This window comes from Aphelocoma coerulescens, chromosome 12 (genome assembly GCF_041296385.1).
Source record: "Aphelocoma coerulescens isolate FSJ_1873_10779 chromosome 12, UR_Acoe_1.0, whole genome shotgun sequence".
NCBI classification, from domain to species: domain Eukaryota; kingdom Metazoa; phylum Chordata; class Aves; order Passeriformes; family Corvidae; genus Aphelocoma; species Aphelocoma coerulescens.
In genome coordinates, this window is record NC_091026.1 from 9,061,699 (window position 1) to 9,294,867 (window position 233,169).

Consider the following 233,169-nt stretch of genomic DNA (forward strand, 5'->3'; position numbering starts at 1 on the left):
CGCAACCGCTCTTGCCAGCAAGGTCCAGGCCCAAATCCACCTGTCCGGTCGAGGAGTCGCCGAGACAGGAGCCACAGGACAGGGCCAAGGGCAAGCATGGACCAAACTGGCAAAAGTGCCTTTCATGTGGGAAAAGCATCCCTCCTGCATTTGACTTTGGAGTCGAGGACTGTTTCAAGCTCTCCCAGTCAGATGCACACAGAAAACTCCCACTGAATTCTCTGGGTTTCCATCGGAGTCAGTGTAAAAAGTTGGGCAGCCGACTGCCAGGGCCAGGAGCCCTGGAGTGGCACTGCCTGAACAGCCCCTTTCTGCCAACAGTGCCACGCTCGATGGCTGCCCCAGGGCCTGGCAGTTGACCCTGCACTTGCTGCAGGAACCCCTGCCCTGGTTCCGCTCTGACCGAAGGCTCGGACCCATCTCAGAACCTCGGTTCCCAAGGGGGCAGCCTCAAATGGGTGGCGCGGGACTGAGGCCATCGCTGCCCCCATTTTGGGTGCACGTTGCTGATGTCAGAGCAGCCATGGTGATCTGTGTGACCAAGGCCACAAGAGGGAAGGCTGGGCTCAGGCCGTGTGTCAGTGCCACCTGACAACGGGAGGACAAGGCAGGACAGGGACGGGGCTGCCCAGGGACCAGAGGAGCCCCACACCTCGGGGCTCTGGGCCTGTGCTGCAGGCTCACCTGCCTCTCCCTTCCCAGAGGCAGCGGAGGAACATCCAGAGGAGACAGCAGTGTTCCTCGACGCTGTGACGGGAGGAAAAGGAGGACAGGAGCAGGGCTCACCAGGGAGTAGTGCCCTCGTGGCTCTGGGCCTGCTCTGCAAACGCCCCGCACTCTTCTTTCTCCCAAAGAGAGAGAGGACGAGCACCTGGAGGAGACCGCAGTGCTCCTGCCCAGGGACTCACTGCTGACCGGAACCATGGGCAACAGGGAACAGGAGGCCCCTGATGCCAGAGAGCCAGGTGAGGGCAAAGCAGCCCTCCCGCAGCCTGGCGCAGGGGCTGTCGGGGCAGCCAGCGTGGGGCCCGGAGCGGAGGCAGGGGGAGGCAGGAGCTGCCCAGCCATGCTGGGCCTGGGAGCCTCCTTCCTCCCCAAGGGGGGCCCAGCTGGGCCGGGGGCAGCTGTTGGGACGCCCGTGCCCGAGCTGTCCCCTGCTCCCCAAGGCCTCCAGGCCTGCCCATCAGCCAGGCAGGCAGGGCCAGAGCAGCCCTTGGGGCCGATGCTGTGGGCTAAGAGCCCCGCAGAGGTGCCCGGTGCCATTGGCTCTGTCCCCTGCAGCATGCCTGCTGTGCTGGTCTGGGCACGGGCATGAGGCAAAGCACCCGGGTGTCGCTGGGCTGGGATCAGTGCCCAGGCTGGGCTTGGCAGCACCCGTCCGCTCCTGGAGGGCTGAGGGCACTGCTCTGGCCTGGCCCTGGCCCTAGCCCGGGCCCTGACAGGCCCCTGACCTTCCTGCTTCCCTTTTAAGCCTCCAGCCATGAGGCAGAGTTCAATGGCTCCAGCCTGACCAGCCAGTCAGGACTGGAGCCTTCCCATGGCTCCCCAGAAGCCGAGGCCATCAGCCACAGCTCTGGCAGCCCGGTGCCATCAGGTCTGTCTCCTCCATCTGCATCTCGAGAGAGCAGAAAACGCAGCAGCACCCAACATGCAGCATTGGAGCCGTTGCTGGAATCTTCCTGGCTGGAGAGCAGCAGCCCCGGCACAGAAAGTGAGGCAACATCAGGGTCATCAGACAGCAGCTGCCCAGACCCTGAGGACGGCAGCCGTCCTAAAAGTCCTGGACGTGACCACAGGCAAAGTTGCTCTCGCCAGCAACATTGGGCCCTGAATCGAACTGTCTGGTCGAGACGTTGCCGAGACAGGAGCCACAGGACAGGACCAAATGCTGAGAGGCCCAGGCGCGGGGGGACACCATCAGAGACATCCCCCTGACGCAACCGCTCTTGCCAGCAAGGTCCAGGCCCAAATCCACCTGTCCGGTCGAGGAGTCGCCGAGACAGGAGCCACAGGACAGGGCCAAGGGCAAGCATGGACCAAACTGGCAAAAGTGCCTTTCATGTGGGAAAAGCATCCCTCCTGCATTTGACTTCGGAGTCGAGGACTGTTTCAAGCTCTCCCAGTCAGATGCACACAGAAAACTCCCACTGAATTCTCTGGGTTTCCATCGGAGTCAGTGTAAAAAGTTGGGCAGCCGACTGCCAGGGCCAGGAGCCCTGGAGTGGCACTGCCTGAACAGCCCCTTTCTGCCAACAGTGCCACGCTCGATGGCTGCCCCAGGGCCTGGCAGTTGACCCTGCACTTGCTGCAGGAACCCCTGCCCTGGTTCCGCTCTGACCGAAGGCTCGGACCCATCTCAGAACCTCGGTTCCCAAGGGGGCAGCCTCAAATGGGTGGCGCGGGACTGAGGCCATCGCTGCCCCCATTTTGGGTGCACGTTGCTGATGTCAGAGTGGCCATGGTGATCCGTGTGACCAAGGCCACAAGAGGGAAGGCTGGGCTCAGGCCGTGTGTCAGTGCCGCCTGACAACGGGAGGACAAGGCAGGACAGGGACGGGGCTGCCCAGGGACCAGAGGAGCCCCACACCTCGGGGCTCTGGGCCTGTGCTGCAGGCTCACCTGCCTCTCCCTTCCCAGAGGCAGCGGAGGAACATCCAGAGGAGACAGCAGTGTTCCTCGACGCTGTGACGGGAGGAAAAGGAGGACAGGAGCAGGGCTCACCAGGGAGTAGTGCCCTCGTGGCTCTGGGCCTGTTCTGCAAACGCCCCGCACTCTTCTTTCTCCCAAAGAGAGAGAGGACGAGCACCTGGAGGAGACCGCAGTGCTCCTGCCCAGGGACTCACTGCTGACTGGAACCATGGGCAACAGGGAACAGGAGGCCCCTGATGCCAGAGAGCCAGGTGAGGGCAAAGCAGCCCTCCCGCAGCCTGGCGCAGGGGCTGTCGGGGCAGCCAGCGTGGGGCCCGGAGCGGAGGCAGGGGGAGGCAGGAGCTGCCCAGCCATGCTGGGCCTGGGAGCCTCCTTCCTCCCCAAGGGGGGCCCAGCTGGGCCGGGGGCAGCTGTTGGGATGTCCGTGCCCGAGCTGTCCCCTGCTCCCCAAGGCCTCCAGGCCTGCCCATCAGCCAGGCAGGCAGGGCCAGAGCAGCCCTTGGGGCCGATGCTGCGGGCTAAGAGCCCCGCAGAGGTGCCTGGTGCCATTGGCTCTGTCCCCTGCAGCATGCCTGCTGTGCTGGTCTGGGCACGGGCATGAGGCAAAGCACCCGGGTGTCGCTGGGCGGGGATCAGTGCCCAGGCTGGGCCTGGCAGCGCCCGTCCGCTCCTGGAGGGCTGAGGGCACTGCTCTGGCCTGGCCCTGGCCCTGGCCCGGGCCCTGACAGGCCCTTGACCTTCCTGCTTCCCTTTTAAGCCTCCAGCCATGAGGCAGAGTTCAATGGCTCCAGCCTGACCAGCCAGTCAGGACTGGAGCCTTCCCATGACTCCCCAGAAGCCGAGGCCATCAGCCACAGCTCTGGCAGCCCGGTGCCATCAGGTCTGTCTCCTCCATCTGCATCTCGAGAGAGCAGAGAACGCAGCAGCACCCAACATGCAGCATTGGAGCCGTTGCTGGAATCTTCCTGGCTGGAGAGCAGCAGCCCCGGCACAGAAAGTGAGGCAACATCAGGGTCATCAGACAGCAGCTGCCCAGACCCTGAGGACGGCAGCCGTCCTAAAAGTCCTGGACGTGACCACAGGCAAAGTTGCTCTCGCCAGCAACATTGGGCCCTGAATCGAACTGTCTGGTCGAGACGTTGCTGAGACAGGAGCCACAGGACAGGACCAAATGCTGAGAGGCCCAGGCGCGGGGGGACACCATCAGAGACATCCCCCTGACGCAACCGCTCTTGCCAGCAAGGTCCAGGCCCAAATCCACCTGTCCGGTCGAGGAGTCGCCGAGACAGGAGCCACAGGACAGGGCCAAGGGCAAGCATGGACCAAACTGGCAAAAGTGCCTTTCATGTGGGAAAAGCATCCCTCCTGCATTTGACTTCGGAGTCGAGGACTGTTTCAAGCTCTCCCAGTCAGATGCACACAGAAAACTCCCACTGAATTCTCTGGGTTTCCATTGGAGTCAGTGTAAAAAGTTGGGCAGCCGACTGCCAGGGCCAGGAGCCCGGGAGTGGCACTGCCTGAACAGCCCCTTTCTGCCAACAGTGCCACGCTCGATGGCTGCCCCAGGGCCTGGCAGTTGACCCTGCACTTGCTGCAGGAACCCCTGCCCTGGTTCCGCTCTGACCGAAGGCTCGGACCCATCTCAGAACCTTGGTTCCCAAGGGGGCAGCCTCAAATGGGTGGCGCGGGACTGAGGCCATCGCTGCCCCCATTTTGGGTGCACGTTGCTGATGTCAGAGCGGCCATGGTGATCCGTGTGACCAAGGCCACAAGAGGGAAGGCTGGGCTCAGGCCGTGTGTCAGTGCCGCCTGACAACGGGAGGACAAGGCAGGACAGGGACGGGGCTGCCCGGGGACCAGAGGAGCCCCACACCTCGGGGCTCTGGGCCTGTGCTGCAGGCTCACCTGCCTCTCCCTTCCCAGAGGCAGCGGAGGAACATCCAGAGGAGACAGCAGTGTTCCTCGACGCTGTGACGGGAGGAAAAGGAGGACAGGAGCAGGGCTCACCAGGGAGTAGTGCCCTCGTGGCTCTGGGCCTGCTCTGCAAACGCCCCGCACTCTTCTTTCTCCCAAAGAGAGAGAGGACGAGCACCTGGAGGAGACCGCAGTGCTCCTGCCCAGGGACTCACTCCTGACCGGAACCATGGGCAACAGGGAACAGGAGGCCCCTGATGCCAGAGAGCCAGGTGAGGGCAAAGCAGCCCTCCCGCAGCCTGGCGCAGGGGCTGTCGGGGCAGCCAGCGTGGGGCCCGGAGCGGAGGCAGGGGGAGGCAGGAGCTGCCCAGCCATGCTGGGCCTGGGAGCCTCCTTCCTCCCCAAGGCGGGCCCAGCTGGGCCGGGGGCAGCTGTTGGGACGTCCGTGCCCGAGCTGTCCCCTGCTCCCCAAGGCCTCCAGGCCTGCCCATCAGCCAGGCAGGCAGGGCCAGAGCAGCCCTTGGGGCCGATGCTGCGGGCTAAGAGCCCCGCAGAGGTGCCCGGTGCCATTGGCTCTGTCCCCTGCAGCATGCCTGCTGTGCTGGTCTGGGCACGGGCATGAGGCAAAGCACCCGGGTGTCGCTGGGCGGGGATCAGTGCCCAGGCTGGGCCTGGCAGCGCCCGTCCGCTCCTGGAGGGCTGAGGGCACTGCTCTGGCCTGGCCCTGGCCCTGGCCCGGGCCCTGACAGGCCCTTGACCTTCCTGCTTCCCTTTTAAGCCTCCAGCCATGAGGCAGAGTTCAATGGCTCCAGCCTGACCAGCCAGTCAGGACTGGAGCCTTCCCATGGCTCCCCAGAAGCCGAGGCCATCAGCCACAGCTCTGGCAGCCCGGTGCCATCAGGTCTGTCTCCTCCATCTGCATCTCGAGAGAGCAGAAAACGCAGCAGCACCCAACATGCAGCATTGGAGCCGTTGCTGGAATCTTCCTGGCTGGAGAGCAGCAGCCCCGGCACAGAAAGTGAGGCAACATCAGGGTCATCAGACAGCAGCTGCCCAGACCCTGAGGACGGCAGCCGTCCTAAAAGTCCTGGACGTGACCACAGGCAAAGTTGCTCTCGCCAGCAACATTGGGCCCTGAATCGAACTGTCTGGTCGAGACGTTGCCGAGACAGGAGCCACAGGACAGGACCAAATGCTGAGAGGCCCAGGCGCGGGGGGACACCATCAGAGACATCCCCCTGACGCAACCGCTCTTGCCAGCAAGGTCCAGGCCCAAATCCACCTGTCCGGTCGAGGAGTCGCCGAGACAGGAGCCACAGGACAGGGCCAAGGGCAAGCATGGACCAAACTGGCAAAAGTGCCTTTCATGTGGGAAAAGCATCCCTCCTGCATTTGACTTCGGAGTCGAGGACTGTTTCAAGCTCTCCCAGTCAGATGCACACAGAAAACTCCCACTGAATTCTCTGGGTTTCCATCGGAGTCAGTGTAAAAAGTTGGGCAGCCGACTGCCAGGGCCAGGAGCCCTGGAGTGGCACTGCCTGAACAGCCCCTTTCTGCCAACAGTGCCACGCTCGATGGCTGCCCCAGGGCCTGGCAGTTGACCCTGCACTTGCTGCAGGAACCCCTGCCCTGGTTCCGCTCTGACCGAAGGCTCGGACCCATCTCAGAACCTCGGTTCCCAAGGGGGCAGCCTCAAATGGGTGGCGTGGGACTGAGGCCATCGCTGCCCCCATTTTGGGTGCACGTTGCTGATGTCAGAGTGGCCATGGTGATCCGTGTGACCAAGGCCACAAGAGGGAAGGCTGGGCTCAGGCCGTGTGTCAGTGCCGCCTGACAACGGGAGGACAAGGCAGGACAGGGACGGGGCTGCCCAGGGACCAGAGGAGCCCCACACCTCGGGGCTCTGGGCCTGTGCTGCAGGCTCACCTGCCTCTCCCTTCCCAGAGGCAGCGGAGGAACATCCAGAGGAGACAGCAGTGTTCCTCGACGCTGTGACGGGAGGAAAAGGAGGACAGGAGCAGGGCTCACGAGGGAGTAGTGCCCTCGTGGCTCTGGGCCTGCTCTGCAAATGCCCCGCACTCTTCTTTCTCCCATAGAGAGAGAGGACGAGCACCTGGAGGAGACCGCAGTGCTCCTGCCCAGGGACTCACTCCTGACTGGAACCATGGGCAACAGGGAACAGGAGGCCCCTGATGCCAGAGAGCCAGGTGAGGGCAAAGCAGCCCTCCCGCAGCCTGGCGCAGGGGCTGTCGGGGCAGCCAGCGTGGGGCCCGGAGCGGAGGCAGGGGGAGGCAGGAGCTGCCCAGCCCTGCTGGGCCTGGGAGCCTCCTTCCTCCCCAAGGGGGGCCCAGCTGGGCCGGGGGCAGCTGTTGGGACGTCCGTGCCCGAGCTCTCCCCTGCTCCCCAAGGCCTCCAGGCCTGCCCATCAGCCAGGCAGGCAGGGCCAGAGCAGCCCTTGGGGCCGATGCTGCGGGCTAAGAGCCCCACAGAGGTGCCCGGTGCCATTGGCTCTGTCCCCTGCAGCATGCCTGCTGTGCTGGTCTGGGCACGGGCATGAGGCAAAGCACCCGGGTGTCGCTGGGCGGGGATCAGTGCCCAGGCTGGGCCTGGCAGCGCCCGTCCGCTCCTGGAGGGCTGAGGGCACTGCTCTGGCCTGGCCCTGGCCCTGGCCCGGGCCCTGACAGGCCCTTGACCTTCCTGCTTCCCTTTTAAGCCTCCAGCCATGAGGCAGAGTTCAATGGCTCCAGCCTGACCAGCCAGTCAGGACTGGAGCCTTCCCATGGCTCCCCAGAAGCCGAGGCCATCAGCCACAGCTCTGGCAGCCCGGTGCCATCAGGTCTGTCTCCTCCATCTGCATCTCGAGAGAGCAGAAAACGCAGCAGCACCCAACATGCAGCATTGGAGCCGTTGCTGGAATCTTCCTGGCTGGAGAGCAGCAGCCCCGGCACAGAAAGTGAGGCAACATCAGGGTCATCAGACAGCAGCTGCCCAGACCCTGAGGACGGCAGCCGTCCTAAAAGTCCTGGACGTGACCACAGGCAAAGTTGCTCTCGCCAGCAACATTGGGCCCTGAATCGAACTGTCTGGTCGAGACGTTGCCGAGACAGGAGCCACAGGACAGGACCAAATGCTGAGAGGCCCAGGCGCGGGGGGACACCATCAGAGACATCCCCCTGACGCAACCGCTCTTGCCAGCAAGGTCCAGGCCCAAATCCACCTGTCCGGTCGAGGAGTCGCCGAGACAGGAGCCACAGGACAGGGCCAAGGGCAAGCATGGACCAAACTGGCAAAAGTGCCTTTCATGTGGGAAAAGCATCCCTCCTGCATTTGACTTCGGAGTCGAGGACTGTTTCAAGCTCTCCCAGTCAGATGCACACAGAAAACTCCCACTGAATTCTCTGGGTTTCCATCGGAGTCAGTGTAAAAAGTTGGGCAGCCGACTGCCAGGGCCAGGAGCCCTGGAGTGGCACTGCCTGAACAGCCCCTTTCTGCCAACAGTGCCACGCTCGATGGCTGCCCCAGGGCCTGGCAGTTGACCCTGCACTTGCTGCAGGAACCCCTGCCCTGGTTCCGCTCTGACCGAAGGCTCGGACCCATCTCAGAACCTCGGTTCCCAAGGGGGCAGCCTCAAATGGGTGGCGCGGGACTGAGGCCATCGCTGCCCCCATTTTGGGTGCACGTTGCTGATGTCAGAGTGGCCATGGTGATCCGTGTGACCAAGGCCACAAGAGGGAAGGCTGGGCTCAGGCCGTGTGTCAGTGCCGCCTGACAACGGGAGGACAAGGCAGGACAGGGACGGGGCTGCCCAGGGACCAGAGGAGCCCCACACCTCGGGGCTCTGGGCCTGTGCTGCAGGCTCACCTGCCTCTCCCTTCCCAGAGGCAGCGGAGGAACATCCAGAGGAGACAGCAGTGTTCCTCGACGCTGTGACAGGAGGAAAAGGAGGACAGGAGCAGGGCTCACCAGGGAGTAGTGCCCTCGTGGCTCTGGGCCTGTTCTGCAAACGCCCCGCACTCTTCTTTCTCCCAAAGAGAGAGAGGACGAGCACCTGGAGGAGACCGCAGTGCTCCTGCCCAGGGACTCACTGCTGACTGGAACCATGGGCAACAGGGAACAGGAGGCCCCTGATGCCAGAGAGCCAGGTGAGGGCAAAGCAGCCCTCCCGCAGCCTGGCGCAGGGGCTGTCGGGGCAGCCAGCGTGGGGCCCGGAGCGGAGGCAGGGGGAGGCAGGAGCTGCCCAGCCATGCTGGGCCTGGGAGCCTCCTTCCTCCCCAAGGGGGGCCCAGCTGGGCCGGGGGCAGCTGTTGGGATGTCCGTGCCCGAGCTGTCCCCTGCTCCCCAAGGCCTCCAGGCCTGCCCATCAGCCAGGCAGGCAGGGCCAGAGCAGCCCTTGGGGCCGATGCTGCGGGCTAAGAGCCCCGCAGAGGTGCCTGGTGCCATTGGCTCTGTCCCCTGCAGCATGCCTGCTGTGCTGGTCTGGGCACGGGCATGAGGCAAAGCACCCGGGTGTCGCTGGGCGGGGATCAGTGCCCAGGCTGGGCCTGGCAGCGCCCGTCCGCTCCTGGAGGGCTGAGGGCACTGCTCTGGCCTGGCCCTGGCCCTGGCCCGGGCCCTGACAGGCCCTTGACCTTCCTGCTTCCCTTTTAAGCCTCCAGCCATGAGGCAGAGTTCAATGGCTCCAGCCTGACCAGCCAGTCAGGACTGGAGCCTTCCCATGACTCCCCAGAAGCCGAGGCCATCAGCCACAGCTCTGGCAGCCCGGTGCCATCAGGTCTGTCTCCTCCATCTGCATCTCGAGAGAGCAGAGAACGCAGCAGCACCCAACATGCAGCATTGGAGCCGTTGCTGGAATCTTCCTGGCTGGAGAGCAGCAGCCCCGGCACAGAAAGTGAGGCAACATCAGGGTCATCAGACAGCAGCTGCCCAGACCCTGAGGACGGCAGCCGTCCTAAAAGTCCTGGACGTGACCACAGGCAAAGTTGCTCTCGCCAGCAACATTGGGCCCTGAATCGAACTGTCTGGTCGAGACGTTGCTGAGACAGGAGCCACAGGACAGGACCAAATGCTGAGAGGCCCAGGCGCGGGGGGACACCATCAGAGACATCCCCCTGACGCAACCGCTCTTGCCAGCAAGGTCCAGGCCCAAATCCACCTGTCCGGTCGAGGAGTCGCCGAGACAGGAGCCACAGGACAGGGCCAAGGGCAAGCATGGACCAAACTGGCAAAAGTGCCTTTCATGTGGGAAAAGCATCCCTCCTGCATTTGACTTCGGAGTCGAGGACTGTTTCAAGCTCTCCCAGTCAGATGCACACAGAAAACTCCCACTGAATTCTCTGGGTTTCCATTGGAGTCAGTGTAAAAAGTTGGGCAGCCGACTGCCAGGGCCAGGAGCCCGGGAGTGGCACTGCCTGAACAGCCCCTTTCTGCCAACAGTGCCACGCTCGATGGCTGCCCCAGGGCCTGGCAGTTGACCCTGCACTTGCTGCAGGAACCCCTGCCCTGGTTCCGCTCTGACCGAAGGCTCGGACCCATCTCAGAACCTTGGTTCCCAAGGGGGCAGCCTCAAATGGGTGGCGCGGGACTGAGGCCATCGCTGCCCCCATTTTGGGTGCACGTTGCTGATGTCAGAGCGGCCATGGTGATCCGTGTGACCAAGGCCACAAGAGGGAAGGCTGGGCTCAGGCCGTGTGTCAGTGCCGCCTGACAACGGGAGGACAAGGCAGGACAGGGACGGGGCTGCCCGGGGACCAGAGGAGCCCCACACCTCGGGGCTCTGGGCCTGTGCTGCAGGCTCACCTGCCTCTCCCTTCCCAGAGGCAGCGGAGGAACATCCAGAGGAGACAGCAGTGTTCCTCGACGCTGTGACGGGAGGAAAAGGAGGACAGGAGCAGGGCTCACCAGGGAGTAGTGCCCTCGTGGCTCTGGGCCTGCTCTGCAAACGCCCCGCACTCTTCTTTCTCCCAAAGAGAGAGAGGACGAGCACCTGGAGGAGACCGCAGTGCTCCTGCCCAGGGACTCACTCCTGACCGGAACCATGGGCAACAGGGAACAGGAGGCCCCTGATGCCAGAGAGCCAGGTGAGGGCAAAGCAGCCCTCCCGCAGCCTGGCGCAGGGGCTGTCGGGGCAGCCAGCGTGGGGCCCGGAGCGGAGGCAGGGGGAGGCAGGAGCTGCCCAGCCATGCTGGGCCTGGGAGCCTCCTTCCTCCCCAAGGCGGGCCCAGCTGGGCCGGGGGCAGCTGTTGGGACGTCCGTGCCCGAGCTGTCCCCTGCTCCCCAAGGCCTCCAGGCCTGCCCATCAGCCAGGCAGGCAGGGCCAGAGCAGCCCTTGGGGCCGATGCTGCGGGCTAAGAGCCCCGCAGAGGTGCCCGGTGCCATTGGCTCTGTCCCCTGCAGCATGCCTGCTGTGCTGGTCTGGGCACGGGCATGAGGCAAAGCACCCGGGTGTCGCTGGGCGGGGATCAGTGCCCAGGCTGGGCCTGGCAGCGCCCGTCCGCTCCTGGAGGGCTGAGGGCACTGCTCTGGCCTGGCCCTGGCCCTGGCCCGGGCCCTGACAGGCCCTTGACCTTCCTGCTTCCCTTTTAAGCCTCCAGCCATGAGGCAGAGTTCAATGGCTCCAGCCTGACCAGCCAGTCAGGACTGGAGCCTTCCCATGGCTCCCCAGAAGCCGAGGCCATCAGCCACAGCTCTGGCAGCCCGGTGCCATCAGGTCTGTCTCCTCCATCTGCATCTCGAGAGAGCAGAAAACGCAGCAGCACCCAACATGCAGCATTGGAGCCGTTGCTGGAATCTTCCTGGCTGGAGAGCAGCAGCCCCGGCACAGAAAGTGAGGCAACATCAGGGTCATCAGACAGCAGCTGCCCAGACCCTGAGGACGGCAGCCGTCCTAAAAGTCCTGGACGTGACCACAGGCAAAGTTGCTCTCGCCAGCAACATTGGGCCCTGAATCGAACTGTCTGGTCGAGACGTTGCCGAGACAGGAGCCACAGGACAGGACCAAATGCTGAGAGGCCCAGGCGCGGGGGGACACCATCAGAGACATCCCCCTGACGCAACCGCTCTTGCCAGCAAGGTCCAGGCCCAAATCCACCTGTCCGGTCGAGGAGTCGCCGAGACAGGAGCCACAGGACAGGGCCAAGGGCAAGCATGGACCAAACTGGCAAAAGTGCCTTTCATGTGGGAAAAGCATCCCTCCTGCATTTGACTTCGGAGTCGAGGACTGTTTCAAGCTCTCCCAGTCAGATGCACACAGAAAACTCCCACTGAATTCTCTGGGTTTCCATCGGAGTCAGTGTAAAAAGTTGGGCAGCCGACTGCCAGGGCCAGGAGCCCTGGAGTGGCACTGCCTGAACAGCCCCTTTCTGCCAACAGTGCCACGCTCGATGGCTGCCCCAGGGCCTGGCAGTTGACCCTGCACTTGCTGCAGGAACCCCTGCCCTGGTTCCGCTCTGACCGAAGGCTCGGACCCATCTCAGAACCTCGGTTCCCAAGGGGGCAGCCTCAAATGGGTGGCGTGGGACTGAGGCCATCGCTGCCCCCATTTTGGGTGCACGTTGCTGATGTCAGAGTGGCCATGGTGATCCGTGTGACCAAGGCCACAAGAGGGAAGGCTGGGCTCAGGCCGTGTGTCAGTGCCGCCTGACAACGGGAGGACAAGGCAGGACAGGGACGGGGCTGCCCAGGGACCAGAGGAGCCCCACACCTCGGGGCTCTGGGCCTGTGCTGCAGGCTCACCTGCCTCTCCCTTCCCAGAGGCAGCGGAGGAACATCCAGAGGAGACAGCAGTGTTCCTCGACGCTGTGACGGGAGGAAAAGGAGGACAGGAGCAGGGCTCACGAGGGAGTAGTGCCCTCGTGGCTCTGGGCCTGCTCTGCAAATGCCCCGCACTCTTCTTTCTCCCATAGAGAGAGAGGACGAGCACCTGGAGGAGACCGCAGTGCTCCTGCCCAGGGACTCACTCCTGACTGGAACCATGGGCAACAGGGAACAGGAGGCCCCTGATGCCAGAGAGCCAGGTGAGGGCAAAGCAGCCCTCCCGCAGCCTGGCGCAGGGGCTGTCGGGGCAGCCAGCGTGGGGCCCGGAGCGGAGGCAGGGGGAGGCAGGAGCTGCCCAGCCCTGCTGGGCCTGGGAGCCTCCTTCCTCCCCAAGGGGGGCCCAGCTGGGCCGGGGGCAGCTGTTGGGACGTCCGTGCCCGAGCTCTCCCCTGCTCCCCAAGGCCTCCAGGCCTGCCCATCAGCCAGGCAGGCAGGGCCAGAGCAGCCCTTGGGGCCGATGCTGCGGGCTAAGAGCCCCACAGAGGTGCCCGGTGCCATTGGCTCTGTCCCCTGCAGCATGCCTGCTGTGCTGGTCTGGGCACGGGCATGAGGCAAAGCACCCGGGTGTCGCTGGGCGGGGATCAGTGCCCAGGCTGGGCCTGGCAGCGCCCGTCCGCTCCTGGAGGGCTGAGGGCACTGCTCTGGCCTGGCCCTGGCCCTGGCCCGGGCCCTGACAGGCCCTTGACCTTCCTGCTTCCCTTTTAAGCCTCCAGCCATGAGGCAGAGTTCAATGGCTCCAGCCTGACCAGCCAGTCAGGACTGGAGCCTTCCCATGGCTCCCCAGAAGCCGAGGCCATCAGCCACAGCTCTGGCAGCCCGGTGCCATCAGGTCTGTCTCCTCCATCTGCATCTCGAGAGAGCAGAGAACGCAGCAGCACCCAACATGCAGCATTGGAGCCGTTGCTGGAATCTTCCTGGCTGGAGAGCAGCAGCCCCGGCACAGAAAGTGAGGCAACATCAGGGTCATCAGACAGCAGCTGCCCAGACCCTGAGGACGGCAGCCGTCCTAAAAGTCCTGGACGTGACCACAGGCAAAGTTGCTCTCGCCAGCAACATTGGGCCCTGAATCGAACTGTCTGGTCGAGACGTTGCCGAGACAGGAGCCACAGGACAGGACCAAATGCTGAGAGGCCCAGGCGCGGGGGGACACCATCAGAGACATCCCCCTGACGCAACCGCTCTTGCCAGCAAGGTCCAGGCCCAAATCCACCTGTCCGGTCGAGGAGTCGCCGAGACAGGAGCCACAGGACAGGGCCAAGGGCAAGCATGGACCAAACTGGCAAAAGTGCCTTTCATGTGGGAAAAGCATCCCTCCTGCATTTGACTTCGGAGTCGAGGACTGTTTCAAGCTCTCCCAGTCAGATGCACACAGAAAACTCCCACTGAATTCTCTGGGTTTCCATCGGAGTCAGTGTAAAAAGTTGGGCAGCCGACTGCCAGGGCCAGGAGCCCTGGAGTGGCACTGCCTGAACAGCCCCTTTCTGCCAACAGTGCCACGCTCGATGGCTGCCCCAGGGCCTGGCAGTTGACCCTGCACTTGCTGCAGGAACCCCTGCCCTGGTTCCGCTCTGACCGAAGGCTCGGACCCATCTCAGAACCTCGGTTCCCAAGGGGGCAGCCTCAAATGGGTGGCGCGGGACTGAGGCCATCGCTGCCCCCATTTTGGGTGCACGTTGCTGATGTCAGAGCGGCCATGGTGATCCGTGTGACCAAGGCCACAAGAGGGAAGGCTGGGCTCAGGCCGTGTGTCAGTGCCGCCTGACAACGGGAGGACAAGGCAGGACAGGGACGGGGCTGCCCGGGGACCAGAGGAGCCCCACACCTCGGGGCTCTGGGCCTGTGCTGCAGGCTCACCTGCCTCTCCCTTCCCAGAGGCAGCGGAGGAACATCCAGAGGAGACAGCAGTGTTCCTCGACGCTGTGACGGGAGGAAAAGGAGGACAGGAGCAGGGCTCACCAGGGAGTAGTGCCCTCGTGGCTCTGGGCCTGCTCTGCAAACGCCCCGCACTCTTCTTTCTCCCAAAGAGAGAGAGGACGAGCACCTGGAGGAGACCGCAGTGCTCCTGCCCAGGGACTCACTCCTGACCGGAACCATGGGCAACAGGGAACAGGAGGCCCCTGATGCCAGAGAGCCAGGTGAGGGCAAAGCAGCCCTCCCGCAGCCTGGCGCAGGGGCTGTCGGGGCAGCCAGCGTGGGGCCCGGAGCGGAGGCAGGGGGAGGCAGGAGCTGCCCAGCCCTGCTGGGCCTGGGAGCCTCCTTCCTCCCCAAGGCGGGCCCAGCTGGGCCGGGGGCAGCTGTTGGGACGTCCGTGCCCGAGCTGTCCCCTGCTCCCCAAGGCCTCCAGGCCTGCCCATCAGCCAGGCAGGCAGGGCCAGAGCAGCCCTTGGGGCCGATGCTGCGGGCTAAGAGCCCCGCAGAGGTGCCCGGTGCCATTGGCTCTGTCCCCTGCAGCATGCCTGCTGTGCTGGTCTGGGCACGCGCATGAGGCAAAGCACCCGGGTGTCGCTGGGCGGGGATCAGTGCCCAGGCTGGGCCTGGCAGCGCCCGTCCGCTCCTGGAGGGCTGAGGGCACTGCTCTGGCCTGGCCCTAGCCCTGGCCCGGGCCCTGACAGGCCCTTGACCTTCCTGCTTCCCTTTTAAGCCTCCAGCCATGAGGCAGAGTTCAATGGCTCCAGCCTGACCAGCCAGTCAGGACTGGAGCCTTCCCATGGCTCCCCAGAAGCCGAGGCCATCAGCCACAGCTCTGGCAGCCCGGTGCCATCAGGTCTGTCTCCTCCATCTGCATCTCGAGAGAGCAGAGAACGCAGCAGCACCCAACATGCAGCATTGGAGCCGTTGCTGGAATCTTCCTGGCTGGAGAGCAGCAGCCCCGGCACAGAAAGTGAGGCAACATCAGGGTCATCAGACAGCAGCTGCCCAGACCCTGAGGACGGCAGCCGTCCTAAAAGTCCTGGACGTGACCACAGGCAAAGTTGCTCTCGCCAGCAACATTGGGCCCTTAATCGAACTGTCTGGTCGAGACGTTGCCGAGACAGGAGCCACAGGACAGGACCAAATGCTGAGAGGCCCAGGCGCGGGGGGACACCATCAGAGACATCCCCCTGACGCAACCGCTCTTGCCAGCAAGGTCCAGGCCCAAATCCACCTGTCCGGTCGAGGAGTCGCCGAGACAGGAGCCACAGGACAGGGCCAAGGGCAAGCATGGACCAAACTGGCAAAAGTGCCTTTCATGTGGGAAAAGCATCCCTCCTGCATTTGACTTTGGAGTCGAGGACTGTTTCAAGCTCTCCCAGTCAGATGCACACAGAAAACTCCCACTGAATTCTCTGGGTTTCCATCGGAGTCAGTGTAAAAAGTTGGGCAGCCGACTGCCAGGGCCAGGAGCCCTGGAGTGGCACTGCCTGAACAGCCCCTTTCTGCCAACAGTGCCACGCTCGATGGCTGCCCCAGGGCCTGGCAGTTGACCCTGCACTTGCTGCAGGAACCCCTGCCCTGGTTCCGCTCTGACCGAAGGCTCGGACCCATCTCAGAACCTCGGTTCCCAAGGGGGCAGCCTCAAATGGGTGGCGCGGGACTGAGGCCATCGCTGCCCCCATTTTGGGTGCACGTTGCTGATGTCAGAGCAGCCATGGTGATCTGTGTGACCAAGGCCACAAGAGGGAAGGCTGGGCTCAGGCCGTGTGTCAGTGCCACCTGACAACGGGAGGACAAGGCAGGACAGGGACGGGGCTGCCCAGGGACCAGAGGAGCCCCACACCTCGGGGCTCTGGGCCTGTGCTGCAGGCTCACCTGCCTCTCCCTTCCCAGAGGCAGCGGAGGAACATCCAGAGGAGACAGCAGTGTTCCTCGACGCTGTGACGGGAGGAAAAGGAGGACAGGAGCAGGGCTCACCAGGGAGTAGTGCCCTCGTGGCTCTGGGCCTGCTCTGCAAACGCCCCGCACTCTTCTTTCTCCCAAAGAGAGAGAGGACGAGCACCTGGAGGAGACCGCAGTGCTCCTGCCCAGGGACTCACTGCTGACCGGAACCATGGGCAACAGGGAACAGGAGGCCCCTGATGCCAGAGAGCCAGGTGAGGGCAAAGCAGCCCTCCCGCAGCCTGGCGCAGGGGCTGTCGGGGCAGCCAGCGTGGGGCCCGGAGCGGAGGCAGGGGGAGGCAGGAGCTGCCCAGCCATGCTGGGCCTGGGAGCCTCCTTCCTCCCCAAGGGGGGCCCAGCTGGGCCGGGGGCAGCTGTTGGGACGCCCGTGCCCGAGCTGTCCCCTGCTCCCCAAGGCCTCCAGGCCTGCCCATCAGCCAGGCAGGCAGGGCCAGAGCAGCCCTTGGGGCCGATGCTGCGGGCTAAGAGCCCCGCAGAGGTGCCCGGTGCCATTGGCTCTGTCCCCTGCAGCATGCCTGCTGTGCTGGTCTGGGCACGGGCATGAGGCAAAGCACCCGGGTGTCGCTGGGCTGGGATCAGTGCCCAGGCTGGGCTTGGCAGCACCCGTCCGCTCCTGGAGGGCTGAGGGCACTGCTCTGGCCTGGCCCTGGCCCTAGCCCGGGCCCTGACAGGCCCCTGACCTTCCTGCTTCCCTTTTAAGCCTCCAGCCATGAGGCAGAGTTCAATGGCTCCAGCCTGACCAGCCAGTCAGGACTGGAGCCTTCCCATGGCTCCCCAGAAGCCGAGGCCATCAGCCACAGCTCTGGCAGCCCGGTGCCATCAGGTCTGTCTCCTCCATCTGCATCTCGAGAGAGCAGAAAACGCAGCAGCACCCAACATGCAGCATTGGAGCCGTTGCTGGAATCTTCCTGGCTGGAGAGCAGCAGCCCCGGCACAGAAAGTGAGGCAACATCAGGGTCATCAGACAGCAGCTGCCCAGACCCTGAGGACGGCAGCCGTCCTAAAAGTCCTGGACGTGACCACAGGCAAAGTTGCTCTCGCCAGCAACATTGGGCCCTGAATCGAACTGTCTGCTCGAGACGTTGCCGAGACAGGAGCCACAGGACAGGACCAAATGCTGAGAGGCCCAGGCGCGGGGGGACACCATCAGAGACATCCCCCTGACGCAACCGCTCTTGCCAGCAAGGTCCAGGCCCAAATCCACCTGTCCGGTCGAGGAGTCGCCGAGACAGGAGCCACAGGACAGGGCCAAGGGCAAGCATGGACCAAACTGGCAAAAGTGCCTTTCATGTGGGAAAAGCATCCCTCCTGCATTTGACTTCGGAGTCGAGGACTGTTTCAAGCTCTCCCAGTCAGATGCACACAGAAAACTCCCACTGAATTCTCTGGGTTTCCATCGGAGTCAGTGTAAAAAGTTGGGCAGCCGACTGCCAGGGCCAGGAGCCCTGGAGTGGCACTGCCTGAACAGCCCCTTTCTGCCAACAGTGCCACGCTCGATGGCTGCCCCAGGGCCTGGCAGTTGACCCTGCACTTGCTGCAGGAACCCCTGCCCTGGTTCCGCTCTGACCGAAGGCTCGGACCCATCTCAGAACCTCGGTTCCCAAGGGGGCAGCCTCAAATGGGTGGCGCGGGACTGAGGCCATCGCTGCCCCCATTTTGGGTGCACGTTGCTGATGTCAGAGTGGCCATGGTGATCCGTGTGACCAAGGCCACAAGAGGGAAGGCTGGGCTCAGGCCGTGTGTCAGTGCCGCCTGACAACGGGAGGACAAGGCAGGACAGGGACGGGGCTGCCCAGGGACCAGAGGAGCCCCACACCTCGGGGCTCTGGGCCTGTGCTGCAGGCTCACCTGCCTCTCCCTTCCCAGAGGCAGCGGAGGAACATCCAGAGGAGACAGCAGTGTTCCTCGACGCTGTGACAGGAGGAAAAGGAGGACAGGAGCAGGGCTCACCAGGGAGTAGTGCCCTCGTGGCTCTGGGCCTGTTCTGCAAACGCCCCGCACTCTTCTTTCTCCCAAAGAGAGAGAGGACGAGCACCTGGAGGAGACCGCAGTGCTCCTGCCCAGGGACTCACTGCTGACTGGAACCATGGGCAACAGGGAACAGGAGGCCCCTGATGCCAGAGAGCCAGGTGAGGGCAAAGCAGCCCTCCCGCAGCCTGGCGCAGGGGCTGTCGGGGCAGCCAGCGTGGGGCCCGGAGCGGAGGCAGGGGGAGGCAGGAGCTGCCCAGCCATGCTGGGCCTGGGAGCCTCCTTCCTCCCCAAGGGGGGCCCAGCTGGGCCGGGGGCAGCTGTTGGGATGTCCGTGCCCGAGCTGTCCCCTGCTCCCCAAGGCCTCCAGGCCTGCCCATCAGCCAGGCAGGCAGGGCCAGAGCAGCCCTTGGGGCCGATGCTGCGGGCTAAGAGCCCCGCAGAGGTGCCTGGTGCCATTGGCTCTGTCCCCTGCAGCATGCCTGCTGTGCTGGTCTGGGCACGGGCATGAGGCAAAGCACCCGGGTGTCGCTGGGCGGGGATCAGTGCCCAGGCTGGGCCTGGCAGCGCCCGTCCGCTCCTGGAGGGCTGAGGGCACTGCTCTGGCCTGGCCCTGGCCCTGGCCCGGGCCCTGACAGGCCCTTGACCTTCCTGCTTCCCTTTTAAGCCTCCAGCCATGAGGCAGAGTTCAATGGCTCCAGCCTGACCAGCCAGTCAGGACTGGAGCCTTCCCATGACTCCCCAGAAGCCGAGGCCATCAGCCACAGCTCTGGCAGCCCGGTGCCATCAGGTCTGTCTCCTCCATCTGCATCTCGAGAGAGCAGAGAACGCAGCAGCACCCAACATGCAGCATTGGAGCCGTTGCTGGAATCTTCCTGGCTGGAGAGCAGCAGCCCCGGCACAGAAAGTGAGGCAACATCAGGGTCATCAGACAGCAGCTGCCCAGACCCTGAGGACGGCAGCCGTCCTAAAAGTCCTGGACGTGACCACAGGCAAAGTTGCTCTCGCCAGCAACATTGGGCCCTGAATCGAACTGTCTGGTCGAGACGTTGCTGAGACAGGAGCCACAGGACAGGACCAAATGCTGAGAGGCCCAGGCGCGGGGGGACACCATCAGAGACATCCCCCTGACGCAACCGCTCTTGCCAGCAAGGTCCAGGCCCAAATCCACCTGTCCGGTCGAGGAGTCGCCGAGACAGGAGCCACAGGACAGGGCCAAGGGCAAGCATGGACCAAACTGGCAAAAGTGCCTTTCATGTGGGAAAAGCATCCCTCCTGCATTTGACTTCGGAGTCGAGGACTGTTTCAAGCTCTCCCAGTCAGATGCACACAGAAAACTCCCACTGAATTCTCTGGGTTTCCATTGGAGTCAGTGTAAAAAGTTGGGCAGCCGACTGCCAGGGCCAGGAGCCCGGGAGTGGCACTGCCTGAACAGCCCCTTTCTGCCAACAGTGCCACGCTCGATGGCTGCCCCAGGGCCTGGCAGTTGACCCTGCACTTGCTGCAGGAACCCCTGCCCTGGTTCCGCTCTGACCGAAGGCTCGGACCCATCTCAGAACCTCGGTTCCCAAGGGGGCAGCCTCAAATGGGTGGCGCGGGACTGAGGCCATCGCTGCCCCCATTTTGGGTGCACGTTGCTGATGTCAGAGCGGCCATGGTGATCCGTGTGACCAAGGCCACAAGAGGGAAGGCTGGGCTCAGGCCGTGTGTCAGTGCCGCCTGACAACGGGAGGACAAGGCAGGACAGGGACGGGGCTGCCCGGGGACCAGAGGAGCCCCACACCTCGGGGCTCTGGGCCTGTGCTGCAGGCTCACCTGCCTCTCCCTTCCCAGAGGCAGCGGAGGAACATCCAGAGGAGACAGCAGTGTTCCTCGACGCTGTGACGGGAGGAAAAGGAGGACAGGAGCAGGGCTCACCAGGGAGTAGTGCCCTCGTGGCTCTGGGCCTGCTCTGCAAACGCCCCGCACTCTTCTTTCTCCCAAAGAGAGAGAGGACGAGCACCTGGAGGAGACCGCAGTGCTCCTGCCCAGGGACTCACTCCTGACCGGAACCATGGGCAACAGGGAACAGGAGGCCCCTGATGCCAGAGAGCCAGGTGAGGGCAAAGCAGCCCTCCCGCAGCCTGGCGCAGGGGCTGTCGGGGCAGCCAGCGTGGGGCCCGGAGCGGAGGCAGGGGGAGGCAGGAGCTGCCCAGCCATGCTGGGCCTGGGAGCCTCCTTCCTCCCCAAGGCGGGCCCAGCTGGGCCGGGGGCAGCTGTTGGGACGTCCGTGCCCGAGCTGTCCCCTGCTCCCCAAGGCCTCCAGGCCTGCCCATCAGCCAGGCAGGCAGGGCCAGAGCAGCCCTTGGGGCCGATGCTGCGGGCTAAGAGCCCCGCAGAGGTGCCCGGTGCCATTGGCTCTGTCCCCTGCAGCATGCCTGCTGTGCTGGTCTGGGCACGGGCATGAGGCAAAGCACCCGGGTGTCGCTGGGCGGGGATCAGTGCCCAGGCTGGGCCTGGCAGCGCCCGTCCGCTCCTGGAGGGCTGAGGGCACTGCTCTGGCCTGGCCCTGGCCCTGGCCCGGGCCCTGACAGGCCCTTGACCTTCCTGCTTCCCTTTTAAGCCTCCAGCCATGAGGCAGAGTTCAATGGCTCCAGCCTGACCAGCCAGTCAGGACTGGAGCCTTCCCATGGCTCCCCAGAAGCCGAGGCCATCAGCCACAGCTCTGGCAGCCCGGTGCCATCAGGTCTGTCTCCTCCATCTGCATCTCGAGAGAGCAGAAAACGCAGCAGCACCCAACATGCAGCATTGGAGCCGTTGCTGGAATCTTCCTGGCTGGAGAGCAGCAGCCCCGGCACAGAAAGTGAGGCAACATCAGGGTCATCAGACAGCAGCTGCCCAGACCCTGAGGACGGCAGCCGTCCTAAAAGTCCTGGACGTGACCACAGGCAAAGTTGCTCTCGCCAGCAACATTGGGCCCTGAATCGAACTGTCTGGTCGAGACGTTGCCGAGACAGGAGCCACAGGACAGGACCAAATGCTGAGAGGCCCAGGCGCGGGGGGACACCATCAGAGACATCCCCCTGACGCAACCGCTCTTGCCAGCAAGGTCCAGGCCCAAATCCACCTGTCCGGTCGAGGAGTCGCCGAGACAGGAGCCACAGGACAGGGCCAAGGGCAAGCATGGACCAAACTGGCAAAAGTGCCTTTCATGTGGGAAAAGCATCCCTCCTGCATTTGACTTCGGAGTCGAGGACTGTTTCAAGCTCTCCCAGTCAGATGCACACAGAAAACTCCCACTGAATTCTCTGGGTTTCCATCGGAGTCAGTGTAAAAAGTTGGGCAGCCGACTGCCAGGGCCAGGAGCCCTGGAGTGGCACTGCCTGAACAGCCCCTTTCTGCCAACAGTGCCACGCTCGATGGCTGCCCCAGGGCCTGGCAGTTGACCCTGCACTTGCTGCAGGAACCCCTGCCCTGGTTCCGCTCTGACCGAAGGCTCGGACCCATCTCAGAACCTCGGTTCCCAAGGGGGCAGCCTCAAATGGGTGGCGTGGGACTGAGGCCATCGCTGCCCCCATTTTGGGTGCACGTTGCTGATGTCAGAGTGGCCATGGTGATCCGTGTGACCAAGGCCACAAGAGGGAAGGCTGGGCTCAGGCCGTGTGTCAGTGCCGCCTGACAACGGGAGGACAAGGCAGGACAGGGACGGGGCTGCCCAGGGACCAGAGGAGCCCCACACCTCGGGGCTCTGGGCCTGTGCTGCAGGCTCACCTGCCTCTCCCTTCCCAGAGGCAGCGGAGGAACATCCAGAGGAGACAGCAGTGTTCCTCGACGCTGTGACGGGAGGAAAAGGAGGACAGGAGCAGGGCTCACGAGGGAGTAGTGCCCTCGTGGCTCTGGGCCTGCTCTGCAAATGCCCCGCACTCTTCTTTCTCCCATAGAGAGAGAGGACGAGCACCTGGAGGAGACCGCAGTGCTCCTGCCCAGGGACTCACTCCTGACTGGAACCATGGGCAACAGGGAACAGGAGGCCCCTGATGCCAGAGAGCCAGGTGAGGGCAAAGCAGCCCTCCCGCAGCCTGGCGCAGGGGCTGTCGGGGCAGCCAGCGTGGGGCCCGGAGCGGAGGCAGGGGGAGGCAGGAGCTGCCCAGCCCTGCTGGGCCTGGGAGCCTCCTTCCTCCCCAAGGGGGGCCCAGCTGGGCCGGGGGCAGCTGTTGGGACGTCCGTGCCCGAGCTCTCCCCTGCTCCCCAAGGCCTCCAGGCCTGCCCATCAGCCAGGCAGGCAGGGCCAGAGCAGCCCTTGGGGCCGATGCTGCGGGCTAAGAGCCCCACAGAGGTGCCCGGTGCCATTGGCTCTGTCCCCTGCAGCATGCCTGCTGTGCTGGTCTGGGCACGGGCATGAGGCAAAGCACCCGGGTGTCGCTGGGCGGGGATCAGTGCCCAGGCTGGGCCTGGCAGCGCCCGTCCGCTCCTGGAGGGCTGAGGGCACTGCTCTGGCCTGGCCCTGGCCCTGGCCCGGGCCCTGACAGGCCCTTGACCTTCCTGCTTCCCTTTTAAGCCTCCAGCCATGAGGCAGAGTTCAATGGCTCCAGCCTGACCAGCCAGTCAGGACTGGAGCCTTCCCATGGCTCCCCAGAAGCCGAGGCCATCAGCCACAGCTCTGGCAGCCCGGTGCCATCAGGTCTGTCTCCTCCATCTGCATCTCGAGAGAGCAGAGAACGCAGCAGCACCCAACATGCAGCATTGGAGCCGTTGCTGGAATCTTCCTGGCTGGAGAGCAGCAGCCCCGGCACAGAAAGTGAGGCAACATCAGGGTCATCAGACAGCAGCTGCCCAGACCCTGAGGACGGCAGCCGTCCTAAAAGTCCTGGACGTGACCACAGGCAAAGTTGCTCTCGCCAGCAACATTGGGCCCTGAATCGAACTGTCTGGTCGAGACGTTGCCGAGACAGGAGCCACAGGACAGGACCAAATGCTGAGAGGCCCAGGCGCGGGGGGACACCATCAGAGACATCCCCCTGACGCAACCGCTCTTGCCAGCAAGGTCCAGGCCCAAATCCACCTGTCCGGTCGAGGAGTCGCCGAGACAGGAGCCACAGGACAGGGCCAAGGGCAAGCATGGACCAAACTGGCAAAAGTGCCTTTCATGTGGGAAAAGCATCCCTCCTGCATTTGACTTCGGAGTCGAGGACTGTTTCAAGCTCTCCCAGTCAGATGCACACAGAAAACTCCCACTGAATTCTCTGGGTTTCCATCGGAGTCAGTGTAAAAAGTTGGGCAGCCGACTGCCAGGGCCAGGAGCCCTGGAGTGGCACTGCCTGAACAGCCCCTTTCTGCCAACAGTGCCACGCTCGATGGCTGCCCCAGGGCCTGGCAGTTGACCCTGCACTTGCTGCAGGAACCCCTGCCCTGGTTCCGCTCTGACCGAAGGCTCGGACCCATCTCAGAACCTCGGTTCCCAAGGGGGCAGCCTCAAATGGGTGGCGCGGGACTGAGGCCATCGCTGCCCCCATTTTGGGTGCACGTTGCTGATGTCAGAGCAGCCATGGTGATCCGTGTGACCAAGGCCACAAGAGGGAAGGCTGGGCTCAGGCCGTGTGTCAGTGCCGCCTGACAACGGGAGGACAAGGCAGGACAGGGACGGGGCTGCCCAGGGACCAGAGGAGCCCCACACCTCGGGGCTCTGGGCCTGTGCTGCAGGCTCACCTGCCTCTCCCTTCCCAGAGGCAGCGGAGGAACATCCAGAGGACAGCAGTGTTCCTCGACGCTGTGACGGGAGGAAAAGGAGGACAGGAGCAGGGCTCACCAGGGAGTAGTGCCCTCGTGGCTCTGGGCCTGCTCTGCAAACGCCCCGCACTCTTCTTTCTCCCAAAGAGAGAGAGGACGAGCACCTGGAGGAGACCGCAGTGCTCCTGCCCAGGGACTCACTCCTGACCGGAACCATGGGCAACAGGGAACAGGAGGCCCCTGATGCCAGAGAGCCAGGTGAGGGCAAAGCAGCCCTCCCGCAGCCTGGCGCAGGGGCTGTCGGGGCAGCCAGCGTGGGGCCCGGAGCGGAGGCAGGGGGAGGCAGGAGCTGCCCAGCCATGCTGGGCCTGGGAGCCGCCTTCCTCCCCAAGGGGGGCCCAGCTGGGCCGGGGGCAGCTGTTGGGATGTCCGTGCCCGAGCTGTCCCATGCTCCCAGAGGCCTCCAGGCCTGCCCATCAGCCAGGCAGGCAGGGCCAGAGCAGCCCTTGGGGCCGATGCTGCGGGCTAAGAGCCCCGCAGAGGTGCCCGGTGCCATTGGCTCTGTCCCCTGCAGCATGCCTGCTGTGCTGGTCTGGGCACGGGCATGAGGCAAAGCACCCGGGTGTCGCTGGGCGGGGATCAGTGCCCAGGCTGGGCCTGGCAGCGCCCGTCCGCTCCTGGAGGGCTGAGGGCACTGCTCTGGCCTGGCCCTGGCCCTGGCCCGGGCCCTGACAGGCCCTTGACCTTCCTGCTTCCCTTTTAAGCCTCCAGCCATGAGGCAGAGTTCAATGGCTCCAGCCTGACCAGCCAGTCAGGACTGGAGCCTTCCCATGGCTCCCCAGAAGCCGAGGCCATCAGCCACAGCTCTTGCAGCCCGGTGCCATCAGGTCTGTCTCCTCCATCTGCATCTCGAGAGAGCAGAAAACGCAGCAGCACCCAACATGCAGCATTGGAGCCGTTGCTGGAATCTTCCTGGCTGGAGAGCAGCAGCCCCGGCACAGAAAGTGAGGCAACATCAGGGTCATCAGACAGCAGCTGCCCAGACCCTGAGGACGGCAGCCGTCCTAAAAGTCCTGGACGTGACCACAGGCAAAGTTGCTCTCGCCAGCAACATTGGGCCCTGAATCGAACTGTCTGGTCGAGACGTTGCCGAGACAGGAGCCACAGGACAGGACCAAATGCTGAGAGGCCCAGGCGCGGGGGGACACCATCAGAGACATCCCCCTGACGCAACCGCTCTTGCCAGCAAGGTCCAGGCCCAAATCCACCTGTCCGGTCGAGGAGTCGCCGAGACAGGAGCCACAGGACAGGGCCAAGGGCAAGCATGGACCAAACTGGCAAAAGTGCCTTTCATGTGGGAAAAGCATCCCTCCTGCATTTGACTTCGGAGTCGAGGACTGTTTCAAGCTCTCCCAGTCAGATGCACACAGAAAACTCCCACTGAATTCTCTGGGTTTCCATCGGAGTCAGTGTAAAAAGTTGGGCAGCCGACTGCCAGGGCCAGGAGCCCTGGAGTGGCACTGCCTGAACAGCCCCTTTCTGCCAACAGTGCCACGCTCGATGGCTGCCCCAGGGCCTGGCAGTTGACCCTGCACTTGCTGCAGGAACCCCTGCCCTGGTTCCGCTCTGACCGAAGGCTCGGACCCATCTCAGAACCTCGGTTCCCAAGGGGGCAGCCTCAAATGGGTGGCGTGGGACTGAGGCCATCGCTGCCCCCATTTTGGGTGCACGTTGCTGATGTCAGAGTGGCCATGGTGATCCGTGTGACCAAGGCCACAAGAGGGAAGGCTGGGCTCAGGCCGTGTGTCAGTGCCGCCTGACAACGGGAGGACAAGGCAGGACAGGGACGGGGCTGCCCAGGGACCAGAGGAGCCCCACACCTCGGGGCTCTGGGCCTGTGCTGCAGGCTCACCTGCCTCTCCCTTCCCAGAGGCAGCGGAGGAACATCCAGAGGAGACAGCAGTGTTCCTCGACGCTGTGACGGGAGGAAAAGGAGGACAGGAGCAGGGCTCACCAGGGAGTAGTGCCCTCGTGGCTCTGGGCCTGTTCTGCAAACGCCCCGCACTCTTCTTTCTCCCAAAGAGAGAGAGGACGAGCACCTGGAGGAGACCGCAGTGCTCCTGCCCAGGGACTCACTCCTGACCGGAACCATGGGCAACAGGGAACAGGAGGCCCCTGATGCCAGAGAGCCAGGTGAGGGCAAAGCAGCCCTCCCGCAGCCTGGCGCAGGGGCTGTCGGGGCAGCCAGCGTGGGGCCCGGAGCGGAGGCAGGGGGAGGCAGGAGCTGCCCAGCCATGCTGGGCCTGGGAGCCTCCTTCCTCCCCAAGGGGGGCCCAGCTGGGCCGGGGGCAGCTGTTGGGACGTCCGTGCCCGAGCTGTCCCCTGCTCCCCAAGGCCTCCAGGCCTGCCCATCAGCCAGGCAGGCAGGGCCAGAGCAGCCCTTGGGGCCGATGCTGCGGGCTAAGAGCCCCGCAGAGGTGCCTGGTGCCATTGGCTCTGTCCCCTGCAGCATGCCTGCTGTGCTGGTCTGGGCACGCGCATGAGGCAAAGCACCCGGGTGTCGCTGGGCTGGGATCAGTGCCCAGGCTGGGCTTGGCAGCGCCCGTCCGCTCCTGGAGGGCTGAGGGCACTGCTCTGGCCTGGCCCTGGCCCTGGCCCGGGCCCTGACAGGACCTTGACCTTCCTGCTTCCCTTTTAAGCCTCCAGCCATGAGGCAGAGTTCAATGGCTCCAGCCTGACCAGCCAGTCAGGACTGGAGCCTTCCCATGGCTCCCCAGAAGCCGAGGCCATCAGCCACAGCTCTGGCAGCCCGGTGCCATCAGGTCTGTCTCCTCCATCTGCATCTCGAGAGAGCAGAAAACGCAGCAGCACCCAACATGCAGCATTGGAGCCGTTGCTGGAATCTTCCTGGCTGGAGAGCAGCAGCCCTGGCACAGAAAGTGAGGCAACATCAGGGTCATCAGACAGCAGCTGCCCAGACCCTGAGGACGGCAGCCGTCCTAAAAGTCCTGGACGTGACCACAGGCAAAGTTGCTCTCGCCAGCAACATTGGGCCCTGAATCGAACTGTCTGCTCGAGACGTTGCCGAGACAGGAGCCACAGGACAGGACCAAATGCTGAGAGGCCCAGGCGCGGGGGGACACCATCAGAGACATCCCCCTGACGCAACCGCTCTTGCCAGCAAGGTCCAGGCCCAAATCCACCTGTCCGGTCGAGGAGTCGCCGAGACAGGAGCCACAGGACAGGGCCAAAGGCAAGCATGGACCAAACTGGCAAAAGTGCCTTTCATGTGGGAAAAGCATCCCTCCTGCATTTGACTTCGGAGTCGAGGACTGTTTCAAGCTCTCCCAGTCAGATGCACACAGAAAACTCCCACTGAATTCTCTGGGTTTCCATCGGAGTCAGTGTAAAAAGTTGGGCAGCCGACTGCCAGGGCCAGGAGCCCTGGAGTGGCACTGCCTGAACAGCCCCTTTCTGCCAACAGTGCCACGCTCGATGGCTGCCCCAGGGCCTGGCAGTTGACCCTGCACTTGCTGCAGGAACCCCTGCCCTGGTTCCGCTCTGACCGAAGGCTCGGACCCATCTCAGAACCTCGGTTCCCAAGGGGGCAGCCTCAAATGGGTGGCGCGGGACTGAGGCCATCGCTGCCCCCATTTTGGGTGCACGTTGCTGATGTCAGAGCGGCCACGGTGATCCGTGTGACCAAGGCCACAAGAGGGAAGGCTGGGCTCAGGCCGTGTGTCAGTGCCGCCTGACAACGGGAGGAGAAGGTAGGACAGGGACGGGGCTGCCCAGGGACCAGAGGAGCCCCACACCTCGGGGCTCTGGGCCTGTGCTGCAGGCTCACCTGCCTCTCCCTTCCCAGAGGCAGCGGAGGAACATCCAGAGGAGACAGCAGTGTTCCTCGACGCTGTGACGGGAGGAAAAGGAGGACAGGAGCAGGGCTCACCAGGGAGTAGTGCCCTCGTGGCTCTGGGCCTGCTCTGCAAACGCCCCGCACTCTTCTTTCTCCCAAAGAGAGAGAGGACGAGCACCTGGAGGAGACCGCAGTGCTCCTGCCCAGGGACTCACTGCTGACCGGAACCATGGGCAACAGGGAACAGGAGGCCCCTGATGCCAGAGAGCCAGGTGAGGGCAAAGCAGCCCTCCCGCAGCCTGGCGCAGGGGCTGTCGGGGCAGCCAGCGTGGGGCCCGGAGCGGAGGCAGGGGGAGGCAGGAGCTGCCCAGCCATGCTGGGCCTGGGAGCCTCCTTCCTCCCCAAGGGGGGCCCAGCTGGGCCGGGGGCAGCTGTTGGGACGTCCGTGCCCGAGCTGTCCCCTGCTCCCCAAGGCCTCCAGGCCTGCCCATCAGCCAGGCAGGCAGGGCCAGAGCAGCCCTTGGGGCCGATGCTGCGGGCTAAGAGCCCCGCAGAGGTGCCCGGTGCCATTGGCTCTGTCCCCTGCAGCATGCCTGCTGTGCTGGTCTGGGCACGCGCATGAGGCAAAGCACCCGGGTGTCGCTGGGCTGGGATCAGTGCCCAGCCTGGGCTTGGCAGCACCCGTCCGCTCCTGGAGGGCTGAGGGCACTGCTCTGGCCTGGCCCTGGCCCTGGCCCGGCAGGCCCTTGACCTTCCTGCTTCCCTTTTAAGCCTCCAGCCATGAGGCAGAGTTCAATGGCTCCAGCCTGACCAGCCAGTCAGGACTGGAGCCTTCCCATGGCTCCCCAGAAGCCGAGGCCATCAGCCACAGCTCTGGCAGCCCGGTGCCATCAGGTCTGTCTCCTCCATCTGCATCTCGAGAGAGCAGAAAACGCAGCAGCACCCAACATGCAGCATTGGAGCCGTTGCTGGAATCTTCCTGGCTGGAGAGCAGCAGCCCCGGCACAGAAAGTGAGGCAACATCAGGGTCATCAGACAGCAGCTGCCCAGACCCTGAGGACGGCAGCCGTCCTAAAAGTCCTGGACGTGACCACAGGCAAAGTTGCTCTCGCCAGCAACATTGGGCCCTGAATCGAACTGTCTGGTCGAGACGTTGCCGAGACAGGAGCCACAGGACAGGACCAAATGCTGAGAGGCCCAGGCGCGGGGGGACACCATCAGAGACATCCCCCTGACGCAACCGCTCTTGCCAGCAAGGTCCAGGCCCAAATCCACCTGTCCGGTCGAGGAGTCGCCGAGACAGGAGCCACAGGACAGGGCCAAGGGCAAGCATGGACCAAACCGGCAAAAGTGCCTTTCATGTGGGAAAAGCATCCCTCCTGCATTTGACTTCGGAGTCGAGGACTGTTTCAAGCTCTCCCAGTCAGATGCACACAGAAAACTCCCACTGAATTCTCTGGGTTTCCATCGGAGTCAGTGTAAAAAGTTGGGCAGCCGACTGCCAGGGCCAGGAGCCCTGGAGTGGCACTGCCTGAACAGCCCCTTTCTGCCAACAGTGCCACGCTCGATGGCTGCCCCAGGGCCTGGCAGTTGACCCTGCACTTGCTGCAGGAACCCCTGCCCTGGTTCCGCTCTGACCGAAGGCTCGGACCCATCTCAGAACCTCGGTTCCCAAGGGGGCAGCCTCAAATGGGTGGCGCGGGACTGAGGCCATCGCTGCCCCCATTTTGGGTGCACGTTGCTGATGTCAGAGTGGCCGTTGGGGTCCCTTCCCCCCGCCATGCGGTCCTGGGAGGGGGCCCTGGGGGGGAGGCAGGGGGGTTTCCCTGCCCCTGGTCAGCCTCGCTCCCCCATTGGTTGTTTTGTGTTCCCCTGTGCGGGCAAGGACCCTTGGTCCCGTGATTGTAGGAGTTCCTCGGCAGCGCCCCGGCCATGCGGCTGGAGAAATAAACATCTCTCTGAAATGTCTATCAAGAATCAGTCCATATATATTTCTTTTCCACGGGTGCTTTGTTTGGTGCATCGTGTTACAGTAATCCCCACTGTAACACAGAAGCACAATCCATTGCTGTAGAGGGATTCCTTGTGGAATACAGGATACCCCAGGAGAGCTTGGGCATCCCAGGGCTGTTGCAGAAGTACCCCTGACAGGGCCTCAGGCTGAAAACAGGCTTGCAAGGCACCTGCTAGCTGGCAGCCTTGAACAGCCTTGGGAAAAGGTATACACTAGTCAGCTCCCCCACTGCTTCGAGGCTTTCTCATGGGAAAGGGGAGTGAACTTTGGAAAAAGTATAACTTGGTGTAACGGAACAGTAAAACAGGAGCACGATGCTCGAATCGTATCAGTGTTTGTATCGTGACTCTGGCTGGATTCCCCTGCTCCCGGGACCCCCCCCCCCCCCCCCCGCAACACATTGCCTGTGAAAGAACATCTGCACCTGGGAAGAAGCAGCAAGGATTTTCACAGTAGTCACTGTAAATATCCATCTGTAATTAATATCTCCAACCCCACAGTGATACGGTATTTTGAATTATCTTCTTCACCAACAGAACCACTGTGAGCATAAACCTTCATGTTGGATCCTTGATTTTAGATATGTTTATGTAATCCTGGGAACAAGAACATCCAAATTGTTTTGAATCCAGTCAGAATTGCTCCTAGGACTGGGCCAGCAAAGGGTTTGGTTCTTATTCATCAAAACCATTGTTTTTGGCTTACATACAATACATTTAAATTCTTTTAGTTTACAAAAACCAGACAGGTGTAACTGTAAACGTGAGAGAACCCAGTATCCAAACAGTTCGTGCAATCCAGTTCCAGGGCTGCTTAACCATCATGTAAAATTCCCCACAAAACAGTCTTCTCAGGCATGCCCTAAGGTGACCTGTCTATATAAGAAAATGATAGTGCATTTAGAAAACATTAAAGTGGCATTCACACAAAGAGTGTGGGTGCAAGACTATACTAGGACTATACTAGGTATGCGGTCTTATTCCTAAATTACAAAATATTAAAGAGAAGCAAACAGAGAATGTCAGCCTGTCTCCTTCACTTGTCATCTTTGGACTAATGCCAGCAGTGCCTAAATAGGGACTATTTAGAGACTTTGCACTCTACATACTGCAGATACACGCGGCTGGTTGGCTACAATTTTTGAAAATTAAAGCCAATTACCACGGGTTTTGGAGAAAGGGAGGCTGATGCAATGAAGGAGATACCATGTGGACAGAGAATATCCTTGTTTTATGCCTGCAGATATGAAGGGCAGCGATAGCATGAAGAAGCAGAAGGACTCGTTACCTGGCACCACTGCAGAAATGATGCCAAGCAAAGCAGAGGACGACACTCTGCACTTCATGGAGAAAGCTAATTATCATGTGAGAAAAACAGACAGGGACAGACACAGTCAGTGCTGAGATTAACAATTTTTTTCTCCTTCTAGCAAAATATTTCAGGCATTGAAGTCAAATATGTCGCACTGAAACCTAAAATGTATAACTATATTCTCACCTCATTCCCTCACCTCTCCACCCCTAAAAACAGTATTCACCTATAACTAAAGGAGAATCTCCTTCTTCATTTTTAACATTGGGATTGCAGCCATTGAGCAGGAGAAAGTGGACATTGTCCACAAAACAGTTTCTTACTGCCACCAAGAGAGGCGTTTCCCCTTTGAGAGTGGTCTGTTCCCACGTAATGTCACGGGAGGCTGAAATACAGAAAAGCAGAACACATTTGAAGTTGGATGATTCATCAAACTTTACTTTGTAGAACTTTTTGGTGGAAAATTAGAAGGACTTTGTACCTTTTAAAGTTATTTCAAGGATGTTCTTATTTAGCTGTGCTCCAGCTTCATGCACAGGAAGCCAGCCTTGCTGATCTGCTTCTTCAAAAGCAGAACTGTGCCTCACCAACTTCTTCAAGGCCTCCTCCTGGCCTGTTATATTTTAACACAGACACATATCCCATTACTCATCACAAGACAAAATTCAGGCAACTAATACATTGAGTGCAATTATCCCACCAGTTTATCTTGCTCATTTTAAAAGAAAGGCCTGGAGTTTTCCCCTAATTTCAGGAGACGAAGCACTGGAATTTCTGAAAGGGGTGACACTTGAACCCATCCCACTTCCATGATCCTATCTAATAAGTTAGCTTTTGGATGTCTTGTTTTTTGTTTCCATACTCCTCCCAACACTATATAAAGAAAAGCTGCCCTTAAATCAGGTGATCAAATAAAATGTAGGCATTGCTCAGCCATTCCTGGGATGTAGGCTTAGAGTGGTGTATTTGTACTTAACTGTCCGAATTGCTGCAATGATCTGCCCATGTTCTTTGCTTGCAGTATACTGGAAACTGCATAAACAGGACAAGAATAAAATGAGAAGTAAAAACTCATGTGAAGGTCAGGATATAATTATACCTTAATTTAAATACTCAAGATTTACAAGACATGTTAGATTTCTCTAAGTTACATTGGTTTTGTAAGGGTTTAACACATTGAAACATTTTTCTTGTTGGTCTTTTCCTGACACAATAAATACTGAACTTTTCACACAAAGGCCAACAAATTAAATGCTAAAATGAGGGGAAGGTCCCTTACCAGTCTAATTTTACATCACCTACTTATCTTCTTCATAAAGCCTTATACTAATTAAATATTGATGTAAAACATCATCTGAAAGTTTCATACATCCCATATTTTCAAGGAAACTTTTCAGGGAGCTACCAGTGCTTTCCAGTATCCATGAGACAAGGTCAGCACAATACAACATATGTAGTTACAGAGGAAAATAAGGTCTACTAAATGCTTACAATAATGACCAGAAAACACCCCAAACAGAAAGAATAACTTATTACCTTTCAATCTCTGTTGCACTGCCACTTGTTTCAATTTTATACCTATCTTGTAAGCTTTCCTGAATAGCTCGTTGGGTAGGGATTTCCTCATCAGAATCACCATCAATCATATACACAGAAGTATTCATGGCAAATCAGCACAACATGGATCACTTTTGTAGGGAAATACTGCTTTTTAATTAGAAGCAGATGTTAAATCTTCAGGTTAGATCTGGAGTAATAGAAATAGCAATCACTGTGTCAGTATAAAGAGAAATGAAAAGCAGTTAAAGAAATGACTATGCTATTATATGCTTAAGCAGTCATGCTGTTCCTGGCATACTCACGATCTCAGATGTTCTGTTAGGTTCAAACCTCTCATCTGTTTTAGCTCATCAAAGTTTCCACTTCTGTCTTTCAAGAGAGTTGGCCTGAAAAAACAAAACAAAACTAAACTAAACTACAGGGCAAGGTTAAAAAAAAAAAAAAAAATAAAGTAAAACTGGAAGCAAATAAATACCATGGCAAAAAGAATGAGCACAGGAAATTTAAGGAAGTTGTCAGCATGCCAACTACAAAGCTTGGAATAATTCTAGAAACATCTTAAAGTTGGGCAGCAGTAATTCACAGCAAACCTGCGTCATTTAATTTGTTACCTGATCCACCTAACATGTGATTACAAGGCCTTGCTCTGTAATTGCACATGCACATGTAGCAAAAAGAGAAATATATTAGCAACATATACAGCAAGAAACTGTTAGTAATTGATTATACTATGGCTCAGTGAGTACATAAACATCTTAAATCGAGACAACATTTTTTTCCTAAAGATACTACTAATTTTCCTATGAATTGAGAAAATACACTGGGTTTCCTCACCTGAAAGAGGGAAGACCCCAGCCTTTGAAGAAGCGATTATTAAGTTGAAAGTGACATTTTCAGGATTGTAAACAATCTCTGCAGAGCCCATGTCCATTAATAGCTCACTATAAATACCTGATCATAAGATACTCTGGGACTTTCTCCACGTTTCTTTCACACACGTCAGTTATGTTTAATAATCTGACCTGACAAGTGGTGCCAGCAAAAGAAGGAATTTAAAGTCCAGGTTTTTTGCAACAATGCTTTTGATTTTTGAAATAAGAATTTCAGAACTATAGCAGTAAGTACTACGCTGTGAAAAGAAAATTCTTTAGTGCTGTCCTAGGAGAGCAAACTGAAGGTGGTGTTAAGAGCTTGCTTAAGAGTGAGACAGAAGAAAAACTAAAACAATAAAAGTAAACATAAACAAGCAAATAAAAATCAAACAAAAACTCTATTAAAATTATTACAGGTTTCTGATTCCTTAATCACAATTTGCATTAATATAAATAAAAAAGCAAGTGAAAAATAAACATAGAGTTTTTAAAGGGAAAAGCAGTTTCAGAAAGCCAGACTTACACTAGTCTAACACCCAAAAAGCAGGGAAATGGGGCACACAGATGCCCAGTTGTAAGAGTGATGGTAGGATGGAGTGGGACCTTTATGTGCTTCACTTATTCCTACTGTATTTTATGGAGAGATCCATACACAGAACTGATGATGGCTGTATCTGAATGCAAGGTGGAAACAGTTCTTTGCTAGAGGAGATCAGGAAAGAATGCTTCAGTAATTTTTGAAAACTATTTTTAAAGAAAACAAAAGTGCAGAATCAAGTTTATTACCTGTAATGTTTCTCTCAGCACAGGCTACTTTCATTTTCCATGAAAATATATTTTGTGATATTCAACTAATGCACAAAATGGATGTTCACACTTTAATAATATTCCCAAGGGCTAAAATCCCAGCTGTATTGCTTACAGATTGTAAAGATGGTCATAATAATAATACATACTCAATTAAGTCAAAAGCTTGAGGGTCAGAAAGTATTTGTATGCCCTCTTACAATACAAAAACCTCCAGATGTTTCTTTTACACACTAAGTTCCACTTCCTCTGTAAGCCAGCAAAGAGAACAAGATGTTGTGAAGTCTGTATGTGAACTGTCCACAGTCAGTCATCCAGCTGGCACAGCAAGGCTACACCTCTCTTGATCCAGTGCTGGACTGGCTGGTCCGTGCTGAGCTTCAAAGCAATGACGAAGTTGGTGGAATGCCCAGTAGTGGATAAGACCCCTTTGCGCTCACTTGTCTTGTAGAGTGGGCAAACATAGGCATTAGACTCCTTTATGTCCCATTTTACAGCTTCAAAAAAACCCAAAATAATGCATTACATTCAGCAGATCGATTTGGCAGAAACATAATCTACATGCAAACGTTAAGTATTTACAGTAACACCTTTACAGGGAAATAAAAATGCAAAATGGTTTTGCAAGCAATAGAACAAAATTACCTGGTTTGCTTCTTGTGTTTTCTTGTGTGGTTTGTTTGGTTCTTAAACCCAACTAATTTAGCTACAATTTGTGCTCAGGACTCAATGCCTTCCTGTGATTCTACCAGCTTTGCAATACCCAAAGACACAGTAAAATCTGAATAGCTACCTAGGTAATACATAGCTTATGCATGAGTTTTTCATAGCTCTACAACAATTCTGGTCCAGTTGCCAGAGAACCTCACTGCAATTCAAGTCATGTGATATCCAAGGACAGAACTCTGCAGGAACTCTTTGTATGCCCAGACTGCTTACATGGAATTTGTACAAAGCCTAAAATCATGCAGGTCTGAACAAATTCATCCAACCTCAAGAGAAGGCTCAAGCAGAAAAAGTAGCAAATTTTAATACTGCCTATTTGCTAACACCTAAGTCAACAGTTGCAGTAGTAAGTCCTGATTCTGTGCATAAATAAAAACAGGGATTTAGTCCTCGCAATCAAAGAAAACAAGAGTTGTGAAAATTATTTTCCTAGTAGGAAAGACAGCTATCACAGAGCTACAAATAACCTGGGCAAACCCTGCTACATCACAGGAGGTAAAACACTCAGTCTCTGTAAGTCAGTCAAAAGTACTCCTCAGGGATCTTCAGTAAGAAAAGGAAACCACTGTTGCACTTTCTTGTTGAATAGCTCAGACATCAGAGAAATCATACTCACTTGGCTTTATCCAAATGATAGGCATGGCATCAAAGAGCACCTTGGGATACTGCTCAGTTAACATTCCCCTGGAGAGAGAAAGCAACAAAGTAATTGTTTGTGGCTTGAAGGGTTTGGTGGGTGTTTTTTGGTTGCTACTGGCTTGCTCGTTTGGTTTTTCTTGACCATTTTCCATGCATGAAAGAGGACTTAATTTGGTGTGTTATTCCAATAATATGAAAAGTATCAGTTAAAATATTTAAACCAGTCTTGTTTGAGCACTGAAAAAAACTTTCCAGAACCACAATAAAACACTTGGCTACTGACTTGGCCCTGTCCCAGCGAGCTCCGTCTAAAAATAATCCGTGGATGTAAACACCATCCTCTGGTGCAGTATCAGCAGTATCCTGAGGAATAACCTGCAAGAAATAAGTGTTCCACATCATTAAACTTTCACAGCTCTTTTGCTTTTTGAGCTATTATGCCAATTGACAATTTTCAGATCAATCCAAACTGAGAATAATACAGTAACCCTTCCTTTCAGTGCTACTTTTAAACATATCTGTAGAGACAGCAGACTTCTCTGGGTTTGTTAATTACCTTTCTTGTAGGTTATAAAAAGAGGCTTTAATCACACAGAAAAATATACACTGGATAGGCTGTTTTCTTGAGCAGAGCTCTGTGTCCAGTGATAGAATTAATCACTTCAAGAATACCTCTTCTACAGATGTTTTTTTAGTCCTGCCAGCCTTACCAAATAATTAATTGCATGTCTGCAGACTGCAGTCAGTTGCAAAATGAACTTTTCAGTTAGGATTTATTTACTATATCTCACCACATCAGGAGTCATATTAATAAAATATTAATTTATAACTTATCCATACCTCAAATTCATATCCTAGAAGGTCAATAGGGATCCTGTGCTTCCTAGCATAGTTTTGCATGGCTCCAGTTAGGAAAGCTTGAGTAAAATAGAATCCTGACAGCCAAAAAACTGCAGGCTTCCCTAATTCATACCAATCCTAGAGAGAGGAAAGCAAAACATTGAATAATCAGAAAGACAGGAATCCCATACTCTTTGACTATTTTCTACATAATTGTACTCAGAAAATCTAAACAAAGCCTATCACTCCTTTCCCAATAAATAAAAATGATATGGAAAAGTAGATTAAATAACTGGCAGCCCTGCCACTAGTACGTTACCTGTAAAAACTTCAGCCTTGCTAGCAAATCTACAACATAGCTCCCTAAAGGTTTTAGACTTGGGTATGAATGCTGTGCCCACTTCTCAGGAACTTTTCCAACAAGGAGACTTCCAGACAGAGCCTCCAGGTCAGCATCCATAACAACCAGTCCTTTAATGGCTTTCTTCAGGTTAATTAGAGTAATGCGAATAGTTCGGATTAAACTAGAATTAAAAAACAAAACAATTTTCACACATTTTGCAGCATTTGCTAAACATTACAATGTCATTAGAAAGAAATAAAAGAAGTGGATTATGGAGGCATCTACAGTACTTTTACAGCTTTTATGTCTATATACCTCTATAGATATATGCACAATAAGCCATGTCTGTAAAGTCATGGATTTGTGCATTTGTGCAGATTTATTTAAGACTAGGAACAGTAATAAATTCGTTATCTCTGATATCCTCTGAATTGTTTGGCAAGAGGATAAATTTGGAACTCCAAATGTATCCACCATATACTAGATGAAGGAAAAAGGTTTAGATTGCAAAAGAAGAGGTGGGTAGGGTCTGCAATAAGGATAACTTGGAGATTTATGGCCAGAGAGCATTTGGGAGAAAATTAAGTAGCAGATGTGAAGAGACAAATGGAAAAGAAAGAGGACACAGAAAAAACAGAAAAAGGAATGGAGAGGCAGGCAAAGATAAGAAAGAAAATTAGAAAACAAAGTCAAAAAAGAGACTGAGGACTCAAGGAGAAAAATAAATGCAATTCTAGGTTTGTAGTCTTAGGAGAATAATTGTGAAAATCAGGCATAAGGAAAAAAAGGCATAAGAAAAAGGGGGAAAAAAGTAAAAACGTCAAACAGAGCACATATGAGACAATAAAGAAATACACAGAAATATGTCTATCATGGAAAAGCTTTCATAAACTATAACTGTGCATGTATCACAGTTTCTAACCCTATTACTCTATAGACCAGAAATACAAATAAAATAAAATAAAATTGAGGATAAAGATTGTGAAAGGGAAAGTGAAGTTAAAAGAAAAAGAATATAAAATATTGTTTGCATTCTCTTTTCCCAGTACTTCCTCATATTCCCTTCTTTTATCTTTCAGTTAATTTTGCCATTTCATTTTCCCTGACATCTATCCTACACTCTGACTGTCTACAAGGAGCAATGGTGCTTGGACTGCAGATATCACTGCAGGCAATTGAAAGGGAACAAAAAAAATATTTCACACAACACAGGGCTTAGAGAATATGATTTGTGGAAATTTCTCTTTATAAATGGAATGATTTCTGGTACATTTAATAAAATAGAACATTCTTACTTGTTAAATCTTTCCATTTCTTGCACCAGCACAGTGTTCATACTTTCTTCATATCTCACAGGATATTTAATTAGGCAGCTTTCAATGTCAAAATCCTTTGGAAGCTGGAAATGACAACACATTCAGAAATGACAACACATTCAGAAATCATAGATCATTATGATTTTACATTAAAGGTATGCAAATGTAAAGATTTTTAGAGCAATAGATACCACTAAACTTTCTGATTAGTATCTTATCAATACAGTGTTCAGTAGTTTAAATAAAAGTTACGAGGGTTCTAATGTTCATCTTTTAGAAAACACCGAGAATTTTTAATATCATGGAAGGTTATAAATATGTTTCAATTTATTAATTTTAAATTTGTTCACGTGAAAAAATGAACTGTTCTTTCAAGTTCTTTTTGCTCTGTTTTCTCTCCTCCTGTCTTCTGCCTATTTAATAAAACTTCTTTCAACTGAAATATAGCTGTGGTCTGTTACAGCCACACCAGTTCTTACTTTCACATTGCACTAAATTCCTTCCAGAATGCTTTTCTTTCAACATGAAATCTACTTTACACTGACTCAACTTAAGGAATTTCTACTTTGTAAAAAGAGAAATTGAAGTCATTTGTATAATACAATACCTTGCTGAGAATATCATCTGCAATTGCATAAAGAGTGTTGTCACCACCCCCAGAAGTTCCCTGAGTGCCTCCTCCTTGTGTTAAAAGCAGAGATTCAAAGAGGGTCTTAGTTTGCTGAAGATCTTTTGCAATATCCACATTTTCATGCAAGCCAAATACCTCTGGCTGCTGAGTAAAGGGAAGATTCTAGGACAAAATAAAAAAGAAGTCTGTGTGACATTAAGCAGCAGGAATCTGATCCAAGGTTTCTTTAAGAAGTCGAGTGAAAAACTACCACTGACTTCAACTGCAGGTGAGTGAGGACCTTAGTGGAGGTATCTGCAGCCAGAATTACTGCTGATTGAGCCACCACCTCTCATACAGAAAGCCATTTCCAAGGAATTCTCAATTGTCTATGCTACATGTCCTCCTATCTGTTTATTGATCCCCTCTCAGAAACAATCTAGATCATAGCAAGGATCATACAAAGATGTCAGGCAGGAACCTGAGCACACAATTTAATGTGCTGCAAAACTGCCTTTTTAAGGCAGAGAAGCCTTTAAGGATTGCTTTCTTAGCACATCATCAAAACAGTGCAAAATCTCGTTGCTACTTTTTACCTTAATAAACTCAATGTACTCCTCATATGTGCCTTTGGGTGGAGCATAGTAGTTGCCACTGGGAGAAAAAGTGTAACGAGGATTTTCAATTATATCTGGGTTATAGAAGTCATCCAGCATTGTCAGCAGCAAACGTCTGTCCCAGTCATCTGTCACTCGACCTCCGTAGTTACACTCCCCGGTTAGATAAGAGACAGCTTCAAAAGGAACGTGGCTATACTCATTGATGAATAACTGAAACAGAAATAGGAGCAATTCTAGAGACTTGCAACATCTGCAGAACAACAGTGTGACCTAACAGACTGAAACGCTGGAAGCTATAGAGTGTGTAAGCTGCAGTTTATGGATTTTTCTCCCTAGCTGTTGGAAATTCAAATTCTGAAATCTTATTTTCAGGTTAAATTATTGTTTAAAATCAAGAGGAGTTAATAGTAAAAGCCTCTTATGAATATCAAAATTACTCAGTCATCCAAGTCATTCTTGAATTATTTACAAGTGGATGGTTTATCCAGTTTAAACTTTGTAGATGGTCACTTTTCTGTACCAGAAATAAACACGCATTTCACTTAATTTATCTTTTAATCTTCAGTACCCTCCAATTTCTTCCATTAACTTCTTGGTAACTTTCCAATCTTCAGCCTCAACTTCTGTCATTCAGTTTTAACTCTCCTGACTTTTCTACACAATGCCTAGAATAGGTTCAGGGTCTGGTAGTGTTCAGCATTTCATCTCAGGGAAGGAGAATAGTCTGAGGTTCTGTTAACTACCAGTACACATGTAAAAAATATTTCATCCTACTAACCACCCTAAGAGGTGACTGTCATTAACATGGTGCTACTTAAAGAACAGTGAGCTCTTGTACACAACTAATTTAACTTTATAATACTCACATACATGCATTATATTCCATATGTCTGCAGAAATCTGAATTTTTTGTGTCATTTGTAATTTTGAAAATATTTATGATTGACATTCCTTGCCTTTACAGCTGAAGTCCTGAATATCTATGAACACTTAAAGTAACTTCACAGTATTGCTCCTTGTGACTCCCAGCTGTGCTTGGCAAGATCAGAGTTTAGGAGGTAATCAGTGAATTTACCTGCAGCTGTCTGATACTGATTCGCAAGTCAGACTCATTAAATCCATAGGGTATATTCCAACCAAGGGGCCCAAACTTCCTTCTCTCCTGAACAAGAGCATGGAAGAAACAAACTCCGAAGAGCAGTTTCTCCCATATCTTTGAGAAAAGCAAAAGAGAAAAGCATTATTAACTAGTCTATAAGCTCATGGTAGTGTGTAAGCTGTGCAGAGAGCACCTTTGGATTACCCTGCTCCATCCAGGTATAAATCCAGGCCACCACTAAGTACCTTGTGGCGTTTGCCTTGGGAACAAGTGCACACACAGTGCCACATATGCAAGTACATTTAACCAGTTCCTCAAGTACCATGATGTTCTTTCCTGTATAGGACAACTGACTTCATAAGAATTCCAATAGCACCAGGTATTTATTTTTAAGGTTCATTAGACAAACACACAGTACAAATGTATTTTTGATGCAAGTCCTTAGGTGCAGTCACACCTATGTATATTGATAACTCATATCTCTGATCCCACCATTTTTCACTTCCTTCACAGGTAATGATTAGCTAAGTGGCTCACCAGGGATCAATAAGATGTATGGGCACTGCAGTACTTGGTCCCTGGTAGCAAGAAAAGGTCTCCTCAGGGCTTATCACCTCAATAATGACAGACATGCCCTTGTCATCAATGTTCAGAGCCCATGTACACTGTGTACTATGTGTATGTAACATGTAAGTGATTTAATAAAGCCTAAGAAACCATTTTAAATACTGCTACATTAAATTACCTGGCAGAGGAACTCTTAACTAACTAACTTTATGACTGCAAAACCTAATTTCCAAAACCATAGTAAAAATTTTAGTTTGCAATTATTCACTGGACAGAAATCAATATATCTGTGCATACAAAACCCCAAACCCCAAAAACTTCTCAAGAGATAAGCACATTACCAGCTCCTTCCCAGGGCATCCAGCAAAGAATTCAGGATCAGAAATAGGATCAGAAAGAAATGACTGCAGCAGGTTTAACCGGACACCAGTAGGAGGTTCATTTGTCATCTTCACCCCGTTCTGCAGAATGGTTACTGGAAACTACAAATAAAAAATAGCAAAACTGCATTCAGAAAGCATGGAACAGATTCTATATTAAAAAGATATTATTGTTCTGTTTTACATAAACAATTACCTGCAAAAAATTACATTTTAAAGATCAACAGCTTATAAAAAATTCTCCAAGGCATCAAGAAACTAAGACTCTGCTGTAAATAACAAACCTGTATTTTAAAATGTTTTATTGGTGTTCAACACTTCACAAATAAAATGCAAGATTAAATTTTTGAATTTGTGTGAGAGCAAAAAAACCTTAATCATATATGCTGACAGATTGCAGCTCCACTGAGTAGTACACAAAACATTGCACATCACAGTATCAAAATATTACAAAGGAAGCTTGATATTATCATGTAATTATTTTTTAAATTTCCTTTTTTGGTTAAATTATCTCTTCAAAGCCTCATTACATTTCAGAGAAGTTTTGTATTATCAGCTCATTCAGGTATATAACAATTCCCTAAAAATGCCATCAACTTTCCCTTTCCCTAAACAGAGATTATTGAGCAATACATATACCTTTGGTGAAGGGTAACTTGTAAGCCAAAGTCTGAATTCTGGGTGACATTTTTCACTGTTAAGCTCCTCACATATTTTCTCCAGCACTGGCATCCAGGAGACAGCTAAATGACAATTTTGTAAACAAACCCAGATTCCTTCTTCCATTCCTGTTTGAATCATTTTTGTAGCTATTGGTCCTTGTCCTTGTCCTAATGAGATGGACTGAAACTTATCTCCTACCATCTCTCTGTCATTTGCCAATTTCAGGAGGCCTTGAACAGAAAGCACAAGATTTTAGCACTTCTTCATTAAAAAGAAGTTATGTCAGAAAAAAAAATATTGAAAAGCTTCTATTACTATTTTGTTTACATGCACATAGAAATTCCCATTTTTAAGGGCACAGGATTCTACTACTCTGACATAATGCACTCAAATCTACTTGCAGAAGTGCAAAATAATCCTCATTGCATTGAAGGGGAATTTCAGGCCTGTAAATTGAAAAGCTGTGCTACATTTCTGTTTTCTCTTTCTGTGTATACTTACTAGACATGGGATCTGCTCCTGGAGACAGCACAAATATCAAAGGGACTGTAGCAGTTGAATCTAAGTAACTTTTTGCTAGATCAAAAGGCGGTGGCTCTACAAATTTCTTTCCCAGTTTCTCAGTAACAAATGTTGTTATAGCTGGACCAATCTGGTAAAAAAAAGGCAAATACAAACCGTTAACATAGACATAACCACAGATCTGACACCATCTTTTATGCCAAATTCCTAAAGCTACACACAGTTCTCTGATATCCAGAGATTTGAGACTAGTCTTGCAGAATGATCCAGAAGCAAAGGTTTCACCTCTTGTTGACACCTCCCCCCTTAATTTTTCCTTACAATAGGAATAATAATGTTTTTAGAAAATAAAGAATAATGTACTTCATATAGACAATATTAAATAACATTAAGACTTTGATTCAGGCTTTTCCTGATGTGGAGGACAAGCATATTCTCCCTTAGGAAATATTAATGTAATTACTTTTAATTAATTCTAGAGAGCAATTGCAACATGCCTAAAATTCTAACACTGATAGTTCATAAAGAAAATGCAATACAATTTGTTAAGTGCACCAAAGGCAGAATTTGTTAAAGGTTCATCTTGGTTGTTTGAATCAACACACTTTATCTCTTTTTGCCTTAAAAATCCTTTGTATGAAAGCACATGGTAGTAGGTACCCTATGTATTTTTTTCAGGCTAATATGTCCTGTTCTCAAGCATATTGGGTGCACCAGGGAACAGCCTGGCCACAAACAAATACTTCAAGAAAACTAGAAGAATTAGAATCCTCCAAAAGGTTCATTAAATCACATCAGAAAAAAAGATTTCAGCTGATGCTTGTGGTGTTTGTATTGGTCACTTGAAAAGTAAAAATAGCATTTACTTTCTTAATAAATATGATGAAGAACAGATGAGTTACTGGAACAGGCAGTGCAAACTATGCTACAAGGCATGGCACAGTCTACAAACACTCCATAATGGATCATTTTACCTTGTCTGGTCTTAAGCACCGAAGAACTATAATCTTCTGTAATTCAGTTAATGTATCATTCAACTCTTCTGGTAGTGGAAAGTTGTGAGGCTCTTTGCTATCATACATTTTTTGCCATTCACCTATATTTTCAGAGACATGACTCCTAGAGAAAAAAACCCACAAGTACTATAAATACCTGGAGTCTTTTTTCTTACATTTATCAAAGGCAAACTACATTGTATTGTCATTTAAGCCAGTTTATATCTACATCAGAAAATAATCCCACAGTTGAGCTTCTTCGTACTGAACGGTGAAAAATCTCTTTCCACCATGCTGCTGAGGAAAGACTCCACCTGAAAGGTTCCAAGCTGACAATAAATTCTGTCTGTTCCTCCAGTCAGCACTGCTTGGACCCTCATAGGTCAGGGTGAATTTTATGCCTCCACTTTTTCAGGAAAACACCACACTTTAACTGAAGAAAATTACCAGGAAATTCAACTAGGCAAAAAAATTATTTTCCTTCATGCAACATGCAGAGTATGTCCTCTGCAATGGGACAACCCTCAGACTATTTTAAGGCTGGATCATCATCCACATTGCTACTAAAACTCCAAAGGGGACAAAACACAAAACAGCCTCAAAGAACTTCTAACAGAGCAGTGTTACTGCACTCAGATCCAAATGCTCCAAATACTTGCACTCAGTTAGCTGTTTTATAGAAGTCTTGTACAGCCATGCTGGCTCCAGCATTTAGGGTTAAATCCTATTTAAACCCAGAGTGAAATTGTGCTGAGTTCAGGAGAACAGTTTACTAGAAAAACTCCTTCCCCAGAACTGCAGTGGAATTCTGCTACATGTACCACCTCTGGCTTTCACTGAACCCCTAAAACACTGCTCCTCTATCATGAAGACATTTCAAAGGAAAAGTTTCATTAGGCAATGCCTCAATAATTTAGAAAAAATAGTTTTGTTAAATAATATTATCATTAGTGATCTGACTGATTGGAGTAAGTGAAGCAAACATGATAATGAAAAAAGGAGGCTGGTTTTATCCCACTGACATTCTGGCATTGATTTGGAAAACATATAGCAAACATTTCTTTCAACATGTTACATAGGTATTGGTCAAAACCAATTCAGGCTAATTCACATCAATATTTTACTATACCTCAGTCTTTCCATAGCTGGGAATTCACTTGCACGACATAATTCATCCCAGCTCTTATCTGATAGCCAAGATGGATCTGGATTCTTGTGAATATTCTTGAGACCCACACCTCCAGTTAGTAAAAACATAAATTCTTGATGTTCTATTTCATTATTAGCCCTATATTAAAAAAAAAAAATCAGTAATTGAGATACAATTTTACATAATATGAATAGTTGTTAATTTAATTACACTTCACTGCTCTTTAGAAATGTTTCTACTTCAGTAAGAGCTGAGATCAGATCTTAATATTCTATATTATTAAAAAACTGCATGGTAAAAATGTCTGATTAAGACTAAAGTAAGGGTTTCAAGAGGTAAATCTTAGAATCAATGAATCTTTTAGGTTGGAAAAGACCTTTAAGATCATCAAGTCCAACTCTTGCCCCAGCACTACCAAGCCACCACTAATCCATGTCTCTCAGTGCCACCTCTACACAGCTTTTAAATCCCTCCAGGGATGGTGATTCCACTACTGCCATGGGCAGCCTGTTCCAGTGTTTGACAACCCTTTTGGTGAAGAACTTATTCCTAATACTTGCCTTTATTTTTTTTTTAAGTGCAGTTATTCCTGATTTTTAAAGGCTTTGTAGAAAATAATGTGTTCTGCAATTACAGTAGCCTTACAAACTGGCCCAGGAAGAACATCCATGTACAGATGAGTACACATTGCAATTAAGTATGCATATTATGGTTGTGCAATTTTGAACATATCATTCCTTTCATAATGTATTCACACAAAATTAGGAAAACTAAAAAGATGGTGGAAAGGAGAAGACTCCATCTGAGATCTCATGATGTTTTGCAAAAAGATAACAGAGAGAGGAGAAAAAATGAAAAACAAAAACATAGAAGTTGTTGGCATTGCACATTACTGCCTATTCTAAAATGTTTTCTTAAATAATAGCAATTGTTTTTGACATAAGGATGCTATGTAACACTACCCAGATTCTTTAAAGACAGATTTATCATTGACAGAACCATTGACACACTTTTTTTTCATAATGTGTCCTTAGTAGTGATACATGCAGATACCCTTCCATTTGTTAATATTACACATCTTAGGAAACCCAAAGTATTCATGACCATAGTTCAAAGGCATTATTATCAGTGTGCACAAGAACATCCCAGCTCATCAGTACCTGCTTCCAAGATAAGAAAATAATTCATTTCTGTTAGTAAGAGACTTCACAAAAATGAGCTTACATGAGCAGATTACAACACAGCAAAAATGAGAAGAGCAGCTTGTCTGTTTCAAACAGGGAACGACACACTTGGCAGTACAGATTGTAGGTGAAGTGGTCATTTAGGTGCTGAAGTCGCTTCTTCAAAATTTTGGATTTATTACTAAAAAGAGAAGAAGTGAGAAACTGAGACTTCAAACTGAGTAACAAGTGCAATCATTTGAGAAATCTCATCTATTTAGGGTTGCGGAGGATTTCTATTAGATCTACATGCTCCACAAGGGACTTAGGTGCCAGTTTCTCCAAAATTTCAACTATACTCCCTGTCTTTTTGAAAGACTTTAGACTTTTAAGAGTCCCAAGCAAAATAATGAGCTGAAATCAATTTGCCACAGTTAAATGGTGGCACTTAGTGTTCATAATGGAGCCTATGTCAGAAATCGACTTCACACTTTAAGTCACATTCTTAAAAATACTTAAATATGGCACGTGCTTACAGTTCATCATTTGCTTTAACATTAACTAAAAAGAGCAATTAATCCATTAATAATTACAACCCTTCAAAAGCCTGCATTTAAGGAGGTAAATTGTTTCCAAATGGAGAGAACTATTCATAAGAAGAGAACAAAACCCCTTTTTTTTACAGCAGACTCTGTTTACCTGTCATGAATGGAGCTGACATAGAGGTTAACAAACCAGCTGAGGGAGTACTGGTACATGGGGTCAATGTTGGCCAGGTCTGCGATGCTGAAGAACAGCACGGCCGAGTGCTGTGCCACGGGCCGGTACGCCTCCCGCGACTCCGCGATCTTCAGCTCCGTCTTCTCTGCAATCTGCACATCAACAGCAGGGGACAAACAGCTTTTGATAGTCTTAATACTCTTAATATTCTACAGAAACATTACTGTTTAGTAATAGTACTGAAACAGTTCTATACAGCATGGTCACACCAGAGTAACGTGACTTTTCTGCTCCACAAGGCCCCACCCCAGTAGGTAAAATGAGCACTTGGCCCTACCCCAGTACTGCCTGATCTATTTACCTGCACTACAGACACACATGCTTTAAAACATTTTAAAGGCTGAATAAACTACCAGTGAAGATTCTAGAACAGATCTAATTTTATTTCTCTTCCCATTTCACAAGTACAGAATTTGCTCCTTGTGCTATGCATCTAATTCAGAGACCTTCTGCTGGCTGCAAATTTTAACATTTAATTTCTCAGTATTATTGAGGGAAGCACACATACACACTCCTTACCTGCTGTTTTTTTGTGATCTCATTAGCCATGACTTTGGCAGAATCCAAGACCTGGATGGCAGTCTCATCTTCCAGAATATCACCTTCAGATGACTCTAAAGTTTCTAAAATTTTTTTCTCAATTTCTTGTAGATTCTTTTTATTGGCTGCAGACTGAACAATGAGAGCATTTCTTTCCTCTTCTAAATCTGGCCTAATGAAGAAAAACACAAAACCCAAAATCAGTCAATGCTCATCTTGCACTGGCTACAAAAGAAGCCCATGAAAATTATTCCCTCTTCCTACAGGAAGTTATTTGTGAATATTCTTTTCAGTTTAAGCAGGGTTGTATTGTTTAACATCTATTTATACTGGTGAGTACAGATTTCTTTGCATGACTTCTACTCAGTATTTGGAAATTATGATCTAATCTTTAACATCTTAGAATTTTGCAAATGACAGTGCATCCTAGTTCTCCTTTACTATATCCCTACTGCCTGAAAAAAACCCACCAAGTGATGTGCAGAGCCAGTTTACTGCTGGAAACACTTTTGTTAGCAAACAGAGTTTAGCCCAATTGCACAGACATGTCTGTTCAACCCAGATATTACTTCTCTGTGCCTCTGTGAGGGTTCAGATATGATCCATAATCAGTTTCAGAGGTACTTTGCATTTATTTCATACAAAATTAAAATGAAATCCTCATAATTCTGCACCCTTGTCTGGCAGTTCAGTCACATCGAAAAATAACAGTAATGATTTAAACTCCAAATAATATTTACATAGTTTTTTAGCATTCAAGGAATATTTCAGGAGAAAATTGCCATGAAAAAACAACTATTTCACATCTGCTATTTTAATTAACTTGTAGACACTTACCCCTAACACTTCCCTAATAAACTTTTAAATTTTTAGTTAAAGCTGTTTCTGAGCAACATTTACACCATGTAACATCCATTTTTCTATACAAATTAATTTCTCATTTCCTTGGAATTATGCCATAAAAACCTTTAATGGCTGTTTGCCATAAAGAGAGACTTACCTCTCTTCTGCTACGACAATACCTAGCAGCTGGTCTTCAAGTCCCTCTGGTGTTATCATAAAATTTAGTAATAAAACTTTTGTAGCAAGTTCAGGCATATAGTGTGGATTTCTTAGTTTTGTGGTAATAAAAAACTTGAAATCATGGGAATACTCAATAACACTCTCACCAAGCCTAATACACTCCACACCTCCTAAAGTTAAGAAGAGAAACATTAAGAAAACTTATCTACTCCAATTATTAATTTAAAAAAATATTTTTGTCATTAAATAGAAGCAAACATCTCATCAATGACAAATTTCCTGAAAAGTAAAAATAAGTAAATATATCTGATAGTCTGAAAAATTCTCACAGACTTCAGTGGGGCCACTTATCACCCTTGGCAGATGAAATCAAGTCAATCCAATTACTACTGTACTTCCAATTTGCATATACAAAAACTAGAGATGGCAACAGAGAGCTGTGGAGTTATTCCCAAATATTATATTCTTACAGACTACTCTTTCCTTGAATTACTTGTCTGAAAGAGGAAACCACAAGGAAAAAAAAAAAGAGTTTGAGCTTTACTTTCCTTTTGTTTTTAATTCTGAACAAGAAAACCAATAAAGACAAACTAGGTAAGAAGGAAGGAATACTTTTCTTTTTGTGCCCTTTTCTGTCATCTAATAGGAGGAAAAGTTGAAAACCAAATTCATAGTACTTGCTAAGTACAGTGAAAGCGATGCCTTAAGCAAAATCCCTTGACAGATTTTCTTGATTTGTGCAAAATTTAGCAAATATTAATGCTAATAATTAAATAATAATTAAATATTATCAAAATGAACAAGTAAAACAATTTCACTGACAGTGTTCCCTTCACAGAACTTTAGTCTCCTATACTGATATGGTGAAGGTTTTCACATAAAACCATTATCATGATAGACAGGAATGACATTTACTAAAAAGTAAAACTTCAGGCTCTTGTGCAATTACCCTGCTCTTACCAGAGGCAGAAGTAAGACAAGAGGAGAGCAATATGAAATACATCAGGCAGTGCCAGAGACTGTAAACTGAACATCAATGTCCTCTCCTTCAGGCTTCTAAGTCAGTTCTGCTGTACCTTGTTTAAAAGTCTGTTTAAGCAGCAGAGGTTCAAGAGATGGGTCTAGTTCTTCTCCAACATTTTCTAGCAGCAGTGGAGTCCCAAACTGAATGCAGTTCTCCACGGTTCTCATATAATCTGTGTCACTGATCTTGATAACATTCAGATGGTTGTCCTTCTCAAAATTCTTGATCCATTTATTTGCTTGACCTTGAGGATCAATCATTAATGGCCTAGAAAATACAGGACAGTTTTCTCAGTGCTTGCAGGCATTTTTTCAAAATTTTAAACTATTGAACATGTTTCTGTATTAGACTGTCAAGAAGAAGTGATACAATTTAATTATGTTATTTTAAGACATCAGTGAATAATGGATGCATAAGTGTTTTACAATAATTTGAAAAGTAATAGCAGAAATAGTTTTAAAAGCTGCAAAAAACGTTTAACATTTTTCATAAAATAACCAGAATGCAGAATTCTTGTAAAATATTGCTCTACCTGCCCCCTGGAATATAAAGATTCCACTCCTTTTTCAATTATATTGCTCTACAGAAGCTATATTGTTTCGAGATTTTTTTTTTTAAAGTGGGAACTTGTTTGGATTTGAAAATTAAACCTTTTTGTCACCTACCAACGTCTTGAATTGTCAACAATGACCCCATTGTCTATAGAAAATACATCAGCTGGCAAACCAGCAATATTCCAGGCTCTTATTTTTATTGGGTCACCAAGATTCTTGCTCAAAGAGAAATTCTCAGAACAAGGGATATCTTTCTCCTGAAAAAGAGGGGGAAAAAACCCACAAAATAAACATTTATCTTTATTCTGTGTTTCTTTGCATCTTTATTAAATGCCTCTTCAATCCAAAAATGATGATGTGCATTTTCTTTTAAGAGATTGAAATAGGTCATGTGTAAGTAAAGATCTTGGGGAAAATAAAACCATACCTTCAATAATTAACTACATTTTCCCACTAAATATTTACTCTCTCCTCAAGTTTTGTAAGATTTGTCCAGTTTTTGGTACATTCATAATGTGGGAGGTTTGTTACACAAAGTTATGACCCAAGAAATTCATACACAGCTGGAAATATCTAATTGTATCTTCTGTTAACTCAGAACAGCAGTCCAATGCTGATTTGTTACTGTTTAATGCATTTTTAAGTGATTCCAAATCACTTGATTGATGAATTATGGCATTCATATAAGTATGTTGGAAGAGTCCCTTTGCAAATAGCACAATCAACCATCTAATTAACATAAAAATATTTGATGGTGTAAGTTACAGAACATTTTACATTACACATAATTGCATTTTAAATTTAATTCTTTCATTTAAAGGCAAAATACAGAAAATGATGAGATTTTACTTCAGTAACAATCAAGCCTTACAAAATCAATGATGGTCTCTAGTTTTCTGATATCCTACTTTTAAGCATGGGGTAAATTCACTGATTTAATTAAATTCAAATCTACAAAATATTGGATCAGCACAATTGATCCCATTGCTTTACCCATGAGGTTTACTAGGCTCATATAAAATAAATTACAAGGGATTTTTGAAGCCTTTTGCAGCAGTCTCAAAAAACCCAAACATTTATTTAACTCTAAGATAACCTTCTAACCTTGCATAGTTTGCTCCAATCTTTGGTACACTCTTGTCGAAAGCCAGCAGTAAAAGCTCCCAGATATGCTATTACACCAGCTGATATCAGAATATCTCCTGTCAGATTATCATATTCCTCTTGAAGATCATGTGCAGCTTGATTCCATCTATGACAAGCAGATAATACAGAAAAAAGTCATGCTGAAACCTCCACATTAATGATACTGATGTTAAAAATTAACTTGTTAAAAATTACCTTGTTCATTTTAGGTGAGAATAGGTGAAGAATATGAAAACCTCATTTTGAAGAGATTTTCTCTACAATTCTCCCAATGTTGCTGCCCTTATTTTTATGTTACAAACAATTAGGAATATTTCAAGGGCCCAGACATTCTTTAGTGTTACAGTCCTCAGACAGAAATACAGCATTAAAGGCTTAGAGAACTGAATTTCAAATTCTATTTCTACAGTGGTTGTTTTATCTGATATTTGAGCTTTAACCTGACCTTGTTTTCTCTCCACCAAGGCCTCCAATCAACTTCTCTGCTCGTTCCAGTTTTTTAGCACACAAATCAACCTGGAATTCTAAACGAGCCTTTTCTTCTGTCTTTTCAGTGAAGGTTTGTTGCAAAGCAGCCAAACGGCCTTCAACTGCTGCAAGTTCTTCTTGCTTCTGATTCAATAGTTCCATTGTCTTTGCCAAGGACTCCTCTGCCACTTTTAAACGTTCTTTTTTGGGTTCAATCTCCTATTCAATCACAACCAATAAACAAATGCTTTCAGTACATTTTTGTAACTTTATTATTAACTACAATGCATGAATACATGGAGCAAAGGAAAATTCCGTAGCACCGAGGGGCAAGGATCAAAACCACACCTTTGACACCCTGTGAAACACTTCCATTCCCTTAATCCATTTGCATAAACCCTCTGCTGCCGAGGAAGCTTTAGCCACCACTTGTGGATCAAACTCTGGATTAGTCAGGTACTCAGTGCGAATCTTCTGCATGACAGCTTCCTGGATAACAAAAGCATTATAGCCCATCAGATCTCGTGACTGACACTTCAAAATTGAACTCATTGATTGCCATTTCTCTACACAATGAAATAAGAAAGAACTATTCAGTATTAACTGTTGTAGAAATCACAGCTCATTTGATTTTTTTGATCTTCCTATCATGTTTCATGGTCTTTTCCCGTTTTCATTTTCTAATCCAATCCTTATCCTTTCTAATTACGCATTTGCTGTATCTTCCATGTGGCAGCTCCCTAAGTGCTAAGAGCATTACAGTCACATAGAAGCCTTAATTTATACAGCCCTTTGTGTAAAACACACCAATTCCATTATTTGCTATCTCCTTCTCAATACACAACTTTGGGGATCGCTATAAAAATGCATTTCTCCTAATGTAATGCAAAATTTAACTGTTTGTGCCTACTTTTGGGGATCAGTTTTATAAAGGGCAAAGCATATTCTATTAAGGACAAAGCATATTTCATTTCCAGTGAATTCAGCAAAGAGCACAAATCACACTCTTGGATAGCAAGACCTTTGGGAGAAACGATCATATTTGAAAGGTTATATAGCTAGCACATTTCTGCATTTATTGCATATCTGTCAGTATAATTAACAAAATATTACCCATTTTCTCATCATTCATTCAATCAAAATAATACAATTAGAAAAAGATGTTAAGAAAGGCAGCAATGGGCAGTCAATTATAAAAAGAAGTTTATAATGCTGAATGACTGATCTAGAAAAACTAGCAAAAGAAAAAGGCATAGGAAGGGTGGATGTGGATCAAACGTCCACTGGTTCCACCAAAAAACCCCAATCAACTCCCAAAACACAATATGTGAAATGAGGCTAAGAGGACACAGGTTCAGAATAAACTAATTTAATTTGGACAAATGATCTCTCCAATACAGTATTTTCTCATTTCCTTTTTCTTCCCCTGCAAGAAAGTGTCTGCATGGTAAAAATTACTGAAAAAGCCTTACTGGAATGGGTTTCTCGGAACAGGCTTTCAACTCCTTTAAGAAATTGATGTTGCCCAGCATTTTCTGGCTTGCAGACCAATAATCCAAAATCTACAAAACACAGTAGGAAATACCTTTTCAGGCTTTAAAACAAATACACATACAAAAATTTACAAACCTCTTTTAATTAAAACTCATGAATATTTAATAATGATAACCTGGTATCTCCTTGAGAAACCAATAAAGCAGAAAGTCTGTCAGATCAAACATTTCCTTCCAATCATACTTAAAGACAAAAAGTAAACAGTGTCTCAGGGAAGTTATGTATTATCTATTCTCAAGAAATTAGTACAGCAAATTAAATTTGGCACATTACAAAATTTGGAAAATAAGGAATTCTGAAAGTTTTCAGTAAAATCCTGGGTAGAGGCTATAAGTACTTGACTACTTTAATGGACCATGGGTTATCTTGTATTTTGGATAAGTGTTGAGAAGAACATGAATTAAATTTTTATTTCAGACTATTGTCTGCCATTTTACCTTGCCTCCAGATCCTGAAGGATCTAAAATTCTTTCAGGTTTTTTTTCTCTTATGACACAGACAGCAGCCATGACAAGTTTGACACCAGATGGAGGATTTTTCATTGTCTTGACAACTGCTATATCAGAAGGCTAAAATAAAAAATACATGTAAAAAAATTATGACAAGTATTATGTCTCAGCACCCAATAAATGAACTGACAGAAAAAAAGAGGAATTATAACACCATTACCAATGAACATGAGTGGTACTAGAGGACTTTTAGAAGGGATGATACAGTTTTACCATCATGATTAACAATATCCATCAATATCCCTTATGCCGGGGAAATAAAAACTAAATAAATGCTAATAAACAGTAAACTAATGATTAAATAAAATTATGTTTTAAAAATTCCAGGTCAGAATATTTTTTATACCTTTTGTGTCATCTAAGTTATCTCATATTCTTTTAAACTCCTAGTTCATTTTAGAGAGTTAAACAACACTTTCAAATGCTGAAATTTAGATCAGCTTGCCTTCAAAGTGTCAAGAGCACCAATTGCAGCCTCCATGACAGGTATTGCCTGTGCCAGGTCACTCTCACATTCATTTTTCAGTGCCTGAGCTTCTTCAGCTTTTGCTGTAGCAAATTCTTCATCCACTTTTACAATTTTTCTTTTTTCTTCTACTTCTGCAGATTCTACTTCTATAGTCTAAAGAAAAACCATGAGTGAGCTTTATATTGTACCATGAATGATCAAATAAACTGAAATTAGCTACTACAGGACTCATGGAATAGTGTAAAACATAAAGAGAATATTGAAGTTTTAAAATATTTTAACATAATTTCAATTTATGTTAAGGGAATAATTTCTTAGCATATTGCAACATCATGGAGTTTCAACAGTAGATAAACTGCATGGTATCAGATTACTCTCAATAAAAGCTATTTAAAATATGTTTGAAGTTCAGGAGACAAGAAACTCTTCGTATTTGTGCATCAGGCTGTAACTAAAAAGGACTAGCTTTTATAGGGAGTTTTCATAGCTTCACAGCCTTTAACACTGACTATTGCAATTTATTTTCTTTTCAGGGATAAGTCAAGCCTTTATCCAACTCCCTTTGCACTTCTAGGGAAGTGACATTTAGTTTTCTTAGAGGTAGAAACACTTAGAGGTAAAAACACTTAGGAATCAGAAACATGTCAATTACATCATGCTTTTTTGGTGATGCAACAGTCATGTTTTACAAGACAAGTATGTGTATATTTTCATATAACAGAATTCTCAAAACACCCAAGATTTTTGATCCTAAATCCCACTAAATTCCCATGAAATTAACTGGATTTTAGGGTCCTTTTATAAATCAAACATATAATCCCTGTGCATGCAAAGACAGACTGTGCAAAACTGTTCTTGTTTATTTTGTCATAGCTGGGCATATGGAAAAACTATTTGAGGTTTTCACAATGTTTGTGAATCAACTTGGGAAACCTGATTTAACCACTATTAGCATGAAAGTTCCTCTAACATTCTTCAGCATGGAGCTTAGGCAAGGACTGTATATCCAGAGGATGTATTTTATCTAAAGAATGAAATTTTCTTTCTGTTCTAAGGATATAAACATAAATAGCAAGTTTCCCAATACTGGAAACCTCTGTAAACAAGAAGTGAGCTCAAAAACCTCAACTCAACTCTTACTTTCTGAAAGTCACACATCAATGAAATAAGACACATGTTTACATTAAAAGCCACAAAGCTGTATTTGTACAACTCTACCTTCATCATGCTTGCATTTTCCACTTTAGCCTCTTCCAGTTTGGGCTGTAGCTCAATTAATTCTTCTTTCATCCTACCAACCTATGCATATGCAAAAGATCAGGTGGGATCAGAAGGGTCAAGCACAATTTCCAACAATTTTTTTAAGACCTAGATTTTCCCTAATGACTAATTTATTGATAGAAGGATGTAACATTCAGTTTCAAATTAAAACATTTCCAAGCCTTATTTTTATCTCCTACGTACAATGTCTAATTTTAAGAACTATGCTCACTTACAGTCCCCTGTTAACCACCAAGGAAAGGGAAGCTCTGTTCATATCTACCTAACAATATATGCTTAGAGATGGCCTCTAGCATAAGTTCTGTGATTGTAGGAAAGAACAGGCGAAATACATTTCTTAGTTTTACTGTTGCAGATTGAGCTAAACAAAACCCGAAGTAACACTTTTGACTGACTTCTCCAGAAAAAGACCTGCATTTGACAAACATTCTCCATTTTCAGTTCCATATTTGTCCTAACTCACCTGTGACTCAGCAAAAGCTAGTTTATCTAGTCCATTCACATATTTCTTCTTGGCTTTCATTACGCTGTCTCGTTTCTCAGTAAGAAGTCTCTGAAATGCAGCAATAAGCTCAAGATAAGAAGTAGGAGTAACATAATTATGGCGTCCCAGACTTTGTAAGAACCTATTAAAAAAGAAATAAAAGAAAGAGTAACTTTAAATTTTGATTTATTTTTTGATTTATTTTCTTAGTTTATCGTTAGCAAAGTGATGTAACTGATAGGAATTAACAATTTCAACAGTTTTATATCTTTGCTATGGAGGCAAATAGTTGTGTTAACTTTTAATACATAAATGAGTAATAATGAAACTCAATCACCTACTATTTTATGATTGTTTGGAAAAGCAATAGACTGACCTTTCAGAGAGTGACAAAACTGAAGTATGAAAGTATTTACAGATGGGTACAACTCCTTGACGCTCGATGTCTGTGAGCTGAAGTGTTTCTAGGAACTTACTAGCCACACGTTCAAGGGCGTCTTCAGGCCACGGCTGAGGGAGAAGTGAGGAGGAAAGAATTTGTAAAATTCAACTGTTAGTAGTCTTCAAATGTCAAAATCAGTTTTTATCATTCAAACCACCAGAATGAGACACACTAGTCCCAGGTGTGCTACAAGAACAATGAACTGATTTAAAGGTCGATTAGCTCAGGCAGCAAGGTCACCACCCATGCAATATTTTCTGGCAACTCCTGGCTGGTCTTCTAGTTCAAAGCTACACATTAACATTCCATCTAAACAGTTCTGTGTCTATTTCATCCTTTGGCAGAAAAGTTCACTGACATCAGCAGGAGGCCAAGTTCTAGAGCTAACTGTGCTTAATTGAGAGCAATACTGCTTACACCAATACTGCTTCTCCAAGTTCTATTCTGCTATCAAAGATCTACTGATAAGCAACAGGATTTGTATTTGCTAGTCATTCCTATAATGGATGGAAGGAATAATATATAATTACCTGCTTAATAGGCAGCCACAATTAAGATCATTTTACAGTCACAATGAAATGTTTTCTCTAGTCCTTTAAAACATACACATTATGTAATAAAATTACAAATTGCCATCATCAAACTAAGACTATTCACACTTCAGAAATTTACAGCAAAAAAATTTAACTTTATTTGGTTGTAGAAATGTTGAGATCACACATCAAAGAGCTCCCAAAATATTACAGAAAAGGTCTATGGAATTTTAAAATTTTGAAAAACAACGAGTACTTCTACAAGGAAGACAAAAGAAAATCTAATGGCACTTAGAAATACAGAGTGTTAGAAAACTGAAGCAGATTTTTGAGGAAATAACTTAAGTATTTTCCCATACCTGGAACCAATCAATAGTACAGCAGTTGATGAGTGATGGAAACTGTCTCAGACGATTGCGGAAAGCATCTCCAATTGGGCTGAATGCCACCACAATATGGAGATTTTCTTTGCAGAGGTTCACAAAAAGTGCAAACAAGGCCAAGGGACTGAGTTCTTCACCTTTATCACCAGCCTGAACTGCTGCACGAACACCCTTAGGAATAATACATAGCATAAAAAATGTTATATAAATTGTCATTAAGCACATCTGAAGTCCTGTAACAATTCTGTTAATGGTAGCATCACCAGGAAATAAAATTTTTAGTGGAAATGAAACAGGCAAAATAAAGTAGAAAGCCAGAACAAGTAGCAAATACTGTTAGAGAACAGGATTGCACTATTTATCTGTGGCCCTGACAACTCAGTCTAGAAATGATCATATGCTGCTCTGAGCAACTGAGAGTAGATAATAACAATAGAGTAAAAGCAGAATTATTTTGAGGGAGCAGATTTAAATGAGTAAAAACAACTTTGGTCCAGCTGCTCATTGTGGATAGCTACCAAGTTCCAGCATACACCCACTGAATATGTTCACACAAACTGTAAAATTGGAAAAGAGCCATATTATTTTAATATTTTCACTATGTACCTGGCAAGAATGAAATACTAATAGACAAAGATCACAAGAATTATAATCCAACTTCTTTGAAAGATACACGAATCCAGGTATCAACATGCTCCATAACTTAAGTGCAAAAAAACCCTGCAGTAACTTCTGTCAAGTGATACAGATATTGCAATAAAGAACATTTGTGTGTGTACTAAGAACCACTTTGAAAGTCAACTAGAAGCATACTTAAGTAATTTATTAAAAACACCACAGAGATAGGAAGACAGTTCAGCATACAGTTCCAAATATTGTTTGCTAACATTAAGTTTCCAACTTGATGTATAAAGATTGATGCCCCTCTGTCTTGGGGTGACGTTATGATATGTATCCCATATCGCTGCCTATGCCCAGAAATTAATTTTTGTGCCTTTCTGTGCCTCTAAACTGAGCCTGAGAGGGAGAAGAAAAAACTGAGCAAAACTTTCTCAAAGCAGTCTGCAGCTTGTTCAAGGTCACATAAAGATAGGAGGTTTTTTTTCCCTTCCCAGCCGCGGCGGGGGAGCGAGGAAGCACCCGGCTTGCTGTGTTCCAGTCAGCTTTTGGCCAGTTTTTTCAGTTTCTGGTTCTCCGGAGAGAGACTGAGAGTTGGACTTTGCTTTTTCCTTCTCTAGAATTCCGGATTTTTCTCCCTTTGCTACTGGACTGCTTTTCAACCTCAGAGCACATCGGGAGGACTTTTCGTCGGGCACAGAGGGCCTGGCCCTGGGCCAAGCCCCGGCTCCGAGGAGACCAAAGGGAGGACACTAACGCTTTCCCAGGTTTTTCCTCCACAGCAAAAGATTTTACCATTTAACCTCATTTTCCTTTCCCGTGTGTTTGTTAAATAAATAGTTTCATCTTCTTCACTTTCCTTCGAGGAAAATTTATTTTTTTTTTCCCGAACCTGGTGGGGGAGGGGTGGTTGTGCCTTCTCTCAGAGTATATATTTCTAAATTTGGCCAAACCGGAACACCCTCCCTCCCAAATTGTGACTGCTATTGTGAAAATCCCAGTCTGATTTCAGTTAATTTTTTTTTAAAATTTGCCTGAGTACATTGCATCATTACTTCTAATCCTAGATTCATGGAGCACCTTTGCCCACCTCGTCTCTGAGTAGAAGTTTCAGAACACTGAAATTCTGCCTAACAATGCCCTAGTGCCTCAGAGAGTAGGAGTTTATTGAGAAAGGCGGGCCATGTTTTCTAATAAAAACATCACATCTTTGCACTTCACTGATTAAGGAAAACATTATGATGTACATTCTTCTCCTATACAATGTCCTACAAAAATAACTACAGCCATAGGGTATTTGTGGACAACCCAAGTTCTCTACTTGCACAACTTAATGTGTTTGTGAACAGAGTGCTAGGTCAGAATTAAAGCTTGTAGTTGGCATAAGGTACTGCATAAGTTTACTAATAACTGGTTTATTTTTCTAAGGTCTCAAAAAGAAGTCACAGAATTACATGCAAATATACAAAAGCCACATTTCACACTGAACTGTCCAAGTAGATTAAAAGGGAGGTGAAATTAAAGAGAGTTTCTAAACATACCTCTACAATTTCTTGTTTTTCATCTGCTGGAAAAAGATTGGGTACCTCCCCTGTGTTGAGGAGACTGTCAACATCTTCTAAAAAGCTTTCTTCTTTAATTTGTGCATCTGTGATTAGAAATACAGTTTTCAAGCCTTTTACACCTGCATTCTTCAGAAGTCTCTGAAAACGCAAGACAGTTAAAATTGTACATTCCAAAATATCCTTCGTCAAAATTAAGTCAAAATGTAAACAGGTTATTAATACTCACTTTCAGATCTTCTCTCCACTCGTTTGTACCATAGGTTTTAGAAATCTCTGGTTGAAAAACACACATTCTTGCCATGAACGCTGCCAGGCGAGTCAGAGACTGCCTTCCACTTCCTCCCATTCCAACCAGCAGAGCATTCCCCCCTGATTGCTTCAGAATGCGGCTTAATCGAGACAAGTGTTCCAACATGTACCTGCATTGGGAATGTGCTGATTACAACAAGAGCAGAAATACCTGTACATTTCTGCACCTATAAACCTGGGAAACAAATCAAGGAGTAGCATCCCCAAAACAAATCTCTGAATGCAGGGTGGGGCAGGGTAGAGAGGAAGAGGAAGAAAGAGAGTAGGCATGAACCACAAAATAAAGTAAAACTTACAATTCTTCTATTTTACAAATACCAGTATTTAGCTAAATTACTACAAATTACTAAAAGGAATGTGCAGAGGTAAGAACAGGAGCATTATAAGGATAAATGTCTTAAAGGCAAAGAAAAACATTAATTCTCTACTTCAAGATCACAGCAGTATTACCAATTTTAACTTTCTTGAAGTATAGCAACCTAAACAGCTTTTTAAAGTAACCACTGGGAGAACATGGTTTTTATCAACAAACATCTCCCTCCCCTCTACCTCTGACAGTGATTTAAAACTTATGGGTGGACTTGACGTTGGAACATCCTGAGGAAGCAGTATCTGCACATTACTGAGAGTCCTTGTCAAAACTCAAGCATGATTTATCTCAGAATATGCAGCGAGGCCTATAGGAGATCACCTGCTTAGGCATAGGACATGGGGTAATTAAAGCAAGCTGAGCAGCTATCAAAAGCGGTCTCAAAAAAACTTCCAAGCATTTCAAGAAAGATAAACTCTGTTTATTTTTACTGGTTAGATAAATAAAGGAAACAAATTTAGATGTTATCTATGAGATTGAACTTTAAGGCTACAGTCAAACATGCTCTCCTGGCTGCTGTTCAGTGAGGTCACTGCAATATTGCTTCTATACCCAGGAAGTGGCCTCTGATCAGAGGCTGCCAGCTCTTCAAAGTCCCAGCCTAGCTGTATATACAGGCACTTACAAATCCAGCTTGGCAAAATGACCTAGACTAAAATAAGCTGATATTAGAAGTGTTTTAAGTAATCCTAATCACTGTCACGAAAAACTTATGTGTCAAGCCACCCTGGCAAATATGAAGAGGCAGTAATCTCTAGCAACAGGGAGGAGGAGGGAGTTTGACCTCCTAATCTCTCTCAGTTGTAGCTTTGCATGATCACAAGTTGAGGTAACAATAACGTCTTGCAGAGTCTAAAATTTCACGGGATTAGCTGCAGCACCAGCTGTGCTGAGTAACAACAGAGTAGACAGACAGCTGTGATTGTGAACATCTCACTCTTGGGATGCTCGTCCTTGGGAAATGAAAGTCCAGTGACATCCATCTTCACTGGTGACAGAGGCCTAGGAGAAGTACAGCACCTACCTGATGCAGTGCACAATGTTTCCATAACAACTAAGACAAATATTCAAAGCCGCTTAAGAGAAGAGCTTCTTATTATTTACTTTCAGATAGGGAGAGGCATAAGAGAAAAATCAGTTTACTTCCATCCAAAAAGGTGTTACACCACAAACACTTTTAAGGATGCATGAAGGGGAGGAGATATACCAAAAACCACAGTCCACAAAATTGAATATACTGAATTATCAACTACTGCTTAAAGCTCTTAATAACAGATCATAAACACCTGAAAACGACAAGATTCATTCTTGTTTTCTGGGTTTGATTATATTCATCCAGACACTGCTCCACAACATCACTGAACTCCTCAATGCTTGGAACCTCAACATAAAGTCTTTCATCTCCCTCAAGTTCTGGAACCATGTAGTCACCAAAACACAAACTTCTCATGTTTTCTTCTGTTACCTATGGTAAATATTCAACAAATTATGAAGTCAAGTTTAATATTTAATGACTGTATTCCTCATTGGAACTTTAGAAAACAAAGGAGAATTTAGACAAATAACCCAGACAAAAGAATAAGCATTCCAAAATATTTTGACTCACAAACAACACCCCCCTCAAAATTATGTTTCCTGTATTGAACTGTACACTTATTCTTAATTTGTTCTGGGAAAACAACTGACTCAAATAGCCACTAACCGTCTCATAATCATGACCTTCAGATTACACCAAATTCATACAGATGTATATTATGAAATGGACAACTAAGATCACAAAGTTATTTCTTCTATACTTCAATGAAATTACAAGGGACATAAAAAACCACAGAAAAAAGGAAGACAAGGCATAAAATATAACACAACTACACAGGATTTTGGATAGTAAAATTTAGTAACAATAACAGGATGCAGATGCCCAAATTTCTTTTAAGGAAAATTAGTAAGTTTACTCACATTTTAAATGTAATATTTTTTTAATAGAATGCTTAGATACAACAGTTAATCCCTCCCAAACAATTTCCATTTCTACATTTTTTTCTTCATTAAGCCATTTTGCCAAATTCAACTCAAACTTTCATGCACATTTGAATCAGAATTTCACCTATGATTAAATTTCTAGTCCTAAATTTGCAATAAGGGAATTATTTTGCAACAGGTTAAACATGATACTCACAGGTGATGATCCTTCCTTCAGGTGTGCAAAAACTTTATCGAATGCTTCTCTGAAATGTTCTTTCACAATATCTTTCACTAGATTGAACAACCAGGCTCTGTCATCATCTTCCACCAGACGGTCATAGAAGACCCGAAACACCTCGTGCACGAACAGTCGAATCATCACATCTTTGTTTTCAACTGCACTTTTCTTAATGAGCAAACAGCCATGGATAACCCGTGAAAAGTCACGCAGGTTGAAGGTATAATGAGATTTGGCTGGTGTGGGCAAAAGATTTTTGATGGCTTTCTTATACACCTTCAGACAAAAAGAACAGAGAACAACAAAATTAAAAAAAAATTAACACTGACTGCATTATTATCATCATAACTCCTAAATGTCGTCTAAAATATTATTTCTCAAAGAAATCCCTTCACACTACATTATTGTAGAGCCAAAGGAACTTTAATGAACAAATTGAAGGAAACTTCCATTAAGGTATTTGCCTCTTACCTCTAAAGTGGCAGTGACAATTTGATTTCCAATCGTTAAGAAGTCAAAAGGAAAGTCATTAGTCCTTAGGTAAAGAGCCACTACAGTAGAGAAGATGCGTGTCATTGTTTCATCACTGAAAGAATTGATGGTGCAAATGTTGAAGTGCCGCAGGAACCGAGGGGTGACAGGATTCCTCCCACCGCCTGGAGGCCCCATAGCTGCCACCAACTGTATGTCAACAAGGGTGATTTTAGAGGTGTCCTTAAAATCATACCTTCAAAATAAAATGCCATGTGACATTTAGATATGGATATAACACATTTGTTACACCTTCGATGCAGCTGTATGACAGACTACTCTCTGCATGCACAAAACAGTATTTAAAAATATTTTTTAAAATAGTAGGCACTACATAATATAACATGTATTTCTATATATTTTGTATTTTTAAAAACAAACAATCCCTCCCCCCCAAAAAAACAAAAAACAACTAGTCCTGTAACTGTGTACCAGTTAATCTTAACATACCATTTGCTGTCCCAAAAAAAAGATTATTTGTTTAAATTGTATTCCATAAAACCTGATATGAAATTTTGACATGAGTATTAAAAGTGTAACTTGTCAAGATATATTATCTCTATTCAAGAGCAACAGATATTTGAGGAGTGCCTGGAATCACAAGAGTAGCTGTATTTGAGAAGTGCCTGGAATTGTAGAATGATCCAGACTCAGGAAAACACCTGCTCCAATCTTCCAATCTAAGCAAAGCCAAAAACCTCAAAAGCAGGGAAGACGCTCAACTTATTTTATTTCATGCCTATTATCAGATCTGATTTCATTGTGAATTTTAAAAAAATATTTTGAGATCTTGTTAAAAAACTTTTAATGACTAATAGAATAATGGATAATAGGGAAAACCAACATAAGAAATAAAATCAGAAGTTTTATATAACTGGATATATATAGATGTGTACAGAAAGCTGCCAACTCTAAGGAGGAAGAGAAAGAAAAAGATCAAGAAACTGCACTGGAAAAAAACCTAAAATAGTAAAGTCATAAATGATTCATTTTATTTAATGTATACTAACTCTGCTAAAGTTTTGCAATAGAACATTCTAAAAAACTTAAAACAAATTTGATCATCAATTTCTTAAACTGAGAAGTCCTTAGAGAGTAATATACAAGTTGCTTCAAGTTTAAAAAATGGACTTTTATATAAACTTAATCTACCTTAACATTTACAAACCACTTCAAAAAAGTTTTGAAAAAAAAATTGTAAGGAATAAATAAGTATAACAGCAAATACAGCAACAAAAAAAATTCAGTTGAGTTTCAGATAATTACCAAAATCCATGGTCAAAGAACTGTCTTAAAAGTTCTATAGGAGGCTGTGCCCCATATTTCTCCAAAGCAGGCATATTCATATCATCTACAAAAATAATGCACTTTTTTCCCATTGGAGGGCCAAAGACTCCTTTGCGCCTCTTGTCCAGCCTGGCCATAATGATGTTCTGCAATGCAAACAGGATCATTCAGAACACAGATTAAATATTCATATCCACAATCTCCTTGAGACATAAATTATCTGTTCTACTAACCTGGGTCTGATTGGCACTCGTTCGAGCTGAAAAATTAATGAAGAAAGGGAAGTAGCGCTCCTTTTCCAAGTTGTTCATTAACTTGTCCTTGACATACACAGATTTCCCAGTTCCTGTTGGTCCCACTAGAAGCAGTGGTCTTCACAAAGAGAGAAATAAAGCACACAGACTGCAGAAACCTTAAAGCACACAGACTGCAGAAACCTAACGCTGTAAACTAAATGCAGCTGGAAGTCCAAGGTTTTACTAACTCGCCCTTTTTTTCTACCTCTAAAAGCATTAGTTGCCTAAAGAAGAAACCAGAGTGTTCTAATGCATTCATTAAACCCTCTCATAATTTTAGTTTGCTTCCACCACCAAGAAAATGGGAGGGGAAATAAACATTTCTCATTCCCTCATTCTACTGGAGTATATGAACACATGGGAGTTAAAGCTCTTGTGATAGGTCTTGCATTGACTCAAACTTCATAAATCTTTCAGCCTTGGAACCTGAGGCTGGTTTTTATTTCATTCTCTTATATGATCTGATCATGGCTAATATAACTGATTTTGATATGATTAATCAAAGAAAATAAATTAAAATATGTATCTAATTGCCAAAGTAGAAAGAGGATGCAAAAACTTTTTGGGCTGTCCTAACATCATAATCAGAATGAGAATACAAAAGTTGGACTATAATAAGGTTTCATAAAAAAAATAAAACCAGGCTTCTGGGCAAATTTTTTTGTTTGTAGTAAACATCTGTTTTAAAACGGCCGAATAAACTGAGGGTTTGATACAAACAACGAACTCAAAGAATAAGAGATATTTCTATCTATGATCAAATTTCACTTTAGAAATTTGTAGTGAAGCAACTTACTTTCCATGGGTAATGAACAGGTCTAGCAAATAGGTATAGCGAACTGTATCCATGGTTGGGACTATAATATCTTGAATCTTCACATTTTTATCACTGTAACTAATTTGTTCAATAAAGTCATTCCAGTGAGCCCAACCTACTTTGACTTTGAGCTAGGAAGAAGCACAGATGTAGAACAGATTGGTGTTATATATATATGAAGGGTTTTCTCTACTACCTCACTTTTGAAAAATTAAAATAATGGATTTTAATAAATTAATGCACATTTGATGTTTCAAAAGATCACACATTTCGTTTGCTTTACCTCACTAATAAAGTACATACCTAAACTGAGACTCCTTTCTTTTCTTTAAAGTTTTGTTCAGAGAAAACAAACAAAAAAACCTACACACACAGAAAACCACAACAATAAACCAAGAGAACAACATTTCTAATAGACATTACAAACAAAAATTGTAACATAAGCAAACTGCTTATGGGCTTAATATTCTGCTTTCCTTCTGAACAGTCCACATTATTCCTTCTATACAAAAGCAGTTTTGAATCTGCCAACTGAGCTTGAGTTACAGAAGAACTATACTGTGGCAGTATTACAAATATAACTGAAATGTACATCTCAGTATTTCATTAAAAAAGTGGTCAGTACACTGGTATTTGAAAAGGAAATAAAAATGCATTGTAGGATTTAATCCAACCAACACTCTACAACATCCAATGGGCTTCAAAAAGTTAAAATACCCACCTGGCTGTATTTTCCTTCTATTATGACAGTAAGAATCTATTTAGTGGATGCAGAAGCCAATCCTACCTCATACACGTAGTCATAGACCAAGCCTTTCTCTTCCAAAGGACACTCCCACTTTCCCAAACTCTCTGGTACTGGATTTGTTTTAGATTTTCCAGACAAAGTTTCCCTCAAGAAATTATCAAAAATTGTCCTGCTGTCACCATCACAAGTCCCACCAATGGACCAGATTGTGGCAAAAGCAAAACAACCCTGCAAGAGCAAAAAAATTAGTAACTGTCTCATAAATTGACATATTACACAAACCTTGTACAGTCTGATTAGCAAACATAATTCTAAAAAATATTGTTAAGCAGAGAGATGTTAGAAATTGCCCTTCAATAGCCCTGGCCTAAAGAGATTTAGAAATCTGACTATAGACAGAGCACACAAAAAAGTCTTACTCAAGGACAGAGAAAGAGAAAGAGAGAGAGAACAAAAAATAAAGGCCACTGACTACAGCAGTATGTCACAGGACAAAGCCTGAGAAGAGTTCTAATGACAAACCAGGATCTAGGAATTTTATAATTCAATTTTAAATAACTACTTTCATATTCTATTTTCTTCATCTTTTCATAAGAACAATCATATAAGGTCAGACAGAGGATTCAGCTAATATAACTGTCAGAAAACCTTCTCCCAAGGAAGTGTTGCTCAAACAAACAAGCCAATCGGTGTTGCATGAATATTTATTTCCTTTAAGAGAAATACGACACTTTGCTTCAGCTAATTTCTTGGTTACTTAAAAAGCACATTTAATAAAAACACTATCCCAATTAATTGGAAAAATAGGAAAATTTTTAATCATATTTGTTACTTTTAAGACTTCCATCTCATCTGGGCACCTCCAGAGTATGGGGAGACAGAGCAAGGAGGTAGTAAAATTGTTTCACGTCTCTCATTCACAAATTAAAGTTACTTTGATTAGTACAATTGTTTTCAAAACCAGCATATACAGAAATAAATATACATTTCACTACATGTTAAAAAACCAACCATAATCCAGGCACGGATGCTTTTGTTGGTGGGATCTTCTTGCACAGCTGGACAAATCAACATTTCAAAAATCCGTGTGAGAGCTACTACAACATTGATATCACTTGTGGGTACCAGTTCCTAAGAGATTCAAAAGGTTGGATGTCATACTTTACATCTTCAGCTAATTTATCTTTTGGAGATAAATTAATTAGATCACTAGCTAATTCTGAACACATATTAGAAGGCAAGGTATACACTGACTTTTACCCAAAAGATCATTTGCCCCCCTCAATCATTGAAATGTCAAGACCTTTAGCTTGTTAACCATGTTCATGGCTACCACGTGACCACTACAATTATACATCTTAAACAAAACCAAAACCCACAGAAGTAACTACAGCAAAACATGAGCAAAATTCTCAGCACTGTCACACTGATCTTGCAAGGAACTACAACCTTCCCCTAAAACTTAAAAAAGCACTTCCTTATACAACATGAGATCTTTAAAGAAAAAAAGGTACAAAATTCTCTTGGGAACACTTTTTAATCAGTGTTTTAAATACAAACTGTACTTTCAAAAATAAGAAGATGAAAACTATTATCAAGTTTCAAGTCTTAGCTGACAGTCTCATTTTAACTTTCCAAACTGGTCCCAAGAGCCACATACGCATTCCAACAGTGCTTGTCACGAGAGAACAGTCACTTCCTACCAAGGGTAACAGAATGGACATAGCCACTAACTACTGCAGGAAAAAATGTCAAATAATACCTTGCACTGTTTCTGACGGACTCTTAATGCTGGTGGCACCAACCAATCAAAAAGTCCCTGCAGAAGAGCTTGATGTTCCTTTGAGTTCAGAGGTTCAGGCAGTTTACTCAGCCAAGAGGTAACAAGTGGCCTCCAGCCCAGCTGAGAAGGTTCCAAATAAATCATGCCACAACGACTGACCGTAGCAGGCTAAGAAAAACGGTAAACTCATTTTATTGTGCATTTAATATACTGAATTTTGTTTCATATTTTCACTAAATACAAAACTTACTGATGCCTGGGAAAGATCCATCGTTTCAAAAATAAGAGTCATCTGAGGGGACATTTGGATGACTTCCCCACTCATCAAACAAAGCTTGAAAGATAAAAAATAACATGCAAGGTTAGAAAAAAAAAATTGTCGTAAATTACACTTTGTATCTCAGGAGAGTTCTGTATGAAAATTAGCAAAACCAACTAAAATCAAAGGTAAGGTCAACTAGATAAAATGTTGAACCACTTGTAGCAATAGATTTTTATCAAGTTTTAGCTAAATTCTTCACTTAAACCATAGCACTCCATAGTAACCTACCAGTAGGTTCATTACAATCAATCTTGCATTTAACAGGATAAAGAAAAGAAGAAAGGACAAAAGATATCTGCAGATATTGTTGCTAATACTGAAGCATTCCAGCCAGAGAAACACTACCCTCTCATATTAGAGTCCAGCTTGAGTGTTTTGAAACATTATCATCCAGAACTTAAAAGTCCAAATGTTGTCTCTCATTTTTATATTTGCTTTGAGATTCCTAGGGCCCATTTACAAAAGTGGTGTTACAATTTTGACTGCACAAGCCATTATTTTGAAAATGCAAACCTTTGTGTCTTGGGATTATCTTGAAATACAAGTGTCTAAGTTTGTGCAGGCTTAGAAATAATGGGGTTTATAATATATAATTAATTGTAATTTATGATGTTTAAATTTCAATTACTTATGTTAGAAAATTACATTATGACATCAGGAAATACTATAGAATTCATGTCTTCCAGCAATGACTTAATTTTGTGATTATGAATCCAATAAAGTAAAACAAAACAAATGAAAAAACCCCAATCAAAAACCACTAAAAAAAAAAAACTTATGACTTGTCACCAACACCACCTTGCACTTGCTCTTTTCAAAAGTCAGGCACTGAGGTTTGTATTTGTGGTTTTACACGTAGAAGAATATTTGCAAACTGTCACATAATTTTATTTAAGCATTTATTTCACTGACTGATACCTTTTTGTTGTCATCCAGAACCGTGTTCATGCTTTCTATCCACAGCGTATCGATGGGGCCATCGAAGATGACCCATTTGCGCTCGGGGGTCTCGGACAACGCGAATTCCCTGAAGGTTGTAGCGACGACCCCATCTGTCCACTGACAGGGTTGGATGTGGGAATGGGGAGTGAGACAAAGAACACAGAGTACAACCTGAACTGCCACTCACAGAAACCCTTCTCTTTGCTTTCCACTATCCCTCACTTTTAATTATTCTCCTCTTATGCTGCAGAGAGCACACGTAACTTTGGAGTTTCACCAAGGGTCTTAAAACATCAGCAAATTTTAAAATAGATTTTTTTTCACTTGAAAAAAAATATTGTAACAAAAAAGATCAGCAATTCATTTTACTTAGAAGCGCTTCTGCTATGTCTTGCATCTGTTTCTCTCCAGAGTCACCCTAAGTTTCACTATTTCACATTTACTACTTCATGTCATTCCTTCTCCAAGCCTAAGTTTCATACTTGGGAACTCATGAGTTTATAGATTTTTCGAGTAGTTTTTGCATTACTTTGATTATACTGGTTAAGAACAGAGAAATGAATACAACTATGTTTGATATGATTTCCTAGCATGGATGCAACAATAAGAGGACAATGACCTTCAAAATGGTACTGGTTTTTTTTGCATATTTAAACCTATGTAACTGCATACACACATGGTACTGCATTTTTTATATCCTAATTAAAAACAGACCATAAAAGCATTAGTTAAAATAAAATTTACAATTGTGTTCTTATCCATCATAAAATCATAAAATTTATTTTATTAAAATTTATTTTTAAATCATAAAATTATGAATTCAACAGTTTACTATCCATAATAATAGAAACACAATATACAGGGAACATTATTTTTTAAACATACATTACCTCATGGGATATCAGATCAAACTGCCCAAAAAGCTGGCCCATAGTGATTGATTTTGGATTCACAGTTCTATAAATGACTTTTTCTTCTTCACCGTAACCACGCTCTTTCATAAGAGACAACGTATCTGCCAACACGTGTAGAACTTTGGTCTTCCCAGAAAACGATTCCCCCACCAGCATGAAGCTGTTAGATGGAAAAAAAATCCTGCTATTAACACATTTGTCTTGCAGTTTAGACTTTTACAGATCACATGAAGGCCAACAGTATCAAACATATGTTTAAAGCTAATTTTCACCTAATTTTCAAAAAGTGAAGCAAGTAAATTTTCTTTGTATATGTAAAACACCTTTTTCACAAACCCAGTTTATTTGCACATGCAAATCTGATTGCATGATGTCTTATGGAAAGAATGAATTAATGAACTGAATATTAACCATCATATGGCTAATGTCATATTGTACCTATTTTCTGCACACAGTTGCTATTCTGTAATAAAAGCTAGGAATAAAATGGGACAGATCTGACAACCAATATTTTAATACAAATAAGCTTTTACAGTCCTAAGTTTTCACCATACTGGTATCAGCACCTAAAATCATTATACATATGAGAGTACTTCTGATATCAGGAAGAGTACAATTCCCCAGACATACATCCACAAGAATTTTGGGACAGGCAAATGCAGTATCAGTAATCAATTGTTCCAATACAAAGAGGAGTATTTTGGCACCCTCAAAACCTTCTATAACCTCATATAAATTACTGCTACAGTATAAATCAGAATTACAACAGATTACAGCAGTGATGAGAATCTTACCCATGTCTAACAATCATCATTTCATATGTCTGTATCATTTTCTGCATAAAAGTTTCTACAGGTTGGACATTATGTCGAGTGCAACATTCATTGGCACATTCCAGAAAATTCTAAAATCAAAACAAATCATAATCTTATTCTTGCTACAATTTAAATTACTGTCCTGCACTACAGTAGAAGAGTTTGTGCTCATCAGTAAGGGTTTCAAATTAATTAATAAGTGAAATATTATTAGTCAGAATATAGCAAACTTCCTGTGGGAAAAAACCCCCCCTTTTGTACCTCATGTGCTAGAACAGGATTTAACTACAATTTTTATCTTGAGTAGAAGGCGTATCACCCTCAGGAAACCAGCAGTGTGCTTTGGAACCATACACTTTTATCAAGATTGTAGTATTTACTTAAAACTTAAAAGTTAATCCAATTTGTTTTTCCAACATACTTATCCTTCTTTCCAGCCATCCTCCTACAAAGGATGCTTTAAGTGTTGCTATAAATAAAATATAACCACAAAGCTTCATCTCATTTAATTATGTCAAAAAATTAAGAAAGAAATTAGAAAGCCTAAAATTTGGCAAATGTGCAGGTCAATTCCCAATCTGTAAGGCACAACCCTTCAGAATGTAAGGGAACTCAGATGTGGATTATATTCAGCACAGATAAAGAATTCCCTTTGCTACAAAGTTTCATTGCAAGCATTCAGCAATTTTCCTCATCTTGAAATACCTCACTGCATTAATTACACTTGATTAAAAAACAAATCACCACAAAACAATCAATGATCATGACCAAGGAAAAATTACAAAACTACTCACATTGTAGTCTGCCTCAGGAAGCTTGATTCCAGGAAATAAATCACTAGTTATACCCATGAACAGAGGTATATCATGTGACAAAAATTTGGGCTCATTCACATCTTTAATTGATCTAAGAAGCTAAAAGAAACAAATATGCATTTTACTGTTCTTATTAAGAGACAAAGCATAAGGTGTTCAGCGACTAAAATAACCTAGTATGTAACAAAGATGAATTCATTAAATGGGGCCTTTGATAAGAACCGTGCAATGCCCAGCACAGCCCTGGAAAATGCAGCATATATTTTATTATCTTCATTTCACAAACCACAAAACACAGATCAGTGATCTAAGATGAGCTGGAACTGCCTTCAGAACTCAGAACTGCATGCATCTATGAAATTCCTTAAACAAATATTCCCTCGGGAACTCACCAATATATCTTCATCTTCTGTAGGAAATTTTAACTTCAGATTCCCCGCAGCCACCAGCACAGCTTTGACTGCCCGCATGCCATAGTCATAGTGATACTGAGAGGAAAGCTGTTCTGAACACAGCCTGTAGGTCATGACTATCTTCACTGACAGCGACTTAGCATTCAAAAATCCATATGAATAGAGAGAAATTTCTGCTATCAGAGCATAGTTGGGAACCATCATGGCTACTGTTCGGAAAAGAACCTGAAATACACACCCAAAGAAATATCTTTAAATAATTAACTTAGGAATGGAAAGTAATTCAGAACTTTTACAGGTGATGGATCAGTATCCATCCCATCATGAAACAGAATTATCAATACTTGCAGCTTATGACTCCCTAGGAAGTTAACCTAAGTGAGCTACCATCAATATCCATCTCAATGTACAATGCAGTGCAGAAAAGACACTGTCCCTCCCAGCTCTTTTCCCTCAGCAGTGTCTCCAGAATGCAAGAATGCCATTTGCCCCTTGCACAGATACAGGCAACAGTAAGGAAGGAAAATGTGGTCCATGGCAGGTGAGAGAATGCACTTCCTTTCTTTAAGCAATCTGCAGTTGGTGTGCTCCTCATGTGGCACTATCTCTGCTTTCAGTTAGCAAAGCTTTCTTATGGAAACAGCTCATCTGGTCAAAAACAATCATCTCAAAGGTCACAAACACATCTATTTTATTATTTTACCTTCAGATTATCTGGAAGTTCAGAACGTCCTGCATAACCTGGATTCATAGTAATTGCTATGAAACAGTTGGGGTTAAGCTTCAGCTCAGTTCCTTCAAAAATAAATGTTTCTAGCTTTATCTGTATGGCTCTCTGGATGCAAAGGATCTGCTGTGCCACTACAGACAGCACTTCCAGTTCAATGCGATTGAATTCATCAAAACACGCCCAAGCACCTGAGGAAGCCAAACCTTTGAAAAACTGCAAATGAAGAAAGAAACCAATCATATTGCTAACAGAACCTCAGAAGATTCAGAAGAAATTAAGATTGTCATGTTGGAAGTTTAATTAGATTTAAAAAATACAATTATGATAATAATGCTTTAACCTGTTTAGATCATAGATCAGTGATGTACTGAAGAACAAAGTTTTTTCTTGGATCTAAAGCAAGCTAAATCAGAAGCTCCCAATCCCATGAACTCTTGTTTCTTTCATGTTTTAATTAGCAACTTAATAGGCTTTCATAAAGCACAGAAAATGAAACATAGAGAACAGCATATAGCATCCAAGGGTAGCAGAGCACAGCTGCCATATTTATTTGTGTCTGCAAAGTAGGGACCCTAAAATTTTCATGGCTAAAAATAAAATACAACATACATTTATTTTCTATTTACCTTTCCCATTGCCAGGTAATCAAGGCCATCAGAGCAGTTAAAGACAACACACTGAACAGCAAGAGCTTTAGCCAAATCTTTGGTGGTCTCCGTTTTACCTGTTCCTGCTGGACCCTCTGGGGCACCACCGAGGTTTAAATAAAAGGCTCCAATCTAAAGCACAGAGATAGTTTATGGAAATTATTTGTACTTCATTCATATGAAATTATTCTGAATGAAAATGGTAAAATTAAATTGCACTTGATAGTTTCATACACTCATTTTATCTAACATAAAAGGTATGGTTTCACTAATTAAAAAGAATCTGAAATATACTTACAGCTGGGAAAAATATGCAAGAGAATTTAATTTTGACCCTAACAGAGTTTAGTTTTATTATTATCGTGACCATGATTGGTTACTCAAACTTTATTGTACCCAATCTTTCAGTTCTTGTTTAGATACACCTTTCAAGTTAAATTTGTCTCAGTTACTTGTTTCTACTCCTTTCTCTCTCTGTTTGCCCTTTAATATACTTTTTTCCTCTCTTCTTTTCTTTCCCACACCATCCCCCTTTGTAGCATGTGCATTCCATTGACCATTCCATATTCTCTCCTATATTCCATTGAAGTAGGAGGAAATCTGACAGAAAACAAAAAAGTTGCAGACTTTTAACAAACAGTCCAGCTTGCAGGCTTTAAACAAACAGTTACAAGGCCACATCTACATTGACTGACAAGTTCTAGGAATACTAAGACGTTGGTGGGCAAAGAACAAGACTTCCATTTGCCAGAATGCCAGGCTTCCACCTGCTGTGTTCTGATTCAAGGTTTGTGAGCCTAAAACCGAAAAAGACTAGCAGCTGCACCACCCTCTCACATCAATGTACCTCGATGTTTTGACAAACAGATACCAAGCATCAGCTACAGCCACACCATGGGTGCCTAGCAAAACTTGAAACCATACTCCAGCAAAGAGACTGCAGTAAATGATAATGAGAAAAGCTGTATCTGAGATGACTTTGGTAACTTTCAATTGTCAGGTTAGCTGAGGTTAAACCAGTACAATAATAAACACCTCGGCCAAGAGCAGGGATACTGCAGGTTGCCAAATTTGTACTACTCTTAGGAACAGTGTGATCACAAGTGCATCCTTCTCCACTTAATTTAGCAGCCACAGAACACCAGAAAAGCACTTTGGGTTCTCATAATCTGTACAGCAATCAAATATTGTCTGGTTTTCCTGTGTGTTTTAAAAAAGCACAGCCACAACAGAACAACCCACTAATGTTTCAGTCACGTTGGTGGGCTGTCCAGATTTGTTGTTATGAGTGATTTTTATGTTTAGCATTCTGTAAAAATTACAAATTTCATTCTAGCAGAAATAGCAGAGTCTGACAATAACCATAAGCCCTAAAAGAACAGCTGCACTGAACAGTGTAAGCAATATTACAGCACAGTAAATACAATTTGCAGCAGCCCAGGAGGGAGCTCATACCAGGGTGCGGTAACACCTGTCTGTGAGAGGAGTGATCACCAGGCGTGGGGAGTTTCCGAGGTATTCGTAGGCATATTTCACATTGCAGTTAATGATGCACACACGAACGTTCTCGTTCTGCCAATAATAGCGCAGCTGTGCAAGCCACTGAAAGTCTGTTTCACTCTGCACACCTGACAAACACAGAGTTGACAGGAATCATAAAAGATGTTGCAGATAACCAGATTTTCTATTATGGTTAAATTTAAAACTGCTTTGAAATTATTAATGTTGATGCTCGTAGTCAAATACTCACAAACCCATCTTAGTACTGTGCTGTTTTAGACAGTAAAATCTGATTGATTAACAATTTTTCATTAACTATGTGTTAAGAAAAATGTTTTAAAATATAATTACCGCTTTCAATCATTTCCTTGATGACATCTCTAGCATGAACATCAATAGTAACCAAGGCACCCAGTGTAGTCCTTGTTTGCTTTGACAGTTTTCCTCTCACCAGCTCTACAATATCATTAAGTTGAAGCTGAAGTGTATCATAATAACCCTTTAAGCCCTAAGAGAGAAGAGGTTATATCACAGTTTCAAGTGTTTCAGGCTTCTTCATTCTGACTAAATAGCTTAACAGAGGTTGCTTATTAAGCTACTCTTTTATATTGTCACAGTTTTGCATCAACGTCTCTCTTACCCACAATTATGCATTTATGTTGCAAAGCTACATTTTAAACTATGATTGCTCTAAATAAGAATATTCAAGTACTTGAATGAAAAGTATAAATCACTGTACATTAATTTATGGATGTCAAACACATATGCTCCTAATTTTTCAAATTTTATTTTGACTGTAAAAAAACATTTGATTAAACAAAATTCATCAGCTGAAATGAAACAATAAGAAAGATTTTTTAAAAATTATGCATTACACAGTACCTTGGGTCCATCGCGAAGAACTTCATGTACCTCACTTGTCCAGTACATTTGAGACACACACAACACTACTTGGCCAGGCCACTCCAGAACCCAGAGCTTTCTCTCAGTCTCTAGGTATGCCTGAAACAGGTAAATACATTACAGAAACACAGTGTCTGGGTATGTTTATCACAATGTAATACAGAAGCTTATAATGTAATCCTATTAATATTCTTTGCTAAAAGAATACTATTTTCCTATTTGCAATGTCCAAATGGAGCTTTAAATGCTCTTTTCCCCTTAGGTTTACCATTTTTTACCCAATAATTTAAAATATTCTTAGAATTATCCTTCCATATTACAGAAATATTCACAACTCGTTAACTTCATACAAAGGAACATTTTCTGTCTAATGATTTTCTTTTAGGAGGAAGCAAGCATATTACAAGTGTCGTATTTCTAATTCAAACCTGAACTATTACATCAGGTGATATATCCTGTAAAATAGTATTGCTGAGAAACTTTTAGAAGAATTTATATTCAGTGTTAGAGGAAAACGACTTGCTTCTTATTCAAACTAAACTCTAATGTATATCACTGCCTATAAATACAAGTCATGTTAACTTGGTCCTGGCCCCATAACTTCATCAACTCCTGTGTTGAGGAAGAATTTTAGAAAGCCAAGAGACAACCATAAGACAAAGATAGGTGCTACAGGTCTTAAATTATCACAAACCCCATACCATTCTTGATCTGGCAATTACATCACGTATAGTCTTCAGCATAATATCTTCTACTTGAATTAACCACTTCTCCACTGCACCTCGAGCTTCAGAAGTAGAAATGTTTGAAATCAGTTGTACACGCTCGCCTTCAGAACTACACATTCCTTTAATATCCAAATTGCGAAGGAAATCCAGTTTAGCAATGCCTTCAAAACACTTCTTCAAGTGAGGCTGAACTCTAAGAGGATCCTTAGTCTCCGACAGGATCTCCAACATTTCATCATTAGACAAGAAAAAGAAACTAAAAAATTAGAAAAAAAAAAAAAGGAAATACAACTGCATTATCAAGCTATTTTTAAGACTGATCTTATTCACAACAAAAAAAACCATTCAGAATTTGTGGGTTTTAAATAACCAAAGCTTATCATACCGGGGAAAGAAGAGACGTTTTTTCTCAAGGTAAGCATTAAGCCCTTTCATGATTTTGTCAAGAAGCTCATTACAGGTCTGAAGCTTCTCTGTTAATCCTGGCAAGGAAGTAGCAGCGAGAACCTGTACAACAAATATGTGCAAACTGTCAGCTATAAATGAGATATTTCAAACAGTAGAAGTTAATCAAATAAGGAACAACATAACTTTGTTTCTAGAAATGGTAGTTCACTGTATATATTCTGAAAACTAAGCATCCCCCCCTCAAAAAAATGGCAAGGGAAGCTACTGTTTCCTGTTAGTAAGGCTATTTCCCTTACCTTTGGGTCTTCGGCACAAAACTGCATAATCTCTCTCCACAGCCTATCCACAGTCTGAAACTGCCGCCCCTCTTCTGGCATCTGTTGCATAATATCCTCAGAAGAAAAGATGGGTTCCAAATACAGCCACTGTGCCTGCACTTTCAGCCAGTCATCAATGTTCTCCTGAATTTGAATTAAGCGTCTTTCCCATTCCTTAATAAATGTTTAAAGAATGTTAACTTGACATTTCCAAGCAAATAATGTTAGAGACGACAAACAACCTTCAGGAAAGGTAGACATTGTGTTATTCTAGCTCCCAAAGAGAAAAAAAAAAAGTCTACCAATAAACAAAATGAAAGAAAAATATTTAGGAGTATTTAAGTTCTTCCACATATACAGATGGCCAAAGGAGCTCAGGCATTTTTACTTACTTGGAAATTATTTTCCAAAATGCATTTATCACTTTACTGCTATGAACTTCCAACAAGTTAATTGTTAAGCAATAGCCAGGAGGCTACCAGTGATAAATTCTGTTTCATTTCCCCACAGCATGGGCTCTTGTAGCTGAATGGCAGCAGGGACACTATACCAGAAAAGCCACCTCAGCTCATAGGAGAGATCCAACAAGTCCACCGTCCTGTTCCTTAAGTGGGCAATAGCAGATACCACTGGAGCAGGCTGGAGAGGCTGCCTGTAAAGTGTAAATACTATATATGTTCACTGAGCCTGCTTGAGCCTGAACATTTCCCACATAAACCAACAAAGAACTACGGAGGGTAACTGCAAAGCAATTCCACCAGCTTCTCTCCTGTCAATAGCCATGGTGTGAGCACCACAAAGACTACTCTAGCCCTGAAATTCAAAATCAGGTGTAAAGCACTGCCATCATTGCTCAGAGGTCTGATTAACAAACGTTCTCCCAGCCATCAAGAAGTTTCTTTGCCCAGAGGAAAACACTGTAGTTCAAAATTTGAGTCCAAAACTCAAGAATTAATAAGTGTTCTTATTAGCAATAATAGAAATATAATTTCCAGTTATTAGGAAGCAAGGGTAATGGAAATAGAGATTTTGGAAAATATGAGAAAAAATAATCATGTTCTCTTGGTTGCACTTGAATCTGAATGGAAGAGGGAATTCCAAAACAGAAATAAGTTAAGTATGACTCATATAAACTCAAAAGATTCTTGCTGAAAAATTAATGAAAGCATTTCATTAACAACTCAAACAACAAAGTTGTAATACAATTGGTATACTCTTGCACTACAGTTATCCTACAAATAAAAACGGTTGAAAAAAGTAGTCATTGTACCCTGATTTCCTTGTCAAATGCTTTAATGAAAGGTGATCCTCTCATTGTCTGAGTTTTCATAATCTGATCATCGAGAAGAGCCTGAATATCATCCACTGAAGACAGAATATGAATACCAGTCTCACGATACACATTTGTGTTGAAGGAAATTGAATCCCAGGTTTCCATCATGGTATGCATTGCTTTCTCCAAGGAAAATTCCTATTTAAAAAGAAAATAGCTTGGTCTAGTGACTGAATTGGTTTTTTCCAACTCACTAATTCAATATATAAGCTTATCTAGCGGAATAAGCTATTTTGCTCTAGCAGCACAAATTAACTACTTGTTATTACTTTTCCTCAGTATATCCTTTTCTTGCACACAGAAAGCAGCATGCTTTGGAAATACTAATGATGTCACATGAGATACAAATGCTTACACTCATCTTTGACATATAATGGGCCAAAGTCTCACCAAATCTCTTCTGTTGCATAATGGCAAAGACAAAAAATGCCAGTAAGTCATAAAAATACTCACTAAGAGACCTGACGTCATATTTGTCACTATCAAATCTCTGTGCTTACCTTGCTTGCAGCTACACTTATTGCTGTAAACTGTTCCAAGTAAGAGGATAGATTCTGTTTTAAAACTTTTCTCAGGGTAGTTCCAGCATCTGGTGTTATATCATACCCTACTATATCTGACATCTGCTGCCAATGACGTTCTCTCATGCCAGGGTTACAAAAGACAGCCACAGTGGGAATATTCTCCTAATTCAGAAAAGACATTTATAAGGTAAATATTGTCATATACATTATTTCTTAATTTTTTAATAACCTTTCATGTGCACTTAAAATTCTGCTACAGTAGCCAAAGACATTCCAAAAAGTGCAGATGGCTCCATTCAGTTATCCATTCCATTTCTAAATAATTATATTAACTACCAAAGAAGAAATATAGAAAAATATTAAGAATAAGATAATTTTTCAGTGATGCTAAACTTTGCTTCTATTAACATAACAGAGTCCCATTTCAAAATTCCCAAATACATCCTTTTCTGCAACCAAAAATTACTTTTCTCCTGGATGTGTTCAGTCATTAACAATTCCAGAAACTATTTAAAAAATACTAAAAACTCCAATTTTATTAAAATGAGTGGGACAGTAAAATCTGGAAATGAGGATTCAGAACACACACTCTCTCTCTCTGACACCGCATCATTTACATGTACTGAGCCCTGAATTTAGCATTTGTCCCTCAGCATCAGATATTAATATCCCTCACATTTTCTTACCTTAAAATCTTTAATCTGATCCAGAACTGTAGAACACATTGTAAGAGTTGGATTACCCTTTACAGCTTTGTGTCGCAGCGTCTTTTTCTTGTCCGATGCTGCTTTCTTCTGCTTTTGTTGGAAGAGTCTTAACAGTTTGTACATCTCTCTGTAAAACTCATCTATCTCAGCCTCCATGCTTTCCCCATCTAGTTCCAAAAAGGTCCCATCCATCCATCTGAGAAAAAACATAAGGTCACAAAACAGAATAACAAATGTAGCCCACAAATAATTATCACTCTGTTTTGCAACACATTAATAGCAATTTAAATTGAAGCAAAGCTCTCCTTCCATATTATTGTTATTCTTTGCAAAATTCTAATGCCCAACTAGAAGTGGCTCAACCACATTCTTCTGTGTATTTGTCTAATTCTCTTAAGTCAGTCACATAATGAAACTGAGTAACTGCATGAATGGGGAAATATTTAAGTTAACCTCTGGATAGAGATCGACATAAGACATTTAAAAATACACTAGGTCTTGTATTTTCAAACCCCCCCCACTTTCAGCCACAACACATTATAACTTCTGAAGAATGCATTAAATGATAAACAATCTCCCTTAATTTATACACAGAGTACAGTTTTGTGGTAGGATCTTGCCACCGGACAGCAACACAGTAATTTGAACCCACCATTTTGGACAGCTGCTAGGTTAAAACCAGTTTTGATTACATATAGATGATGAGCTTTCTAGTTGAATTTCTTCCTTTTCTGGAACACAAAATGGCTCATAAAACAATTTTTCTTCTTAATACATTTTCACAGAGCTTGTCTTATTACAGGCTACACCAGCATGACCAATACAATTAGAACCTAGTCTGAGATATGCTCCTCTGCTCTCAGGCACATGGTGTAATTCTTCTGTGCAGGGCCAAGACTTGGACTCAATCATCCCTGTGGGTCCCTTCCAACTTAGGAAATCCTATGATTTTATGATTCCATGATTACATTTTAAAAATAAAAACAAATCAACATTTTTTCTAGCTGAATTAAAAGTAGCAAGCCTGATACGTATATTACCCTTTTATTTCACTTGCTAATAACACATGTTAACAAGAAACAAATCTATGTTCTACATCTGACATGAATGAGACCAGCATAAGCATTTTTCTCACTCTCCCTCTTATAGAATTAAGAGTGGAATTACCTTTTTTCTGTTCGCTGCCATTTCAGTATAAGATTAAAGAGTTTCTGGTATGGTTCTATCTCAGCTTTTAAGTTGTTGAGGAGTGGGAATTCACTTGGTTTCCATCCAAGCAAAGTCTCTTCTTTATTAAGAGCAGCTACTGTTTCATCAGTGTCCTGTATTGTTTTCTGCAATGTCCTCAGGTCAGTCACATACTGAAATCAAATAATAGTATATTTGAGAAATAACAAAATTATGCTCTGAACAGCTATCAAAAAAAGATATCAAAATATTATAAGCTTTCATATTAAAATTTTAGAAAACAAGATTAAAAAACTTGTCTGCTTATTGATGAGTACATAAACTGTGAAGAACCCAGATGAACATTATGAAAAATAAAATTGGTTCTCATTACTGAATTCCAGAGTATTTCCAAATTGTTTGTGCTTTAAAACTCACTGTTCCAGGAGGCAGCCACATACTTTTTTATTACCAGGCAAATCATATTGGCAACTGGGATTTATTAGCTTAGGATTTCTGCTTTGTGCTTTGAAGTGTTTTGTTTTTTAAAAAACCATGCAAGAGGATAATAAATGTTTCAGTTCACATTTGCTAAACTGATTACTTTTAATTATAATTTTTTTCCATGGTCCCTGTGTATTAAACACAGAAAACATTTCTACTGATTTTATACTATTAATCAAACCTGTTGCATGCGATCCAGTTCTGAGTATTCTTCTAATTCTATTACAGAATTATAAAGCTTGTCCAATTCAACATGCAGGTTATCACATTTCTGTACTGCTTCTCGTTCTCCTTTAGTTTTAGACTGTTCAATCAGCTACAAAAGAATTGATTTTTTTCATGACAAAAAAGCAATGCAAAGGCAGTTGTAAGTCCTTTCAATGATTAACATACACATTACCATCTAAACATTTAGTGCAAACAGACAGAAAACAAACAATGCAGATAAATTATTATCCTTACAACAACTGAAATTTCTTTTGGTATGTCCCACTTAAGTGTGTGCAACCTCTATATGCTAGCATGGAACCTCCATCTCAATCAGAGCAGCTAGGATTGCCTTAAAGGCCTCCTTCAGGAGTCAGACAACAGAAAGGAAAGCATTACAGAAAAAAAATAGATATTCTCATTTTTGGGATTCAGTATTTTACTGTCAAAAAGGACACCTACAGTTTTTGAAAGCCAATGCTATCCCACATGTACCTGTGGTTGTAAAAGGCAGAAACTCTACAACATAAGACCACCTTAAAGCACTAGGTCTGCACACTCAAGGGTTTCTTTTAAGGTACCAAAGAAAAAAATCAGTCAAGGGAGAGGAGACTTCCTAAGACAAGTATACCTACTTGCCATGCAAAATTTGTGAAGCAGACAAACAGAACTTCTCCAAAGGAGGAACCAGTCTTTTCCTTTTGCATTAGAATAAGAACAGACTCATATCTGAGAGCATAGAATGCAAATATACAGACTCATGAAAACTCGATGTGAAACTTTTCTTGTCCTCAACCTCTAGCACAATGGAAGTCACTTGACAGCCAGTTAGAGGGTCCCACTGCTGAGGGACTCTGACTAAGAAGTGAGATTCACTCTGCACTACCATTTTCATTAAAAAGAAGTAGAACAAGCATCATGGACTCTCTGCGCAGAAGTAGAAAATTAATTTTACTGATTTATTTTTGGGGGATTAAAAGAATACTTTGTTTGCACGAGGATAACATGCAAACAAAGTATTTTACAGACAAAGCAGTCTCCCAAACTGGGTATCTTTTCAGTCAGAGGCATATTTAGTACCCTTGGACATATGCCTTGGTATCTAAACAAAACTTAGTAAAGGAGAAATCCTTAATTGTAATATTTAAAAGATACTGATTTTTTAAAATGTTAATTATTAATTCTTTAAAAATTTCAGAAGAAATTATTAGATCTATGTTAATTACTACAGAGAGGCAAGAGAACCCTAAAAGGCTTGACTGTGTCATAGACAGAGACAAAGCATGCTAAGCAAGATGAATACAGACCATGGAAGAAAACCGATCTACAGTCACACAGAGAAAATGAGATGTTGCGTATCTTCTGTTGATGATTGCTAGAAAACATTGTTCCCACTGTTCTTTTTTTGACAGGATAAAATACCTTTTTAACTAAATGACTTCCTGTCCAGACACTCAGTCTCATTAAGGGCCTGGCAATTACATTTTCAGTACTAGACATGTGCAGTGTAGTGAATTTTCATCTACCTACATATAACCTAGTACTCACCACAAGTATATTAAGATAATAAGATTTGCTGAAGCTTTCAAGTTACAGTGACAGTTTTAAAATTTATCCACAAAAAGTCCACTTTTGTTACAAAAATCTGGAAATATGTTATTCATGCGTGTCTAAATTAGTATGGTTCATGTTATATGTGTATATACATTTTGCCTGCTGAGGAAACAAATAGCTCAAGTAAAGTGAGAAGTCTAACAAGCCAAAATATACCACAAACTAAGAAAATGCTCTTACAATATCATGCTCTTTAAAAATGAGATTGATCTTCTTTGGCCATAATATAGCTGTTGAATTTAGTTCAATGTCTTCAGGAGCAAATGGAAAAACATCTATCAAGTAACTCATTTGCCGACAGCACTCCTACAAAAAGAGATTTCACAAAACTTTAGGTATCATAGGTCTGTTTAAAATATGGGGTAGGACAATATTATCCACAAAGATAAAATAGAAATCTACATTTCATGAACTTTTCAGAATTCAGAGCTACTTCAGCCAATAGAATATTAACATTCAAAATATATGTGTAATATTTTTCAAATCCTTGCCCTGATCATGAGTTTGTTTCTCTAAATATGACTCCTGTGGTCTGTAAATCTATATGCAGAAACACTAATGTTATTAAAAATATACAAAATATAATTTCTGCAGATATAAACGTGTTATATTTATAGACCTATTACCATAACAGAAAATCTGACACATATTCACACACACACACAAACTACTCCTAATGTAACATCACCTGTACTCTGCTCAAAGAGTGAATTGTTTCTCACGTGTTCAAAATCTGTTGACTGTTCTTACATATAAAGTGTTCCTTATACTTGTCTGTTACATTTTCACAAATAGATTTTTAAGCAGTACTGAAGTAAGATACAGAAAATAAACTGAGTGATTTATTAAAAGCTGCATTTTCTCACAGACGTGCAGAACGCATGGGAATGGGAACAAGAAGCAAAGGCATATGGCAAAGAATAATCTGGACTTCCCACTTCTGTCTGAAGTTACACTGAGTTTATTCACACAGGCAGACAAAAGTCTGCACTCCAGAATGAATTCTCTATTTGTATAGGCCAGCATATCTAATAAAAGATCAAGAATTAAAGGATAGTCATTTACCTTGCTCCTTTGCGCCAGGTCTCGAATATCTTTGGTTTTGACCCTCTTTATGTAATCCATTATTTCTACCATTTCTTCTGTTGACTCAGGAACTTTTAATGCCCATTCCTTAATGGTTTCAAATTCACTGCATATCCTATAGTTTTATTTTGCATAAAATACCAACATTTTAAGATTTTAGTTTGACTGGCTTCAAGCTCAGCTTTAATATAATTAAAAATTCAAATTACTTCTTTAAGTATTATCCCCACACAAATTCCATTATTTATGAAACTAGAAAGGGAATATGACCAAGTCTGACTAGACAAATACTGGTTTCTGACTTGCAATAATTGCTTTGTTTGGATTTTGGGGTATTCTTCTGAAATAAATGCTTTGGTTACCTGTTGTTAGTAAAAGGACTTCAGAAAAGTATCATTAGTGTACACACAAATACTACTCTAGTAAATATTTTCTCTCTTTGGTAATGTGGAATCACTATACAACTTGGCCACAACTGTTCATTTTAACTAAAAAATGTAGTAAGAGTTTCCTCATGACTTAATCCATACCTGCAAATTAACCTCCTGTTTAACTAAATTGATATCCTATGATAAGTTCACCCATGTAGAAGATGAAGGGAAGGTGGTGGATATAATTTTTCTCAGTTTTAATAAGGCTGTTGATACTGTCCTTCACAGAATCCTTCTAGACAAGTTGTCCAGGTGTGGGATGAGTGGGTTCATGGTGTGCTGGGTGAAAAACTGGTGAAGTGCAGAGCTCAAAGGGTTGTAGCAAATGGCTGGTGACTGTTACCAGCAGTGTTCCTCGGGATTCACTTCTGGGCCAGTTCTGTTCAATGTGTTTATCAATTATTTGGATGCAGGAGTTGAATGCATCATCAGCAAGTTTGCTCATCATATCAACTGTGAGGTGCTGCTGACTCTCTTGAAGGATGGGACACCTTGCAGAATTAAACATTTCACTGTCATTAAGGGGATGGAATGTAATGAGTTGAAATGCCAGATTCTGCACCCAGGATGGAGTAACACTTGGCACAAACCCAAATGGGGAGGAATGGCTTGAGAGCAGCCCTGTGGAGGTATCTCTTAGGTAATAAGAAAGTCTAACCAGCCTTTCCTTTGATAGTGCAGCAATACTGTCATTCACACTTAAAAATCCAGAACAGTAATGAAGTTCTTTGATCTTAGTTCTTTGATCTTTTAGCTCCTCCATTATTCAAGTCTATACTAAAATGTTCTCCTACCTTTTTTTGAGACTGAAACAGCAGAAAAAATACAACAGCTGGTGCAAACTGCATTAGATCATTAGTTAGCCAAGAACCTTCAGTAAACAAAAGTATGGTATATTTGCATTTCTTCTACATGTTTCTACTACGCATTTAAATATAGATCACTCACAAGCAGAAAAATTCTACTTACCTTTCATTTTCTTCTCTGTAATCTGTAAATATTTGGTCCATTAGCATTTTTGCAAAGTTGTTTGCACAATTAGCCAAACCTTGCTTTAAATCCTCACAATTCAAACAGATCATAGGGAAATAAATCACCTCTGGCAAACTCATGATTTCCTTCTTGAGGGTGAAGAATTCATCTATGAACTTCAGAAAAACATTAGACTTTACAGCTCAGAGCTGTTGCTACATGAGTAAGTATTAGACATTGAAGAAAATAAGCAATATTTCTTCTATTTACCACACATTTTTAGGGGAAAAATCAGTTATGTTGTAGGTAGTCCATATAATTTTTAGCTAAAAGCTAAGCACCTGTTATCCTCTGCTACCTTTTTATTATTGCTGTATGTATAGTAAAAATTATTTATAAAGTGTAGAATTAAAACTTACAGTAGTGTATTCATCAAAGCTGGGTTGTTCTGCTATAAATCTGTTTATACGTTCCTCTGCAGTTCCATCTACAAGCCAGCCATAACTTTCAACTACAATTCAATTACAACATATTTATATTACTAAAATACGTATGTCATAACAGCAAGTTACTCACTACAAAGAGGTGAAACAGATATTTACACACTCTTCCATCACTTACCATAGCCTTTAAAATGTTCCTTTGGGCCTTCTAAGTTGTCTCTGATAGATTTTTTCAGAGTGGATTTGGCCCATTGTGCGGTGTGAGCAGGAAGCTCAGCATCCACAGTTGCAGTGCCTCCTGTTAGCCAAGCACGCATCGTTTGGACGTTCTAAGAGAAGTGCAAGTGTTGATTCTTTAAATTTTAAAAAGCGGAGCAAGGATACATATACTTTAAAAGTAAGTTGCAATCTGCAGAAGACATGATCACAAAATGAGACCCTAACCATGACCAAGTTCAGGTGCTTCATACACATGTAGAATGACTTTTCCTGAAGCAAAAAGTTGAACAGAAAATACGTAAAAGGAAAAAAAATTATCCAGCCTTGCATAAGATTAAATTATATCATATGTGCAAATACAGAAAACCAACCCCCAAAACACTTCTCTGAAAGCACCATCACATGTGACTAGTGACCAATACTCAGTTCACATCCAAGGCCCCCAGAATGGCTCTCTTCCCTGGAACCACAGATGGGTTCCCAAAACATCAATCTTTTGCTATTGTATTTATTAGTTTTTAGAGATTTGAGTATTTCTTAGAAAGAAAAGGAATATCAACTCTAATTTTCTTTGTCTTTCTCTGGAGATCTTAACTTGAATGCAAATTTATTGCAAATCATCACACATATAATTAAAGATGTAATTATTATAATTGCACACTCAAAGAGCAAACTAAAACCATCACTAGCAGGTGCACCAATTTTTTATGAACAAGGAATTACAAAATTACTTTCAGAGCCTGGAGTACCACTGGGCAGCAAGATTCATGATGTGACCTGTAGAATAATTGTGGAAAATAAATACAAGTTGCATTCTGATCCCATTGCCTGGGTAGTCAGACTCCTAAATCACAAGTATTTTCACATACTGAGCATCTTAACAATAATGTATTTAAATAAAGACAAAAGCACACCTGGAGAGCCTGTCCTATACAATCTACTACAAACAGAATTGCTTCTTCCAAGTCTTGTAAGCTTGGATAAAACTCCATTCTATTTTCATCATAAGTCAAGTCCATCTTAAATAATGGCAGACGACTTCTGTCTTCAGGATCAAAAAGTTTCACAAAAACTTCAGTTGTTCTTTGCAGTAATCCTTTCAGCTAGGTAACAACATAGATCACCTATTAGTTGACATAACAAAGGCCGAACCTATTTTCCATTCATCCAGTAAGACAGGAGTTCCATTCATTTTAGTACTTCTGGCCTGATTCATGGATAACTGAAGCAGTGTGAATTTTTCTAATAACTCCAGTGGGTATTAGTTCAAACCCTTAAATGATGAAAACTAATGAACAAGTAAGCATTTCAGTAAAGTCCATGCATTTATTTTTGCTACAAAAGCATGTCTATTACTAATACATGTATGTAGAAATGAAATATCTTGAAAGCATTTTCCTCTCTTTTTTAAAAAATTACAGTGATTTGATTAGACTATTGTTCCATTATTTTTCTACAAAGTAAGCAAGTGGTTTAATCCCATTAAATTTATCATGGGGAGGAAAGATATTTACCTGATTAGACATAAGCACAGCCACACAGTTATAGAAAGACTCAAGCTGATCCAACTCTACACCATCCAAAGCCTCTGACTGACTAAAGAGGCCAACAACTCTTTGGTACCACGTTCTCATTATCTCCTCTTCTGCTTTTGAACAGCTTAGAGATGCATCAGTTTTAAGAGATTTACAGTCAATTGGTCCTTTCAGTCTAGAAAAGAAAATTACTTGCAACTTCATAGACAAAATTTAAACAAACCAAACATGGAGTAAGGTAACGATACAAACTTTTGTATTACAAACCCAGTCTTTCTGTACCAGAAAGCAGAGTGGAAACTTAAGCATTGCTTCAGTAGACGAAAAGGAAAGAAAAAGCCTACCTCAAACTCCAGGAAATACAGAACAATTACCAGAAAAAATAATGAGGAAAAATATTTTGAAAATTATCTTTTTGAAAACTACGAAAATGTAAAGTTCCAAGATTAAACAGAAAATTCAACTGATGAAAACCAGCAAGAAGACTGATCTTCAGGATTAGTACAGAATTCCCTATGATATCCCCTATGATAAATAATAGAACTGAACAAACTCATCTTTGCCAGCTTCAAAAACTTATATGGGTCAATAATTCATCAGAACAGACTTTACCTGGAACTAGAGAAATCCACTAGAAGAAAGTTAAAGAATGCTGAATAACCGAAATCCAGTAGAGTTTTCATTGTGGGGTGAAGAATATGTAAGCTGGAAATGATTTGCTGTTTTGCTTTGATATAACTGTTATGCCACGTACTAGAATAATCCAGGCCTCTAAAAAGAAAAAACATCAAAAACCCAACCAAAACAAATAAACAAACAAAAATTAAGAGCTCAAGCACACTTGAATAAAGTGCTATATATAAAAGATAGTATTCAAAAGCTTATTTCTAGCATGAATTGTTACTTAAATGCCACACACATGTCCTATCATGCAGTGGAAGTCATAAGGACACTCTGTCTAACAAAACATGCTTTATCCTCCATGGTATTTTCAGATCACCTGCTCTTCCAAAAGCTCTTTCAATGTGAACTCCTAACTTCACCAACTGCTATCAGGAAGCATTTATCACCACGTTTTGATAGCACACACTCTGATGCATCAGCAAATTGTGCAGTTCAGGTATTTATATTCTATCTACCTGAATTCCTTTTCCATGATGGGAGGGCATTATAGATTTGCCTAAAGTCTCAAAAGTTTCACCTCATAAAACCAAAATAACATGAAACCTTGGCATTATATGCAGTTTTAGGATGTCAAAGCACTGTACAATGCTGCTATTAGCCAGAAAACTTCCCCATACACACACACTTCATTCCAAAGGCAGCTGCACTATGACTTTAGTGTCTGGGCACTCAGAGCCAGGTTTCATTTGCAGTCATGAGCACTGCTCTATGTAACTGTAACAGCAGTAATGAAACACTGTCAGTGCAGTAGAGCTTTCAAGTAGGAGCTTTCAAACTTAGTAGAGCATTCAAGTAAGAGGTGTTCAAATGCAAGATCAGCTACAGAGATTTAAAAATGTCCCATTGAAGGGCTCCAGAATTAATACTGTGCCATAACTCTGTTCACACAGCTCAACAAGAATTTCCCTCATGTAACTCAGTGTGCTTTGCCAGAGGGTTATTTGCTAACTTAATCCACTTACAGAGGTAACACAGGCAAAGGTGCCTCCTCTTCCAATTTATCAAGTTCTTTTATGTCTGGTTTAACAAGAATTCTTCTCACTAAAAAAAATAATACATGAACATTAGAAGAAAATTAGGCCATATTCAGTAGTCACTGTACTTCCTTGGTGTTTCTCCAGGTGCTTGAACCAAGCACATAGAAGGAAGAAAAAGCAATTGTGTCACCCTAGCCTCCAAAACACATTCTCCCAAAGGTCACTCAAAATCAACAGCTTCTGTTAAACATTTATACAGATTCAGGTGCCTTAATTCCAATTCTGGCCCCTGTCCCTGAAGGTTTTCAGACGGGTTTGTGTTTAAATAATTAAATACTTAGGCAGTGTCTTTGCTGAGGGGATGGTCAGCCACAGAACAGGCTCCCCAGGGAAGTGGTCACAGCACCAAGCCTGCCAGAGTGCAAGGACCATCGGGACAGGGGTCTCACTTGTATGGTTGAGTTTTAGACAGCCCTGCAAGGAGCAAGGAGTGGGACTCTGATCCATATGGGCCCCTTCCAACTTGATATATTTGATGATTGCAAGAATTTACGGCAACTTTGTTTAAGATAATTACAGTAAGAAACTACAATTATCCCACTGATGACATTGCAAAGAGGTTAGTCCCATGTTAATTTGTGTATTTTTTAATCTACATTTTAAAAAGATCAGCCATCCACTAAAATATTAACAAAATTGGGCTCAATTTCAGATTCCAGATATTAGAAATGTAAATAACAGGAAATCAAGACATGATTTCAAGGGAAAACACTTTCAAAATTCCAGTGCATTACTCTTTTTAAAAGGTTTTTATGACTGATATCTGAAAACAGTAATTATCTTCACAGGCTTTTATTGAAAGCTTCCTCATGCGACAGTAGCACCATCAGAAAACTCATGGATGTGTTTGTACATGAACATCTTAAAAAAGCTGCTGTTCCTGAAGAGGGAGAAAGAATAACTAGTACACAACAAGTTTCTCCTTTCTTTAGCAGTAGACAGCAATACATTCTTGCTTCAAATTAACTAAACAGGTTAAAGACATAATGAAATATCATCAGCAGCCATCAATCTTTTTGACCTGAGGTCTATAGCTGTCTTTGCTTGAACTGTACTTTCAGCTGGTCAATTTTTTACTGGTTCAAATAAAATAAGCAAGTTTTGCCTTCAACCTTATGGCCAACATACATCTGATGAGGCAAAAAAAGCTAAATCAGTAGTTAATTACAAAGATCACGCCTGGCTGAAAGAACAAACTAGAACAATTATTTTCAGCAGGGGAATACGGAGCTTATAATATATATACTGACATTAATATAAGTGCTGAGGAATTTGTAGTACTTACACACACATCTTTGCATGCTCTTTTCATAATCCTTTACTATCTCCTTTAAAAGGTCTTCAGTGAGCAGCTCTCTATCCCTGCCCTCCATGAGCGACTGTGGCACCAGGGCGAGCATGGACCTCAGCCACTGCTGCTGGATGGGAATCATCGGATTCCTCTGCACACGTGTCTTCATAAAGAGGTAGTCTGCCTGAAAGGACAAGGTTGTCAGAGGTCAGTAACTGCCTATGTATGTATTTTTGTGTTAAGCTTGGCAAAAATCTCTTTTTATTCACAATTTTTAATCCTTAAGGGCAGGGTATTTAATCTAATCTTTTCAGTATTCAGTGACTAATATCCTAAAAGCTACTCTGTGGTTGGTAACATGGTCTCTTTGTCTTAATGTTTAAATATCAAATACTGGTTTTGTCAGTATGGCATTTTCCTTGGTTCTCTGCTGAAGTTTATGGCTGACAATAAAGCAGTTCAAGGTTAAGGTTATTGCTCTTTGGACAAACACTTATCTGGCAAAAAGTGTGGACAAACATCCCCCATAAGGGGAGTGGGTCTTGGCCAAATAAATAGGTATTTCTGCTTTTGATTGACAGCTTTGTTATAAAATCACTACAGTCTACAGATGAGTTTACCTAACAACAGCTAAGCAAAATTGGTGTTACCTTAGGCTACTTAATATAAATATTTCAATACTAATTTGAGTTTCAACTGGCTTTCAGAGATGAAGTCTTACTTTAAAAGCTATACAAAAATTTCAGGATTAGTGCATGTTCTAAGGATTAAGGGAACGATGTCAAAGACTACTTTTTGTACAGGCTAAGTTACAATCTATGACATCAACTGAAAAAATCCTCAAGCCTGTTAGGTTTTTTTCCTAAGTAATGATCTTTAACTATGATTAAATTAAATATTGATAGACGTACTTTCTATAACAGAAAAATAATTTCCCTCTACAGGTCCTCTACAGGACCACAAGAGAAGTTTCCTATTTTGTTCCTATTCCATTTTTCCCCACCAAGACTACTTTTTCTTGTTTAGTAACAATAATTCCACATGACATACTCAACTTCTCTGAATAAGGACCGTTCACTCTTCTACACTAAAATAAGCAAATGAAAGAATTTAACTCACTCTTTGTTGGCTTTCTTTATCAACCATCTGTATAAAAAGAAATAGAAAATTGTTATGAAGAACATACAAAAAAAAATACCAGAAATCTAAAATTTTACAAATATTATTCCTAAACAAAGACTTTATTCTATAGATATACAGGTATACATTTCAGTTGGATTACCTGTGTATATAAATATATTTACAAATTACTGAGGAATGAAAGAAGTATCTTAAAGTAAATTCTAATGAGTAAAATAAATGTCCCAATAACTAAGAACTAAATAGGTGAGACTTAAAATAATAAAGAAATACTTTCTCACAGTGGAAGGCAGTTCTGTGATAGGAGGTGCAGCATGTCTCTTATCTCTTTCATCCATGGTTACGTAATAGACTTCAAGAGCTCGATCAATTCTAAAGTAAAACACAGAATCAGAAGCGCAGAAAAACTACAAATAATACATTAAAAATAGTGCTAACACTTTAATCAATCCAACCTATTTTTTCATTACCAACTCCTTAATCACTAAATCTCACTATAATTACATTAAACAAACACCATTATTATTTGTCAAATGTCAAATGTGCATTGTCTCTTTCACTTGAATTTCAACATGTCTTGAATTACATGAAACTCACAGTAACTGATTAAGCACCTCTTCCTGCTCCTTGCCTCTGTGGTATGCCAATAGTTTTTTCTGTGATGGTGACGTTTCAGATATGACTGGTGGAGGTAAAGCAGCGGGACGAAACAAAGTTCTCAAAGTGCGTTTATTGGAAGTTGCTTCATCTGAGTGCTCCATCTAAAACCATAACCAAACCAAGATTCTAAAATACAATCCTGTCCAGAAGGAATTTAACAGAGACATATATTAAGTTGAATGTACATAAGACATAAAATGAGATCCTCAGGGATCTCCACAGTTTAGGTATGACAATTCAGCTTTCAAAAAAGAGAACAATAGTTTATATTATAAAATTGCAAAGTTCAAGGGAAAGTGTGCATATACAGAGCAAGAAAGAAAGAAAGAGAAAGAAAGAAAGAGAAAGAAAGAAAGAAAGAGAAAGAAAGAAGCCCCAACAAATTTGTGTTGTGCGACTGGGCTAAGGTTCAACTAAAAAACCACCCTTCTATGGCGGTTTAAGCGGTTGAGTAATGGCTATTTCAAAGACAGACGGTCGGGTTCCCCTGGAAACACGATGCACAAACTCACAAGTGCATTTCAACAGGTTCCCACACGGGAAGAGAAAGCCAAAGCTACCTCCTACATCAGCGGTATGTCCTAAAAACGCACTAAACCGGGTGGTGGTGGATGCACCACAGGACACAAAGCTCAGCTACGGACAGCCGCGACGTTCTCCCGTCTTTTCCCGGCGCTCCCTCAGCCCCGCCGCTCTCACCTCTCCCGGCGCCCCCAGGACAACAGCGCGGTTGCCCCGGAGCCGGGCGGCGGGCTCGGGGCTTTCCCTGGCCGAGATCAGTGCCTCTCGCGATTAAAAAAAAAAAAAAAAAAAAAAAGAAAACAACAACAACAAAACCCAACCAACCAACCAACCAAAAACCAACCAAACAAGCAGAGACTTGGAAAAAACCTTACCTTGACCGTCCCGGTCTGCCACAGGACTGGCACAACCCGAACGAGTCAGAAAGACCCTCTGCTCCAGCCTCTGCCTGCACCAAGCGGATCACAGCAACAATCCTTGAGAAATTTTAATACCCTCAAGCATCAGGTGGCTGTTGCTAAGCTTCTGCTTTTTGTACAGCTATAAATGGAAATTTTAAGGAACTCCAGAGATTTGCTACCCACCTGCCCACACTTGACAAAGAGGCTTTAAAACCCTAATTTTGTGTCTGTGTGGGCAGAGCCCCACGCGCAGAGGCTGCGGAAGCAGCGGGACGGAATTTTATGTGTGTTTTCCAAAGTCCTGGGCACTTTCCTAGCGTGGCTGTCACAGCCCGGGACTATTCGGCGTGAAGTCTCAGCCCAGACATGAAATGTTTTCTCGCGAACAGAACACAGACCCAAACCCTTGACATTAAAGGATTTATCCATAGGCAGTTAGCATCGGGACGTTATGAGGGAGACCCGCCCACGCCTCGGACACCTGTTGGCCAGGAAGCTGCGCTGAGGAGAGGGGGTTTCGTTGCTGAGGGACCAGAACGCGCTGGTTCCCCGGCCGGCCTGACTCACGCCGTTGCCGGCGGGTTAACGGCGGGAGAGGGGCGCGCGCACCGGAGCGAGCGGACAGCCCGGGGCGGGCCACGGGGCACCGGGAGGAGGCGCTGCCTCACGGCCAGCGGCGCGCGCCCGCCCCCTTCCCGCCTCCCGCCGCGCGCGGAGACGGCGCAGCCCCGCCCCGTCCGGCGGTTCCGGCCGCGCCCCGCGGAAGCCGCAGCGCCGCCGGGTCCATGTGGCGCCGGCTCCGCTCCGCCCTCCGGAGCCTCCGCGGCTCCCCCGCCGCACTCCCGCCCGGCAGTGGCGGTCGCCCGCCCGCCGCCATGGAGCGCGCCGTGGTGCGCTGCGTGCCGTCCGAGCCGAAGCTGAGCCTGCGGTTCGTGCTGCCCGACGGCAGCGCCCGGCACATGCAGCGCGACCAGGCGGAGCCGCTGGGGCGGGCGCTGGCGCGCATCGCCACCAACGCCGCCAAGGGCCACGGCAAGGCGAGCAAAAAGAGCAAGAAGGCGCGGGCGGAGGGCGGCGCGGAGGGCGAGGCCGCGGTGCCGGCCGTGCGGCTCTTCTCCCGCGACGGTGCGGCAGTGGCGGAGGAGGTGCCGAACGCGGCCGCCTGGCAGGACGGCGCCGTGCTGCACATCGGGGACGCGCGGTACCGCGTGGAGCGCAACCCGCCCGCGCTCACCGAGCTCCGCCTGCCGCGCTCTCTCCTCGCCGGCTTTCCTGTGTGCCCCAAGGTGAGCGCCGAGTTCGCCGCGCCGCAGCATTGCCTGTTCCGCTGGTTCCGCGAGCAGCGCCCCGCGGGCGGCGGGGACGCGGCGGGGGAGGCCTGGGTGGAGACGGCGGCGGCCGAGCGCGTGTTCACGCCGTCCAACGCGCTGGTGGGGCTGCGGCTGAAGCTGCGCTGTACGCCCGGGGACGGGGAGCAGCGCTACGGGCCGGCGCGCGAGGTGGAGAGCAGCGGCCCCGTGGAGGCCGGGCCCGGCGCTTGCACCTTCGACGCCCGGCACCTCTACACCACGAAGGTCTGCGGCCACGGCTCCGTCCGCGCCGTCTCCTACAACATCCTGGCCGACACCTACGCGCAGACGGAATTCTCCCGCACCGTGCTTTACCCCTACTGCGCTCCCTACGCCCTGGAGATCGACTACCGCCAAAACCTGCTCAAGAAGGAGCTGGCGGGCTACAGCGCCGACCTTATCTGCTTGCAAGAGGTGGACAAGTCTGTCTTCGTTGACAGCTTGGCCCCGGCCCTAGATGCTTTTGGACTGGAAGGGCTGTTCAAGATTAAGGAGAAGCAGCACGAAGGTCTGGCCACTTTCTATCGAAGGGACAAGTTCAGCCTCCTCAGCCAGCACGACATCACTTTCAGCGAAGCCCTGCTCTCAGAGCCGCTGCACAAGGAGCTGTGTGAGCAGCTGGCCAAGTACCCCGTGGTGCAGGAGAAGGTGCTGCAGAGGTCATCTGTGCTTCAGGTACCAGCTTTGACATGCCTTCTTCTCTTTTCCCTCTTTCTTTTTTGTTTCTCCTCCTCCCACTATCTCCAGTCAGGTGCAGCCGGGCCAGCTTTGTTGAGCCTCAAGCAGAAGAAGGGAGATGGGGGATTAACAATTTGAAGCATGGAACTATGTTATGTTCTCTGTTAGCTGTGGTAATGGATAGAGCGGAAGAGCAACTTAGGAACAAGAACAAAACGTTGAGACCATACTGCGCTGGATATATGGAATTACCAAAATTTGGTTAAAAAAGGCAATATTATTTTGCTTTAAAATGAAGACAGCTGTTGAGATTCTGGGCCAGGTAGTGATTCCTTTGGCTGCCAAGTTTTTCACTATTTACTCTCATACATCACAATGTATTTTATGAAACTTAAATCATATAAATCACTTCTAAATAAGTTAATTGAGTATGCTTTATAATGCCTCTTTAGGAAATGACAGTAGGGAGACAAATAAGGTTGGACACGTGTGTGAGCTTCCTAATGCCAGAGGGTCTACCCACAGAGCTGTTGTGCAAGTACAAGTGTGTAAGATAGAAGGCTGTGTCAGGAACTGCAGAAACACTGGTAAAAGTTTCCTACTTGTGGACTGAGTAGGACTCAGAGGATTTCCTTGATAACTAAAATCACTTCCAAATTTATGTTCAATTTAACAATTATGGAATGCCACATTTGCTTGCCAAAAATGGAGATTTAGCTCCAGTTCTGTTGCAGAGAGAACTGGTGAATAGAAAATAAAAGTATTTAAGAATGGTACAGCATGAACTATATCTTATGAAAAAATACAGCCAAACCATACAGTCAAAAGAATGTTTGTGAAATACCTGGATGTAGTGGTAATATTTTGGCTGATACCCAGACCTTATACAGAAGATTAATGAAAAGCAGAGCTCCTAAATTGAGTTTATTTGTTATGAGCTTCAGATTCTTCGAACTGGATTGCCAAAGGCAGAAGCTGACTAGTGCATTTTTAAATATATAAGCTCTCTATTTAAGACTTTAACAACGACTGCTTTTTCTCTTAAAGGTTTCGGTTCTTCAGTCTTCAACTGATCCTCCCAGGAAGCTATGTGTAGCAAATACCCACCTGTACTGGCATCCCAAAGGTAATTTTGGCACATTCCTACATGTAGCATAACTGGGTTTGGAAAGGTTTTTGCTCTTTGGGAGAACAGATTTCCCACCACTCTTTTGCAGCTATAGCCTTTTCTTCTGGAACTGAGTGTTTCCTGCCTTACTTCTTATTTAGATGAAATCAAGCCAGACTCCTAGGTCTGGTTATATATTTATTTTTTTATTTTCTAGTCTGCCTGGGAGTCAGTAGAATGCAGCTGAAAGCAAGGCAAGTCACATTACACACAATTCACCCAAAAAGCAGACCATAAAATAGAGAGAGCTTTGTGTGTGCTTGTGGTTTCCCAGGCCTGTTGAACATAGAGCTCTCTTGGGGTACTGCCAGGAGGGCAACCAGATTGGGCTACAGAAGCTGTTAGAAGAGTTCTTCTCAATTAGTTTTCTTTTGTTTCTGTGCCTTTTTTGGAATATTATTAGGATGGTTGCCATGAAATGGAAAACTGCTGTACTATGGGTGTTAAAACTTCAGAGTTCTTGCATGTGCAAGTTTAAGTTAAAATTGTCTGCCTCTCAAAAACTTTCATAGTCACAAACTTTAAAGGCTTCTTAATTCATGAAAACTATTCTAAAATGCAAGATTGCTGTTTCAGAGCTATATATGCTTAAATGAGCAATCCAGTGAGCACCTCCAGTGCTGTTCTGCATTATTTGAAATATTACTTTGAAATTACTATTTGAAATAATACTTTTTTATATCCTTAGGTGGGAACATCCGTCTGATCCAGATTGCTGTAGCCATGTCTCACATCAAGCATGTAGCATGTGACTTGTATCCCAATATCCCAGTCATATTCTGTGGAGATTTTAACAGCACACCCTCGTCAGGAACTTACAGTTTTATCAGCAGCGGTGGCATTGCTGAAGATCATGAAGACTGGGTCTCAAATGGCGAGGAAGAAAGGTGCAGTATGTCTCTAAGCCATCCTTTCAAACTGCTGAGTGCTTGTGGAGAACCTGCTTATACAAACTATGTTGGTGGGTTTCATGGATGTCTGGACTACATTTTCATTGACAAAAATGCTCTAGAGGTTGAACAAGTCATTCCATTGCCAAGTCATGAAGAAATAACAACCCATCAGGCTTTGCCAAGTGTTTCACATCCTTCTGATCATATAGCACTAATATGTGACTTGAAGTGGAAATAGAGCAGCTCTCGCATGCTGCTTTTGGAGGTTTTCAAACAAGAAATTTAATTTAATGTACTGCTGGGGAGCTAAGGTTAGACCCTGACTTGTATGCTACTAAAAGGAAAGCCAAAACAATTAATGAAGAGTTCATGTGTTCAATGGCTTTACTGAATATTATGACACTGCTCAGAATATTTGCATGACAATTTCCTCCTTTTTTATATGGTAATGGGAAAAAATATACTTAAGACAGGGTTTTAAAAATTGGATTATCATATACCTTTCTAGTGGTGTTTTTAAAGGATTAATAATTATTTTATTTTAAAAATATGAATTTAATCTGATTTGTAAGACAGTGTACACATTGAACCCTGCTTAGTTCAAAACCAAACACAGAACCCAAACTCAAATGGATCTAGTTGACTCAACTTCACTGTAATTAATGTAATGATAATTTAAGTTCAGAAATTGTCTTGTTCACTTACCATTACTATGGCCCAACTTTTGGTAAGTTGCATGAACAATGTACTTGTACCTACCAACTTCTGAAAAGATGTTCTTAATTATCAGTGAATACAATAGTCAACCATGTTAAATTCAAGGCTGTAATTGATGTGGAAGAAATTTGTCTGCCCATGTAACACGGGTAATGAGGATAATGTTAACGACTGGTGAAACTGGAGTACATGAAGAAACAGCATCTGCTTTGAACATCTGCTCCTTTTGGTTTGAGTCATCGACAAGAAAAGAAATACTGGAATTTAGGACTACCAGCTTTGTATGGGAAGGAGCTTTTTATCAATATCATCCATTTTTAGGTGGGGAGAGATACAGAATAGTGTGGTGCATTAGCTATCTGTGCCTAAATCTTTACAAAGAAACACAAGTGACTTGCAAACCTTTATCACAATGGTGGTATTTTGTTCCTCTCTTGCAAAGACAACCTGAATTTTTAAGTGTTTTTACGTGCACTTTTTCTTTCTATAAATAGCCTGGTTTTCCCTATTTTGTAGAATGTGGGGAAGTGTATTTTATCCATACCTTCACTGAATGTGTTGGAGGGGGCTTAATCATTTAACAAGCTTCTTGCCCTGCATCATTAGTCCACAGGAAACAAAGAGCATTTGGAAACCATTCACTAGATCTTCCTCTTTTGCCTAATAAAACTCCCTTTATCAATTGTCTGTCACTTGTCAGTTGTTTGGGGTTTTTTTCTAGTTACTGACTGGTGTCTTTAATGGCAAAACAAGTGTTTTGGGTTGATAAAAGCTGTGTACTCTACTTGCACACCTGCTCACCTCCCCTGCATTCTGGTGCACTGTAGTTGTAGCTGGGACTCACTCAACTGTTTAAATGCTACTCAAACTAGGCAGCCACTTTCAAGTGGGATATTTCTGAGGCTTGCTGGTGCTGTCTCTTGCCATAGTACTTGCTATGCTGTGAAGGGTGGTGCTTTGTAGAAGCTTGTAAATATCTGCTCTTTTCTGTTATTTCCAATACAATTACTGTTGTATTTTGCTACTGTAGTGCCTGGGCATCTGACATGATGCTGGTAACTGCAGTAGCAAAGCCCTCAAGGCAGGTTTACCTTCAGAGATCATACAAAGTTAAAAAGATACAGGCCCATAATTCTCCAAATGTGTTTCAAACAGCATGATGTGAAAAGACAAAGCTCATGAACTGTCCCATATTTTATTACCAACTCTGCACACAGATAAAGGGAAATGGACAAATTCCACTACTCTGAGTCTGTACAAGCCTGTGTTGCTAAAGAGCTCATGTGAATGTCCCCTGCAAGTAGCTTTTTTTCAGCAATATAAGCAGTTAACCTTCTCTCTTATCCCAGACTCTCTTACCTGATCCTGCTTTCCTTGTTCCTGCTCATGCCACACCAAACTAAAACAGGGACATGATCCTGTTAAAAATACAGTGTCTTTAGTTCTCTTGCTTGTATTAACATTTTAGTGGGTCTTTATGTCCTGAACTTACTTACCTTAAAGCCATTTGTGCCCAAAGAACAAGATACAGGCTTGGAGGTGGAAAGAGGTGATGAAAGCTTGAAGCAAGACAAAAACCTTCTCCAGCAAATCCACCCCAAAACGTAACACAATACCTCAATGAAAGGGTCCTCATTTATTCCAACAGCTTTGCCAGGCTTATATGTAAACCCTCAGATTTCTGGTTTTGTTAAGTCAGCACTTCAGCTAAGCCAAATGGAGCTAAGCACCTTTGGATACAAAAGGGAAGCAAAATGGAATGTGGCAATAAAAGTGGCAATGAAGGATGTTAGATCACTGCACTAGTGGATTCCTCCCGAAAAATTGGACCCTAAATAATTTGGGTGGGGTCTTTGATCAGTTACTGTTCTAAATCTAATTAAAGTGTAATTCAGTCTTGCATGAGTTGATGTCTGTACTCTTCTAGACTGCAAAGTTGATAATAAAAGCATCAGTGATTCACAACTAAACTTCAAGATAGAGGTGTGACGAGAAAATCTTGCAAACAGAATAGAGGCTGTAAATCCCCTATCTGGGCAAATAGTTTTTACTAATTTAGTAAAGGAGGGAACACTTTCACCTGAGGATGTAAAATTTGCAAGCATATGGCATCTTAAAGGGCAGAAAGATTAATTGGGAGATCTGTTCAAGAGAAAAATTCAGTATCAAGACCAGGGAAAACATTGAGAATGACTGCATTACAGCTGAGTCAGAAATATAGAGGCCTACAAATTGCCAGCTCTGAAAAAAATTGAGAGGGAAAAATAACAAATTCCACTGAGTAATGCAGGCTTGTAGGCTGGCAAGAAAAATGTCTCAGTCACTTAGAACAGTAAGATTGCAATTGTGAAGTTTGGAAGTGAGATTGTATTACACAGGCTACTTGAGCTCCCTGTATAACTTGAAAGAACATTACTTTCCTCATTTTTAAGTAGCAATCCATTACACCTGGGTTACTTCATCTTTTCCAAACCCAAACATTAAAAATCTGTAACTTATCCCTGGAACCAGAAGATGGAGCTGCTCAGAGAACAGACTTGCCTGGTGCTCTACCTCCCTTCCAAGAAACGGCAGCTCGCTCCTGCTCGCTGTGCTGGCACTTGGGCTGCTACCTCTTTCCTCCTTCAGAGCAGGGAGAGGCAGTGCACAGGGAAGCTGGAATCTGCAGGAAGCAAGCGGTGAGGACAAACACGGCACTGGAACCGGCCCTTGCACACAGCAGATAATCCTTTACTACGTTTAGGAGGAAATTCAGCCCCGTGAGCTGGTGGTGAGGAATGTCCAGACACAGTATCCTCCCTTTAGTTAGGAAACTGCAGCAGCAGAGGCTGACTGCCAATCGCAGCCTGTCAGGAACATGTCAGCATGTCTGGAATGAGAATGCAGCACTAGGGTTTAGATTAAGAGAGGCACAGTTCAAAAAAACTGGGTTTTTTGGGGTGAAAGGCAACCCTTAAGTACACCTTTGGCCCAGAGCCCCATGCTTCCAAGCTGTATTTACATCTGTGTGAGGTAACATATGGTGCTTCCTACTGCACATATGGTGATTTTAACTCCCATCTTAGCTCTTCCTACATCTCTGGACCTTGCCCAGCAATTAATTCTTCCTCTCTAAATCCCATCCAGAACCCACATTTGTGGAAGTCCCATTCAGCTTGTCTCTATTTTATTTCATAAACCTAAACTCACCTGTATTTGTTCCTCATCCAGCAATTGGAATGATCCATGCCCTTCACAACAAAAGATTGGGTAGGATTTTCTTTGCCTCTTTGTAAATGTGTGTGGAATTTGTTTGTTTTGATTACTCTACTTCCTCAGACCAGCCATTAAGGAAGAAGGAAATTCTCTTTGCCTTCTACTTGAATTTCCCATCTCTGATTCATTAAATTCAAGAGAGACCATGCTGCTTCCTGCCTGGCTGTTGTCTAAGGAGGGAGAAGTTTCTTTTCTCATGCTGCCTCCTGCTGTGGACAAACTCATCACTCACAGTAACGTGACAGAACTAAGGACACTGAAGCACTGGCCTTCTGGACGCAGCAGACTTGGCTCATTTTTAGGCTCTGGGTATTGTGAAATGTTTACCTGTGTATTTGATACATACAAAATCAACCAAGTTCTGCCAGATCCTTCAGACTGGTCTGGCAACTTGGAACTCCTATTATTCTTTTCCCTGACCATATCCATTCCAGACAAAGGGGTCTCTTAGCCTCCTGTGACAGTACTTGAGTTCTTGCACATCTCTTGTGTCATTGCTATTTTTGAAGGGTATAATTCAAGCATTGTGTGAAGTACCTTCATGTATCGTGATAAAGCAAGCAATGATGCTAAATATGACTGAGAGAAGGAGGAAGAAAGGAGAAAAATGGTATGAAAAACCCAAGGGGAACAATACCCAGTGTGCTAAGGCATCAGAGCTTTCAACATCTCTAACTGTGTAGTTGCCTCGATTCTCACATTCTTGGCATAAAATAGCTTCAAATCTTCCAGCTCCTACCCAGTAAGAGGAAAGGCCTTAAACATTTCAGTTTTGGCAGGTCTGCTTTATTCATAAATCCAACAGCAGCATACGGAATGTAATTTCTTAAGTCCCCATTCTTGACAAGGGTGGGAAAGACTATTTGGACACGGTGATGTGCAAAGTTTCATCATATTGCACTCAAACTGCCTTTGTCCAAACATTTTTAGAAAGATTTCTTAACAAGGGACTAATAACTGGGCTCTGAATTTTTGTTACTAGCAAAACCCAAACCAGTGCTTTACACAAATGGGCCACTCCTGTAAGCAATGAAAAAAATGAAAATCATGCATGTACTTAATATTCTAGAAATAAATTGTCACCAAGGTCAAATAAAAGAAAACCCATTCATTCTTCAGTACTTTGCTCTCTATAGTTAAGCTGGCCATCTTACACACTGAAATAAAGCCTCCCATATACAAATATTACTTGACTAATTCCCCAGTGCAGTAGAACTTAACCATTGTTTGAATATGAAGCTGATGTTTACAAAGAGAAATTTCAGCTACTGAAACTCACGATTTCCTGTCACTACAGTGAACGAGGAACACGTTTTTAGCAGTCTTATGCCTGTTCAAGATTTTGAACTTCTGGGACAGCAGCTCAGTTCAGGTATTTGACTTCTGATAGGGAAATGACAAACCATGTTACTACCTAAACTCTTAACAGACATGAAAAAATTGGATGCTCAAGGGAATTTCATCTTCCTCTGGAGAGAAGAGCTGTACTGCATGTTGTTACTGATATACAACATTAACTTTGTCTTACTGTATTTCCATGCAAGCTGTAGCCTTAACCCTCATGCAGACTCCATCACTCTTAAATGAGGCTCAAGATCTTAATTTCTTTCTGACATTGAGAAATTATTCATTTTATAGCAGAATTACACCTACTGATACAAAAAACCAAACATGTTGACTCTGAAATATGAACTTATACACATGCTACAACTCAAAAGCATAGTGGCTTAACAGAGCTCACCTAAACCTGAATATTTACTCATTTAAATAATTAAATCTCTCCCAGGCAGAATGTTTCCTTCATGGTAATAGGCCTAATTTAAGTATCTACTGTTTCATTTAAAGACTACCTCTAACTGTGTAAAAAGCACTGTTTCATTTTAACCTACTGGGACTACAAAAACCAGCTTGCATTAGGCACAAGCTGTCTCTTCTGAACAAGGTGTACCTTTTAAGGTTTAACTCAAGGAACTGCATTGCTAGAAATATGCACATCAACAGCTACTGATCAAATGCATGGGTATATCAGCTTTGGTTAATAAGTAATCAGCATTTCATTAAAGGTGCAGGCAAAACCCTTCTCACCTTACACTGTCTCCTGGGTTTCCGTTACACATTTGAAGACATTTAATTACTTGTATTCAAAAACTCTGGAATGTTCCCTGCTTAGCTGTCTTCACAGTAACAGTACCTTCTAAGAACTTAAACCTCACTTACAGCAGAAGCTGCCCAGGAAGGTGTTCTGAACCAAAACTAGCTTGCGTTTACTGGACCTCATCACCAGGATTTCTTGTAGCAAGGGTAACCAGACCTGGGTGGAAAATGAGGAGCACTTAGCCTGAAACTGCAACAGAATCATGCTTTCGGTTCCTAAAGACATCCAATCAATAGAACAGCATATTTTAGCAGGAGGGTTGAGCAATATTTGCCTAGATACAGCAGACAAGCAACAGAAAAATAGATTCTAAACTACCCATTAATAGTGGCCTCAAAACTCATGTTAATTTATGCCTTTTGAACTACAGAGGTGTAAGGGGACAGAAGTATGAAAGCTGACAGTAGCAGTTGTATAGAGAAGATTTTGGGGGGCGATTATCAGCATTATTATAATATTTGCTACATCCCTGTAAAAGCACTCAAGTTACCTTCCCAGCTAGCCACCAACAAAACGTGTGACTCTCCTACTGGAAGCCATGTTGGTTTTGACATGTAGATACAACTATGAAACAGACATGCATGCTTTTCAGGCAGTTTGAATTTGTTTTATTACAATTTTTTAACTGTTAGTATTTTCATATCTGGACATCTTAAAAGGAATTTTAGATTTACAACTTCAAAAGACATTACAGAATTATGTAAGCCCCGATGACAGCTACTCTACTGCACTGTATACAATTTGGTTGCCTCCCTTCTGTGTCCCGCTCTCCACAGCTCCAAACAAGTGAAAATCTGAGACTGGTGTTCATATTCAAGCTGCAGGAAAGCTCAGTATATGGAAAAAGAATAAGTGATAATTTGCATTCAACTATTTCAGGAATCAAGAAGAGCATACACAGAACTATACATTTTATCATTTTATTAGGAATAATTCCAAGTGGGTTATGAAGAAACTAATCCATTGAGTTTGATGAATTTTCCAAAATTTCCTTATGAAGATATGTTCACCAACAAACAGTAAAACTTCAGCAGAACTATTATACACTGGGCAAAAATAGTCAGGCTGATACCAAAAAGCAACATGCAACATAAAAAAAAAGATACAATATAAAGGAAGACAATCTGCTGAATATTAAAAACAACCTCAACATGAGCTCTTCGCAACCAGCACAGAACTATTCTACCCATCAAATCCAATTCACACAAAGGCAAGTTGGGCTAACAGAACCCAAGGATTAATAAAATGTTCCTCAGTGCAGTAGATTTGTATAGTGTTTTAGAGTATTTCCTTGGCTTGGAACAAGCAGTATTAGGAAATCTTTTTGGCAAGGGAGAGAAATAAATACATACGGAATGCTACATTTTTAAATCAGCAGACTGTCTGAGGAATGAAACAGGGCATCAGTAAACTAAGAGTAGCAGGGAGAAAAAAAATTAAAACATTAATTTATTGGGGCTCAAAGAGTATTCAAAACAGATCTTAAAGATGTCACAATAACTATACTCAGGCATTTAGGCTAACAAGGGGAATAAAATCAGAAGATACACTTTTTCCAAGTTAAGGAGATTTTTTACCCAAGCATATTGCTACCTTTGCAACATGTAGCTCGGTAAACAATAATTGGCAACGAAATAAGTTGAAACGCTGTAATATCCTGCCCAAATATCAGTTCCAGATACTGTAATAACCAAGATGCAAACTAATTTTGTTGTAACAAGCCTAGACCACTTATATCAAACATGTCCCTGGTGAAAGAGTCATCCAGTTGGAATTAGCGTTTTGAGAGTTCATTTGACAGCCAGTCAAGTCCCTCATACAGACCAGTTCCTTGTGTAGCACAGGTAGCCTGGACATACCACTGTTAACGCAGAACACAAAAATTAAACTTAAATACTGACAAAATGCAAGCTAAGTTATGACAGTATGTGAGACTCTTTAGTGTTGTTATAACTGTGTTAGTGCTGTAATAGTGTTCTTTCAGTACTGTTTTGTGCTGTAAGTAGAGTCAAGATTGAACAAACGGTATTTTTTAAAGTTCTGAGAAATACATATAGGGTAGAGGAGGTTCAGACATTATCCAGAAACTCAAGTGTTGGCCTACTAAAGGCTACAACACAGTTTAAGGCACCAAGAAACAAATACAGAACTTGTATTTGGTTTACATGCTGAAAACTACTTCTTGTCTCTGGAAGACTGCTCTTCAGGAGGTGGACATGGAATTATCTAAATGAATGGACCTCTGAAACAGCTTCTATGGACAGGATCTTAGTGTGTCAATACAAACACTGAGACTACAAAAGGTGGGATGGTTTATGTGAAGCAAACCTGCATCTCTAAAGCTTGAGCAGATGGAATCGAATGCTTCAGAAGCTACCTAATTTCCTCCTGGAAGTGGGAATGCAGAATGCATTTGCTCTCCCAGAATATTGTGAAAACAGAAAAGCCCATCACATTCTTTTGTCAAACGCTGGATGTGTGTATTTCAGTGACTGACTGGAGTATTTGCATGTTTTCAGAAAAAGGTAAAAAATGAAACATCTGTAACAGCTGCACGCACTGGATTATACTTCTAAATCCCTTATTTTGAACAAGGACCTGAATTATGCGTTATAAAGCTTAGCAGCAGTTATGTGCATCTTTCTACAGAAAGAGGTGAAAACTACCCTTTCCCTTAGAGAAAATTTATGTTTATGATATAAAATAGAAAGAGAAAAGAGTTCAGCAATCAGAAAGTTTAGCACTTACAGTTCTGTTACGCAGAGACTGAAGACCTAGTTTATCTGTCATTTCACTGATTGCCATGGCATTTGGCAGATCCTGTTTGTTTGCAAACAGAAGCAGCACTGCATCTCGCAGCTCATCCTCCTGAAGCTAACAGAAAATACAGGCATGTTATTAAATTACCTCAGTTAAGTATATCAGTTACTTCAACAAACACTAAAAAAATCTAAATACTGATTAAAGGGTTGTAAACATCTTCACTCTGGCTCCTGAAGTCACTAATAAGTATTGAGTGAAATTTAACTAGTATACAACAGAACTCCTGCAATTAAGGAAACAATTTTCAATTTAGTAAGTTTAAATTTATGGGCACCCTGCTGATGAAACATTCTCTAGCACCAATTTTTTCTCCCCAAATTCTTTTTCTGCTGCATCTATCAAGGTTTCATGAATGAAAGGTTCTGACACATTATTAGTTCTCTACAGAGTTGAAATTACAACTCTGTGCACATGACCCAGAATTACCAGGTGAATACAATATGCACTGTACAAAGTCCCTAGAACTTTAAAATCCTAAATCTCTTAGGGAAACTGACAAACATCCAAAAATAGGACAAAGTCAGTCTAACAATGATACTTCAAGAAGATATTGATATTTACCATTTTCTGCAGCTCTTCTGCTGCTTCCTGGATTCTCTCTCTGTCATTGCTGTCTACCACAAAAATGAGGCCCTGTAGAAAGTTTAGCAGATTTGAAAAAACCAATGCAAATGTGCAGCACTATTTTAAAACTCATATTGAATATTGTGATTGCTTACCTAAGAGAGGGGACAAATTTAACAGAAATTTCTGTTTAAACAATGCATGATGTGTGTCTGAACAACTACCTAAGTCTCAACTTCAAAATAAAGGTATGAAAAAAATGCAGCAAAATTACATAAATGAACTCTTCCCCCCTCCCCTTTCACTCATCATATTGAAAATCACAAGTGCTTCAACTCCTCATATTTCACTGAAAAAATCCACACCCTTAAAGGAATGTCTGAATTTGTTTTAAAAAGTTTGTACCAAACAGTATTTCTAATAGCATCTCTGTTATTCAAGTGTCCTTCTTACACAATTTACTCCTAACCTTTCAGTCTGAAAACCTTACTTTTATCATTCTCTTCAATGAAAGAGAAGTGTCTTTTAGAAGTATTCAGTAACAGGACAGTAATAAGGAACTGAAATTAAGTATTACTCTACTCACAACAATATGGTGCAAGGTCCCTTTTGTCAATCCAGACCTCACTATTTTTCTGCACCAATCATATGCATTGTGCTGCACACAAATATCATGGAAACAATTCTATAGTCAACACAAAAAAACTCCAAACAAACCCAGTCCAAAAGTTTTCTGACACTACTAAGCAATTTACGTCATTACTTGTGAACCAAAGGAATCACATTTATGTCCCAAAAACTGACTGTAGTCACATCAGTGTGAAGCTGATACTTTTTCATCAACTGTTAACAAGATCTTTTATCATATTTTAGACACTCAGCTTACTAAAGACACTGATACAGCATAGTAAAAGCCATGTATTTTAAGAGTTCCTCACAAGAAACCAGTTGCTCTGGCACATTACAGAACACAGGTAAATCCTAAAGGACTTGATTCTTGAGAGGCTACACTCACAACTAGGCTTGAAGCCTTTAGGGTAAACTAACTTCAACCAGAATAAAATCTGGGTACCCTCAGAAGTTGCAGGTTCTAGTGCAAAGCCTTTCTGAAAGAAAGAAAACAACTTTCCATATATACTCTACAAAACACAATGAGGCTTTACAAAACAGGTCTTTAACTACTGCCATCTGAGAACTCTTACCTGTGTGTTTTGGAAATAATGCCTCCAAAGAGGTCTAATTTTATCTTGACCACCAACATCCCAAACTGTGAAACAAATGTTTTTATATTCTACCGTCTCCACATTAAAACCTAAAAATGAAGGAGTTTAGTAATTAGAATATTTAATTCTGGTGTTAAAACATAATTCTAACCATGTTAAAGATAGATACTTCATAAGTTACACTTCTCCCAAGTATGTATAAAATGGCTTCTCAATACTGAATTGGTGGATCAGGAAGAAAATTGACTGAAGGGAGAAAAAATAATAATCACTTAAATCCAAGTCCAAGTGGCTGAGCAAATCTTCCAGCCACAAACTGTGAGTGTTTGGGGGAAATGGTGTTTGGGGGAAGAGGTGCTACTGATCTGGTTCCTATCCTCCTGCTCATCTGCTACTGGCCAGAGTCAGACAACAGATTCTGGTCAGGATGTCTCTTTGGTCTGACACAGTTATGTTACGGCAGTACCAGACAGTTCATGTTTGTCTTGATCCTTATTCTAACAGCAAAGATAGGAAGTCCCTGTACCCTTCAGAAGCCTGTCAGGTTTAGAATAACAATAAAGATGTAAGAACTGGTGATCTTACCAATAGTGGGAATTGTGGTGACAATTTCTCCTAGTTTCAGTTTATAAAGAATGGTTGTCTTACCAGCAGCATCCAAACCAACTAGAAGGAAGAGAAAAATTGATTTAGTTCACAAACTGAACTACAATCTGCTAATTTAAAAACATGCCATTGTACATGCAGAGTACTAGGGGTTTTTTTACTAAAAACAGCTTTTTAAACACCCTTAACTAATTGCTGATAAACTACTACTATGTTTTTCCCCACCTCCTCTACCCAGCACTGAGAGAGAACAAGCCATGAAGAAAACAAGCTCAGTAAGACACTTCCATTCACAACCTAAGGACTCACAAGTTTCTAGTCATCTTTCTTAGTATTTGTGTTAACTAAGCTTTAGCATTCGCTTTGGAAGTTTCTTCTGTCTAAATCAGGAAGATTTTAAAAGCCTAGCAGTAATCTACAAGCAGCACACAATTTCTAACTGATCACACATTTGTTACTTCACTAAGCTCGGGAAGGCCTCACTTACTCAACCTTCTGCAAAGTTCAGCTTCACAGGCACACGGACCAGCTGAAGCTGGCACTATCCATCAAAAACACTTCTGTGTTCCTTATTCCAGTCTCTCCTCCCTTTGCTAAAATATTTCTTTAGCACTGACAAAACCACACACATAAGGAATCTCTCATCATCCCTCCACATACACCCCAAGGGCTGTAACTCCTCTTCAGGATATTGCTTCTATACATTGAGATGCACTAGGATGTGTCCATTAGGAGCCTCCACTGTTGGTCTTTACACAAGATCTTCTGTACTTAAATTTGCTCTTCTGTTTCTAAAACAAAAGTTAAGCTTGATGTTTTTCCAAGTAAGCTATGTGGTATTAAATATGTGATCCTTAAGAAATAAAATAAAATCAAGCCTAAAAGACTTTTTTTGGAAACGTATCACCAACACTGCATGCATACATTGTAGTTTTCCAAAACTATTTGTGAAACTGCTTATTGTGACGCATTTTAGAATACATAAATGTAACTCAGAATAGAATTCTTTAAATTAGAACCCAATACCTAGCACACAAGCACCTCCATAAACAGCAGGTACTAAACACCACAGCACAAAATGTCTGTCTGTGAAACTTAACACAGTCAATAACATTTTGTCCAAACAAAAATATACCATCAAAAGAATTAATTCTTTCACAAGAAACCAAATGCTATCCTCATTTTATAAGGATAACACATATTCTTAAGTGTTCTCAGTTAACTACCTACTCTGCAACTGCAATATATTAAGCTCTAAGTGGTTAGGTGATTTGCCTATTAATAATACAACTGTTTCCTTAACATGGCAAAAAAAAATGGAATTCAAAATTACCTACTTACTCAGAATGAAACCAAACTCTTGAAAAACCTCCTCTTTCTCAAGACACAAACTGCTGTTGCAGCAAACTAATTTAAAAACCCTATCTATAATTGTCCTATATTCTAATAGTGCACACAGGATTAAACATACCAATGCAGTTTCTTTGGTAATGTGATTGCATGTTAGAAAAAAAAAAAGTTGTTCTAATTCTTAATGTCATGACAGCATGAAGGAAAGGGGGTGGGGTGGGAATCTACCATCAAAACCAAAGCTCCTTGACTCCCCAAACACTCAAAATGAAATTTAAGAGTTTTAAGTTTGCTGTTTTATAAGTGTTGGTTTCTTTCAGAAACACACACAAGCATGAACAAAAAAAGTCACAGTGCAGCAGAAGTTACACAAGAACTTGCAAGTCACGAAACTTGTAAATGCCACAATTTTCCCCACACCAGTGAAGTGTCAAGTCACCTTACAAAACCCTCTAAGCCAACTTATGAACCCTCAAATACTCCATCTATGCTGAAAGGCAATGTTTGTAGCAGCACAATGCTTGAAACCCAACACTATTTTCACACAGGTCAGCCTCAAGTAAGCACTTGTTAGGATGCCTAGATCTTGATGGGAACATATAATGCCCATACATGATATGATAGGGTTTTTTTCTGGTAAATTAAACATAACATAATTTAGTGAACCACCAATTAGTTACAACTACTACTCAAAATTCTTCTCTTATTGCTCCCCACCAAAAAAATAACTCTGTTATCAATATAACAAACACTGACAAGATCTATTAAAATTAACGATGTAAGAAAGATGCCACTGTCTACACAAACTGTTAAAGTGTATTTGAGGTTTACACTAATAACAGAGATAAAGAAAAAAGCTAATCTCATTTCAAAGAATGTACAAAGGGTATTGAGATCCATTTGAAGACATGACTCAGAGTTAAGAAATGAGAAACTAGTCAAGAATTTTAAACTACTTTCTAAATTACAAAAATATTGCCCCAGTTATCCACTCTACCCGTGTGCCATGACCCACCAGCACCTCAGTGGTGCAGGCAGAAGGCTACAGTGCCTATGTAAGCACAAAGCCCAGAGACTTTGCTTAAATCCACTCTTACCCACAACTCTTGATTAAGCCGCTGGACTTTGCACTGAGGCAGGCTGAGCTATGGGGTTATGGATACATGTTTTCTTCTTCTGGCTTCACACTTGAGGCAGAAGCTTAACTGAGGGAAGGACCTTATGCAAATCACCGTGATCCTATTTGCAAAAACCACCTCTTTTGGTCAAACTGCAAATTCTACGAAGTCTAAAGAAGCAAGTCATGAAAATTAAAGCCTCCATTCATATTTCTTACTCCAATTTGCAATTAACCACCCTTTTAAAAAATTTCAGAGCACTAAATCACATTTAATCTTTTGAGCTGGTAGGAAGTGTAACTAATTTTTTTAGTAATCCAATAATAAACACGTTTACATTTGAACTGGAACACTAAATTCAAATCTATGAGCTACTGCCACATCATAAACTTTATCAAGATTAAAAGCCACATCTTAAAACCCCAAACAAAGTAAATTTCCAATTCTATATTTTCACTGATTCTACTGCCTGACTGACCATTGTCAAGACCAAGGTGTACGAGACTCGATGAAGGGTTAACGTTCAGCAGTTGTACTGCAAAGCACCAAGACTACAATAAAGTACAGATGGGAAGGACAGACCTGTACTTGCAACCATTTGTCTTTAAGCTGAATCAAACATCCTCTTCCTCTAGCTGGAGAAAAAATACCTACAATGCTTTCATGCGCTGCTAAAATCACTGTGTTTCTAAGCCCTTTACTCCTCTTAAAGAGTTTTATTCACAGCCTGTCAGTTGTGTTTCCAAATCTCAAGCTTCTAGTTCACTTGTCCCTGGGAACATCATCCCTGACCACATCACATCCTTCATTAACCAACTTCCTACTTTGATCACTGGTGGCTGAATATCAAGCTGCTTCTGTTATCACAGCACAGAACTTCATAAAAACTATAGAATGCCAACGGCACACAAACCAACAGTTGTCAAAAAAACCTCCCCAAATAAAAAACAGCTAAATGGTGATGATCTGTACAGCAACACAACTCCCAAAGAATCTGACATTTTCCACCCAATGTATTTAATAATTACCTTTGTATTTGAAACTCCTGAGTAGTTGCTATGTCAGTTAACACTTGCACAACTACACCAAGATACAGAACACTAAATTATGATACTGGAAGGTGCACAATGAATTGGTATCTTTTTTTTTCAAGGGCAGAAGACCATCAGTGAAGTTTCACAGACAGATGCATGTAGGGTTAGGACTCAGTGTTTCTACTCTTGATGCCCCAGCTGCCTAATCTGACTTTCAGACATTCAGCCCTATCCCTCAGTTCTTTCTTTTCCCTCATGTTATGCCTATTTATAAAGAAAATGCATGACTCTTTTTTTCAAGCATTTCTTCCAAACAGTAACTTAATGCTTTTGAAAAATAATTGTACAAGTGCATTTTTTAAAAAACAAAGTTTCAGTAACAGGATAACATTAAATGTCCACCTATTATCATAAATGCAGTTTGAGAACATAACAGATAAGTGAGTGCTGTTGGTAATGGTCCCTGATGAGAAATACTCAAATTCTGCAGAGCTCAATAACACAAAGTCTGTTCTAGGAGCTAAATTAATTCTAATTTATCTTCAATTCTGCAGAAACCAAAGAAAGCTGTGAAAAGGGAGTTAGAATTATAAATTAATCATCTGTTCATTATCAACTCACATAATATTTTTCCCCTAAGTACTTTACCTCATAAAGTTATTTCTTAATTGGTGTTCTACATATGGAAACTTACATGCTTGGCCTTGTACAGCCCATTTTCAAACCACACACCAAAAATTATAACCTTGAGGAAAAGTTTTAATTCTATCCCAGTATTCATTTCATTCAGACGTCTCTCCTCCAAGTACTGATATACGATGTAGGATGCTATAAAGAGATTATTTTTTGTTTTACAGGTATACACAAATTATGTCACATCCAGTGTTACATTCTGCTTCTAATCATCCAGTTTATGTCCTGTAACACACTCTCATCACAACATACCCCAAGTTTTACTCTCCTATACTATCTAACAAATATGGTGCTGTCCCATGCTCTGATCCAGCCCCGCATTTTAATATAAGGCCTTAAAATCAAAAATTTTAAGAAATAAAAAAATAAATTCATTTGAACAAACTGCTAGAAAGTGCACCTTCCAAAGCCATCTCTAACCTAAATTTGACCTAATTTCCTACCAATGAAGAGCTTTGCAAGTGGTTTTGATATGTATGACATCACTTTCCTGTTTTCAGTACTTTGCAGAATGTAAGAGAACTACAAATACCACAGAGACTGTCTCATCCTACAACCTACAGTCAAGATCACTTGAAGACTTCACTTCGTTCATTAAGAGACATATGAAGAGTCTGGCTGTTAGGGAGACAATCAAATTACCTCCTTGAAACCAACACATGAACTAAATAGCCTTGAAGACTAAAATTACTGGAATTATTTTTAAATGGATAAGAGTCTCTAATTTCAAACAGATAAGGTACAACAAAAATTACTGGGTATGCAATAACAAACTTTGCCATCACAAAATATATGGAGAACCTGAAAGATTATAAATAAAAAAAGCTGCACTGCTGTGTCTGCTGTGCATATCCAGGCAGCATTAGGGATGGGTGTGTGCCAGGAAGTTTCAGTTAGAACCCACTCCCATTGCTGGCTATATCCAAATGAGCACTTTATATAGTTCCTTACAACAAGCTACTTCAGTCAATGGCCATGAACCAAATTCCATTCACTTTGGTAACAGAATTTGAGAAAAATTTAGAGGCTAAGAACTGTTTGTACATAAAGCTTGCAGGGGTGGGTAAGTGGGTGGAAGAAGGCAGGGAAGAACTCAAAGCGGAGGAGGAAATACCAATGCAGTATGTGCTGGCTTTGACCTTTTGAACTATAATCTGAAAGTGAGAATCTTCAAGAGCCACTGGCTCCAGCTCCTACTCAGTCCGTGTCAAGGGAACAGATAATTTCAAAATAAATGGATATAAATCATTATGGGGAGACAGTAAAACTAAGCAAGTACTGCAAGAGCAGCCTAAAGGTTTTATGGGCTTGTACACGAGGCACAGAACTAATGCCCACAGAGGCTATACCGAAACGCCCTTTCACAAGAGTCAGGATACAGACAGTACAGCTCCCTACAGCTGCCGAAAATCGGCCATTATACGGCAGTTCTTACGCCCCTGATGCTGCACACACCAGGCTTTGTCACATCCTGCTTGCAGAGCCGCAGTGCCGGGGCAGGAGGGCACGGCAGGGGCGCGGGGCTCGCTCGGCCCCTCACCCGGGGACACCCGGCCCTGCCCGGCCGCAATTCCATCTTTGTTCCGCGCGCGGCCCGGCGCAGGTGCGGGAGCGGGGCTCGGCCTCGCCGTGCACGGCGGGACCGGGAGGCGGCGGGCGAGGCAAGGAGGGGAACGGGAACACGACGGGAGAAAAGGAAGGGCAAATACAGCCCGATCCGCTCACCCTTCCGTCCCCACCGCTCTCCCAGGGCCCCCCCAGCCCATGGGACGGGCACAGCGCGGTGTCCGCGCCCCGCAGCCCGGGACAGGGCGACTCCCCCGCTTTGACCCGCGGCCTCCCCTCCCCCGTCCGGCGAGACTCGGCTGCGCGGCCCCGGCCGGCCCGGGCTCCGCGGTGCCCCTCACCCATGAGGATGCGCATCTGCTTCTTGCCAAAGAGGCGCGAGAAGAGCGAGGAGATGGTGAGGCCCATGGCGGCTCCGGCGGCGCTGGGCGGCGGCGGGGGAGCGCTGAGGGAAGGAGGGCGGGAGGGAGCGCGGCCCGGCCGGTGTGCACGCACAGATCCCTCCGCGCGCGAGGGGAGCCCGGCGGCGGCGGCGGGTGCTCTGTGACCGGGGACCTCGCTCGGTCTCTGCCACGTCACGCTCGCCGCGGCCGCCCCGGCTCCAACGCGGACACGATCACGTCACGCTCGCCACATCCCCCGGCCACGGCACCGCCCTCCGCCACACGGCCCCGGCGAGGCGGAGACTACAGCTCCCGGCAGGCGGCGCGCCGCCCTGAGCCCCGCGCGCATTTGCCGGCGCCGCGGGGTACGACGGGGGATGTAGGCGGGCGCGCCCATCCGCCCAGCTCAGCTTCCGGGTCGCGCAGGGCACGCTGGGTGCGGCGGACCCCGCCTCGGCCGCGGGGACACGGGGCAGCCCCGGTAGCGCTGCGCTCGCAGCCGCCGGGCGGGGGAACGGCAGCACGCTGCGCTTCCAGCCCGCAGCGAGAGACTGGTGAAACCAATCCTCGGAGAGCCTCCAAAGGCGCCTCCAAATGCACCCCAATAGCGACAGGGACAAAAATAATAATAGATAAAAAAAAAAATCAAACAAGCCCACCCTCCCCCCCTTAAAAGCAAACCAAAACAAACCAACAAAAGGCAGCACTGTGATATGTTACTATTACTATACTATTATTATTTGTATATCTATATCCACTACTACAGTAATGATCCTTAGGCACCCCGGTCACAGCAGGGCCGTGTTCTCACCCCGCCCTGACCCTGCCCCGCGGCCCCGAGCGGCAGCACAGGGCGAGCGTGGCACCGAACTGCTCTCGGTTTACGGGCCAGGGAGCACCAGACACCGGGAGGTAATAGGGGAGTAAAACTGAACCAAGCCAGGGTCAACCGCCTATTAACAGAAGGTATTTACTTATCCTCTACTAAAGAAAAACATTGTTAATGATCTTTATTAAGATACTCCCAAACCAGATCCTAACATTTGGCTACTAAGCCAGACACTGTAAGCTGTTCTTTTCATAGAACCATAGAATAGTCGGGGTTGGAAGGGTTGGATCATCTCATTCCACCCCCATGCCATGGACAAGGATACCTTCCACGACACTAGGTACTCGATGTCCTGTCCAACACAACCATGAACACTTCCAGGGATGGGGTATTCACAGCTTTTCTTACGTGTAATGTTGAAAATCTTGTTCTAAATTATGTTCTTCTGAACCAAAACCCTGGTGTTATTAAGATGGAAAGTTGTATTTTTATAAAATAATAAATCATACCTTAAATCTAGGTGATGCCTAAGATGTTAATATGATCCTGATTAACTATGAAAACTAGCAGGAAGCTGTAATCTAAAGCGTGCAGTTCTAGGTTTCCAATACTTACCTATCTTCTATTCAGAGCAGTCAGTGTTTATGCTTTTTTTTTTTTTTTTTGGCTAGGAAAGTTAAGCTTCCCTGTACTTGAGGACAGTTACTTTCCAGCTCTCCAAGCTGGCCTATTCTTACTGTATCTGAGTCGTTACTAGATACCTTTCATTATTTCAGTGCTTTGAGTACAATCTAACAAACACTTGCTTTAGAAGTGAACACTAGCTTTAAAACCCAGGCCCTGCCATTTCCTTTGCTGAGGATCCTGCAGCTCTGTCATATTCCAACCATGATGTATAATCAAACTACAACACTACTCCACCACATTTCTGGTCAGCCCAAGCATACAGCTTCATCAAGCAGCAGCCTTTGCAAGCTGAACAGCTTTGCTTACACAGGAGAGGGGAAAAACCAAACACACCCATTTTCTAAGTCAGGTAACTTCCATAGAAAAAAAAAATAAAAATCAGACTCTTTTATTTTTGTTTAAAAAAATACGTATTTGCAGTCATGTGCTAGTTATCATAGTTGTTACCAGTTTACATGGAACTATACAGTGCTCCAGGTTAAATATTTAAGATAATTTAGGATATGAATGGCCACTTAATTTCTGGATTAAAAATGCTTTTCCTCAGGACGTGCAAAAAAAAAAATTTCAAGTTAGCAATTAATGCTGAAGTGGTATAGTTTAAGTAATGTGATACATTAAACTTTTGGTCATGAGTAATTGTGTACAAAACATAACAGTATTAAAATACATTATTTTCATAAAAATACTGTTGTGACACTTTATATCTAAATAAGACATTTTTAGAAAGATGGTATGAAATATTTGTTATACAAAAGCATTTTCTTATAGCAGGATTATGTCATAAGTCTTTAAAAATTCTATCCAAGCGCTTAAAAGCAGAGTGTTTTTTTTTTTAATAACTGTGATGCACTTGACATATAAAAGTATATGCTGTGTGTACACAGTAGCATTACATTTACTGTACTTGAAACTGGTCAAAGTACAACACTACATGTGGAACAGCTGAGTTCTTATATACCACTGAAACTTGTTCAAGAAGATAAACATCCCATTCTTGTTGCTTAATAATGCAAGAGGAAATTACTCTTTATGCATGTCAGCTGTATGCACATACTGAGAATAATTTCATGCTACAATTTTTTTTGCCAGTCTGACCTGTCCAGAGGCTTTTTTCAGCTGAAGCCAACATTTTCTCCCTCCAGTCTCATCACCTCCTCAAACACCTGACTAGTGTAAGCCACAAAATAATAAGGTTACAAATTATAACAGGAGCTGACTGGTATGATATCCAACTGAAACAGACTGTGTATTAGCTAACTCTACCCAAATCACCGATTTTAAAATCCCTATTAGAACACCACAGTGTTTATTTCCTGTGATGAACACTGCATGCTTGCATTTACACAAGTGACCACTTGAATCCTGGATGTCAGCAGTCTAAAACCACAAATTAGGATATAATTACTTTAAGGCATGTAAGAGCACCCTAATAACTGACACTGAGTGGAAGAGACTTCCCTTCAGAAAATTTTTGTCAGCTGCCTTCTCTTCTTTAGAGATGCCAAATCAATATCATTTTGGAGAGATGGCAAGAAGGAGAAATGCAGAAAGTTAAGAACAGATCTAGTAATTTCAGTTGTTCCTAAACAGTTTTGAAAACTGTGATTTACTAGTAAAATACCTCAATTGTAAGGTATTCTGGCCAAATCACCAATTTGTCAGTTGGACTTACCACTAGCTAAAAACTAAAACAAAAAGAGAAAGAAAAATAATCAGATACTACATCAACAGGACAGTACAGGATCAATATTGCCTACCCCTGAGTAGGACTGGGTATAGCAGCACCAATTGGAAAACATTCTGCAATGCCAGCACTGCACTGTAGTCCTATACTGTGGCACAGCTTCATATGACCACAGATTATTCTTTAAGAGCACTTATTTCAAACAGTATTAGACACAAGAATCCCTTTAGTTGCATTGGTATTGAAGTGGAAAAAACAGTGAAAATTATATAGTGGGCTATACTATTAGTACGGTCCATTTGTAGTGTTAATGTTTTAGAGCTGTGTTCCAAACTTGGTAAGCCACTGTCTTCTGTGAGACTATTTGCCTTTTGGTTTTCAGCACCAAAAGAGCCCAGTAGAAATCATGTTGTGCCAGTTTTGAGCAAGATGTCCTGTAAGTCATCTGGCAGCGCCAGTATAATATCATTGATGTGTGTCTGCAGCTTTTTCAGTGTGTCAGTTTTCACAGGAAGATGTTCTCTGTCAGCCTGCAACTGCAAAGATACCAGAAAACATGATTTCTACTAAAATTGCAAGTTTACCTTAAGAAATACCGAAGTCATGTATTAGAAAATCTGGAAAATGAATTCCTCATTTGCTGACTGAGTAGGAATTTGGACAACAGCAGGTTTTCTCAGCAATCATACAACAGTGAGAGCAACACTGATGTGGACTTTGTTATAACAAGAAAATTTGGTTTTCTTCTTCCCTGGGGATTCAGATCAGTCAGAGTTCCAACTAATTTAAAAAAAATCCCAGCAATACAATGCTTCCAGCATAGCTGTATGATGTTGGGAAGCCAAATAACTTTTCAGGCATGGCTGAAATTGACTGGTTTTTTTTTGAAAACCTGAATGAATGATTGACTCTTTACCTACATCATGAAGAATATTTTCATTTATGTACTTGCAAAAACAACTATATAATGCTTTTATGTAGCTAAGTCATGTTCAATTCAGTTACTTACCAGTTTATTTTTTAACTTTAAGACAAGATCCACCGTTTCTACTTCAGTATGCTTCTGACTCCAGAAAACCAAGTTCTAAAATTAAAGAAAAAAAAAAAGCATTTAAATATTTATGGTTACATATGTAATTTTCAAAAGCAGTCTTAAGCTATAACTAATGTTTAGAATAGGTATTTTCTTTATTCCTATGCCATTTGCTAACCTCACTTTACCCATGCACTGTCTTTACCGTGAACTGCAAAATCTATTTTGTCTGCATGTTTGCCCAGTACTTCACCTAACAGCAAACTTGCACACAAACACAATACAAATAAATTAAAGGGGGAAAAAAGTCTTGCCAAACAGGCTTAGTTTGAAAAAGAGCATCTACAATGCAAAATGGCAGTGAATGATTAGCAAATCAGAACTGCCAGCACAATGCAGTATTAAAGCACTTCAGGGCAGTGCTTACTGTTTCTAGGGCATTAAAGGAGATCAAAGTTGATAACTAGTAAGATACAATCAAGTGAATTTTCTTATGGAAGTTCTGTTCCCCTACCCCCTTATGAAAGACATTTGTTCATGTACAAGGAAACATTTCTTTTGTGGATCAAAAGAGAAAACAATACAGAAGCAGAATTGGTAATAAATTTGTAACACATTTCCTTTTCTTTGATTAAATCAATGTCAAATACAGTTGGATAGAGTCTATGTTGTATAACTGACCTGCAAATTATTTGGGCTGCTCTGTTTGAACAATCTGTTTGGATTTGCTGCATTGTACTGTTTGGGAATTGACAAGGCAAGGGATAACAACAAATGGCTTTTGAAAAATAACCAGAGCAATTTTGTTTGTTTGTTTGTTTTAAAGCTGTGGCATTGCCTTCCTTTATTTTTGTTCTTCCTATTCCCTCTCTAGCTGTGCAATGTCTTCTCCTCTTACAATTCCTTTATCAGTTGTTCTAACTCAAATTATATTGATACCCACTTTGGCTTCTTAATTAAGGAATGGATCTTACAACATAAAAATATTTATGTGGCATTTTGTTATATATAAACAGATTTCACTTCTCAGCTTTCACTTACTATGGATCAGTTGTAGGCTTATTTACTAACCATGTCTAATTAGCTGTCAATTAGCATGTCAAATTCGCTGAATTTTTACCTTTAAAGCTACAAACTAAATCACAACTGAAAATATGTTGTCAAGGATGCCAAGGATGGAAGCTGAACAGAATAATATTACCAAATAAGAGGAAAAAGCTTTTTTGGGGGGGTGGGTGTGTGTATTTAATTTTTAAAATATACAACAAACCAAAAAGTACTAAAGGTATGTTTTACAAAGGATGACAGTTATGACAAGTGAACTGTATTTCATATTGTTCTCTTGCTGTGTTAGTTCTAGCTTGTACTTGTTTAACAAATTCATGTTTTACTAGATCAGAATTCACAAAACTGTCAACAATTTCACGTTCAACCTATGAAAATGGGAGTAAAACTGACTTGTGGGAGAATATATTTTTATTGCAAGATGATAAATATAATCATAAGCACACATTTTTCTAACCTCATTACAGAGTGCTTCTAAATGAAGGGCCTCTAACTTCTGTGTCATTTCTTTCTGCCGGCTCCTAAACCAACCATCAAAGTTTGGCGATTTCAAAAAATGCCTGGTAAAACACCAAAGAAAAATACATTGTATATTTTAAGTACAATTTGGTAACAGGGTTTTTTACATCATCAAATGTAATTATATTTGAGATTGAAGAAGATATTAGAACCCTTTCTCTACTTTCAAAAAGATGTAATACTCTGAAGTAGAGATTAACAGGTGCTTCTATTAATTAAGACAAGGATTGAGAAAAGAAGGTAAAGAACGTGTCTGAAACACAATAATGATTAGGAAATTTTAGGGAAAAAAAAATCAAGGCTCAGTTTGAAACAGCCTAATTTTTATCTTTGTGTTTAATTGGAAGGAGGAATCAAGATAGGACCAGAAATAAAACCACAAATAACACTGATTTACAGGAACCTGTAACGTTAGCAAAGAGAGAGATTTAGGCAAGTAAAGTATACTTAGTACTATCAATTTCTATTAAAGCATATATTCTAAAAGAAAGCCTTATTCAAATCAATCCTGATTGTAAGTTTGCTCAGGAAAAAACAGTATTAATATTACTGATGTGTCTTAATTTAGATAATTGTTTATGCTGATGAAATAAATTACCTGTAAAGTCCTATCCAATCTCCCTTTAAACCTGAGGTGAGCTGTGGTCCTGCCTTTTCCAGTGTCTTCATGAAGTCATCTTGGCTAAACTGCCTCAGCTGTGGTGGACTCTATGGAAAGAAAATAAAAAATTAGCAGACCTTAATTTCTCTGATCACCAATTTCCACCTCATTCAAATTATACTTCCTTACCTTCCAGGGTGATATGCATTTCTGCAAAGGCATTAGGCTTGCCACGTAACGTTCCTGGGGAAAGGAAAAGGAAAGGTTGTTTGCATAACCAGTATTAAAGATACACAGTCCACGTGTGTGTTTACTTATTGCTTGTGACCACAGCATTTTCTCTTCTCAATGTTAGTACAGGGTGCGGTTGTGCATATTTACCACATGAGAAGACAAGAAGGAGCTTATCTTATACAGATTGTATTTCCCAACTCCAGAACTTTAAGCCAGCAAAGTTCAAGAAGGACATGAGGCAAAGAAGGACAGGAAGCAAACATACACATAGAGTATCTATATCCTGAACTTCAGCCACTGGTAAACAATCTCTCTTTTCTTTGGGAACAGTCCACAGGTACCTTCATATCGTGAGTGATTCCAAACAGTAACCACACTTCATATCAAGTGTTTGGAAGAGATTTTCTGAGTCCCTCACCCAAACACTAAAGTTAGAACTAACCCACGGAACACTGTCTGAGCTGCGGCCATCTCTGCTCTAGGAAGGCTTGGCACAGGCATGGCCAGAGCCTCAAGGCGTCCAAGGCACAGGGAGTGGGGCCATGGCCAAGTGTCAGGTGTGACAGCAGGAGGCACCTGTGCCTTGCCAGCTGGACCCAGTACTGGACCCAGGCTTGATTCCAGGGATACACTGGAAAGCTACTGGACTTAGGGTAACTCCAGAAAAACTACTCCTTATTACTTACGTAAAAACTCAATTAGTCTAAGAACTCACTAATGGAATAATGAAACTTTCTGTCAATTCCAAGAAATACCGCCGAAGTATCACACTCTGTGCTTCCGTAGGACGTTTCTGTTGTACTCCCTTAAAAAAAAACCAAAACAACAAAACACAGTCAGCCTGTTACTCCAAAGTATGTAGGTAGTTGTGGTGGGTTTACTTTTCATGAATATTTATTCCAGTGTTTCTGTATTCATTTGCCATAAGCCCACACACAGCACCTCCTACCCTGAACCTGGAAAGGAAAGCAATAGCATCAAGTCCTTTTGTAGAGAGATATTTGTCTTTGCAATTACTGATTTTTTTATTTTCATGTAAAGAAACTCAAGGAAAGAAATGTTTCTATAAACAACTGTTTGCAAATCAGTCAAAATTTGGAAGCTCTGATTCTTACATGCCTCATATGTGAGACTTTTAGACCAAAGAGACCAGACTGTGGGTGGCAGAGGATGGAAAACCTCAACAGATGAACAGATAAATAATTTTAATCCTCTAAACTATTAAGCTCACTTATTGAGTCCTACCATTCATATAACCATATCACTCAATAAGTGAGCTTAATAGAAGCTGCTAACAAGGCAGCAGCCCTTCTACAATGAGGGTGTATATCAATCTATTTAGTTATGACTGGGGCAAAGGAAGCAGAATCCAGTTTCATTTTGATTACACAAAAGTGCAGCCTTAAATGAAAACACTGTACAACAGTACACAAAATATACAAACCAGTTTCCATTAAGAAGTGACCTGCACCATTACCTTTTGCAACTGCTTAACGATTTCTTCATCTTTGTTCAAGTATGGCTTATAAGAGGTGTAAACACCTAAAGAAAAAAAGCAGCATATAGCCAAAGGAGAAATGAGGTATGCCTTTTAAAACATAACACTGGAAATTTAACTCTGAAGTTATTACCAGGTTTGGAGTCCAAAGTTTTTAGGTTCTTCAGTTTTTTCACTTTCACCTGCTTTGGAACTTCACCTGCCAAAACACATAAAGCCATCTTACTTGAAGCCTATCTAATATTGTAAGAAACATTAGAAGCATTGACAAGAATCCAAGTACATATCCAGAACACACATGAAAAACAGCAAATAAGACTTTTCACTTTATATAAGGGTTCCTTGTTGAAAAGAAAAAAACGAACAAAATACCTGAAAATCAACAAAAACACGAACAAGCAAAAAATGAACCAAAAAACCCCACAAACAAAACCAGCCAAAGGATGACCTTCCAAATCCAAGCAGCCAAATAAACATACGGATATATAGCAGTGAATAATTGTTTTCTTAATTTCATATTTTTATTCCATCTTCCTTTGTTCCCCTTAGTGTAAATGCTTTTGGGAAAAAAAATCTTTGGTACCTTGGCAAAATTAAAAATTGTATAGAAGAAAATAAAATAGTAGCCACGGATTTTTGTGTTGTAAGAAAATTAATTTAAGCCTCCTTTGTCATAGGCCATACTAAGGGCTTTCGTTTTGTTTTTCCAATTTATCCTGCTCCAACCAGTAGACCCTAAATCCTGTTATCAGTCTTGCAGCCTCAGCAGAACCTTCCTCCTAAATCTATTTGGATGCTTGATTTTAGAAACAGTTAAATTGCTATTGAAACTGCAGAGTGGGGGAAAATGTAAAAAAGAAAAACCCAGCAAAAAAAAAAATCAGAAGCCCTCTCTTTATCCCTAAAGAAATAAAACATACATTTTTCAAGACAGGTCAGACAGATACATCTCTAGAACTTCCTGACTAAGCATTTCCCATAACTACATCAAAACTACAATTTCATACTTAAAACTGCATATCAGATTTGAAGGCCACCTGTTTATACGGCTTTTCAGAGTTTAATTAAGAGTCTACTTTCCAAACATTAACTACACAACAGTGAAGTAACTCCTCCCCACACTACCCTAAGCCCCCACAGGTATTCTGACCATAGACAGACACGGTATTTTAAAGTAAAGCAAAACCTTGCCTAATTATATTGAACACAGTATGTAATCCTTAATTAATTCAGTGTATTCAGAAATTAAAATTAACTTCTTCTGCAAAAATTAATTTTATGGTGTTTTATCTTAACTACATATTTATGCATTCCCACTGTCAGAACAGCATAGTGAACCTGTCACAGCAAACAGCTACATTCAGGAATTTCATACAATAATTAGAGTGGTGCAGTATTTTACTACAGGCTGGCAATTGACATGTTATACAAAGATTACATCAAAATTCTACTCAATCATGTAAGGAAATCATCCAGACTGAACAATTAATAATTACTGGAATATTGCCAGATTAGAAATATATTATCAAAATATTGTCAACAACTTTTTATATTACAGTAACATTCAAACTTAGCTTTCACACTGGTCTTATGTTCTGTGCTGGCTGTGACTGATTTATTACATTCTACTCACACTAAAATTAACATCAGTAATATATTATGTCTCATTTTAATACCTTATTGGTAGAGATACAAAATCAGGACTCTGTGAAAAGCAGAACATTATTACTAATGAGTATTACTACCTTTTGCATTTAATATACTAGATTTGACAAGACATAGAGAAGTCAAGATTCTCATTTCACTTGACAGATTTACATCCATGAAAATTTAGTTAGCATTAAACTAAACTAATGGAACATAATTACATATGTTTGTAAATAAATAAGCACACAGATCCCATCACACATGATTGTAAAAGATATTTTTATTTTACCTGGAAGTTTGATATCTCCAATTCGGATAATGTGAGGCCAGTGCTGAAGTGTTTTAGCAAAAAAGGGATTTGTCACCCCTAGAATGACAGATGGCCTAGAAAAATAATGACAATGTTTAAAATACGACAGCAACAGCTTTTGCCCTAACAAATACAAAAGGTAAACTTAAATTCTTAACTTGAAATTATTTTCCTTTGGTATTTAAGAGAAACATTTTAAATTGCACATAAGAGCACAAATGTTTATCAAAGTTTCAAAGTTTTAGAAAATAAGACAGAGGCATCTTAAAGTACAAATGGGAGTGAAGAATAAAAATTACATCATCTGCTTAGACTTGGCTAAATTCTGCCCATTTGCAATGGCAAGAACAGGGCATTATCTGTTATTGGAGTTTTGTGATGTGTTGGTTTTTTGTTTTCTTTTTTTTTTAATGAGCAGGAATCTGACCCATATTTGAAAGACAAATTGCTACTTCTCAAGGTTTGATTGTAACAAACTCTCAGTGCTTGAATGTGCATGTCATTAAGAAAATGAGACACTTAATATGCCACTTGCTTTAAGCAAGTGATGCAGCACAAGCACATGAACAGCACTATGCCCCAGCTTACACCCTGCCAGATTTTTCTGTCTGCTCTGTGCTTGGCATCTGGCTTGGGAGGTGCACAGGGGCACCCAGGGAACAAGAGGCAATAAGAGCACAGGGCTGCTGCTACAGCATAGGCCTGCAGAATTTGGGATTTATAGCACTGATATGATGAGATAGGAACATATTTTTCAATATAGTGGTTTCCACCTATTTTACAGTCAAACATCAGCTAAGGAATATAGCAACAAGTCTCACTGAACCTGCCATCTTAAGTTATCATTTTGTCAGATTGGTCTTAAAAATCACAAAATTTAACACTTTCTGTACACTATCCTTAAGTTTCCCTGCTCCCCTCTTACTAAAGTAATAAAATACACAGAATTGGCATCATTTGGATTCTTCACCTTCTTAGATCCACGGCTTTAAAAACCTATTTCCAATTTTTCCAACTGTTTGTTTTCCATAAGAAAGAGCGATTTCAGCTCTATTTCAAATACTAATCTATGTAGTGACCAACTATTTTGCTACAGTGGATGCAATTTTGAAACACATACAGTTTAACCAAACTCTTCCTGGAATTATTTTTAGAAATTAAATTACATACTGCATAACCATTCCCATGGAACACAATCTAAAACATATTCCCTATGTTTATGTGTTTTTCCACTGCTCTATCTCTGGAAATACATCCGTTGAGAGGAAAACTACAGTAAAAAAACCAACAAAGCAAACAAAACATCCAAATCAACAACCTCTGCCTGTTCTGATATTAGAAGAAATTTATCTATTAAAAGGCCAGTGAATCTAGCATATGCACTTCATTCCCAAATCAAGCTACATTTAACTAACATGTATTAAGAAATACTGGAGGCATATGCTCTCAAAATAAGAGCAGGATTTAAAAGAAATAAAGAGGAAAAAAAGTGTCCTTAAAGCAGTTTTAAACATCCCTGGTTTTGGACATTCACATTCTTAAAAAAAATAAGCTTAATTTCTGAATGATTTACAGTAATAACCTAATAAATTTAGTGAAGAGGTATTTAATTTTTAAATTGTCTCAGTTAGGACACCAACTGACTTAGCTTTACAAAACAGCTGTACGGATGTTGGATTCTACAAGTCACTTTGTTTAGCAGTTAATTAAAAACTAAGACAATTACAGCAGAATTTCCAAGGAGCTACTCTGGAGCTGGTGTTGCACAGACAAACCCTTATGGAAAAGCAAGAACTTTTCTTGGTTTCACACTTGCAGTTTGACTCATTCTGTAGAGAAGTATCCTGTGAAGCTCAAGCCTAGTTTAATTATGACATTGTTTCATAACTTCTTTGTCCTATCTAACTGGAATGAAAACTTAAATCAGTGCACACTGCAAGATAAATCTTACCAAAAAAAAGTCTAAACCTTATTCTCTAATGATAGAAAACCAGAATAGTTTTATCCTAATTTTAATTAACCAGATATTTTAATCCTAATTTATGGTTACAAGTGGCTTTGAGCAACATCTTCCCCAGAGAGTTTTATTTACTTACGGGGCTTGTGTGCGAGTTGTGTATTCTTTGAATTCACTGTCGTGGATGGTGAAGTATGGCCTGAAATCACTGCAGTACTTCAGTGGTGAAATGCAGCTGCAAGGTACAAAGAGGATGAGCTTGGTTTATGTATTCAGTGCAAACGTTCATGAAAGACACAAGCAGCTCTAAACTTTGTAATGCTTTTTCACACTGAGATCAAATGAAGGTCCACTCAGCTGCAATGTTACACTGACTCCCTTTAACATTAGTTAGGAAGCTGTACTACATTTACCTAACAAGGGCCAACACAGTTTCTGAAGACTCTGCTGGTGACGGTGCCATCACAACAAGTGGTTCTCCCAGCAGCACCAGCTCCCAAAGCATCTGAATGTGAAAGAACACTGGACAGAAACACCTAAAAACAGATTGAGGTATTTTAATACATTTGACATCATAAAATACATATTTCTTCTGGTTAATAAAGGGATAAAAAGGAAGTCTGGAGTAGTATTTTAATAGTAATTTGAAAACATAAAATACTCTTGTAAAATGGAACATTTAATGAACTTGCTCATTTATTGCAGTTTCAGCCTGTGTATTGTCCAAACTGTGTTTTGGCAAACTTTACAGAAAAAGAATATTAAAACCAACACTGATAAATGTTGCATACAAGCAATGAGACATGTTAAGGAACTGTCATAATCAAAAAATGTGTGGGAATTCACAACTAGGAATCAGTCAGTCCAAACTCCTACCTGAAAAGATCTACTTCATGAACAGTCGGTAAAGCCATGGAGATCTGAGCATCTGCCTAAAAGACATCGCAATGCTTGGTTTTTAGTCATCAGAACACCTAGGTAATTAAATGAAATGGTTTCCCTTAAATGCTTACAGACAGTAGACAGTATATAGCCTAATTATTTATGTACTGCTGCAGTATATAGCACACTATCTCCACAACTACCTTTGTGTTCCATGAGCAAGATATCCCCCAAGAAAGACACACCCCCCCCCACTTACAGGCATGTGACTTTCAGTCCAGAAAAGACATAAAATACTGAAGCTGTTTTAAACAACTGCACATGAAGGCACAGACAGATTTGTTTTATAACCATCTCCTATGATTAAAGACTTTTAATTCTAGATTCATCCTCAAAAAAACCCAAATTATCCAAACATTAAAAGATTGTTCAGGTTAGTAATTCTTTCAGCCAACTATCTTCTTCCAGGACCTGGATATCTATCCCTGTTTAGGGTAACTGGGTTAGAATATCCTTTCTATGAGAATCCAGATCTGAGCTCCTCCATTCAAAGTTTCAAAGGCTGTGGATTTCATTATTATCAAAGTGTATGACAATTTGCTACCAATCTTTTCTAACAAGCTTAAAGTAAAAGAATGAAAGCACATCTCTAGCTTTGTCTGGGTTTATATACAATATCAGTATCTAATCTCTACCTGGTGCATATTCTGTACTATCGGTGTTGTTCCAGGCTTGTCACGATATGTTGGAATCCGCAACTTGGAAAGAAAAAGAAAGATTTATTTTCCCTTGTACCGAATCCAGCAGATACTTAAAATGCTGACTTAAGAGATAATTTGTAATACTTAGAGAGGATATACTGCAGCATGATGCTTGTTTACTCTACAGAACTTCCACCTACAGAATTTCCAATTGCAAATTGAATATTAGAATATAAAAATAACACTCTAGTTAAAAAAGAGACTATTGGTAAAATAAATCAAAATTGTTACTGTAATTTCAATAAAAATACCTCTAATGTTGGAAAGAATGATCTGAAATAAGGTCTTGGGGGTTTAAAACGGTACAGAATTGCTTTTAGAAAAAATCCTCTCCTAAAACATTAAGATGTTCTGGTGAATGAGGCAGAATCCAAATAGTCTGAACACAAGTATACTTCTCTGGTCTCACAGTTTGCATCTGTAAGTCCTGAGTACTAGAAACGTGGTCATACTGGAGGTTGGTATGCACAAATGGATGTCATTTACACACAACACTTAAAACTGCCCAAGCAGAGTAAGAAAACAGGGACACAGTATCACTGGGCAGTAATTATAGTTTTACTCAGTTTAGGAATGCAATTTCAGCTCTCATGGGTAAGAATTATTTATGAGATAAATGCAGGCAATACCCAAACAAGATATATCTGACACTCCTCATCATCCAGCACCCAGAACTGTTTTATTAAATTTCTGCTTTCAGAACAGCTTCAGAAACTTCTTTCTCTCCCTGGTGATGCACACGTCTTGCCATAAACTTGAGAGCATCTGCTGAGAAGGTACTTCTGGCTGTAACCTCCAATTTCATCAAACCCATTTAATTGCATTTCATATGGAGATGTTACGACTCCCAGTGGCCCAGTTCTTAATCACTGTTTAAGCTCTACACTTCCTCCCCATGCACTAAATACAACTTCTTTAATAGTTTTCTTCAGACATATTTCACTGCCATTGAAAATTATAAACAGCACAAGCAATTATTTCTGCTGTATGGGCCAAAAATGATTTTTACTTGTCCACTTTCAGGAACGAGAATGGTTTTCATCAATATATTTAATTTGCTTGACTGGAACTTAACTCTCAGTATTTTCAAGTGCTACTTTACGTTTGATTTGACAAATATAATTAGCACTAAAGTCTCCTAGAATACAAATTGCAGAGGGATGATACAGACACTGCAATTAGTAGTTGTACTGAAACATCACTTTTTAGTATCTACAAAAATTAAAAATTAACCTAAGCACCATAAAAGATCCTCCCCCCAATCAAAGCACTAAATCAGGATCTTCCAGACCTTCACTCTGAGTGCAGTAAACATCTGTTTACTGCATTCAATAAACTCCTGTTTGGAAGAACAGGACAATGAAAACAAGGCATAAACCTATGAGGACCTGTACAGTAAAAGGTGGGGAAAACACCCTCAGAGAAGAGCAAGTGCAGGAGTACTTACCTTCATTATAACACCCATAATTGGCAACTGCAGAACTTTCCCTGGTACTGGTGGTGGCCAACGATCAACGTCGCTACAAACTGAAAGAAAACACGAGAGTTTCTGTAAGCTATAAACCATGATCACAGAGTCACCTTTGTGCACACTGCAACTTTAAATTAGTGCTAATAGTCCACAGCTGTTCTACTTGTCTCTGGATCACACTAAATAAGTTTTACAGCCTTTCAGACATTCTTTATGTATTATTCCATTAGAACTGCAAAGTTTTTAATTTCAAGAAAACAGTGTTCTCTGGTCTTCCATTTTTTGTAGCAACAGGACTTCCAATTAGTTGAAGAAATGTTATCTGCAAAACCATGAAAGTACATACTAAAAAACTTTGAAAAGAACACCTACATTTATGTACATTGGCTACTACTGCAGAACCAATAAATACCAGCTGTTAAGAAAAAAGTTGGCTTCTATCTTGGCTAGAAAGTTCTCCAGCATTTTCTTGTAAACCATTATGAATATAATACATAATTCTCATAGTTTCTGATTATTTTGCTCATAATACAACCTCTCAAGAAAACAGGTGATTGAAAAATGCAATTCCTTCATGGTTTATGCAAATTGTTGCTCAGGGAAAGCAAAAAAACGTGAAAGTTGGATGGGGCAGGCACAGTACACAGAACAGAGCTCTTCCAGGCAAAGAGCAAATAACTTTCCTATTTGTCCTTCTCCAGCTCTTTCAGCTCTGCAGTAAGGCTGAGGCACCCGCTACCAGTGCTGCTCTGTTGCTTTTTCCATTTGGTCAAAAAACAAACAAATCACACACACAAAGAAAAACAAACCTCAAGCAAGATGACATTTGTACAGTTGCTTAGCAAAAGTTGTCAGACTGCCCAAAAGGACTTGGGTGGTGAAGAGTGCAAACTAAGGATTGCCATCAGCTCCTTGTGCTCAACAGCTGGTCCTGAAACACACACAACCCTAGATGTGTTTCAGGAAGGACCTCCAACTCTCCCAGGGAGGATCCAGAATTCAATTAGCTCTGTTCAGTGATCTAGAAGTCAAGCCAGTTTGCTAAAATTTCAACCCTCTACCCTGCAAGAAGACAAAACCACAAACTAGAACACGACAGTGTTGCTTATTTCCCCAGAACAAGTATGTGATAGTGTAAGAGCTCCTCCAGAACAACACTGTAAGACCAGTACCTGCTTCCAGGAAAGCTGCACTTTTTTCAAAATATTCTGGTGCTATTTGCTTGAGCATGGTACGAAAGAGATGGACATAAGGCAGCTTGCTGATGAGGACCAGCGACTGGAATAAAGAGTTACAAAACAAAAACACAATTTCAAATTAACACTACTCCTCGGTTCTACTGCACCTGTTCCCCTCAAACACCAAGTGTGACTTTTCTCACATACGCAAGCCAATCACACATCTGACTACAGACAAACTGCAAACAACCCCCAAAACTTCCCAACTTTTTGTTTTTAAACACAGACACAAAACTATCTCTTCTGACAGTAGAGCGGAACATAGCACAGCTGATGTAAAATTAGACCAATTTAACATAAATTAACAACTAATTTAGTTAGAGAGCAAGCAGTTTTCCTGTTCCTCTGCAGTCACTAAAAAATAATTAATTTGCAAATTAATATTTACCTAAAAAGAACTGAAATTACCTTCTGGAAATAGCCTCTTTTTAATGATTTGTCTCGAACTTGTCTGAAATACACATAGCCATAGTAATATGCTGAATCTTTCTGCAAAGGAAAGGAAAGAATTCAATACAACCACCTGATACTGCCCTCCTTTCCGAAGCATTCAACAGACAGTTTAAAAGCCTATTCCCCTGCAAGCTCCAAAGTTGATTAGCTACAATAAACTAGAAGGATTACTGTGTTTATTGGCATAATCTTTTTTTAGTAAGTACTTCAAAGAGAAAACTTCAGTGTGTGGAAACAGCTGTGCTTTCTGGCTTTACTATTTTTATATCTACATTCTCCTGACACACAGTGAAACCAAAAATAGAAATAATTTCCTGAGGAATAAATCAGCATCAACAATTCTGCAAAGTAGCACTAAAAAGATTTTAGCAGTTAAAAACCTTAAAGCCCTGACTTGAAGAGATAAAACCTAGTCTTTCAATGTACTAGTTTTACAAAAGATTCTTGGAATATTACAGAAGTAGGCTCTCACATTTCAAAGACCAGACATCAGCTTCACCCTTCCTACAAACAGGAATTCAAGTGTTGGCCACATAAACAGAACTAAACTGAGTTTGAGAATCAGGCTCCCAGAGGCCTCAGTATTCCCTATGGACATGATGAGAACAACTTTTGGCCACTACCTCTTTTAGGTAACTGCTCCATCTTCAAAAAGTGAAGGGTGGAAACTCAGAAAGACAGTCCAAGTTGCTTGGATTTTTTTTTAATAACATTATTAAGCACTTCGTATTTCCACAGCAGTAATGGTTCTTACAATTTGAGCTACATGTTTCTAGTCAATAATGAAATAGATCTGGGCTTCAATTTAATTCCTTGTAATCCAAAATCCATACTAATAAAACTTAAAGAATAGTTAATGAAACTAATTATTATTATTATTATTATAACATGCTACAACAAACATGAGTTTTGACTTTCAGGACATCCAGTTCAGAGATTTTTCTTTTCAAATATTATATTTAAAGGTGAAGACCCACAAATTAATATTACCCAGAAGAAATTTAACTTCATTTTTTCTCATTTCCAACCTTTAAGTAAACTGGTAGATCTCTATCCAATTGATCCAGAAAACAACACAATGAGACCTTCCTTCCAGGAGACCGTCGGAATCTAAAACAAAATTGTGTGTCCCCAAGACAACCTACATGGGGGAAGAAATAAACAACAAACAGACAGTATTCTGAGTTTGAGCCTTGTTTAATGTGAGCACTTGCTTACAGCCAAAGAGGTATCAGAGTTTTGGTTCATTTATCTTGCATTGCTCTTGTGAACATTTATATCTTCATCATTTTATAAGTGAAAAATTTGGCACCTCTGGCAACAGTAAATATACTGTCCGCAACAAGGAAAGAAAGTCACTGCCTCACAGTAACTATCATGCCCTCAAACAGGTCAAAAGGCTGTTCTCCTACAGGCATTACCCATTTCATTGGTATGCCTGTATAGTTTTCATCATCTTAGCCATGTCGTTCCTCTGTTAAATGGCTGCACTTTGCCTCTTTTTTTGACACCATACAGTTCACACAGAAGTCACACTGTAGGAGTGCATTATGCTGATATCTGTAAATCCACAGGCAGGTCTAGGATTCATCAGTTTGAAAGCTGCAAAGTTAATTGCTGAAAACTGAGTGAAACTGAGTAGGACTTCCCAGTAATATCCCCAAGGAGTGAAGTTTTACTTCATTTCTATCAAAATGAAATTCTTAAAGAAAAATTTAACTAATTCTCCAGGGAACTGTTCACCAGACTTGAAATTTCAATTTCGTTTTCTCTTTCAGTCACACACATTCTGCTACAGCAAGCACAGACAGCCCAGCCGCTCAATCAGAGGCACTGGCTGTGCAGAGCAACACTGACATGCCCAGAGCACCTAGCTGAGTCTCAGAACCCCTTGAAGCTGCAGTCAGAAACCCTAAATGCACCAAGACAAAACCAAAAGTAGCAAAACGTGTGTGATGGGACAACTATCTAATTCAAACAGGTAGTGAAAGCAAGTGCTCAGCAACACAGATCCAATGATAAGAAGAAAAAAACACAGCACATGACAATAACACAGCGCTAAATATTTGCTTCAACTTTTCAAACCTTGTTCCCTTCATCCAAAGAAAATAAACCTCACAAACTACTATATAAACCTACACACAGAAGACCTAAAAGTAAGTTACCCTTAATCATTAATGTGTTGAAATTCAATTCAGAATACCATGTCTTCTTATGTAGCAAGCTCTTCCAGAAAAGATTGGTAAATGTCTGTAAATGTCTATTCTACCCATGCAGAGAAGGTTGAAGTATTATTTTAAAGATAACTGTACTGGGAAACTCAGCTTAAAACCACAAAGAGTGTCATCATCTAGTAGTTGACTAAAACAACTTTCCCATCTAAATTCATAGCCACAAGTACTGGAATAATATCTCTTTGTAGTTGTAAGAGAAAGAAGTTGAATTAACCTTTTGAGCCATGAAAACCTGGTATGGACTGACCTCACATTTAGCTGCAAGCTAATAACTTCCTTCACTGCTATATTACATCAAGCTTTCTTTTTATGTTAAGGCCTATGATGAAAAAATAAATCCTACCAAACAGGATGCACTTCCAGCCTTGTGGAAGGCAGGTTTTACACAGGGAACCCCTCCTACACCATTTGAAACTTAAGCCTACCAAGATCGATCAAGAACCAACAGTTCTTAATAGGGACATTATAAAAAGCAAAAAAGTGGGATTTTTCCCCGCTGAAACTAGAACCTACTTACCTATTCTGCCTAAAGCAACTTTACTACACTCTTATTTGAAAAAATACACCAAAAATTTTTAAGAAAGTAACCTTGGTCACTAACACATGATTTTGTACCTTCAAGACACCTTTTAAAGACTGAAGATATTTATAACCATTAACAATGAGAGTAGTTAGAAGATACAATTAATTCATCTTCTCTTTCAATAACAGAAAGAAGCTCTGCCTCTATTTACATACAGAATAGCAACAGCAGAGAAAATATCTTAATTTTAATGACATTTAGACATAAGGAGAAAAACTAGCCAAAATACTTTATAATAAATTACATAAGAGAGAGCTCACACACATTAAAAGCACAAATCTGCATCACCCCCTGTCCAAGCTGTTACACTGCAGAGCATCCAAAAGCAGAGTCAGTGCAGTTACAGGCACAAGGCTGGTCCTGCAGGTTTTGATTTTGTATAGAAATAAACGTGAGTGTCTGTACTTCTGCCATATCTTTTTGCAGGTGGTCCAACCCATCAGCCACATGCCCCAATTTCTCTTTGGGAGCCGAAGTTTAGATTCGGGAATAATTTAACAAACAGGACCACACACAGGCACAGCAAGAATGGAGAAGATAGCTGAGGTTTTCCCTTCACAACCATTCTTTCTAAATGCTTTTGAATGTAAAAGTCAGATTCACTGTTATGAACTTAGAAAATATTTAGTGCTTCATGAGAAGAGGGTTCCATATACTTCCATTTGCTTTATTAAATCCTTCAAATTCCGTGCCTACTCTCCTCTCTACAGTGACAATACTATTATTTTGTTTAAAGAGCAAAATTAAGATGTTCATTCTTTACTTGCCAAGTATTCTGAAACGTCTGCACAAATGTCACTGGAAGGTCTTACACACTTACATAAACCAGAGAAGAATCCTCAAACCTTACTGCAATGCAGACAGTTGCAGTTTTATATTCAACCTTAGCTACAACATTTCTGTATTGCAATATTAATTAAGATATATAAATACATATTTGATCTAAAGCCCAGAATACATCCTGTCAAATTCTATCTTTTTTAACACAGTTTAGTCCCACAACAGATGACTACAGAGTGAAGGAAGCACTTACCCGAATTAGAATCTGGAAAAGACAAATAGCAAATATTGGTTTTCTAAAAGGTAGGAAAAAGAAAAGAGAGCTGTTATATTTCCTGAGATATAATGTATTTATATATTTCCTAAGCTAAAACCAAATTATATACAGCAACCATGACTTACCTCTTTATCTGTGAGCTTGGAATGTGGAGGATATATTACCTACAAGAAGAAAATAGTATTATTTTATTTGAAAACAAGCTGAGTATAAGCAGTAAGTTTCCATCAAATATTTTAACAATACAACCCTTGAACACCTTCCTAGCCTGAGGACATTTTCAATTGTAAACTATTAATATTATGTCTCAGTTCTTATCTTCATATGCTTTTAAGCTTTCTTGATCACCCATCTTTACAAGGTATTTTGGATGCCAGTTAAGAGACCATAAACATTCATTTAAAAAGGTATATTCAGAATGCATATTCAGAGTACTTGAGATTTTTGGTGCAAAAGGTCTCAAAGGAGAGCAAGATTACATCTTTTAGATTTAACTTGTACATGTAAAATGCACTACATTATTACCTTTAAAGCAAACACACATTGGTGTCTGAAATCTGTTGCAATCAAAGGTTGGAGTAACCAAAATTCAGCCATAAAACACCCTCTATATTAATATTAACTCTTGGAGGATGAACACTAGCTCCTAATGACAACTGTGAAAGCTCAAGGAATAAACTCAGTGTCATGGCTTTTTGTACTCACAGAAAAAAAAGATAATGTAAAAAGTTTTTACAACACAGAAATCAAAAATGATGCAACACAATATAAGATGTGGAAGCATACATTTCACATTTTATTTTAAAAAAAAAAAAGGATGTGCAAAATCAGTGATTATGCAAGCGAGAACAGAACATACAGGAAAGAGGACAAACCTCAGACACTTAAATTTCACCTAAAAAGGTCCTCAAAACAATCCACTCCAAAACTACTGAAATGAGTGGCTACCTTGTAAGCAAATGAAATTTGACGTAAATTCCAGGATTATGTTTCAAAGGTTTCAGAGCTCCCAAAACTGGGACCTAGTCCAGGAAATTCAGAATGCAGGAACAGTAGCTTCATGCAGCGTCCTCATCTTACCATACAGCTAACATCCCCTTATCTCATTTAATCTTGTTCTACAAATATAAGTAAATTTGTCTCCTGATAAAATAAGACTATCCTGCTCTATAGAAAACAACAAATATACCCACTGGCTGATCTCTGACTAAGCACCTTTCTCTCCCCCAGCCATAAAGTCTCCCGTGCATTTTTTCCCCTCAGTCTCCTACCAACTGATGTCCAGCTGTGTAAGACATTATGAAGGAAAGCGTTTCAGCAACTAAAGCTGAAAGCAGACACGAGTGGAACACATGCATTCTGCATGTAGCAAACCCATCAACCATCTTTTTCCCAACTCTGAATATTTTCCTTTGCTATCTTATGCTAAGAAATACACTAAATGTAACTCTCTCAGTAGCAGAATGATGCTGAAATTATCCACATTTAATCAGAAGATTGGCATACAGACTTGAATGCATACTTCTCCTCACTAGCAGGTGTTTCTTCCCAGAATTCCTATATAAACTGAAAACTAATTATTATTCCTGCAGCTACATTCTGGAAAAAAACCCTCAGGCCTTAGTTCTGTAAACATTTTAAGTTTCATTTTAGGCACCCAGTTAAATCAACGTGACTGTCTACAGAGGAGTCTGCAGCCAGGACAGAGGCTGTTCTTCCCTCAGCCACTGGGCACAGCAACTGCCCAAGCCACAGGTTACACAGAAACGTTTGTCTTTGTTGTTACCACCACCTTATAACATCAAGAAGAGAACTCAGTCAATTAGCACAGTATGCTGGGGTTTTATTTGCATTTCTCTTTGGTGAACAGTTATGTATTTTACATATTATAGTAGCTGGATTAGTTGAATTTTAGGCTAGTCTGCCATGCATTTATGCTGGCATCCCTTTAAGGCGAGACAAAGAAAAAAACATTTTCCCAGCAGACCAAGAGTTTGCTGCGCTGTCACATGGTGAACAGGGTGAAACAGGATGTGAAACTGATGCAAACAATAGTTCTTCTCTCCGTTTCTCAGCACCGTGAGCTCCCCGTGCACTCCCAAAGCAAGTGCCACAGCTGGCCTGCCCGTGCCCTCGCTGCATTCCCAAAGCAGTGCCACAGCTGGCCTGCCTGTTGTACAGAGAGCACAGCTGGCAGTCGCAGCCGCAGCTGTGACACTGCCACGGCCCGGCATCCAGCTTGTGTTGAAGGGAAACTCTTCAAACCTGCAGACCTGGAGAACGCTGTTAATTATGAAGACCACTCACATTCTCCTTATTATCACACTTTTTAACACCTAGATGCCATGGAAATCAGCACTATTCGTATGCAACGAAAGCTGACGATGTACTTCATACAAATCTCGGCACGCAAACCATTATTAATGCAAACCATTAACAACGGCCCTCTGACAGCACAAGCAGCACCATGAGAAGAGCTGACCGAAAAACACCAGCCTCACCCGGGACAGCCGGACCGGTTCCCCAGGGAGCTGCCCCGCTCGCCACTCTGGGGCTCCGCACAACCACGTTTCCTCAAGCACGGCCGAGCTTCCCCCGCCTCTGTGCAACACCGGGACCAGAGGAAGCGCCCGATTCCGGCGGGGCCCCGCCGCAGCCCGCAGGCCGAGGGGCGAGCGGAGCCCCCCGCCCACCGCCGCACGTACCTCCACGGCCTGGCCCAGCTCCAGGTCGAAGCCCACCACACACACGCAGTGCAGCCAGGCTGAGAAGCGGTCCCAGGGCAGCAGCGACAGGCACTGGTCGAGACTCTCCGGCTCCGCCAGCGCCGCATCCTCCGCAGCCGCCTCGGCACCGCCCGGCCCCGACTCCGGGCCCCGCTCCCGCCGCGACATGGCCCCGACCCCGGCCCCGCCGCGCGGAGTCACGTGACCAGCGGCGCCCCGCCCTCTCCCCCTCGAGCCGCTCGGAGTGGGAGGGGCCAAGCCGGCACCGAGGGGAGGCCAAACCATTCCTGAGGGGAGCGGGGGGGGGGCGGGTAGCGGCGGTGGGGAGGGAGCGCCCCCCCGCGGCCCGGCAGGGAAGAGCGGCGGTGCGGTCGGCCCGGCCCGGCCCCTCCCAACGGGCACCGGGCGGGCGGAGCTGCGCGGACAGGGACGGGGACAGGGACAGGGACCAGGGACAGGGACAGGGACAGGGACAAGGGGCAGGGACAGGGGGCAGGGGATCCGCTACCCGGGCTGCAGACACCGCACCCGGCCCCGGGGAGCCCGCCCCACCGGTGCTTAGCAGAGTGCTCGTGACGGCAGCTCTGCAGGTAAGGGATCAATCAGCTTTCTCTTCCACTTCGACATGTCCATGACAGCACCTGCACGGGGACGACGTGGCCGCCAAGTAATTAGCGGGCGTATCTCCATCGTGTCCTTTGCAACGCTGAGCACGGCTCCGCAGGGAGATGGAAATACCCCTCTGGCTGATGACTGGACAGCTTCACCCTCACAGGAAACTGGGATAATAAAAAAAGCATCCAAATCTCTTAAACCCTCTTTTAGTGCCTTAGCCAAAGCCGAAGCTCTTTATTTAATAATGTAAGAGCTTTCAAATATTCTTTTAGCACAGTCCTACAGCTATTTATATTTCATTATGAAACATTTTGTAGAGTTAAAAGTGCTAAATAGCGATTTTATTTAAAAAAATTTAAAAAGAAGTCATGCATGCACCCCTCCAAACTCCTGACCTCTTTTTATCGAATTATTCACACTAGACTTTTGGTCGACTGCTACTAGAACAGCTTCAACAGCAGTAAATGCAGACAGGCTGCTTACCTGAATCACTACATGTCATTTTTTCTCCAGGACAGGAGTTGTAAATATTAAAACCAAAATAATACATCTATATATACTTAAAAGAAAATTTAGGACTCCTTAGATGCACTGTTTCCTTAAGACCCATTAACAACACTTGTTTATCTATCAAAACCAAACTGCTAGAAGTTAAAGTATGCTTTGATCATTCGAGTAATTTTCTAGACAAAGGCATAACAAACATGTAACTCAGACAAAATTATGACACGGTAATAATTTGAGATATCAAATTATATCATGGATATAATTTGAGCCTTCAATTATCACAAACCATTAGTGGCAAAGTGAATGTTAGATACAAACTGAGATAGGAATGGGGTTCTGCAGTGTGCAGCCTAGGGCAGGGCTCTACAGGAAGATTCTCACTGTCTCCAGCTGCTTCATGTATCTTTCAGTGATACCATGCAACACTCACAGATTTTTCAAGTAGTTAACTCCTGAATTCTGTAAAAGATTACCATCCAAAAAAAGACATGACTAAGACTGAGCTTAATCAAGTTCAACTCAGTGCAATGATTCTCAGTAGCATTTCATTTGCTGTTCCCATTTAAGAACTGAAACAGCCTGGCCAAAAGCTTTTATCACTTGGTTTAAGAAAATATTCCATCTCACTGCTTCTTATAAGCCTTCCCTTGTTTGTACTTTTATACTTTCCCTTGCTTATATTCTTGCTGTGATGGGAAAACCAAAATTTTAGCTATGATCATCATGCATGTACTTCTAGATTTTGATGGCCCCTATTTTAAGTTTTCACGTCAATTAAAAGTGTATGTGAAATAATAAGAATAAAGTACTTACTAAGAGGGATATGCTCTGCTCATTTTATTGAACAGTAAATTAATTCCACCTGATGCTTAACAAATAATATTTTGGCAGGAAAAAGTTAAGAGAATAGACACACAATCTTTGATAAGTACTGAAGAAAGGATTCTCACCCACTGGAGATATTCCCAATAACTAGGGAAACGCTGGTTCAGAAAGATTTTCACCTAGCCATTTCATATACATTTTAGTTTTGATAAAATGTGATTATCTTCTTCAATTGAGAAAGAATGAACGTTAAGAAAAAAAATATATTTCTGCATGTATTGTAACATTTAGAAACATCTGAGACTGCTTTCTTCTTCAAGAAGTCTCAGTGCAGGACAAAAGATAGACTTCAGAGTTGGGAACCTACTAATTGAGAGCATTTTGCTACTACTTGCAATAAAGCCTCATGAAACACTAGGGCTCTGCATATGGAATGTGCCCTTACAAATCTCCATGAACTCAGCCTAGTTTTGCAGAAGTACAGCCATCTGTTAATATTTGGAAGGGCTTGGACAAGAGAGACTTCTAGAAAAAGCACGCCCTGTGATGTCAGTTGCTGGAACAAAAATGAGCAAAGGCCTATGTGGGACAGCTGGGTTCTAAAGATCCACAACTGTTCAGTGTTTGAGCCTGCCTTCCTTTTTTCCACGCTCTATCTTGCTCCTACAGCTGTGATCTCCAGGCTCTGTCCCCCCCTCTCTCAGCAGGATGCTTTCTATCAGGTAGCAGCAAATGTTGTGTTGGCTGCAGGCTGGCCAGGTTCCATCAGCTTCAGCAGGGAGTGACTGTGCAGACTGCTCACATCCACAGAGTAACACCAAAGAACTGCAAAAACATCATCTGCTCATCTCACCTTCCCCCTCCATCCCCCGCCTCGAGATTTCAGTTTAAAGCAGTATTTTATTTGTACTTGAAAATTAGATCTGGTCTAATAAATACATTCATTTAAAACAAATAAATACACACACAAAAAATGTTGTAATTATTTTTGAAGCACCTTTTCTATTTTTCAAACAGCCACAGAAAACATCAAACATTTCAAAAAGTCAATATTAATATTGACTGTTTAATTGATATATTAATAGAAAAGCAAATAAGAGCTGGTCACATGATGACTGTTCTGCTAAAATTATAAAGCAGTGAAAATGCTAGATATATCAACTTGCCTGATTTGATTTGAAATGAAAAAACACTGCATGTAAAATTAGTTATGTATTAGCATAACATGTATTAATGGTATGCGTGTTACATTATACTTACGTATATACACCAAATACATATATTATCAACATACTATGCAATGTACATTGTATATAGAAATGGATAGGATATATAGTACATAATAAAGAATATATTTTAAGTCATTGTATAACATTCATATTTGTTACATAACGTAAATTGAATAGTATATTCAGTATATGCTTACTACATATATTGCATTAATGTAATTTTCTGTTATGTTGGTAAAACACTCATTTGTATACTGGATACTTGTATCTTTTTTTTAATGCAAACTAGAAATAGGAGCAGGGAAGGATCTGAAAGAAATGGAATAAATGGAGAACCTACCTGACAAGAGATGATTAAACTGGCTAAGTTGCTTATTTTTTCAAAACTAATGCTGAAAAATAATGTAATTGTTCTTTACATAACCAGCCAGAGAGTTAAAAGATCACGAACAGAAAATAAGTCTGAAACTAAAGAACAATAATAACACTAAAATAAAAAAGTGTAACCGGTTCACTAAATCTGGGTTGATAATTAGAATCAATTTTTTAAACACTGGAGAAAACTTCTCTGAAACAGTTCCTTACTTTTTGACAGCTTGGTTCAGAATGTTTTAGAAGCTACTTCTGAGGCAAGCTTGTTTTGCAAAAGATACATAAGGATGTAAGTAACAGTTTAAACTCTGCTTTATGTTTCCACATTGGTCTATACAGCAATAAATGCCTTCTTAGACTGTCATATTTTAAATGTGGTATGGCAGTTATACATGGAATTTGTTGTATTTCTGAAAATCAGTAAAAAATTGATTGGATAAATTGTTGAAGAATGTTTCAGGGATGAGAACTCAGTAGAAAACTGCATCTCCAACTTTACCTGTTTATTCTGCTTTCACTATCAGCTTGCATCTCAATTTTTACTCTAGAAACGGAACTGTTGCTATACATGACATGCCTCAGTCATTCTAAATGTAACAATTTCTCTGGAATCAGCATCTCCCACTAAGCAACTGGTTCATACCTCTGCAGTGAAAACTCAGTCTGATACATATTAATTATTTTGGTAGCCTTTTGGATCATCATTGCACAGTACTCAGAAATGTGGCACTGAGTTGCCTATAATGCTGCTTGGTGCTTTTCTTTTTGAGTCAGTTACAGTTACCTCAGAATTCACGATAGGCTTCCTTCAGCAAAAGACCTCATTTTTCATCAAGTCATTACAACTTTGACACCCTCAAACCAAAATCCAGATGTTTTTCAGGTATGCACATAAACTACCTCAGCTGCATTTTAACCTCCTGAAACAGACACGAGCTCTTTAGGGGACAAATGTGACAGTGACAGTCCCCTCCTCTCCCTTTCCCTTACCCAACATGGCTATGGAGAGGGCTCTTTCTGCCCTCAGCTATGATGGCTATCATAACATTTTCATGGACTTCCTGCCCGGAAAAAGGATGGACACAGTGGGATCGCGCTGCCCTTACCTAACATGGCTGCGAGGTACTCTGCCTGGTTCAGCTGTGTGACAGCGTTTGTAGAAATGAAGCAGGGGCTGACACTTCCTCCCTCCTCCTCCTCTTTCTCCTCCTCCTCTGAGCACAGCACAGCAGCCGAGCACTTCACACAGAAATCCTCATCCACCTGTTGCTCTCCACAGTTCTGGGAAGGACACTTTCTGGTAAGCAGCAGACACTTCATAGAATGCCCATACGATAATTGTATCCTCATTTCAGAATGCAACTGCTTTCTATGTTTTCATTTTAGCCTATGACTCTGCCCCTGATAACTTCTGAACTCATCAAGCAATTTGAAACAGGAGTTAAAAAGTCTGAGGGTAACTACACCCATGCAGCTCCTCTGAGAGCTGGCACGCATGCAGAGAAGGAAGGCTCAAATTAATGTTCTCGATGAGCAGTGGGTACAGCTCAGTTGTTACATGAGCCATTTGGCAGTGCCAAAAAGAACTAGAAAGGCAGCTGGCACATACCATTGCTTTCCCGAGAGACTGTCAGAGTGCAATTTCTCCAGGGGATGAAGTAGGGTTCAGGAAAACATAGTATGCCAGTGGCTTGCAGTTTAAATTACATACTTACATTATTATTATGTTATTATAAATACTTAGAGAGAACATCAGAGAAAGTTATCCACTGCTCAGTTTATTGTTTTACCTGATTTTCCTAGGTCCTATAGATGGTAATGGATCTTCTTCATCTCTAATTTTACTTTCAGTCTCCTTTCTCCATTAAACATGCAGACAAAAATATAAAAAATGCTCTCAGAAACATTCTTTTAATTCCAACAGCTGTAGTACCCTTTGCTCTCACTTTTTACACTTTGCAGTTCCAAAGACGCTCTCAATTATTTCTACTTTTGCAACTGGTTCCCTCAAATATAACTCCTAATGGACCTAAATTTATTCTCACTTTCTCCATCTTCTTTTTATACCACTTTCCTTCTCCCTTTGATTAGTTATGGCACCTTGTGTGCTGTAAGCAACAGCCACACTGAATTTGCACTTATTAAAACAATTAGTAAAAGTAAATTACAATTATATTTATCACAGTAGTACAATCTCATAAGCTGATGAAAGCCATGGAGTGGTATGAGAGATTTTTTTTTTTGCCCCTGTCAGGAGAATTAAAACTATGGATAAACAGTTCTAAAGCTTCCACCTATCAGTTGTTTGTTTTTGTCTTCATAAAATCAGGCTTGTCTTTAATCTTGGATTTAATTTCTTTGTTTCAAACACAGATGCTACAGCCTGGTTTTGCTGTCTTTTTCTCACTGGATTGTCAGACGAAAATTAGTCTGTAACGAATCAAACCCCCTCCCCAAATCACAGTGCAGTCAAAAAGAAAGGGGAAAAAAATGAAGACAGCCCTGAGATTTTACTGTCCTACAACTCAGAACACGCCAGTTGTGCTTTGTCTCATACACTGCACTGCCTTACCTCGATCGCTGCTTTCCCCTCATCCACTGCTGAACTGCCTGGCCCAGCTCCGCTCCTGTCCTCCACGGCTGCCAGCTCTTTCTGCCATCAGAGAACCCTCCCATATCCCTAATCCTAACACCTTGTCACAGGGTAATTATAGTGCTGGCACGACTACCAGCATCTATCTTATATCACACAATTTCCACTTGTTTGCTTTACAGGCAATGATGGAATTAAGAATGTATTTGGACTGGAGAGACTTGTTTGGCACCAGCCTACCATATGACCTTGACAAGCGACCTTTCCTTGGCTTCTAGAAAACGGGCATAAATATGACCTTGAATGATGCTCCGTGACATACTGAGGGAAGACACAGCACCAGTGACCCCACCTCAGTCCTGTCCCTGCAGCTACTGCTCCAAGAGTCCCCCTGCTCCAGCTGCCAACCTGAAACAAGACATGGCAAACATGGCCAGCATTCCTCCCGCCCCAGGACACATAACACCACACTGCGGATCCCTAGGTTTTTAATCTGGGATCATAAAACCACCAGAAGCACACAGAGAAAGCAGGAGGATGTTCAGGAGACTCCTGCAGTTTCCCATGCAAGCTCTGCTGAGAACGTGTCACCCCAGCTCCTGCTCTAAGCTGCACTCTTTCACAGAACCACAGAATATTCTGAATTGGAATCAGATCATCGAGTCCAATTCCAGGCGCTGCACAGGGAGCCCCAGGAATCCCACCCTGCGCCTGAGAGCGTTGTCCAAAAGGTTTGTGAACTGGCAGTCTTGGGGAGCCTATTCGAGTGCTCGACCCCCCTCTGGGTGAAGAGTCTTCTCCTAAAATCCAACCTAAACCTCCCCTGACAACTTCACGCCGTTCCCTCCCCCTTATTTATAAGGGCTGACGGCCCCCGCTCGTCCCCTCCCTCCTAGGGCTGAGCACAGCGACGGCAAAGCGACGGCACGGGGCCGGGGCTCACTCACCTCAGCGACCTGCCCCGTGCTAACACGTCCCAGCCGTGCCCTTCCAGGAGGAGCAGCAGCCCTCTTCCCTCTTCCCTTTTCCCCTTTCCCCTCTCCCCTCCCGGCCCATCCCGCCGCCCCCTCCCCGCGCGCCCGGAGCGGGGCGGGGCCCCCCAGTTGCCGCAGCCTCACCGCGCGCAACGCGCGTGCGCGGAGCCCGCCGGTGCGCACGCCGCCTGCCCCCGGCCCCGCCCCGCCCCGGCCCCGCCGCCGCGGCCACACCGGGAAGGGCTCCAGGCGCTATGGCGGCGGCTGCGCGCAAGGTAAGGGGGGAGCGGGGTGCGCCCCGTGCCGCCCGCGGGGCCGCGCGATGCGGGGCTGAGGGGACGCGGCGAGACGCGCTGAGAGACGAGGCTGACCCGGTTTGTTTTCGGCCCCGCAGGTCGGAGGAAAGTTCCCGCGGCCGGTGGCCGCCTGAGCGGCAGAGCGACCGAGCGGGAGCGCCCGGGCCCGGCCGCCAGGCCTCTCCCGCCGCCGGGGCAGCGGAGCCGCACTGGGCGGGCGGAGAGCGCGGGGGTGCGCAGCGGGCCCGCCTCATGCGTAGCCACCTGCGGAGGGGCTGAGCGGAGCCGCCGCGCCCCGCGCCGGGGGTTCCTGGCGGGGACTTCCCGGGGCAGCCCCCGCCGTCCGCCCCTGCGGAGCCGCCGCCGAGGGACGCACACCGACCCCGCCGCCAGCCAGAGCCGCCGCCGGGGAGCGACCTGTCAGCGCGCCTCGCAGGCCGGCCCCAAGAACCCTTCCCACGCGTTGGTTTGTCCTCGGGAGAAGGAGAGTTGGGAGCCTCTCTATGCCTTATCAAGTTCCTTATCTGAGCGGCTCCCAGAAGCTGTAGACCAGTTTAGCTTTATCTGGTGTAGGGGAGAAAAACAGTGTAGCTCTCGCACTCCATCCTAAATCGAGGACCACCTATTCTGCTGGGGTTTAACACATGAAGATGGTGAAATGCGGATTGCTGTGTAAAGCAATAGGTCCCTGTTGTGAAGCGAGGGCTTTGTATTCGCCTTCCAGTTCCTGATCTGTGCCCTGTGAGAGAGGACGCTAATCTTACTCCTTCATCCCCCTTCCCTAAACCTTTCATTGCTTCCATGTTGCATTGGTCAGACTTTTGGTCAGTGTTGTTTACGGAAGGAGGGGGGAAAGAAGGCAGTTGAGGTTACAAACAAAAGTACTTGTATGACTCATCTACTTGGATTTAAGACATTGTATCCTTCTTTCACGGGGCCTTTGCTTCTCTCTGAAGGAATCAGATGCTTATTCCTGTTCTTCCAGAGGAGGATGGATTGAAAGTTGTATGTTTTAGACTTTTTTTGGGCCACTGCTGATGTTAAGAGACATAATGGGGCTTTTTCACTGGATTATTGCCAGAATTAGTTTACACACTGAAACAATGGGTTGTTAGGCCTCTCATACGATAATATTTGTCCTGCTTTAATATAAAGTTGCTGTGGAGGTGTTTTAAAAATTGTGGAGGACAGTCTGCATCAGAAGAGGCTCTCTTCATCTCTGGTTGGTGTGGCAACCTCAATCTGTCCTCGATGCCTTCAGCCTTGGCCATCTTCACTTGCCGCCCGAACTCCCACCCGTTTCAGGAGCGTCATGTTTACCTGGACGAGCCCGTCAAGATCGGCCGCTCCGTGGCTCGCTGCCGGCCAGCCCAGAACAACGCCACATTTGACTGCAAGGTGCTGTCCAGGAACCATGCTCTTGTCTGGTTTGATCACAAGACAGGCAAGGTAAGGTGTTTATTTAAAAACTCTGAAACTGCACATTTGTTTTAGCAAGTCTCTGTAGACTGCAGATCGCTCTGCGTTTTGCCATAGTAAGTATGGTTGCATAGTGAAGGAGTAAGATTTGTTTTAAAATGATAACTTTCCAGGTAAGTTGGTAATTTCTTACTAAGCAGAAACTGAATATTATGAAAAGTATATAAAATGAACAGTTGAAAATGGTTAGAGTACTGAAAGACTTGCGTGTGTCTTATTCATTGCTGGAAGTAGGTGATTTTGAGGTGAGTCATGCAAATGTGAAAGCACATTGTATCGATATAGGGTGTAATAGTATTTTCTTCAAATGCGGAGAAATTACTGTTTTATCGGTGTATGTAAATTGATTGTGAGGAGCGTTGAAAAATGGATTTCAAAAAGATACTGTGCTTGTTTGGCACTCTTCCTACTTGTCCTTTTGAAATTTTGTGGAGTATTTTGTTTGGTTCTGATAGAAAGTTTATCACTGGCAACAGGAGTGTAATGAATGGCACTCATGATACAGTCTTATTGATAGTGAAAATGGTTTTAAAATACATCCTGTGCTCTTAACTGTTTCTCTCACAAGTCTGGCAGTCTTGTTAAGCGAAATTGAGGGGTCCTGTAGTGCGTGTTTTGTCCACTAGGGATTGAACTGGGACAAGTAAAGTTGTTTTACTTAATGACTGTCAAGTTAATTTTAAATAGCCAGAGAAAAATTAACAGAGTGCAGACTACAGTTGCTCAGCACTGTATTTTTTTCCCAAATATGTTGATGTTATGCCCTAGAACTTAACATCCTCTAAATCAGCTGTATTTTAGCTTCACACCAAGCCCTTCTACGAAATGCAGTCAGTGTAGCTCTGGATTTTAAGAATAATATGGTCTGTAATTAATGCAGATTTTTTCAGTAGTATGACACAGAAGGAGGAGCAGTACAACGCAGTCAAAGTTCTTAAACCTTCCATTGTTAGCTATCCTGTGTTATGCAATACTTGGGCATGATGGGACAAGACAAGCATTTAATTTCCTAAGGCTGGATTATGGCATGGCTTTCAAGTTACCTGCAGGTAATTGTGCAAACTGCTATCTGTATTAAACGTTTCATTAAGCATGCTGCTTTGGCTCTATTGTGTGTGTGTGATGTGCATTCTTGGATTCTAGAAAACTTAAGTGCTTGAAATACTTTTAGTGTTTAACCTTTCTTGTTTGATTCAACAAAGTAAAATGTTCCAATTTATTGTGCTGTCTTTAAATTAGAAATTAGTATGCATGTGGCTTTTTATCAACATTTCTTATGACTTATAAAGATTTTAAGACCCCCATGTGCTCTAATATGGTTACAAACAGTATGCCGTATTCAAGATGGTTAATTTGACAAAGCACTGAGAGTTGAGAAAATCTGGTAGCTGATAGATAAGCTTCAAAGACCATCAGCTATGGGGTTTTTTGTTTGTTTTTAAATTTCAGTTAGCTCTGGCTTCTCTAATATAGGTAAAAAATTTAGGTACTTACTCATTTATCTGTTTTAAAATAGCAACTTAGTAGTGGTAGTAAATAAGAGGATTGTATTTAATAGTTCTCGAGATAACATCATGTGAAGATTTGACAGGGGTCTGATGAAAATTGCCAAGATGGGGATCTGTAGCCATAGTGATGAAGTAAAGAATGGGTTTGGGATCATGCCCTGGAATCCACTCCTGATGCATGTTAAATGTGGTGATGTTATAAAAGGTTTAAAGCATTGGTATAGCAATGTGGAGAATTTCAGATTCTGTGCTTGTTTCTTAGCAATATGGACTGGCTTTCATCTGATTGAGTGTCTGAATGGTAAATTATGAGACAGTTGGAGGAGAGGGGGAAATACACCATTAGAGATAATAGGTATCAAGTGCTGGTGTGAAAAGGCAGGTAGAAGATACTGATAAATACAGGCTTGATCTTGAATCAGAAGAACTACTTAAAAAAATTCTGTGGTGTTTTCAAAATGCAAACAAAACCATGAAACTATGCCAGAACATTTACATGCAGGAACATCTATTATCATTGTTTACATAACTGCTAATAAGCACATCTCATTTAGCAAATTGTCATTATCCTGTCAATGACCTATATTTAAACCTGCACAAATTCTTTTTGTTAGAGTATTTGTAAACATTTCTTAGAAGCTTATATATAGGATATTTATCAATTCTGGGTTTTTCGAAAGATAAAAGACCTTCAAATGTTAATTTAGTAATGAGAAAAACCTTCAGATATTTCAAAATGGTTCGTGAATGATCTGGGGCTACAGTTTCGTAAGTTGTGGACTCTGGCAATACCAGTTTCTGGCATTACCAGTCACTCAGTCCAGTTTCTGTGCTGCCTCTTGAGCTGCCTTTCAGTTATACTCTCATACTTTTTGTTTTTTTCCTGAGGGCTTGGAGTTTTATTTTGTTTAGTGAATCATGTGAGTGATCCTGTTTACTACATAGTCGGTAAACAATTTTATCGATAGCATCTGTAAATAGGGGTAGAACCTGCAGAGAGGGAGCAGCAGTAAGCAATGCCAAGGAAAGTAGTACAAATTTTTTTTCCTTAGGCAGAGGAAGGCATAAGCTGAAATATGTCACATAAGTAGACCAAGCTGAAGATAACATGTTACTTGCAGTTGAAAGATGTGAATGTTTGCTTTGTATAAAGGCACTTTAATTATGTATGGAAAAAGTTATTTGCCCAAGGAGATAATGTCTATGTAACACCAGCATTATTAAGGATGAAAGTGGGATGAGTTTTTGAGATCACCAATACATAGCAATTAAAAGCAGGTACTTAAAGTTGGATTTGCTTTTAAAAATATTTTTAACATAATATCTAAGCCTAAATATGTATATGATTAAGGTGGAAGGAGATGGTGGTGGGATTATCTGTACTTGAACTTTTTCTGTGCTTAGTACTTCTACAGGCAATCTGTGCAATGCCTCTTTTTGCCTGTGTTTGTAGATACAGCATAATAACTCCTAGTTAACTAGTAGATTTTTCATGCAGTGATAACATTAGAATATTATGCTTAGAATTAATTTTGATTTTATTTTTTTAAAGTAATTACAAGGTAATGAATCTGGGTTTTTTTAGAGGTGCCTGAAAAAGTGACTCACTAGATATGTAGGAAGTAGATGTTGTGCTGAGCATGGAGTGTTCAAAAAAGTGTGAATCAAAGCAAAAGAAAAAGTGGGCTATAGTTCACAAAATCTAAATATGTTTGTTCAGCTCATATCGCTGCATATGGGAAGAAGCTCTTAAAAATTGCATAACTGAAATAATCTTAAACTTGTTTTTTTGGGTTTTGTTTTCATTTTTGAAAACAAACAAGTGGAAAACCCTTGAGAATTTGTATGAGACTTCCAGGCTGAAATGCTTCTGACAGATGTTTTAGAAGCTTTTAGTAGAAATCTGAAGCTTCCAGCAGATACCCAGGCTTTCAAAATCTGGAATTATTCAGTGCTTTAGATTGTTTTGAGTTGCTATTGTAAGTACTTTTTATAGGGAATTCATTGCCACAGTTTACCAAATGCTCTGAGAAACTGTGAAAAATAAAGTATTTTCTTAGAGCAAAAGCACTCCAAAGAACTGGTCATTTGTAATAACTGAAAAAAAACGTGTAGGCACAAGTTGATGTGTTAATGGTAGCTAATACTATTGTTTTCATTTAACTCAAAGTGGATATGAATTGAATTGAGCACATTTGTATCTTGGTGACATAAATGCTAACTGTATTGAAATCCATAATCCCAGTAATAGTAAATGAAATTGATTAAAGCTGTGCTTTCTGGTTTCTAGATTTAAAATATGTGAGATAAAAATACTACAAAATACGTCCTGCAGGGAGCACCCTCTTCTTTGAAGAAAACAAACGTAAAACAGATTCCCCCCCTTAAAAAAAACCTTCAAAAACCAAAACAACAACCAACCAAAAATCCAACAAGAAAAGCCAAACCCCAGCAACTCAAAACAACCAGCCCAAAGGTACAGCCTGTTTAACGTTGTGATCTGAAGGACACAGTGCAGTTTACTCTGGTCGTGTTTGGGGATGACACCGAGCCTGTGAGGGTTGGTGTGGGGGCTGAGTTGATCTGCTCAAGGGCAGGGCTGCCCACAGGGCCCGGGCTGTGCTGAGTGAACGGCAGACAGGAACCCAAGGACAAACAGCGGAGGCTGCACTTGGAAAGGAAGAACCCCTTGCAGCTTATTAGACCCTATCTAGCATACTTCATCTAATTTTGGACCACTAGTGTAAGAAATACGTTGACAAACAGGAGCTGAGATTAGATAGTTTTTCTTTGTGCTGTATTGTACTAGGGATAAAAGTAAATTGATATGAAAGAGAGCAAACAAAATTTGTAAAGAGGAAATATGTTGCTCACTTAACATTACATAAAATGTTTTGTGGATATCAAGAACTTGGCACGATTCAGGAAAGTACAGAACATTTTCTCTGGACATTCTGTTAGTTCAGAAGTATTTTAGTAAATTTATCTTAAAAAAGTAAGTGGGATATGAAAAATGGTATTTGGAATTGTAGGGTCTTGGTGGGAGGTTTTTTTTCCTGCTGCTTCCAGTAGAGATTCCTGTGTGATACTCTGGCCTATTTAGTGTTGATCTATGTAAGGGATGTTTAGTTTCTCATGTATCAGTAGCTCTTATTTCAATAGATACCATGTCTGTTATTTGTTTTTTCCTTTATTATATTTTTTCAGCTTTCTGTTAGGATTGTTGTCCGAGAGATGTACAGATATTTTATTTTTCAGTACTCTTGATGTAGCTGTATGCTTACCATCTGCAGTGGGGGCACTTTATCTTCCAAACATTGAGTATTTGTTCCAAGTGCCCTGGGGGACTGATGTGGGGATCTGCTGTAATGCACTAAGGTGAAACTCCGGTGCTTGGGTGCCTCTGGTGAGAGGTTGATGTCAGGCAGCCCTTACATACACCTGTTAATATTTTTACGTAAGTGCTTTTCACCCTGAACGAACCATCCAATTTTATACTGATATCGTCATGAGAATAGTATGAGGTAGGGAGCTCTTGCTTTTGACAAACTTCAGCACCATGGTTTTAGAAGCCGGTGTAGGAGTGCGGGCAGCCATTTATAGTAGAGGTAAGTCAGTGCTGACAAGGATTTCCCTGCAGAGATACCATCTAGAGCCACTGCTGCAGAGTTAATACTGTAATTCTTGGAGCTGATCCATTGCAGTCATGATGCATCTCTCGTGAGCCAGGAACACCAACACATTGATTAGGCTTTAAAAACAAACAAAAATCCCTTTTGTATTTGAAATGAATTTTTACAAACCTCAAATGAATCAGGTTACTTAGCCAGAATGAAGGCCAGAAGATGTGTTTTTCTTAGATCTGTAATGGGATGGTTTGGGTTTGCTCCTGGTCCCAGGCTTATAAATGCAAAACCTTGCTTCCCTACACTTTAATTATATAAAGTTGTTCTTGATTTTTACTTTTTCATGTTAGTTGAGCGATCCAGTGATCGTTAACAGGCGGATTTACATCGCACTGGAGAAATACTTTGATTTGGCTTTATCTTCTCATTTTTCTTAATAAATGCAACAGCTTCATTTGGTTATTTATCTAATGACAGTAATTGCATTTATGTATGCTGTGAAGGGCCATGTGGGTGAGGAGTCTGTGTCGCTGTGTTACTTTGGTTGTGTTGATTTGAGTCTGATCTAGCTAGAATTCTGCAAAATGTGTTGATACATACTCAGCTGTTTTGTTGCATTTTGGGTTTTGTAATTTCTTTTAATAGATAACATAAAGTGAAAATGACTGTCGTTTGTGGAACCAGGCCAGTGAAAAGGAAGGAAGAATGCTGTCTCCATCCCTATAGCTAGCAATTTTACAGTCTATTGCTGCTAAATTATGATTGATTGTTGTCTCAGGATTTTCTTTTGAATCACATCAGTACTTGCTTCCTGTTAATGTTGCTCACTTGCTGAGAGTTTGGGTTATCCAAGAGCTCTGAATTTTGTTAGATCTTGCTGTGACAATGCATTAGTGTTCCCAACTTGACTGTCTTTGCAGAAATGTTTCTGCTTGTGGCAGAATTGTTGGAAGAAGGCTCAGCATTGTCACATTTTTGTTGAATATAGGCAAGTGTTTTTTCAGTCTGCTCTAGGAGTGGGAACATCAGGCAGAGAGATGGGTTGGACTGTACCATCTTGCAAGAAGACATATCTGTCTGCCAGAGACCCAGAACAGCTTCCTCCTTGAAAAGGAAAATCATTGTGCTGGAGCCAGACAATTAATTTGATACAATTTTCCTGTTGTGTTGTACCAGACTTGTGTGTGATTGAGCAATGCTTTAGAGTTTATTTCAGTCTTGAGAAAGTATAAATAAATGATGAACTTCCAGCAGGCTTATAATAGAAAGTCCAAAATCCTGTAGTAACACTGTAGTTGAGTGGAAAAACACAGAAAATTCTAGCAGGAGTTTGACCTTTTTTTGGAGTTTTTTTGGGTTTTTTTTTACTTTTGTAAAAAGTAAACATAAAACGTACTGGAATTAATCCAGGGTAGTTTAGGGCATGAGGAATTTATAAAATCTTTACAGAGCTAAGGAACGTTACAGTATTGATAGTTGGACTGTGGTGTGTAATGGAGGGAAATATGTGCTATTCATAGAACTTTTGGGTTATAAAATAACAGTAACCAACTATTGGAAAGACTGAAGAATTGATAGTGAGATGGGCTCAATTGCAAATGTCCTAATAGTGTGAAACAGGAGAACTTGTAACTAAATACAAAAAATATTGACAGTATTGTGCTGCTGTTAAAGTAGGTTTTTCCCCAGTAGGAATATCTTGTTTAGTTTTCGTTTTTACGTGATAATTCAAGTGTGTTGAAAATATTTATTACAGAAAGTCTTCAATACAGAAAGCATACAATATCTCATGTATGTATAAAAACTGTATCAGAACAGAAGGGTGACCTTTTGTTCTTGTGTTAAGAGAGTAATGAATAGAAACCTAAGAATTAAGTTATTAGTGCTGCATATTCTCATAATTACACCTGTAGTATTTCTTCCATAAAAATAAAATAAATGCAAGAGCTTAAAATAGAAAAGTTATGGATACTTGTAACCATGTATTGAGTAATACCCTTTTTAAAGGAAGGAATAGAAATGCTTATGTTTCAAATCCAAGATGAAAAACTCTGTAATGGGCCAGATAGATATTTGTACAGCAAGTTCTTTTGGAGACACTTGGTACTGGCTGCTGCTGTCTGCATATGTCATTAGTCTTATCTGATATGGAAGTTTTTTGCTCTTAACTGGAACTTTTCCAAAGTTGTTCCTTTTTTGGAAGTGGAGTGAGATTAAGTTTAAACCTAGATTTGTCTAAAACTTAGTCTTTGCCCTAGTGTCAATGTTCTGTAAGTGGTTTTTCTTCTTGTTTAACCCCACCCCAGCAGAGTTCGATAATTATGCCTTGCTGTGTTTTTTTTTAAAATGTTTTTTCATGAAGTGTAATTGTTAATTATGTAGGTTAGAAGCCAGATCTCTTGGTTCTGCAAAGCTGAGCTTTTAGCCTGCCTACCTTTTTATCTTTTAGTATTCTGGTGACCTTTCCCAGTAACTCGTGGCACAATTAGCTGTCATTCTCTGGTTTTTTTTTGGTTGTTAGCTGTGATAGTTATGCCAGAACTTAGGGGCAATAGAATTGCAAATCAGTTTCCGTAGTGTTACTTGTGATTTTATTCTGGCATTGCTGGGTTTTGCACGTATGCCTATTGCTTCTAGGTGCTTGAAGAATCTGAAAGCTTTCAGGAGGCATAGTGAATTATTTGTAATTCTTCACATGTTGAGCTCTGTTATTAAAAAAAAAACAACTTTGTTTTTTATATCTGATTGTGGAAGAATCCATTCTGCAGCCAAGTTATTTTTGCAGCTCTTTGATCTCTGTAGGTAATAGCAACTCCTTGTTGTTTATTTGCTATCATTATAGGGATTCCTCTTGCTGGATGCCAGAGGATTTTTAAGGTTATGACAATATTAGCACATATTTTTAAGAGACAAAGAATAAGTTTGATGAAGTTTCTTTTGTTTCTATGGATTCCAGAACTTTAGGTCATTAAGTAGCTAGAGTGGTATCTACTTGGAGGGAAGTTAAATTACTGTGAACAAGGACAGCAAATTCTATGGCATGGATGAACTGTCAGAGGATAATTAAGGTTGCTGTGGACCTCAGGAGATTGTCCGGTCCAGTCTGCTGGGCCACAGCAGCTCTAATGAGTTGAGGTTGCTCGTGGACTTGGTAGAGGATTTTGTGTCCAGAATTAATCCCTGCCAGGAAATAAGCTTCTGAGGTCAGTGTCAGGCATATTAGCTGGTAGATTAGCCTGTGTTGCTGTTGTCTTAAGTTAGTTTCTAGCTTCCAGTATATGTATGTCTAGATAGAATGCGGTATTACGCATACCTGGAGTACTTCTTTTGTAGTGTAATTTAAAATTACCACAAAAACTTGTCAAGAAGTTTTAAAATAATTTCTGGAGGAAAGGAAGAGCACTAAATGAAGGTCATGAATGTTCCCAGTTCCACTCCTAATTCCATAAGGGTGGAAATAATACTACACTTTCACTTACAGCTGTCAACCACTACTTCCTTTTTAAGAACTCAAAGGGGAAATTATTTTTTTTCATCTTCCTCTTTGAGGACTTTTCATAGACTGCATATTCCAGTGCTTGTAAGAGAAAGTCAGGAATACAAATTGTCATGGAAAGGGTTTATTTGTTTTTGCAATCTCTGTAGCTAGTTGATGTTAGGTAAAGCTACTGGTTGTGCTGCTTAAGCAGAGCTTTGGTAGGTATCTAAATATTGTCTTTGACAGTGAAGGCCAGTGATTTGGTCTATGAACAGAGCCCTTCCTATGTAATTAAGGGAAGGACTGATAGGCTGCTATTTATATTAATGTTACCTATAACACAGAAAGGCATGTGGATGTTCTAAGTCTATTTGAATGCTCTTTACCCATGGTGTCATTCTGATCTTTGGTTACATTTATGAATGACTCTAAATTAGAAAGTTAAAAATATATGTGCTGTGTTTAGATAACTTCTAACTTGCATGTAAACAGAGAGAAAAATGTTTCTGGAGGTTTTTGTACTTGAACAAATGCACTGTGTCAACAAACAAGGATAACCTTCCTTTCAAAATGCATATTTTGATTTGGAATCTGTACACATGGTGCCTCACTGACTGAGATCAGCACAGGTTGTACATTCATCCTGTTGCAGGGTATTACTTCCTAATAAATTTAGTGCAGATCTACATTTTAGCTGCAGATTGACCTTCCCTTAACCCATGTTGCAGAAGTGGGCTTGGGAAGGGTTAGTTTGGCAAAACACTGCACCAACGCAGCTGTCCTGCCACAGCTGTCCCAGAGCCACTCTGGGACATTCAGACTGCATTCCTGGGGGCTCCTTAGGTCACCCTGTTCTGGGATTTTGCCTGCTTCACAGGTCAGTATAAATGTGCCTGTACTTGAACGATTTTGTATGGAGATGTGGGGTTTTCTTGGTCTCCCCTGGTTATCAAATCCAAGTGTGCTCATTTTGCTTCCTTCCTTTCCCACACAGCTTAGTGTTGAGCCTTCCCAGGATAATTGTTACTGGATAAATTTTAGATGATGATCTGAGTTTTATAAACTAATATTAAAGGATCTTGATGACTACTGTGCTTCATTTTGAGATCTGTAACTTGTACTCTCTTTGATGTGCTTTATAGTTTAAACTTGCTGTATGCATCTTCTTTTATAACTGCTGTTTTGTAAATAATTGCTTTGTAATATCCTTTAAAGCCTTTTATGAAGGTGTAGTTTTGAGTCTAATGTTAGGGTACTTGTAATTTTGTAACATTATTTCAGTGACTAGATCTGCTTGCTGGTGTTGTACCTCAAATCTAGAAAGTATGTTAAACCATTTTGCTTTCAATATTGCTTCAGACAGTTATTTTACAGGGGAGGGAGACTGGTTTGTCTTGTCCAGACCAAAACTCTTCAGACAATAGAAGGATTTAAGAAATAATAAGTGCTTAGTTATACTTGCAGACATTTGAAAGAGGTAATTTTTTTCATCTGCTACACTCATGCTGAGGCGTCCCAAGTATTCTTTTTCATGGGACAGTAATAGTGGCAGGATTTTAAAATGCGAATTTGTGATCATATATGGGCAGAAAATGTTTTTAACCTTAAAGTTTAATTATTGTGTTTGCACACAATTATTTCAAAACTGGTTATATTTAATATATAAAAATTACGTTTCATATTTATATTTAATGAGTGAGACAGTGGAGACACAAAAAAAAACCCAGGCAAATCAGCTTTCTAGGTACAGTCTCTTCTGTCTGAAAAGAAGTTGTGACTTTTGGAAAGTTCTGCCTGAATTCACAAATAAAAAAAGTCACAAGCAAAACAAATATTTTGGAACATAAGAAGTGGCCAACTTTTTTTATTTTACTATTAGCAGTAACAGTATAATTGCTAGGACAAGAAAAAGGACTTTAGTGAGTGTACTGAGTCAAATATGAAAAATGGGCCAATTCAGGATTTTTAGTTATTTTTGACCCATATAACTCCTGCTCTGGGGGTTCCTTTCCATAAAGCTAGATATGGTGAATGGACAGGACCAACCTGCTGCTGATCAGAGAATCATGGAATGGTTTGGGTTGGAAGGGACTTTAAAGATCATCTAATTCCAACACCACTGCCATGGGCAGGGATGCCTCCCACTAGACCAGGTTGCGCAGAGCCCCATCCAACGTGGTCTTGAACAGTTCCAGGGATGGGGCATTTTCCAGTTTTTTGGGTTTGTGGTTTTTTTCCCCATCACTGTTTCTTTCTTGGTATTTTTTAACTTCATTGTTTTCATTAAATGCTAGCATAGTAGCAATAGTAGTAGTAGTTGTTATTATATTCCAAAGTAGTAGAATTTCTGTCAGTGCTTTTAATAATTCTTGATGAAATGTCCCATTTCAGTGGAAGAAAAGCACACCAGTAATAAATGACCACAAAATCAGATAGGTGTTAGGTACACTACATTTACTCAAACATCTGTCAGGAGTGCACTTTTATCAGTTGTGTCCATGAACAGGTCTGAGGGCCATTTTGACATCTTAGCAGGGATCTTTGGGTTTATGCGTATGCTGTGTAGGTGTAGGCTGGTGGAAGTGAGCTCCTTATTTCCTTCATGCATTGTATTTCTGAGCATTTGAAAGAGTATGAGCTGTACTTGCCTTTTTAATGCAGTCTTTGAAGTATGAGCATTGTTTGCTGGCATCTTAAGAGAGGGAGGAGAAAGTTTATCTTCTTTGATAAACAAGCCTTTGGAAAGAGGTCTGTGACCTTGCTTGAAGAAGGATTATGATGAGTGGAATGTCGTGTCTTTATTTTATATAATCACACGTGGTAAATTCAGTTAAATGTGGCTTGTTTACAGTGTAAAACACTTAGATACCTGCCTACACTTGAGGCGTAGTAAGGGTATTATAATTTAAATGTCTGAATTATGATAATAAACATACTTTTTTAACATGCTAGCAGTGTATGAAGCCAAACTTAAAAGTTTTGAGAACATTATCATTTAAATACTTGAGTTGTTTAGTCTTTTTCAGTTTTAAGGCTTCAGGTTCTGGAGAATAGACATGGATGAGTGTTCTTTATAAAGGTGTTAACAGTTTTTTTCAGATGTGTTGATTTTCTGCTTGGGTAGAACTGTTAAAGATGTCCCATAGCAGAAAGCCTGCATGTCTTGCATCTTCCCACAGTGCTAATGAGAAATTGCATTATGAAAACTGTGGTGGAATATAGAGTCTTTGTTATTTGGTGCAAAACTCAGAGCTGCAATTCAGAGAGAACTCCTGCTTTTCAGTTTCAGTTCTACTCTTCTACAGGATTTTGTTCCAATTCAAAAGGTACTTTTTTCACTATCAATTTCTGTGTTTCTCCGTGCTTTCTAGTGCCTTAGACAGAACAACTAAAGCAAATAGCATAGAACAAAATCTTGTCAGCTTACATTGTACAGTGAAAATATATTTTAGAAAATCCAAGGTCACAGAACCTACATATTTCTGAAAATATTGGTGGTAACACTTACTTAGAGCAAGATGCTTTTGCCACCGTTAGGGCAGTAATCTAATTGAACAGGAACAGTGAAATGGAACAGGCAGCAAAAAAGCACAATGAACCCCAACATCAGAGTAGGGTGTTCCTTGTTTCATTTAGCTGATCCTCTTGAGGCTTAAAGCCTCTGTAGCAGGGAGTTCCTCTCTGTATTGTGTTTCTTTGTCGATTGCTGGGTAGTAACTTCCTTTCATTTTTAATGTATGTATATTACCATTAGAAAATGAGATACTTCAGATTGTGGAATTAAATTTCCCTTTATTTTTTCTAGTTGAGATGGTGAAATAAAATGTTCTGCAAAATACTGATTCTTAGGAAGGTATTTGACAAAACTGAAGAAGTAAGAACAAATCTATGGCAGAAAAGGTTACGAGTGCACAGAATATTTCTAAACCAGTTGTCAAATGTCAGATAAGCCCTTCTGCATAACTGGTCCATCATTCATCCTATCCTTTTCATGTTTATTCTCACACTTGGGCCATTCTTAAAACAACTAAACTTAGACTTCAGCTCCCTTGTCTGTAATGTTGGTCCTTTCTTCCTTCCAGTCTTTGGGATGAAAAGAATTGCAGATTTTTAAAAGAGTTGCCTGTCTGTTTTTCACAACGCTTCCCCACTGGAGTCCATAAGTAATCCCAGCTGCCACCTTCCTCTTGCTACTGTCCCTTTCTGCAAAGTACGAACAACAGTCGTAGAATTCCAGCTTAGTGCACCTTGCCTTCGTCTCATCTTAGGTCCAAGTATCTTTGAGTATGTATCATGTGGTGATGGAGCAGCCAGACATAAGTGGGCTTAGGGGTTGGAGAGAGGCTGGAAAGGCTGAAAGAAACTTTTCTGGTCCTGTGTCTCATTCTTTCTAAATACAAGCAACCAGTTCTCAAAGCCTGGTAGCCATGGAAGGTTGTCTTCAGGTGCTCAGGTGCTGTGAGGGCAGGAAGCACATCTGTGTGGTCAGGTTGGAGAACTGTCAAGGTGAGCTTCATATCAGCACTGAGGCTGTACTGGGATAAACAATCGGGTGAGAAGAGCACTGAGCACTGAAGATACCATGGAATTTGCATGGGAAATTCTACAACGATGGGATAGAGACAAGGGGATCAGTGTTACAAGTGAATCAAGTGATACAGAGGGAATATTGAAACTGAAGAGCAATTGAAGTCACAATTGCACACTCTAGATTGCAAGTTGCCCTTTTTTTAAAAAAAAAAAAGAGACAAATCAACAGGAAACATGTACTGCTACTTCTCCTTTTTACACTTACTTGTACCATCAAGTGCAGGTATCCAAAGAGCAGAGTTCTGCGCTGTTGAAATATGATCGTAAATGTTACAATTATCATTTAAGGTAACAAAGCTTTTTATTGGTGATTTTCTGTGTTCTGCTGTTTGAATATTGAATTTTAAAAACTGCTTACTTCTCTCAGCTTAATTTCTCAGGTTCTGTCAAAATATGCTTAGCATGTTGAAAAGAGCCATTGTTACGAGCAATGCAGGGATGGCAGTTGTAAGGAGCTGCATTTATAGTGAAGTAAAGTATTTCCAGAGCAGACAGATTTTTTTTTTTTTTTTAATTATTGAACTAATTGTGTAAGTGGAAGATGGGTCATCTTACATGAAAGATTTTAGGAAAAATAGTTTCAGCTCTTTATATAAGACTGTTCCTAGTGAGGAGTGTGCTGTGTCTCTGCCATATTTGAGGCACTTACTGTGGACCACTTCACCTGTTTTTAATTATGACTTGCCTAAGGAGAGCATTCCCTATCAGAGCTCACTTCAGTGGTTTTGGTTTAAGTTGAAATAGCAGCATGGAAGTACTTGTCATTTATGTGGTTCAGTCACAGCTAAAATAGTTTGTTTCATACTTAATGTATTTTTGAATGTTCATGTTGCTTCATGAAGAAATCTACTAATTCAGTTTGCATTTTAGCTGATACTGAGTAGAGATGAATGTTTTTATCCTTGAACTGACAATGATAACTTCGCATCTGCAGAATGTAAAAGCTCTAGTAGTTTTCTTTTAAAATTAATGGTAATTTTTTTTTTTCTTTATTAAGTTCATTATTTGGTTGAATAAAGATTTTTACTTTCTTCTTGTGGGCTTTTTGTTTTTTGTTTTGGTTTTTTGCTTTTTGAAATTTTATTTCTGTTTCTTTATTTTTGTGGCTTAGGGACTGAATCCTTCTAATATGCATTGAATTTTTAGTTGAAATTATGCTGCACATAAATCTGAGAGAAGGCAACCAGTAACTTATTACAGTTGAAGTGATATTGAGGTTCCAGGTGATTCATTGACTCACCATAGACGCACTTCTTTCTGGGTTGCTGACCAAAATCTTTGTCAATCATATACAGCTGGTAAGCTTTTAGAAAGAGAGGAATGAGAGAACGAAAGGTGATAGCTGATCCTGAGTGAAGTTTTGTAATTATTCTTGTCTAACTGGCAAAGAAGTAAATGTTTTCATTCTATCAGAAAGTCCAATGCAAGAATAATTCTATTGTAATTTATCGTGGAGTATTACTGTCAAGTGACTTACTTTGTCTAAATGATTATTCGTTTTCTCTTAAAGTAATAAGCAAAAACTGGATTAATAGTTTGCACCCTGGTGACTGTATATATTATATGATATATCATATATATATATATGTATATATGATAAGATCCAGAAGGACCTTCTGAAATTTTAAGAATTTATATTTGCAAATTAGTTTATTCAAAATATTTAGGTATTCATAGAATAGTTAGGAATAAAGATTTAAATTTGGTTGGTTTGAAATGCCTACCTGTTTTGCTTTTAGAATAATAGCTTTGTGAGTTCTCTTGGGATTTTTTTCTCTGTTTTATTACTCTGAACTATTGATGTAGTTTGCACAATTTTGTTTACTAGTTTGCTGTTTCCGGTTTTTAAGTTTTCAAGCTAAACCTGTCAAAGGGAAGTGAAGAAAACATCAACGTTGCTGATGTGCCTGTTAAGAAACACTGAGGTTGAGAAACAGGTGGCAGAAAGCTGCTGGTTGGTGGTTGATGATAGTGTGTCATGCTTTGCATTAGTTCTGCTTGGCACTGGATGAGGGGATGGTATTGGAAGTATGGAGACACTCAGCTGCTGAGTCTGGAAGTTGGCAGTCCATCCAGTTTGTGCAGTCAGGAGGTAGATAAGCTGCTCAAGTTGTCCAGTTTTGAATTAAGTGTGAAAAGTGTAACGTAACAAGGTAAATGAGGCACCTTTGTTAACAGTACATGTTTATTTTATCTGACTCAAACTAATTTCAAGTGACAGAGAAGCAAGCCCTGAAATAAATGTAGTAAAAATGCACTTTACTTGTCCCATGAGAACTTGTTAAGAATTAAATAATATACTTTAAGCTCAGAAGTTCAGCACCCCTTAGTTTTTAAGGTACCTTGTTGAAGGTTGAAAGAGTACAGGATATTCTGTGATGTTTTTTCTACTGCCTTGTGTGCTTAGCACATGTTGCTGTTGTGTGCTGGGAGGGGACTGGTCTGCACTCAGTTTCACCACGTGTCTGTGAGGGGTTTGTCTATTCCAAAAGATACCAGAACATATAAACAGGGAGGAAGCTGGAGATGTCCTGTGGTGCAACTTTTGAAGTGGATGTTTGGGAGAGCACAGCCACTGTGCACTGTACAGGGTGTGTTTCCACAGTTGCTGTGAAATGTTGGTGCTCCCAGCACAGACCTGGTGTGAACAGGGGAGCTTGGTGGGATGCAAACTATTTGAAATAGAGAGAGAAGAAAGCAGAGAGCTGACTCCTGATACTTCCCTGGAAAACCTAGACCGGAAATTCTGAGTGCAGTCAAGGAAAGTTCTATGCAGTGAAGCCAAGAGATGTGTAAAGGCTGAGGTGCATGCAGTACTTTCCTGCTTTAGTTTGTCATTTGAGAATGTCTAAAATACAGTCGCTTCCTCAGCCCCGAGGAGCTACTGTCAGGTGGCAACAGAGGCAGGAGGTAATTTTAAGATCAAATAGGAGAAAGACTAACTTAACTTCTTTCTAGGTCTGTGGTAGACAGACTAATTCCTGCCTGCTAACCAGAGCACTGTGGAAAGGTACTTTCATGTGAGAGGGCCTTGCCCTTTACTTGTTTCCTGAATCTCTTAAATTTTGTAGCTTTGGTGGATATTCACATGAATTTGTGTATAAGCAATCAGGAGAGCTGTTACTGATCTATATACAAATTTCATATTCTGTTTTTATTATAACAATAACATCTGAATTGGTTTAAGGCTGTCTGGGCAAACATGTGAAGTCGCTTTTCTGGTAAACACTTGGAAATTCCTGTAACGAAAGTGCCACAGATTTGTTTAGGATTTTTTAAATTTTTTTTTATGAAACAGTGCTAAGATGTAATAATCCAGTGAAACATTCTACCAACCTGCATCATCTATTGTGTTTGATATGCCTGATACTTGCTTAAGACCTGAGTACACTACTTGGCTGCAGAAGAAAACCTTTTTCCAAAAAAATTGAAAGAAGTAATAGGGACACACATGTTTCTCTTAAACTTGTGTTTAACCATGTTGCTCTTAATGCTGCCAATTCCCTGTGGCCCAACCTATTTTCCTTTGAAACAAGCTTTGGATAGCATCTAATTCTAATTAAAGTTTATTAAAACTTTGTACTAATAGCAGACTAATTATAGGTAGTGTAAAAGTCTTGCTGATTTTTCTTTAGTCAAAGTGTAATCTTGTCTACAGCTGTATTAAATTTGAGCTTGGATGACAAACCTCTTGGTATGTCAAAGCTCATTACTTAACAGCAAACATGTTTTTTGTGGGAAGGCTGTGTTTGTACTGGGAGTGCAGTTTGAATGTGATGTGAACTTAATTTGAGGGCTCATCTGTTTTGGTGATATACAGTACACATGCTTTTTTTCCATGGAGTAGATGGGCCAGTGTAGATGGGACTGATTTCGTGCACAGTGCCAGTGCATTGCCACTATTATTAAGTGTCATCATTTTTAATGAAAAGCTTGCTAAGCTTTCTTCCATGTTCTGTTGGGACTATAGATTTTGAAATAAATCTTTAGATGCTTTTGTTTTGAGCTTCCGGCGTGTGTCCTTCTATTGGTTTTTTTTTTTTCCTTTTAGTAAATGACTCATTCTCCTGGTTTGCTTTGGTTTCTGGACTTTGTTTTTGTTATTTTAAGAGCACAGATAATGAATTGTAGCAGAATTTAATACATTAAATATCAAGAATATGTTTCAATAAAGGGCTATCTTTGTACAGAAAAACCTAACTGTTCTCAGAACGGCAATTTTTTTGAAATGCTGATTAGACACAGAAAAAATCTGCATGTTAATTCTGGTTATTTTGCAGCATATGGCCAATTTCTAGCTAGATTTTTTTTTACCATTGATTAGGAAGTTCAATTTCTATATTTAATGGGAAAAGCCTTTGACAGCATTCTGGTTTTTACGTTGCTTGCTTATTCTGGGTAAAATTCCAGTAACTTGCATAATTTCAGTATCAGGAACACTGAAGTTGAGAAACCTAATTTTAAAATTTGAGCAGTATGAGAATTGTTAATGTGGATGTTGAATTGTAGAAGTAGTTTGTCTGGGAGGCTTTAGACTGTAAAGATGGAATTAATAGTTCAGGCAACCTACAGAATATGTGGGTATATTCCTATAATTAATGTAAAAATTCAGTATTAAAAAAACCCTTGAACAACCAAATCTTCAGCTGTAGTTTCTGCTCTGCTTTTTGTGGCTTTGGTTTTTTATTACCCAGCCTGGGCAGTGTTTTGTGTATCGTGGCCTTGCCCTCTAGTGGCTGCAACTCAGTTTTAAATAGTGAACAGAAAAGGCATTTTCGTGCTTAGGGAAGGGATTTGGAAAATTTCTTTATGGTGGTTTAAAGAATTAAAACATCAGTGGAGGCTTTTTCTTCTTAGACTGACAATCTAGAATATCTAATGCTAGAAAGAGGTTCTTTCTGTGCTTTGAAATTTTTTGTCTGTGTTCTAGAGGGAAATATAGCACATTTAGTACAAAAAATTATAAGGCTTGATAATGACTTTTGAGAGGTGTGGATGACCACTCCCTCAGGCTTTTCAGGTGAAAGGGTGTGGGATTGCCAGCAGTACTTTGCAGTTTCCCTGCTCCTAATGGCCACTGGCAGATTGGTTATGGGCACTGATGTGTTCTGGGTACATTTCTATTGACAAAGAGATAAGGAGATTTCAGTTATTGGTTATTTTGTGTGTGTGTTGTTTTTTATTTTGAGCTTGTCTGAAGAGTCACATTCATGGGCACAGGTGTTACCAGTGTAACATCCCTGATGACCCTGATGGAAAGTAGCTGGGAAAAAAGCCAACAAAATACTTCTGTGTAGAAACCTGTACCTTGGCAAGTTTTGCCATGTTAGCAACCCTTCTAATCTGTGAATCCAGCTACCCTGTATGTGATTTTTGCCCTTGACTAAGACGTATGAGTCGTGAGTCACTGTGTTTGATACTGTAATTACCACATCCTTGAACGCCTTATCTGCCCTCTGCCCATTCCTCTGCTGGGGTTGTTCTGACGTTGTGAACCTGTGAGAAGGTTGCCCCTTGTTTTGAAGCCAGTAGTACACAGCTAAAGAAATGGCTGATCAATATTCTGTAAGATTGCCTATCAAAAATCAGCTCATTCATTCTCTCCCATTGCTGGCAAACCCATCTCCATATGTGGATTTCTTAACTTAAGTTGAAAATAAGTCATCCTTTTCTTTATTGTGAAATTGTTGATCTCAAAGGAGCGCCAGCATAAATCAGCCTTTGTTCATGAATACCAGTATTTAATTACTACTTGCTTTGAAAGTCCTGACCCAGGAATGCATTGCAAATAAATGCAGCCTCTTCCCAGGGTATTTTCGCTCTCACTTTGTTGGAGGTATGGCTTGGCAGTGCCTTGAGTACAAATACTGAACTCCCAATTGTCAGATTTCTCCTCTGTGCTGGAAAATGAATTTTCCGTCTTTGGATGGAGCCGCACCCTTCTCATTTGGTGTTTGGTTTCCAGTTAATTGCATTTGCTCTCTGCATGGAATGCTGAAGTTCAAAACACAGAATGAAAATAAATTGAATTTAGTGTTTAAAAAAAAAGTTTCGGTCTGTCCTTGATGCAGAGAAGTCTTCAGAAATGCAAGGAGGAGCATATTGCTCTGGTGACCTGTTGGTTTCAGTATGAGGAACTGTGTAGTGAACTCTCTCTACACTCTATTTGGGTAATATTTGTGGTTTGGACCTCTTACAAAATGATCTTGTTTGACATGATGAAAATTAGTGCAGTGTCATTTGTACTAAGGCAGTTCCCTTCAGTTAGGACTTGTACTTCTGCATGTTTATTGGCTGCCTTGAATTTATATCACAGTAGCATTACGTTCATCCTCAGGATGGGCATTTTAACTGTAGCTTAGCAATGTGCTGAACATTCTTTTCCTTGTGACACTTGTGCTCTGTTAATAAATAATTCAGGAGCAGATGATGACAGAAAGCAAGAAAACTTGGCTTTGTGCAAAGGAGAGATCAATTAACAAGGCCTGCTGCAGTTGTTTGTTTAAAAAAAAGTAAAAGTACTGTAGTGATATTAGACAAGTCTTTTCAGATGGAAGATGTCCCTTAATAAAAGGAAGAGAGAGACCTTCCTAAATTTTTCAGGGTATTTTGAGAATTTTTATATATATAGTGATGATGCCAAACCACTATTGCATTGCATTTGGAGATGTCTGTGAAATGTGATGTGGGTTTTTTTCTTTATCTGAATGTGTGATCACTGGGAGTTTTTTCCACTATAAACCAAGAGCAGTATGGAATTAATGATAGTAGGTAAACACAGCATGGAAGGAGTAGAAATGAGAAATGGTTTGAAATAGTTTCAACAACTCCCTTTATTCTCTAAACAGTTGAAAAGTCAGCATGTGGGAAGAGATTCTTTGCCAGGAGTAGGGGAGCTTTGATGTAATGATTAACTAATTTAGCAACTTAGCATCGAGTAGCAAGACAGTTAAGCAGCTTTTGCAGTTCTGCACCTGCCTTGAAATGTCTGGGGTTATATTGGGAGTTGGAGTTTCCTGATAAACTAACGAGCTGCCTCATAACCTTTTACTTTCGTATAAGTAGATCTTCTCTTCTGGCAGAGTATCTGGTAATCTTGGTTTCTGTTGTGGTTTTTCTCCAATTTGCTTGCAAATGAAAATGTAATTGTTTGCTGATAGAAGTTCAGTAGTGCAATTTTCTTACGGGAAATTTCCATTTCAATTAATTTTTTACTAGTTATAAAGTTATCTTGTTAGCTCAAGATTGAGGAAGCAGAAACAATGGATAATGTTGGTGTTGGATTTCTTATTCTGAGTATTTACTGACAGATGCTGATAGTATTTCAAGATTGCTTTTTAAAAAACATTTGTTTTTCATTTGTCTTCTACTTTTTCTGTCATTTCTGCTTATTCTTCAGTGTTTTGCCATAAAACCAATTCATTGGGTTTCTTTAGTAAGTGTTACAGAAATTTGATTTGAGTTTTTGTTTATGCAAGGTTCTTATAAGGTCAGTCAAAATCTAAAGACCAGGAGAGATTTATGCCTTACCTCTGCTCTTAAATTAGGGCAAAGCTCTGTCCAAACATGACTAACCTCCCTCTTTATGTCATACTTTTCATTGCAGTAGTCATAGACAAACCCACACTTTATTTCGGTCTTGAACTTCATTAGATTGGCCAAAGAATGTTAACTATCAAGTTTAACCATTTTTTGATTGTGAATTTAAGAATAAAAATTATAGTTTTCTGAATAGCCTTAGTGTTCTTCACTAGTGCAGAATATCTATGGGTTCTTTTGCTTCCTAAAGCTAAGAGTAAATTGCAATAATACATTACAAACCTTTAGAAACATGTATTTGAAAAGAAATTATGATTGTATATGGGAACCTGCTCTTTGCAGAGCTTATTTACTTTATCTGGATACATGTGTGGTACAAATACAGTCTTTGGGAATTTCTACACTTCGAGAGCAAGATAACTTTACTTATTGCAAAGTTTGAGTGTGTCATGTTGCCAAACTTTAATTACATTTATTAGAGTAAATAATAGTGTTTAGCTTTCAGACTAGTTTTGTAAGAAAGTATTCCTATAAGGCCATCAGGATGGATGAGTATTTCAGCGATATTTTACACTTAGAAGTAATTATCCTGAAGAAGCCTGAATTTCTGGGTAATGGCCAATTAGGGGTTTTATTTCTTTATTTTAAAGCTGCATTAAGTTGCAGTATATTTCCATAATTGATTAATATAGAGAACACAGTAGAATTAAGTGAAACCTCAGGAAGTCACCTTGGTCATGTGTTTTCCCCAGGGTCCATGTTTGATGTGATGATAGAAGTTGAGATAAATTATACAAAGTAATCACTGGTGTCACAGTGATACATGATATGTAGCTGTATAAATGTCTTGTGTAACAAGAGACTGAGCTTCTTTAATGAAATATAGCAGAAAACTTCTTTGCAAGGAGTACAATTTCCTTTTAGAAATCTGGTTTTATCTACTTCTTACTGGTTTTGAGTCCATTACACAAGTCAGCGTTTTAATATGGAGCAGGAAAAGTTCTTTCCAAGTCTCTGGATGTTATGTGATATGTGCTGTCATCTATGACAGCAGTAAGACAAAATAAGTCTCTTCTTTATATTGTTTTAGTATTCTAATGAGTCAATGAGCATCTTGGGATGATGTGTGAGTAATCATTTCCTGGGAATCTTTCCGTTGATTGTACTTTATTGTTAATGTATTTTAGTTTTGCACTTAAAGCAGTGATGTACCTTAAAATTCTCTCAGCATTTTCAGGATGGAATTAAAATAGTACTTGAGAATTTTCATGTAGGCTAAAAATTCAATTTCCTCAAGAATATTGTATATAACTAGTACTGAGCTGGGTAATTTTTTTGCAGGAAATTTTTGTGCTTTGTCTATATTCAGAATGGAGTTGCATCTTTTCTGAAAGTGTTAATGTCCTTAATCTATTTTGTGATTCATGTACAGAAGGAAGTTTTAAAGCATGGCGTATGTGAAGGGACAGACTTTCATTCTGCTGTGAAGGGAATAAATATAAAATTTTTCTAGTCGTCCTGAAGCCATCCAGCACTTGTAGCAGAAGGCTGATACTCAGAAATTCTTGTGAACTGTGAGGACAAAAGTTAAGTAAAAGGGACATTCTAAAGAGTAGTAATTAGTAACTATGGTGACAGATGTCTCACTGTAGCAAGTCAGTCATCTATATATAAACCAAATTACTTGTAAATTAGAACTCTTCTTCTACATCTCTTCTTTTTAAAAATAGCTTTTTGCATCAAAAGTAGTGACATTGATGTGTAGAGAGGGATCTATTTTTGTATGGTGTTGTCACATTTTGTGGTAAAACATTTAATCTTGAGGTTTTTGGTGAGTATCTATCTTGTCATTCTCCTCCTTTTGACAGTGAATGCCTTTTGGATTATTTGAATAATCTAGGGATAGATCAGCACTCAGATGCATGAGCAACTTCTACCTTCTGCAATCACTTCATTCCATGCCTTGTATTTCCTGTGAAAAATTTTATTTAGAAGAGGAATGAATATTTTGTATCATGCCTGGGATTGCTTCAGCTGACATCCTTCAGCATGAATCTTCTACAAGAGTGTACTTATTACAGAATTTTGAGGTGGCCTTACTGTGTAATAGGGAGTGTCCAGGACTTGTTCTTCTGTGACTCGGTGTTGTACTACATTTTTCCATTATGGAATGTGGAATTACTGGGAGGTGTTAACTTCACAACTGTCAAGTTAGGCTAGAAATGTTTGTTTCTAGAAAATAGTTTGTCTGATTACTTGAATGCCTCCAGTTCTGTTGAAGAAGGGTGAAGGCAAGTAGGTTAGCAAGGGGAACCATCCTTTGTGATAATGTTTCTATTCACATTGGTTGTGCAAGGTCATAGTGCACAATCGTAGAATAAAAGATTCGTTTCAGTTTAATCTGTTACTTAATATTGGTATATATGATATAAATATCATCTTATATGAAGGATTCTTTCCCTGTATAAACTGTTATCACCATAACACTACTGGTTTTTTTCCAGAGGTTTTCTTGTTTTAGGTGTTGGGAGTGTTGATAGTTCCTCTTAGAGCTAAAGTAAATAAAAGTAATCTGAAAGTGAGTTAGTGACATTCCTACAGTTCTGTACTGACCGTGGGGATGTTGAGGGATTCAGGAATTATAATGCAATTTGTTTACTTAATTATATTTTCACAGAATCACAGAATGGGTCAGGTTGGAAGTGACCACAGTGGGTCATCTGGTCCAGTCTCCCTGATCAACCAGGGTCATCTCAGAGCACATGGCACAGGACTGTGTCCAGATGGTTCTGGATGATCTCCAGTGGAAGAGACTCCACACCCTCTCTGGGCAACCTGTTCCAGTGTGCAGTCACTACACAGTAAAGAAGTTCTTCCTCATATTCAGGTGGAACTTCCTGGGCATCAGTTTCTGCCCATTGCCTCGTGTCCCATTGCTTGGCACCACAGATTAGAGCCCAGCTCTATCTTCGTACACCTCCCTGCAGATACTGATAGACACTGATGAAGTCCCTTCTCAGTTGTCCCTTCTCGAGGCTGAACAGCCTCAGCTCCCTCAGCCTTTCCTCATAAGAGATGTGCTCCAGTCCCTTAATCATCTTTTGAGCCTCTGCTGGACCTGCCCCAGGGGCTCCGTATCTCTCCTAGACTGAGGAACCCAGAAGTACCTATTTTATGAAAAAACATGTATTTCATGAAAGCAGGTATGATGCAGGTCATGGTTTTCTTAATTCAGCTTGAGACAGTTGTTCTCCTAATACAGAGAACTTTGGATTCTGGTTGTGAACTGTACTTTTTAAGTTCTTATGTAATTTGTGTACTGATTCTGACATGTAACAATTGACAGAAGTCAGGTGGTTGACACTGTAAATACAGCCTGCTCTCTGCCATTCTCTTCTTGACTGATGCTGCTGCTGTGGGAAGGGTGAGTATGTGGCTTAGGAACCAGCTTCTGAAGTTTGCTCATTTTATCGCTCAGGTCATCATTACATACCAACCAAATTAAGCAAACTGAAAATGATAGGAATTCTGAAATCACACTGGGTTTTCAGCTGTCCCTGCCATCAAGCCAACTTTGCTGCTTTCTGTGATGGCTAAGGAGCAGATAACTCACCACTGTTCTGGTCCAGCTGCCTCATTCCTTTTGTCCATTACCACATGTGATTCCATGGTGTAGTGGTGGTTGTGAAAGGTGTGGGGGACTGTGGTTTAAAGTTGAGGGCAGCAATGCATAATCACACAAACTTTTGGAGACAAGCAGTAGAGATTTTTCTCCTCATTTTCATGTACACGCACAAATTTTAAATTGTGAACATGTTTTTTTGCTTTTGTTTTAAACTAGAGAACTTGGATTGTGATACAGTTTGAGGTCCTACACCTAAACTTTTAGCCATCTTCTGCTATTCTCTTATTACTTGGAAAAATGCAACAATACTGCTTGGCAATTATATTTGATAAAAATAGCTCAAACCATTTAATAGAGTATTTTTAAGCCATGTGTAGCTACTTGTAAAACTGAATAATTAGAAAATATTGCTTAATATTTTTAGTAGCCTTTCTGTTAATAAAGACCACTTCCTAATACAAATCAAAAGTCCTTGTAAAGTAAATGTCGGATATCCTCTTTCGGAATTTTTGGATGTAAAGTAGATATCTGTAACTACAGATGTTGAACAATAGTATAGCGCTATTGACTAATAGTAACCCTGAGTCCTTTTCACCTTCAGATGAGTAAGTTGAGTTCCAACTACTAGCAAACATTTAATAGTGATTTAGAAAGTAAATGTGATGTTTAAGTGGGGACAACACATAGGAGATGGCATTAAGTCTGCAAACATACTTTTTTGTGTTTTTCTTTTTTGTTGATGATTTTAATATGCCAGAATTTGAAATTCTCATAGGTGTATCTGTAAAAGTCAGCAGCTAAAGTAAGCATTGCAAAGTCATGTGTCAAAAAAAGTCAGTGCTGAAATGTTTGCAGGTACAACTTGGACATATTTGCTTTGTTCTGTTGGGAAAGGTGACATTTTGCTGCTGAGGAAGGCACTAGAGCAGCTCAGGATTGTAGACAAACACAGGTTTTATGCAGAGTTAATCTGTTGGTGCCTGTCAGTGTTGGGCATTGCCTTTCTACCTACCTTCCTCTTCCTCCCCACAAATCCATCCATCTTCCCTCTCATAGTCCCTGTGTCCTTTTCAGGCAAAGTCTGCTGACTCCACTCACACAAAAATTAAGCTGGGTAACAGGGCCTATGGTGAACTTCAAAGCATTTGAGCAATCAGGACATGGCAAGCAGCACAGGGATTAATATTTTATAGCACCTCAAATAATACATCTAGAAAGGCCAAACTGTGTTTATACCCGGGCTCAGTTATGCTGGCACAAAGCTGCTTTTAGTGGCACAGTTTATTTTGCTTGACAACAGGTATGAGCAACCAGCAGAGTTGTCCTGGCAGTACAGACAACAAAACTTCAAGGTGTAAACAGACACAGGAACAACTTGGTCAGCAGAAGAGCATATTCCCTGCTGTCCTTTCCCCTTTAGCCCTTTGAACTACTGGCAAGTTTGGAAGGATAGCATTGGATTCCTGGGGGTAGCTGAAGATTTTAACGTTTTCTCATCAGTGTAGCTGGATTTACATTGGGCTTACACTTTGAGTTAGACACAGTGACTTTTTTTTGTCCAGTGATATCAAAGAATGTTAATTTTTTCTCCTTTTTTTTTTAATTACTGCATAGAAAGAGTGGTTAAGTTTATTATTTTTTAGAAAAGTTACTGAAAACTTACTAGCAAGTTTTGCTTCACTTGAGAAATCCAGTACTTACGGTCCCTGAAAGGCCAACTGCCACTCCTTCACTCTGTTCAATCTGCCTGGAAAATCCCTTTCTTCACAGCTGGTTGCTTTTAGTTTCATAGTGTGTGCTTGCCTGGCGTAGTTAGTCATTTTAAAAAGGAGATTTCATAAGACCTCAAAAGTTAATGCACTAGTTTTGTTTCTAAGTTGAAGGAGCAGGGGTTTAGTAAGCAAAGAGCTATTAGATCTGTGTGTTTAAGAAACAGGAAACTAAATAGAAAAGCAATTTTGCTTGATGTACCCCACCCTGTGAATTATGCTTGCTTATGGATACAAATACTTCTACTTCCTTGATAGGCGGGTGGAGTTAGGCAAGTGAGAGGAAAGGAATTTAGGATCCGTCTAAGCAGACCAGAATGAGGAACTCAATCAATTGGATCTGGAGATAATTTAGCATTTGAACTTCTCTATCTTACAGCCAAGGAACTGACCTGGAATTCAGTATGGTTTGCCCAGTGTATTCTGCTAGCAGAGTGCTGCTCCCAAAATGAGAAAATGCTCAATATTAAGACTTCAAAGAAGATAAAATAATATTTTAACAATATGAGAGAAGAAACTTTCTAGCCACAGTATGACAAATGCTGACCATGTTGGTTTGACCCTGGTATGTGTTGTTTCAAAGTCTTTGGCTTTGCACAGTTGGACTTGTGCACAGTGTACTTCGCTTCCTGGTAGAATTCTCAGCATGCAGTGAGTAAACGAACACAGTTGTAGTACTGCTTAGTGAAGTTTTGCTCCAGGGCAAGTATTCCAGTTTCTAGATCCCTAGTTACTTGCTGCTTTTGAGTATTAGCTTTAGTAATCAGGGGGTGCATTTATAATGCCTGCATTAATTGTTCAATGATTATTTAGTGTGAGCAGGGGAAGAATCTGTCATCATTAACTGCAGCATTTTATGGTTTAACTGCTGTGGCTGACAGCCTTGCTGCCCCTTTGTGGCAGTAACCATGGCAAAAATGAAGCTGCCATCTCCTTACTGGTTTTAGTTCATAATTTGACAAAATAATTTAAATGTTTCTGGTTTAAGCTAAAGCCACAAAGGTATAACAGGACCCTGAAGCACATGGGAGTTCTATGTACTTCTTTCACAAAGGAAATAAGAGGTGAGAAAATGAATGCTACACTAGGACATTCTGAAATTGGGGTTCTCTTTCTACATTAGTTGTTTAGGCAGTGAACACCTATTTAATAAAATATATTAATTTTTGACTTTCTGTAAAAGGCAGTAGCCTACATTTTGGTACTTATTTACTTAATACGTAATTCTAAAAATAATTGCCCTGAACTGCAGTTTCAAGCTGGGTTAGATGGAGTAGCAGTAATGTGCTCTTAAAATGGCAAACGGTGGCTGTACATAGTAATAACTAATATTAGAAGTATTTAAAAGCTGGTCAGTTGTTTGTTCCTGTAGTTCTACTGTAATTAAATCGAGGTAATTACTGAATAAGTGTGCTACTTTCTGTTTAAGATTTTCTGTGCATCTCTGAGTCCATTTTTTGTCTTCCCTAAGATTCCTAGAAGTGTCTCATCCTGTACCAGGCCTGCACATGGCTTGGGAAAGAAAACACTTCATGACTTTCTCACTTGTCAGGCTAAGTAAGGAGTTCTCTTCAGCCTGCCTCCTGGAAGATGTTACAATAGTAATCATTAAACAAAATGGATTTATTGTTGCTACTTGGTTTTATTACTTTGAAGAAAACAGTTTACCTACATTTTGTAAGTTAGGTTAAAATCTGTCCTCCTGGAGAATTTGCATCTTCCTAATATCCGTTAGAATTAATATATTTTATGTGCTTAATTTTGATGTATTATAGTTTGGGATCTCTACAGAAGAATCTTCTATTTCTTTAATCAGAAAATAGTAGGAATTTGTTATAGGGGGGAAATCATAGTGGTATCTATCTAACTGCATGAAAATAACACATGAAGTGTGATTTAGCAGGTTGTTGATGATCTTCTGAGGCACTGACCTAGAAGAAAGTACATTTATTCCATTTGTAAAACTGAACAGTAACTCGAAGTATTATAAATACTAAATTTGTGAAATAAGTACATAATTTCCTTGCAAAACAGGGAAACAAAAATATGTAGTTTTTTGAAACTTCCATAATGTAATTTCTGAGGAAGTTGGACTGTACTGGAGAAGTTTGTGTGTACTGATGAACTTCAAGTTTTCCCTTAGAATAAAATCTTCACAAACTTTGTGGAAGCAGCTTGGTAAGGTGTCTGCAGTTAACTGATCTTATTAATGGCATGTAAGTGAGAGTGGAAATAAACAATAAATTACTAAAGAAGAAATACAGGCTAGGATTTTTTTTTTTTTTGGTCTGAGATGTTATGATAATGGAGAGTAAGTTTCTTGAATACTTTGTGTGTTACCTTGTATTTTTTAAGAAAGGAGGGGAAACCAGCACTCGAGCAATATATACAGCTATCACCTGAATAAAGGATGTGATAATACTTCTACAGTCCTCAAAAGCTGAGTTGTTTTGAATGTGCATGAGCTGCCATCTCTGCTCTACATTGGACTTGTTAATATGAGGTACAAAAGGGCTGGGACTTTGCTCTAAAGAGAAGAGTGAATTATAAAAGCAAGTGTAATTAGGCCAGTATATGCTGCCCTTTTTCCTGTCGGCACCAGCTTTAGCACCTCCTCGTGTACCTTGCATCAGCTCGAAACTGGTTTGCAGTGACTAAACAAATGCCTGAGCCAGTCCAAGTGAGGAGGTGGTGGCACAGCTCGGCAGTGAGAGCTGGGAAGCGCAGGAGCTGGGATTGCCCCAGGGGCCAAATCCACAGATCTGTGGGAAGGCATTGCTCTGAACCGTCTGATCCGCAGCACATTTTCCCCCTAAATGTCTGCAAAGTAGAAATCTGAGGAAAAACCATTTTCTGGCAGCGTTTTCTCCTTTGTGCACACAGGATTCATTGGCAGTGAGAGCTGGGAAGGGCAGGATTCATCGGCAGTGAGAGCTGGGAAGGGCAGGATTCATCGCTGCTCTGTGGGCTGGCAGTGCTGCCCGAGCTCGGGCTGCGCTGGGAGCAGGAAGGACAAATAGTGCTGGATTGACAGAAGGCGCTGTGTTACACAGCTGCTGTGTAAAAGGCGTTGGTTTGGGAATCAGAGAACCCTCTGAGCATACCGTATAATTAAATAGTGGATTAAAAACCGGGACTCTGCCACAAGTGCTAGTTAATGTATAGACACATTTGTTTCAGGGCTTGCACTTGATTTTATTTCCTGAAGGTAACTTTAGTAACTATGCAAAAAGGATGGAGGGATTGACCTTTGAGAAAGATCATTTGAACTCGTGAAAACCAGCATGGAAGTAACATTTGAATTTGCTACCTGAAAGGGACCGGCTCGGTGGGTTCCCAAGCAATGGCTACACTAGGGATAACTGAATCCTTCATAGCAAGATTGAAGACAGTGTGTTTTCCCTTCCTTAGACCTCAGCTATTAGCATGTGGCTGGTATTGCTTCTTTACTAGATGCAGGAAGAGGAGTATGTACAAACAGGATGAAAAGACTTGAAGAACATCACTTGCCTAAAATTTATGTAATACAATTCAGTAGTATGCACTTAAGTGGACATCAGTTACATAATATTTAATGTGCATTTTCTGTGGACATTTGTTTACAAATATCCTTTTGCGGTTTGAATTTTGTATCTGCTGATATTTTATAAATTTTATATGGCTGATGCTCTGTTGCACTTCTTTTCCTGTGGTCACTGTCCTGTATTTCCTTGTGCTGTCTCATCTGAGTCCTGTTCGTAGATTCTGCAAAAATGTGCATATAAGGGGCAATGATTAATCAAAACATTAAGAGGGATAAAAGGCAGATATGCACAAAGAAATGAAGGGTGGGGAAAAGCAAATAAGCAGAAGCATGTTTGTTTCTCCTTGCCTGTGACTCACTTTTTCATAACAGAAGAATTTTCAAATGAAGGAGAAAGCTAATTCAAAACAAACAGGAAGCAAGAAATAATTACCTCTGCACTGAAGCGTGAGAGGGTTCTGTACTTTCAGACTATTAAATTAACAGGGTAATTAATTTGATTGGCTTTTAAACATATAACTTATAAAAGCTATATTATATACTATTATGTTAATAGATAGTATTTCATAATATGGAGAGTGTTATTTAGAGTAGGGTGGGTTTGATTATTAGTACAGTGAATGCAGTCATAATTTCTTGATCTATCCATAATTTATGTTTACCTTCATCTTTATCAGCTTATGACTGATTATTGTTTTCTTTTCCTTCAGTTGAAGATCTAAGGCATATCTGCTGAGGGGGGAAAAAAACACACATACTGCTTTTCATTCTTTCACACGCTGCATTTCATTTCAAACACCTACCTGAGCTTTCCTGTGCTGGCATTCCCCTTAATTACTGAGTCCTGTGTGCTGGACACAATGGAATTTCAGCGCTCTGCTTAGGACCACTGTGTTATGCCATGTAAGATCCATATCATACACTCGGTGTCATTTTCCAGTACAAGATACGAAGAGCCCTGGTGCTGTGCTCCCACTCTATTCTAAACCCTCAACATTATGGTTTTGAGCTGTCTATCAGGGTTTTTTTTGAGGAGTGTGATAATAGAGGCAAATAAAAGCATGGAAAATTTTGCATGGAATGCTGAAAAAAATAAAGGTCAATTGCTTTTATGAGAAAAACATGGGAATACATTCATTTCTCTGAACACAGCATCTTTTCCCCCAGCCTTGTGCCTGATTTAGGCCTTGATGAGATTCTTTATGAGTGCAGGAAGCCAGTGATTTCTACCATTCCAGCAGGTTCCTGTTGTAGCTGTTGTTATCTTGGAGTACTGAGATTGACTCATTCCAGTAGCTACACCTGTCAGTAACATTCTGGTCCCCTCTTTTATGCTGTCTGCTCAGGTTGTAGCCAGTCGCTCTGGTCTTCTGCCAGGTGACTCATTTGTAGCCTCTTCTCAGATGCAGCAGTTTTGACTACAAGTCTTGTGTCATAAGCAGTTTCAGCTTCAATAAGTTGCTATTAAAATTTAATTAACTCTGCAGATGGGTATTTACAAGTCTACTTGGTGATACATCAATCTTGAAATTAAGTTAGTGATGTGAAATAATATTGCTGAGAAGTAAAAGCATCCTGTTGGTTTTCTTTAGTTTCACTGTGGTCTTTTATTGCAATTCCTGAATTCTGTTCTGCTAGAGGTTTTCCTTGTGCCCTTAGTGCTAACCTTCCCTATAGCAAGTTTGTCATGCAGTACTGTTACCTTAAATGTATGAGCAATTAGGATTTTTGTGTGTTGACCTGCTTAAATATCAATTGTTACATGTATATGGCAAAAGGTGTTGTTAATGATGTGTGATCTTCTACTGCAGGCAGTAGTTCAGGCACACCTTGTAGCAATTATTTGCGCGGTGTATGTGCTAGAATTCAATCGTGTTAACTCAAAATCAAATACCTATATTTCTTGATAATGGGAAGGTGTTGCACCCTGTGGAGGGTGTTTGGAGTTTGATATAGTTGTTATTTTCTGTAAATAATTTTTTTACAAATAAAATTTTACTTGAGCTTATATTTCTTGTCTTACTTTTCCCAGATACTTTACTGTTCTTTTTGTTTGTTTTTCTACAGTTCTATCTTCAAGACACTAAAAGTAGTAATGGTACCTTTATTAATAGTCAGAGACTGAGTAGAGGATCTGAGGAAAGCCCACCATGTGAAATTATGTCAGGTGACATCATCCAGTTTGGTGTAGATGTGACGGAGAACACGCGGAAAGGTAAGGGTATGGATCATTTTTTGGTTTCTTTTCAAGTATATTTATTTAGAACATCTTATTACAATACAGTCTTTAAACTAAATTACATTCTCATTGTAAGAAAACAGTTTTGTTTGGGTAGGTTTTTTTGTTACTTCTTCCCTCCTTTGTGCTGACAGCCCTATGCCCATGTGGTACCAGATCAAGAAACTCATCTGCTGAAAACACAGACTCTATTTCTGCCCCCACGCCCCTAGATGGATTTTAACTGGGTTGTTTCCATGGCCTGCCTTCTTCCGTGGCTCTGGGCTGCTACTGTGCAGGTCTGGAAAAGGAGGCTCAACTGGAGCCACATGTTTATCTATTGCCTCACTTAAATTGACCTACAGCAATTTTAAAAGTGCAACACAAGCATGTGTGTGTAGTGCTGTATTGGGCTTTTTGTGTTTGGATTTCATTATTATCTTATAATGGTAATTACCTTTCTTTCAAGCCCTTCAAACCCTAAGGTTTTAGCTAATAGTGTGGCAGAAGTATGAACCTGAATTTCTTGATCCAAGTAGACAGTGAAGGTCTGAAACAGGCTAATTTCATTCTTTTCAGGATACCCACTGTTTCTTTCTATGACTGCTACTGATTTTGTTTTCTGCGGGTACTTTGAAATGAGAATAGAAAAAGGTTGCTAGCTGACAAATGAGGTGATGGCATTTTTGTTTGGTTTCTTTTTCTTGATGTCTTCTTCCCAGTATGCACGCTCAGGAGATCTTGCATTATGACAACAGCTCTGTATCTGTGTTAATTAAAATGCAGCCTCTGTCTCTTTTCTTTTGAAATTACATAGTATTTCAGGAACCATTTCATTCTCTTTCTGAAGACTGGTCTGTGTGGGGATTATTAGATTGTAATCAGTATTGTCAAGACTTTTTAAAGTTCCCTGATGGGTCTGCTGCTTTCTGTAAGCATTGAACTTCTGGTCGTGTTCTGTAGAATCCTTCCTACTCAGTAACACATAGATTTGGCAGTAAAATGTCAGAAGTGCCATCACCCCTTTTCTACTTTATGGCTTTTCTGAGCAAGACCTTCGTAGAGCTTTTCCTTAAAGAGAAGTGTATTAGAGAAGAATGAAAGAATAATATTAAATTGGAATGCTGATGATAAAGCTCTTTCAAACAAACAAATAAAATGTTCATCAAAACAAACCTCTCTCAAACCAACCCCCCCCCACCAAAGCCCAGCAAGCCAAACCATAGTAGAGCAGGATAATTTTTTAAAGTGTGTTAAGTGAACAAAACATAAAGATGACAGCTGCTCTGTTACTCATTAATTTTGTCTTTAGCCAGATGGGTTGTAGTTCTGAGCTCTGTATCAGAGGAAGGTTAATGAATATTTTTAAAGAAAACATTGTTAAGTAAAGGTGTTGTTAAAGTATTTTGTCGTGGAGAGCTTTTAGAGCTGTAGTGTTTTTGAGTGATTCATTGTAGTGAAGGTCCCATTACATTGTTTTCCTTTTCTCAAAAATGGTGTTGCAAAGATTCAACTCCAGGATGCCTAGCCGAAATTATCTGGGAGTTACTTAAAATGTTTCCATGTGAAGTGATTGCAAATATTTATGAATACTAGCAGTGTACATGGAAGAAACCAAAGGAATACATTGCATCAAATAAACTTGGAGCTATTAATCTGATGAGATGTTGTCCTTGCTAAGAGAAGCTGAATTTGTTCAAGTGTATTTAGACTAAAACAATTTTATTATAAGAATTAGTTGGAAGAAAAATTGGACTTGACTTGTTTTTATCGGCACATTGCAGTTAGTTTATGGAAACGTTTGTGGAAAGTTCATGGTAAGCAAATTCTTGCCATGAATTTTTGCCAGTAGTTCTTTGCTGTGGTTTTATGTTAGTTTTACAAAGCAGTCCCAGTGACCTGGCATTTGTGTAATGAGTGATCAGATTATGCAGCCTTCCTTGTCCTTTTTCTGGCTTTGAACATGGAAACTGTGCTCATGTTACTCATGAATGTGTTGGGCGCACTAATGAGGAAGAGGATACAGCTTTGCTTTCCTCCCTCTCTGCTCCCCCAAGCTGTGAATGAAGATTGTATCATCACAGGGTGTTTACCTGTGAATGCAGTTGGAATGCATATAAACATGGATTTTTTACCAGTTCATTTCAGTAGTCTTAGATGTTACTGTTAATCTAATCTAGTCATGAAACAGACAGGAAAGTAGTTTTTAAATTGGTGATTCCCTTTAAAAGCACTTTGCACTCTGGTATTTACATAATGCCTTACTTGCACAAGACATTTCAGCAATCTACTGTGTGTAATTATAAGGTAATGACAGGATAGAATGAGTGTACTTGCCCATGTAAATTCTGAATTCAGTCAGTATTACTAGAATACATTTATTTTATTGTTCAGGCTGTGTTTTAATAAGTAATTTCCTTGTAAATGTGATCTGGATTTGGTTCATTAAAATAGTGGCATGTTTAGTATGTGATTTTTCAGGTTATCAGTATGAACACCAATTCCTCAGCTTCCTGCTGCTGAGCCAAAGTCAGTAACAGGTCTTGGAGAAGTGTTTGCATCCCTCCTGCTTCCTTATTTGTCCACTTGCTGTATTACTGACAAGCACAGGGGCCTGGCCATTTCCCTCTCCTTCATACAGCCCTTACCTATTAACGTCTTACTCTGTGTGCTTTTCTCTTAGTGTGGTTTATGTTCTTTTAGCACTTTCTAAATTTCCCACTTGGTGCCAGAGCATTCCAAGAGTTAACTGGTGATATTTCCCTGCGCGGAAAGGAGCAGCAACATTGCAAATCAGGGTCAAACAATACCAAGATGATTTAGTTCAAATACAGTTTATGCACTTCTTTTTAGTCAGGTTTGGACTCTCTCATACATCCGTTCTGTCAAGAGGTGTTTGAGGGAGGTCGTGCAAGTAGGGAGCCCAGTATGTGCTACAGAGCAGTGCACAGACCCCCGAGGGGTGTGGGGAGCTCCTGGGGGCTGGGTACTACATTAATAAGTGAAAATAAAAACGAGAGCATCATTGGTGCATTGTCTCTCAAGGAAACAAAAATTGAGACAAACATAAATGTTTTCTGTGTTCCCATTGTGCTCCAGTGTAGCAGAACCTGTCGGGGTTCAGGGCGGATCGCGGGGGTTTTGGAGCTGTGAAGTATGGGGCAGCTCCGTGTCTTGGAGGGAAGAAACAAGTTCATGACTGGAATGTGGAACAGCAAATGGAGCAGGAAGAGGATTTTACTCCGTGGAGGAGAAGTGGATGTGGAGGGAGCAGTGGCTGTGGAGCGGCTGTTTCACGCCATGGAGGGGGCAGTGGATGTGGAGCGGCTGTTTCACGCCATGGAGGGGGCAGTGGCTGTGGAGGGAGCAGTGGCTGTGGAGCGGCTGTTTCACGCCATGGAGGGAGCCGTGGCTGTGGAGGGAGCAGTGGCTGTGGAGCGGCTGTTTCATGCCATGGAGGGAGCCGTGGCTGTGGAGGGAGCAGTGGCTGTGGAGCGGCTGTTTCATGCCATGGAGGGAGCCGTGGCTGTGGAGGGAGCAGTGGATGTGGAGCGGCTGTTCCCGCTCCGGAGGGCGCGCGCGGGGCGGGGCGGGCTCGGCGGCCGCGGTGGCTGGCGCTGGGGCGCCCCCTGGCGGCGGCGCTGCGCCATGCCGGCTGTGCCGGGGCCGGGCGGGAGCGGCGGCCCCACGGAGCGCCCGGAGGTGAGTGGGATGGAGAGGGGGGTGAGCTGCGGGGACAGGGAGTCTCTCAGCCCCACTGGGAAACCAGGGGTTGCTCCACTGCCTTTTCTTGTTAATTCCTCGAAAGAAATACTATAGACCTGAATTTAAACCATTGCTGCTGTCCTGTGCATTCAGTACTGTATTCATGTTTTCTGTGTCGCTTTACCTTTCCCTCAGGCTTGCTCCTTATTTTTCCAGTTGCGATGAACTAATAGCTAAAGGTCAGACTGCAGGGTTTGGGTGTTGTTTTCTTTCTTACTATTTTAATTTTATAAATTTATCGAAATGCTTGGTACCTTTTCCCAGTCACTGTTTATGTGAGACCTTTTGCTAGATGCCATTATATCTTAATTTGGCATAAATGAAGCTCCTGCAGATTTTAGGAGATTTTTGTTAGTCTAGCTGTTGACAGAAAAACTTCAGAATTATATAATCTTACCTGATATGTGAGGCAAAGGTAAAGCTGTCTGTTGGTATTTAATGTCAGGTATCCTAATGTTTTCTTATTAAAATCACTAATTTCCTCTTAAAGGAAAAATTCTTTATTATGAGAGCTATGTATTACAGGCTACAGCTAATATTGCTAATGTATTTTTTAAATGTTTTTGCAAACTGGGTTTATTCCATTATAAATAAAGACCCCAAACCCTGCAGATTGATCTATTCTGCCCTGGCAAGTAAATTTAATACTTTACCAGGTCAGCCTGAAAAAACAAGGTGCTCTAGCCAGGAGACTATGTCTCCAAAGCATTAGCTTTTAGCTATAAATAAAGGTCAAAACCAGCTTGTCTTGGTTGGATCATTTCTCCTGTATTTTTAGATTCTATTGAGGTAGCTTCCTTAAAGACCTGTCTCATTTCCCTGGAGTACTACCAATGTCCTAAAACACCCATTGCCCTTTTTTTTCAGAGCCAGATTAACTGTTTTACTGATATTAATAACCGAGAAAGTAGAGCAGCTATTTGTCTTTATATGTTAGTGGGTGCTGGAGGTATGGTGGTACATGATAGGTGACCACGCACTCATTTGTATCTCATTTGTGGTAGTATTTTGGGAACAATGTATAGCTAACTTCCCATGTATCTGGAAATACTTTTTACTTCCCAATTCATAGAACCATACAAGGGGAAAAAAAAATCAACCAAGACAGACATAATTTGACTGTTAGCAAAGGCATTGAAAATGGTATCAGTAACATTTTTTGAAACATTTATAGAAAGTTTGAACTTAATGTAAGAATCAAATATTGCATTTCCTCCTCCATTCCTTAGGATCTTTCTAGAGTTTGAAGAATCTTGTATTTAGTCCTCAAGGAGCAAGTTTACCTCTTCCAAAATGAAAGGCTACTTGTCTAGGGCTACGCAGTAGATGTGCACTACAAGCACCCTGAAACAGAGATGCATTGTCTTTGGATGATGCTGCTCACGGTGTTCAAAAGGATGTACTTCTCAGTGGTTCCTACACTCTTCCTCTGCGTTCCCTTTTCTATCCTTGTTTGTAAATAATAATCACTTGTCAAGTTCCAGATCTTGAAGTGGGTGTTGGTAACACAAACTGGCTGTGTTACCTTCTAAGTGCCTGGATTTGCTTGTAGGAATCTTGTCAAAAAGGCAGCTCATTACTTTGTTTTTACCTCTGCATTCCTGTTATGTAGCGCAGGTAAGATGCATTCCTCTTCACTCACTTTATGATCAACACATTAACTTTTTGAACTTACTGTAGTAAAGACCAGTTTCAGGTATTGCTGCACGTGGAAGAGTTGGAACTGGATCTGTTCCACAGCCAGGACTGAGTACACAGCATAACTGTTCAAGTTTGTAATGATGAAGTTTCCTGTGTCCAGAGGAGGTTTGAGAGGGCAGACTCAGGCACTGGTGCTTGAAGGTGTTCATGCCTCCTCCTCTTTGCCTGTCTCAAGACAGTTTGCTTGGTTACTATAACATTAAGCACTGAACTTACAATTAAATAGTGATGGATCATGATGACTTAGTATGTTTCTTTTCAGTTACCCATGGATGTATAGTCTCCACAATCAAACTGTTCCTTCCAGATGGAATGGAAGCTCGATTGCGATCAGAGTAAGAATAAGTATTCACCTGTACCAAAATTCACCTATTGTATTATGAGGATTTGATGGATATTATGTTTAAAATCATCATGGGAGCAGTTTATTTTCCTGTGATCCTGCAAAGCAAGTAACTGAAAGCATGGTTCTTTTGCAGGCATTATGAGAAAAAAAATATCATTTGCTTGTTGTTTTTAGTAATTAAGGCAACTATGAAGAATAAAGAAGTTCTCTAAAAGAAGAAAAAGTTCTTATGTAGTCAGGCTTTTCTGACTGGTTTAGTTTACTGAAATGGGTATTAGAAACAGAAGAATATAGAGAAAAAGAAAGCAAATGAGCAAGTTCTCCTGCCTTCTTTCTTTATTTATTATTTTGGCTCCTTTAAATGCACATGGAGTCAACTAAAGTGAAGCTAATGGAAACTCAGATGAATACTGACAGCATTTTCTGTGTATATGCACATTCTTGAGAAGTTTTCCAAGAGTAGTAGAAACAAAAACTTTTAGCATTTTGTTTGCACTGAGTGCTAATCACAAATGACATAATTTTAGTCATCTTTCATTATCAACAGTTCTGTGGGGTTTATTGCTTATTTAAATATCCTTTTATCATTAGTATCCAGAAATACTTGCAGGAAGCTTTAGGGTGTCTTTGCTTGTGGGAAGATAAGTAAAAGTAAGTTATTATGGGAGATTTTCCATATAATTGCACGTCCAAATAAGAAATAGTAAAAATGTATGATGTTAAATTTTTAGTACTGGTGAAAATGTCCAAGTACAACATTTATGCATTTTGTGTTTACTTCCTTTTTTTTTATTTTTTAGTGTTATCCATGCTCCATTACCAAGTCCTGTTGACAAGGTAATTCAGTAATTTGCTGGTTTATGCCTTATTCAGCCACATGCTGTTTTCAGACTTGTTATAAAGGTGAAGAAATAGTGACGTCTGTCCAATAACGTTTGGATATGTTTTCCACTGCATGTTTTTACCCAACTTAATATTTTGAGTGACATTTAAGGTAGAGAAGTAATGCAGTATTACAGTGTGTATTTGAAGGTAAGTTGACTTTTTACACTGTGGCACCTGAAACATGGCTTTGGACCAAAACCATTGATGTTAAGATAGTTAATTTCCAGGTACAGGTTGACAGACTAACAGGTCTTGCATAATTTAATACTTGATATTCTGTGGGACCCAAGAGTAGCTCATGATTTGGTGTTTAGATATGGTCTGTTTTCTTTATATAATGTTTTTTATGGAGGAGAAGCTGTGCTGCAGTCTGGAAAGTACTGTCATGTTCCCAAGGAAGACTGAGACCAAAGCTCTCTGCTTCTCTTGCATAGATGGAGTTGCTCACTGTAGAGTCATGGAGTCAATATTGTCAAGTGTAATTCTTAAACTCCATTTTGGTAATGTGGGGAACTTGTAGAAAAGCTGTTAATAGATATTCTCTTGAGAAGAGTGATCAGGAGTCGATTATTTCTCAAGTCTCTAAAAGGAAGGATTAACTTGAATAGGTTCTAATCAGAGTTTTAAACATGAAGAACAAAATTTCAAGAAACTGTGGGAACTTACGAAGCCAGCAACCTGAGGAGTTTATAGACTGTGTTTAAGTTGAGATTTCAAAACAGTATGTGTGGCTTGAATCCAGGGCAAGGGTGGAAAATCCTGAGGAGAGACTGCAGGTATAACTGTGGGAAAACAGTTAAAAATTATTTCAGTGTAGGAAGCCTACAATAATTAGTAAATAAATAAATTGGCTGAAATAAGCCCACAGAACAACCCCCCGCTTCTCTCCAAGTGAAGAACAGTTTGTTATTAATCAAAGATATTGCAGATATTCCTTAAATATGAAATTGATACTTTTAAAGGGAGATGATGATGGTGATAACAGCAGGAAATGTGCAGTCATAATATGTGTGATGACATTGAATAGGAAGCCCAAGATTTGTGTTTGTCCTTGGGCTGAATGGCTTCACCTTTGTGCCGCTTGTTTCTTTTTTGTCAGTTTAGTCTCAGCTGGAACAAAAGCTTTAAACTCATTGGTGTGTTGGTGGTTCAAGAACTTGTGTAGACAAACACAGTGGGGCCTAAGTCTCGAGTTGGAAAGTTCTATGATTAAAAAAAGCATAAATAGTAACAGAACAATAAATGAAGCAAAATGCTGTTAATAGATAATCTGAAGTTTACCTTTGTTACTAGATCTAAGTGAATTTTGCAAAACCATTCTGAGTCTTACTTATCTTCTTTTTCAGGTTGCTGCTAACACTCCCAGTATGTATTCTCAGGAATTGTTTCAGCTTTCACAGTATCTACAAGTAAGTTTTTTTTAAAGGGCATTTAGTTTGGCTGAGTATTTTTGTTCAAAACACAGATCTTATGCTGTGGCTTGTATCTGTTGGAAACTACACAGGAAGGGACAGTGCTGGCAGCTCTTCTTCCTCACTGGTATCACCAGCCTTTCTGTGCCTGCTTCTGTGTCAGTTTTAATAGGTGTGTTTTTCCCAAGATGTCATGTCATGTCACAGAAGAGTTGGACTGCAAAATGGCAGCACATTAAGTTTAATGTGTATAATGTGTACTGATAGGTAAAAGTAAACTCTTTAGAAAGGATGATAAAATCAGCTTTCTGGGAAAAAATTGAAGCTTTTTTGCTGGTAAATGCTATCCAGGTTTAACTGTGTATAAGTTCTACTGATTTACTTTGCCCAATTTTGTTTGATAGTGGCAATTTTTATTTGTTCACATCAAGGCTTTTGAGATAGATACTATCTTTATACGTATTTGCTGACTTAGCAGGAAGCAGCTCATGCAGATGCTCTTTCTTGGGAAGCCAAATACATACTCACTCACCAATCTGTTCATTCTCCATATCCTGGAGTTAACGAAGATGCTCTTCTATCTTCCTGTCATAAACCAAAAATCAAACAAAAATAGGAGTTCTTGCTTGGCATTTCTCTTTCGTGACCTCATTTGAGGATGAACAGCTCATTGCATGGAAGCTGCCAAGCTGCCTTTTGGTGTCTGCAGTTTTGTTACTCAAATTATTGACAAGACAAAGTGTCTTTAAGTCTTGGAAAGAATAACAGTGTGTTCTCAGCATGTGCAACATAGCATAAAAAATGAAGGTTTAGGAACCTGAGGTTATAGGATGGCATTTTCCAATTAAACTATCCAAATAAATTTGTGGATGGATAAAATGGAATGGGGCTTCTCATGATTTTGAACAAGTGACAGTGTTTGCCACTCACATTTCCTTTTTTGTTGTTTTTTGGGATCTTTTCTGTTACTTTTGATTTCCTGAGTTGTTCTAGCTGAACTGACTGGTGCCCTTCTTTCTTCACAGGAAGCCTTACATCGGGAACAAATGTTGGAACAGAAGCTGGCAACCCTTCAGCGACTACTTGCTGTCACACAAGAGGCTTCAGATACTAGTTGGCAGGTATCTGCAGGCATCCTTTTCCTTATGGACTGAACTATGCGCTGCCATAAAAATTTTAGCTGTTAATGGGGGAAAAAGCAGCAGAAATAATAAAAACTTCATGGGGGTTCTCTAAAACTGTGCAAAAGACAATGTTTAATAAATGTTAGGTACTTTTGAAATAGCTATCAGCAGTAAGTACTCCAACAAAATTCAGGTCTTTAAGGCAGAACTCTACTGGCACTTCATTGAGCACGTGATAATTCTGAGGTGATACTTCTTTTCTTCTAGGCTTTAATAGATGAAGACAGGCTGCTATCAAGACTAGAGGTTATGGGAAATCAGTTACAGGCTTGTTCAAAGGTAAGTAGCTCACTTAAAGTTGAATGTTAGGAATGCTGAAAGGCAGCTCTTTTCAAGAGTTTTGGAAGTAGCTAGTTGTAGGAAAGCATTTGGAACATAAACTTTCCAAAATGAGCCTATGCAACTTTGATAATCTTAGTAGCACAATAACTGAAGGTCTGCTCTGTATTTCAAGGCATCTCAGTAAGTGGCTGTTATTTTCATTGCCCATGTCCTGTCTGATAGTCAAGAGTTACAAGTATGTGCTCCCCTGATTGTTGTTTAGACAGTCTGTGCCTGCCTTGGATTTTAATTTTTATATTATTTCTATTTCCTCTCAATTATCTACGTTATAAGTGTAAGGTCTTTCCTCTGGGACCTTGTAGGTTCCTGGTTTGTCCAGTTGTAGGTCTCCTAGGCTAGACTGATTGTCTTAGCAGTGTTCAGAAATGCCCCATAAATTTCCTGGAATCAAAGCTGACCATTGAATGTGTGCTACTATACATACACTTCAAAAAATAACTTGTTTGTACCCAGTCATCTGGGTGTAAGAAGAATCAAGAATCTTTGATCGCTGATTTGTACGTAACATTTTCTTACCTATCAGCAATTGCTAAACATTTTTTAATAGAACAGGCTTTATCACAATCTATTTAATGAGCAAAATTGTAATTTATATTCTATTCTTGAATTATTTTATATGTGCAGAATCAAACAGAAGACAGTATACGAAAAGAGCTTATAGCATTGCAGGAAGACAAACACAATTATGAGACAACAGCCAAAGAGTCCCTGAGGCGGGTCCTTCAGGAGAAAATTGAAGTGGTCAGAAAATTGTCTGAAGTGGAGGTATTGAAGTTTCATGCCTGGTCTCCTGGAAGCGCTGAAAATAGTTGTAACTGCTGCTATTTACATCCCTGTTTTGTTGCTGCAATTCGTCAGTATCTGTTGTACTGTGATGCTTGCAGAATATTAAGTAGTAGTGTTTATTTCTTGTATTGGACAGGACTAAGATTGTTACAGTTAATGAGAAACTATTCTTTCAGCTCCTCCCTTTCCCCCCTGATTTCAAAATTCATAAAGCTGTCTTACAGAAGTTACTGTGTGTGTGACATACATGATGGGAAAATGACATACATGCAGTAAAAAAATACTGTAAGACCTTGTTTAAACTGTAGCATTTATAGAAACATATGCTTAACTACTTGTACAAAGTACACTCTAAAAGGGGCTTTTACAGTTAAAATGTTGGACACTTTCTTCAAGATTTATGCCCCTATAATATCTTGCATTATTCTCTTTTCCTTTATTTTTTTTCCTTTATCATTATTTGCTATATTCCCTTAGTTGGCATCCTGTGCATATGTAACTGCTTGGAAAAAATAGGTCATTTGCAGTGTTTGGTAGTTTATTGTCTGTCTTTTGTTGTTATTTACTGCATAATAATTCTGTCTTACAGCGGAGTTTAAGTAATACAGAAGATGAATGTACACACCTGAAAGAAATGAATGAGCGGACTCAGGAAGAATTAAGGGAATTAGCTAATAAGTACAATGGAGCTGTAAATGAAATTAAAGATCTTTCTGACAAGCTGAAGGTAATGAGAAAACTTCATCTGACTTTGGATAGATGATTTGGAACAAATAAATACAGTTTAATTTCTAAGGTAGCAAACAAAAAAGGCTAAGAAGCTTGTTAAACAGCATGTTAACAGTAGAAAGACGCACATCATCTTCTACATACTCTGTAGGTTCAGTTTTAATGTCATTGAAACTGTCATCAGTTAAGTAACTTCCTGAAAAGGTTCCCTCTTCATTCACTTTGAAAGTTACCATAGTTTTGGAGCTGAAATATACTATAGTATAAAATTATGTCTAGTGTAAAACTTCGTATCCAGCTGCTTTTATTTGGGCTAGTAACTTTCGAGCTAAGCATCTTAAAGGTAAGAGGAATGAAAACTAGAATTGGAAATAAATTTGCATTTCATGTTGCCTCTTTGTGCAGTAACACCACCACATAGTAATAATATGGCTTATCTTCAATCTTGCTATCAAGTTTGATAGTAAACTAAATGTCTAAGTATATTAATATTTAAGGTCCTTTGTGCTGGAGGAGAGAATAATCACTTTATGATAAAGCCTGTTCTCCAAGAGTCTTCAATCTAAATAAATAGGAGTTGTGGAAGAGGGAGGTAATGGTATTATCTCTGGAGACCTGAGACAGTTGTTGCATTTGTCTTGGATAAATACTGGAATTGGAACCTAGATTCCTAGCTCAGTACGTCAGTGAAATTTTTCTTTCCAAATTAAAATGTTAAATTGCTGGTCTTAAGGCAGTTGTTTCCCCAGCAATGAGTTGATCAGTGATGATGATGGGTATACACAGAAGGATCAAAATTGAAACTTATTACTTTTTTTTGAGGGAGGAGACTTTTTGAAACTTACGATCTTGAGATCCAGCAAAGAAAAACATGTGGCTTTCAATCAAGTTGGTCTGTGTAGTGTACATTCAGTTCAGAAGGGCTCTTGGGTTTTGACTGAATTGAGATGCTGGGAGACTTTGGGCATTTCTTAGTTCTAGTGCCCTTTTACTGTTGCTGTAACATTTATGTTCCTCAGTCAAAAAGTTAGTTAAGATATTTTGAGATTCTCTCAGTCTACCTGAAGTGAACTTCGTATAAAAGTAATAGATTTTGCATTTTTTTCATTTTCTTTATCTGATTAGCAAAACAAGTTACTTATGTACATTTAGTTACATAAAAATCAAGAAGATCTATTCTTCCACATGTTAATTTAACATTTTTAAAAATCTTTTTGAGCAGGTAGCAGAAGGAAGACAAGAAGAAATCCAACAGAAAGGACTGGCTGAGAAAAAGGAATTGCAGCATAAAATAGATGAAATGGAAGAAAGAGAGCAAGAGCTTCAAGCAAAAATAGAAGCTTTGCAGGCTGATAATGACTTCACCAATGAGCGGCTGACTGCTTTGCAAGGTTAGTCACTAGCGGGGAAGGAACTTTGATTATTTGTTTTTCTTTTTATCTGTGAAATACCTTTATCTTGGACTTCTGTTTACAGTACGGTTAGAACACCTTCAAGAGAAAACTCTTAAAGAACACAACAGCTTAGGTAGGTGTGATCAGTTTCTTGTTTCAAGCTGGTTTCCGGATTTGCTGTTCAGTTACTTTTGTTATGATAATCTTGTAGTCTCGGTGTCTGGCGGAAGAGTTCCGATTCCCAGTTATCCCAGTAAGGAGCTCTCCTGGACTGGTGGTTCTGTGTCGGGGCAGGGCCGGCAGAGGGCGCTGCTGCTGCGGGTGTTCGCTCTGGCCCGGGGCCCGAGCCTTGGAGGAGACATAGAAACATTAGATTTTAAAATACTTTAAAATACTTTTAAAATACTTTAAAATCTATATATGCACATATATATGTATGTAATAGGCAGTAATTCTTTGGAGTTTATAACCTCTTAGACGTTTGAACAAACAGCAACGTGATCTGTTGTAGGAAACACATCAAACTTTGCCTGGTTTGTCTGATTAGGTGCTTGTGAGGAGGTGGTATGAAAAGCCAGGTACATTTCAAAATGCTGTGTTTATAAAGAAACAAAACCCAAAGCATTTTTCTTGGTTCCAAAAATAATGCCCTTTCTTAATCCTAGGCATACAAGTTGACGACTTCATACCTAAAATTAATGGGAGCACAGAGAAAGGTAGTGTATCTGAAGGCTACCTTTTGTCTTATGGTTGATGTTTGAAGATGAAAAAATTCAAAATGTTCTCTAAAGTTTTGCTTGGAATTATTTCTCTTTGAAATGAATTTGTCCACTCCTGACCAGCTTTTTTTTTTTTTTTTACTTATGCTTCCAGTCACAGTGTTGTTGGAAAGTTCCATAAAATACAACAAAACAACTTGGAGGCTTTGGAGGCTGTCCTTGTTTGTTGGGGTTCTTTTTTGTTTGTGATAGGCTGTCACTGGAATCAGGAGGAGTCTACTGAATGAATGATGTCGGGGTTGTGACACAAGAAAGTGAAGAGCTCATTGATTGTTTTTCCTTTTAATTTTCCTTTGCAACACATAGACATACAGTATTTTTCTAGTAAAGTTGGGTATGCTAAGTAAAGTCAGCAAAACCTATTTTTTTATAACTTAAATATGAAAAAAGTGAGTATATAAAATTTATAAATAGTGGAAACTAACTTTTTAAAACTCAGGAGTATCTTTATGTGAAACGGGAATTAATACAGCTTGATCTAAGTGATAGGGTTTTTTAAAGGCCAGTTAGTTAAAGCCAAATAGTTTAGCTCATGTGTCTTAATGTACACAAAGTTTTTTGAGTGAAATTGTCCAATATCACATGTAGCAAAAAATATTCCAGTTATGATTCCAGATTGTTTAATTGGCTGAGATATATTTTTCCTCTTACGTAAATTTTAATTCTTTCCTTGATATAGCTTGCTTCTACAATCTGAGGAATGGTGGTAGGATTGGTTTGAAGGTTCGGGGACCTATATAGAGAACTCATGGTTTTAACCAATATTCACAGTGTTTAAGGATTACTGTTTTTATATTTTTGAAACAGAATTTTAAATCTCCATATGCATATTTGTAAGTTAAGAGGTTCTTAACTAGGGAGACCAATAGCAAAATCAAAAGTTAATCATGACATAACCTCATGGCTGGTCCTTATTGGGACCAGGAGGAGAGATCTGTTAAGCACCTACAGGAACTGTACCAAAACCTCCCATAAATCTTTGGAGTGCTGGTTGCTCTAAGTGTCTTAGCATTTTAGGCCTTTAGCTGTGGTGCACACTGAGGTTGGCAAGCAGGACACTCAATATTTGTTCCTAGTTCTGTAGACTGCCATGAGATTTTATTTTTATATAGATTGATCCATCTTGCTGATGCATAATTTTAGGTTGGTAGTAGCTTAATATTTGATAGAATGGTTAAGAAATGAGTCTACTTTTTTTTTAAACTAGAGCTAATTTGAAACATATAGTAAAAGGTGTTGAGCTCTGACTTCAAATATAAATTATTTCATAGAGGAATAATTTATAACATCATACTAGACTTGATTTTTTTAAAGAAAATTTTTGTTTGTTTTAAAATTGTTGGTAGGAATGTCATATGAGTTTTTTCAGTACTGATACCTTTTACAAGTCCAAATTTTAAAATTGCACATTTAAAAATCATTATGTGATTATAACAAATATCATTATATCACTGAAACTCACTTTTTTGGTCAAAGTTGAAGAAGCAATCCCTTTTGAACTTATTTTGGATTGTATAAGAGTCAGTGTCATCTGAATGGATGCATGACAAGATAGATTCCTCCATCCTATAAGTAACAGTGGAACTTGTGCTTAAACCTGGAAGTTTTAGGAAGCTGTTTGCCAAGTTATTTCTCTTTGAGTACAGACAACATATAACTGCTCATTCAAGTTCTCTTTCTGTGTGTTTATACAATCTATCACCTTGTTTGTCATGCACATACCATGCTATTTCATTATTCTGTATTTCAGCATAGTTTTTCATTATTCTGTCAGTTGTACATTTTTCTGCATCTCTGCCATACCTGATCCATCCCCATTTCTCTGGCATTTACAACTTGCTGCCCTGTGTTCTCTTCATGACAGTCTGTGCCTTTCTGCATCTTCCGGTCCCTTATGTAGCCCTTGTGTGACAGATGGGCAGTTATTTGCTCTGCCAGATTTTGGATTTTGTTCTCTTAAAAGCAGCAGGAAGCAGTTACTGTTGGGTTTTTCATTGGGGTTTTTTTGCTGTGTAGTTTTGCATTATTTTAGAAGAGCTAAGAATTTTGGGTTTATAATGCAGATTGAGCAACTTTGGGAATTTAAGAGGAAAACTGTAAACCCCATGTAAAATCAGTATGCTTTTTAAAATTCCTTTTTTCTCTTGTTCTCTCAAAGTACGTGCACAGGCACACTACCTGGCCATGGCAAGACTAATGGTTTTACATTACGTTTTTTCTGTGGCTGTAGCAGTCAAGAGTTGTATTCAGAGTAGAGGAACTAAGAACTCATAGCCTCTCCAGAGGCTTTTCATAAAAAATGTGTATTAGAGGATAATGGTTAGGCATTCATTTTCTCTCATTGCACATCTGGAAAAGCTGGTGCAGAAGAGAGGAACTTGTTTGTACATCAAGCCCCCGATAAAAGTTGTGTAGAACTAAGTTGTTTCAAAAAGTGGTATTTTTCTCAGTGTGTTGCACCACACCTGGCTTTCATCTTTAAATTTTGTGAGCCATATATTACATAAAGAAAGATATGAGAAATTTGTATATGATCACTTAGAGGACTAGGTAACAATGGAGAAAAAAATAAAAAGGGAAGTTTAAATATGGAAAATAAATTTCAGAGCCTGGTGCTGTTTTTTAAAAGCTCTGTCCTTGTGGGTTAAAAAAAAGTTTATAGAGTAACTTTGAAATATAGTAAAGCTTAGTTTTGCAGTTGAGCTTCTGATGTCAGAGCTGATGATTGAACAATTTGGTTGGATTGTACCATATTCTGCAGCTTTGTACTGATGACCACCTTTTCACACTGCTGGACACTTGGTCAAACAATTTTTGAGGTTCTTCAGAAAGGAAGTGTTTGCACCTTGAAGAGATGCAGGAATTCTGATGGAGTTGGGAGCTGAACAAGAACTTGAGTAGACTTGGGAATGGAGCCCAGTTTTAGGAACTCTGCTGCAGAACTGTCTTTTCAGAGTGAAACTGTTTAAAAAGTGTAGGGAGATATTCAGCAACACTTTTAAAATAGAGGGTATTAGATATGAAGAATCAACATGAAGACTAATGAAAAACTTAGAAAATACCCTTTTAAAGCTAATAAAAATTCTGAAGAATATAGGTTAAAAACATGTGTCTTTTGAAAATGCAGTTGAAGTACTTCTTTCTTCTGATCCGTTCAAAAGAGTAATCTATTTCCTAGTATCCCTTAGACATCATTTCAATTTCATGTCTTGTCTGCTTGCATATTAACTCAGATTTGATTCAAAAGTCCATTGTGAATACACTGACAAATATTGTTAATATGCCTTTCAAATTTTTTGTTGCATCAATTTGAAAATGATAAGAAGATGTAAACTGAAGTGTTTCTTTCTCTACTAGAGCACTTTCTTTCAAAGAGTGGAGGGGACTGCACTTTTATTCATCAGTTCATAGAATGTCAGAGTGAGTACAAGAGTGTTCACATTTGCTTTAAAAACAACAGAAAACACAGAAAAGGTGGATGAAACCAGAATTTGTCACTACTATTTAATATTTCTGTAGTAGCAGAAATTTTCTAAGTGTAGAATTGTGGCATTGTGGTGTTACACAGATGTCTGGTAGAAGAAGGAATAGGATATCTTAGCCCTTGCAAAGTGATGGTCACGTCTCTTCTTCTCAGTTCATCCATTTTGCCCTGACCAACAAAAGGGTGTTATATTGCCACATGATGTGTAAAACTGAGTGTAATTTTTCACCTGTTACAAATTAAGTTGAAAGCCTTTCAGTTTAAGCAAATATCACAGGCAGAAGGATAGACATGAGGTGCCTTTTCACATATCTATAATTTGTCTGATAACTAAAGGCCTTACACATTCTCCAATTAGTTGTAATGAAGAACAAAAGGGAAAACCAGTCCATAGTTTGTATGTGGAAATCCAAGAGACTGTTAAGAAAAACAGAAAATTGCAATACCAGTCTTTTTAAAGAGGTGTTATTCTGGAATGTGAAATGTGTTTTTCAGAGCAAATGACTTTTGAAAATGAGTAATGAAACAGCACTGTCTGCACATGTATAATTAAGGAAAACCTGAAGATGTTAATACTTTTTGCCTAACAAAAGAAAAATATCATTAGAATGAAGAAAAGCAAAGTGCTACTAAACTTCAAAAAAACCCAGAGTTTATAGAACTTATGTACGTAAAATTGAGCAGGGAAGCATTTAGAAGCAGAAATAAGACAGTATCTTTTTTTGACATTATGCCCATTGGACTCTTTCCTCTCAAATTTTCATGAGGAAGTGTAGCAGACTTGTTTGATTTTACTTCTTGTGATCCAGATTGCAGTGCCATAAACCGAATGACGTGATACTGCTAATGTTGGTCAAAGCAAATCTAAACTTTATTTATTTAAAAAGTGTTTATTTTAAAAAGTTAATGACTGGTAGCTGTCTTCTGTCAGGCTGCAGTTTAAAATAATTCAAATACAAATTGGCTGCCTGTTTTCATTGTTTGGACGTTAGCTGAACCAATTTTGACAAAACCTAGATTAGTATCACTTCGGCAAACTAAATGTGATCAGTCTTGTCACTATTGAGAAGGAAAAGTGATCAACAGTATCTAGTAAAAGATTTTAAGATATAAAAAAAGTACTAAGAAGGGTAAAATTAAGATCAGCGTATTTATGCCTACCCTTTCTCGAGACACTGAAAGCTAAGAGTGAAGACACTGCAAGGCCTCGCCTGCTTCACTTTTAAAAGAATGAATATGAGTTCAAAAGGGTTCAGTATCTTGTATTTTTTATGACAGTCTAAGTTTTTACTCTCACATCAAGAAAAAATCCGAATCATTGGCTCTTGTATTTCTTCTTCGACCGAAAGTTTGCCTTTTCCGCATTCAGATATGTTTAACTAGGCCTCACAATATCATGAGGTTAAAAACTGCAAACTGTACAATGTGTTCTTTTTCTTTTGTACATAAATGCTACCCTTCAGTCCTACTCCTGTTCTTTGCTCTGTGTAGCATCAAGGGTTGGGAACTCCTGGGAAGAAAAAATACAGTTCCAGAGATAGTCAGGAACTCAAGTTTTAAGGTACACAGAAAACAGTGTAGAATAATATCATAAAGATTGGCAATACAGAGAGAATAAATAGTTCATCATGTGGTAGTATGTTGGGGTTTTGCCCAGAGATTTAAGTATTGAGAGAGGAGCAGGTTTATTATTTAAACAATAATAATACAATAAAAATCCCAGAAACCAGATGGCTTGTAAAATCCAGCTTCTGCAGGTTTTTAAAGATATTTTGTAATTATTTTTATTTTTTAAGCACAATGCACTCACAATAGCATCCAGTAACGTGTCCTGATCTGTAACATCTGTGGAGTGTTATGAAATCTGGCTATGAATGATCTGGAAAATCTGTAACTTTCTGATCATTACATCCAGTTCACTTGTTGCTCATTCCATAGCGGTTTTTTAGTAACCACTGGTGAAAATCAGTGGTAGCAACAGCAGAAGTCACGGTGCTTCTTTTTGACTAGTACGTGATATGCGTTATTAGCAAAAATGTGATGATGTATAGACCAAAGTAAGATTTGTTGCTCTGCTAGATTCCTGTCTTTCACTCCAGTCTAACCCTTCATTTGTGTCCTGATTTTTTCCCTTACTTTGTGATTTTTGCATTTGATTTTAAATGCAAGTCTACTTTTTTTTTCTTTTCACCAAACTGATTTTTGCAAATTTATTAACTGTAGTTTTTTGATGGATTGATTGGTTATTTTTGACTTTTCCTTTGACCTGCAGGTGTCAAGTAACGTTAAAGCTGTTTAGTATCACTTTTTTCAGATGGTTGGAAATTTGTATGTTGAGGGACAGGTTTTTTATTGGTTTTCAAACCTGGCCTTCTTCAAAACTATTTTGATGCCAAAATACAAGTATAGAGGGGCCATGTTACTTAAGTGATAATTTTAATGTTAACAGATCTTAGCTGTTATATTGCACATAATGATAGGCAACCCAAATCTAAAATGGAGTTCTTAAATTGAAAAGATAATAAATGCCTAAAAACCTAAAGGAAAGCTGGCTTTAAGCTGCATTCATCAGCAAAAGGAAATATGAATTATCTTAGAAATGAACTGAAAGCTTAACTTCACAGCAGATTGTATCAGTAAAAATATTAGTTATATGTATCTCTGCTTTCTGCTAAGTAGGGAGTGGATTGCATGAAAGCTAAAATTCTTTTGTGCCAGAAATTAAAGATAGGATCCTCACCCTAAATTATATTTTGGTAGCCAAGATTGTATGTCTTGATTCAGGGAAAACACGGATTTAAAAATAAATCAGGTTTATGAAGTTTTCTGAAATAGTAAAATAAAAAAATGCAGGGATTTGAAAGAGATGTTATAAAGAAGACATCTCTCTAGCTTTTGCTTTCTGATTGTTGTCTGGATTCTGCCATTTTTAGTGACTAGGGTGGTAACAGTGAAAAATAAGATTCTGTGTAGTTTGTGATACTAACATCCAATTTTCTGTGTATTATCTAAATACACATCAGCATGCTGAAATAAACTACCTTTTTATTGGCTTATGCTATATATTAATGGTAGCATTATTGAAACACAGAGAATGTTCACTTGTTCTGGAAGTTAGGAGAGGTGTCAGTCACCAGGTGCAGAACACTGGCTGTGCCAGCTTTGGGTCAGGCTGGGCAAAGGGACTTGTGTGCTGCTGCTCGAGGTCTTGGCTGAAGAAACAGTGCCAAGGAGACACCTTTTGTACAAATGGTGAAATCAGTAATGGACACTAGAAAGCAGTAAGCCACCACAGAAACAAAAAAAACCTAAAGAAAACATGCCTGCAGTTTCTTTTAGTCATGGAAATGGAGTGTAAAGAGCTGCTGCAAAAGTTTGTTTGGAAAACATCTGTGCCAAGGAGGGTAGTCTGTGTTTTGTAGTGTAATGATTCGGGGTTTAGCAGTTACTGAATTGTGAAAGCTAACAGATCTATCAATTCATAATGCTAAATTTTCCTCTGTAAGCTGATTATAGAAGCCTATTTTAAGCTAGCAGCCTAGCATGGTTGAGGTGTTACCCCTTCAGATCAAGCAGTTGAAAGCTACTTGCTTTTGCATTCAGCTGTTTTTTTCAGATCTACAGGGCGAATGCCTCAGCTCTTTCTTTACTGCCTTCCCTTCCACCCGTCTTCCAGCTACAGCTGAGTCCTGGAATTATCATATATGAAGACTTTTGTTTAGATTTATTTTATTTTAAAATGGAAGAGGACTCATATCACTCGAACTCCTGACTTGTGGCTGCCAGTAACTTGATTCCTTCCACGGTGCCTTTCTCAGTCTAGGCACAGTCATTCTCACCAGCTCTGAGGAACTCGAGGCTGTTCTGAACTTGGATGATGAGTGATCTCCTACAGTTGCTTGAGACCTAAAGCCAGTCCTGAAAATCCAGTGTTGTGATCTGTGTATTTCTGAAGCAGTATTAGTAAAATATTACACTAAGGCAGGATAATTTTTGTTGATAAAAGTAGGTGGAGGGAACATCTGTTTTAGACTGCTTTATCTGGCTGTGGGGGAGGGTAGAGGACGGGACAAGCTTTTGGTCATGAAAACCCGACTTCAGGGCTTTTTGTCTGGAAGCTTGTATGCCATCTATGGTTGTAAAGGATATCTCCTCCCAGATCTTGTCCTGCATCTGTCCTTAGATTGTCATAGTTACAGCAATGTGCCATCAGAGTAATCTTCAAAAATACTTGAAGCTGGAAATTCTGACTAAAGTTATTTCATTTATTTTTTTTAAGTTAAAAATTCGAAGAGGATTTACTGTCATCCAGCTTCCTTAGTCTGAACTCTCCTGTTTGTGCTGTTCATTCAGCCTTCTCTGTGTCTCACTTACCTGCTGACAGCACATGGAGTATCCAGCAAACTGCATTCCCTGCCTAATTATCAGGGATCTGGGAGGGAGAGCACAGAGAAGAGGCAAAGGCAGATTCAAGCCTGATATTTCAGGGACTAACAACTTAGTCCCTGAAATGGTCAAAATCTACTGCACAAAATCTTTAACCATGGTCAAAATCTACTGCACAAAAACAGAGGACATGATCTGTAAGATGAGACCCTCAATAATTCTGTGTTGGCATCGCTTCTTATGGAGTTCGAAATAATGAAATCTCATCTGAAAAAAGAAATGAATTATTCAGTAGTTTTTTTAGTGTCTTTCATTAATCCAGTCCTGTTCTTCCCTTGGTGTTCTTGTTTACCTTCATGTCCTAGCAGCAGTTAGGATGTAGTTAGCCATCTAGTCTCAAATTCCATTTCTAGGGTTTTTGTGCACCTCACATACATGGAGTAGACTTCCCTAAAGTAGACTTTTATAAAAACTCCATTTTTCATGAACCTGAATGTGATGCATTCCTGGTTTTTTGGAGGTTTGTGTAGCTCTCTTGAAAGATTTAAACAAAGAAGGGCTGTTTCTGTGTACCTTTCACAGGCACTGTTAAAAGCAATTGTGATGTGGAAGAGACTTCTCTACTGCTGTTTTATTGTGGCGCATTTCTACATTTCTGCTGTTTTGGGTGGATGTCTGTTTCAGGCAACCAGCTCTTCAAATTCCTTTTTTGATCACTAAACTTGAGAAATGTATTAATTATTTGTTGCTTCCTATTAGATTTTTTTTTTAAAGTACATGAAGTTAATTTTTCTAAATTCTCATTAGTGAACTGCAGCATTATGTAAGTTAATAAGGAGAAATAATTATGCACTGTATCACAAAGTTCCAGTAGGCTTGTGTGCTCTGTTTCATTATTCTGTACCAGAATAAAGTTTTTGTTCAAGCCTGAGTAGGAAGTAATATTATCAGCTTTTAATTTGGTCATGGAATGTACTCTACGTAGATGCGTGCAGGGAAAAGCTGGTTAAATTTGAGCTTGGAAAGTAACACTTATTTTGTTTGGCAGACAAGATCATAGATGAAGGACATCTAACCAAAGTGGAAGAAACAAAGCTTTTGAAAGGTTAGACTTCTGGATTATTTAACTGTTTTTGAAGCATGCTTTTTCTGTCACTCAGTGCATGTTCTGTGTTAAGCCAGCAGTTTGAGTTTTGATTGAATATGCATTTGAGGAGAAATTCAATAAAGGGGAGGGAAATTGTTTGCTGAACTCTACTCCAAATACAATTGCAGGGTAAAAAGATTTAATGGAAACCATTTTTGAAGATTGAGTGCATGAAATGCTAGTCTCAATATTGACTTAGTTCTTACCTGAATATTCATTAAAAAATATATATGTAATAATTCTTATAAATTCAATTCAAGCTTTAATGCCTGCATGAATTCCAAACAGGATTTTGGTTTTGTTATAGGGCTACATAAAAATAATGTTCGGTGTAATTTTAAGTTTTAAATAAAAGTGTATTCTAATTCGACTATTTTCTAACTTACACCCTCATAACTCTAAAATAAGTATTAACTTCCTAAATGTGTCTTTTCCAAGTAAAATGTATCTGTGCATCTCTAACTCTTTTCTCTAATGTGTAAAGCAAGTTAAATTAAAGGAGCCAATTAGAAAAGACTTACCTTGTCAAGGAACAGTCATCCTAACCCTATAATGCCAAGGTCAGCAATGCTACAAAGTGTGCAGGTCAATATTTCCCATGTATCTAATAATGTACAATTGTTTGCACTTGTAGGCTCACTCTTCTCTTGCAGCTTTTTATTGATGTCCAGACATACTGCCTCATTTCTTTACCCTCTGTCCTTCCACAAAGTGTTGTTGTGTTGAATAAATGTTAGTTTGTTAAAAGGTTCAGTGTTTTAGAGATACTTCTTTTGTCTTCTCCTCCTTTAATGCACGGAGTGGCACCTTTAACCCCTTTCTGTATGTGAGGAAGCTATAGACAAGGTGCCATATTTGGCAAAAGAATGCATACAATAACTGTAACGTAATACTTGCATGCCCCTTCCATTGCAAAGCCCTGAGCTATTTTTAGTGTTTGGTAATATATTCTAACTCATCAAGTATGATGTCAACACATTTTAATATACTTTATCACTTTGGCTATATTTATTCAGCTCAGTTTTATTATGGGAAATAGGAACAACTGCTGTGATATAATACAGTACAGGAAGGGGGTTTGTGCTTACGACTCTGGTTCCAGAATAGGAAGCAGGTTTCTAATAATTTGTCTTTTTGACTTCTGCTGCTTCACATGTAGAACTGGTGCATCTTTCCTCTGGTGCCTAGTCTTTTGTGCCTTGTTTCAGAGGGAGGAGTACAGGAGGGAGGAAGACGCTGGTGTATCGAGGGTGGTTGGGAGGGAAGTATATAAGGGGGAGCTGTGGGAGAGAGAATTAATTCAGTGGTTGGAGCTTGCACTGTTCCTCCCATTTTGCACAGAGCAGTATTTCTATGGATGCCCAGATATGGTAAAGTTAGTTGGAAATGGATCTTGCTCAGCTTAGTGCTTCTGGATCGGCCACTAATATAACTGACATGGGTGAGGCTTTTAGGTTATACTTTTCTGACTAGTTTAAAAAAGAATGTATTACTTGGTTTAGTAATTATTGCAGTTTTAATGACAGTCCTTTGAGCTTGATTCTATATGATAATGTAAAATGTTTTGATTTGTAACATCCTTAGATATTAGTTAGAAACCTTATTCCTAAAAATAAGAAAGAACCCTTTTTGTTTTAGCAAAGAACCACCCCCAAAGATTAAGTTTTTAACTACAGCAATCATGATGAACTTTGAAGTCTGCTAAAATCATGGGAGTTGTGTTTGGAGTAACTGCCAGGTCTGAACCTCTAATGTGCTTTAACTGTACAGGTGCTTTGTCCCTTCCTCTTCTCCAGTGATTTTGGTTGCATTAGGATGGGAAGAGTCTGGCTCTTCATCAGCTGCTTTGTTTGTACCTGCTGCCTTCTGTTTCATGTACAAATGGATGTTAATCTGACACAGTTATAGAGAGCATTTCATGTTAGATGAAGAAAACTTTAGGGTTTTTTTTTCTGTTAACCTGTCCATGTTCTGTCATGTGGGTTTCCTCATGTAGGTGCACAAGTTGTCACCAGTTTCCACTTATTTCGTTTTGGAGAAATTTAGTTCTGTGTATTCTCTCATTGTTTGAAAAGATGTCTCATTAATCCTTTGGTTTTTCCTTATTTTCATACACTAACCCTGTTGTAAAACATGATTTATTTATTGATGTGCTTCTTTCTTCCTGTGTTCTGGTACTTCATTGTTGCATGCACGTTATCGACATGTGGTGAAATTATTTGTGTTCTCTGTGCTTTTCTGCATGGATGGTAGAAGTCTGCCTACTGGGAATGCTGTATTGACCCCTTTTAATATAATATCTCTGCCTGGAACTTGAGACTCAGAGGAAACCTTTGTTAACCTGCAGGTGGGCAGCAGTGCTGTCAAAGCGAGGCTCCGAATAGGCAGCCAAGAAAGATTTCATTTTGCATAACCTCACCTGCATGTTTGTGACAGTTCCTTGCTGACAGACCTGCTGGGTCAGCCCACATACAGAGATGGTGTGTCCTTTTTTGATGGACCCATCAGAACTAAACCAGAATTGTTATTTAAGACAAATTTTTAAAAGTATATTTCAGTCACATATAATATTTAGACTTTGAGTCAGGGGTGATTCTGTTTAGGAAAAGGATGCACTGGTGTAATTAAATCCCCTCATTTTTTGAAAATATGTGATCTCCACTAAAAATCTAGAACTGGGAGAAAAACCCCAACAACAAAAAAAACCAGCAAATGAAAAAAAATACCAAAACTGGCTTCACTAAGCTGTATTATATATGAACAGATATTTCATGAAGGTTTTTTTTTTTTTTGGTGGAAAGAACATACACTGCTTTCTCTTAATACAATTTAAACTGAAAATTCTTTGTAGGAGTTAGTGTATTAATTTATATTGCTGTGATTCTTTAATGGTTCACACCACACTTATTTTGAACAGTACAGTATGTACAAGACTTGCTGTTATTATTTTATTTGTCCAAAATACTGAGGCACAGTTTTATTCTTAACAGCAGTTTCTTTCTAACTTGCTACAGTATCTGCATTGTTCTAGTCTTCTTTTCTTATTTGTTTGCTGATTGAATCAGCTTTTCCACAGTTCCAGCTGGCAAGAACACAGCATTAACCCAAGTTCAAGCTGTGCACGAGGCAGTTGCATCCCCTATTAGAGGCTAGGCTGGGTTAATGACTCCAGGGATGCAGAATCTATTTTAGCCCAGACTTGCAAAGAAATAAGCAACCAGCAGGTTTTTAACTGTTTCTTGAACCAAGTTGTTTTCTATTGACATTTAGCAGTAGTTTGGTGTATAGGAGAAATTATGAACAAAGCACTGATTGATTGTAGTTGCTTTTCCTTGTCTTTTGCAGAGAACCAAGCACGAGTCAAAGAATCGAACGATTTGTCCGACACCCTTAGCCCAAGCAAGGAAAAAAGCAGTGACGACACTACAGGTAAGAGTTTAACTGAAATTTCTGTAACCTCAAATTGGTTTGAATTAAATCTAGGTAATCAGGAGCATTTTCTTAAAAGAATGGAGTGTATTATGCAGAGTCAGATGCAAGCTTAGAGCAGGATTGTCTATTTTGCGGCTTCATAATTCAGCTCGTATAAATTGAGAACATAAAAGCTTCTCTCCATGTAAAGAATGTGTATATGAGAACTGTCTGCAGTCTGCCTGCTCTCTGAAAGGTGTGGGGTTTTTTTTTAGATGCTCAAATGGATGACCAAGATCTAAATGAACCTATTGCTAAAGTAGCTCTTCTAAAAGGTAAACAAATTTACTTTTGCAACTTTAGATGCATAATCTGTATATGTAATCTTTTTACCTACCTGGTTTTTATCAAATGTGCATTAAAGTAGAATGCTGGAATTCAAAGATTTTAATCATGTAGTATGAAAGAGTTAAATTTAAATATCAGTAAGGACTGCTTTGGGCAATGTGATGTAAAAGCACACTTTTGAGTGTTGCTATAGAAATAATCTGTGTATAAAGGTAATCTCTGCACTCACCAATGCTATTCTAGGAATTTACATGTTATAACTTTGACTTGAGAAGTAGAGTAAGCACACATTTAAAATGGATAGCTGTGGAGAGGAGGGATTCTTCCATCACGGACATTTTTTAAGCATTGTCAAATTTTACTTGCATGGCTTCCATCACTGTCAGAAATGCTTTGTTAGTTTGCAGCTGATGGGTTAATCAAAACGAGATCTTAGATTTTCTTTTTAACACAATCAAGATTTGAAGTTTGTGTTATAACTGTAGTTAGAATGATTGCTGAGGCTTAGCTTTGAGCTTCATTGCTGTAAAAGTAAATTTTAAAAATTTTTTGCATTGAAGACATATACTTAAAACTTAATTAGCAAGCAGATATTTACATATTCATTAGCTGAAAAATTTTGTGGCATATTAATCAGTTATTACATTTAGCTTACTGAAAATAATTTTATGCTTCTTTAACAATTAGACACTCGATAAGATCTGTAAAATTATGCTCCTACTGGGATCACAAGTAAAAAAAAAATTCACAGTTCTTTGTGGTTCAGAAAGGCAGGAAACCATAACGGAACGTAGGAGACCTGTAAAAGAGCTTTTTTTCTGCAATTGTTTACACTCCCTAATTTTACAACAGAAGGCTTCCAAAAATTGCACAAATTACTTTTGCTGTTTGGCAACATGTATAAAATTGAGTGTGATATTTCCCAGTGGACATCAGTTCAGCAAAACAGTTTAGAAAAGAGTGTTTGAGATACCGGGCATGCTCTGTTTGGGGTTTGGTCTAATATCTGCAACTAATAGCAAGTATATTCAGTGACTTCCTATGCTAGAAGGTAGAATTTGATAATGTTGTTTGTAGTGATTATAATAGTCGTTCTTTTGGTTATAAAATTGAGGTTGGCAGCAACTTTTCTCTTCCACTTGAGGCTATTTATGGGCATTCCTATTTAGCTCTCACAAACCATTAAAAAATATCTGTGCAATGAATCATTTGCCCTTTTAATTTTTATGAAGAGCTTATAAACCCCACAGTTTTGTTTGAGTTTTTTTCAGAGAGCTACTTCATGTGCCTGACTTTGCCCTAAAAAGGATCTTATTTGCCTCAGAGAGGTTTTCAAGTGGACTTGTTATGCAGTCATGTAATTAAGGGAGAGTGAGAACATTTCTGAGCTGGTGGCTGTTTGGAATGCGGAAACGGCCGCTGGAAAAGGCAGTGGTCTTGTCGGAATTTACAGAACAAATTAATGGAACAAGAAAATTATGAGACTTCTAACTGCTATAGTTTCTTCCAAGCATTTTTCATCAAAATTTCTGAGTGCGTTCAGGATTTGATTTAAGTTTCTACAAGTCAGAGTCTGGCAAGGATGGGAAGGGGGGAGGCTGTCACAAATTGGTTGGCTTTGTTTTTTCCCCCACAAGGTAAATGACTTTATTAACCATTCATAACAGTTCCCTGGACACTTCTGTTTAAACAGGCTGTTTGTGACTACCTATTGCAGTTAAGGACAGGTAAATGTTAAACAGATGGAAAGAAGCAATAAATGTCATTGGAAGATTGGTAATCTTGTTCTTACTTACCAGTGTCCCTGTGTTTTCATAGTAATTACAAGACTGATCCATAGAATCTTAGTAGGAAATGTTTTCAGATGAGGGTTTGCTGAATAGTGGTAATTTACATAAGAAATTTTGAAAATCAGCAGTGGTCAGTTGGATCAGAAAGTTTAGGAACCATTTGTTTTAAGTGAGAATAGCCAGATACTTTATTTTAAATATATGATACAGTTTCCTCCATGGGGATCTTACAAAGCTAAAAAAAAATCTCAGGGTTTTAATTGTTTTGTCTGACTTCACCAGAGTACCCTGAATATTGTCTTCTGAATAACCTGAGAAATCCTGCAAAATTCTGAAAGTGAACTTTCAGAAGTGAGGCTTGAAGAAATACCAGGCTGCTCATAAAGTTGCTTCCACAGGCCAAGCATATACAGATAAGGGATCAGTTAAGACCACAGCCTGTGTGTGCTTCTGTTATCAAAAAATTGTTTTAAATTAAAATTGTTAAAAAAAAGTTTTTTAAGCAATTTTTAAATTACCATTAGAGTCAATGTTAAGGGAAGCCTCACTGTACTTTTGTGGGAAATACTGGTATTAATTGAGAACATTTCTTGCAGTGTGGCAAACAAACTGATCACAGATTAAAATTTTCCATGAGGTAGAAAACAAGAATGAGGGTTTTCAAATTGCTGTATTTGACCTTTTCTTTTTTATTTAATTTTTTCTGGCACCTTGTTGTAATTAATGGTAACTCCTTAGCCTTCTCTGAGGACAGTTAGTCATGATGTGAATTTGCTTCTTAAGGGAGCTGATTCTAAGTGTGATGATATTTAATAGTTTTATTATTTATAAATAGGGCAGTCCTACTCATTGAAGAAGTACTTTTTAAAGCTAGAATTAGCACAAAAATTGTATCTGCTTTGAGCTAAAAGACATTAAATTTTCAGTTTGGGTAAGACTAAAAAGCCAATATTCTCTTGTGCTTATGTTTCTTGGCTTTTGATTTAGAAGTGTGTCAGGCAGATGGTAATTCCTTTTTTGTGTTGAGGTAGGAAGGAGTTTACCCTGATGGTGCCTTTGCTAAACAGATTATGTTGTCCCTTAAATGGAGCCTCTCATCTCTTTTGAAGCAGTACTGTCTTTTATGATTTGTGCTTTCATTGACTGGAAAACACTGCCACCAGAAAGTTCATTTAGGGTGTCTGTTGTTGGATTTGGGACACTGCTTCTTTATCAGGTGTGATTTGAGCATAATTTGTCAACTTCCTCATCCGTTTCTTCTGAAAAGTCTCATTAAGGAGGACTGAAAGTCTAATTGCCCTAAATCTTTATCCATGAGAAGCTAAGAACAAAACATGTTCAGTAAAAAGAAACTTGGATTTAGAACTAATAAACTATAAAACAAAGTATTTGGATGAAATATGTAGTCCTTTCTGTTCTTTCTGCTCTCATAATTTTGTTCTGAAAAGGTCTAAAAGCACATGTGTGTCCCCAGCTCTGCTCAAACCCACCCGTTCATTACTGTGAGAGCAGGAAAAACAGCCCCTTAGAGAGATGCAGTATGAATACTTTAGCACGATTTGCTTAACAATTTTCTTAATTAAGAGAACAAGAAAAAAAATCTATAATTACTTTATTGGTAACATATACAGCTAAATATGAATGTCAAAAGTATAACGATGAATTAAATTATGGCTTTTTATTTTTTCCTTATTAGTGAGAGGTCCAGGCAACCAAAGTAATACTTTTTCTAAGCCTTTATCTTAAATCCATATGGTCTGTAGTTGCAGACATTTTTTGAGCAGGTAACTGTGTAACATGTCCCTTTTCTATGCCCCTTCTCCCATGATACACGGCTGGAATTCTTTCACCAATTTCCTTCCTTTACCTTTGATGTTTTATATCTTGACCTTTATGTTTTTCAAATCCTGTACTGCTTAGAGTGTAACTCTGAAGTTTCTTGTGGCCTGTTGGTTTCTGCTCTCTCGGGCTGGGTAGACATAACAAAAGCCTCTTCGGGCCTGCACTCCAAGGTCACCCAGACTGTCCTAGGCCCAAGAAGTATAATCCAAAGAGCTTCTAAGGGGGGCAAGCAGAGGGGAAATTACATCATTGAACTGAAGCTTTAATTGGAGAATTAACCCTGATATGCAAATGAACCAAACCTTTAAAAGTGTAAAGAACTCATGACCTGTCGTCCATCTTGGGGTCCATTTTTGGTGATAGCCTGTGGCTCCCAGGGTGTACCTTTGAAAGCCTTTCAAATAAATACCTATTTTATTCTTTTACTCCTGCCCAGTCTCTGTGTCTAAGAGGCCTTTCTTAAGGCATCACTTTTCTCACCAAAGGAGCTTTATATCAAGTTCTAGCCCTGTACCTCTAGAGTTTATTAGTTCTGTGTGCCTATTGAAAGATCAGTTTATGCACGGACACTGCTTAAGGAAAATCTAGTAAATGAGAGTTTGCTGCATGCTGTTCCTGGCTTTGCAGAAGCCTGGAGGCTGGAGTGTTCCTGCATCTAATTTCCAGTGTGTGCCCATTAGAGGACACTGCTCTTAGTAACAAATACTTAGTTTTCCTCTTTTAAATTCCTCCCAAAACTTCAGCTGTAAAAGTATTTAATTTGTCTGTGACTGCGAGTCATCTCTTGTAAGCACAAGAGGCATTTAATATGCATTTTAGCTAATACAAAACTTATGGGGAAAGGTAAATGTTTTTATTTAGTGTTCAAATAACGTGCATAGACTTATGATCATACTAAAGATATGCCTAATATTTTAAGATGTAATTAAAAAAAATGAAGTGCAATATTTATCTTAGTATTCACTAAGGCCACTGAATGAAATAAGAAGGCTGGAATTTTCTTCTTTGTCTTAATTTTGTTTTAGAAAACTTCCCTAAATTTTTCCTTTCCTTTTTGTCCCCCAAGGGAGAGGGAGGGGCTGAGCTGGCAGTGTGGTGGGTGGGTGGCAGTAGTGAAACACAGAACAGCAGCTCTTGCCTGAGCCTGTGCACTGAGACAGGCTTAGAGCAGCTTCCTTTAAAAAGAGACAAGTGGTAAACACAGTCAAGGATTGTTTTAGGCTTGTTGGTCCTTGTTTTTGTCAATCCAGAAGTCCTTGCCAGGCTGTATAGTGTTTTTAAAAACTCTCTAATTCTTCCTTGTTATTTTTTGTTTCGTACTGCATGTTATGTACAATGAATGTTTTGAGGTTTGCATATGTTTTACTACTTCTAAAAGTATATTAATATTTTTGCTAATATTTGCCTAATCCAATTTTGAGTTTACTTTAACTAACTTTGGAAGATTTGAGTAAAAAGTTTCATCACATGGCAGTGCAAATTAAACTGTTGTACAAATTTATGATTTAAAGAAAATGTTCTTTTACCAGATGAATTGCAGGGTGCACAATCAGAGACTGAGGCTAAGCAAGAAATTCAGCAGCTGCACAAGGAGCTGATTGAAGCCCAAGAGCTAGCTAGGACAAGTAAACAAAAATGCTTTGAACTTCAAGGTGAGACCCAGATCAACTTGGTTCTGTAGGGTATTCAATAAAACTGTATTTATCAGGTAGTTCAAGATAAACCAACATGTTTTCATAGTACTGAGTACATCCTTGAACACAGTATATTTCATCCTTAGTCAGATAATGGATGTAATTGAATGTCTTCAGTGGTAGCTCTTTGTTAGATCATCCTATCAGCTATGTAGCTCTATTGTTTTTGAGAGGAAATAGTATAGTCCAGTTTATTGTTCAGTGTTCTTTAGGGGTTATATTTACAGTTTGTTTGGGTTTTTTTTCTCCCACACCAGTTTGCATTTAGCACACATGGAGTTTTCGGATCAGGCAACAGATATTAATTTCAAATTAATTGTAATACTACCACAATAATGGAATGATGTCTCAGTATTAACTTTTATTAAACCACTTACACAGTTACTACCGTTGATAACTTCCTGAAATAATATGTTTGTTTAATCTGTTCATTTAAGGAGAGGTTGTGACTAAAATTAATTATACAGCTGAAATACATGTTACTAACAAAAACTCTTGGGCACATTTTCACTTTTATTTATAGCACTCTTGGAAGAAGAGAGAAAGGCATATCGAGTGCAAGTTGAAGAATCCAACAAGCAAATTAATGCTCTGCAAGGTAGGAATTCCCCCCCCCACCTTCAGGGAAACAATATAGTTTTGAGTGTTTCTGTGGCATCATAATCACTAATAAAGGAAAATGTTTGAGTGTATGTTTTAAATCTGATTTCTTTCATCATATCTTTGAATTTTATTGTGGAATGTTTCCTGTCAATTCCTATGGTTCTAATACTCTCTTAAAAAATGCAAAAGATGTAATCTGTAATAGATACCTCTTCTTCATCTCTTTTTAATCAACTTTCTCAGTTCAGAATGATCCAGGGATTCTTATTGGGACTGCCTTCAGAGCACTCAGAAGCTTAGGTGTTTTTGTGATACTCAGTCTCTTTATTGTAGGATCCTCTTAATGAAATTTTTCATTCACATCCACATCCAGCATCAGAGCATGCAGTAAAGTTGTTGCAACAGAGACCCTGTCCATCTTTTTTTGAAAATTGATATAACCAATCATGCTCTTTTCAGCCCAAAATGATTACAGCAGGATGTAATCCCATGATTTACATAACTTCTGAGTCACATATTCTGTATCACATTAACTTGTCATCCATGCATGTGAGTGAGCTTGTTGGTCGAATCTGTCAGTCTGTCCAGACTTAAAGCCAAAAAAGGTTATATTATTTTGTGATTTCCCTAGAGCAAGCATTAGTTTGAAGAGCTACTCAGCCACTGATTGTTACAAAACTAAGGAGCTTCATCCCTTGGGATCTTGGTTAGCATATCATTTGCTTTGGGCCTAAAGATGTCTGGAAGGCAGAGGAGCAGACAGGCAGGTGGACTGACAGCCCTGACTTTCTGAGGAAGTCAAAATAGCCCTAGAAAATTGTTTTCTGGGCAGTAGTTTGTTGTGTAATGTGTCATACACTAGTTACACTGAAAAACTTACGTAATAGCTGTTTTATGTGACTGTCAAAAAAGAATCTTTACATTTTCTGCCATTGCTCTTGTAAGAAAGAGGAGCTTATAGAATGCTCGTCTTCAGAACGACAGGAGCAATTTAATTTTGAGTGTTATCTTGCTAATAATGAAAATTCTTCAAGTAATGAATGCCATAACAATGATTAGAAAATATTTGATAATTATTTCTGTGCAAAAAAAAAGAAATATTTTTTCCTTCTAAAAAGAGAGAATGAAAGTAGAAACTTGACAGAGCCAAACTTAATTGCAAGATTCCTCTTCTCAATTCAGTACTTTTTTGTTTTCCGGATCCTTCTCAAGAGAGGTCTTGCTAATGTTCCCTCCTCTCTCTGTTGTAGTTCAAAATGTTCTGATGTTCATTGTATGTTTTGCTGCTTCCCAAACTTCTAGGGTGTGACAGATCTCACAATTTGGGGGAGAGTTGTCAGGATTCTCCCTTGGCAGCCCCTGTGAACTGCAGGGCAGAAAAAAACCCAACCAACTGGCAGCTTCATGCATTTCTAGAAGTATTTTTGTGGAATCAATGTTTTAGGCCAGCCAATGTTGCTGGCTTTGTTTGTGATAGAGAAGAGAAAGTGCCAGAGAAACAACTGAGGTCGTGTCTCTACATGTCAGGTTCATTAGATGAACACATAGGTAGAGCAAGGAAATTCAAGTAACTTGTTGTTCCTTATTAAAAAAAAAAAAAAAAAAGAAAGTGAAGCATTCAGTTTAGATGAGGTAATGGCTTACATAAACGAGAGATGTAATGGAAGTTTTCTTTCTAATTGTCCTCTCAAATTATATCCAATGCTTCAGAAACCGTTCCCATATTGTTAGTAGTAATTTTCCTGTGTAAGTTATTTCTACAACCCCACCAAACTTACAACTCGTGTGTGTCCTTGGATTTTCATTCCAAGACTGTCCAAGAGCTTGTTTTCATGCCTGAACGTCTAAAGGGAAAGCTGTTCACCAACAACACGCACAGAATAAAAAAACCCACATTTCTTTGAAATGCTGCCAGCACCAAGAAGCAGGAGTTTAGCTTGGCTTGATGAAGAAAATACTATTGGGAAGATGTGGTTTGCATTCCTTTGCTCAAGCACCTGCTGTATTAGCGACTCGTAGTTCCTTGTGTTCTAGTGCATATTATTTTGGTAGGTTCAAGGCTTCTAATGTAAGGATACATGGAAAGGCAATTGTTGATGCATCATGTGTTGTCTTACTGTCAGGTTGTTCTCATCCACTGCTTCATTTGCTGTTCTGTTAGTATAAGCCCGTAGAAATTATTTTCAAACAAACAAGGTGGTAATAAGCCTCATTTTGCTCATATATATTTAAAAATCCATCATGCTGCGAATGTCTTTGTTATGGAACAGATAGACTATTTCATCCTTTACAGAATTGCCATGAAATTAATTTACTATTGTATATAGTAGCTCTTAGGTATTACAATATATAATAACTACCATATTTTTTCCCATTATGTCTTTTTTCTTCACAGTGGGGAATTGGGTAATTCATAGGTTCTTTAGTGTCTTCAATGAGATAAATGTCTTGCTGGAGCCTGTTTAGAGGAGGGCACAAAAAAGATGAATTTTACTTCTTCATTGCACATCAACGAAGTTTCTAGGTTGTACCAGTATATGAATTCTTTCTGTATGGCTGTATAGGTAGCTACTGAAAAACATCAAGTATAATTGTCATGGAGGTGCAAGTCTCAATATTGAGTACCTCTGATGTTCTATCAGTTTACGGCAAGACTCACTCACATTCTTCCTGTCATGCTCTATAATGGATTGAGAGGACAAAAATAATACAAGTAATCTAGGAAGGTTACTCAGCTTTGGTTATCCTCCCCAAGCTTTTCACTGTCCTTGTTTTGCCCTTTGGTTCTGAAACATACAACTTGAAATCTGCAATTCTGACCCCCTACAGTATCTTACATTAGGCTTTCAAGTGCTCTTAAGAATTTTACCTTTTCTTCTCAGAGTAATTCTTCAGTAATTTAACAATTGCTTTTCTGCATGTTAGAATCATGTGAAATACATTTTTTTTATAAGTGAAACTCAGAGCAAATTAAACACTTTGCTCCCATCAATCAGGGTTACAGCTGTAGTTCTGTTGTTCTTTCATACTTCCCTTTCCTCTGTACTGTACTTTTTTTCCCAACCGTTCACAATGGATTCTATTTGAATATGTGTTTATGAAAAATTGTGCTCAGAGATGTCTTTAGTAATGAAAGGGTTTTAGATGGGAATAATTTATAGGGTTTGCTTCATGCAGAAATGTCAAGTATCCTCGTGTATGTGACTGCTGCACATTTACAGTAAGCTGTAAATGCTAAAGGACCTTCTTCTAGCTCAGTATACTTGGTGCAGCTGTCCCTTTCAATTTAAAATTCATCTTGTGCTTTGAAAAATGCTTTTTGCAAAGAAATAATGTTTATTTCCTCTACTGCATGTTGAGAATGGAGTAGAAATTACTCTGTGCCTCAAATATTTATAGACATCACAAGTTAACTGCTGAACAGGCAAACATTTCCAGTGTAGCTTTGCAAATGTTTGGCTTGTGACAGAAGCTTTCCTGCTTTTCCTCTTGTCCCTGAAAGCCCCAATGTCCTTGTCCTCTAATACTTGTTTTGCTTACAGTGATGTTGAATCTAAATCTTGGTTTCAGATTTTGGAAAGTTGCTTTGGTATCACATACACAGCACAGCCTTGGCTAAGAAAGCTTTGTCCAGACATAATTTTTGTTTCTTTTGACTCTCTGTATTACATGGTCCACATACTTGTGTCTTTAAGGGTACAGCATTTGACAAGATTAATGTATTTTTTCAGTTGCTTTAGGCTTCTTTAGTCCTGTTAAATATCAGTATGTTGAGAAAGGGAGGTAGGGTTTTCAGGCTTTTTAAGTACAGTTTGAAAAAATATGAACATGAGTGTCTGCTTTCCAGCTCAGTTGCGAAGGTTACAAGAAGAAATTGAGAATCTTCGCAAGGAAAAGGAGAATGAAATTTCAACCACTCGAAATGAACTAGTCAGTGCTCAAAATGAGATTCTGTCACTTCAAAAAGTAGCAGAAAAGGCAGCGTCAGAACGAGACACAGATATCTCTACATTGCAAACCGAGCTGCAGACAGTGCGAGCAGAGCTCGAACGGTGGAGGAAAGATGCCTCAGATTACGAAAAAGAAATTGTCAATCTGCAAGCCAGTTTTAAGCTCAAATGCCAGCAATGTGAGGAGCAGCAGAAGGAAGAGGCCTCTCGGCTGAAAGGTACTTGTTTGAAAGATGCCACAGAGCATTGCTAACAGAGCATCCTGCTCAGTGTGGTGAATGCCACTTATTTGAATAATCACCATTTGTCTGTCACCTGTAGTCATTTACTCTGTGTGTGTCTGTATACACACACGTATGTATTTGTGTGTGTACCAAGGCTTGTAGTGTTAGCAAAGATGTTTTGCATGTTTCATTGAACAGTTATTGTCAATTATGCCTAAATTAACTTAGGTACTCTTTGATACCAGAAGTAGACCGAGTATAATTCCACCTAGAAAAGATGGAAAACTTTTGCATTTTGGGGGATTCATACTGTCAAAACTTTCCAAGAGGACTTGTGTAACTTCTCTATAGTTTAAGCCCATAAAGGGGGAGCTCCTGACTTTTTAATTCTACCAAAGCTTCACCAAAGCTTATTGCTTTAAACATTCTTTTCCTTGTAACAGAGGCATGGTTTCTAGTGATTCTCTTGCTATTTTCAAGCCTTGGAAATGATTTTCTTCAAATATGCATTTCTACCACTGTTTGTAAAATACTAGAGTTGACCCATAAAAAGACTGTTTTCTATTTCTTTGTACCTTAGAAAAAGCTTTAATGAAGAAAGTAACTTGCCTGGTAATGGGTCATAAACCTCCTAACAGTAGAAGATACTGTAATGTTTTACAGGTGCTCATGAGAGAATTCATGTGATATATTTGAGATTTACGACTGATAGCAGCTTTTCCTGCATTTATTAGTTGGTGTTACTTGAAGCAGTCATGGAATAATTTTACTTAATTGAATTAAATTTATTCATTGCAGGTGAACTTGAGAAGTTGAAGGCAGAGTGGATTGCTCTGGAAGCTGAATGTGTTAAACTGAGAAAGGAAAATACTTCTCTTACATCTGAACTTCAGCGACAAGAGAAGGAGCTTTCTAGGTAAGGACACAGTGGTTTGTCTAGGAGGTACCTCAGCAGCTGAAGAGTTTTGTTGTTGTTGGTTTTTCCTCCCAAAAGAGGTACTCAATGTTAATTATACACAGCAAGCTGTGGATATATATTTAAAAGCAAGACCATGGCCAGCCTTTTGTGTCAGCACTCTGTACACAGGGAAACAATAATGGTCTGTACTTCTATGATTGCTCTAAGCTGACATTTACATGTTAAAACCAATGTGTTAAGCTTTCAAGGATGAAAAGTGCCTGTTTATGTAAATTTAAAATGCATAAGGAATCAATTGGATTTGTTTTTCAGCTCTCAGAAGCAGAGTTTAGCACTGACCAGCGATATAAGTGTTCTTGAAATGTCTCGAAAGGAACTTGAAAATCAGATGGGATCTTTGAGAGAAAAACATCAACGGGATGCAGCCAGTCTGAAAACTCAACTCAGTGAAGCTGAGAGTCAAGCAAAAGATTTTCAGAAAGAGGTAACATGAAACATTTCCATTTTGCAAGAATATAATGCCCAATGGCTTAACTTTTTAAGCTAAATGAAAAGGGAAAGTTTTCTGGTAATGAATTTTTTTGATATGTTTATTGCAAGCAGTTTAAATGGTAGCTAAGAAAATATAAACTGGGAGTCAAATCTAAAAAGGAAGACTTCAGGTAAAAACATGTGTTCTTTGGGAACTTCCTAAACCTTCCTTTCATGCATTGCTGTAATGAATTTACTTTTAAGCTGTTCAGACAGGTAAATCGTTACTCAGAGTCTTCATGAACATCATGGTCCAGAGTTTCTTTAGGTGTTACGAGTCAAAATTAATTCTTTTTTACAGTCTGATCTTCCTAGTTAGATTTGAACTCTTTTATTTGACAATGGGACTATACATTCTTTACAAAGATCTCCTTTTATCTTAGTGGATTTGTAAGTGCCTAAGGAAGAGCCGGCATTCTGAGCATGTATTTAATCTGCCTGGCCTCTAAAGATTATGTCTGGAGAAAGGCCATAGTCTCCAACCCTTACTCCTTCCCTCCTTGTGAGCAGTTTGAGTGTTTCCCCAGCCACTGCTCTTAGTTTCTTTTGCCGTCCTTTTGTTCGATTTGTGATTAATTGCTCCATGTCACATTCCTTACAATTCTCAGAATTTGAAAATCCCAGTTATCTTAATCTCTGTTTTGTAATCAGATAAGTATTTGTAAAGATGCCTCATCTTCTAAATTTGGGGTGAGTGCCAGTACTGAAAGTCATTGGTTCTGTCCTTACTAAGCCCAGTCAGGAGGACTGCTGGAATAAAAAAAATGGGATATGGGTTTGAAAAAGGAAAAGCCTACCCATTTTTTAGGAACATGTCACATTCACCCAGTACTGTTTATTCTTCACCCACTGAGGGTTACGACATGACGGTAACAAGGCATAATATTTTTTTAATGCCTGCCTTGCTGTTAGGTTTGAATTTGCTGTGTAGGAAGAGGGTTTGATTTACTTTATACAGAGTGTTTATTTTTGCACCTATTAGAGGGGTGTAGGTATTTAAGCTGCAGCCTAGATGTAAGACCACTATTCATATGTGAAGGACTCCTTGTTCCCCGCTTTCTTGTTTTTTATTTGTAGTTTTTACAGTCTGTTCCAATATGATAATAAATAGCTGGTATGGGAGATTAATTAAGGCTTAGCCTTTACTTTGTATTTCCTTGGGTTTAGTAATCCTAGCCCTGCCAAGCTGGGCAAAAAAATTTAATTTAGAAGAAAAGGAAATCTAAATTCTACCCTGCTTTTATGGAAAGAGAGTGCACTGATGCAAGGCGAGTTAGTCTAGGCAGATGACAGAAAAGGAAGCTGTGTGCTAAGCTGTCAGCATGTGTTGGGTGTCCAGGCGTCCACAGATTGTTCTCTCTTTGTCTTTAGTATGAAAGAACACAGACTGTGCTCTCAGAGCTGAAGGCAAAGTTTGAGGTGGCTGAACAACAAAACCAGTCACTCACGGAAGAGCTCAAACAATGTAAAGAAAACCTGAAGCTGCTACAAGAAAAAGGAAACAACGTAAGTCTGTACCAAATGTGTGGGGAAGTCAGGTTATGACACTGGCAATCCTGTTGATTGAAGTAATATGGAAGAGTCAAAGAGAAAAGGATGGACTTTAAAAAAAAAAGCTGTGTACCATATTATTCAAAATTCCATTCTGGTCCTACCTGTGCAGATTTGCAGATCATTACACTGTTACAATTATGCATGAAAGTTAAACTTACAGGTGCTTGACAGTTTTAAGTATGTCCTTAGATATCTGCTCTCTTGGAAACATGTGGCTTAAATACTAGTGAACCAGAACTAAGTAAAATTTTCTGATTTTGTAGAGTGATACAGGGGTAAAAGCTGAGAAATCTGTATCCAAATGAACTGAGCAAACTTTTTCAAGCTGCTCTTATTTTATTAGTATTTATTACAATGGATGCTCCTTCCTTACTCTTGCTTCTGCTTCTTAACCGTGGTTATCTCTCATGGGCTCATTCTTTAAACGGTAAAGTTGAGCTGTCCTTTCTATTCACTAATGAAAATACCGTTTTCTGTTGCAATTTATTTGAGAGGTTGTATCATTAGAACTGAGTTCCCAGCTGGAGACAACTTTTTATTTTACTGAGATTCTGAAATGTTCCAAACATTAAGGGTGTGGCAGACACATTGTAAGGTGGCCACAGCCTTATTTTAGGTCCCTTACTACCCTGGGAGGGCTGGTTTTGTCTTCCTGTACTGCCTCTGTGCTCAGTGCAGGGTGAACAGCTCCTGTAATGCACAGTACAAAACAGGAGGATAATAAATGCTCTGTAACAGACTTTAGCAAACTGTTTATCTGACTACAAAGAAAGTTTTACGGATCCCATCCTCTGAAATCAGCTGGATGCCAGAAGTTTGTATTAATATCCTTGCCATAATCAATTCTTGAATATAAACCTCGAACAGCATAGAGCTGTCGAAGATGTAAAGAATTCAAAGCATTTCTCACTTTTTTCAGCCATATTTTCAGGAATATGATTTCATAATCCTCTTAGAACCTGATTCTTGCTTAGAATTTTTCTGCAGTGCTCAGATAATGCTGAGTTACTTGACTTACTTAAAGCAGGAGTCAAAAACAACCAGACAAAAACCCCACCCCATTTTAATGGAAGAGATCACACTGAATAAATAATTGTGAATGTGAGATTTTCTGCTCTGTTAAAAACATTAACCTCAAAATCAAAATGATCAGTGGGAAAAGGGGGATTGTAAAGGGTTGAAATACTGTGAAGGAAATTGGAGCACCTGATGAAAGTGGAAAAGCTAAAAGGAAATTTTAGGAAGAATTAAAGGTGAGTATTTAAATGAAAGCAGGAGCCATGGCAGTTGCCAAAATCTGCTTGCATAAGAGGAGTTCATTGTGACAGTTGAAACCTGGAGGTCAGGGTGTGATGAAGAGCATCCTCCATATAAGGGCAAACTCTGCTCACCAAACATTACTCACAGTCAGTAATGTAAAACATATCCATCTTGGGGATTGTTTCAAACATCGTGGATACTGGGCTGAATTCCAAGGTCAAATTTTTCAAGTACCATTGCCCCCTTATGCTGGAATCATTATCTGCTACTTCATTTCCGAGGACAGAAAGTGACTTCCCACTGTGGGATTTGTTCCTTTTTGCAGCCCATCTGTGTCTGAGTTTGCATATCTTCATATTCTAATAAAATATGCACAATTTTATTGAAGCACCTAGTTACACGCTCCTTGACAAGAGGGAGATTTGTTATGTATTAAAAAGTTTGTGAGAGAAAAATCTAATCATTTGGAGGTGAGCTCATTGAATATGATGAATATTTATCATCGGTTTCATTTGCCAAGAATGTGTATAACTTACAAAAAAAATCTTGAATTGTTCAGTGAACCAACAAATGTTAGAAAAGACAAGGCTTCTGTACTCCATTTGGGATATCATTTAAATATTAAGTTTTAATAGTTAAGTTTTACTTCTAAAAAAAAATTGCAGTGTTGTGTTTTTGAAATGCTTAGCAGTGTGGTGTACTACTTGTGCTTGCATGCTTGTAGTCACTGGTTACTTCCTGATGCGCTTTACGTGACAGATTTAATGATGTGAATGGTTTGAGAACATCAGCTGCTCTGGTTGATTTAAACCTCTGGCACTTTTTTGAACACTGCTGTGATTATTTCTGCTTTCTGTGGGAAGGTGGCACTGTGATTCGTGGCACCCATGACACAAAAATAATCCTGCATGAAAAAAACTTCAATAGTGACACATAATTTTTCTGTTAAGTATTTGCCTTGATTGAAAAAAAATTAATTGAACAAGACTAGAATACCTTCTAATATTCCTGTGTTTTGAACCATATTGGAGGTTCTATCAATAAGTGATGCCTATAAATTCATAACGGGATGAGATTTTACTTATTAGTTACAATGTTTTAGAAAAGTTGAGCATGAATTTATCATTTGTGTATTTATTTGACTGAACAAAATCAAGGTAGCTTCAGCACAAACAGTTTCAAAAATATTTGGCATGGTTTGACCTTAACCTCTGTGTGTCTTTGTGTGTGCACAAATATATAGAGTAGGATACAGAGAAAGCAGATGTCTTCCAAGGACAGCTTAAAAAGCATTTAGGTCCATTTTTGCTTTTAATTTATCCTATTACAGATAGAGGCTATTCATCCAGAATGTGCAGTAGTTTACATGAATTGAGCATAGCTGAGAAAATGTGTGGATGGTTCTGAGGAGGCCATAAGCTGTTTGAACCCTGCAGTCTGGCCAGCTGCTGGTTTGGCCCAGCTGCAGCATTTGATCAATTTTCAGAATTCCATTTGGTCACAAGGCTGCTGACCTGGCAGAGATGCTGAGCTCTGTGTTATCTCTGATGGAAATGTGCTTCTCTGCTTTTTGGTAACTGAGTGTGGATTGTACAGCCATGTTACAATCTCACAGAAACGTCTGAACTACTGGGTTTGCCTGTGCACGAATCTGTAATTGATTCACTAATGGAGGAAAAAGATTGTTTTTCCGGAGGCTGGTGATGGAAAGTGGAAAAGGCTAACTAGCAAGGAATGAAGTAGCTGAAAAATCCAATTTTTGGTGTGAGTCTGTCTCTCAAGAAATCCAAGTGGGATTTCCTCTCACTTAGAAAAACTAAAACCAACTACAAATAAGATACAGGCAAATCGTTTAAGATTTGTATTGTTTTCAGGTGCTAAATTCCAAGTTGTGACACGAGGTTTCTTGGAACATTTTCTGCTTACTTCCCTTTATTTTTAAACATCCCTGTTCATTTGATTAGAATGGTGTACTAACTTTGTATACCAGATTAGATAATGCTGTAATGTGTTAGACGTCTTTAATACATTTCAATTAAAACAAAACTTACTGACTTATTTTCCCCTCTCTAAATCATCTTTACCTGATTGATTTATAGCACAAAGTGATTTTTAATATCCCTTCCCTTCTTTAGCCTTCCATATTACAACCCGTCCCAGCCGTATTCATCGGCCTAATCCTGGCTTTCCTGTATTGGTGTTACGGCCCATTGTGGTAGCGAAAGGTACAAGCACTACTGTTCAGTCAATGTATGTTTGTCCCTCTCACCTGTTTGTGCCATTTCTGTATCAAATAGTGCATGGTGAAATGCTCACAGGTATTTCTTTACCTGAAGCAAACCCTTCATTTAATATGCCATTCTGTTGACACTGACGAGCTGAGCAATCCACTAATCATTTAACATCTCTGTGATTTCTTTAATTCTAACAATTAATTTTGTTCTCACTGGTGCTTGAACGTGCCTCTTCTAACTCGGTCTCCGTTTGTCCTTAGCAAATGGGCTGCCTTTTGCGCGATGCTAGGGCTTGTAAGAAAACTTCATTGCTTAATTAACTATGAAAAATGAAGAGTTTGCCTCTAATAATAAAATTCAACAAGCTTTGGTTCCTATCTATGGACTAAGAAATTCCTCTCTGGCTCTAAACACTTTAATTTTTCTCACTATTGCTGATGGAAAGATGGAAAAAAAAGACAAGAAATAGGTGGTTGGTTTGTATTCTGAACTCTCAGCTTGCATTTTCTCTTGTCTCTCAGTGTGTCCTCCTCTTAAAATGCCATTGTTGTCATGCAATATTGTGACAATCTGTTAAAAATGATGATGTTAGGATCTGCTACACAGACCTGGATTTAAACGGTCAAAAGTTAAAGATGTGCATAAACTTGTGTCTAGCCTTGACTTGGCACAAGCCACGTTTTAAACATCTCAAGCCCTCGCACGTTCAGTGGCACATTTCTCTGAGGTGTGTACAATAACAAACCTGGAAATACGGAGCTGCCAAAAGTCCTCCAGACGATCCTCAGTCATGAAGAGGTGTGGAGTTCCCTGTGCTAGAGGAACGTGGTTTGCTGTGGTGCTCCAAGTCAGGACTAGCCTGCAGCAGGGCTCGTGGGTAACACTGTAGTGATGCCTATCAACAGGTACTCAGGACTTGCAGGAACCACGAGGTAAACTGATTAGTATGAATTAGAACAAATATGATATTGATTTCTTTTTTCTCTCCACACAGAGACAATGGCCTTGGATGCCTGTGATGGCAGCTTTGGTTGCTGTAACAGCCGTGGTGCTGTACCCAGGCCTAACCAGAGCTTCTCCATGAGAACTGTTGTTGAATCCATACACCGTCCTCCCTTTAGAAGCTGGCAACATTCATATACTGAGGGAAAACAGATTAATTCTCTTCCTTTTTACCTCTTAATACAGCACAGCTCTGCGTGAGAACAGCAGTAGGGTCATTTGCTTTAAATTGTATAAAATGTATCTGTCTATAAAGAGGGAATAAAATTGTGATTCATCATACTGTGAGCAATATTTTTGCTTACAACTTCATGCAAGTTTTAAATTAGTATGTTGGGATTCTGAATACTATAATGGTGGCCTAAAGTAGGCTTCTTGGTACCAAATTATTTATAATGGCTAGGGTTGTGGACACTGACTTTAGAATCTGATTGCTAGATTTAAGAGGAAGATACTGATTTGGACATCCAAGCCAAGTAACCTTGCAGATACTTGGGAAACAGATGCAGTGTGCTCAGTGCCTTTCAGTATGATCTATTTTTTTTTAAACTAGTGTATCATTTTACTTGCTGTTAGTCACTGAGCTGTTGGGAACAAGACTTAAGAAAACTTCTCTTACCACGCCTTTTGAAGGAAGTGTATTTTTCTTTCCTAAGGATTGCTTTATTAATGGGTTTTGGGAATAAACACAATTCATGTCCAGCCTTAAAGAGATAGAGATACTGATGGTGAAGACCAGCCTAAAGTATTTAGTGTGCGCGTGTGCGAGTGTAAGCATGTGTGTGTTCTTGAGTGAACTAAGGTGTTTCTGGGAGCAAGTACTTGGTCATTTGATGGACATAGTGCAGTGATTCAACTTACGTTAACTTTAGTTTGAATGTAATTTATTAAATTTCATATATTTAAAGAGATACGTTCTTTAAAAGTATGAATACCTTCTCACATATCACATGTATCAGTTTATTTTTTCAGTCATTTGATACTTTCTGACTTGAGCTGGGGAAGCTCTTTAGAATAAGCTTTTGTGGACGTAACTTTATTAAGAGAACTGCTACAGTACGTCTGTGATCAGCTGAGAAAATCTAGATGCATAAAATACTACGAAATTGGAATCATATGCCTGATTAAGTATTGTCAGGCGAAGGTGATTTTAATTTGGTAGTAAAATTTTGTGGATCCTTATCACATGGCTGTAAGTATGATGCAGTGGTCCCCATTACAAAGTTTATTTTCCTTATCTAAGTACTATAACCATTGCTATTTGCTGACTCTTGGTGGGAATCACTGTAGTTAGTGCTGAATTAAATGTAGACAGTAGTTGTCTTGTTCAGCTCAACAGTTCTGTCAAAAAGGTTTATTAAAGACTTAAATAATATGTTAAAGAATGGTAAAGTAAAATGGCTCTGCTAAAGGAAACTTCAAAATAGGGAGGTAATCTCAGCAATTCATTTGGCTTTAAAGAATGTTATGGCAATCGACAGATAGTTTAAATATTTAAATAGAAATTTAGCATATAATTTACTTTGTGAGGTTTTAAGGGTCATTGTCCTTTAATTAAAGGTTCTATCTTAAGTTACATGGGATTTGCTAATGGGAGGATTATTAGTTGGAGAAAATAGTCCACAAGTGACTTGTAGAAAATAACTGTTGTCATTTAGTTCGTTCATTTCATCCTTTTCAGTTGCAGGAAGCCACCCAACCACAGAACACTCGTATGCCAGTGGTACTTAGTACCTCTTGTATATAGGTTATTGCAAATATTGTTCTGAAATGCTTAACTTCAGAATTACATTTTTTAAAGTAAATAATTGTTTTAAATCTATTTTGTAAAGATATAAAAATACAATAGAATTTCTGGAGTACAGATTAAACTATTTGCACTAACACACGTGATGTGCATGATTTAATAAAATAACTTTACTCTCCCTATGCATGTTTGAGTTGAATGTCATTTGAAAACAAGAGATTCATGCTAAGTTTCTTTTGCACTAGATATTGCCACAGTTATTAGGCACAATATCTGCAGCATGTCCAGTAAGAGCAAAAGATTTTTTTTTTTTTCCCTTTTATTTCACATTTGCACTGGTTTAAGTTTTGGTCTAGCTGATCCCTCTGTCTGTGGTTTTCGGAAGGAAATGGGGTAGGAGAGAGCCATGGAAGGCTTGGGAGCATATTGCCATGGAGGAGGAAAAGGTGTTCGAGCTGCAGGGTGGATGTGCCAGTGGCAGTGGTGCTGAGATGGGAGGAGCAGTGGCTGCAGGTCCTGGGCTGCTGGGGGAAGGGAACCTGATGCTGCCTCCTCACTCTTTAGCATCTCAAACTGCCTATTTGTCCCTCTTTCAGCTACTGTTTCTTGTGCAGTGGATTCTCTTCCCTCCTCCCTGCTAGTAGCATGTCGAGGTGGCTTGAGGAGGTGGAGCCTGGTGGAGCTGGGGTCCCTCCCTGCTGGCAGCAGGGAAGTGCCAGGTTCCCTGGGAGTAGCCGGGGGGACCCTGCACTGCAGCAGTGCTGCCTGGGGCGTAAGTTTGTCCTTGTAATAAAGACAAATGTTGTGTTTTCAGAAATCTTTAGAGCATCAGAGAGCTGCAGTTAGAGGCCCAACATGGTTGTATTGAAGGAGAAATATTTCTAATTTCATTATGTGCATGTATGCATATTTATATTATATATACACAGGTGCATAGTACACATTGCATGGGGGTTTGTGCTTACAAGTATACCTAATGCAGTGCCTTTTCCAGGAGTTCTTGACATTTGCATGTTCAAAATGATAAGGAATGAGCTAAAATGCACAGTTCACTCTTTCGTTGCAAGAATCCCTGGAGAAGGGTTGGGTAACTGGGAAGCTGCTGTTCTTCAGTGCTTCAATACTTAAACAGCAAGTGGAGTTATTTTGCAAGGACTCCTTGCACAAACCTTTCTAGGTTTTTTTATTGCTTTTTTTAATGGTAAGTGTGTGTGCTCTTTTACATTCATATTTAGGTTCTTTCTTTTGTGAGGCTTGATTAGCTAAGCCTTGGAGTTACTGTAACGAGCAGTGTTTTCACATGTGTGAGATGCTCCACTTGTAAAACAAGTGCTCTGAGCTTGCACTGAAGTTTGAGGTTTTAAAAAGGTTCCTCATAGTAGCAAAGCTCCTCAGAGAGTTGTTTTATCAGTTGCTAGTTCAATTTGGAAGATTTAGTATAAATCTTAGACTATCTGAACAGTTCTTCAGATTTGTCATGGTGTCTTGACTGAGGCATCTTTTTTAAATTCTAAAAGAATTCTACCTGTGTGGGGACTACAATAGCAGGCCTTTTATTTAAAAATATAAATATGTGAAAAATACAGTGTGATTTTCCTGTTCCTTGTAGCTGAATTAAATGTGTTCTTCTGGAGTCTTAGCCTCATCCTTTTTGCAGAATGTCTGGATTTTTTGGTGCTAAATGGAGAATTGTGAGCTTGCACAATATATTGCAAGAGTTCTCATAAAACAGTGAGAATTAGTATCAAATGACTGATGGCTGAAGCAAAGGTAATCAATCACCTGTGCACGTATTTTTGGGGTATATCCCTGACTTATTTTTCTAATCAAGTCTTCTGAAGTATGTTACCTGTTCCAGATTTCTCTGTGCTTTATGTAAGATTTTGAATGTCTCCTGCCTTAATCCATAGGGTTCTGCCACTTGCAAGAATCATTTCTTTGGCTTGAATCTTCTCCATGACAAATCCACTGCCAAATTCATTCCACCAGCAGCATCTGAGTGCTTTAAAACACCAGGTCACCACTATGGCTTTTGGGAAGCCACTGTCCTTTGCACTGGCTCTGCAAGTGGGGCTGGCCAGGTTTCACCAGGGGCCTTTTCTCCCCTCTGGCTGTTCATCCACCATTAGTGTTTCATTAGCAACTGTCTCAAAATTTTGAGTCTCCATTAATAATAGCAATTGATCATATAAAAGAATTAGAAGCCATATTCTTTCCTTCTCTCTTGCATATACCTCTGGGTCTGTTTGAAGGGTGATTGCTTCCTGCAAACAGCTGCATGCAGTTCCCCAGATCCAGCTCATTTGCTCATCCCAGTCCCTCTTTGCACGTGCTTATGAACACAGAATTCCTCTTTCTTTGGTGGGGAATTGGGCTGCAGTATTGGGGGGGCGGGGAGGGGAGGTTGCCTTCCTGGGTTTTTACTTTGTACCAGCTTGTTGAAAGTGAGCAGAGGTTTGTCCACAGAGCCAAGTTGTTCTGCTTGGAAGAGAGGGGCTGCACCCATTGCTGCTTTCAAAGCTGGGTGCTACCAGTGTCTGACTAAAGGCTTCCAGCAGTAGGAGGTAAATCAGCAATTGAAACACAGGTTTCAATGGGAAGGGACATTACAGGCCCAAGTCCCCATTTGTAAAGGTAAGGGGAACTCATCTGATCACTAATCTGGATATCACAGTCATAAAACTTCAGACTGATTTCATCATCAGCAGCAGAATGTCAAGAAGTTCAGTATCTGTTAGAAAAAAAAAAATTCTTGCTGTAAGAACTTCAGATAAAGGATCAGTCACCTCTGTAAATAAGGTACGTGAGCAACTACTGTCCTCTCAAAAAAAACCCAAACCAAACCCCAACCCTGTATTTGAGTTCATCTTGCTTTGGCTTTCAAAAATTGGACTCCAATATATCTCTCTTGGAGGATGTTCTTCTGCTGCAAATGCTGTCCTCATCCACGGATTTGACATACCATGATCATACCCTCCAATCTTACTTTATATGAATGAATTGAATTTCCTAATTTTTTTCTTCATCCCTCTAGTTTTTGTTGTCAGCTCTTTAAACAATTTTTTATTTTCTGAGTGTTCTTTTTTGAAGAGTAGATGCCAGAATAGAACATGTCCTTACAGTAATTACCTTACTAACATCATATAAATAAATAGACAATAAGCTTTATATCTTTTATGCTCTGGTATTCCTGGTTTAGTGTCTACCAGAACTTTTTTTCAGGATTCACTGACTTCTCGCTTCTAGATTTTAACTATGTTAATCAAATCTCTGTATTCCTTACATCACCCCAGTATGAGGTGCACCCGGTGGTATCTGACTTTGCAATATCGTTTGGTAAAAACCACTGTAGGCAGCAGGCCCAGGCAGCAACCTGTTCCCATGACTCTTCAGCACAGCACTGAAGGGGTTTTTTTCCCTTCAGGTTTTACAGCGATGACTCCTGAAGCTTTATTCGGGACTATTGATCATACACTGTTGAACAGCAGTGAGACAAAATCTGATCCCTGAAGCACAATAGGGAAAATATTCATAGAATAATTCCTTCACTTAGTTTTTACAGAGAGCTGTTCTGTAACCTGCATTATTAGTTACAGTGATAGTAGTGTAGTGATCACTTTTATTGGAATGTCAGGATTTACAGAAGTCTTGGTTTAATAACACTAATAAACTCATTTAAAAAAAAAAAAAACTTTGGAAAGGGGAATTTTATTTTCTAAATGCTTTGACATTCTCATCTTAGAGTGAAGCAAAGCCAGTCCTTTTCTCAGGATCAGACATTTTACTCTCTTCCCTCAGCCCCGTCATGTTGTTTGCACATTACTGACACTTCCCTCTCTAAGCATTTCAAATTGGAGGTTGTTCACGTGACTGAGTTTCTCAGTGTGCTCAGTGAGCATCATTCCCAGAGCTGGATGTGTCTCAGCTCTGAGGGATGTGGATGTGTGTCTGTGCTGCTCTGAGATTGCGCTTACAAGTGGTGGAACAGGACATGGTCACTGGTGTTTAGCAGCCATGAGAGGGAGTGGGGATGTAACTGAGATTCTTGGGTAAATGGTTCTCAGCTGTGGTAATGGAGATGCTGGCAGGGAGAGGTAATTCTTGTGTTACATCAGGTGAGACATTGAAAAAGCCAATGTGCTGCCAAAGCATGTCATCCCTTCATCATGTCTGATGAACAGTTCCAAAGCCCGAGTTAAACTAAAAGCAATGTTTTATTACCTGATCGTATTAGTCAGTATTTGAGACAAAAGAGTGAAGTCATCAATTCATTTTGTTCTATGGGAATAAAATTTAACCAAAAGCTTACCCGTATTTGTTTCAGTACCCACTGTTGGGACATGGATTTTTTTTTTTTAGAAATTCCGCACACACACTATGAGTGGTAAAGTACTGCCTTCAGTATGGAATGGATTTACTATTTTAATCTTTTCATGCTAGATCATTTATGAAGTTTATATTCTATTTATATTTCTTGTAAGGAGTTCTTGCTCTGGAAAATAATTTTATTGAGTATGTCATCAATTTTGATGTGACAAAACTACTTCTTGTCTTGAATATAGTGGTTCTTACTTTAAAAATGTTCCAAATATGCAATATGTCTTCTGGGATGAATAAATGGTAAAAATTATGAGAATAAATTTACATCACAACAGAAAGCTGATTTGCATTGTACATAGTCTTTCATTCAACCTAACTCCAAATTTCAGCACTCCACAACTTCTGAACCTGCTCCACTTTGCTTTACTGTGCTAGAAAACAAGTTACTAATTAATGAATCAATTAAAACTTAATTTAAAATTGGAATCTATTTACCTCTTTGTGCAAGTGGGATTTGCAGCCACATGACCTTCCCTCCTCTGTGTGACATGGTAAAGCTGGGCTCCAACAGGTCTGAACCCAGGGAGAGAAGGGGCTGGAACACGGGGTAGGAATGCAACCTTGGTTTGTGCAAGAGTTACATGGGTTTAGTGGTGAGACATCCTCAGGGGATCAGCCATGGATCATCCTTTAAGAAGACCAACAGTTCTACAGTCTTTTATCTGCACTGTAAATCAGAGGGAATTCTGGAGCTCTGTTTCAGTGCTGATTCAAGAGAAGCACATTCACTGAGTCACTCACATAGTTTTCAGCAAGTTTGAGGAAGGAAAGTCTCCTCACTGTTTGGAGACTGTGTGGTTTGGATCCACCCCAGGGTGCAGTTTAAGTACCCGTGGTTGCACTCCAGGCTACCAGTAAGTCCTGGTGTAATACCCAGGTGATTTGTCTCTTCTATTTCTCTGTTTAAAAAGTTAAATGTTTAAAACATTCTTCCAGATGGAGTAGATGGCTGGAAGGTTTGGGGGGGGGCAAGGAAGCCTAAAAAGGTGATAAATATAACTGCTGTTCTTCATGGGACACTGTTGGTAGCACTTAATGTGTTACAAGTTTGTCTTGAATTCCTTTCTGCCAACACCAGCGCTGAGCACTCTTCCTTAAACTCATTCAGAGTCTATTTCCAAGTAATGCTACAGGTAAAAGGTGGTGATAGTTTGCTCATTTTTAAAGGTTCAGTGTCAATATTCCAGGCTCAGGTGTGATATTCCAGGTGTTTGGTGTTTCTGTTTTAAGTGTAGCAGCCACTGCTGACTAGCAGTTCCTCTGTTGCAGAACCTGACTGGAATCCAGCTGTAGCTGGCCATTGTAAGAGACATTTTTTGCTCTTTTTTTTCCTCCACTTTGTAGTTATTGCAGTGGCACATAAGCAAAGATGTAGCCTGCAGCAACTTCACAGTAATTTTTTAATTGCACTTCCAGCCTTGGGTTGGCCAGGTGTTGGTGTGCCTGTGCTACAAGTTGCAGCAATAGCACATCCTTCCCCTGCAGTCTTCTCTGAACTCTAATTCTGCTTTAAAAGAATTATGACCCAGCCAATAATAAATTATTAACAATCTCCCTTATTATTACTTCACATGATTGCCTTTGCAGCGAGCAAGGGTGTACCTTAGCACATCCATGTCCCTTTTCAGGAGGATGTTTAGTAGACAAATACCAAAAAAAATGTTGTTGTCTTATGTGGTGTGTCTCACTTGAAGTCTAGAGAGAGTGCTAAAAAATTATTTGCCCCACACTGATGTTTCTTCCAGTAATAGAAAAACAAATACTGGAATAATTCCATCCCAATGAGCACTTCTGGGATGTTTCTTTGGTGAGAACTGAATTGCTTTGTCAGATGTGTAGGATGTTGCATCTGCTTGGAATGTGAGTCTGTGAGACGTCGCTGCTACTGAATGACTGCCTTAGATGGGCAGGGAAATGTATCAGGGAAACCTTTGTTGTAAAGTTTGTCAGGATGGAAGATGAGCCACAGTACTGGCAGAGATCATTCTCAGCCGAGGCACCTCAGTTCTGCTCATGTGCACGTGGACTCCTTAACAGTGGTGTTCATTTGGTTCATTTAATGTAAATTGTTTCCAGTTCCCATGAAATGCAATTCACTGGAGATTATTCAAACATGGTAAGTTTTCAAATGTAAAATAGAGAACAATAATTGCATATTTAGTCATATTCTGCAGCTGTGGCGTAATGTTTTAATTTCTTGGACGTAAGTAAGACTTCAGTGAGATGCTGCTGGCTCAGATACTTCATCAGAAAACTGCTGTTATTATTCTTTAGATTTTGAGCACATTTTGGAGTTCTTCAGTCCTTTTGGTTGTGAAGATATTCTGAAAATATAAAGTTCTAACTGTGTAATGTGAAGGTTGCTTGCTGCAGCCTCTGAACTGCAAGCTTGGGAAGTAGTGGGTTTGTCCTGATGAGAATGGCCAGAGGTGTCCCTGACCCAGGTGTGAGCAGCCATCTCCACTTGAGGAGAAAGAGGACGATGACTCAGGGCAGAGTCACATCCTGTTAACACTGGCTGGGGACACCACCACTTCACTCTTCCTGCTTCTCACTAATGAAAGCTGAAAAGCGGTAAAAAGGAGCACCGGAAGTGTGAGAAAGGCCAGTCCTTCAGCGATCTGTGGCTGCCCAAATCTTGCATGCAGGTATCTCTCATGTTCAGAAGCAGCTCAGGCTCAGCACTGTGTTTATGGAGGTCTCAGGGCCAAGAGGGCCTCGGTGGCTGCAGACCCAGGTGCACATAATGGCCTTCCATCCAGCTGAGAACCCTGTGCTTTCCTCTGCAGTGCCAGGCTGAGGTGTTTTGCTGTCATGTGGGTTCTGCATTACATGTGATTACACCTGATCCAGTGTCTGCCAGTGTCCAGAGAGGGAGAGAGCTGAACCCCAGCAGCTGGCAGTACCCCTGAGAGGAGGCTGTGAATGCCCATCAGTGAAAAGCAGTGTCTGGCTCTCACATCTCAGGGTGCTGTGGTCTGCCTTGTGGGGTTGGCTTTCAGCTGGAGTCCAGCATGTATGTTAATAGATGGATTTAGATTGGATATTGGGAACAAATTCTTCCCTGTGAGGGAGGTTGTCCAGAGAAGTTGTGGATGTCCTATCCCTGGAAGTATTCTAGGCCAGGCTGGATAGGGCTTTGAGCAACCTGATCTAATGGCAGGTGTCCCTGCCCATGTCAGGGGATTGAAATGAGATGATCTTTGAGGTCCCTTTCAGTCCAAACCATTCAGTGGTTCTGTGACAGATCAGCTCAGTTGGTCAGAGCAGGTGCTAGTTACACCGAGGTTGTGTTTGATCCCCGTATGGGCCATTCGGGAGTTGGACTCAATGATCCTTGTGGGTCCCTTCCAGCTCAGAATATTCTGTGATTAAGTTTCTGTTTTACAGTGCACATTCAGTGGGCCAGCAAAGCTGTGTTTGCATGGCTTCCTGAATCAAATGAACATGTAGCAGAAACAAGCTGGTGTACAGAGCATGCAACTCCACTTACCCATACATTCTGTTTTAGTGGGATGAAGCTTTGTGCTTCTCAGTGCAGTTTTGATGATACAGAGGTTTAGATAAAGGTATTTTAAGCTTTTAAAATTCAGTGCGTTAGAAGGGTGAAGTTGGAGTTGCGATTTGTGGTGTGCTGTGTGCACTGATCTCTGCTGAGGCATCTTAGTTTGAAAGAGGGTGTTTAAAATCCTTCCCCAAATATATTGGCTGCCTCCCAATAACTTTTAAACCGGCATTGAAGCTGGAGAGGGTTTTTTTCTTTTGTTTCTGTGCTGCATTGCTTAATGCATGCAAAACTGACCCATTTAAGCAAGGAGCTTCTACTAACAGCTTGAGATGTCAAATCACAAATTGAAATACATTTCAAAACGTGTTTTGTGATGGAAAATACTTCCCTTACAGC

At 41.3% G+C, this 233,169-nt stretch overlaps 7 protein-coding genes across 43 annotated transcripts; 3 read left to right on the top strand and 4 right to left on the bottom strand.

Moving 5' to 3' along the window:
* Positions 1 to 16,402: 16,402 nt before the first annotated feature.
* Positions 16,403 to 23,220, top strand: LOC138117786 (uncharacterized). The gene is made up of 9 exons (XM_069028348.1): positions 16,403 to 16,445; positions 16,952 to 17,266; positions 18,270 to 18,380; positions 18,887 to 19,201; positions 20,205 to 20,315; positions 20,822 to 21,146; positions 21,607 to 21,818; positions 22,140 to 22,250; positions 22,757 to 23,220. The coding sequence occupies exons 1-9, from the start codon at positions 16,403 to 16,405 to the stop codon at positions 23,218 to 23,220; spliced, it is 2,007 nt and encodes a 668-aa protein (XP_068884449.1).
* Positions 23,221 to 30,185: 6,965 nt separating this feature from the next.
* LOC138117711 (ankyrin repeat and SOCS box protein 14-like) lies at positions 30,186 to 33,723 on the bottom strand. 3 transcript variants are annotated; one of them, XM_069028254.1, is made up of 7 exons: positions 33,501 to 33,723; positions 32,969 to 33,052; positions 32,643 to 32,853; positions 32,083 to 32,138; positions 31,588 to 31,719; positions 31,333 to 31,491; positions 30,186 to 30,670 (listed from the first exon to the last, which is right to left on the bottom strand). In XM_069028254.1, the coding sequence occupies exons 3-7, from the start codon at positions 32,768 to 32,770 to the stop codon at positions 30,657 to 30,659; spliced, it is 489 nt and encodes a 162-aa protein (XP_068884355.1). In that variant the 5' UTR covers positions 32,771 to 32,853; positions 32,969 to 33,052; positions 33,501 to 33,723; the 3' UTR covers positions 30,186 to 30,656. The 3 variants fall into 3 exon arrangements, with proteins under 3 accessions (XP_068884355.1, XP_068884353.1, XP_068884354.1); XM_069028252.1 differs by having other exon boundaries at positions 30,186 to 31,491; positions 33,501 to 33,661; XM_069028253.1 differs by lacking the exon at positions 33,501 to 33,723 and adding an exon at positions 33,142 to 33,343 and having other exon boundaries at positions 30,186 to 31,491.
* Positions 33,724 to 34,393: 670 nt separating this feature from the next.
* On the bottom strand, positions 34,394 to 94,013 carry DNAH12 (dynein axonemal heavy chain 12). Its single transcript, XM_069028251.1, has 75 exons — positions 93,807 to 94,013; positions 93,597 to 93,670; positions 92,638 to 92,801; positions 92,322 to 92,412; positions 92,020 to 92,046; positions 90,895 to 91,084; positions 89,535 to 89,613; positions 88,501 to 88,659; positions 87,868 to 88,063; positions 87,268 to 87,456; positions 86,313 to 86,463; positions 86,111 to 86,202; positions 85,689 to 85,867; positions 84,268 to 84,403; positions 83,383 to 83,508; positions 81,563 to 81,697; positions 80,878 to 81,071; positions 79,690 to 79,906; positions 78,980 to 79,165; positions 78,417 to 78,617; positions 77,126 to 77,320; positions 76,807 to 76,928; positions 76,395 to 76,677; positions 75,673 to 75,792; positions 75,142 to 75,298; positions 74,746 to 74,918; positions 73,270 to 73,422; positions 72,617 to 72,856; positions 71,893 to 72,138; positions 71,480 to 71,599; positions 70,665 to 70,774; positions 69,847 to 70,030; positions 68,933 to 69,073; positions 67,943 to 68,026; positions 67,672 to 67,860; positions 66,921 to 67,040; positions 65,949 to 66,137; positions 65,141 to 65,292; positions 64,282 to 64,420; positions 64,028 to 64,194; positions 62,702 to 62,957; positions 62,207 to 62,506; positions 61,317 to 61,495; positions 59,578 to 59,770; positions 59,328 to 59,489; positions 57,145 to 57,339; positions 56,187 to 56,320; positions 55,790 to 55,952; positions 55,264 to 55,344; positions 54,022 to 54,198; positions 53,505 to 53,636; positions 52,986 to 53,075; positions 51,862 to 52,002; positions 51,491 to 51,732; positions 51,004 to 51,151; positions 50,011 to 50,156; positions 49,398 to 49,612; positions 48,299 to 48,491; positions 47,278 to 47,470; positions 46,678 to 46,850; positions 46,040 to 46,180; positions 44,795 to 44,953; positions 43,645 to 43,789; positions 42,650 to 42,800; positions 42,125 to 42,378; positions 41,447 to 41,587; positions 40,515 to 40,652; positions 39,416 to 39,649; positions 38,817 to 39,002; positions 38,189 to 38,292; positions 36,870 to 37,074; positions 36,551 to 36,688; positions 35,994 to 36,085; positions 35,688 to 35,755; positions 34,394 to 34,842 (listed from the first exon to the last, which is right to left on the bottom strand). Exons 3-75 carry the CDS (start codon positions 92,799 to 92,801, stop codon positions 34,652 to 34,654), a joined length of 11,856 nt encoding a protein of 3,951 aa, XP_068884352.1. The 5' UTR covers positions 93,597 to 93,670; positions 93,807 to 94,013; the 3' UTR covers positions 34,394 to 34,651.
* A 376-nt stretch (positions 94,014 to 94,389) lies between these two features.
* Positions 94,390 to 99,110, top strand: PDE12 (phosphodiesterase 12). Its single transcript, XM_069028128.1, has 3 exons — positions 94,390 to 95,647; positions 96,698 to 96,776; positions 97,507 to 99,110. The coding sequence occupies exons 1-3, from the start codon at positions 94,409 to 94,411 to the stop codon at positions 97,947 to 97,949; spliced, it is 1,761 nt and encodes a 586-aa protein (XP_068884229.1). The 5' UTR covers positions 94,390 to 94,408; the 3' UTR covers positions 97,950 to 99,110.
* Positions 99,111 to 104,744: 5,634 nt separating this feature from the next.
* Positions 104,745 to 115,481, bottom strand: ARF4 (ARF GTPase 4). Its single transcript, XM_069027713.1, has 6 exons — positions 115,157 to 115,481; positions 109,034 to 109,114; positions 108,428 to 108,537; positions 107,223 to 107,294; positions 106,587 to 106,712; positions 104,745 to 105,699 (listed from the first exon to the last, which is right to left on the bottom strand). The coding sequence occupies exons 1-6, from the start codon at positions 115,221 to 115,223 to the stop codon at positions 105,613 to 105,615; spliced, it is 543 nt and encodes a 180-aa protein (XP_068883814.1). The 5' UTR covers positions 115,224 to 115,481; the 3' UTR covers positions 104,745 to 105,612.
* Positions 115,482 to 117,086: 1,605 nt separating this feature from the next.
* On the bottom strand, positions 117,087 to 145,843 carry DENND6A (DENN domain containing 6A). 6 transcript variants are annotated; one of them, XM_069027443.1, is made up of 24 exons: positions 145,759 to 145,834; positions 144,791 to 145,219; positions 144,009 to 144,073; positions 143,325 to 143,499; positions 138,650 to 139,449; positions 136,070 to 136,108; positions 135,921 to 135,963; positions 133,099 to 133,211; positions 132,026 to 132,106; positions 131,552 to 131,657; positions 130,356 to 130,435; positions 128,843 to 128,905; positions 128,142 to 128,197; positions 127,679 to 127,801; positions 127,405 to 127,500; positions 125,288 to 125,382; positions 123,485 to 123,550; positions 123,331 to 123,395; positions 122,569 to 122,658; positions 121,809 to 121,862; positions 121,617 to 121,726; positions 120,957 to 121,059; positions 119,411 to 119,485; positions 117,087 to 118,937 (listed from the first exon to the last, which is right to left on the bottom strand). In XM_069027443.1, the coding sequence occupies exons 5-24, from the start codon at positions 138,953 to 138,955 to the stop codon at positions 118,806 to 118,808; spliced, it is 1,896 nt and encodes a 631-aa protein (XP_068883544.1). In that variant the 5' UTR covers positions 138,956 to 139,449; positions 143,325 to 143,499; positions 144,009 to 144,073; positions 144,791 to 145,219; positions 145,759 to 145,834; the 3' UTR covers positions 117,087 to 118,805. The 6 variants fall into 6 exon arrangements, with proteins under 6 accessions (XP_068883544.1, XP_068883542.1, XP_068883541.1 ...); XM_069027441.1 differs by having other exon boundaries at positions 144,009 to 144,077; XM_069027440.1 differs by lacking the exon at positions 144,791 to 145,219 and having other exon boundaries at positions 144,009 to 144,077; positions 145,759 to 145,843.
* A 134-nt stretch (positions 145,844 to 145,977) lies between these two features.
* SLMAP (sarcolemma associated protein) lies at positions 145,978 to 226,518 on the top strand. 30 transcript variants are annotated; one of them, XM_069027949.1, is made up of 25 exons: positions 145,978 to 146,060; positions 146,180 to 147,530; positions 179,286 to 179,439; positions 185,165 to 185,237; positions 186,049 to 186,085; positions 187,480 to 187,542; positions 188,571 to 188,666; positions 188,937 to 189,008; positions 189,696 to 189,836; positions 190,447 to 190,584; positions 191,809 to 191,977; positions 192,063 to 192,113; positions 192,646 to 192,696; positions 196,117 to 196,179; positions 201,678 to 201,734; positions 205,122 to 205,205; positions 205,463 to 205,522; positions 210,697 to 210,819; positions 211,385 to 211,459; positions 215,312 to 215,632; positions 216,437 to 216,554; positions 216,870 to 217,041; positions 218,460 to 218,594; positions 222,038 to 222,127; positions 223,131 to 223,219. In XM_069027949.1, the coding sequence occupies exons 2-24, from the start codon at positions 147,333 to 147,335 to the stop codon at positions 222,119 to 222,121; spliced, it is 2,535 nt and encodes an 844-aa protein (XP_068884050.1). In that variant the 5' UTR covers positions 145,978 to 146,060; positions 146,180 to 147,332; the 3' UTR covers positions 222,122 to 222,127; positions 223,131 to 223,219. The 30 variants fall into 30 exon arrangements, with proteins under 30 accessions (XP_068884050.1, XP_068884052.1, XP_068884049.1 ...); XM_069027951.1 differs by having other exon boundaries at positions 179,286 to 179,433; XM_069027948.1 differs by lacking the exon at positions 222,038 to 222,127 and having other exon boundaries at positions 223,131 to 226,518.
* Positions 226,519 to 233,169: the final 6,651 nt, after the last annotated feature.

Coding starts and splice junctions, on each gene's coding strand:
- LOC138117786 (XM_069028348.1), top strand. CDS start 16,403: ATGGGCAACAGGGAACAGGAGGCCCCTGATGCCAGAGAGCCAG. Junction 21,147..21,606: donor AGTCCTGGACGTGACCACAG/GCAAAGTTGCTC, acceptor TTCTGCCAACAG/TGCCACGCTCGATGGCTGCC. Junction 21,819..22,139: donor CAGAGTGGCCATGGTGATCC/GTGTGACCAAGG, acceptor TTTCTCCCATAG/AGAGAGAGGACGAGCACCTG.
- LOC138117711 (XM_069028252.1), bottom strand. CDS start 32,770: ATGAATACTTCTGTGTATATGATTGATGGTGATTCTGATGAGGAAATC. Junction 32,139..32,642: donor AGTGCAACAGAGATTGAAAG/GTAATAAGTTAT, acceptor CTGTTTATGCAG/TTTCCAGTATACTGCAAGCA. Junction 31,492..31,587: donor CCTTGAAATAACTTTAAAAG/GTACAAAGTCCT, acceptor TCTGTATTTCAG/CCTCCCGTGACATTACGTGG.
- DNAH12 (XM_069028251.1), bottom strand. CDS start 92,801: ATGGAGCACTCAGATGAAGCAACTTCCAATAAACGCACTTTGAGAACT. Junction 88,660..89,534: donor CCTTTGCCTGTGTTACCTCT/GTAAGTGGATTA, acceptor TTTTCTTTTTAG/AGGCCTGGATTATTCTAGTA. Junction 37,075..38,188: donor GAAATGGAAAGATTTAACAA/GTAAGAATGTTC, acceptor TTTTAATTCTAG/TTTAATCCGAACTATTCGCA.
- PDE12 (XM_069028128.1), top strand. CDS start 94,409: ATGTGGCGCCGGCTCCGCTCCGCCCTCCGGAGCCTCCGCGGCTCCCCC. Junction 95,648..96,697: donor AGAGGTCATCTGTGCTTCAG/GTACCAGCTTTG, acceptor TTTCTCTTAAAG/GTTTCGGTTCTTCAGTCTTC. Junction 96,777..97,506: donor CCTGTACTGGCATCCCAAAG/GTAATTTTGGCA, acceptor TTATATCCTTAG/GTGGGAACATCCGTCTGATC.
- ARF4 (XM_069027713.1), bottom strand. CDS start 115,223: ATGGGCCTCACCATCTCCTCGCTCTTCTCGCGCCTCTTTGGCAAGAAG. Junction 107,295..108,427: donor ATTATTTCCAAAACACACAG/GTAAGAGTTCTC, acceptor AACTTTCTACAG/GGCCTCATTTTTGTGGTAGA. Junction 106,713..107,222: donor CAGAAGAGCTGCAGAAAATG/GTAAATATCAAT, acceptor ATTTTCTGTTAG/CTTCAGGAGGATGAGCTGCG.
- DENND6A (XM_069027440.1), bottom strand. CDS start 138,955: ATGGTTTGGCCTCCCCTCGGTGCCGGCTTGGCCCCTCCCACTCCGAGC. Junction 127,802..128,141: donor CATGAAGTAGATCTTTTCAG/GTAGGAGTTTGG, acceptor ATCTGTTTTTAG/GTGTTTCTGTCCAGTGTTCT. Junction 123,396..123,484: donor AACTTTGGACTCCAAACCTG/GTAATAACTTCA, acceptor TTTTTTCTTTAG/GTGTTTACACCTCTTATAAG.
- SLMAP (XM_069027948.1), top strand. CDS start 147,333: ATGCCTTCAGCCTTGGCCATCTTCACTTGCCGCCCGAACTCCCACCCG. Junction 186,086..187,479: donor TACCAAGTCCTGTTGACAAG/GTAATTCAGTAA, acceptor CTTCTTTTTCAG/GTTGCTGCTAACACTCCCAG. Junction 201,735..205,121: donor AGAAACAAAGCTTTTGAAAG/GTTAGACTTCTG, acceptor TGTCTTTTGCAG/AGAACCAAGCACGAGTCAAA.